The 243,793-nt window shown below is 37.2% G+C and overlaps 8 protein-coding genes and 1 pseudogene across 19 annotated transcripts; 5 read left to right on the forward strand and 4 right to left on the reverse strand.

Moving 5' to 3' along the window:
* Positions 1-60,112: 60,112 nt before the first annotated feature.
* LOC132152377 (syntaxin-19-like) lies at positions 60,113-63,391 on the reverse strand. The gene is made up of 2 exons (XM_059561140.1): positions 63,186-63,391; positions 60,113-61,318 (listed from the first exon to the last, which is right to left on the reverse strand). Exon 2 carries the CDS (start codon positions 61,219-61,221, stop codon positions 60,316-60,318), a length of 906 nt encoding a protein of 301 aa, XP_059417123.1. The 5' UTR covers positions 61,222-61,318; positions 63,186-63,391; the 3' UTR covers positions 60,113-60,315.
* A 2,627-nt stretch (positions 63,392-66,018) lies between these two features.
* Positions 66,019-69,239, reverse strand: LOC132152378 (radial spoke head 1 homolog). The gene is made up of 8 exons (XM_059561141.1): positions 69,047-69,239; positions 68,854-68,967; positions 68,629-68,734; positions 67,839-67,929; positions 67,557-67,692; positions 67,301-67,372; positions 66,371-66,485; positions 66,019-66,243 (listed from the first exon to the last, which is right to left on the reverse strand). The coding sequence occupies exons 1-8, from the start codon at positions 69,095-69,097 to the stop codon at positions 66,221-66,223; spliced, it is 708 nt and encodes a 235-aa protein (XP_059417124.1). The 5' UTR covers positions 69,098-69,239; the 3' UTR covers positions 66,019-66,220.
* A 6,972-nt stretch (positions 69,240-76,211) lies between these two features.
* LOC132152701 (F-box/LRR-repeat protein 3-like) lies at positions 76,212-80,055 on the reverse strand. The gene is made up of 4 exons (XM_059561512.1): positions 79,657-80,055; positions 77,520-77,642; positions 77,260-77,431; positions 76,212-77,039 (listed from the first exon to the last, which is right to left on the reverse strand). Exons 1-4 carry the CDS (start codon positions 80,044-80,046, stop codon positions 76,399-76,401), a joined length of 1,326 nt encoding a protein of 441 aa, XP_059417495.1. The 5' UTR covers positions 80,047-80,055; the 3' UTR covers positions 76,212-76,398.
* A 2,037-nt stretch (positions 80,056-82,092) lies between these two features.
* LOC132152702 (E3 ubiquitin-protein ligase MYCBP2-like) lies at positions 82,093-189,549 on the reverse strand. Of its 6 annotated transcripts, XM_059561514.1 has the most exons (85): positions 188,877-189,549; positions 184,010-184,085; positions 171,968-172,183; positions 161,161-161,314; positions 160,675-160,871; positions 157,467-157,709; positions 157,163-157,234; positions 156,881-156,977; positions 155,560-155,633; positions 149,243-149,381; positions 149,049-149,125; positions 147,602-147,806; positions 147,347-147,511; positions 146,065-146,223; positions 145,560-145,764; positions 144,216-144,361; positions 143,739-143,849; positions 141,798-141,896; positions 140,116-140,235; positions 139,872-139,953; positions 139,059-139,176; positions 138,731-138,935; positions 138,488-138,641; positions 138,142-138,314; positions 137,109-137,234; positions 136,707-136,834; positions 136,526-136,617; positions 133,150-133,284; positions 132,994-133,077; positions 132,807-132,903; positions 131,454-131,646; positions 130,791-131,065; positions 128,920-129,141; positions 128,642-128,833; positions 127,308-127,514; positions 125,792-125,929; positions 125,531-125,709; positions 125,277-125,419; positions 124,829-124,929; positions 124,456-124,674; positions 122,083-122,305; positions 119,446-119,564; positions 118,973-119,060; positions 118,583-118,632; positions 118,327-118,499; positions 116,051-116,195; positions 115,772-115,978; positions 114,701-114,756; positions 114,492-114,607; positions 113,781-113,878; positions 112,535-112,651; positions 108,908-109,048; positions 105,890-106,111; positions 101,446-101,578; positions 101,056-101,178; positions 98,756-98,920; positions 97,137-97,235; positions 94,511-96,130; positions 94,224-94,393; positions 93,870-94,114; positions 93,601-93,768; positions 93,343-93,500; positions 92,978-93,177; positions 92,382-92,531; positions 92,117-92,277; positions 91,812-91,968; positions 91,445-91,669; positions 91,117-91,182; positions 90,616-90,855; positions 90,383-90,472; positions 90,181-90,261; positions 88,641-88,907; positions 88,271-88,554; positions 87,538-87,634; positions 87,272-87,391; positions 86,934-87,035; positions 86,706-86,834; positions 86,277-86,409; positions 85,367-85,470; positions 85,072-85,260; positions 84,871-84,978; positions 83,994-84,203; positions 83,566-83,673; positions 83,109-83,274; positions 82,093-82,930 (listed from the first exon to the last, which is right to left on the reverse strand). In XM_059561514.1, the coding sequence occupies exons 1-85, from the start codon at positions 189,149-189,151 to the stop codon at positions 82,815-82,817; spliced, it is 14,232 nt and encodes a 4,743-aa protein (XP_059417497.1). In that variant the 5' UTR covers positions 189,152-189,549; the 3' UTR covers positions 82,093-82,814. The 6 variants fall into 6 exon arrangements, with proteins under 6 accessions (XP_059417497.1, XP_059417500.1, XP_059417499.1 ...); XM_059561517.1 differs by lacking the exon at positions 141,798-141,896 and having other exon boundaries at positions 143,739-143,825; positions 188,877-189,548; XM_059561516.1 differs by lacking the exon at positions 141,798-141,896 and having other exon boundaries at positions 188,877-189,548.
* A 5,862-nt stretch (positions 189,550-195,411) lies between these two features.
* LOC132152379 (mucin-22-like) lies at positions 195,412-205,485 on the forward strand. 2 transcript variants are annotated; one of them, XM_059561143.1, is made up of 29 exons: positions 195,412-195,551; positions 196,904-196,945; positions 197,053-197,161; positions 197,283-197,345; positions 197,422-197,508; positions 198,187-198,222; positions 198,967-199,011; positions 199,117-199,182; positions 199,313-199,393; positions 199,679-199,732; positions 199,823-199,852; positions 199,947-200,018; positions 200,104-200,169; positions 200,257-200,310; positions 200,464-200,493; positions 200,576-200,638; positions 200,724-200,777; positions 201,039-201,068; positions 201,193-201,255; positions 201,405-201,458; positions 202,770-202,799; positions 202,880-202,951; positions 203,040-203,111; positions 203,309-203,365; positions 203,449-203,508; positions 203,627-203,695; positions 203,776-203,884; positions 204,940-205,042; positions 205,125-205,485. In XM_059561143.1, the coding sequence occupies exons 2-29, from the start codon at positions 196,912-196,914 to the stop codon at positions 205,139-205,141; spliced, it is 1,680 nt and encodes a 559-aa protein (XP_059417126.1). In that variant the 5' UTR covers positions 195,412-195,551; positions 196,904-196,911; the 3' UTR covers positions 205,142-205,485. The 2 variants fall into 2 exon arrangements, with proteins under 2 accessions (XP_059417126.1, XP_059417127.1); XM_059561144.1 differs by lacking the exons at positions 200,464-200,493; positions 200,576-200,638; positions 200,724-200,777 and having other exon boundaries at positions 195,413-195,551.
* Positions 205,486-206,916: 1,431 nt separating this feature from the next.
* LOC132152703 (SLAIN motif-containing protein 1-like) lies at positions 206,917-218,705 on the forward strand. 6 transcript variants are annotated; one of them, XM_059561520.1, is made up of 9 exons: positions 206,917-207,497; positions 208,164-208,300; positions 209,880-209,996; positions 210,667-210,765; positions 213,291-213,440; positions 213,809-214,150; positions 216,176-216,346; positions 216,459-216,711; positions 217,933-218,705. In XM_059561520.1, the coding sequence occupies exons 1-9, from the start codon at positions 207,085-207,087 to the stop codon at positions 218,006-218,008; spliced, it is 1,758 nt and encodes a 585-aa protein (XP_059417503.1). In that variant the 5' UTR covers positions 206,917-207,084; the 3' UTR covers positions 218,009-218,705. The 6 variants fall into 6 exon arrangements, with proteins under 6 accessions (XP_059417503.1, XP_059417506.1, XP_059417507.1 ...); XM_059561523.1 differs by having other exon boundaries at positions 207,314-207,497; positions 208,212-208,300; XM_059561521.1 differs by having other exon boundaries at positions 207,443-207,522; positions 208,212-208,300.
* Positions 218,706-221,806: 3,101 nt separating this feature from the next.
* kbtbd7 (kelch repeat and BTB (POZ) domain containing 7) lies at positions 221,807-224,109 on the forward strand. The gene has a single exon (XM_059561526.1). The coding sequence runs from the start codon at positions 222,114-222,116 to the stop codon at positions 223,953-223,955; it is 1,842 nt and encodes a 613-aa protein (XP_059417509.1). The 5' UTR covers positions 221,807-222,113; the 3' UTR covers positions 223,956-224,109.
* A 737-nt stretch (positions 224,110-224,846) lies between these two features.
* LOC132152380 (ras-related protein Rab-33B-like) lies at positions 224,847-227,114 on the forward strand (annotated as a pseudogene).
* A 1,774-nt stretch (positions 227,115-228,888) lies between these two features.
* On the forward strand, positions 228,889-233,764 carry LOC132152706 (regulator of cell cycle RGCC-like). Its single transcript, XM_059561528.1, has 5 exons — positions 228,889-229,108; positions 229,195-229,368; positions 231,491-231,592; positions 231,672-231,734; positions 233,277-233,764. Exons 1-5 carry the CDS (start codon positions 229,075-229,077, stop codon positions 233,282-233,284), a joined length of 381 nt encoding a protein of 126 aa, XP_059417511.1. The 5' UTR covers positions 228,889-229,074; the 3' UTR covers positions 233,285-233,764.
* Positions 233,765-243,793: the final 10,029 nt, after the last annotated feature.

Raw genomic sequence — 243,793 nt, forward strand, 5'->3', positions numbered from 1 at the left:
TTCGCTGTCAGCGCACCTGAATGTAATTGCATTATAAATTAATCAAACTCAAAAAAGATCTACTGTATTGCTACACTAAACGCAAAATTCTTACACCGGTTTTTAAACCTTTCCTTGTTAAGTACCACCATGCCTGCTGTAATACCCACTCTTTAAAATTACACAAGCATGGGTGTGAATGTGAAGGAACAATATTAACTGAACAGTGTTTTATGGTTGCAGATCCACTGGAAAACAGAGGCAGGTGAAAACAGCCCAGCTGAGCAGTGAAGATCACAGGTCTCCAGGACGGACGTGTCTGCATGGTGAAGTAAGTGAAAATAGCTTTTCTTCTCATCAGAGGCTTCATTCAAGGTCGCTCAAGCGAGAAGGAGCTTAGTGGGGCCTGTGTTATGCCTTTCTTTTTTTGTATTTTAACTCACTCTTTTCAAAGCACAAAGAATATGGCTCCTATTTTTCATGACAGTATTTCTACTTGGAAAGGCATACATTATTAAAATGTATTGCAGAGTTAAAATGATTGATTAAATGTGTTATACTTTGATTTGCTTAATACCAGTGTTTAATGTTAGGTATTACAGATATAAAGTGGGATTGATAAAAACAGAGGGGGCATATCATAAATTCATTTCTACATAATAGATTTGGAATGAATCACTGGCTGTGTATAATTCCTGGAATTTGTATCCATTTAATGTGAAATATAACAGATAATGCAGTTGAAGGTATTCAAAAGCCTGTTTTCCTAAAGTTCAGACATTTTCCAAGGTTAACTAACTGTCCAAACTTTCACTCCATGGTTTTACTCTACTGTACTGTGATTACACTATTAGTTCTGAGTAAATCAAAGATAATTGATCAGGCTAAAAGAGGAACCTCATGAACCTGCATGAGAGAACCTGTTCCACTGTCCACATACAACAACTCTTCCTTTCCAGTTTAACACATCTTATAGGAAGATGAATAGCATTGACATTGTCACAGCCTGTTCATAAAACAAACCTTTGATACACTTGAGGCGTCTCCCCTTCATCAGCTGCTCTCTGAGTAGGTTATGTGACTATAAGCTCTACCAGAAGGCATACTGAATATTAATTGGCTGAACAGCAGATGGTTCTCAATAGGGAGCAGGGTCTGCACTGTGTCTGTCAGACCTCCAGGACCCATAAATGCATGTTAAACAAACAGCTTAATTGCATGAGAAAGGCAACTGAGTAGGGTTATACTTCTCGGTAGGGCACAAGGACAGAGCTACGGCCCTGTCTGAACATCATTGATTGCTAATGTGTCCTGCCTGGACCTGTTTGCTCGTTAGCAGCATGGGCTGCGATGAAATGTGAAGCTAATAAAGGCTACGTTTAGAAGAGCATACTGCCATGCTATTCCTACGTATGTAGTATGCAGTGTTGGGGAGTAACTAGTTACATGTAACGGCGTTACGTAATTTAATTACAAAATAAATGTAACAGTAATCAGTTACAGTTACTAAGAAAAAATGAGTAATTAAATTACAGTTACTTATGAAAATTGTAACTATTACAAAGAGGATTACATTTGAATATTTACACACATCCACATACAGCTTATTTCTTTCCCAAATTGCACTAAGACATATGACCCATAATCTCCGAGACGCGGAAAACACATTAGTAGAATCCAGTCATAAAAATGGAATTCAGCCTATAACGCGGACGCAATATGCCACATTTTGGACGAATAAATCAAAAGTAGGTCAGTACACTTGAATCAACCCGATATGGACTGATGTCTGTGAATATTAATCCGCAAAAAGACTGAATATGAATCCTGCACGTTCTGCGTGTCTGTGGAAATCAGGCGCTGACTGGACATCGGGAGAACCGGGACTATTCCCGGTGGCCTGGCAGACGATTTGGCCTTCTACTTTAATATTGTTATTGTATAATTGCAGGCCGAATATACTAAAGCGATTATTTCCGAATCCGCCATTCGATAATTAAATCTCTAATAAATCATTAATCGGTTGTCGTGACTGGCAATGGTTGGGCTCGCGCGCTCTCTGCGCCTCCGCCGAACGGTTTGGATCAGACTCCGAGTAATCAATGTGAGAGAGAGAGACCGGAGTGAACTGTGTAAGCGCACAGCTGGAGCAGAGAAGCGACACTTCTGTTCAGGGTTTCAGGTGAAGGTCAGTTTCATCTGTAAATATGCTAATGTAGTTTTGTCTTTGTTTACTTAGTCAAGCAGCAGCAGCACATTGCTCACACTCACTCAAAATACTGTATAAACGACGTCATTATTATCTATTGTAATGTTACAGTAGTAAGTTAGCAGACAAATCATCATATTTTATCATAGGTTTAGGGGGAGCTAGTGGACACAAAAACACAACCCTTAGGAAAATTAATATAGCCTATGGTATGGCACTAACAGTGGTTTAACTATGGAATTTGTAGTAAAAATAAATACAAGTCGTAATTCATTTGCCAAAAAAACAAAATTGCACTTACAAAACATGGTAAAAGTCAAATAAAAATCTTCAGTATTAAAGTCATGAGAGAGATGGATGGATAATGGAAGTGAAGGGGCAGTTCAGGAGAGAACTCTTAATTAGGTTGCAAGTCCCCCAACCTAAGGATTCACATTTTTTCATGTCAGGTCCAAAAAAATAATAATAGGGTTGTCCATGTTTCAGAATGGGTTGTGGGTGTATGAGTGGGAGATTTCCCAGCCTATTTTTTTCCCAGTCCGCCCCTCATGGAAATTAATCTCTAGAACAGTCACTTCATGAGCATTTTTTACTTATTTTGAGAAACTATCATCATATCATATACAAAGAGACAGCAGTGTTTCAAAAAGACACCAATGTTTCAGGAGTTTAGTACACAAAATAGGACACATGCTTATTAGATAACCGTATTTGAGTTGATGTATATGCTTTTATTTTTTTATTAACTATTTTTCCCCAAACCATTGTTAGATGCAGTTAGATGCCTGTAGTTATGCAAAGATTTGGTTTAAAAACAGTATCTATAAACTATTTCTTTTGATTTTAAATCTGCTTTGAACTTCAGATCAATCTCTAAGTAAAAGGCAGTACTAAAGTCTGATTTTGTGGTGGATGTGTTCAAATGTGATCATCTTAATTTAGGTGATGAAGGATGGTGAAAGTCTGACAGTATTGAGCACTACTGTAAGGTTAAACCTGCATGGTGTAAAATGGTTGAAGATGATTAACAGTTGCAAATTAACATTCATTAGAAATTTATAAAAGTAATCAAAATGTACTCAAAAGTAATTAGTTACATTACTTTATTAAAGTAATTAAAGTTACACTACTATTACATTTTAAATAGGGTAACTTGTAATCTGTAACCTATTACATTTCCAAAGTAACCTTCCCAACACTGGTAGTATGTATCCTAAATGCTGAGAATTGGAGCACCACCTGAGTGAAAAAAAGTGCATTTTAGCATTCTTTTATTTATTAAGTTTTAAATCGTGGCCTAATGGTTCGAGAGTTTAACTTGTAACCCTAAGGTTGTGGGTTAGAGTCTTGGGCTGGCAATACCATACTTTTTTTATACTGAGATCTACTATTTAAGCTTATTCATCTTTTTCAGTGACTAAATTTTTAACAGTATCTCCGCTACAACCACAAAACTGACTCGGGTTGTTATATCATTTCCAACGAATCAGACGTACAAATTTCATAAAACAGATTATCAAAACTACAAAAAGTCCCATAGATTTTCACTGAGGGCATCAAAACTTTTGTACAATAACTGTAACAGAATATTCAAGCTGTCTATCACAAGCAAAGCTAAGGACAACATGCTAATTCATAGTAGCAGCATGCTAAATCATGTTAGCAATGTGCTAAAACATGTTAACGGCATGCTAAATTATGTTATTACACGGCTCTGTGGAATACTTGATTATGATTGGTCAGTCGCAACATTTCAAAGTATGTTATCCCTTGATAACAGCCAGTAAAAGCTGATAACACAGGCTCATCCGGGTAACTGAAGTTGGCACTATACTCTTGCTAGGAACAGATTTTCTTGTTGGAAGCTTCGCATTTGTTTAGCTGATGAAATATTAAATCTCGAATTTAAAAATGATTTATATATTTATATATTTATATATGTACAATTATATATTTATCTCATCCTAGTATTGCGGACTCACTTTCTCGTTTCATTCAAATGCAGCTGCTGCTATTTTGCTATAATTTTTTTGTACGCTGTAACGGGTTATGAGATAACCAACAAACTGGTAAGAATTTAAAACATTTTTGTCTTAAATCTTTTATTGCCTTATGCCACATTTACACATAGCCGGGTATTTAGAGAAACGAATATTCCCCCCCCCCTCCGTTTTCAAAAATAACATCGTGCACACAACATCGTTTTCAAAAAAGTTGTCGTTTACATCAACCCGCATAAATACGCCGTCGAGCGCCATCATAACTATGCCAAACCTATGTGCAGCAGTGTAGGGAGAAGGATAAAGCCATGCAAGCCAATCAGAATCCTCAAAATCTAGCAACTTCCTGTTCCTTTCAAAACAACACAGACATGGCGATATAATACAGCAGTTGTGTTTGCAAATGCTTTTGGTTTGTTTGCATTTGCACAAACGTAAAAATGAGTACCACCTTAACAGCATCCATGATCAAACAGAAACGTTACCCAAACAAACTCTAAACATAGGGCGCTCACATGACGTTAAGCATTTTCTGGCGCATAATGTGACGTTTGAGAACCTAAAACCCCATTTCTCCCAGTTGACACGGCAATAATCGAAATAATAGAAATAATCGTTTTCAGGGATAAAAACGGCGTTTTCGTGTAAATGACAGGCCAAAACGCAGGGAAATATCTGCGTTTTCCCATCGTGTAAACGGGGCCTTAATCATTTGTGTGGTGAAATTTTGTATAATAAGTGGTTTGACTGCACAATTTCCCTTAAAGCCGACAAGTTTGAACAAAACAACTGCTGTGCAATTATTGCGTTCAAATATTTAAACTCAAAATCAATATTTTGTGTCCAATTATTTACTTATGTGGCAAGTAGCTGCTTTGCGTCGGGGTCCTGATCACTCTGTCAGGGTTTATTATGGATAACAACTGGACGTACTCGATCCCTTACTTAGCAAGAAATTTTAGTAATGAGCTAGAATAACATTTTCTTGACTTTTCAGAAAAATATTTAAGCAAAAGTTATTTCAACTATCAAACAAGCCAGCATCAAAGTTAGTTTAGGAACTTTACTCATCTACAGTAGTTATAGATGTAATATACTGTAAAAGAATGTGCTTAAGTGTGTTTTCAGACAATTAATTGCATATACAATGTTTTTAATGCAGATGTATTAGAATTTTTTTTTCTTAAATGCAATTGGCTGACTTACAGTAAGTATATTTTTTAAGAGTAATTTCATAAATACCTTTATTGTCTTTGAAATGTGGTTAAAGTGTACTGTCAAATGTCAGGATCCTGCCCTGACAGTCCTGTCCATCTTGTCTCTGTTCCATGTTTCCTTGTTTTTTTTGTGTCTAAGCACATGGTTCTGTCTTTGTTCGTGTCTGCCACGTGCTCCCCTTGTCCCACCTCCTTGTTACCCCTGGTCACGCCCCCTTGTTTAGCCCTTGTCTGCTTGATAGTTTTCACCTGATCCTCATGTGTACTGTTCTATATATTGGGTTCTCTTTCCTTGTGTCTCTGCTGGTTCGTTTTTGGTGTTTACCTGTTTCTTGGGCCAGAATTTATCCTTTTGATCTTGCTCAAGTTGTTTTTGATCTCTTGTCTAGTTATTCTATATCCTCGGTTCCTTTTTGGCCTTTAAGTTTTATCTAGTTATTGTTTTTTGATTGTGCACATCCTAATCTAGTTTTTGTTTTTTCTTTTTGATTTAGGGTTTCATTTACTCAGTTTGAGAGTGCAGTTCCTTTTTGGATCCTAGCTTTTTGTTTTTAAAATCTGATTTAATTCTTTGGATAGTTTTGGTTATTTTGCCTTTTGTTCACTCTTTGTTTTCTATTGTCTGTGTGTCGTTTTGAGTCTAGTCTTGTTTTTGTGTATTGTCCTGTCTTGCCCCCACTCAGATTTCCTGGCCACTGAACCCCACTGCCTGGAAGCAGCTCACCTCTCTCACGTGTCAAGTCTCATGAGTCTCTGCCTGGCGACTAGACTGGTGACATTTGAGTTTCACTTGAAGCTACGGGTTTCCTGTGTCTGCCTGGCCCTTCCTCTGGAGCTGCCTCCTCTGTGCTCGAGCCCGTGGTCATCTCGGACTGTCTCTGTGGTCATCCCTCCTGCCTGTATTGTCTGCCCTGCCCATCTGTTTGAACCATTTCACTGCAAATTCCCACAGCTGTTCCAGTCTACGTTTTGATAATAAAATACCATTGTCTGCTCCTTCTGCATTTGGGTCCCATTTCTTGCAGATCCCTGACAGTCAAATGTACTGGCAAGCAACTAAAATAAACTTGTATGTAATTTCTATGGAAGATTGTATTTCATGTATTTAAATTAATTTTATTGTATCATTTGTAATGATAAAGATGCAGATCAGTAATTCAAATATACCAACTTTAAACATAATATAGAATAGCACACTAGTTAAAATTACAGTCTAGTACTTTACATGTGTTTAGTATGTTGAGTATGTCAACACATCAAAATAAGTTCTATAAAGCAGGACAAAGGATTATTAAAACATGATGTAAAATCTATTTAATGTAACTTTTTAACTTGATAGTATTATAAAGTGCACTTTTGAAAACTGTACTTCAGTGTGTGTGAAGGGTGCTGCCTTTAGTAATACTTAATAAAATAAAAGTGTGAAGTACATTTCTTTTTCACGAAGGTCGGTACACAGAATACTGAATCCCACATCTGATCTTCTATTTATAATAGGCCTATGATAAATGAACTAAAATATAGTTCGGTATTTGGACTTTTTCTTGATAGATGAATTATTAGACTGCAAAGATTTAACATTCATATCCTATACTTACTGCACAGTATGTAGTACAGATCAGGGCTAAACATTTCAATGCCATTTTACCAGATACAGTAACTTTAAACACATAATACACATTGTTCTGGATGTTGTTTATGTGTCTACAATGACTGGAGAGGGATAATAAACTTCTATAGATGGTTGACAGTAATGGATTGTAAGAGTGATTGTTCCTCTCAGGGAACATCTGTCAGACACCTCAAATATCTGCTCCATGTTTTCTCTGCATAGGGAGCTTGTTGATGTGAAGGAGCTATCTGAGTTCAGTGTAATTATTTATGAGATACACAGTGAAACTGATAACTGGTTAATTGTACATTATTGTGAAAAAGAATATTCGTTTTAACGAGGCTGAAATCTGATTTAAAACTATGAATTATTATAATTTCTTGCATTGCAGCTGCCAGTTTTTGCCATAAATTTAGCAATGTATTGTACAGTCCAGACTTCTGTTCATAATGAGAAAAGGGCAAAGAGCGAAACAGTAATCAGTTTCAAATATTAGTCGAATTTCAATGCATAAGATCAGGTGTTTGTTTATATGGGTCTTAAAGACACCTACATGAATTCAAACAAACTTTTTTGCAACATGTTTGAGCTTGTGTTGTCTTCTCAGTATTTACATAAGAATGAAAATAAACACACTTTGTGTATAGATTATTATGAAGAGAAAGAAACAGATGGAGCCCCCGAGACAAAATAAGGCATTTTCTCATCATCCATCTGAGAAACAACACCTACAGCTTATTTACACCTCTGCAGGATGCCTGTCTTGCTCTCTCTCTCTCTCTCTCTGTGTGTGTGTGTGTGTGTGTGTGTGTGTGTATGTATATAGATAGATAGATAGATAGAATGTCGTGAAAAAGTTCATTTATTTTGGTAATTCAACTCAAAATGTGAAACTCTGGTATTAAATAAATTTAATGCACACAGACTGTCTTTGGTTCTTTTAATTGTGATGATTTGGCTCTTATTTAACAAAAACCGACCAATCAACAAATTAGAATATGGTGACCAGTGTTTGGAATAACGGCGTTTAAAAGAACGGCGTTAGGTAACGACGTTATTTTTTCAGTAACGGGGTAATCTAACTAATTACTATTCCCGTCGTTACAACGCCGTTAACGTTACTGAACGTTAAATGCGGTGCGTTACTATGCATTGATTTAATATGCAATCCGAACGCACCCCTGGCTCACACAGCGAGTGAGCAGGTGGGTTAATAACGAGATAAGCGATTATGATTGGCTAAGGCAGTGTCATGTGTTTCATGGTAGCCAATCAGAGCCAGTGTTTTTACACACACGCGCCAGCGGCGCCAAACACACAGTCACACACACGCAACAGCTACACAGAGATTCGCAGCAGCAGGAGAAATGGAGAGTCAGGAGCAATCCGATGAAAAGTTGGCATTTTCAAGGTGGAGATATAAGCACTACTTCAAATCCATTGTAGTCAAAGGCAAGAACGTGCATGTAATGTGTACATGTAATGTGTGACACACGCATCTACAAAGCTAGTGGCTAAAAACACTTTTCTTACAAAGAGTGCAGGATAAAACTCTTGCTGTCTGTTGACGTGCAATAAATCTCGAAAGTTATGTACGAACACCTGTCTGTTCTACTTATTTCAACTGACTTGTGAAAACTGCTAAAAAAACAAACAAATTGTTTGACATATAGCAACTTTTTTTTTTTTTTTTTTTACAGTAACGCAAATAGTTACTTTCCCTGGTAACAAGTTACTTTTATTATAGAGTAATTCAGTTACTAACTCAGTTACTTTTTGGAACAAGTAGTGAGTAACTATAACTAATTACTTTTTTAAAGTAACGTCCCCAACAGTGATGGTTACATGCTAATCAGCTAATCAACTAAAAAAACACGTGCAAATGTTTCCTGGGCCTTCAAAATGGTCTCTCAGTTTTGTTCACTAGGCTACACAATCATGGGGAAGACTGCTGATCTGACAGTTGTCCAGATGACAATCGTTGACACCCTTCACAAGGAGAGTAAGCCACAAACATTAATTGCCAAATAAGCTGGGAGTTCACAGAGTGCTGTATCCAAGCATGTTAACAGAAAGTTGAGTGGGAGTAAAAAGTGGGGAAGAAAAAAAGGGCACAACCAACCGAGAGAACCACAGCCTTATGAGGATTGTCAAGTAAAATTGATTCAAGAATTTGAATGAACTTCACAAGGAATGGACTGAGACTGGGGTCAAGGCATCAAGAGCCACCACACACAGACGTGTCAAGAGATTTATTGAACCACAGACAACATCAGAGGCATCTTTTCTGGGCTAAGGAGAAGAACTGGACTGTTGCCCAGTGGTCCAAAGTCCTCTTTTCAGATGAGAGCAACTTTTGTATTTCATTTGTAAACCAAGGTCCTAGAGTCTGGAGGAAGGGTGGAGAAGCTCATAGCCCAAGTTGCTTGAAGTCCAGTGTTAAGTTTCCACAGTCTATGATGATTTGGGCTGCAATGTCATCTGCTGGTGTCGGTCCATTGTGTTTTCTGAAAACCAAAGTCACAGCACCCGTTTACCAAGAAATTTTGGAGCACTTCATGCTTCCTTCTGCTGACCATCTTTTTGAAGAAGCTAATTTAATTTTCCAACAGGACTTTGCACCTGCCCACACTGCCAAATGCACCAAAAGCTGGTTAAATGACCATGGTGTTGGTGTGCTTGACTGGTTCGCAAACTCACCAAACCTGAGCCCCATAGAGAATCTATTGGCTATTGTCAAGGAAAATGAGAAACAAGAGACCAAAAAATGCAGATGAGCTGAAGGTCACTGTCACAGAAACCTGGGCTTCCAGACCACGTCAGCAGTGCCACAAACTGATCACTTCCATGCCACGCTGAATTGAGGCAGTAATTAAAGCAAAAGAAACCCCTACCAAGTATTGAGTACATGTACAGTAAATGAACATACTATCCAGAAGGCCAACAATTCACTAAAAATGTTTTTTTATTATTATTATTGGTCATGAAGTATTCTAATTTGTTGAGATTGTGATTTGGTTTGTTTTAGTTAAATGTGAGCCAAACTCATCTCAATGTGTGTGTGTGTGTGTGTGTGTGTGTGTGTGTGTGTGTGTGTGTGTGTGTGTGTGTGTGTGTGTGTGTGTGTGTGTGTGTGTGTTTGTTTTTTGTACATATGTATGTATATACTGTCTATATTACTGTGTGTGTGTGTGTGTGTGTGTGTGTGTGTGTGTTTGTTTTTTGTACATAAAAAAACTTGCTTGCAGATACCACCTGCTTTAATAATTTAATGAAATGAAATTCATACATTTTTAAGTTTGACTTAACAGTCTAAACACTTTAAAAACAAACTAAATATTGCTATAATATAATTAAGAAATTGTACAAATGATTATTTCTCTTTTGTTTGTCATAAAACATACTTCATTTCTTCCACTTATTTTTATTTATTTTCTGTTGTTTTATAGCATGCACATACAGCATTATTTGAGGCAGTGGTAAAAGTGTCCTGACAGAGAAGGCCATAGTTTACTTTCACCTTGAGTGAGCAGACACTGCCAGCGTCCAGATGGCCTCAGCCATAGTGTGAAGAAGACAAAGACACAGACGAGAGCAAGAGAGAGAGAGAAAAAAAATAAATAAAAATTTGACATCCCGTTCACCTTCCAGTCATCCATGTACAGCTCATCATTCACAGGCCCATTGTTGATGTTACTTAGAAAGTATTATTCTACTAAACAGATAGTCTACCAGTTCACATGATCCTTCATGTAAATGGCATGCTGATAGGGTGAGTGTGTCTTCTTTTACAAACATCCTAGACTGAGGACACAGTGTCCTTTGACAAATAATACAAACCAAAAAAGACTTCTACGTCCCAGCGCTCTGATTTGTTTAACCAAGATAAAGTAAAAACCTACAGGACCATTTAACAACATCCCATAACCATCACAGTCACTGCATTATAGAGTAATATTACATAAATAGCATGAAGTTTGATGAGGTTAAATGGTTCATTCACCTCACAGTGTGTGGGACAAGAAAAGAAAGACTCTCAGCTGATTGTTTGATGACCTCCATCGGGTGACCAGTCTTAATAAGGTTGTGTCAGCTGCCTGGAGTGCACATACTGATTTCAAAATAAGCAAATTTCTTCTGAGTTTGGTATTATGGTGTAGATACACCCCTTCCCCAAATCACCACCGTCTTGTGTGTCCCTCACTGCACATCTGTTATGTCTTGAGGCAAACAAATAGACAAATATATTAATTATATTCCTCAAGAGAGGAAGTTGTTTTTGGGAAAGCATGAGTATAAAATATCATAATGGCTGAAATGAACTCTCAAATCATGAAGTCATCTCAGTAGCAGTTCATAATGCAATGACCCAAATCCCAAAGCAACCATCACTAATGTGTTTTTTGTCTTACTCCAGAGATATGTAGGGGAAAGTATTACACAGTGAGTTCTACTGTAACACCACCAGTTTAAACAATTACATGTAGACAAAAAAAAATAGCTAAAGGGATGGATATCAAGCTTATTCATCATATATGTTATAAAACTCTGTGAAATTGAAAAATAAGAAAAGGATAATAAAAATCTGTAAGATAACTATTGTATTTTAAAACTGAATTCATAGCCTGTCTAGAAACATGCAAACACATGCGAACAAAGTGATACAAATAGTAGCAAGTCCCAGTGCTATTGAACCTCACATCAGCATTATTGGTATTTGTCCAATCACATTTGAGGATTGAAACTGGCTAATTTTACATATTGAATTAATCTAGTTACAATGAGATTAAATTTATGACCATTTTACACAAAGTGATTTAAATTAGCAGGTTCAATTGCACATGCGCAATATGATGGACATTTTTTTTTCTACCTCAATCTCTCTGATACACATTTTAGGTGCAGATAGTAGATTTAACAAAAAAAAAAAAAAAAAACACTTTGAAAAGTTCAAAAGAAAGATTTTGTAGCATATTAATGTGTGATATTATATCACAGTTACAGATGTTGAAATAAACACTATCTGATCTCCCTGCGGTTGCTGAATAAATGGATGTCACACTTATCAGTCGCAGTTACCAACTGCATCTTTGTCTCCCTTGGTCTAGTGGGGTGGTCTACAAGCAGGACAGTTAAAAAAGAAAAATAGTGAGGGAGGACTGGTCTCCATCAAAGCCAAACATGTTACCATATCCCAGACACCCTTACAAAAAAAAGACTCTTACACATATCTTAGATAGGCACAGTTCAAACACATCTGTATGTTTAAATCTCTGTGCCAGAAAAACACTAGCTACATTTGAAGGAATAATCGGAGCGCCCTCATGCAGCATACTGAGACACTTTTCACACAGATAGTAAAACACAAGGAGAGGTGTTGGGAGAGGAGGTCCCCTCTGCTCCTGGTGGGGTGATGATGGGGGGTGTTGAAAGATTGATGTCAGTGCTGGTAATGAATCAGCCGTTATCTGTGAAACCGTGGTGTCCTTGAACTCCAAGGTTTGCCATATGTTGTAAGGACAGAGAGTCTGAGGAAAGGTGAGCACCTTAATCAGCGCTGTTTTCTTGTCTCAGAACAGGTCAGTGAGACCTTGGTGGATTTGAGACAAAGAAAGCCCTTGGTACCAGATTCGGGAACAGTTCAGTGTGGTGAAAGTTGATTTTACATCAATAAACCTCATTTACTGTAACTATTTCAATTGGAGTAATTTTGTTTCATAGTGATATGACAACATTTGATAGAAGCAGTTTCTTTAGAAATGTAAAGGGGGGAAATTATGTTATAAAACATACATTTACTATACTTCTTTCCTATAAATTCACATAAAATATGAATTTGAATTTTTTTTATACCACGGATTTGATAAAAAATATATATATTTGTACCTATCGCTGTTTTCCTTTCTCCTCTGCTCTCTCTCGATCTCCAGTTTTTCACAAGTTCATCAAACAACTGTGGTAAGAATATTTCATCAAGCACGGTGAGTAATTGCTTCTCCTGCTATTGTTATTTGCACTGAGGCAGCGTAGTCGAGGGTCAAAACACCGCTCTTCTGTTCCGATCAAAACATTAAAAAGGTTCTCCCCATTCAGTGATGCACCCACTGAGAAACCTGATGAAAGTGCTCTAGTTATTGGTGATTCTATTGTACGGAACGTGAATATAGAGATACCAGTCACCATAGTCAAATGTTTACCGGGAGCCAGAGTGCCTGACATCTTGGCAAATTTAAAAGTGCTGGTTAATTCTAAACGTAAATACAGTAAGATTGTTATTCATGCCAGCGCTAATGATGTTCGACTTCGTCAGTCGGAGTTCACTAAAAATAACATTAAAGAGGTGAGTGAACTTGCAAGCACGATGTCAGACACTGTAATATGTTCTGGTCCCCTCCCTGCTTACCGTGTGAACGAGATGCATGGCAGATTGTCATCACTCAATGGCTGGATGTCTAAGTGGTGCCCACAGAATATCATAGGTTTTATAGACAATTAGACAAGCTTTTGGGGCAGACCTGACCTGGGGTGGTGCCGCTCTTCTCTCTAGAAATATTGCACATAGCCTTAGAGTTTGTACTTGACTAACTGGGGCCCAGGTCAGGAAGCAGACAGACTGGCTAAACCGATCGTCTGCTAGCTGCCTCACGTCACAGAGGTCAGTTAATTCTCAGCACATAGAGACTCTTTCACCTAGATATCACACTATAGAGACTTTGTCTGTTCCCCGAACTAGAAAATACAAAAAACGTCCAAACCCATTTAAGAGTAACAATTTAATTGAGGTTCAACAAATAAAAAACAGATGCTATACGGATAAACAAATGTTAAAGTTTGGCTTATTGAATATCAGATCCCTTTCTACGAAAACACTTTTTGTAAATAATATGATCACTGATCATAATCTAGATGTGCTCTTTTTGACAGAAACCTGGCTAAAACCTGATGATTACATTATTTTAAATGAGTCCACCCCCCAAGATTACTGTTATAAACATGAGCCACGTCCAAAAGGCAAAGGGGGAGGTGTTTCTTCAATTTATAACAACGTTTTCAGGATTTCTCAGAGGGCAGGCTTCAAGTATAACTCGTTTGAAGTAATGGTGCTTCATATAACATTATCCATAGAAACAAATGTTAATGATAAAATCCCTGTGATGTTTGTTCTGGCTACTGTATACAGACCACCGAGGCACCATACAGACTTTATTAAAGAGTTTGCTGACTTAACATCCGAGTTAGTGCTGGCTGCAGATAAAGATTTAATAGTTGGTGATTTTAAAATCCATGTTGATAATGAAAAAGATGCATTGGGATCAGCATTTATAGACATTCTGAAGTCTATTTGGGTTAGACAACATGTCTCAGGACCTACTAATTGTCGAAATCATACTCTAGATTTAATACTGTCACATGGAATTGATGTTGATGGTGTTGAAATTATGCAGCCAAGTGATGATATCTCAGATCATTATTTAGTTTTGTGCAAACTTCATATATACAAAACTTTAAATTCTACTTCTTGTTACAAGTATGGTAGAACCATCACTTCTCCCACAAAAGACTGCTTTGTAAGTTATCTTCCTGATGTATCCGAATTCCTTAGCATATCCAAAACCTCAGAACTACTTGATGATGTAACAAAAACTATGGATTCTCTCGTTTCTAGCATTTTAAATACAGTTGCTCCTTAACGCTTAAGGAAGGTTAAGGAAAACAGTCTGTCAACGTGGTATAATGAGCACACTCGCACCCTAAAGAGACCAGCCCGGAAAATTGAGCGCAGCTGGAGGAAAACAAAACTAGAGATATTTTGTATTGCTTGGTGGGAAAGTAACCTATCCTACAGAAAAACATTAAAAACTGCTAGATCCGATTACTTTTCTTCTCTAACATAACCCCAGGTATTTATTCAATACAGTGACTAAATTAATGAAAAATAAAGCATCAACAAGTGTTGACATTTCCCAACATCACAGCAGTAATGATTTTATGAACTACTTTACTTCTAAAATCGATACTATTAGGGATAGAATTTTAGACATTCAGCCATCAGCTACAGTATTGCATCAGACAGTGCACTATAGACCCCTTAATTGCCTACGTCACTGTGACGTCACTGCTCTAGCTGGAGGCAAAACATAAGGAAGAACTCATAGCAGGTGCACTAAAAGTTTGAGGTTTTGACTTTAAAATGTCTTCTTGTTGTGTTTTTGGTTGCCAGAATAGAAGGAACAGCACTTTTGCATGACTGCAACGCGATCCTAGTCTTCAATATAACATTGTGAATTTCAGACATTAGAATTTCAATGAAATCTTTCCCTCAAGAGTAATACATTCATGACTTCAAAACATATTAATTGGGATTTATAACAGTGGTTGCAGCAAACTATAAATTGTTGTCTATTTACTGTTAGGTTAAAACTTACCCAGACATGCAAGTGCAGTTCGCCGTAAAAATTTTACTGTTGTCCCGATTTACAATCACCCAGGTGTGGTACATGTCACCTGTCTTGCCTTGCCTCTGAACATTAACAACATAGTTGTAGGCATCCAGGTATTTATATGCCTCGTAGCTTTTCTTCTTTTTTCTTTTTCTCGCGACTCAATGAGGTAAGTGTAGATGTCTGGCCACTCCACCTTTGGCAGCCCCATCAAGTCTTCATGCCACTCCCATGGCCGTATGGCATACGGGTCAGGCAGCCTGCTTCCATCCGCGAGAGTTGATTTACAAAAATAGCTGTCATGGTCCCGCAGAGTCAGTGACTGTACATATTCGGACAGCTCCAAACCTTCTTCTGCATCCATGTTTAATAAATCCCTCCTAAAACATGCTAGCTTATGCTTGTCACCATTGCGTCCACTGCTCTTTTTGCCTCCAGCTAAGCCCTGCCCACCCGGAGACGTTACAATGTTTACAAACTTTTAAGGGGTCTATAGATCCCCTGAGGAACAATTCCACTCTTTCTCTACTATGGGAGAGGAAGAATTGTATAAACTTGTTAAATCATCTAAACCTACAACCTGTACCCTATTCCATCTAAGCTCCTAAAAGAGGTGCTTCCAGAAGTCATAGATCCTCTTCTGCCTTTTATTAATTCCACATTGTCATTAGGATATGTCCCCAAAACCTTCCAACTGGCTGTTATTAGGCCTCTCATCAAAAAACCACAACTTGACCCCAAAGAACTAATTAATTATAGACCGATCTTCCTTTTCTGTCCAAGATACTAGAAAAGGTATTATCCTCACAATTATATTCCTTCTTAGAGAAAAATGGTATCTGTGAGGATTTCCAGTCAGGAATTAGACCGTATCATAGTACTGAGACTGCTCTCCTTAGAGTTACAAATGTCCTGCTCTAATCATCTGACCATGGTTGTATCTCTCTATAAGAACTATTGGATCTTAGTGCTGCGTTCGACACTATTGACCACAACATTCTTTTGCATAGACTAGAACACTTTGTTGGCATTAATGGAAGTGCATTAGCATTGTTTAAATCATACTTATATGACCGCCATCAATTCGTAGCAGAGAATGAACAGGTATCATATCGATCACAAGTGCAGTATGGAGTACCTCAAGGTTCAGTACTATGGCCGTTACTCTTCACGCTTTACATGTTACCCTTGGGAGATATCATCAGGAAACATGGTGTTAGCTTTCACTGTTAGGCTGATGATATTCAGCTCTATATTTCTTTGCGGCCCGGCGAAACACACCAATTTGAAAAACTAATGGAATGCATAGTCGATATAAAAAACTGGATGACGAGTAATTTCTTACTGCAAAATTCTGAAAAAACAGAGGTGTTAATTATAGGACCTAAAAACTCTCCATGTAATAACCTAGAACACTGTTTAAGACTTGATGGATGCTCTGTCAATTATTCGTCATCAGTTAGGAACCTAGGTGTGCTATTTGATAGCAATCTTTCCTTAGAAAGCCATGTTTCTAGCATTTGTAAAACTGCATTTTTCCATCTCAAAAATATATCTAAATTACGTCCTATGCTCTCAATGTCAAATGCAGAAATGTTAATCCATGCATTTATGACCTCAAGGTTAGATTATTGTAATGCGTTATTGGGTGGTTGTTTTGCAGTAAACAAACTACAGTTAGTCCAAAATGCTGCAGCAAGATTAATTATCCAAAACCTCAGAACTACTTGATGATGTAACAAAAACTATGGATTCTCTCGTTTCTAGCATTTTAAATACAGTTGCTCCTTAACGCTTAAGGAAGGTTAAGGAAAACAGTCTGTCAACGTGGTATAATGAGCACACTCGCACCCTAAAGAGACCAGCCCGGAAAATTGAGCGCAGCTGGAGGAAAACAAAACTAGAGATATTTTGTATTGCTTGGTGGGAAAGTAACCTATCCTACAGAAAAACATTAAAAACTGCTAGATCCGATTACTTTTCTTCTCTAACATAACCCCAGGTATTTATTCAATACAGTGACTAAATTAATGAAAAATAAAGCATCAACAAGTGTTGACATTTCCCAACATCACAGCAGTAATGATTTTATGAACTACTTTACTTCTAAAATCGATACTATTAGGGATAGAATTTTAGACATTCAGCCATCAGCTACAGTATTGCATCAGACAGTGCACTATAGACCCCTTAATTGCCTACGTCACTGTGACGTCACTGCTCTAGCTGGAGGCAAAACATAAGGAAGAACTCATAGCAGGTGCACTAAAAGTTTGAGGTTTTGACTTTAAAATGTCTTCTTGTTGTGTTTTTGGTTGCCAGAATAGAAGGAACAGCACTTTTGCATGACTGCAACGCGATCCTAGTCTTCAATATAACATTGTGAATTTCAGACATTAGAATTTCAATGAAATCTTTCCCTCAAGAGTAATACATTCATGACTTCAAAACATATTAATTGGGATTTATAACAGTGGTTGCAGCAAACTATAAATTGTTGTCTATTTACTGTTAGGTTAAAACTTACCCAGACATGCAAGTGCAGTTCGCCGTAAAAATTTTACTGTTGTCCCGATTTACAATCACCCAGGTGTGGTACATGTCACCTGTCTTGCCTTGCCTCTGAACATTAACAACATAGTTGTAGGCATCCAGGTATTTATATGCCTCGTAGCTTTTCTTCTTTTTTCTTTTTCTCGCGACTCAATGAGGTAAGTGTAGATGTCTGGCCACTCCACCTTTGGCAGCTCCATCAAGTCTTCATGCCACTCCCATGGCCGTATGGCATACGGGTCAGGCAGCCTGCTTCCATCCGCGAGAGTTGATTTACAAAAATAGCTGTCATGGTCCCGCAGAGTCAGTGACTGTACATATTCGGACAGTTCCAAACCTTCTTCTGCATCCATGTTTAATAAATCCCTCCTAAAACGTGCTAGCTTATGCTTGTCACCATTGCGTCCACTGCTCTTTTTGCCTCCAGCTAAGCCCTGCCCACCCGGAGACGTTACAATGTTTACAAACTTTTAAGGGGTCTATAGATCCCCTGAGGAACAATTCCACTCTTTCTCTACTATGGGAGAGGAAGAATTGTATAAACTTGTTAAATCATCTAAACCTACAACCTGTACCCTATTCCATCTAAGCTCCTAAAAGAGGTGCTTCCAGAAGTCATAGATCCTCTTCTGCCTTTTATTAATTCCACATTGTCATTAGGATATGTCCCCAAAACCTTCCAACTGGCTGTTATTAGGCCTCTCATCAAAAAACCACAACTTGACCCCAAAGAACTAATTAATTATAGACCGATCTTCCTTTTCTGTCCAAGATACTAGAAAAGGTATTATCCTCACAATTATATTCCTTCTTAGAGAAAAATGGTATCTGTGAGGATTTCCAGTCAGGAATTAGACCGTATCATAGTACTGAGACTGCTCTCCTTAGAGTTACAAATGTCCTGCTCTAATCATCTGACCATGGTTGTATCTCTCTATAAGAACTATTGGATCTTAGTGCTGCGTTCGACACTATTGACCACAACATTCTTTTGCATAGACTAGAACACTTTGTTGGCATTAATGGAAGTGCATTAGCATTGTTTAAATCATACTTATATGACCGCCATCAATTCGTAGCAGAGAATGAACAGGTATCATATCGATCACAAGTGCAGTATGGAGTACCTCAAGGTTCAGTACTATGGCCGTTACTCTTCACGCTTTACATGTTACCCTTGGGAGATATCATCAGGAAACATGGTGTTAGCTTTCACTGTTAGGCTGATGATATTCAGCTCTATATTTCTTTGCGGCCCGGCGAAACACACCAATTTGAAAAACTAATGGAATGCATAGTCGATATAAAAAACTGGATGACGAGTAATTTCTTACTGCAAAATTCTGAAAAAACAGAGGTGTTAATTATAGGACCTAAAAACTCTCCATGTAATAACCTAGAACACTGTTTAAGACTTGATGGATGCTCTGTCAATTATTCGTCATCAGTTAGGAACCTAGGTGTGCTATTTGATAGCAATCTTTCCTTAGAAAGCCATGTTTCTAGCATTTGTAAAACTGCATTTTTCCATCTCAAAAATATATCTTAATTACGTCCTATGCTCTCAATGTCAAATGCAGAAATGTTAATCCATGCATTTATGACCTCAAGGTTAGATTATTGTAATGCGTTATTGGGTGGTTGTTTTGCAGTAAACAAACTACAGTTAGTCCAAAATGCTGCAGCAAGAGTTCTTACTAGAACCAGGAAGTATGACCATATTAGCCCGGTCCTGTCAACACTGCACTGGCTCCCTATCAAACATCATATAGATTATAAAATATTGCTTATTACTTATAAAGCCCTGAATGGTTTAGCAGCTCAGTATTTGAATGAGCTCTTGCTACATTATAATTCTCCATGTCCGCTGCGTTCTCAAAACTCAATTTGCAAATTGGCAATTTTATAATACCTAGAATATCAAAATCAACCGCGGGCGGCAGATCCTTTTCCTATTTGGCGCCAAAACTCTGGAATAACCTACCTAACATTGTTCGGGAGGCAGACACACTCTTGAAGTTTAAATCTATACTAAAGACCAAACCTGGCTTACACATAACACACTAATGTGCTTCTAATATCCAAATCTGTTAAAGGATTTTTAGGCTGCATTAATTAGGTAAACCGGAACCGGGAACACTTCCAAATAACACCCGATGTACTTGCTACATCATTAGAAGAATGGCATCTACACTAATGTTAGTCTGGTTTTCTCTTATTCCGAGGTCACTGTAGCCACCAGATCCAGTCTGTATCCAGATCAGAGGGTCACTGCAGTCACCCGGATCCAGTACGTATCCAGACCAGATGGTGGAGCAGCACCTAGAAAAGACCTCTACAGCCCTGAAAGACAGCGGAGACCAGGACACCTAGAGCCCCAGATACAGATCCCCTGTAAAGACCTTGTCTCAGAGGACCACCAGGACAAGACCACAGGAAACAGATGATTCTTCTGCACAATCTGATTTTGCTGCAGCCTGGAATTGAACTACTGGTTTTGTCTGGTCAGAGGAGAACTGGCCCCCCAACTGAGCCTGGTTTCTCCCAAGGTTTTTATTTTCCATTCTGGTCACCGATGGACTTTTGGTTCCTTGCCGCTGACTTGATTCTTGACTTGATAGATATGAAACTTGTGCTAAAGCACTGCTCCTCAACAAAAACATTTGTCCTTTAACACTTCTACTGCAAATTAATAAATACTTTGCAGTCAAAACACAAGTCTAGGATCACATTCTGGAGTAGGGCTGTCACGATAACAAATTTTGCTGGACGATAAATTGTTTCAACTAATATAATGATAATGGCATAATAACGCAGGTACACCTTTTCAAAGATCAATAAACTTTTATTTTATTTAATGACAGATTCAGAGCAAGAAATACCAACATGTTGACTTTGTGTGGTTTAAAATTAATTAATTTTGTATGTTATATTATGTTTATATGCCAGTTAGGGATGCTCATATTGACAGTTTAATCAACCGAAAGTAAACATTTTGACCGATGAAGGGGCCGTTCACATATCATGTCTTTTTTTTTGTGCTCAAGTTCGTTATTTCAAATGCGGTATGCATGCTCATAATGGAAGCGACATGCTCGCAACGCGTTTGTTTTTACCAGGTGTGTCCACACCACATCTAGTTAAAAAAACATCTCAGCTTTTCAGAAAGACGCAAGCGCACCAGGTCATGTGAAAAGAACCAACTCAATCAGCTTCCTTCGGGGTGAAATTCCCCATTGTTTTTTAAAAATGGGGTGCACCCAAACATTGCAGAGTTTTTTACTTTTCTTCGAAAAGAAATCTTGTAGCAGAGTTACAGCAAGGGTTTTTTGGTGGTGGAAATCCATTACTGAAATGTCTGATGGATGCTTAGCAACGATAGACGCCTCAGGAGCGCAACTGCCCGAGCGCTTTGGAAAGAAGGAGAAAATGACATGCGCTCACCTGTGTGTGTATGTGTGTGTGAACTCACTGGGTGCGTTGACACACGCAACTACACGCCTACAGACATATTTAGCTGAGCAAGCCAAATGAAGCAAGCGAAAAGTAGGCCCATTTCGAGAGAAAGGGCAACGAAGTTACTTGCAAAATATGCTACGCGGTATTAAAATAAAGCAATAGTGCAAATACAATTCAATATCACTTGCGACGCAAACATCCACAAGTAAATGAAAGGCGCTTCCCAAAGCTGGTCACTATAGCGAGACGTTATCTCTTTATTCCCGAGAAATTATCGCGTGTGATTAAATGTATTTAATGTGCACTTGTACTTCAGATGTTAAAAGTTTAGGTAACACTTTATTTAAAGGTGTCCTTGATACACACGTTACATGTACTTGCTATTACAATAACAATTAATTATGAATAATTACATGCAAGTAACCCTAAGCCAAACCCTAATCCTAAACCTAACTGTATAGAAAGTAAATGTAGTTAATTAATATTACTCAGTACTTAAATGTATAATTGCACTGTAACAAGGACACCTTAAAATAAAGTGAAACAAAGTTTGAATTTTTTTATGTACTTACAGATATAAATTAAATAAAAGGCCACTTAAAGTGTACTAAAACACAATGTTTTTAACTCACTTAAGCACACTTTGAAAAGTACTTTATTATAATGTTGAATTAAAAGTTTTAAAGTACATTCCAAATCGTGATGTTTTAATAATTGTCATGCTTCAAAGAAGTACATTTATTTTGACATACTAAACCAAATAATTTTAATTGTAGTGTGTTTGATAACATAATAAATATATTTTTAAATGTACAAAATTTTAACTATATAATTTCCATAAAGTACTCTTTTTATAAGTGTCTACTTTTTTTCACAAGGGGTCATCATCCTGCATGCAATTCAAACAAACATAAGAGAGGAGTCATGCATAGCTGCTTGGACTGTATTCAGGATCTGTCTGTTTGAAATGAGCGAAACAATGATCTACTAAGACTTTAAGTTCTATACTCTTTCTTCTCTGTGCATATCAAATGTAATTCAGTTAGCTTTGATTTCTTTTGTAGCATAATGAATAATAGCAGCTTTAACATGTTAATGGATTAGTTCCAGCAAACAGTGTTTCAGAAATTCAGAGGGTACACTGGCATGAAGAAATAATAGATTAACTGAATTAATTTTGTTTTTCTCACAGAGAGCAAACTCGTGGGAATTCACTTGGAATGAATTGCACTCTCTGATAGTGTTGTCATTCACTTGTATGCGTTGTTTCTGTGGTTTTAGCACCCAGTTCAATAGAGGAATTATGCACATCGGGAATTGATGTAAACATGCCTACATTGGCAATTTTCTTTTTATGGGAAATTCAATCAATAAATGTAACTGGAATAATAAACTATAGGCAGATAACAATTAAATTAAATCAGTATCAACAAACTCCATCTTTGAGTCCTTGATACATTAATTTAGCTGTTCCGCGAAGAAAACAACAAAGCAAGTCACTGACCTAATGAATGGTTCATTGAATCATTCATCTGCCAAGTTTGTTCAAAACACAGATTCATGCAGGAACAACAGGAACAACTTCTCTGTCACTCAGGGAAGCACAACAGTTGTGTTGTGGCTTCTTTAAGAACTATTTTTGCTGATGAAATAGAGCAAAAAAGGGGGTCCCACTTTATATCAAGCAGAAGGGTTACCAGGATGTCATGTTTGGGGGGGCATTTGACTTGTTTGGGGGGACAACATAAACAACTGAAAAAATCGGCACAAATTTTATTATGATTATTTGTCATGTTGGTTTTTCTATTTTGCAAGCTGTTTGAGCATCACAGCCAAACTAATTTCCCTATTATAAAGCCTTTTAAGGTAATAAAATATGAAAAAGTATGGTGAATATTTAGGCCAAAGTGCATGGGTGAAGATAAAAATCTTTGTAATTATTTTATCTTTGTTATTAAAAAATGAGAACAAAGATATACATTACAAATACAGATATTATACAAATAAAGTGTTTTGTTTTCAGGTACAAGAGGTGTATTTAGCAGGAGCATTAAAAAAAATGTTCCTATTAAAGCAACTGTATTAAAGTTTTTTTTTTTCAGTCAAGAGTATTGAGTGATTTTTCTCTGTGTGTATGGTGTTTTATTAACATTTAAGGAATAATTCACCCAAACATTTAAATAGTGTAGAAAAAAAACCTGAATGAAACCTGAAAGGACACTTTTTACATAGGATTTAGGATCTAAAATATGGTCATGCAAAGTAAGGCATTAATATGTGCTCTGGAAGTACTAATAAAAAGCCAATTTGCTGGTAATATGAATAACCTTAATTCCTTCTGCAAATCAAATTAAACTTGTAAAGACTTTGCCAAAGCATCAGTCACAATCATGGAAAGTCAGGAGTTCTGGTCAAATTAAATGAATGGATTTTGTTAATTAAATAAAACTGTAAATTCCCCACGTGCTTAACAACAAAGAACAGCTCCGAGACCACAGAGGTACTGTACAGGACATAAAACTGACAAGCAAACTAATTATCTCCAAAATGACGTCCATGCTCATAAGACAGCTATATGCTCATTAGTCAGGGAAGGAGGCCATAATGGTGTTATAATCGTGCTTGGCATATAGACATGTCCCTCTATCAGCTGCATGAAACAATACAGGAGATGAAGAGCACTGTTGTGAGAGAAATATCACAGTGCTGGGGTAATTTACTGGAATATTGTCATTCTTACTTGATTACAACATCATGCCAATGGCGTTATCTTTGTTTTTGCTTTAAGGAATTTTTATTGTAGAATGTTTATTCTGGGTCAAAACTGACCAGAATGCAATAAGACATAAAACACATACAACCCGAATTCCGGAAAAGTTGGGACGTTTTTTAAATTTTAATAAAATGAAAACTAAAGGAATTTCAAATCACATGAGCCAATATTTTATTCACAATAGAACATAGATAACGTAGCAAATGTTTAAACTGAGAAATTTTACACTTTTATCCACTTAATTAGCTCATTTAATATTTAATGCCTGCTACAGGTCTCAAAAAAGTTGGCACGGGGGCAACAAATGGCTAAAAAAGCAAGCAGTTTTGAAAAGATTCAGCTGGGAGAACATCTAGTGATTAATTAAGTTAATTGATATCAGGTCTGTAACATGATTAGCTATAAAAGCTTTGTCTTAGAGAAGCAGAGTCTCTCAGAAGTAAAGATGGGCAGAGGCTCTCCAATCTGTGAAAGACTGCGTAAAAAAATTGTGGAAAACTTTAAAAACAATGTTCCTCAACGTCAAATTGCAAAGGCTTTGCAAATCTCATCATCTACAGTGCATAACATCATCAAAAGATTCAGAGAAACTGGAGAAATCTCTGTGCGTAAGGGACAAGGCCGGAGACCTTTATTGGATGCCCGTGGTCTTCGGGCTCTCAGACGACACTGCATCACTCATCGGCATGATTGTGTCAATGACATTACTAAATGGGCCCAGGAATACTTTCAGAAACCACTGTCGGTAAACACAATCCGCCGTGCCATCAGCAGATGCCAACTAAAGCTCTATCATGCAAAAAGGAAGCCATATGTGAACATGGTCCAGAAGCGCCGTCGTGTCCTGTGGGCCAAGGCTCATTTAAAATGGACTATTTCAAAGTGGAATAGTGTTTTATGGTCAGACGAGTCCAAATTTGACATTCTTGTTGGAAATCACGGACGCTGTGTCCTCCGGGCTAAAGAGGAGGGAGACCTTCCAGCATGTTATCAGCGTTCAGTTCAAAAGCCAGCATCTCTGATGGTATGGGGGTGCATAAGTGCATACGGTATGGGCAGCTTGCATGTTTTGGAAGGCTCTGTGAATGCTGAAAGGTATATAAAGGTTTTAGAGCAACATATGCTTCCCTCCAAACAACGTCTATTTCAGGGAAGGCCTTGTTTATTTCAGCAGGACAATGCAAAACCACATACTGCAGCTATAACAACAGCATGGCTTCGTCGTAGAAGAGTCCGGGTGCTAACCTGGCCTGCCTGCAGTCCAGATCTTTCACCTATAGAGAACATTTGGCGCATCATTAAACGAAAAATACGTCAAAGACGACCACGAACTCTTCAGCAGCTGGAAATCTATATAAGGCAAGAATGGGACCAAATTCCAACAGCAAAACTCCAGCAACTCATAGCCTCAATGCCCAGACGTCTTCAAACTGTTTTGAAAAGAAAAGGAGATGCTACACCATGGTAAACATGCCCTGTCCCAACTATTTTGAGACCTGTAGCAGAAATCAAAATTGAAATGAGCTCATTTTGTGCATAAAATTGTAAACTTTCTCAGTTTAAACATTTGCTATGTTATCTATGTTCTATTGTGAATAAAATATTGGCTCATGTGATTTGAAAGTCTTTTAGTTTTCATTTTATTAAAATTTAAAAAACGTCCCAACTTTTCCGGAATTCGGGTTGTACATAAAATGTGTATCTCATTGGTACATTCAGAGTTGTACCCACTGGTCCTTGGCTATGCAGCTCTGCTCTACACACGTGAAAACATGAGGAACAGAGGCTCAGTGTTTCTTTCTCCCATTTCCTTTTTTATTCTGTCATTTTCTCTCACCCCACGTAATCCTGACGTTCATGTTCGTCTCTTTTTGGCATCACACTGGATCCAGATTGAGGGCTAATCTTCTATCTGATGTGAGCAGGGCTTTAGTAATGAAAGTCACACAGGCTTACCTTTCTTAAGATTGCACAAGACAAGTCACTGCTGTTCCTCTCTAGAGAATTCAGGCTTTGTACAAGTCCCTTTGTACTTTAAATATGAGATATCTGAGCTGGAAATCCCACACGAATGTCACACTGATGTGTGGGGACCACACAGTGTGATAAAGGACAAAGCTCATTCACTACATTGAAAATAAAACGTGCTGTAGTTCCGTCTCTTTTATAACACAGACAGAGATTAACATTATGAACAGATATTTTTCTGTAACACTTTAGTTTGGGGCCAATTCCCACTATTAACTAACTATTTATTATGACTTTTGCCTCAATAAACTCCCAATTGGCTGCTTATGAATAGTTAGAAAGGTAGTTGTTAAGTTTAGGTATGTGTTAAGATTAAGGGATCAAAAATATACAGAATAAGGCATTAATAAGTGCTTCATAATTACTAATAAACAGCAAATATGCATGCTAATTAACAAATAGTAGTGACAATTTGTCCCTAAACTGAAGTGTTACCACATTTTCTTCTTTAAAAGAGATTTATTTAAGATACAAAACTCACATTTTCTGACAAGTTACAGGTAAAATGTATCATTGTACTGTATGTATCTTTTTTTTCGTGATTATGATATTACAAACAGAATCCCAGCCAGTATAGCGAATACCCTGAAACTCTCTTTCTTGACTAAATTTCTGTAAGCAATGAGATTCATTGCCAACCAAGTGGAGACTTGTGTTAAAGACCACAGTGATTTGTGAAGAGTTATTTATTTATTTAAACATCAAGCTCTCTATAAAATGTAAAAAAGGCCACCCTGGCTAAATCTGGCACAGTTGATTTTATGAATTATTAAAGTGTATTGTCCACAATAAAATAAAATAAAATAAAATAAAAATTTGTAAATGTAATTTATTATTAAAATGGCAAATCGCATGATCCTTTTCCCGAAATCATTCTAATAAGTTCATTTATTATAAATTTTGGAAATTTTTGTGCTTCTTAATATTTTTGTGAAAATATGATAAATAGTATTATTTGATGAACAGAACATTCAAAAGAATAGCATTTATTTAGAATAGAACTTTAATGCTGAAAAAAAAAATTAAGTTCCCAATTTTTTGAATAGTAGTCTATATTCTTATTTATCTCAATTTTGTCAATTATATTTCTCTCTAGGACTTAGGTGAAATATGCTGAAATCTGTGTGTGTGTGTGTGTGTGTGTGTGTGTGTGTGTGTGTGTGTGTGTGTGTGTGTGTGTGTGTGTGTGTGTGTGTGTGTGTGTGTGTGTGGCTCATTGTCCACTGTGCTCTTAGAGAGCGAGACGGTTGTGGTCAGGTGTCCTCTCATCCCTCTGTCTGCTCTCAGACAGGCAGTTATAGACACTCAGCAGTGATGACCTAGTTAACAGACTACAGCCACAGATCTCAAACAACAAGAGTTTACTTTCCTCGGGCTGCATGCAAGTTAATCTTACTGTTCATGCAATATTATTGTTTATTCCAGTCACAGATGCCCAACATTTGCAAATATTTATCAAATCAGTTGTTATAGCGTGATTCTAGTTTCAGTCTTTGGAAATGGAAATTATTAAATCGTTCTGAACAAACAAAAAAAAATTATGCTATTTTGACAGGTGTTCTGTGCTCAACCATTTTTATTTTTTTATTTTTTATATTTAGAAAAAAAAGAAAGTGAGCGTATTCTTAAAGATGAAAGCAACCATGAGAATGGATATCTGTTCAAAGCATGAATTCAGGTGGATGTACACAATAAGTTGTTATGTTAGAGATGGCAATGTATCTCCTGTAATAAAAGTATCCGCATGTATATTTCACCCAGTGGAAACAAATAATTCAGGTCTGCTAATGTAGCCTCACTCAAAGTGGTAATCTAAAATTATATCTCCATAAAGAAAATGAGTCAACTATTTACCTTTGCTGGTGGAGGATGGCTCTCTAATGAATAGATATGATGTGAGCTCAAGGCTCAAGGATATTTCATTAAAAAAAATAAAATAAAAAAACATATCATTCTCATTCTTTCTTACCCAAGACTATTAATTTCACATGCAGACCTTTCAACAGAAAGTATGGCCCGATGCAGGACAAAAAATGCATAAATGAGATATGATGTCAAGGTAGTAATTACGATCGAATTTCAACAGACAGATTTTCTTCACACAAAGGGAGAAACTTTAAAATTGCTGTCATGACATTAAGAATCGAATTACAAATCTCCTAAGATTTAGTCTGTGTATGTTTGTCTATGTCTATGTTATACAAGTATATATATATATATATATATATATATATATATATATATATATATATATATAAAGTTTCTTATTTGTTTCATGTGTGTGTGCTGTTTTACTGGCTTGTTTGTCCTTCTTTTATTTTTCTTTTAGTATTTTGCAATGAACAACGTCTTTGGTTCCAGTCATGCTATTAGATCACCCTCTGTTGGCCAAGTGCAGTACAACTTTGTTTCCAGAGAGAATGGAGAAAAATCAAATTAACATTTTCAAGCAAAGGGAGTCTCAGCACAGATCTTCGCTGCAGGGCGCTTTGAACACATAGTTTTATCAAAGTGATATATGATTATTCTTCTCACCTCACCCACATTGCTTTTTATGTAAGTTGTTGTGTAAAATAGTTCATGGCTCTAATTGGATGTGCCACCAGCTGCTGTAAAAAGCAGAGACTGCACATTCTATATTAAAGTTTCAATTGTCAGTTTTTCCATTTAAATTTAATCTAAAGCATAACACCATTTTCTAAAAGAAAGGCTCCTTTTCAAAACATATATTCCACACTAATGCTGCTAACTGTAGATAAATGTATTTCAAATTCTTTATAAAGACGTCTCTTTTTTAAGTTAGTTGCATGGAATTTTTTTTTTTTTTAAGTCTGAATGAAGTCTGACAGTTTGACTGAATGATGTACAAGTCAAACACTTTTAAAAGGTTCAGCTTTGTACCTTATTTACTTAATTGGTACACGTTTGTGTGTATCTTTGAAAGGTTGACAGCTTTTGTACCTTTTTCTGAGAGTTTATACTTTCAAGAGGTACTAAATAAATACCACAAAAAAGATATATATAATTTTATTTTCCTCAAATGACAGTCCATTTGAGCATCAGTCTGTCTCCTGGACCGCTCATCCATTTGCTGTGCCATCACTGTCCCTTCCACATCTTTCTCTCCCTGCAACGGGAAAGGCAAAGCACCACCTCCTAACCTTACATCCACTCATGCATGACCAGCAGTGACATCAGCTAAAGCATTTAAGCTCAGGCCTGCCTCTGGGGGGCCCCCACATCTGGCCCCTGCATGTGAATACTGGTGCATGTGCACATGTGATGCAGGAGACGCTGACCTTGCACTGCCACTGGTCTGATACATCCTCCAATCTCCTGACAGTGTGACAAACACACTGACCTTCCCACAGCTTTGCAAGATTATTATTCCCATACAGAGCAAGGAACTCTAATGACACAGTTTGGGAATATTGTAAAAACCATAACATGAAATGTAGTATCAATCTATAAATGTAAATATACACTGTATATCTCTAAATATCTCTTAAATGTAGTAAGATTTATGTGCCAAGTTAGAGATGAAAAGTATAATATTCTTACTCATGCTGGTTTCCATATATTCCTTGAATACATGTTTAGCTTTATCATTAATTAAAAAACAAAAATGACAAAATAATGATTTAAAAAAAAATTATATTATTTATGATATTATTTAATATTTAAAAACCATGTATTTTTTTATTTCCCTTTTAGTCTTTTGTCTATGAATGCAATGAAAATATTCTACACATAATAAATATATATAAATAAGTTTTTGTTCTGTTTTATGTTTTGTTTGATTGTTTTTGTTTTTTAGTCTGTTTTAATCTTTTGTTTATGAATGCAAATAAAATATTTCTACATTGTACATATAAAGCAGTTTTATCTGTTCTTTTTCTGTAAAATGACACTACAATAATGTCACATTTCTTAATAGTAAATGCATTAACATTGACTAACAATGAACAATATATTTTAAAGCACTTTTTAATCTTTGTAAATGTTACTTAAAATATAATTGGTCATTGTTTGTTTTTGTTAGTTCACATGTTAATATTTGATGGATACAATATTTGATTTTAAAACTATTAGTGTTATATTAGTACATAACTAATGTCAACAACATGTTAAATTAAACTTTATTGTACAGTGTTACCAATATGTTTTTTAGTCAAAACATATATTTTTATGTTATGTTATATGTTATGTTATGTTATGTTATGTTATGTGTTGTGTTGTGTTATGTTGTTATGTGTCATGTGTCATGTGTTATGTGTTATATGTTATGTTATATGTTATGTTATGTGTTATGTGTTATGTGTTATATGTTATATGTTATATGTTATATGTTATGTTATGTTATGTTATGTTATGTTATGTTATGTTATGTTATGTTATGTTATGTTATGTTATGTGTTATGTTGTTATGTTTTGTGTTATGTTATGTTATGTTATGTTATTTTATGTTATTTTATGTTATGTGTTATATGTTATATGTTATGTGTTATGTGTTATGTGTTATGTTATGTTGTGTTGTTATGTTATGTGTTATGTGTTATGTGTTATGTTATGTGTTATGTGTTATGTTGTTATGTTATGTGTTATGTTATGTTATGTTATGTTATGTTATGTTATGTGTTATGTGTTATGTGGTATGTTGTTATTTTATGTGTTATGTTATGTTATGTTATGTTATGTTATGTTATGTTATGTGTTGTGTTGTGTTATGTTGTTATGTGTCATGTGTCATGTGTCATGTGTTATGTGTTATATGTTATTTTATATGTTATGTTATGTTATGTTATGTGTTATGTGTTATATGTTATATGTTATGTTATGTTATGTTATGTTATGTTATGTTATGTTATGTTATGTGTTATGTGTTATGTTGATATGTTTTGTGTTATGTTATGTTATGTTATGTTATGTTATGTTATTTTATGTTATGTGTTATATGTTATATGTTATATGTTATGTGTTATGTGTTATGTGTTATGTGTTATGTTATGTTGTGTTGTTATGTTATGTGTTATGTGTTATGTTATGTGTTATGTTGTTATGTTATGTGTTATGTTATGTTATGTTATGTTATGTTATGTTATGTTATGTTATGTTATGTGTTATGTGTTATGAGTTATGTTATGTGTTATGTGGTATGTTGTTATTTTATGTGTTATGTTATGTTATGTTATGTTATGTTGTTATGTTATGTTATGTTGTTATGTGTTATGTGTCATGTGTTATGTGTTTTATGTTATGTTATGTGTTATGTGTTATATGTTATATGTAATGTGTTATGTGTTATATGTTATATGTTATGTGTTATGTGTTATGTTGTTATTTTATGTTATGTTATGTTATGTTATGTTATGTTATGTTATGTTATGTTATGCTATGTTATGTGTTATGTGTTATGTTGTTATATGTTATATGTTATATGTTATGTGTTATGTGTTATGTTGTTATATGTTATGTTATGTTATGTTATGTTATGTTATTTTATGTTATGTTATGTGTTATGTGTTGTGTTATGTTATGTTATTTTATGTTATGTTATGTTATGTTATGTGTTATGTGTTATGTGTTATGTGTTATGTTATGTTATGTTATGTTATGTTATGTTATGTTATGTTATGTGTTATGTGTTATGTGTTATGTTGTTATGTTATGTTATGTTATGTGCTATGTCATATGTTATATGTTATGTGTTATGTGTTATATGTTATATGTTATATGTTATATGTTATGTTATGTTATGTTGTTATGTTATGTTATGTTATGTTATGTGATGTTATGTTATGTGTTATGTTGTTATATGTTATATGTTGTGTTATGTGTTATGTGTCATGTGTCATGTGTCATGTGTTATGTGTTTTATGTTATGTTATGTTATGTAATGTTATGTTGTTATGTGTTATGTGTCATGTGTCATGTGCTATGTGTTTCATGTTATGTTATGTTATGTTATGTGTTATATGTTATGTGTTATGTGTTATGTGTTATATGTTATATGTTATGTGTTATGTTATGTTATGTTATGTTATGTTATGTTATGTTATGTTATGCTATGTTATGTGTTATGTGTTATGTTGTTATATGTTATATGTTATGTGTTATGTGTTATGTTGTTATATGTTATGTTATGTTATGTTATGTTATGTTATGTTATGTTATGTTATGTGTTGTGTTATGTTATGTTATGTTGTGTTATGTGTTATGTGTTATGTGTTATGTGTTATATGTTATGTTATGTTATGTTATGTTATGTTATGTTGTTATGTTATGTTATGTTGTTATGTGTTATGTGTCATGTGTTATGTGTTTTATGTTATGTTATGTTATGTGTTATGTGTTATATGTTATATGTAATGTGTTATGTGTTATATGTTATATGTTATGTGTTATGTGTTATGTTGTTATTTTATGTTATGTTATGTTATGTTATGTTATGTTATGTTATGTTATGCTATGTTATGTGTTATGTGTTATGTTGTTATATGTTATATGTTATGTGTTATGTGTTATGTTGTTATATGTTATGTTATGTTATGTTATGTTATGTTATGTTATGTTATGTTATGTTATTTTATGTTATTTTATGTTATGTTATGTGTTATGTGTTGTGTTATGTTATGTTATTTTATGTTATGTTATGTTATGTTATGTTATGTGTTATGTGTTATGTGTTATGTTATGTTATGTTATGTTATGTTATGTTATGTTATGTTATGTTATGTGTTATGTGTTATGTTGTTATGTTATGTTATGTTATGTGCTATGTCATATGTTATATGTTATGTGTTATGTGTTATATGTTATATGTTATATGTTATATGTTATGTTATGTTGTTATGTTATGTTATGTTATGTTATGTTATGTTATGTTATGTGTTATGTTGTTATATGTTATATGTTGTGTTATGTGTTATGTGTCATGTGTCATGTGTCATGTGTCATTTGTCATGTGTCATGTGTTATGTGTTTTATGTTATGTTATGTTATGTAATGTATGTTGTTATGTGTTATGTGTCATGTGTCATGTGCTATGTGTTTCATGTTATGTTATGTTATGTTATGTGTTATATGTTATGTGTTATGTGTTATGTGTTATGTGTTATATGTTATATGTTATGTGTTATGTTATGTTATGTTATGTTATGTTATGCTATGTTATGTGTTATGTGTTATGTTGTTATATGTTATATGTTATGTGTTATGTGTTATGTTGTTATATGTTATGTTATGTTATGTTATGTTATGTTATGTTATGTTATGTTATGTTATGTTATGTGTTGTGTTGTGTTATGTTATGTTGTGTTATGTGTTATGTGTTATGTGTTATATGTTATGTTATGTTATGTTATGTTATGTTATGTTATGTTATGTGTTATGTTGTTATGTTGTTATGTTATGTTATGTGTTATATGTCATATGTCATATGTTATGTGTTATGTGTTATATGTTATGTTATGTTATGTTATGTTATGTTATGTTATGTTATGTTATGTTATGTTATGTTATGTTGTTATGTTATGTGTTATGTTGTTATATGTTATGTTATGTGTTATGTGTTATGTTGTTATATTTTATATGTTATGTTATGTGTTATGTTATGTTATGTTATGTTATGTTATGTTATGTGTTATGTGTTATGTGTTATGCGTTATGCGTTATATGTTATGTGTTATGTGTTTTGTGTTATGTGTTATGTGTTGTTATGTTATGTGTTATGTGTTATGTGTTATGTGTTATCTTATGTTATGTGTTATGTTATGTGTTATGTGTTATGTGTTATGTGTTATGTGTTATGTTATGTTATGTTATGTTATTTTATGTTATGTGTTATATGTTATGTGTTATGTGTTATGTTATGTTATGTGTTTTTATATATTATGTGTTATGTGTTATGTTATGTGTTATGTTATGTGTTATGTGTTATGTTGTTATGTTATGTTATGTTATGTGTTATGTTATGTTATGTTATGTTATGTTATGTTATGTTATGTTATGTTATGTGTTATGTGTTATGTTATGTTATGTGTTATGTTGTTATTTTATGTGTTATGTTATGTTATGTTATGTTATGTTATGTTATGTTGTTATGTGTTATGTGTCATGTGTCATGTGCCATGTGTCATGTGTTATGTGTTTTATGTTATGTTATGTTATGTTATGTTGTTATGTGTTATGTGTCATGTGTCATGTGTTTTATGTTATGTTATGTTATGTTATGTTATGTTATGTTATGTTATGTTATGTTATGTGTTATGTGTTATATGTTATATGTTATATGTTATGTTATGTGTTATGTGTTATGTGTTATGTTGTTATGCGTTATATGTTATGTGTTATGTGTTTTGTGTTATGTGTTATGTGTTATGTGTTGTTATGTTATGTGTTATGTGTTATGTGTTATCTTATGTTATGTGTTATGTTATGTGTTATGTGTTATGTGTTATGTTATGTTATGTTATGTTATGTTATGTTATGTTATGTGTTATGTGTTATGCGTTATATGTTATGTGTTATGTGTTTTGTGTTATGTGTTATGTGTTGTTATGTTATGTGTTATGTGTTATGTGTTATGTGTTATCTTATGTTATGTGTTATTTTATGTGTTATGTGTTATGTGTTATGTTATGTTATGTTATGTTATGTTATTTTATGTTATGTGTTATATGTTATGTGTTATGTGTTATGTGTTATGTGTTATGTTATGTTATGTGTTTTTATATATTATGTGTTATGTGTTATGTTATGTGTTATGTTATGTGTTATGTGTTATGTTATGTTATGTTATGTTATGTTATGTTATGTTATGTTATGTGTTATGTGTTATGTTATGTGTTATGTTGTTATTTTATGTGTTATGTTATGTTATGTTATGTTATGTGTTATGTGTTATGTGTTATGTGTTATGTGTTATATGTTATATGTTATGTGTTATGTGTTATGTGTTATGTTGTTATGTTATGTTATGTTATGTTATGTTATGTTATGTTATGTTATGTTATGTTATGTTATGTTGTTATGTGTTATGTGTCATGTGTCATGTGTCATGTGCCATGTGTCATGTGTTATGTGTTTTATGTTATGTTATGTTATGTTATGTTATGTTATGTTGTTATGTGTTATGTGTCATGTGTCATGTGTTTTATGTTATGTTATGTTATGTTATGTTATGTTATGTTATGTTATGTGTTATGTGTTATGTGTTATATGTTATATGTTATATGTTATGTTATGTGTTATGTGTTATGTGTTATGTTGTTATGTTATGTTATGTTATGTTATGTTATGTTATGTTATGTTATGTTATGCTGTGTTATGTGTTATGTGTTATGTGTTATGTGTTATGTTGTTATATGTTATATGTTATGTGTTATGTGTTATGTTGTTATGTTATGTTATGTTATGTTATGTTATGTGTTATGTTATGTTATGTTATGTTATGTTATGTTATGTTATGTTATGTTATGTTATGTGTTATGTTGTTATGTTGTTATGTTATGTTATGTTATGTTATGTTATGTTATATGTTATGTGTTATGTCATATGTCATATGTTATGTGTTATGTGTTATGTGTTATGTGTTATATGTTATATGTTATGTTATGTTATGTTATGTTATGTTATGTTATGTTATGTGTTATATGTTATATGTTGTGTTATGTGTTATGTTGTTATATTTTATATGTTATGTTATGTTATGTTATGTTATGTTATGTGTTATGTTATGTTATGTTATGTTATGTTATGTTATGTTATGTTATGTTAGTTTATGTTATGTTAGGTGTTATATGTTATATGTTATATGTTATGTTATGTTATGTGTTATGTTATGTTATGTTATGTTATGTTATGTTATGTTATGTTATGTTATGTTATGTTATGTGTTGTGTTGTGTTGTGTTGTGTTATGTTATGTTATGTGTTATGTGTTATGCGTTATGCGTTATGTGTTATGTTATGTGTTATGTGTTATGTGTTATGTTATGTTATGTGTTGTTATGTTATGTGTTATGTGTTATGTGTTATGTTATGTGTTATGTGTTATGTGTTATGTTGTTATGTTATGTTATGTTATGTTATGTTATGTTATGTTATGTTATGTGTTATGTTATGTTATGTTATGTTATGTGTTATGTGTCATGTGTCATGTGTCATGTGTTTTATGTTATGTTATGTTATGTTATGTTATGTTATGTTATGTTATGTTATGTGTTATGTGTTATGTGTTATATGTTATATGTTATATGTTATGTTATGTGTTATATGTTATGCTATGTTATGTTATATGTTATGTGTTATGTGTTATGTTGTTATGTTATGTTATGTTATGTGTTATGTTGTTTTATGTTATATGTTATATGTTATGTTATGTTATGTTATAATATATGTTATGTGTTATGTGTTATGTTATGTGTTATGTGTTATGTGTTATATGTTATATGTTATGTTATGTGTTATGTGTTATGTGTTATGTGTTATGTGTTATGTTGTTATGTTATGTTATGTGTTATGTTGTGTTATGTTGTGTTATGTTATGTTATGTTTGGTTATGTTATCCAATGCTATGTCATTTTTAATTTAACTTCCTGACCTTGACACGTATTTTTACCACTTTTTTTCTTTTCCCTGTTTAAATTTAATTTATGCCAAACTTGGTGCACAATTTCCTCTCTCTCTTATTCAGAAATGTAAATATGTCCATCATAGAAGATATGTATTCACGACACATTTCATTGCATAAATGATTTTGTGTACCTAAAAATTAATGAATTAAATAATAGTTTGGACGGAAAAGGAGTGTCACGTCATTGACCCAGTCGTGCTGAAGCACAAAGCATGTCTAATAAGTATGACGCTAGAATAGGAATTAATACCAAATGTTGAGCCTGGGAGCTTAAATGAGCCATTTGATCTTTTAATCAGAAGAACTGTGGAGATCTTTAAAGCACTGCAGCAATACTTGCCAATTTAATAGGTTTCATCATGGAAAAGATCTTCCTGACATCTTAAACCTGCTGAAGTAGGTTTGATTTTGCTCGTTTTCCATAATCGAGAGCCAAACATTTACCTCATTGTCCTATTGCATGAGAAGAAAGTAATTGTTTTCCCTTTTTCCATTTTTCAACCTGAACCCTACCTTTTGCAGTCTGACATTCAGCTTTGGGGCAGATGAATCTGGCTGACCTTGCTGGAGCTCTCGTGTCTGTGCTGGACTCATGAGGTGTGAGCTGAACCATGGAGCTGGTGTCTGGAGGAGCAATTAATCTGACATAATAACATCCATCTAATACTGCTAATCACAAACTGGACCAGGGGCCTGTACCATGAAGCCGGTTTAGCTGGCTAGCCAGGTAAGTTTTAGGTACCATGTAAGTGGCTTGGCTTTTAGCAGCATACTGTACATTGCCATAGTAACTTACACTCCACGGCAGGTTATGTTCTGGTTTAGAGATCTCAAGCTGAAGCTGGACCAATCAGATGTGAGAGAAGTGACACATGTCTGACACAGAGTCACTCTAGTTTATCTTGCTCCAAATTAAAGGTCATTAATGCTAAAAAAAAAAATAAAAAAAAAATAAAAGAAGTCTGGCTTTAATGATAATTACTCAATACAGTCATTTTATGATTTATATAATTATCGTGACTCATATTATTATTATTTATCTTTTACACACAAGCAATTTTAGTTTAACTGTTATTATAAATTGTTCATTTTAAATAAATATGAATGTATATAGATAATGTTATATAAATAATCTGTACTATCAATATATTCCACTATTTGAAAAATAATAAATCTGACCTTACATGTTCGAGTCTCCATCACTATATATTTTCAAATGTATAAACTAACTTAACAAGTTTCATTTGTCACTGCACTGATAGAGCAAGATTATTTATTTTATTTGTCCTCCTTCATTTTTCATATTACGTTTAAATTTGTCATATTCTTCAATCTCTTAACCTTTAGCAAAAACTTTAACCTTTAGTTTTGAATCTCGCTGGGTCTCTTGCGAGAAGTAAATCAAACTTGCTTTGTGTTGCAAGGCTCATGATTGGCTGTTCACCAGTGATGTCACATATTCATGTGCAGGGGCTCCACAAACTCAGGATCAAAGCCTGAGTTGACAAAGAAAGTTGGAGAGGTTTGGTTTTGTCAACTCAAAACTAATCCTGTAACTCTGAATTTGTTCAGCTACCTTCATGGTACAAGCCCCAGGTCCTCTGCCTTTATTTGTTTTGTTTTGTTTTGTTTTGTTTTGTTTTGTTTTGTTTTGTTTTGTTTTGTTTTGTTTTGACAATAGAAATACTCTGTGTCCCCAGATTGACAGCTGCACTTGATAAATAATAAAAAGCTAAATTCTTGTCTGAAAAATTATTCTTTTGTCAGTAGGCCTTCTTTATAATGTTATTACATGTTTGTAGACATGCTTCAAAAGTACATAACCTAATATTTTAATGGTATTAAATGGGTTAAAAACTTTGAAATGAGGGGAAAATGTTCAACAACTAACATTCTGCCATCACCTTTCATGTTGTTCAAAACTTGTATGACTTTTTAATCCATACAAAAAAGGGATTAAAGGATAATGTAATTTATTCATGTGATGCAAAGCTGAATTTTCAGAATTAATGCTGAAAATAGTTAACTGCTTAATCATTTTGTTTTTATATTTTATCTTAAATTTTCATTTATTTATTTATTTATTTATTTTTCAGAATTTGTTGATGAATAGAAACTTCAAAAAAGCCTTTACTGTAACTCCTGAACAATTTAGTGCATCTTTGCTAAATAAAATAATTAATTTCTTTATTATTGAGCCAAAACTTTTAAATGATGGTGAACCTATTTAATAAAAGCTGAAAAAGGAAACGCAGACAAACTTTTTTTTATCAGTGTGATTTGAATGTAGAAAGTGAAAGAGATTTCAGATCAAGGGAAGCCCCCTGTGCAGCCCTGATAATAACCTTCTTATAAGACTTCCTAACCCCCATACTTTGAGACCACTGATCAAAAACAACAACGGGCTGGAGGTCAAAGTGAGGTGGCAAAAGAAAATTCATTGCTGATGTTCAATGCAGATCGGAAAAATAAATCTAATCAATTTCATTTTGTTTTTAATTCAGACATCTGCATGTGCTCCCAACATGATTATCATGTAATGCTGACATTACATCAGGAATGCACAAACAATCAGTGTACACTGGCACTTCTGCTGAAGTGTTCTTGAACGCATTATCAGCCACAGGTTTTAATCTACAGCTTTTGGCAGAGATCCCAGTCTGATTGGATGGGTCTTGCTCCCCGAATGACTCCACTGGAATGATATATGGATTGAAAATGATAATCCCATTTTATGTATGAGCAAGTGAAAGCTTCACTCTGGAATAATGCTGGTAATTTATTGTTGCTTTCCTTTTGTTACACGAGTGCACTTTATTTCCACTTCACCAGTGGAAGGCTTTGAGCATGTGTGAAAGAGTGTGGGAAAAAATAACTGCCTGGCCATTGTTTTTCCTTCATTTAAGTTGAAGGAAGTTTATATATATATATATATATATATATATATATATATATATATATATATATATATATATATATATATATATATATATATATATATATATTTTTTTTTTTTTTTTTTTTTTTTTTTTTTCAGCAAGGAGGTGGAGAGCCGAGAGTCCTTGATGACATTGCCTACAGCACTCAAGCAGTTACCCATTTGTTTCCGTCCATGTGTGAGAGTACATCACTTACAACAAGCTGCACCAACATGTGTTTTTCACAGAACAGCAAGGCCACGGCTCACATTTGCTTATTGAGTTATAGGGCATTGGTGTGAGAGCATAATTGAATTTTCATTGACTTGATTTATGCCAGGTATGATCCGTCATGAAGAAGAGGGTCATGGGACAAAGTCACTAACAAGCTACAGATAAAGGTCTGATGAACAGACCTACTCAAGAACAGATGTTGACAACATTACTTATATATAAGTATGAGGCATTATAACGCAGTAAGAATACCCTTATGATGCATTATAAATGCAGGCTTCATCTGCTGTTATAATGCATCACAAATTGTTAACCACAAATATGTAAGTATCATAATGTATTGTTACTGTTATTATGATTATTTAACAGATTATACAATAAAAGGCATGCATTATAATGCATTATACAGTGTTACTGTTTTATTCACACCTCGAAAACTCCTTTACAGAGTACTTAATATGGAAATAATATACTTTTAAAGAATATACTTGTGTGAATTGAATGTAATGTTTTAAGCAGTTAACTGTTAATGTTAATTGCAACTAAATGAAACTGTATTATAGTTACAGTACATACATTTCTTAAATGTAATTTTATTTACATAAAATTATCTGAACTTTTTGACCCACTGAGGTACTGTAGGACTTAAGTGCTTTTTTAACATGCAATTTCATCATCACTTCTGTTGTCTTTGAAATATGGTTCAAGTGCACTGCCAAATGTACTGACAAGCATTTATAGTAAACTAAAACATACTTTAATGTAATCTCTATTGAAACTTGTCATTTATTTTAAATATATTTGTATTACATATTTGTACTGATGAAGATGCAATTTAGCACATTTAAAAAATGTATAAACTTAAAAGGTAACATCTAATAACAGTAAGGAATAGTCATGAAAGTGTAGTGTAAGGTGACCTTTTATTTAATTACTATTATATTATCTGCAAATATGTTTATATATATATATAAGATTTGAAGTAAACTAAGTGCACAACAAATATGATTCTTTTTCACAAAGGTATATTTTTAGCAGCAACAAGTAAAGTTTAATGCTCAAGGTTTGCATTCATATCTTTATAGAATGTCAGATTATAACTGAAATTTTCAAATGTGGAAGAGACATTTCCTCGCCAGTAATACTGATCCAAACCGATTCGCCTACGGTCACGGGGATGCTGGTGCCTATCCCACCGTCTCAGGCCAAAGGCAGGAAATACCCTGAATGGATGGCCAGTCCATCACAGAGTCACAACACATATAAATCATATGCCAGAAAAGTTTTGAGACAAACAGTGGAGAATGTCTGCGGTGAAGATGTGAGTCAGAGAATGTTGTTTCTGTGGTCATCAATGATCCACACAGATCACATATCTCCAGTGCATTGTTCAACGCCTGATCTTCTTGCACCTGCTCAGAAAACTCAACTTTTATGAAACACGTAGCTCTGTCTTTGATTTTAATTGAAATGCAGTGACATCTGGTTGCAATATGAGGAGAGGGATATGCTCTTCACTACATCCAAGCATGCATAATATATGACATACAAAGGCGCTCAAAAACTGCGTTCTAAAGTCATGGGTACCGTTTGTGGGTCATCCATCAATAAAGAATTTGGAAATGTCAAAAGATGCCTAAGCCAAAAACTTGACACTTTCTGCATCCTTCCTATCAAACACACTTTTTTTATTTGTGCATTTTTATTACTTTTTCTAGAGCACAGCTTCGAATGCAGATGATTTCTCTGCTTTATGTCGACTGTCAGGCTGATAAAACGAATCAGCCTCAGATGTCCAATATGTTACCCAAGGCTGGAGAGTGATCGGGCTCTTGGTCACTAGAAAGATATTGGAAAGAATCGAACTGTGTGAAAAAATTATCCGTCAGTAAACAAGTTATTCTGAAGCATGAGTTAGCTGGGTTAGTAACCAGCAGTGATGGGATTTTAAACTGCAAAAGAGTGCTGACCCCCTGCTAGACTGCCTCATTTCATGTGTGAGGGCATTATTTGGATAGACTAGTGATGTATGGGACCTCAGTGTCATTTTCATGTTGTGGCATATGATAAAGTGAGCCAGGAAATCTCGTTACATTCTCAGCTGTTGACTGAAGGTCTAAAGTACACAATTCATAATTCTTGAGTGGCATGCACCGGCACTTCATCTTCAGTGACCCATTTACATTTAAACTCTCAGATTATGTCTTCCTTTTATCAAGGGTAGCAGTGGAAATTTCCGCATGTTTGTGCAATTCCCACAAGGAAATTTGCTTAGAAATCTCACAGTGTACTATAGGCATAGTTCTGTCATGAAACTCTATTAGCGTAATTGACTGGATCTTCCAAGATGAAAACACAGCCATATCAATGTCTCTTGTCTATCTACACAACCTTATTTATTCCCATCTGGTCCAGTTTAGTACTGTGCACATGCAACTTTTCTTTAGCCCTCCACCTCCCCAGTACCACCTGTCTATACCTGCTGCGAGTTTCTCCCTTCTTTAGCTTGCAGCAGCAGTATGAATCATAATCCCTGTAATACTATGTACATTTCAACAGAAATCTTTGCTCATGCCAGCAGCAGCAACGAAGCAACAATTTGCCAAAATTAACCCTGTCCCTAAACCTGTCTAAACTTTCATTTTTGGGTGAACTATACATATCACAAATTGCTGCTATCCATGATACATATCCTCTAGGGGGCGCTTTGGGGAACACCTCGTTGTGACCCGTGTCTGAAGCATACATTGAAAAAACACTAACTTGTTGGCCGGCGACAGCCTCCGACGTCACTACCGGCGCGATTATAAATCAGCACCGGGAGAGCACGTCATTATCTTCTTCATCTTCACTGACTGTTTTGTTTGAAGCGTGCATCTGAAAGAACCGGTAAGGGCGATCTTTCTCTGTTTATCATGGCGATCATTCTCTTTTTATCATTAGACGATGTGTGCATCCGTGTTGGCGTTATTTGACACCCGATGACACACGCAATCTTTGCATCATTTGTTTGGGTGAAGAGCACGCACGCGATGTCTTTGAGGAGGCAATCTGAGTGCATTGTGAGCGTTTTTTCAATGGAAAAAGCTCCGCTCTCGTTCGTCTCTCTTCTGAAAAAAAAAGGCAGCCATCTGCTTCCCGCGGTTCAGGATCTGTCCGCGCTGAGGCGTAGAAGAAAATGAGCTCGTGAGAATACAGGTGGATCTGTCTGAATGGTTTAAAGAGGGACTTTCCCTTTCGCGCTCGTAAAAAAAAAAAAAGAAAAGGGCGGCGGACGAGAGAGAGCCTTGGGAGGATGATGTTATATCTTTAACACTTTCTGATACTGAGGTTAGTGCTCTGCTGGGTTTTTACCTAGGAAAAGCAGGAGATATTTGAGGATGGTGAAGAAGCTGAGGCTGAGCCTTCTCAATTCTCCTGCCCTGTGTATGTAGAGCTGTTGGAGGTTATTGAGCGAAAATTACCTTTTGACCATAGCCCTCCAGCTCAGGTGAGCCTTTCATTTGTGCATGATCTCCATACAGAGATTAAAAAGAAATGAAAGATGCCGTTTTCTTCTCGCATCCATCGGTTTCGGCATGAAAGTAATCTGCCGACATCGAGGTGATGCGCGAAAGCGGCTAGGAGGGTATACCCCTGTAGAAAGAGCTAAAAATTTTATGAATAATTTATAAATAATTTTTCTTTCTGCAGGGGAAACATCCTGTCTTAATCTCCCTCCTGGCCATCTAAGCCCCTTCAGAAAAATCATCTCGCTTAAATGGCAAGGCATACGCAGTAGCAGGTCAGGCTGTGGCTTTATTACACACAATGCTGGTGCTTCAAGCATATCAGACTGATCTGCTAAGAGACCTGGATAGAGGCAGGGGCCTTTTTCTGATCAGACAGCCGAGCTACGCTGCACCACGGATCTCTCTCCATGCTACCAAGCAGGCCGCCTCCGCCATGGGCAGGACTATGGTGGCCATGGTGGCAGCGGAGAGACATCTGTGGATGAACATGGCAGAAATCGGGAGGAAAGAAAATGCTTTCTGCTCGATGCTCAGGTTTCGCCTTCTGAACTTTTCGGTATTTCCGTTGAGACGGCGATTTGAGAAGTTCAGGGAGACGAAGGCGCACTCTGCTGCTTTCAGATCCTTCGTTCCACGAAGGTCCAGGTCTGAGCCCAGACAACATAGGGGTCCTGGCCTGTCTCATTCTGAGGATCAAAGATGGGCACAGAAGGCTAGTGTCGCAACTCGCGCTCCTCCCCCACCTGCGGGCAGGGGTTAGAGGAATCGTGGGTCACGAGGAGGTAAGCAGAACCTGAGGGGTATGATCTAGACGAGGCAGCGTTCTCGTCCGAATCGGAGTGATACCGAGGAATCTACTCGTTCCCTTCGGGGATTTTTAACCCTCTGGAGTCTAAGAGGTTATCAGGAGAAAATAGCCTCATAACGCGTATATGCGTTAATCGACTTCAGAGGGTTAACTTCTGCTTTTATCCTCCCCTTCCTAATTCCCCTGTAACCACCAGCTCTCCACCTGATCGAGGTTAGGTGGAAACCTCTTGCATAACAGTCTCCTATGCTGGACCTATAATGATTTTATGGTTCTATGTCCATAGCAACCACCTGACTGATGATCCAGACAAAAAGGAGGCGCCCCTTGAGCGGGGCTCCGGCGTAGGAGGGTGGGTGAGTAAATGTAACCCTCTCTGTATATACTTGTGTGTATTTAATTGCTGGTGGTTACGTGTCTACTAATAAACTCTGTGAGTTTCCATTGCAGTGCTCAGTTACAGTGTTTACTAAACATTCGCCAGCACCAGCCATCCGGCTTCATGTTCCGGTATTAGGCGGCTGAGATCACAGGTTTCTGAGGGAGCCTCCTTGATCATCAGGCCTGGCACAGCACTGCAGGGAATTTCATGGATGTCTGGCCAGGTCACCCCGAGGGGTCTCCTGGCCGCTTAAGGGTGCTGTCGCATCTACCAGGAAGTGGAGGTGGCAGTTACAGAAGTCTTTTCTTGTATATGCTGCCTCAGGTGATGCTCCCCTCACCCGAGGTTTGTAAAATTGAGCTTGCCTCTCCCGTGAGATTCAGCACCTTTGCGATGCTTAGGAACCTTTAAGTACACACGCTAAGATTTGTGTACTTTCTCAAAACCACATGGTGGTCACGTGAACACTTTGCGCACTTTCTAAAAATCCACAAGTGGTAAGTTTGCACGCAAGACTCTGCAAACTTTCTGAAATCTTGTACGATAAGGGTTACGCGCTCCGCTTCGTTCCCTTTCTTGAGATGATTAGACCTTGGTTCCTTGGGCTCCATTCAGCCAGTGTGTATTTGTTTATACACCTCAAGCATCGCTTCCCTCAACATGAGGGGCTATTTGGGTGATTCTCGTGGTAATTTAGCAGCGCTCCCCTTTTTCCAAAAAAGGGTCGCCTATGAGCGCGCTACTCTGAGCTCGGAGTTCTCCTCTTGTATGAGACGGAGTTCTCTGTTTTTTCCCCAGAGCGCTCCAGTATTGTTTCCATAGATCGAGCTGATGACTCTCAATCATACTGTTTTGAGATACACTATTCCATCTAAGAGCTGCTCTATCGGAGTGCCACGAGAGCCCCTCCTTAGAACAGTATTTGAAAATCCATGCTATGGTAAGTGTGCACATGAAGTCTTAGTGAAGTTAGTTCACCTCATTTTGAGGTGAACTAACTTAATCCTTTAAATGTACACTAACAGGCGAGACACTAACGCTAACGTTACATGTGCACACTTTCTGAAATCCACACTGTGGTAAATTCGCACGCTAGTATTCTGCGTTCTTTCTAAAATCCTATATGGTGAGGGCTTCGTGCGGTTGCTTTCGTGCCCTTTCTTGAGTTGGTAAAAGCCCCGTTCATCTTGGGCACCACTCCACCTATGTATCCTCGGATACCTATCTAAACAGGGTGTTGCTACTAGAGAACTGTTTAGACAGATCTTTCAGCAAGCTTATGCATAAGCTAGCGGTAGCCCCTGTGTGACAGGCAAGACTTGGTACAAATGCTAGGTTCTTAGCCGTATCCCTTTAAAGGAATCTTTCCTGATTCCAAGCCTTCAGCTCTACCCTGGGCCAAAGCCATAACAATTAAGTTGGGTATGTAGCTTAGGCCTTTTGGCCTTAAGGGGTACTGTCACAGACAGCCGTCTAAACATCACAGGGGCAACTCCCAGTAAAATGGTAGAGTTGGTACTTAGTGCTCGCCATGATTCTGGCCTGCACTTCCCTCAGCATGGCGGCGTAGTTATACTGTTCCCCAAAGCGCCCCCTAGAGGACGCAGTTCAAAGTTCCCTCGAAAGGGAACTGTCTCAGGTTACGTATGTAACCATAGTTCCCTGAGTAGGGAACGAGACACAGCTTCAGACGAAGAAGATAATGACGTGCTCTCACGGTGCTGATTTATAGTCGCGCCGGTAGTGACGTCGGAGGCTGTCGCCAGCCAACAAGTTGGTGTTTTTTCAATGTATGCTTCAGACACGGGTCACGACGAGGTGTTCCCCAGAGCGCCCCCTAGAGGACGCAGTGTCTCGTTCCCTACTCAGGGAACTATGGTTACATGCGTAACCTGAGACAGTTTTGTGGTAAATTGTGACACAACATACTGTTGCACCCCTACAACATATAATCCATTCTTATCAATAAAATGCTGTTCAAATCTATTTTCAAGAGTAGTCATGTGACTTTTACCCGTGGTTTAAATGGATAGAGTTTGGCACAACACAATGAAAAATATTTGAGAATATAGGTTGTTTAGGTTGTTACAGTATCAGTACTGTAATTTCTGGTGAAAAGGGGCACCAAAATAATACAGTTTATAGTAATACACGTAAAACATGTTTTTAAGCTTTCAGCATTCACATGATCTATATCTATGATTCATGTGACATTCTCCATACGAAATCCAAATGTGTTATTGGTAATCAATGTGTTGCTTCTGAGAACATGAATTTAGTTCTGCATCAGTTACCATGTTTGCACTATTTGGTTTAGTCACTCATATCAAGGAAGTGAGTATGCAGAGTTATTATTTTCACACCCCTGGAAGAAAATGACTGGCGCACATTGCTCCACATGAGATCTCCAAAGCTCCTCTCTTGTTAATAGAGGAGTCGCCATGAGACATGCATCATTCTTTTGACATAATGAGGTCATAATCAAGTCCAGAGTCCACAGGAACACAACCATTTAGCTGTAAAGCCTGGATATTTCTAAAATGCAGCTCTCCTTTTTTGTACGATGACATTCATGGCTTTGACCAATGCTTTGCATGTGTTGGCGGTGATCTCCTCACTGTTTCTGTTGGTCACCCAGCATGAGCCCAATCATAGTCTACATGAAAGCACTCCAGTCAGCCCAGTGGGCCCACAACAGACAAGAGAATGACTCGGAAGTGATTCAGAGCCACAGTTTAAATGCTTGCAGGTCTCAAATCACATTCAGCCCAGACAAGCCTGCTTGATGCACATCCAGTTGGTATATATTGCTCACAATACATAATGTAATGCAGACCGCAATGATAAAATGCTATATGCCAATTAAGGGTTTAAGGAATGCCATTATGTGCCATCTCAGGAAAAAGTAATAAAAAGATGAAAAATTGTATAAATTGAGTGTACTTCAGACACTTTTATTTGCCATGGTTTGATTTTTATTAACACTAACAGAACTGATCTTTTTTTATCTGAAGGTCACATTCAAGACTTTCATTTAAAACGTTTTACAATGCTTTTGTATTTACTTTTCAAATGCTTTTTATGCATAAATGTTATGTTTTGTTTCAGACCCAGACATTCAGTTTTCAACAATGAAAAAAACAATTTTTAAAACTGAGACAAAAGTGTGAAAAAAACATGAAAGCCTACTTTATTATTACATTTATTTAGCAAAATGTATCTGCATTCATTTTTACACAACAAGACAGAATATATGTATTGTTCATAATTTATAAAAAATCTGTAATTTAGTTAAATTATGACAAGGCAATAATATATACATAAAATCAGTCTTTGCAAGAAAAAAGGAGTCTAAAAATCTTTTAAATTTCCTTCAGAATGCTATTAAGAGATATCCTGGTGCTGGAAATGCCTTTATGATGGAAATAAATAAACTACTGACAGTGTCAAAGGTGTATTTCTTTTCTAAAAGTCCACAGGGTCCAAAGTGCCTATAGCTGAAGAAACAGCATAACTGAAACAAATGCATAACTAATTTTGTCGGTTGACACACATCAGTCCAGACTCAAATTTTAAGTTGACAACAACGTCACTAATGCTGATGAAATGCATAAAACGGTAATGAAATGTGCATCCATTTCCTCAAACAATGAGGGTTTGGATAGTCTAAGTTATCTTGGAGATGATTGCTTTATCACCCTCTGCCAAAAATCTAGGTGATATTATAATTTGAAGCCGGATGAAATGCAATTAAAGTGAGCATTGTCAGAGGTCTTAATTATTTCAGTAACTGGACTGAAAAAGCCACAGCAGTAAATGTGTTGTACAGCCTTTGTGATGAAAGATTTCAAACTAAAACCTTTCTCCCAGTGCCTTTCAGAATAATGCAACAGTACACACAAGAAACCTGACTGACAGTCTTCAGGAAATCAGATTTAGTCAGATTATTTATGTATTTATTTATTTGGTGTAAAAAAAAAAAAAAAGTTATAGATGCAGAAATAACTGTTTAAAATCAAATAAACCAAGACCATAATATCAAAGCTTTGTTATTTTGCAATTTTAGAGTAATTTCAGACATTTTACAATGCTCAGGGATTTTCTCATGATTATCTGAACGAGGAAGGATTTTGACTTTGTGAGTGAGTTTACACAGTTCAGGACAGCCGACTTCCCAGAGACGGTCTGAGAGAGACGAGAGAGGTTTTAAAGGCCTCACTAGATGTTAAAGATTTTATGGACACTTTTATTCACTTGTAACTCCACATTCTTCTGCCACAGTAAATAAACACAACGATATTTAACACTTGCAAGATTAAGAGCATTAGCAGGAGTCTATATAAGATTAAAGCTGTTAGTCATCAACAGTTAAACACACACTTGCTCACTTGGGTGGAGGCATATTGTAATATTGATAGATCTATATTTTAAGCCTTAACCTTGCTGTAAATTCTGATGAGCCATGTTCAAAGTAATTATAACATGTAATATATATATATATATATATATATATATATATATATATATATATATATAAAGGGTGGAACTTATTGTTTTTGTTTGTTTGTTTTTATTTGATTTGTTTGTTTTTGACCAATTCAGCCTTTTTTTTACTAAAGATTATTAAAGTATTGGAGAAAATATTAAAGTGCAGACTGATTGTAATATTTTTGGACACTTAACTGTTAATTGCAATTAAATAAAAATAAAAACATATATAAAAAATATTACCCCATTTAAGTTGAACTTCAATACATTTTATACATAATTTTTTAATTATTTCTGTTGCCTTTAATATATAGTTAAAGTATATTGCTGAATGTACTGACAAGGATTAATGATCAAATAAAATGATACCTTATTGTTATTTCTATGAAAGCTTGTTTGCCATGGATTAATAAAAATAATTAAATGTGATATCTAATAACTGTTAAAATTATAATCAAGTTCTTTACATATGCTTTAGTGGTTGGTTAATCAACACATCAAAGTGAAATTTTTGGAGTATGTTATATATATATATAATTTTTTTTTTTTCTGACTATGATATATATATTTCTATTTTCTGACTATGAACACTGCAATCACTAAACATGTTTGACAGATAACATTTGAACATCTGAATCAAACAGCAGCGCATTAAGACATCAATGAAACTTATTTTAATTCCTATGTTTACTTCAAACCCCAAAACAAAATCAACCCTAAAAAAATGAAAATGCAGCATGAGAACATTTTCAAAGTCTTGGTCCTATATCAGAACCATGGGAACGGGTTTAAACACGAACGCAGACTGCATGTGACTATACTCCATGAAGAGTGCCGTCATCTCTCTTGAGACCTAAATTAACAGTAAAACATTCCCTTGTGCATTTAGCCATTAAGACTTGAGGAAAGCCAGAAGTTTGTGCATGTAAGTGTCATGAAAAGCAGCAGGCCACACGCTGTCAGACCAAACAGCACAATCTCCAAATTAGCTTTACGTGACTGAGGTTCATATCAGGGAGAATAATTGATAAGGCCATAAATAAGTAATTGTGTCGAGTTAGAATGATTCGAGTTTGATATACAACATTGTCAAATATTTGGACACAAGCTGGTGGCAGATGGATGTGTGGCTGGACGCTGTTGGCAAACAGATGTCAGTGAGGGTGGTCAGCATGAAGCATGACCGTCCGGTTTCTCAGGACCTGAGACATCAAATGATTCCCACAGCTTTTTGTGTGTTTTTCTTCTCATCTTCTCAACTACTTTCTTTCCTGTGCTGCTCTCTGTTTTCTGATCTTCCTTCAATATCTTTTCTTTTCAGATCAGATGCATTATATCTAAATGTGTAATGATATGTTTTACAGTTTATAGTAACAATACACAGAATTTATGAGCACAGTTCAGCTCTGTGTGAATATATCTAGCAGTTATGGGTCTCAGGGAAGACATAAGGAGATCAAGTGTAAGGTGTAGTTTATGATGCATTGAGGAACTGCGCTGTCGCTAATCCTGATGTGTAATGAAATATGACAACAAAATCATTTATTTTCACTCCTGTTATCACTCCTATTTTATACTTTTATCTACACTATATAAAAATATCTTTCAAATAAAGATGATTTGAATGTGTTTTAAAAGAAAATGTTATTTAAGACTTCTTACTTTTTTTCTTTTGTAATTAATTGGAAAATTTAATAGCAATTTCTGAGTGAAAATTGTATCTACACAATTTTTTTTTCAGTGTGTATAAAACATATATATTATATACACACACACACACACACACACACACACATATATATATATATATATATATATACAGTACAGACCAAAAGTTTGGAAACATTACTATTTTTAATGTTTTTGAAAGAAGTTTCTTCTGCTCATCAAGCCTGCATTTATTTGATCAAAAATACAGAAAAAAAATTGATATTGTGAAATATTATTACAATTTAAAATAATTGTTTGTAAATTTATTATACTTCAAATTATCATTTATTTCTGTGATGCAAAGCTGATCATTATTATCACATGATCCTTTAGAAATCATTTCTAATATGATGATTCATTATCAAAGTTGGAAACAGTTCTGCTGCTTAATATTTTTTCAGAACATGTGATACTTTTTTAGGATACTTTGATGAATAAAACGTAAAAAAAAAAAGAAGCTATGTTTTTAAAATATAAATATTTTGTAATAATATACACTACTGGTCAGTAATTTGGGGTCAGTCATTTTTTTTTCTTTCTTCTTTTTAAATAAAATCAATACTTTTATTCAGCAAGGATGTGTTAAATTGATAAAAAGTGATAGTAAAGAAAATATATTATTAGAATATATATTATTAGTTTTTTTTTTTTTATAAATGCAGTTCTTTTTAACCTTTTATTCTCCAAATATATTGGACAGCAGAACTGTTTCCAACACTCATAATAAATCAGAATATTAGAATGATTTCTAAATGATCATGTGATAGACTGGATGTTACATGTGACAAACTTTTGGTCTGTACTGTATATATATATATTCTTAGTCTTTAACTAAGTTTATATCTAAACTACTGAACCATTATACTATACTATTTTTTCTGTTTATATTTTTATATTTATGCTTTTATTAAACACTAAATATAACAATTATTCTAGTGTGTATGTACATGCAACTTTCGATGGTGATTCTCACTAGATTGTGATATGGTTATTATTTTACAATACTGTGTGTACAGTAAAATAATAATTTGGTACAAAATGCTTCATTTAAAGACGGTACAACAAATATTACATGCTATAGAAATATTTAAACATTGCATGTCACATTGCAAAAATCAAAAATTGATTTAATTATGTTTAAGCTACTATCTTTTCTTATTTTTCCTGTAACATTTGAAAGAAATTGACCCAGACAGGTTGAATCATTTCAAATGTGTGCTTTAATTGTATGACAACATAGCTCAGAAATTATATATACATATATAAAATTTAAAAATAAAGTTGTGGTCCGTTGAAGATACATTTGCATGAGTACATTCTTCATAATAACATTAATTATAACATTCTATTTGCATTTTTATGTATATTATTTTTTGAAAACTTACTGTGTCTGTGAACCTCAAAATAATGAATTAGTGAATTATCATTTTAAATGACGAGGGAGTGACACAGTTTTCAAAAACTCTGTACACTGTCTGTGTGTGTGTGTGTGTGTGTGTGTGTGTGTGTGTGTGTGTGTGTGTGTGTGTGTGTGTGTGTGTGAGAGACAGTCTTTAACCTGTTGGCTGTAAATATCTGCACATGATTTGTATACACAAATCTGCACGTGTCTGTATACAAAGTTTAAAAACATTTTCAGAAGAATGTGGCTGATGCAGAAAAACAGCTGGCGGTATGTTAAAGTGTCTGGTAATATTTATGAGTGTTCCTTAAATAAGCAATTCAAGCAGTACAGCTGTGGCAGCTGTGACATCAAAATGTCACAGCCACGGTCCTCTTCGCTCTGCACCTTTGAATTTCACCAGTATCGCTTTCACTACTGAAGCCAGGATCCATCTCTCTCCCAAACCTGGACTGACAGGACAGCAGCCGAGCGCCTCAGACTGCCATGGGACGGGCAGCTTGGGAGAAGAGATGTGGCACTTCAGCAGATCCTGACTTCTCGGGGCAGGTGCTGAGATGTCCTGCAGTGTGAGCGAAGAACAGCACGGGGTCGAGTGAGATCATGTCCACGTGCATTAGACCTGTTATAGCACCGATAACAAGGCTTTCTCTTGCACTCTCAACGACTAGATTATTTTTTTCATCTGTTTCCTGGAAATAAGATTAAAGACTGGACGTTCAGATGCAGTTACAAACCAGGCTACGAAATAGGTTTTCTCTGCGATTTCCACTTTGTCCATCAGACAAAGACTAAAGAACTGCATTTCCGGATTTTGTATATTATAAATTGATGGCTAAAGATTTTTTTTTTTTTTTTACTAAATGGGTGCAGTTCTCCCTGTGATCAAAGTTGTGGCCTAAATGATCATTCAAGAGTCAACAATATATATTTTCTATATAACATGGATTTTTTTTTCTTTTTTATGAATCTTGTCAAGCATTAAAAAACGTAATAATTTGAAATTACTATAGAAAATGCACATTTTTTTTATCTGACTCAGTAACTCAGTAACACTTTAAAATAATGTCTCATTTGTTGATAATGGATTACATAACAATTACAAATATATTTTTGCAGCATTTATAAACCTAACTAATGTTAACTAATGAAACATTATTAAAAAAAAGTGTTACTAAAACTAATGTCACCTCCTCCTTTTTTCAAACAATAATTTACTGTAATTTTGACATAAATATGCATGGACACAAAATAATTTTAATTTGAAAATGTAAAAAAAGAATGTTATAATGAACTGGTGTTTGTGTAAAATCAATGTTTTAATGTTAAAAATGTTGGTGTTAATATGTTCTATATATCATCTTATTATATGATATATTATACAATATTATTATATATTGTGTTATATATATATATATATATATATATATTAATTTTTTTTTTTTTTACATTTCTGCAACTGGCAACGCATATAATATATATTATATTATAATTATATAATGATAATCAGTAATAAACCATCATCATATTAATTATTATTTGTAATATAATATGTGTATCATTCATTTTTAAGATAGTTTAAGCTAATTTAAGAAAAAAAGTATTTATTTATTATTTAATTAGATAGTTAATAAGTAAGCAGAGTTTTGTGTGAGTGCACTTACATGTCTTACCCTGTTTAAGGATATTTACAAAAAATTTCAGCAGTGCAAAAGACTTTTTAACATATCTTTGTTTTAATGTGACGAATGTCCCAGGAGCCCTGACAATCCTATCAAATGCAGCCGGCTGCTCACTGAAATCCTTGATGCGCTCCTTTACCTAAGTATGTTGACAAATTGTAACATCAGCTCAGTATTTTTCCACTGCCTTCCCAGTTTGACAGTTTGGCAGCGATCTGAGGCCTCAAAGAGCAAACCCACACCGAAACCACACTCCTCACCACCCCTCACAAAGATTCGTGAAGGCTTCTACTCCTGGCGACCAAATGTCTAATGCAAGTGTCTATGTCACCACTACACTTCTCCTGATTGCGATCCACTGCAGACATGTCATGCCATAATAAATATCTGTCACATTCCTGAGTCTCCAGATCCAGCAAGACTCACTTCCAGTCCAAATAACTGTTCAGTTTGGATTATTGAAAATCTCATTAACTCCAGCAAAGGCGTAAATGATGCATTGTAAATAAAATGTCTATACCACATGGTTTAGGTTGAATCTATTTCCTGATTTGCATTTTTCACTCTCATTTCTGGTGCCATCAAATCAAGCTCATAGTGAAGATAATATGTCATGGATTGTTCTCATCTCTCGCTGTCACTCTCTGAGTTTTTTATCCTTTTTAATGCACAATTAGGTCAGTTTCTATGGAAATTGAGTTTTTATTCTCCTGTGAAAAATGTATTTAATATAAATCTTGTTAGTAGATAACATGCACCAAAACATCAAGATTGTATGAAAAAATATAAATATGAATATATAAGGAATATTTTAGGTGCTGCAACTGGTCAGCCTAAAAAAGGCCTACTTTAAAAAATAAATAAATATATATATATATATATATATATATATATATATATATATATATATATATATATATATATATATATATAAATAATATAAAAATACTAAATAATAATAATAATAATAATAATAATAATAATAATAATATGGAAATATTATAAATAAATGATCTTGTTAATTGCAATTAAATGAACTACAAAAAAAACACTCACTATAAAACGTAAAAAAACTAAAAGGTACTACTGTACACTACAACTACAACTTCAGCTAAGAGCATGTTTTCACAAGTGTAACTCTGTGCATAAAAATTATGCAAAAATAGCAAAATCTAAAATATTAAATGTCAATTAGACACAAATATGTGAACATTATATTATTTATTTACAACCATTTTTCCATGCTATCATAACCATATTATTGAGGTTGAACTTTTACTCTCTGTCACTAGACGTTTTAAATCTCACAACTGACCTTTTTTATTTCCTCAAAAGTGATTTCTAGAAAACACAGGTTTGAGTATTGTGGGAAACCCATCACCTGAGTGACATTTACTAAATGATCCACCACTAAACTTGCTCCTTACCGAGAGTGAGTTCATCCCTGGAGCCCTGTTCATCTAATGAGGCAGCAAAATAAAGAAGTATTTGGGAAGTGTGGCCTTCCAAGTATTCACGGTTCACATCATGCGTGTCACCGGTGGCAGTAAAAGAGTGCAAGTGTTTCCTGAGGCAGTGAAGACTCTTCCAGGGACACCGCAGTCTCCCGAGCTGATGTACCCGACGGTTCGAGCCAAAATATTACAGACAGGGCCCAGGGAACAAAGAGCTCTATTCACTCATTCTGAAGCGGTCGGTAGTGGAAGTTTATTAAACCACTGATGTGCTCTTTTAAAAGCTGAATCACTGATGTAATTCATGTTAAGGATGAGCAAATTTACTTTTGACCTTTTCTGCTTCCTACTTGGTAGGAAGTTCAGTAAATTTTATATCATTGCCTTGAGATAATGATATTACGTATTACAATGTATACTTAACATCACAGTACGGGTCAATTCAATGTTATAATTGGCCTGAAGAAGAAGAAAACAGCCATTTCTTTCTGAACTGTGCACATTCATCTTTTTCAGCAAATCTTTCTGTTTTCATTTTACATGTTTTTTTATGCATTAGTTTAACAGTATCCTCTGAACAGAGGTGTTTATTGTATGTAGTTTCATCCTTACAAAGCACGAACTCTCTAAAGATTTCAGTCGTGTCATCTAGGTATGCTTTATTAATCATACTGAACCGCTTTCAGTCCAGCTGAACTCTTTAAACCTGAGCGAAAATATCTATCCAGCCAAAATGCTGCTGTAACCATGAAGTCATTCATTGAACAGATTCTGACTGACGTGTTGAATATGTATTCACCAAACATATTATATAATGTAATATAATCACTCTTGAATGAAACACAATTAGATCCAGTGTTGGCCATTTTCAAACAGTTCACTAACGTGGTTAATCATGTCAGTTTATTTAATAAGACTGTTTATGAGAAACATGGGAGCTCCGTGGGCTTTTATAAAAATATTTTACAAAATCCAAGCCTTATTTGAATCTTTATTATTATTATTATTATTATTTTATTTATTTATGTTGGAGATACATGGTATAATATAATATAATATAATATAATATAATATAATATAATATAATATAATATAATATAATATAATATAATATAATATAATATAATATAATATAATATAATATAATATAATATTTTTAATCAGTTTCATTATATATATATAATTATTATTATTTTTATTTTATTTTTTGCAGAGAACAGCCCAAAGACACTGTTTATATGTTCTTTAGCATTTTAGCAGCTGATTATTGTATTACTATTACTCAAATGACTATAAGAAAATATAATTGTGTAATAAATATAATGTCTTGTTTTTAAAAATGTCAACTAATTAAAATCCATCTTTAAGTACTGAAAAATTAACATTAATACCGTTTGTGCACATTTATAGGCCTACATTTCCCTATTACATTCATATAAACTGTAACCAACAAAATTGATGTACATTTGAAGAAGAAATGTTCATAGATGTGTCTATTATATTCTCAAATATCTGTTACGGTGGGTTGTTGGTCACTTGTTGCTGAATGGATCACTATAAGCGTTTATTTATTGGTCTTACACTTGTTGATACATACTGGAAACACACACCTGCACACACACACGCATATCAAACACACACATGCACACACATGCACACACACAAACACACACACACACACAAACACACACACACACACACACACACACACACACACACACACACACACACACACGCCATATGAATGTTTCCTAGCCCAAGACGTAGTGTTGTGTTGTGATGGTTGATTCACGCGTTCTGCTGTAGCGCCATCTGCTGTCCAGCAGCTCACAGTGACTCGACGCGAACAAGACCGTTTGTAAAGAGTTTAACCTAATTAATATTTCTTGAAATATTAACCCTGGTATTATATTTGGGACGATTTTTCAATTTGTGTTTCTTGGAAAAATACTAGCACACTTGAAACAACACGAGGGTCCTTAAATAATTAGATACTTTGCCTTCTGTGTTGTCTGACGAGGGGTGCTCTGTCTACTAACTTAAGAAGGAAATACTTCTGAAAGTCTTTTGAGTCTGTAACATAATGACACTTCACTTCTGTGACACTATCTGTTCAGTGACTTCTCTAAAACAGACCTCGCTTTGAGGTTAAATGAAAATCAGGGACATATTTACAGTGACGTATCACATGGAATGTTGTTTGCCCAAGGCTGTTTGTGTGTGTGTGTGTGTGTGTGGTGTGTGTGTGTGTGTGTGTGTGTGTCAGATTTTGCCTACATTATAGGGACCAAATGTCCCCACAAGTTACCTGAAATCACCTACATTTTGGGGATTCCTTTTGGTAATCAGTGATACCCACAAGAAAATATTACATATACAATAACCTTTATTTTGTGTCTATAAGATTGCATGCTTGCTGCTCCAGTAAAATAATGTGTGTATGTGTCCCCAGGTCTAATTATAGTGCTTTCTCCTTTAAAAATCGAGGCTAATATCCAGATATTGACTTTTACAGTACTTAAATTATTTGTCAACAGATGGCAATGTTGTCAAATATGATTAAAGTGCAGCTTATTTTCCTTTGAGGACTTCCTGGTTGATTCATTCTATATCATCTGTTTGTGTGCAGCTTGAAATAAAAGAAGGAAATAAAATAATTATAAATAAAAAAAGCTTTCAAATGCATTTCAAGTTTTAACAACATTCCAATATTAGTAAACATCGACACATTTATACATGTATACTTATTTTGGAAAAAGAGATCATTAGGATTGAAAAGGGCATTGAAATGTCATGAAAACACTGTAGGCTTTTCTATCTTTAAAGAAATCAACAAAAACATTTGTAGTTAGTATAAATAGGCATGTTTCTAGAAATGCTCAGTATACTGTAATGTTTTATTAGCTAAGACTTGCATTAAATATAAATTTACATGAAATTCTACAAAGTTCATTAAGAGTCATGCATTCAGTGGTCAAATAAAAGATGAGAACCCTGTTCAAACGTCTCTCAATTATATGAGTAAACAATGACATTGTTTTACCTATATTGGATTTTTCTAATAATATTCTTCCCCTTCAGTTTCTGGGAACAGGTTTTCCTCTGAAGATACAGAGATACGCCCAGATCCCAGAAATTGTGCCGACACCTGTTACCTGCTCTGTTGACTCACCATGTCTTCATTATTCACCTCATCGTGAGACTAACCAGCTCCACAGTAACGCCTCATTAACTATGAGCAAATATTAGACTGCATGTGATGTAGGATGTATGTAAAACAGACTTATTAAAGATGTTTGTCAGATGTTTGTTCACAGCAGATGCTTTCCAGATGAAGCGTTTATGTTTTAGAGACATCTTGAAGATGTGCTCATGGTATCTGCTCAGCTGACACAGAAGTCACGTTCAAGCTTTCTGTTGGAATTCACATGACAAACTGCAAATTTGTTTGCGAAATCGGCTGGGAAAGTCTTCTCGCTCACAATCACAAGGGTATAGGGCCATATTTAATTATTCGACTGGAATGAAGGTTGTGCATTTAGTGATTTGTACTGTTGTTTAACTACATAGATGTAAAAAACTTCCAGTAGAAAAAAATAACTATAAAACACGTTGTGATAATTATGTGATTGAGTATCTTTATACAGTGCGAGTCATTGTAAAGGCTGTACGGCCGTCCCTCACAACCTCATTTTCATCCACTTCAAATTCAACATGGCGTCAGCTGACTAGGTCAAAGTCTGAGGTCTATTAAAACAAGTGATTTTAGCGCACTCTCAGTGGTAAATGTGACCACGCATTACACAGTTTTAGTTTTGCAAACAGGTTTTTGAAAATAACACAGTTATCATCATGTGTAAACTACAAAAGTGTGAATTTGGAGAAATGCAAATATGTGCAGAAGCACAGCGTTTCTTTACAAAGTGACATCGCCATCTATTGGCCTGGGATGCATATTACAGCAGTTTTAGTCCTTTTCACAGAACCATGTTAACGTTCTGACAACACAGTCAGCTGTGTGCAAAACTTTTCAAAAACACCAAGGAAAAGCTTTTCTGTTTTTAATACAATTGGGTACATTTACACAACAACGATGTACTAAAACGAAAAAGTTTTCACTTTTGACGAAACACTGAGCGCGTAATATGCATGCGCATTATTTATTTGTATTTTCTGAAGGTGTAATTTAACCCATTTGTGAAGTTTGCATTTTCAGGCACCCAAAATACCGTTGTGTAAATGAATGGCCAAAACTTATTATTATTATTATTATTATTATTTCCATCTTTAGTTTAAAACAGTGTTGTGTAAATGCCCCCTTAGATGCGGACTTGCAGAAATCTTTCAGTAGACTTTTTACCTGAAAATATAGGGCACATTTGCTAAGTCTTATCTCTTAAGAAAGAATGTGTGATTTTCTGCTCAGTTTTTTGATCAATCTAAAGCAGACGATAGGTTAAAAAAATATCAATTTAAAATAATACTGAAAGGAAAAAAACAGAAGTCAGTTAAATAAAATTGAACTGACATCCAAAATAGTGCACCTTTCCCACAATAATAAAATACAAACTAAGTTTACCTTTGATAATTTGAAGTGATGTGATGTAACGACATAATAACCTTTTGTGAAATCTTTATATAAGCATTCATATTGCATGTCAACACCCAACTGTCTCCATTGCTATGGAGCCTTCCTGTTTTAATATTGTCCAAAAGTGCTTTGTGCCCTTGCTTCTTATCTTCATCAGACAGAGGTCAGTGTCTGCAGTTAGTGTACTCGGCCCTTGAGAGAGCAGCAAATGAGAAACTTTCCCATAGTTTATTCTGCCAGCCTTGCCCTGCTGAACCAAGGACAGCAACAACAGCAAAGTCTTCTGAGAGGGTTCTTCTTCTTGTATCTCGCAGCCGTTTTGAACTTCTCCTTCGTGACTGCTACGTAGTCTTGCGTCTTCTCCACATTGGCTTGTATGTTCTCGATCTGGTGGCCTTGCTCTTCCACCAGCATGAACACTTCTAGAAAGAGATCTCGCAGGTCCTTCATGTTGCTCTCCAGGTTCAGGAGCTCTTTGTGGCGCTGCTCGATCTCTGAGAGCTGCGTACGGGTGATCTTTGCATCCACTATGATGTTCTCATTGAAGATCTCCCACTTGCCCTGCTCTATCATGTCGTCCACCTCATCTTCGGACACCTCGCGGCCCGATACCTCCAACTGCCGGATGATGAACTGCTTGCATTTGTGCTGCTTGTTCAGGATCGCGTCATTGTGTTGGCGCATTACCTGCTGGAACTGGTGAAAGAGGGCTGCGTGCTGGGCCTTCTGGATACGGGACGTGGTGACGTCAGGGCCTAGCTCGGCTTCGGTTTGCTTAGCCTTCTTGGAAAGCGCATCTAACCTTTTATGCAGGCTCTCAGCCATCAACTTGATGTCTCGCGTCATGCTGCTCTCCTTTTTCATGATGCTGAATCGCCTGATAGTGGCCATAAAGTTTCTCTGCTGCTGACCGAACTTACGGACTTCAGAGTTCAGCTCCTCGATGCTGTTGTGAATGCTCTGAGCCTCCTTCAGGAAGCTGTCCTGGACGGGCTCTGCCTCGAAGATCACGGCCTGCAGGCCTATCAGCGAGGACGGGTCCATGTCCTCCTCCTCCTCACTGAAGGTGTTGTTGTCCAGCACCTTCTCGCTGGCCTTCATCCGCTGACGCAGCTCCTCCATGCGGTCCTTCATCACTGCAGAGACAGAAGACCTTGATGGGGACCAGGTCAGATTTTCTCTTGGGTTTGAGTGTTGTCTGTCTGTAGAATGTTCCTCTGCTTCTCATACCCTGTAATTAACCAGAGAAGAGTCACATTTGATCTTTTCCGTCCTCATTTGCAATGCATCAGTTCTTTTGCACTGACAATTTTAATTCCTAAAAGACAAGTTCACCTGTAAAGGATATTTAATTCACCCTCATGTTCAAACCTGTATCCTGTTATTCTTTTTTTATTTTCTTCTAACCAGTGTTCTTTTACAATGATTAATGTACTGTTATAGTTTTTGTTCATATGTTTAATTTAAAAAACTTTAATTATATATATATGTGTGTGTGTGTGTGTGTGTGTGTGTGTGTGTGTGTGTGTGTGTGTGTGTGTGTGTGTGTGTGTGTGTGTGTGTGTGTGTGTGTGTGTGTGTGTGTGTGTGATTAAAAGGACATGTGATTGTGTGCTTTACTAGTAAAATGCATGCATTAGGCCTTTAGCTGCAGCTCTTGTTTTAAAAGAGGGATTAAACCAAGGCTTTTATTCAAAACCCAATCCACATATCACTGCTGCACATTCATCATGACCACTGTAATTTATAAAGACTGTTCTGACACTGTACTGAACATGATATATTAACACATTCACTGGAATCTGCTTCCAAATAGCTGACTGACTGGCTTGCTTTACAGAAAGTATGATGCATGACTGCTACCGTTTTTATCCTTAGTCTAGCTGCCTGGACTGTGGTTTTGGAAAGTGGGCATAACACCAAGGGATGGGTTATACCAGAGACAATTTATACCAAGTTTGTCTGAGGAAAGTAACATAGAGCACTCCAAATCACCGGCTATCTGCTTACCAGAGGGATTTCAAACAGGAAAGATTGCAGTTGCATGTGTGTGTGAGAACAGCCCAAACGAGCTCCTAAGGGCGAAAGCTTATGAATATAAGAGTGGGCTTTGTTTGCTGGAGGACTTCCAAGAAGTCACACCAATGCATTGCACAACACTCTATAATCCAGCCTTCAGCTGATGTTGCTTTACTGAATTCGGATCAAACTAGGTCGTATCAAATTATAACTAGGTGCCTCTTTAGTCTTTTATTAGAATCTCTCTGCTTTCCATATAAACCATTTAATGTTTTATGTTATATACAAGCTGATATGATGATATGATTCCACTCCGCTGGTCCAACTGTGTCATGGTGGTCCTTTTTGACAATCAGTAATTAATATATCATATTGATATAAACGTTGTGATTACACTTATTTTGATGTGTTGACTACCTTGTAAAATGTGTTATTTGATTATAATTAATTAAGTATAATTTTAACTAGTTTGTTATTCAATAATGCGTTTAGAGTTCATATGTACCATATTTCAGCGGCATCATTCATACACGACATGTTTCAATAAAACCTTCATTAATGTATATTTTAGTTTGCCATAAATGCTGTTAGTACATTAAGCAACACACTCACACATACAAACTGAAATTAGAAATAGAAGTACTCTACACATTTAGTTTGCCCTTAAGTGTATACTTTTTAAGTATTGTTTTATTAGTAGGTAATATTACATTTTATATTTGTGTAACAGTTAATATGCGCTGTAATATTTGTTTATATATCTTTTGTATTTTATTTGCATATAGCCTTTCTATGAAATGCTCAACTATGCATCTGTTTTTATCACACCATACTACTGTGAAACTGTATTTCTGTGATAATTTAATTAAATTAATATATCAGTCACAACACTAACAAAAACAACTGTTTAGTATATATTTCTTTCTATTTGATAACAATGAGTATGATCATTTCTCTAGCTACCTTCCATTGATATTCAGAGAAGGCTGCATATTTCTTAAATATCTAAATCCTGGATATCAGTATATCATGGCTTCTCGCTACTAAACTGATTAGTAGAACAACAAAAACAATATTACCTCTTATTGCTTTTAATCCTTGGAAGGTTGAATATTGCTTCATTTTAAGTTGCCCAGAACTTTAGCAAACACTTGATTCGGCCATGAACTTGTGAGGTCAGACCAGTTGAAGTGTTCAGGAAGTCCTTGGCATATTCTCAGCTTCCAGTCAACACAAATATGTGCTAGTGTGAGTTTTCCCTCTGCTCCACTGGTGTCAGATATGTATATCAAAGGAACACAGACTCCTGGGAAATCTGGTCAAGCCAGTTTAAAACCACACCCCCAGTCACAGTTATACGTCTGTTTGACCAATGGTGTGTGATGCTTGTCAGGCAGAAGAAGCGTGAGTGAAGTGATTCACAAAGGCATTGAAAGAGCCCATGCGGTGACCCAAGCCTCGGCACCCGCTATTGTGTATGAGACAACAATGAGCTCAGGAATAGTATTGTATGAAGTTTTGTTGACAAAGCTTTGAAATCCAGGACAGATCTACGCAGACATGTTTCTGTTCTCAACCACTATATTGAGTTTCCTCGTAATTTTACATCCCTCTGGTTTGTAACAATAAGAAGAATGTGATTGGCTGGTTTAGTTGTTTTTCGTCATGTTATGGCAGAAGAGGGAGTATTAATATATGGGTGTTACAGTTTGACAAACTTGTTCTGTTGAAGGATAACGTTAGAAAGCCTTGATATACCCGTTATTTTTGTTTACACTTTCCAGCAAGACGTTACATGGAAATGAAGCCATGTATCTCTGACACAGACATAAAACTGCTTTATTTAGGCCTTGATGAATATGATTTATTACAACTCGAATTCCGGAAAAGTTGGGACGCTTTTTAAATTTTAATAAAATGAAAACTAAAAGACTTTCAAATCACATGAGCCAATATTTTATTCACAATAGAACATAGATAACATAGCAAATGTTTAAACTGAGAAAGTTTACAATTTTATGCACAAAATGAGCTCATTTCAATTTTGATTTCTGCTACAGGTCTCAAAATAGTTGGGACGGGGCATGTTTACCATGGTGTAGCATCTCCTTTTCTTTTCAAAACAGTTTGAAGACGTCTGGGCATTGAGGCTATGAGTTGCTGGAGTTTTGCTGTTGGAATTTGGTCCCATTCTTGCCTTATATAGATTTCCAGCTGCTGAAGAGTTCGTGGTCGTCTTTGACGTATTTTTCGTTTAATGATGCGCCAAATGTTCTCTATAGGTGAAAGATCTGGACTGCAGGCAGGCCAGGTTAGCACCCGGACTCTTCTACGACGAAGCCATGCTGTTGTTATAGCTGCAGTATGTGGTTTTGCATTGTCCTGCTGAAATAAACAAGGCCTTCCCTGAAATAGACGTTGTTTGGAGGGAAGCATATGTTGCTCTAAAACCTTTATATACCTTTCAGCATTCACAGAGCCTTCCAAAACATGCAAGCTGCCCATACCGTATGCACTTATGCACCCCCATACCATCAGAGATGCTTGCTTTTGAACTGAACGCTGATAACACGCTGGAAGGTCTCCCTCCTCTTTAGCCCGGAGGACACGGCGTCCGTGATTTCCAACAAGAATGTCAAATTTGGACTCGTCTGACCATAAAACACTATTCCACTTTGAAATAGTCCATTTTAAATGAGCCTTGGCCCACAGGACACGACGGCGCTTCTGGACCATGTTCACATATGGCTTCCTTTTTGCATGATAGAGCTTTAGTTGGCATCTGCTGATGGCACGGCGGATTGTGTTTACCGACAGTGGTTTATGAAAGTATTCCTGGGCCCATTTAGTAATGTCATTGACACAATCATGCCGATGAGTGATGCAGTGTCGTCTGAGAGCCCGAAGACCACGGGCATCCAATAAAGGTCTCCGGCCTTGTCCCTTACGCACAGAGATTTCTCCAGTTTCTCTGAATCTTTTGATGATGTTATGCACTGTAGATGATGAGATTTGCAAAGCCTTTGCAATTTAACGTTGAGGAACATTGTTTTTAAAGTTTTCCACAATTTTTTTACGCAGTCTTTCACAGATTGGAGAGCCTCTGCCCATCTTTACTTCTGAGAGACTCTGCTTCTCTAAGACAAAGCTTTTATAGCTAATCATGTTACAGACCTGATATCAATTAACTTAATTAATCACTAGATGTTCTCCCAGCTGAATCTTTTCAAAACTGCTTGCTTTTTTAGCCATTTGTTGCCCCTGTGCCAACTATTTTGAGACCTGTAGCAGGCATTAAATTTTAAATGAGCTAATTAAGTGGATAAAAGTGTAAAATTTCTCAGTTTAAACATTTGCTATGTTATCTATGTTCTATTGTGAATAAAATATTGGCTCATGTGATTTGAAATTCCTTTAGTTTTCATTTTATTAAAATTTTAAAAACGTCCCAACTTTTCTGGAATTCGGGTTGTATTATGAAAACAGCTTTAAAAAGATGTATAAAATGAGGTGGTTTTCAAACTTTTTAGAAGTGAGTGTTCACAAGTGTCTGGGTCACTTTTAATGCAATAAACACAATTGTTTTTGTAGCAATGCAATAGAAGAACCATTCTGGGTTTCCCAGAGAACCTTTCAGCTACAGATCATTTTCGTTGGGTTCATTGTGCCCTCTGCTGTTTTTAAAATTACAACACTTTTCAGTTCAAAGGGCCTCCAAATCATGTGTAAATAGATTTTTCTGTTAGTGAATTAGACTTGAATTAATGCTTGATTCTGATTGGTCAGTTATTCCTTAGGTAATGATGCTGAACTGTTATAACTAGTCACAAACAACAGATTTCCCACATCGCTGTGCAAGTTTCATGTCTCTTTCATATGACATGATAAAATAATGAAAACTCAAATAAATAATTCATGTACATTTATTAATTTATTTATAAGTGTTGTGATAGACATGATAATGTACAATCAGAAGGTTACTATTGCAAAATCAACTCTTTTTAGGCTGATACAGGATCCGATCATCCCATTGTTGCTGAACATGAGAAGTGGCTGTCAGATATAATTAACCAGAAGTCCTCTCTCTTCTGTATCATCTTCTGGTTTGCCTTCCTCAGTCTTCCAGAACGACTTGATCTACAATGAACAGACACAGTACTTCAGTTCAGCTTACTTAAATGCTATGTAATGACTCACACTGCAGCGCTACATTGTAAAGGCAATCTATAATATGTTTGATATTCAAAACTGGATACGGTTGTACCCGAGGTGGCAGAATCCTTCTCATTGGTCCAAACCGAAAGCCCAGTGACTGCCTTGGGTTTCCACTTCAAGACGGTGGTTATGAAAGGCTCGTCATCTTCTGCATCTCCTTTGTCCTGCAGTACAAAACTGCCATTAAGATTTGGCTTCACACAGATTCATTAGGCATCAGTTTGTTAAGCTTATTCTATTCTAGGCAGTGCCCCCAAAATGCATGATCATATTTGTTAAATTTGTTTGAAAAATGTAAAAAAAAAAATTTGGTAGCACTTTATTTTACAGTCCTGTTCCTCATGTACATACTATGTACTTATTATAGTAATTACAATAACTATGTAATAACTAGGTACTAACCCTGAACCTACCCCTAAACCTAACCCTACCCCATGTAGTTACCTTGTATTACCAGAACTTTCTTAGATAAATACACTGTAAGTACAGTAGAAGTACATGTTAGTACACGTACTGTAAAATAAAGTGCAACCAAAATTTTGATTTAAAAAACTAATTTTAAACATTAAACCTTTTACTTTTAAATCTGCTGGATGCAATGACATTAGAAAACTACTTTAAAGTACATTAAAACCATGATTCAAAATGGGTTTTCAAAGTAAAACTTTTAATTTGACTTAATTTCCATTTTTAAAGTGTGTTAAGAAACATAGTCATTGACGCCGCAATCTTTAAGAACACTTAAGTTGCATTTTATTTCATTAATATTAACTGCATGTGTGTTTTTAAATATACCAATAAGATTTAAAATACACTACTCATGCATATTTCATACAATTTAATGCAAAACAACAAAACACTGCTGAGACTGAGAACACAGTGAGAGAAACATTTTATATATACAGTAGTATCTGCAGTTTATATGACCATGGCACCGTAAATACATTCTTATGAAGTTTAAAGACATGAAGAGACATACCTGATCTATCTGGAGATACTCTCCATGCTGCTCACACCCGATGTCAAACACATACTTCCCTGGACCAGAGGGCTAGAATATAAATAACAATCACAAGAGATCATGAGATCACTGTGTGAGAGAAGTGCAACTTGCTTGCTATATTTAAGATGAAGTTAACAGAAAACAATTTCAAATTTGTACAGATTTGAACTGATCTACAAAGTGTTTGCTACAACCCAACTGCTCAAAACCATACATGTAGAGTATAACTTACATTATTATTGATAAAGTTGCCCCGATATCTGTGTTTCTGATGGATCAGCTCCCCGGCTGACTCCATTTTACCCATAATCCATGTGCCCATGTACTGAGAACCTGTGTTGTGATGAGTGTATGTTCCCTGCCCATGTCTAACAGAGGAACAGGTACTTAACAAGCATGTTTTCCCATACACTTTCAGTTGAGGTAAAGATGTTATGAATACTGTTACAACTAATATCCATAGAGTAGACTAATTAGATTACTAGATTAGATCAGTGAGAAAGTCATGTACTACCTCTGATGGTGCATCCATTCACCGTCATATGTGTCTCCATCAGGGTATGTGTACAGACCATGACCCTGCCGCTGGTCATCAACCCAACTTCCTGCAGAACAGAGAGACACATGATATGAGAAGACTGCATTTTAGACTCTTAGAGTCTGGGTCAGAAAGTCTGAGAACACTTTTTAAAAAGCTTCTATTTTGATTTTTTATTTATACTTGAATACAATTTTTTTTTATAAATTCTAACATTTTTAATAAATTGTATTATTAGCATAACAACTAGTGAACAGTGAAAAGTCACCATGATAAAATGTACAGAAATTTGAAAATGTTTTAATTAATTTATAAATATATACATTGTCTATTCATGTAATGTTAAAATTATATTAGTATTTGTAGACATTAACATAGATTAATAAATACTGTAAATATATACACAATTTTGATTTTATTTTAATTTTTTAATAATTTATTATATGCTGTTACCATTTTTAAACACTGTTGTTTAATTGTTTTTTATTTCACTAATTTTAATATTTCTACTTAGCACTTATTTCAGTTAACAGTTAGTTGCCAAGGCATTTCAAAATTGTCATAAGTTTTTAACTAACATTAGTATTTTATTTTATTTTATCTCAGTTTTTCTGTTATTTTTCCATCTTTAATAGTTTTAGTTAAAGGTAATAACTAAAGATAAGTTCATGACACCTGACGCATTAACAAATGTTGACAAAAATCTGAACCTAAATCACATATGCTTATATGTAGGCTACTTGAGATGGTATAGATAACGACTTACCTTCATATTTGGAGCCATCTGGGTAATAAAATGTACCCTGTCCGTGTTTTAAATTCATGTACCATTCTCCAGTGTACCTGGCTCCGTTCTTGAACTTGTAAGTCCCCTGATAAACCGAAACACGGTGATTATCGGATGTTTCCATTATTTATGAGAACAGAAACGGCTAAACGGTCAAGGCGTGTTTTAGCAGAGCTAACTGGTGTGTTTGATGAGCAGAATGACCTGGCCACATCTCTTGCCGTTTTCATAAGCTCCTTGGTAAGTGTCTCCAGTCGGCAGGACAGCTCTGCCCTGTCCATGTCTCTCTCCTGCTTCATTTCGGTCTCCCTCATACTCCTGCAACACACACGAATACTGTCCGCTAACTTACTGTCCACTCACGGTCAGCTGAAGGAAACTACTGAGAGTAACTCACCCCTAGAGAGCCCTGCTCGTCGTCAAACTCTTCAGAGCCCGCGTCTGACATGATCAACTAGAGAAGAGCAGAATGATCAGAGAAGAGCGAACTATCCAAGAGGAACAGATTCCGTTCCAGACTGTTTACCGTTACCATAGCAGTGAAACACGCACGCGCAAGTGACTATCAGCCCAGAACGCGCTTGCTTTGACAACACTCTCTCAAAATAAACCACTAACTTACTGTTAATGTTCAAATTAACTGACACACTATCTATCTATCTATCTATCTATCTATCTATCTATCTATCTATCTATCCTTTCAAATTTTTTAACACACTGTTGGCTTAGATAATTTAGAAGTTTCATCTGGTCTCGTTGAGATATATAGCTGAGTGTCATCATCATCATAACAGTGGAAACTAATCCCGTATTTTCTAATAATATTACCAGGGGGAAACATGTATATTGAAGATAGAAGAGGACCTAGGACAGATCCTTGTGGCACTTCATATTTTACTGGTGATAAATGAACGCAGCACTAAGATCAAGTAAAATAGTCTGTTTTCTGTAACTCAGTATCAGCTAGGATGTCTGTGATTTTTACTAGTAAAGCACACAATCACACATCCTTGTTATCATATCGATAGCTATATCTATCTATCTAGAAAGAGACAGACTAAAAAAACACTTTTACTTTCACACACACACACATTTATATATATTCAGTGGTTGAGACACTTCACTGAGCGTTTCTTATTTAAACCCTTTGATCAAAAAGCTTGGCTTAATGCTTGAAGTTGAATATTTTTTCTTTACAAGTCCTTTTCAAGTGCCATTTAAAAAGCATCAGTTGTTCCTCATAAAGTGGCTATTGTCTAATATAACATAAAGGTTAAAAAAAATGTAAAAAAAAAACTTCCGACACATTGTGTCATTTTTTGTCTACTTTTTTCCACTGTATATTAATACTTGTAGACACTGGTTCATTGGTTTCAGATTCATATTTTCAGTTTATATCCATGTGAAAATTAATATGAAAATATACACTGCAAGTCCAAGAGTTTTTGAACAGTTTTTGATTTTTAATGGTTTTTATTAAAGAATTATCTTCTGTCCACCAAGCCTTCATTTATTTGAACCAAAATACAGCAAAAGCAGTAATATGAGCAGCACATGAGCAGTTTTTAATCTAAATTTCAAAATTTTAAGCAAAAACTGAATGGTTTGACTTCAGTTTTGTGAAACTATACAAAATATATATATATATCCGCATGAAACAGAAACAGCGAACTGAATGAGATGCAGATTCACTCTCTGCCAGTAGGTTGGCACTTAAAGCGTTTCCTTCCTTACAGCTGTAAACAAAGCAGCGCTGCTCTTAATGAACTTTAATTTGCAGAGGCAAGATGAAAAGAAAAATACAATCGAAACTTTTCGAAAGACAGAAAGTTCCCCTCAGACATATATTTATACTCAAACCCTTAATTGAATCGCGATTTGTTTAGCATCTCAACCGATTTGAATCATCACTTGAATTGATTTTCAACTGGTTTGTGGTTAACTTCTACATCCCTAAGCAGTGTAACAATTTCAATTACTTAAATTTGATTACATTTCTAAATGTCTATTGTTTTCAACTGTTAGTCATTTTCAAACATTTAAACCAGGCAGGGCTAAGCTTACAGTGCAGCTCAACACCACAACCCCAGTTCCAGAAAAGATGGCTAGTTTTGTAAAATGCAATAGAGTCAAGAATCTGTGATCTTGTTCATTCTCTTTACCTTTGTTGAATTTAATTCATTTAAAGTTTTCACTAACCAACTTAAATATATTTTGTAAATAGAAACATATTTAGATTTAATGGCTGCAGCAGCACACTCCAAAAAACGTTGGGACAGAGGCAAAATAAAAGTGAAAAGGTCATAGAATACTGTATCCTCAATAGATTCTAAATAAAAACAAGGACAAATAACTTTACATTATATTACATTTAGAAATTTACCAGATGCTTTTATCCAAAGCGACTTACAAATGAGGACAATGGAAGCAATCAAAAACAACAAAAGAACAATGATATATAAGTGCTATAACAAGTCTCAGTTAGCTTAAATCCAGTACATGTATCGAGGGCTTTAAAATAATATAATAAATAAAAAGAAAACAGATAGAATAGAAACAGAATAGAGCAAGCTAGTTGAATAAAAATTCACTTGCAGAATGCTAGATTCTAGAGGGCACATAAGTCTGAAGTAATAAATTTAGGTAAATGGTTGCAGAGCCAGTGGTGGTTTTGTAGACAAACATCAATGCCTTGAATTTAATGCAATCAGCTATTGGTGACCCGTGCAAATTGATAAACAGAGGTGTGATGTGTATTCTTTTTGGCTCATTCAAAATTTATCTTGCTGCTGCATTCTGGATTAATTGTAAAGGTTTGATAGAACTGGCTGGAAGACCTGCCAAGAGGGCATTGCAATAGTCCAGCCTGGACAGAACAAGAGTATGAACAAGGAGTTGTGCAGCATGTTCCGAAAGAGAGGGCTTGATCTTCTTGATGTTGAATAAAGTAAATCTGCAGGACAGGACAGTTTTAGCAATGTGGTCTGAGAAAGTCAGCTGATCATCAATCATAACTCCAAGGCTTCTGGCTGTTTTTGAAGGAGTTAGGGTTGATGGGCCTAACTTGATGGTGAAATTGTGATGAAACTATGGTTTGCTGGAACCACAAGCAGTTCTGTCTTGGCAAGGTTGAGTTGAAGGTGATGGTCCTTCATCCAGCAAGAAATGTCTGTTAGACAAGCTGAGATGCGAATAGCTATCGTCGGATCATCAGGATGGAATGAGAGGTAGAGTTGAGTGTCATCAGCATAGCAGTGGTATGAAAAGCCATGTTGCTGAATGACAGAACCTAATGATGCCATATAGACAGAGAAGAGAAGTGGTCAAAGAACTGAGCCCTGAGGCACCCCAGTAGTTAGATGTTGTGACTTGGACACCTCACCTCTCCAAAATACTTTGAAGGACCTATCTGATAGGTAAGACTCAAACCACTGGAGTGCGGTTCCTGAGATGCCCTTTGCCAGTATAGGGTTGATAGGAGGATCTGGTGGTTAACCATGTCAAAAGCAGCGGACAGATCAAGCAGGATAAGTACTGAAGATTTGGATTCTGCTCTTGCCAGTCTTAGAGCTTCAACAACTGAGAGCAAGGCCGTCTCAGTTGAATGTCCACTTCTGAAGCCAGATTGATTGGTGTCAAGGAGGTTGTTGTGTGTGAGAAAGGCAGAGACTTGAACACAGCTCGTTCAAGTGTTTTTGCAGTGAAAGGAAGAAGGGAAACTGGTCTGTAGTTCTCTAAAAGAGATGGGATGAGGGTGGGTTTCTTAAGTAGTGGAGTTATACGAGCCTGTCTAAATGATGAGGGAAAAACACCAGTGTGGAGGGATGTGTTAATGTGAGTGAGTGCAGGTACAACCGCAGGAGAAAGGGCTTGAAGGAGAGGAGATGGAATAGGTAGAAGACAAGTAGTAGGATGATAGGATGAGTTTTGAGACTTCTGCCTCAGAGAGTGAAGATAAGGATGTGATATGTTTGCTGGTGATATGAGCTTGACTGATTGTGGTGTGGAAAATTGGAAAATTGTGCACTGATGTTTCTCGATGTTTCTGACTTTCTTGATTTTATGGCATTTCACAAAACGTCTCAACTTTTTTGGAATTGGGGTTATAATTACGGTCCAACTTTCAAAATCCTTCATCACTTGAATTAAGGTTATAATAATTACATTTTAAACCACAGCCACCACAAAATCAGACTTATTTTGAGAACATTCTGAAACAGATTTAAAAGCATAAAAAGAAAATAGTTTAACAGCTATGATACAGTTTTTGAATCCAATTTTTTCAGTGACAGGAAACACTGGAATCTAACAACGACTTGAACATTTTTTTTTTTTTAAATAAAGTATAAACCCAAATAGAAAAAAAAATAAATCAGATGTAACCCCCTTTGTAATTGTTAACATTTTCATAAGTAACTAGAATTTAATTAATCAATCTTTTTCCATAACTGTAACCAATTACAATTACATTTATTTTGCAATGAAATTACATAATTCTGTTACATTTAACTAGTTACTCTCCAACTCTGATTAGTTTGTGTAATGACATACAGGATTTGCTAAAGTTTGGAAATAATAAGATTTTAATATTTTTAATGAACTCATACTTCTTTTGTGATAATCTTTTTGTGTGCGTTTTACTTAAAAAAATTTATGATTTATTCAGCAAACATGCATAATTTTTTTGCGGTAGTGGTAGAAAAAGCATTTATAATTTTACATATATATTAAATTTTTTTCAAATAAAGCTGTTCTTTTGAAATCTCGATTTATAAAAGAATCCTGAAAAAAAAGGTTCCCACAAAATATTTAGAAGCAACAACTGTTTTAACAGAAAATATTAAGAACTATTACTAATAACTGAGCACCAATAATAATTATGCAGCAATCAGCATATTAGAACAATTTGTGACACTGAAGACTGGAGCAATGATGCTGAAAATTCAGCTTTGCTTTATGGAAATAAAGATTTCAAGATTTTTTATTTGTCACATGGTTATATTGAGATCATATGACCAGCAGTAAAATGTAAGTAACTTACATTATTATATAGTCACTATTTTGTCTGGAAGTGTGTGTGTGTGTGTAGTGCACCTCACATATAAGAAATGACTGGATATGAGTGCTGAGCTGTCCAGCCAAACTCATACATATTACACAAAGACCTATCTGTACAGCGGAAAGCTGCTGTATTTGGGAGATGACTCCAACAGTCTTCCAATGTTCTTCCACTCGTTCGGCTTTCACCAGTCCGTCGTAGAAGTGATTGAGAGTTTGCTGGAGGCTTTGGAAAAGATGCTCCTAGAGAAGACCTTCTATTATCTACTACAACTCAATATTAGAAGCTGCCGATGAAATATCCTTACATTAAACTATGAGGAGCTTTCTTTACCATAACCATCATATTCTTTATTCTCGAACAATACTAAATTTTTTTTAATATTTTTGCTACTACATAAAGTTGCATTTAAAATGTTCTATTTCCATTCCAGATGATGTCTGATTTATCAGATGTGTTAAGTTACACTAATGCAAACATAATTTTAAATGTTATTGATTTTGCTGCACAGCTCATTTATGGAAAAAAAAAAAAGATCTGTAAAACATCCACACAATTTTTCCACGTTTATTCACCCTTATTTCAATAAAAGACAATTTTGATGTTTTTACAACACAAAAGAAATGTGATGCTTTCATATTCGCAATACAAGCAAGAAAAATCAATAACAATCACTGGGTTTAACGCTTTTTGTACATTTTTCTCAGTCTATGCTTTGATTTACAATGTTGATGTAATGCTCAGCTTGAACTTCCAAAAAGTCAGTCTAACAAAAGTTTTGTGTGTTTCAAATTGGCAAACTATGCGCTTCCAAAAACAATTTCAGCTGGCAGGAATCTCAGTTTACTTAATTTAGTTGCTACAACAATTCGCAAAAGCAAAAACTGCTTTAATTCTGGAAAATGGGCAAAGAAAAACGATTACATACTATTGACGTTTTATGAATGATATAATATGCATATACATCGACAAGGAGCATCTCACTCAAAGCTAATCCACCAATACAAGCAGATTAATAATAGTAAAAAGCATATCAATAAATTACACTGATGAGCATCTCTAATTACAAGGGTACAAAGATGCATCAAGGAGTAATTCCCACAGATACACTTCAAACCTCCACAGAGGATGCGCCAGAAATACGTCTAAACACACAGCATTTTAAATACAGACACGTGGGACTTCCTTCTTAAAGGAAAATGTGTTTACTGCTTCACTCCAATACTGAATCATACTGAACTGAAACGAAGGGGCGCATGTCGTCTGTATATCCAGACTAATGGTCGTATCCCATTCAGTTTGCCATTGCACAACGTTCCTCATGCAATCTAATAGAAATTAGAAACCAATCAACGCTTCATTCGTTCACTCTTTTCTTCCGAATATTAATTTCCTTCCTCTCTGACGTACCGAAGAGCTTGAAAATATGCGGTTATTACTATTCTTCTGCACCCTTTTCCCTGCTACACCAAACTATGAGCAACAACATGCTCACCTAAACCACCAGAAAGAAATAATTCAATTTGGCATAAGGCGCATATGAAAGCACTAATGCCAAACGTATGTAATGCAAAATGTTTGAATCATGTAAAATATAAAATATAGTTCACTATCTTCAGAAACCAAAAGCCCAACCCGGATGGCCGTGCACTTCTTTTAAGCTTGTATTTGTGTTGGTGAACAGAAGATGTGAGGCAATGGCGTTTCATGCCACTGCTGAAGATCGCTTAAAATGCTTTTAACTAAATCCCACTGTTTGTGCTCTGATATAAGAATGACTTTACATGAGATTGAGTTTGGACATATGGTACAATGTTGAGCCACCGAAGAAGAGAACCCATTCATCTTCATAAAGAATAATGAATATCTGTATCTAAATAAGTTTTCAGTTTCTTTTCTAATTTAAACTTTTTTCCCACTTTTTCTTTTCTTTCCGCAAAATAATCTTAAAGTGCAACATACAGTATATACATGGTGTGGCATGTACAGCAATCCTTGATTTAGTTTCCTAAAGGAAACGCTTCCGAAAAGATAAATTAGTTAATCTTAAAAAAGGTTCAGGTTATACTACACCTCAAAAATATAAAATACAAAGTTTTTATTCACAAATAAGATTAATTTTCTTTACTTTTGCATTGTGATCTAAACTGTAAAATATTTAGATCCCCGCGGGATTAAATATAGATCATAGTGGATTTTGATGTACTGCCATATGCTGATTAAATAAGAACTGTAACGATCACTTTATTACAGTAATGAGAATCTAATGGGATTAATAAGTCAAACAATAACAATAATCATATTGAGAATGACTGGAAACAATGCTTAAATGTTATTTGTCATCATTCACTCACCCTCATGTCTTTCTACAAACCTGTACGACTTTCTACCGTACAAAACATACATATATATATATATATATATATATATATATATATTCACCCTTCTTCAAAATATCTTCTTTCATGTTCCACAGAAGATGATCACAAATATTTGAAAGGACTTAAGGGTGAGTAAATAACAACGTTTTCCTTTCTGCGTGAACTATCCCTTTACAACAGTCCACGTTCATTCATTATAGCAGTGCGGGAATATACATCTCAAATCACATCTATGTACAAACCGTGTGAAGCGACTTGGAAACCACCGAGTCCAGATTACCAAACTTTTTATAGTCTTCTGAACACATTTCACCAGGTGGGCATCATATCTGGAAACCAGACGCGCCCGAGGTGCTTGGACACTTCCCAGTGGATCTCATCCAGGCTGTATTTGTGGTCTGGGATGAGCACCTCCTCCATGATGGAGAGCTGAGAGAGACGGCGGCCACACATCTTCACGAACTCCACGAAAGCGCTGCAGGAGACCTCGCACTCGCCCAGTCCGATGGCCGACAGGTGCTGGCAGCGCTCGGCGATACGGATCAGCTCCTCGTCCAGCGGCCGCAGACCGTTGGCACACACCACCAGCTCCACCAGACGCGGACAGTTCATGCCCACGCGGCCCAAGACCTCTTTACTGACCGAGCGGCCGAAGTACAGGTGCGTGACGGGGATCTCGTCGCGGAAAAAGGGCCCGAACTCGTCCTCGTACAGGAAGAAGTACATAACCAGGTTGAATTTGGGCGAATGGCGCACCATGGCGTCCCAGCTGCTCTTCTTGATGGTGTGGAACTGCTGGCCGGGGTTCTCGCTCACCACGTCTATGCGCAGATGCTCGAGGTGCACGTGCTTCTCGGAGGACAGCGCCAGCAGCAGCTCGTCGCTCAGTAAGTGATAGTTCAGAGCCAGCTCTCTCAGACCGTGACACTGATCAGCCACGCACAGAATACCTGCAACAACAGCAGACGGATGGGTTTCACCTGCGCTGGACACTACAAATAATACAGAGTCTGACTAAAGCCAATGAGAAACAAGATGTGAGCTTCAATGTGAAAGAATCTAATGGTGCTTGCAGTCTGTGCTGCATATATTGAATTTGTTAATATTGATATTAATGTGTTCAAATCAAAGTTGCTCATATAACGACGGCGGCAGATGAGTAAGTCATACCTGCAGGAGAAACATGTGGGCAGCTGCTCATCTTCAACAGCTTGAGTGTGTCACTGTTGTTGGCCACCAGGACCTTGAGTGAAGGATCATCCACTGGCGTGTCGTCAATTTTCAGAGACGACAGAGACTTGGAGTTGACAAACACCACGGTGAGTGCAGAGATGAAGTGCGACTGAGGAGAGGAAACAATCAGACATCAGGAAACATCAGACCCATCATCCCAACACACAGATCAGTCACAGTAACACAGGTCCTGATACCTTCGGCAGCTCCATGAAGCTCGGCCGTGCAGTGGAGATCAGCCCAAGTGTCTTCAGAGAGCAGTTGACCAGCTGAGACAGGATGTCACACGCAGCCTCGGCTGACTCTGTGCTGCTGTCCACCTGTGCACACAGACCACACACACTTAACATCAGCTCCAGTGACTCAAAGTCCTGAGGCACTGTAAAATAGACCTTATACGCACAGTCGCACACCTACTGATTTTTTTTATTAATGCAATTAATGCATTTTTTTAGGTGCATTTACAATGTAATTAAAGGTCTGTCACCATTTACCCACCCTCATGACAAACCCACAAGATTTTCATTAATCTTTGAGACTTCTAATGAAAACCTAAGAGATTTCCATCCCTACATTGAAAGTCCATGCAGCCAAAACCTTTTTAGTTTATCAAGACATCGTCAAAGTAATCCACACCAAACTATGGAGTGGTTTAATCTAAGCCTATCGTAACAAGTATAGAATATCTATTCTGTTTACCATATCTGATGAGCTCTGTGCATGTGCGCCGATCAGTGATTATATGTGAACAAAAGCCTAAATTAAATCTGTTCGTCATTTAAAGTGATTGGTTTAAAGCACTCGATTCATGATAACCTTTATGACGTCATTATGAACTTTTCAAAGGTTCAAAGTTTTGGTTGTGCGGACTTATAAAATATATATTTTATGTATACAGTGGCATGCGAAAGTTTGGGAACCCCTTGAAGACTCTGTGAAAATGTGAATAATTTTCAAAAAATAAGAGAGATCATACTAAATGCTTGTTTTTTTGTATTTTTTTGTATTGTCCTGAGTAAGATATTGTGCATAAAATAAGTTTACATTTATTCCACAACACAAAACAATTGCTGAAATTATTAAAATAACTCCGTTCAAAAGTTTGGGAACCCTTGGTTCTTAATACTGTGTGCCATTACCTGGATGATTCACGACTGTCTGTTTTGTGATGGTTGTGCTTGAGTCCCTTGTTTGTTCTGAACAGTTAAACGGAGAACTGTTCTTCAGAAAAATCCTTCAGGTCCTGCAGATTCTTCAGTTTTCCAGCATCTTTGCATATTTTGAACCCTTTCCAGCAGTGACTATGATTTTGAGATGCATCTTTTCAGACTAAGGACAATTGAGGCACTCAAACACAACTATTAAAAAAAGGTTCAAACATTCACTGATGCTCCAGAAGGAAACAAGATGCATTAAGAGCTGGGGGGTGAAAACTTTTGAACACTATGAAGATGTCCAATTTTTGTTATTTTGTTGAAATATAATTTTTTTTCCCATTTAGTTCTGCCCTTCGTAAGCAACAGAAGATACTTGTATGTTTCCCGGAACACAAATTAACTACAATTTACCTTGATCTTCAAATTCCAAAAGTTTTCAACCCCTAACTCTTAAAGCATCTTGTTTCCTTCTGGAGCATCAGTGAACGTTTGAACCTTTTTTAATAGTTGTGTTTGAGTGCCTCAATTGTCCTCAGTGTGAAAATAATTGTTTTGTGTTGTGGACTATATGCAAACATCTTTTATGTACAATATCTTACACAGGACAATACCAAATAAAAAATAACATGCATTTAGTATGAGCTCTCTTATTTTGTTAAAATTGTTCACATTTTCACAGATTCTGCAAGGGGTTCCCAAACTTTCGCAGGCCACTGTATATTTTAGAATATAAACATTTCAGTTATATTTTAAAGATGCACAAATGTCTTACAGTTTTGGATTGACATGATTGGGGCAAGTGGACAATGCCAAAACGGTCATTTTTTAGGAGGTGTAGTTCACCCAAAAATGAAATTTCTTATCCAGATCACGTTGTTTTAAGCCTGTGATGAAAGAGGATCTATTCAAGAATGCTGGTAACCAAAACAATTTAGGTTCCCACTGCCATCCATCAGAAACCAACACTGTTTGGTTACCAGGATTCTTTGAAACATCTTAATGTTCTGCAGAAGCAAAGAGAAAGACACACAGTTTTGAAACAACATGATTTGGGTCAGTAAATTTGGCCAGAAATTTCATTTTTGGGTGAATGGTCCCTTTAAGTTGGGCATGATTAGTGAGCTGTAATGTTTAAAGCTGTAATGTGGAACTGTCCTCTTCCTCGTGAGCCTCTCACCTTGAAGCTGACATACTGTAGATGATTGGAGTGCCTCTTGATGATTTGCTTTATTAGGTCAGGATGGGTGGCCTTCAGGTAAGAGCTGGCGGGCTGGTTGAGCTCAAACTCAAAGCACCTCCACAGCTCAGGCATGTGGAAGGCCTCGTTCCAGCCACGGCACACCTGCGAGGCGAAGGCGCGGTCCAGGAGAGGCAGGAACTGGAAGATGTGGAGCAGGATCTCCTGCGGCAGGCGAGCCCAGTCGGGCGGCAGATCTCCAGAGTCCTCTGTGGGCTGTCTGACCCTCTTGCAGGAGTTCGTCGGCCCCTCGCAGGATGAGGGACTGTCCTCACCGTCTCTGCTCAACCTCCTTTTCATTTTCGAGGGCCTGTGAGAGGTGAGAAGCATAAGAGGTATAAAACAGGCCTAGTGCAAACAAACACAAGTCACAGTGGAAGATGCAAACATGCAGAGAGGCACGTTTGAACACATGCATCCTAAAACACGTTTATTTGAGAGGTTTCGCTGTAATATTTATTACATTTAAATGGCTTTGAACGCTCCTGAGAACGAGTTAAACTGCTTTAATGCAATTACAAACTAATTCCTGTTTGGCTCAAAAGCTTGTTCGCAGCGATTTTAAGTTTCGTTATACTCGAGACAAACCAGCTAACATTGATTTTAATTAATAGAAGCCACTGAACTGACGCGGGGGAGATATTATTCGTGAATAAACACGTTATTAACCTACATAACACAATGCATTCACGCATTCAGTCACAGAGACGGTGATCCAGATAGATTAAACCAACAACAACCTTACTGCGCAGCTGCAAATGCCAAATAATCGTTAAGTTACCTGTTTTGCGTGTTACTTATGTCGTCTCCCTTCAGATCGCTCGCAAACAGTTGAAAAATAAGCAAAATCCCGACTTCTCTTCTGAATGTCAGCCCGGACCGGAACCTGAACACATCCGCGCGGCGCAGAGGACACGCATTGGAGACGGATGGGTGAATTTAGGTCGTTTTACGCTGTTGTTTTCACGGGAGTCTGGGTGCGTGCGTCTCGGCGATGTTGCTGGTTGACCTACTTCTCTCGCTGAGCTCTGTACCGCGGGAGATCTCCGTGTCCCCGCCTCCCTCCGGCTGGAAATGGCGGAGTTGTTGTCTAGCGAGAGCGGGTTATTACCGGAATCTTCCTCCAGGGGGCGCACTGCGGCTCAAAAACCGAGCCCTTCATAAAACAGCCTTCAGTACGACAGGCATTCATATGTGTACGCTTTTAATGCGTGGCTCTAATTATTAGTATGTGGAAACATGCTAATAGGAAGCCGTCCAATCATTCGCTAGTGTCTCAATGTGTGTTTGCTCGAGCCTCAGCAGCACGGAGAAAGGTAACGCACCACGTGACAAATGTTGTTATTATTGTGCTTTCAAATGCGCCAGTTTACTTAAATGCGCATATACATTTCAGAATTATTTTGTAGACACTTTCTGTGTTAGGTGTGCCATCTGTTTGTATTTTTGAGTCAAAACATAACATTTTAAAATCCCTTTTCATCGCGTCAAAATGCAGTACGTTGTGACACGAAGTACATTTGCATATAAATTCCAATTGGCTGGCTTGCTCGCATTTGTTTTGCATTCTGGATTGTGATTGGTCTTTTCGCGCACACACAAACAGCAAGTGCAGAGTGGCTCTGAGCCAGTGTTGCCAAAGTCCGTAATTTTCCCGCGGAACTGTCTCGGCTACTTTAACACTATCGTAGCGGGTTGTTTTCATGTCCGGTCCCAATAACACGATATTTATTCCCTGGCTAAATACAATGCTGATTTTACCAGGTGAACCCTACCAAAAATGTGCATTTTACCTTTCGGAATGCGTTTGGGCGGGGTTTATAGTAAAAACCTGGCAACCCTGCACATACACATATACCTAAACCAAAGTCCAAACTTAAATGTACCTAAATAAACCGCGTTGCTATTTCGGGAAATAAACCTCTTTAGACGTACCGTGTGAGAAACGACCAATGAGACATGAAAGAAAAGCACAGGACGCTCCTTTCGTAATGTACCTTGCTGAACAGAGAACCCGGTTTATTATTACTACTCAGCTCCATCCACAGATAATTATACAAAGCAGATTCACAAGTTGCAATTTTTTTTTGTCTTTAACAGCAGCTGTTAATCACACCTCACAAACAATCCTCCCTATATGCCTCCAAAAACAACCACAATTACTTATATAGCTCTCGTTTTGCCTCACGGTCCTTTGACTCGGTGTGAAGACTGGCCCCAAGGAGTCGTGTTCTTACAATACAAAAGCAGAACATACTCACCTTCGTTTTAAAATGACAGAAAAGGGGGTTTATACAACGTCATTGAGACAACAGGGAAGACACCGCAGACAACAAGCCCCTCGATAACGACCTGACTACAGAAAAGATAGCACACTTACAGGGGAAAACACAACAGCGTGTGTATCACTGTAGAAAATGTACAGTGGCTTTATTGACATACATTCCATATGTTTACATCTGCGAGGAGGAGGCACACCCAGTATTGCACTTCATTAAAAGTTCTGGCTCAAAACATAACCCAGAATATCAAACGAAACTGAAGTGAAGAGAGTAGCAATGCCGGAAAACACATATGAAGGGTTACTGCCATTATATACAAGATTAGATAAATCGTACACCATTTTCCTCCAGCGTCACATACTTAAGTCCTCTTATAGCATTTGAATCTTACCCATGATGCACTCCGAAAGTGAAGGAATACTGTACAGGATTACGAAAACAAAGTCAGTTTACATACAACAATAAAATCTTAAACGTGTATTCGAGAAGCTGAAATCATGGCCCATCCCCGGTGGTCTCGGAACCCAAAATCCTCCATACATTGTTACCCTTCAGTGGTCAGGAGGTGTGCAACGTTTCTACAAGCCGCAGGGTTACAACGGCTGCATGCAAACACGTCACAACGTTACTTTTTTGTTCTTTTTGTTCATTCTTCAGCATCTACAGAGAGGGGAGGATGCACCCTGGAGCACAGCGGCCCGTCACAGCCCCCTCAGAACAGGACGTCCGGTGTATCTGCTCTCGGGCTGCGCTAAAGAGGGAGTTGGCCGCCACAGGAGGGTGAATATATATATATAGAGAGATCACTGTAGGCGTTTAGAAGGTATGGGCATTTCTACACACGCCACAGCCCAGAGCGAACTCCTCTCCGGTGGGAGGATGCACCACATGCAGGGGACACTCGCTTCCTTCCAACTGCTTTCCTTTTGGTCCTGTGAGGAGAGAATGAAAATGATGTCGACATGTTGTCTTGCCAGTTTGGTGGCTTAAGCAATTTCAATAACAGCTTGTCATTAAACAGAGGCCTAATTCAACAAGAGAAGGATGATACATGAGTTTCTGGGAAGTTTTAGTGCAAGCACTTATTATAACATGTATGAAGTGTTGTACCAGCGGGACAATGAGGCAGCTCTTCTTTCGGGACACTGGTCATCCTCTGGAAATCATCATGACAGGCGTTGCAAAAATGCGTCGTCCCAAAGCAGAAGAATACAGCCACAGAGCAACAGTAACGACATTTATACTCCAGGAAATCTGTCCCGTGTTTAGAGCACATCTGCAAAAAATAGAAAGCACTCTAAACAACCTCATTCCAAAGCAGTATATTCCTCACAACCATTCTCTTTCTCTCCTTTTGCTGTGATTCGTCATTACAAACGGTCAATCACATGCTTAACCATAAACTCATTTAAAAAGCCATTGACTTTGGAACCAGGTAACTGGGTTTCTAGGTTTTTGAACTCATTTCTGCAGCTCTCTGTGTTAAAAACAGAATCGTAAACAAAGCATGCAAGCACATGAAATGTGGCTAGTTTTTTTTTCTTCCAAACACTGTTGTCCCACTGACCTGTGCTCTGGACACATCTGAGCATGCACCACAGATGAGCTCACGGGGATCATAATCATCGCCTTGTCCTGCCTCGGCATCACAGCGAGCTTCTCCCCCAAAATAGGCCTGGATGAGTCAGAAGGCACACTTAGCACAACAGCTGGAGAAATGGCTTCATTATGGCATATCTTCTAAATCTCGTTTCATGCTGGAAAATAGCTCTTGCTTTACAGGAGTGAGCTGCGTTTAATCTTTTCTGTCAACCATGTTTTTCCATTCGATTCATAGTAAACGGAGACATCCTTAAAGGGGCAGTTCAGTCAAACCCAAACTGATCTCTTTCTGAAAGCTTCCTCAGCTATAATATAAGAGGAGGATTGTTTAAAACCACTGCTTCTGTGTTCCACTGGAAGTGTGTGAACACTACACAAAACCAAAGATCGAACCTTTTTGCACTTGTAGCAGACGTAGTAAGCGTATCTGTTCATGGCAAATCCAGCAGGGTTATTGTAGAACCGAGCTCCAGCCATCGTGATGGCTTCACTCTTGTGCAGTCCTTCATACTCCAGTCTCATTAAAGCCTTCCTCCTCACGTCCTCATACAGCTCTTTGATGGGGTCCAGCAGATCTTTTAGGACAGAGTGGTTGATTTTGTTCTAAAATGGAAACGCAAAACAAGAAAGACGCATCAAATTGCAGGTACAGGAGCTGTTAAGATATCATGAGCAGCGTGAAGGAAGAGTTTAGACTGGCTTTGGTTTGAAGAACAGAGAAGTCTAAATGATTGCGGACTAGATGACTGGAGAACTCTGACATACAGTACGTGACCAGAGAGAAGACGGTCTTTGTGATTATGAATTGTCATTATGTCATAGTTATTATTATTAAATTATAATATGAAAAATTACGAACAATTACTACTGTTCTATTATTTAAAGTATTTAAGAAAAATGATTATTTTAATTGACTGTGCAACGGTAAAATTACAATACCGATATTAATGTCTTAATTACTCAATTTTCAAAAATTAAACCATCAGGCTTTTATCTGGCGGAGGGTGCCCTTGTAGCTTCTCAGTCTGGAAATATGATTGGTGCACGTTTTTTTTTTTTATTTCCTCTGAACTGAGCTGCCCTGAGACTCTGAAAACACTGGATTATGAGCTGCTCGCGTGTAAATGAACACAGTGCTGTCCTTCACTTTGACTCGGCACATATGTCTAAGTAAAATACAATCTTTGCAATTAGTGTGATTTTGATTTTATTCTGATTAATCATCCAGCCCAACCTTTAACTCAAAGTGAGTCCAGACCAGCTTATTTACCTTGCAAATAGGGCAAGACATGAACCCGAAGGTTATCCTGGGCCCAAGCCAGCGGTTGTCCAGAACCCTTCTTGTGCACTGAAGATGAAATACGTGACTGCAGTCCAGCTGCACATAAACCAGGACAGACAGTTACATGCGGATATCCTGCATGTATGTAATTCTTTATCCATCTCACACAGTGACAGTTTTCTACTGTACCTGGATTGCTGGAGCAGCAGACAGAGCCTCAGTGAAGCAAATCATGCACATATCATCAGCGTCCTGTTTCAGACAGGCTGCGGTTTTGTCACAACCATGTAAACAGGGCAGACACAGCTCTTCATTTTTGACCCCTCCACACTGGTGACCGCACGGATGAGTCTTACTGCAGGCCAGCTTTGCGTACTCCTACACATGAATTAAAATACACCAGTATGCTTGTGAGTGCACTGAATTCCAGTGAAACATTTCACAGTTTAAAAAAGCATATCATTCTGCCATTTTGAGTGAATACCTGACAGTCTTGGTCTGAACATACACTTCCTACTGCAGACAGCTCTGTGCCGTTCCTGGTGCCACAGAAGCGGCAGACGTCTGAACTGCTGGAAGCTGGTTTACCTGAGGGACAGTACAATAATGCCATTTTAGCTATAACTAGGCACTAGTCAAATAACGAAATATAGGACAAATACTGAATATAGGACATATCACAGCTGTCGCCTACCGGTCAGACGTCAAAAATTATGCAGGGCACAAATGCCACCAATAGTGACTAAAATGCAGCAAAGATTTAAATTATGGCGGCTAAAGAATCCCTGTTGTGAACTGCTCTCTTTTTTATCTGTTATCTAACATTGAACATATTTCATAATATTCTGTTCCAGGCTTTTGTAATGCGTCTGTAGACACCGTAGTGCACTGTAGCTGTCAGATCTGTAGATGTATTTACAGTTTCACTGGTAAGTTTTGTTGATGGTGTAGGTAATATAGGTATTAATAATAAAAACCAAAAAATTAAAATCAGTGAAAACACTGAATAGGAAGAAAACGCTTCCAAAAACCCAAAAGGCAATATTTAAAAATCTACAGTAAGAGATATGAAATGTATATTAAAATACTGCAGAAAATGTGTTGTGTTTTAATATCTTGCACATTACTTGCAGCTAATTTTGTATATACATTTTTGATTTCATAGGTAATAGGCATAACTGTTCTGACTTAGAATTAAATGGACATTTATGCATTTGATGACTTGCAGGGACACAGAGGGGAAAATACTGTATTGATAAAAATGAACAGCAGTGTTTATATGGAAAAACATGTCCACTTCCTTCTCTTCTCTTCTCTTCTCTTCTCTTCTCTTCTCTTCTCTTCTCTTCTCTTCTCTACACATTATTAACACTATAATGAACAAAGGAAGTCACCTGTGTGCTCGCGGAACTCCACCATGGCCTTCATGGTCTTAGAATCAGCCAACGCCATGAGCCAAAAGAGTTTGGTTCTCCCACAGCCTTCATGTAGGTCCACCTTAATGGCCTCTTCCTCCTCCTTAAAGACCTGTGCATAAACCAGGGAATGTGTTATGAAAAAACTTAAAATGATACTTTTTCTAATTCAAACTCCACATAATTATATCCCATCGTAATTTCATTAACTTTACTAGAAGCACAAAACAAACGTAGAACATAAATCTTATATTTTTATGATCTACCGTAATACTCTCGGTACCATATTTTTTTTAAAGCAGCATTTATTATATTAACTCTGCCCCCTGTGTTTATTTTTAACATGATGTCAAATGAACAACCGGACAGTAATTAGGTGATTTGATGTGTTTGGGCATTCAGGTTCACCTGTCTCTGGTGGGTCCGTGTGCGGCGGTGGAGATGGAGGAAGCGGTCGCAGTCGGTGCACAGGTTTCCACAAGCATTACACAGAATGATGGCTGCCGTCTCCCCGTCATCATGGTTATCACACATGGGCTGCAAATTAAAGAGGTAAAGAGCTCAATCTCAGCAGAAGGACTTCATGTACCTTTGCACTGATTGTGCTTTGTAGCTGTCAGACCCAGTGTGCCGTACCATCTGCTTCTGCTGCCCATCTTTGCCCATCCAGCGTCCTGAAGACAGTCGGTCCACGTGGTCCTGATCCAGCACACACAGAGAGGCCAATGCGAGCCACAGCTGACGAGAGGAAGCAGAACAATTAGAAATTTAAATTCAATATGTACACATGACTCCATGACTGTAGGAGCCTAAAAGTAATCAGTTGATATTTCATTTCATTCTGCTGCTGAGCTTTATAAGATCACATGACATGGTAAACCCCACCCATCAATCGCCCCTGATCCTCCAGCTGAAGGATCCTGAGTAATACTGGCCTAGTTGGCAAATGTTCAGTTGTGACAGATGAAGCGTACCCGAGTGGTGGCGATGCAGCGCACTGGACAGCGATGCTCCTCTTCCATCTTAGTGAGCGCAATGATGGTCTCAGCAATAGCATTCTTAGTCACCCTGGACCAGGCATCTGAGAGGTGACCCTGGGGTAAAAAGACACTTAAATGATGGAGGAACATTTCTATAAATTCATTAAAACACATCTGCAATCATGAAGCTGAACAGCTAATCCATGCATATTGTTGAGGCAAAAATGGTGTTTATTATTAGATGAGGCATCATTACTCACAGCAGCCATGTCTTTGACAAGTTTAATGATAATCTCAGCGATCTGAGGAGGAGTGGAGCCCTTCATCCACCAGTGACTTACTCCACGCCGTATGTAGCTGCACAAACAGACAAAAAGATCAATGGAAAGTTAAATATATATATTCCCTTATTAATTTCAGACCCTTAATAAGATCATTTCAGACTCCGCATTTAAGAAAAAGTGATTTGCCTCATAAAAATGAGCAAAACAATTAAACGGGACATTCTAAACTGCAGAAATTTTTTAAAAAGCTTTAATAAATGTGTTTTAATGCTTGAAAACCACTTTCTATCTTTGACCCATATACTTATATTTTAGCTTTACTGCACTAAAATAACAAAAGTTTTGAATGATTAAAAAGTAGTATTTAAAATGTATAATTGAACTTAAAATCTGCAAATAAGTGGATAAAATGTATATGAGGATTCAAGCCTTCAGATCGGCTGAGATTTAAATGAATAATTTGAATCTGGCTCAGAGGAAGCTTAGAATCATGTCTTTTTGGCATGTTTTTCTGGCAGGGACATCTTCACCTTACAAATGGTTGTCGAAAGCAAAAATGCTATGAAATGCACGTATTTTGTGAAAATGCGTGAAGTGATTTTTGGAATCAACACTCCTAAATTACTAAAAAACAAGTAATGGATTCCATTCAGCAAATGTGATGCATTGCCGTGTCATTTTCACAATGGCACAATGCGAGCAAGCTGACCTTGAGTTGAAGACCATGGGCAGAGTGACTGTAGTGACTCCTTTGCCTGCAGCCATGCCAGCTGTGCCAACTATAGTGGTGCCCTTGGCCTTGAGCTGCACAGTGAGGGCCTTTGCGATGCAGCCCAGAAACATATCTAAAATGCCCAGCTTGCTCCAGTCGCTCTTCTCGGTGGAGTGGATGATATCACTGATGTCTGCTGGCGGTAGAGCCTTTACGCCGATGACGCTGGCCAGACGCATGGGAGTGACCTCAGGAAGAACGCGTCTGAGCAGAGACGTCACCTGCATGGCAAGAACAGTGTTGCTTTCCAGATCCTGATTCTAGAAAGTCAAGTTAAAGACTAGCAGTTGTCGATGTGTTCACAAACCTGTCTCTGGACGCGTGGCGAGGCGGTGTGAAGGAGAGAGAAGAGGTCCTGCAGTAGGGTGAGCTGCTGGGCCAGGTACTGCCGCCCAACGTTAGATCCACTCAAGGCCAGCACCATAGACAACAGCTCAAAGCAGTAAGCATCAGAAGAGGCGTCGTCGTCACTGGGCTGAGAGTTGGCGTTCTCCTTGCTGGAAATGGCGTGCTCCCATTCCTCCCGCACTCGAGTGGCCTCCATACGGATGGCCTGGACAATATGGGCACATACCTGAGGAGGAAAACAGTGAGGTGTGGCGTAACTGGCATTTTAAGAGAAGCAATTTATAGAGACTTGGGAACAGGGAAAGGCTGCCTGTCCACAGCCTGGAATGGAACCTCATAAGTAATGGATGTAGATCGCTCTACAGTGAGCACAGAGACTGTAGTGTTAACATTTTTTTTTATCTTGGTTTAAATATGTGCTATAAATAAACAATGCTCATAAACAGCTGTTGAGATTCTGAATTGAGAATTCCTAAAGAGGCTTGGACAAAGAAACAGTATTTGATAGGTCACGACTTAAAGGCGGGGTATGATTTGATTCAAAATAATTTTGTGTCAAGCTGGTTGAAAGTAGGACCATAAAAGGTTCATCCAATCGTATCCTTCGGTCTGTGTTCTATTACATTAATGCAGACTGAGTGAGAATGGAAGGCGTTAGTATTGTAATATTATACACTTTGCATTGTAAAGTTTTCTCAGTGGTGAATGAGACATGAGGTAATCTGACAGGCTTGCATTCAACCCTCCACCAACACCATCTATCATCGTGTCTCTGGCTAGACTCTGGTCTGCCTGTGTGTGTTCATGTGTGTCAGAGGAGGCGTGGCTTTGGAGAGTGATTGCAGGGAGGGTGGGATCTTATGCTTTCAAAGCTAGCTCATCCAAAATCATCTACCAACTGAAAAGGCTAATTGATTTATTAGCAGATTGGTGTTAAATGACCTTTTCACTATTTCCAAAACAAACAACAATGTGGAGTTCAAACCATAAGCATATTGCAGAATTTGTTTTACCCAATCTGAGGTTGCGTTGAAATAATTGAACTTTGGTGAATAGACCATGTGTGACTGTCAGTTCAAATATGATGTGTTTTAATCCAATTTGATTTGATTAATCCTATTAATCCAATAGGAGCTTTAGGTAAGAATTACCAAAATGGTAACCTTTAAACATCATTAATGCATAATGGCTGGTTATGAATATTTATGTCCAAAACAATCATTTTATAATTGTTATAAAATATTATAATTAGCCCTAGAAAACTTGCAATGCTTTTTTTAATTTTATTTCAAACCTACTGGTGGTCATGCATTTTTTGTATTCATTCATTCACTAGTCATTCATTCTACCTTGAAAAATATAAACTTTTTACTAAGACAGAACTATTTTTTGAGAAATGTATTGGTACTTCATAATCAACACTTCTATCACTTCTTCATCAATTTTTAGGAAGCTTGCTTTATTTAATAGAGAGCTGAGAGTAGTTTCGATGGTGTTACCTGTTTCTGAAGGTTGGTCAGTTTGCTCCTGCTGAAAATAATGCCAACCATGTGCTCCTTCAAGTCTGCATCAGATGTAGCCTGAAGACAAAACATTTAGAACATAATTTGAACAACTTCATCTTATGCTTCAGTGCTTGATATGGCATTGAGCAATGGTGGTTGTAACGAGCCACCAAACACAAGGGATTCTGGTACTGACCTTGTCTTCACCCTCAGGTGAGGAGAGCAGGTTCTTCTCTTCTTGTTCTGGTGTTGGTTCTGCATCACCACAAATGAGTTTTCCAAATACCTACACAAACACATACAAATGACTTTAGCCTTTCTTTAAACAGTACCTTTGGACGAGTGTTCTACACTGCAGCGTTTGATGTACGGTGGTACTGACACTGATGATGCAGCCTTACTGCGGTTTGTGCCTTTGAGCTTGCTTACCTGTGATGTAATGAGGCGGAAGACATGCAGTGTCTCAGCCTCGCAGTTCTTCTGCTGAGTTACACTGGCTGATATCTGCCCAGCAATCTTGATGCTCTCGCCCTCCTTCCAGCCAAGCACTTTGACCTGCCGTACCCTAAGCGTGTTCTCAGGACCCTTAAGCTCGATCTTGATCATATGATGGTCTCCTCCAGGCAGCTCGCTGGTCACCCAGCCCATGTGCCTCGAGTCTAAGTCAATCTGAGACAACAAAAATTCCATTCAGTGAAACGACCCTGGAGGCCTTGAGGGACCCCAGGCTGATCTGGTGATTTCCCTGCAGACATGCTTTGATAAGCACTTTGGTTGTTGCCTAGTAACTCTTGGACCTCAGGACTATGAGTTTACTGCCTTTTTCCAACTTAATGTTATATGCAGAAGTATAGATAAAAGGGTGCCTTAACAGTTTTTTTTTTTTTTTACCAAATTGTAAAAACATTCACTCTTTGATATACGTCCCACCTGTTTGATTCTGCAGAGATCTTCCACAGCCTTCCCACAAAGGAATATCATTGACGTGACTTTATTCTGACAGAACACAAAGCACAGGTTATATAAATCACTAGCTGTTTACAGATACATGTATAAATACAAAAATATCACAAAACAATTAATTCAAACTAGAAAATTGTCAGACAAAATGTCATATTTGAAGGTTTGAAGGTTATATAGACCTTATGCACTTTAAACACTTTATAAAACGTATACAGAATTAACAGCTGGCCAACACACAGAGTGGTATTAATATACTAAGAATGGACAGAAAAACAGAGAACACACGCAAACTCACTCCAATGTCACGAGAGTTGTCGACATGGACAGAGACATATGACGCATTGATGCCTTTGACGCAGCTGATAGTGATGCTCTTTGTCTTGTTCTTATCTTCATCTCCAGACTCCCAGAACGTCTCAGTGGAGCCATCAGTCAGGCTGCCAATCATGGCTGGTCGGCTGGACGTTTTAATGTCTACCACGCTGGTCAGATCTTTCAGACAGGTCACCACACAAAGTTCCTGCAGAACATGTAAAAGGTATACCTTCATTTCAGTGTAGACCAATTTAGATAAAAGCTTCTGCCAAGTGCATACGTGTAAAAGCATCAGGAAAGAAAGTCATGTCAATCAACACAGATGAAGTTAATGGAAAGTTTACCATCTGACTAATCGCTTCGTATCCCGACTGTACGCTGATGTTAAAACTCTCCTCACTGTCCCCATCATCTGATTTGGACAGGATGTTGTTGATGTGGTGAAACACGTTACTCTGGTGCAGGAACTGATGATCTGATTGCTTGAATTTAAGACTCCAACATCTAGTGAAACAGCCAAACAAATACTAGATTTATACATTTCTGAAGACAATGTAGGTTGAGCGTGTGTTGTGGGTTGTTGTAATTGCAGTATGTGGTTACTAAGATTGCTAGATTGCTAATGGTGTCTCTGTGAACAGGCAGAAGATACCTCAGGGCCATCTGCTGAAGTGAGCTTCCACTGGGAAGTGACATCATGAGGTCAGAGATGGTCTGGAGCAGACGGTGGAAGGTGTGGGGCAGTGGGTGAGCCGCCTCGCCTGCAATGAGAATGTCAGACAGGGGGTGCTCACAGACACCTAGATCCTTCTCCTGCAAGAAAAGACGAAAACGGTCCCATGTCAGAAAAACCTGTTCATCTCAAGTGAATAGTGACTTATTAAAAAACCATTAGGTGTGCTGTCGTAAGGCCACACCTGCTCGAGGTTCTCCTTGTTCCCTTTGTTCTCTTCATCCTCCTCATCTTCCGTCTCAAAGGGAGATGGAGTCAGAGACGCCACAAAGTGCCACAGGATATCATGGAGGGAGCAGGTTTGGGTAACATTACACAGCAGCCAATTAAAAGCCTGAGAAGGAAATGAAGAACAAAAGGTTTGTTAAGAGTTCCCAGAACTACTTCTGACTAAATTTCCATTACTTCTCTAGTCAATTGTGATAATTGGATAATGATTTTAAATACATGTCTTGTATGTGACTGCATTCATTAAAAAAATAATTTAATGAAAAACAAAAAAAACAGCTGTAATATATATAAAAAAGTACTTTCAATCTTATTTACTATATTTATTATTACAATAGAATTTTCCATAGACTGTATAAATATACTTTTCCAGACATAATCACAGTTTTGAAATCCCCATATCCAATTTTGAAAGTTTTCAGGTTTTTTCATGATCCTGGGAACCCACAGTTAAATCATAGTTCATATTCAACAATGTCTGTCTATGACTGTACAATTTGGGACAAGAAGAGGAGGAATGAAAGAGAGAATGTCTGAGAGAACACCGCTGACCTCCATGGCAAACACCCTGCAGGCTGATTTGCGGAGTGCATGTTTCATAGCCACCTCCAGACCCTCTAGATCATGATGCTGGATAACAAATGCCAGCACAGGCCACTGGAAGTTCCTTTCACCCTTGCTGAGAGAGCCATGGGCTGAGATCAGTCGAGACAACTCAGGAGAAGGGTGACGCAGCAGAGATGACCCAACTTCTGTAAAGATCAGTAGAAATTAACTCACATTTAAAATGTTTAACTCAACTTTTGAATTGTAAATTATCACAATAGTAAAATTCTGTACTGGCACTGTCATTATTGTAACAGTTAGCTGAATTAATTAGACATTTGTAACGGTGTTGTACAAAGTGACAACATTACCTGCATCTCCGCTGTGTACCCTGCGTCTCGGTACTGCTTTGACCCGTGCTGGGGAGGATGAGTGCTGCTTATCATACTCCGAGGCAACCACTGAATAGGAGCGCTGGAATACTGTCCGCTTGGCTGTGTCACTGTCTGTGATTGGACTTGTTTCCAAACTAAAGGAACAAAGACATCATAAAGACATAATAAGCATATCATAACATAAAATGTTCATAGGACACAGTACTTTGGGAGGTGGGAAGCTTAATAGAGTACCTTGGGGGCATGGACTTCATGTTACTTCCTGGCTCTTCAAAAACATTGGGGCAGGCATCTGGAGTGACTGAGATGTAGGGAGCAGGAACTGACGTTGAACGCAGGTAACGCATCTCATCCTGAAACAGGTTGTCATCTTGATAGACCCCAAAGTTCTCAGTGTGTTGGCTGCAAAAAGGTCATTGAGAAAGACTCCATGAGATATCCAAAACACTGAATTACTTCAACAGTGCAGCCCATAGTGATCAAGGTGAACACAAGGTATTTACCGGGCTAGCGTTTGCAGATAGAGGCAGCCCGTCTTGTTGGGTAGTTCCTCAGACACACCCTCTTTGAGGCTGGGCAGATATGCGTGGAAGGGTTTAGGTGGGTGATGGCAAAGTAGACTTGGCTCAGCAGCACTGCTCAGAGACAGCAGGAACAGTGCATTGGCACGGATCACCTGGTGGGCCTCCATCGTGGGCAGAGCCCGTGGGGTTTTCACCTGGAGAGGTTTCTTCCTTGACTGCTTAACCTGATCCAAGAACCACAGGGTCGAACCCAAGAAAGAATTATACACTGTTTTAGACATGCGCTATCTACAAATATTATGCATCTCCCTACATTGGTCATGACAGGTATACCTTTTCTCTGGCAGCTGTTTGTTTATCTCTCAGGTACTTCTCTCTACAACGATCACACACCAAGTACCAGGTGCTTCCTCCAATCCCACCATCTCCACAATTACCAGCCCAGCCTCCACAAAAGTGACCAATACTGTTATAGCCCTGACCTCCAGCATACCGCCCACAGCCTGAAAGAACACAATACGGAGAACTGATGATATGCTTAATCTATTGGACTGTATAAACTTTGAACTGCTCTGAATAAATCAGAATGGAGTAAGACCCAAGAATTGACGGCACTGTACCTGGGTGGGCCTGTCTCATGTGGTAGGTAACAGGGTATGGGTGAGACTCTCCACACAGCTCACAGATGGTATCCTTCTCTGGGCCTCCCATAGCTAACTGCGCCATCTCCCCAAAGAGGTTACCCCTGGGGCGAACCTCCGCTTTCTCCTTCTTCTTCTTCTCTTTCTTGGTCTTCTTGCTGTCCTTTTCATTTTCCTTCTTTTTAAGGATAGCACTGGACCCCGGACTCGGGAAGATCATATTCTGTGAAGCCGCTTTTATGGTAGCCATGGATATGTCCTCCCAGAAGGCTACTAAGTGCTGGAGGGTGAGAGGCAAGATGGACTTAGACCTCACGGAGGAGTGGCTGGTCATCTCATAGGAGACCACCTCACTTTTTCCATCCTCGCACTTCTCAGGCAAGGGTGGCTCTTTTAGCATGGACAGAACCTTGTTCTTGTTGATGCTACCCATCTTGGAAATGTCTGGGCCATGTGGCGATATGTTGAACATGTTGAGTGCCGAGGAGATCTCCAGAGAGTGGCGGTTCTTCAGTTTGCTCTCCTTCTCCTCAAAACCCTGCTGGCAGCTGAGAGAATTACGGATGGGTGCATGTTCTTTGGTCAGCTCAGGGTTGAACTTGAGGAAGGAAGAACATGCCATGGCATCATGCACTATGCCCTCATGCCACAGGAATGCAGCAAAAACAGCACGGGCACATTCTGCAACAGAAGGCGACATGGCTTGCTTGGCGGGTTCAGTGGGATGCACGTTTTCACCCTTAAAGAGTGGTCCTGATTTGTCTTTTTTGGGTCTCACGTGCCTGCTGGAGGTTTTACGGCTGACTTTGGGTGAAGAACGACTTTCAAGTTCCTCCTTTACCGGGGCTTTTCCAATACTAAAGTGGACCTTGGAGGAGCCCTCTTCAGCATTGTGCAACTCTGCATTCTCATCATTGGCTTCATCGTTGGATAGCAAGGTTCTGGACCTACACACCTCCACCACTTCACTATGGAGGTTTTCCTGAACCACATGAGGAGATGGGGCTCGGTTCTCGGCATTGCTGCTTCCTCCTTTGCTCTCTTTGGGTGAAATTTTTGGCTTGGGAGACGTAGACCTGCCCCTCAGAGGTTCCATGAGAGGAACCTTCTTCTTTCTAAGAGTGTCAGGGTCTAGCGTATAAGAATCAGATTTAGATCTCTCACGTGGAGGGTCCAGGTGAGCTTTAGAAGAAGGACTAACTTTAGAGGGCAGGTTCTTATCATGAGGAGAGGAAGAACGTGGGGAACTGTTGCTGGAAGGGCTAGACCTGCCCGAATTTATGGTTTTCTGTTTGGGTGAGGAGGAACGGGAGCACGAGTTCGGAGACTCAGCCCTAAGGCCTGGGGTTCGGCCATCAGCTTTCAGGGCTTGTAGAGTGTTGTGGTTAGGGGAATGTGAGCGGCTGTGAGAGTCAGACCGCAGTTTGCCAGTGTCTGATTTGAAAATAAGGGCCTCGCTGGCAGACAGACTCTCATTGTTCTTGCTCTTCAACTGGTCAACAGATCGGCTAGAATGACTGTCTGTTTTGGAGGATCGACTCTCTTGACGATGCTTGCTGCCTGGAGACATAGACCGACTGGCCATGTTATCCCTGTCACCTGTGTATCGTAACACACCATCAGTTACCAAAGTGCAACTCAGCAACTCGTTTGTGCAGGAGGCACTCCACAAATACTTGTCAGGCCTTTTCACATACTTAAGAATAACAACAATAATAAAAAAAAACAAGACAGTAAAAATTACAACTGAAAATGTAAGGGAAAAATTAATTTACAACATAAGAGGAACTTAAAAAATAAAAATGTAAAACAATAGAAGTTAAAATGACATCTACAAGAATCGACTGAAATCCAAGAATGACCTTACATTTAAATTTACTGACCAACATTTATTTACATAAGAATTTAAGTATTCATAAGACTTTAAAGGGATAGTTCGCCCAAAAATGAAAATTCTGTCATTAATTACTCACCCTCATGTTGTTCCAAACCCATAAGACCTCAGCTCATTTTTTTAACACAAATAAAGTTATTTTTGATGCATCCCGAGAGCTCTCTGACCCTCCCATAGACAGCAAATGTACTACCATGATCAAGGTCCAGAAACGTAGCAAGGAGATCTGTAAAATAATTAATGTGACATAAGGGGTTCAACCATAATTTTACAAAGCTACGAGAACATATTTTGTGCTCAAAAGAACTATGTTTCTGGACCTTGATAGTGGTAGTACCCTTGCTGTCTATGGGAGGGTCAGAGAGCTCTCAGGATGCATTAAAATATCTTAATTTGTGTTCCAAAGATAACTGAGGTCTTACAGGTTTGGAACAATATGAGAGTAATTAATGTCAGAACTATACATTTTGGGTGAACTATCCCTTTAAAGTAGCAAATGTATAGAAATTGATGCAAATGGAAAGCACCCAGGTCAGGTGAAATGTTTTGTCAAGCTTGTAAACCTGTCCCCAGGTATATTCCAAAGCACTACATACTCTGTTGCCATGCCTAAGAGTCGAAATAAATGGACTGTGGAAGAGAGGATGACATGAAACCCCTCCCTGTAGTGAGTCTCCAGGGTGCTCCCAGGAGAAGACATGCATTACCCACCCTTTTGTCTGAGAACAAGAGATGAGAGAGCGGTACCAGGGCCGGTCGCACTGCTTTTGTGCACACGCTCACGTGAAGCAAGGCTGCGTGATGAAGCATCTACAGCGGAAAACAGTGGCAAGGAAAGTAAGCAATAAGGATTGAACTAAGGAAAACCATCAGAGAATGAGAAAGAAAGTGAAAGCCAATGAACAATGGAGAGTGGAAAAAGGATTGTATGAGGAAAAAAGGGCCCTGTTTGCACTTGATATTAAAAATCGTCTTGGGTGATCTAATCTCAAATGGACAACTGAGAAATCACAGTTTACACCTGGTATTTACATGCATTTCAAAGTGGACTGTAACCACTTTGTTTTCAAGGGGAGGGGGTTAAAGATTTTGTGACTACATGTATAACTTACAGCATCAGTTGCCATGTTCAAAACAGATGTAACAGATGTGCTCCTGATGGCTATTTTAGAAAGTAAACATCTTCATTTTGAATCCTGTTCTAATTCTAAGGCAGCATCACAAATTATTTTTTTGCTTCTAGATATACTTTTAAAGTTTTAATCTCACCCCAAAAATTGTTTTAAATGAAATGCTCAATATTTCAGTCAAGCTCCAACATTAACTGAGCATTTTAGATAATCTGAGCTACAGCAGAGACGTTCTATGAAGTCTTGTGCATGTAGACGTATGATTTTTAAAATAAAATTTAATAATTTTCTTACAAATGTACAAATTACACAGGTAGTTTAAAATTTAAAACCCTTGTTTTTGTGCAATGAAGTACTAGCAGTTCAGTAGGTGGATGGTGTCGTCTGGGATGCATTAGTATTTACACAACCAGCACAGTGTGGTGTGTTTCTAACTACTTTTGACTACTTTCAAATTGGCAGTCAAAAATATATGCAACCCCATTTAAGCCCTGTAATTGGTGATTAGATCACCCACGATGGATGTTAACACTAAGAGTAAACAGGGCCAGATGAGCATCTAGGTACTTGGAAAGATTTATGAATAGAGAAAAAGCAACAAGTAGAAGGACAGACACTGTGAGAGAGACAGAGACTGGTAGAAGCAGGCACAAGACTAAAACAAAACTGGGCATCAACCAGTGCAAAGAGGGTGGTAGAAGAGTGAGAACAAAATGTGAAGAACTGTAATGAATCTGAAATGCAGATTCAGAGTATTTTGACTGTGGAAAATATTGTGACACTTGCTCCTCTAATATCCAAATAACCCGAATTCATTTTTTGTTCTGCAGACCTATGGATCGTGGATTACACTGGGGGATGCAATGGTAAAGCACTGCAAGGTTTTGATTGCGTGGACAGATTCCTGGACCTCTTGTTAACTGTTTAGCTAAAGAATGATCAAATTAAGCACTGTACATTGACATGAAACACACACTGTTAGTAGCTACAATAGAAACACAGAAGAGGAACTTAAGAGGAAAAATACCAATTCAAACACAGAAAGCAAGCGGGTGGACGCCAACAGAAAAGCAGGGGAAATAAGCCTAAACGGATCTCAACACAACCTATGGGATACTAAACAAATAAGCGCTTAAGAAAAGACCAAGCAGCACCTGTGCAAGCAAGCACCGCCACTACCTTACAGACGGACAGACTTACTCGGAAGCTGTGGATGCGGTTGAGGCTGCTGGGAAAGGGATTGTCCAAACACAAATGGGCTGTGGACAAGGGAAGAGGGAGGTTTGGCAGCTTGCTCAAATATGGAAGGAGCTGGGAGGAAAGGCCCAGACTGAATGGAATTCAGCATGGCACTCAGCCGGTCACCTGCAATGCGGAAGACAATGGGAGTGCTGTTGCTTATATGATCCTTAAAAGGAGCCATACAAAACGCTAGTCAGTTTAACGCCACACACAAACACGCTCACTGGAAATAATGGGGTGTGTGAGTGGGTCAGCTGAACCAACGTGAGGGGAATAAGGAATGGGCGGGGGAGCCGTAGGTCAGGTTTTCATGTTTTCATGAAACCCCAGGTCTGAACACACCTACAAAAACATTGGCAGACAAAGCCAATGCTCTGCTTTCATCCCTTTTATAGTGCAACTCATGGAAATTCTGTGAGGGGTTTGTTAAATTGCATTAAACATTTTACATTTTAATACTAACCTAACAGGTATCCTGACATTACTGAAAACTTATATTCTGATTGAGTTGGTAAAGTCAACATGAAAAGACTAAGTTATCAAGGGGAAAAGGGAGGGGAGGAACTGATTTTATCTCAGAAACTGTTTGAATCATAAAAAAGTAGACATTTCATATGAGAATGGAACATGTAGCATTGTTTGCAGTGAAGTCTGAGAAGACTTTTTGACTGTTTAAGGTCAGGTTCACCCTAGAGAACAGGTCAAGGTATCCCAATAGATGTGTTTATTATCATTCTTATTTCTTAACCTTATTTGTTTAGTGCTATCACTGTAATCTTTATTGAATTTTATTAACATTATCAAATGACTGCACTTTTAATTATTTGCAAATACTGGCAGGAATTTAGAAAGATAACCTAGGTGACACTGGCCAAATGGTAAGTCTTTTTAGAGAAAGAGCAAGTTATTGCTTCTTTTTTTCTTTCTTTGGAATATTAAGCAATTCTAAGGTTAATATTGTCTTCATGTCGACAATATTTAGTCAAGAAGCATTTAGTGAGGCATCATAGTTATGTCAAGGGTCTTTTTTTAATTCAGATAGACTATATCTAAGTATAAGAGGTGATGAAGGACCCATCAGACAGCGGTCTATGGGTAACGCCACTAAGCAGCGGTGCATGAGAACAGTATGGTGAGAGCCAGTGGACAATAATTGGGTAAGACCCAGCTGCAGCACACAGAGTCTTGCCCATGCACACAATGATGCCTTCACACACCACAGACGACAGCCAAGACACACAGATCACAGCATGCAGAACACAATTACTCTGATTGCACAGAGCTGAATTAAGACAAATGATTGTTTGCTTATTAATTAGGGGTCATACAGCACTTTAAATTAATAAAAGACAGTGTTTTGATATCCACTATATCCAGGGCTCCATGAAGTTTCCAAGACTTTCCCTGTTTTTGTAATTACTGGATAAGGAATTTAAAAGATCATCACATGAACAGTATTCACTAGCATTTGGGATCAGCAAGATTTTTATTTTTTGAAAGAAATTAATACTTTTATTCAGCAAGGATGCATTCAATTTAAAGGGACAGCAAAGACACTTATAACACTTATAATACTGTTCTTTTCAATACTCAAAGAATCCTAAAAGAAAAAATGCATCAGAGTTTCCACGAAAATATTAAGCAGCACAACTGTTTTCAGCATTAATTAGAAAGATAGCTGCTGAAAATTCAACTTTGCCATCACAAAAATACATTTCATTTAAAATATATTAAATAGCATGACATTTGAATTACTATTTAAAATCATTTATTTTGAATTGTAATTATCATAAGTATTATTTCAAGTAATAATGTTTCACAATACTCCTGTTTTACTGTATTTTACGTAAGACACTTCTTTCAAAAACAAAAAATATTACCAATCCCAAATGTTTGAACGGTACTGTATGTATGAAAGAAAAAGAAAGAAAGAAATAAAAAACAAGAATTATGGTCCACATTTAACCTAAAAGGTTTTAAGGAACATAAAGGAATCACAGTTATTAAAATATGAATACACACAAAAAAAAATCCTGTATGGCTGGCTATTCTACCACTGTTGGATTGGCATCAGTTTTGTAAAGTAATGTTTAACATCACAAAACAAACTACCAAGATATATCAGATTAAATATGACATATTTAGCATAAAAAAATGTTTCATTGGCAGATGCACTGTAATCATATATAAAAAGGTGTTACTGTCACTCAGTAATAAATCACATTTTATTTCCACCTCTCCGGGATCTTTCCTCTCACCTTTGTTGTTGATGCCGTAGTCAAAGCCCTGCGCCCCGGAGCCGCCCACACCCCTGTTAAACGTCTGGACTGAGAACGGGCTGGGAGGAGGGGTCTGCGCTCCATGCTCCAAAATCACTTGCTCTGTTCCAGAGAGAAACAAAAAGCATTAATAAGAATCATCATCAGTAACTAACAGCCAGATGTATTTCAACTTATGGTTTATGAATGCTCTTTCACATTACTGGTTTCCTTTTTAAAGGAACAGTCTCTTTAAATATACTTAAGTGGCCTGTTATTTCATTAATGTATAATTCAGTTTTTTTTTTTAAATACAAGTAAATTAAAAGTGCACATTCAATAGAATTAAGTGCACATTTTTTGGAAGTGAGAGGAGTGTTTGCACATTACCTTCGTTGTGACGCAGGTACTGGTTTCCCCCTCTGTCTCGGGCCAGAGACCAGGCCTCCCCATCATCACTCTCACAGAACTCCACCACACTGTTCTTATCCAGCTGAACCCAGGTGCCCTCCGGGTTAATCACCTGATACAGACACAGCTTTATTTACCTCATCTCTCGCGCGCTCTCTCTCACACACACACACACACACACACACACACCTGACCCCACATCAATCCAGAGGAGCACAACTGACTAGCAAACAAAATTCAGCAGAGGTGCTAAAATAACGGCGCATTTAGAAATGTGAAAAATACATGATGTACCATTCCATTTTTTAGGATTTCTGAATTGAAACAGGAGACATTTGACTTGATTTGTGAGAAGAATAGCAGTATTTGTGTAAATTGGGAGAGCGTCTGAAGACAGCATGACACACCACACCCTCTACTGAGAGAAGAAAGAGGCAAAGTGCAGCCCTCCATCATCACACATGGAGACCGTTCAAACGCCATCAAACAGGTGTTCACCAGAGTTGTGCACCATTCAGAACTTCCATTTCATTCCTGAATTTGAATTCAACCATAAAACAGGATGCAAAATTGTCATTTGAATTTAAGTAGAATTATCATGAAATACGATTTAGAGAAAATGCATTTCAATTTAAGTATTTTGAATAATTTGTAGTATGAATTACATAACAAAAATACTACATAACATTAATGTTTGAAATGCTATCTTTAGATAATATAATATAATTTACCAGAGTTTCTACAGTACCGACATTATAATATAATATAATATAATATAATATAATATAATATAATATAATATAATATAATATAATATACCAGAGTATCTACAGTACCGAAATTATATTATAATATAATATAATATACCAGGGTATCTACAGTACAGAAATTTTAATATAACATAATATACCAGGGTATCTACAGTACCGAAATTATAATATAATATAATATAATATACCAGAGTATCTACAGTACCGAAATTATAATATAATATAATATAATATACCAGAGTATCTACAGTACAGAAATTATATTATAATATAATATACCAGAGTATCTACAGTACCGAAATTATAATATAATATAATATACCAGAGTATCTACAGTACCGAAATTATAATATAATATAATATAATATAATATAATATAATATAATATAATATAATATAATATAATATAATATACCAGGGTATCTACAGTACAGAAATTATAACATATTATAATATAATATAATATACCAGGGTATCTACAGTACAGAAATTATATTATATTATAATATAATATACCAGGGTATCTACAGTACAGAAATTATAATATAATATAATATAATATAATATAATATAATATAATATAATATAATATAATATAATATAATATAATATACCAGGGTATCTACAGTACAGAAATTATAACATATTATAATATAATATAATATACCAGGGTATCTACAGTACAGAAATTATATTATATTATAATATAATATACCAGGGTATCTACAGTACAGAAATTATAACATATTATAATATAATATAATATACCAGGGTATCTACAGTACTGACATTATAATATAATATAATATAATATAATATAATAATATACCAGAGTTTCTACAGTACAAAAATTAAAATATAATATAATATAATAAAATATACCAGGGTATCCATAGTACAGAAATTATAATATTATATAATATACCAGGGTATCTGCAGTACAAAAATTATAATATAATATAATAATATAATATACCAGAGTTTCTACAGTACAAAAATTTAAATATAATGTAATATACCAGAGTATCTACAGTACCGAAATTATAATATAATATAATATAATATAATATAATATAATATAATATAATATAATATAATATAATATAATATAATATAATATACCAGGGAATCTACAGTACAGAAATTATAATATATTATAATATAATATAATATACCAGGGTATCTACAGTACCGAAATTATATTATATTATAATATAATATAATATTCCAGGGTATCTACAGTACAGAAATTTTAATATAATATAATATAATATAATATAATATAATATAATATAATATAATATACCAGGGTATCTACAGTACAGAAATTATAATATAATATAATATAATATAATATACCAGGGTATCTACAGTACAGAAATTATAATATAATATAATATAATATAATATACCAGGGTATCTACAGTACCGAAATTATATTATATTATAATATAATATACCAGGGTATCTACAGTACAGAAATTATAATATAATATAATATAATATACCAGGGTATCTACAGTACAGAAATTATAATATAATATAATATACCAGGGTATCTACAGTACAGAAATTATAATATAATATAATATACCATGTTATCCACAGTACAGAAATTATAATAATATAATATAATATACCAGGGTATCTACAGTACAGAAATTAAAATATAATATAATATACCATGTTATCCACAGTACAGAAATTATAATAATATAATATACCAGGGTATCTACAGTACAGAAATTAGAATATAATATAATATAATATAATATAATATAATATAATATAATATAATATAATATAATATAATATACCAGGGTATCTACAGTCCCGAAATTATATTATATTATAATATAATATAATATACCAGGGTATCTACAGTACAGAAATTATAATATAATATAATATAATATAATATAATATAATATAATATAATATAATATAATATAATATAATATAATATAATATAATATAATATACCAGGGTATCTACAGTCCCGAAATTATATTATATTATAATATAATATAATATACCAGGGTATCTACAGTACAGAAATTATAATATAATATAATATAATATACCAGGGTATCTACAGTACAGAAATTATAATATAATATAATATACCAGGGTATCTACAGTACAGAAATTATAATATAATATAATATACCATGTTATCCACAGTACAGAAATTATAATAATATAATATAATATACCAGGGTATCTACAGTACAGAAATTAAAATATAATATAATATACCATGTTATCCACAGTACAGAAATTATAATAATATAATATACCAGGGTATCTACAGTACAGAAATTAGAATATAATATAATATAATATAATATAATATAATATAATATAATATAATATAATATAATATAATATAATATAATATACCAGGGTATCTACAGTCCCGAAATTATATTATATTATAATATAATATAATATACCAGGGTATCTACAGTACAGAAATTATAATATAATATAATATAATATAATATAATATAATATAATATAATATAATATAATATAATATAATATAATATAATATAATATAATATACCATGTTATCCACAGTACAGAAATTATAATAATATAATATAATATACCAGGGTATCTACAGTACAGAAATTAAAATATAATATAATATACCATGTTATCCACAGTACAGAAATTATAATAATATAATATACCAGGGTATCTACAGTACAGAAATTATAATATAATATAATATAATATAATATAATATAATATAATATAATATACCAGGGTATCCACAGTACAGAAATTATAATAATATAATATAATGTACCAGGGTATCTACAGTACAGAAATTATAATAATATAATATAATATAATATACCAGGGTATCCACAGTACAGAAATTATAATAATATAATATAATATAATATAATATAATATAATATAATATAATATAATATAATATAATATAATATAATATAATATAATATAATATACCAGGGTATCCACAGTACAGAAATTATAATAATATAATATAATATACCAGGGTATCTACAGTATTGAAATTATAATATAATATAAATAACAATGTAACATATAAATAACATGACATATATAATAAATAGGCATAATTAATCAGAAATTACGCAATTAATTATGTTTTGTTCCAAAATGTGTGCTTGACCAATTCAGCTCTTAATTCCGCATGTATCTCTTCCCATAATACCGTTTCAAATTCCCGTTCCACATCCTAATTCAAATCAAATACAAAAGCTTGAACTGAAAAGGAACAAATTCTTAATTTTGCTCAACCCTGGTGTTTAGAAAGTGGAAACTGAGATGACTTCAGTATTTTTTTTCAGTCATCACTGTTAATAGGTAATTAGGAATATTTATTCCTTGTCACATCACACAGATTTTCCTACAGAGCATGCCAGATTATAGTGCACGGTTACTGTAGCTGAAGCCATGCTTGGTGGTTCTTGAGAAGGGCTTTAATAATGTGTACAGAACAACAACACACCCACGCCAGAGCCATAGCACATATGGCCTCGATCAGAAGACGTGAATGAAGAATATGTGTTACAGAAACTGGAGAATTAGCAAGAAATCTGGCTAATTAGTCATTAATTGGCAGCCACAGTAACACAGTTGGGAGTCCATACCTCGCCTACCGCCTTGACTTTGTTCCCCAGAACTAACATTCCAATGGGGATACCTCTAAGGTTTGGGCAGCTTCTGATGTTGTGACCCGAAGGTCCGGTCTTCACTACCTTATAAAGACCCGGTCCGCCACCCTGGCCTGCGCCCAGGTCACCAACATTGGCGTCATGGGAAGGGCGGCCACTGGTCTCCTTTCCATAATCATCCAAATTTGACCTGCCCTCCTGCAAAACCAAAGGACACTTGTTAATTTAATTTGAAAGCAAGTGGTACACTCTAAAATTATGTTCTTAAAATATTCAATCTATTTGGGATAAGTAGAAAATTAGTCTTCATTTTAGGGTCAATGACAAATAAGGATGTCTGATATGATGAAAAAGAAAATAACACTAACATAATTTGCCACCACCACGAATTACCTGCTTACATCAACAATACATAGACTTATCAAATGTGCTTCTACATACAAACAAGACAATCTTTACAAAGATCATATCATCCTAACTGTAGGTTGTGGGATGAAGATCATTATAACACACACGTAGAAAAGTGTGCTCTGTTGACTACTACTATACAGACATGCTGTACATAAACTGACAAAACAATCTTTTTGACTGTGTGTGAGGAAAAAAAACCCCCATGCATTCACATTCAGATTTTTGTTAAAGGAATACTCCCCCCCCCCAAAAAAAATTCATTCATTATTGTGATGCATTATATAGTTTTTTTTTTTACAATGGAACACAAAAGGAGAATTTTGAAGAATCTTTTCCATATATGGTTGGACGTCATTAACATCATCAAAATTATATGTATAAATTATTTTTCTGAGCTTAACAGATGTAGTCAATATTAACGGTCATAAAAGTGTGCAAAAAATAAATTCACCTTGTGTGTTCCATAGAAGAAAACAGCATACAAAATTAAAATGAGATGAAGGTGAGTAAATATGAACATTTATTTTTGTGGGTAAACTATTCCTTTAAATCCTCATGCAACTGACTTTCAATTGTTTTAATAGTGAACTAAGACATGAAAACGCAAGAAGCTTTACCCAAGATTAACATAAATGTAATGTAATGATCATGAGGTTCTTATAACACATTTAAAACGTGTTACTGAAAACATTGTGCATACAAGGATACGATAATGAAATATTTTGTTTCACTCACACAATTTATAAAATTAAACATGCAACTCTGATGATTCTCCAAAAATCACTGGTGAAAAGCAAAGCAGCAGCCAAGCTACACACATCTCATCTTCTGACAACTCACCTGGGGAAAACAAGATAAGGTCGTCCAAGACAAAAAGTCGATATCCCTGACTCCTTGGCTAGCGCTAAAGATATTCTAAGCAACAGATTATAAGCAAGTCAAAACACGGTTGGGAATTACCTTCAATTAGAAACGCAGATGGTATGGTCTTTTTTTGGAAGAGATGGATTATAGTGAGGGTTTCTTTATGTCTATATTATTTCTTTCGAATTTTCTTCACGAGTCAGTCAGAGAAGAATTTAAAGGCTGAGAAAAAGGTTTAGCAAACCAAAAAAGAAGACTGTGACCGCAAATGCTCCAACTGCAACACAATTTAAATCCCATCAAAACACGGCAAATGAAAGATAAGTCACATAAGAAATATGAAGATGCATAATCTTCCAAAAAAGATTGGTGGTGTGTCATGCTGTTCCTACTGGGAGCCTAGATGACATTTTCAAATCCAGAAGTAATTATACTCTCAGAATCAAGGCCCACTTTCAGGCCTTGGGTTAGGACAAGGCTTGTTTCGTGGCAGAACCTCATCACAGTTGCGGGACCCCGACAGCTAATTTAGGGTGAGAAATTTCAACAGATCAACCACTTTTAAACCGATTGTTGAAAAAGCTTAATTGTACAGATGAATTTTTGTCTGTTCATGACTGTCGATTATTTCAGATGGGTTATGTGAAGAGATTCATGTTTTCATTGGGCCGCACTGAAGCAGCTCATCCGTCTATACTGTCATGACCAGGAAACAGCACAGCTTTGAACACGGATATTCATTATCAAACAAGAGCTATTTTTCACACCACATATGATGAGTAACAACACAATAGGGCTGCATGATTAATAACACAGATTACGATTACAGCTGCGCAATAAACTAATCATGAAGCGTCAATTAAAGAATTTCCTGAAGCTGTCACCTTGTTCTCACATCGGAGTCTCTAAGTCTGCTTTGTGTTTTATTTCTGTTACTGAAGAAACATGACCTGACACTCAAAAAAAAAAAAGCTGTAGAAGCCAATCAAAAATAATCATGACGTTGCAATGTAGATGGCGTAAAACCTAAAACATGCTGGAATACGCTTCACATTTTTTGCACAGATTTATGCCCTCGATATACATTTATTCATTTGGCAGACGCTTTTATCTAAAGCTAAGTGCGAATGAGGACAATAGAAGCAATCAATAACTAACAGAAGCAACAATATTTGAGTTCAACTGACAAGTCTCGAGACGAGACGATTTGTGAACTGATGCAGGCGAAATGGACAATTATTTTCTTGACGAGGAATGTAATATTTAATGTGAACACTATCCATCCGTCGTAATTAATAAATGCGTTTAAAATAAAATATAATCAATAAAATATAAACTTTGTCATAATCATGCAGCCCCACAAAACAATGTGCATGAGTTAGTGTCTTTCAACCAGGAGTTATTAAGACAAGGGACTGGCAACATGCACCCAACCCTTAACACTTTCCATCCTGGTCTTCAAGTGATCGTGCCCAAACTAAACTACACAGTAGCCCTAACACATGCAAAGACACATGTTGTTGGTCTCTCGAAGTAACTGACACAGCATGCTTGTAGACATTTGGGAGTGGGTCATTAGATGCCCATTATTCACTGGTTCAAAAAGAGCCAAACAAGCCTAAACATGACTGTAGTTAAGCTGGCAGTTACAAACCCTGTTCCCAAATGAGGAGAGTAAGGGCTCTGGCTAATCTATGAAGGGAGGGGCCTTTTACTTACGTCGACAGGGACCAGGAGGCTTCTACCCAGATGCTGGTTAAAAGAGAGGCACCAGGCTTCAGTGTACCCATTCATGTTGGGAACATACTTCTTAACTGTCTCATCATTCAGTCTGAGCCAGACACCATCATCATTGTGGATCTATGGGAAACAAGCAACAGAGCGGAGCCATGCCCTCCTGTAACTGCTAACACGGCCCTCGCAAGAGCCTCCGAGGCTGCAGTGCCAATCGTGTTAATGCATAGCGCCAACCAACTGAATTTATGGAGAATGTCGGAAAATGAGATGCATCATGTACACAGTTTGAAGATGTATGTGTTATTGGCGGTTGCCAGCAGGGAACAACAGGACCTTTTCATGGGTTTCATGTTGAGGCTTCAACATGCTCAGCACAAGCGTCATATGCCTAGGGCTGGGTATCATTCAAAAATGTTCGATACTGATACCTTGACTTCGACACTGGTTCCTAGGGCTCTGCGATATGGAGCAAAAATACATCTCGATATTTTTGCTATATCTCGATTTACGATATATATCTCGATATACGATATATATCTCGATATCTTTACAGGAAAAATAACCCCCCAAAACTACTGCAAAAACAAATATTACATGTTTAGGACCCTATGAAATATTTTATTTTTTTCTTCACCATATGTTTTATTGTTACCTAATTCTGTGTTTTAGCAGGTGTAATTATTTAAATGCATAAAAACAACTAAATTTGTCAACTTTTTTTTTCTTAAAATAGCCTTATTTGAAATGTTTTTTCCCCCTCTGAAATTCTGTGTATTTACATTTTTCTGGTTATCAAATGAAGGCATAAAACATTCATTTAATTTATCTTTTAATTATTGAAAATTAAGCAAACTTTTTTTTGGTAAACAGAGGATTTACTATTAAAAATAATAAATGGAAGATATGTTGAGTAATTATTCCTTAAATTATGTTCCTTTCATTTTAATAGTAGTAGTAGTAGGCTATGTACATTCTGCTGAATGATAGTAATAGATTTCTGGCAAATACTTTTATTTTGACGGCTTTACCTTTACAGTTCTGTGTATGTGATACTACAGTCTATGATGTGATATATGACGGTAGTTTTACTCAAATCAAACGGTCAGATGCTCTTGAAGTGACTCTCAGTGCAGTTCTGGAGATGTTGTTCATGTGTTCATATCCTGGTTTAGTGAGAGGAAAGACGCAGAAATCACCGCGAATGTCACACGCGCTTCCGTGTGTGTAATAAACGAAGACGCGCTTCTGCGCCATTCATTAACACAGACACGCAGAACATAGACTTTAAATAGACTTTTCAGGCTTAATATTTACAGATATTAGTCCATATTGTGATTTGATGTGAGTGCAATGACCTACTTTTGATTGATTCATTCAAAATTTGACAAATTCTATGACATTCCACGTTAAACTGTAAAATCCGTTTTTATGACTGGATTCCACGATTCCATCCGTTTTTTGCATCGTGGAAATCATAGGGCCCTAGAGTAGACATCTGCCTGCTGTTCGCCCGACGCCTTAAAACCGAAGTATCTCCACATAATGGAGCCAGTTGTCCTTTTTTTTTTTTTTGACTAGTTCTGTAGCCTCCGGTCTGGTTGCGGACGACGCCATGTTTAAAGAGAAAACACGCGAGGGGAGGGGGAACAAAATCAAGGAGGCGGGGGGCGAGCACAGCACAGAGAAGGCAAACAAGCAAAGTGGTGGAATCAGAATTAAATATAAACAATATATCGATATACACGATATGTCAAAATCCATATCGTGTTTAAAAAATCTCGATATATTTTAAATCCATTCTAACAAGATTACATTACCTCAAAAAATGCATAGCTTAGACAGAACCATCATTTCTATTCAGTTTCCACTGATTTACGCGATCTGATGAGCATTAGCTGCTTTCAGCGCTGTCTGAATGCGTTTTCTCTTCTGTGATCGGTGTTCTGACTCGGAGGAAGCTGCTTATTGTATTCATCATATTACGCGTTCATTAACCGTCCTGTCTCCGATGATGAACGTGCATTACACTTCCAGAAAAACAGGGATGAAACATAAAGCTAATAAACACAAAGTGAAAACACACGTTTTCCTGGAAGCCTCACCAGAGCCAATCACTGATTTAGGTATACATCACGCATGCTGAAGTCTTATTGGCTCATTGATTTTGATGAGCATTACCCCTTGGGTATCGAAATTTGGTACCAAACGACAAGACATTTTTCGAGACATGGTGGTATCAAGACAATTCGGTTGGTGCCTAAAAAGTATAGAAGTTGATACCCAGCCCTACATGTGCCACTCTGAGCATGTGAAAAAACGCTGCAGTGTCATCAAAGGGTAACTTCTACAAGTTTGCCACTTAACAAAACAGCAGGAAGTTTACACTACCACTCAAAAGTTTGGACACGAATAGAAAAAAAAAACTTCAAACGTTTCCTTACTATACGTTCCGAAAAAGTAATGTTAGCGCTAATTTTAAGCATTAAACACAGATCCAAATACTTATTAGATATTACAATACCATTCAAAAGTCTGGGGTCAGTAAGATTTAATTATTAAGAAATTACAGTAAGATATTAATACTTTTATTCAACAAGAATGTACTAAATTGATCAAAATGGATCAAAGACATTCAAGATTTCTATTTCAAAAAAATGCTGTTTTCTACTCAAAGAATCCTGAAAAAACGTATCAGTTTCCACAAAAATATTAAGCAGCATTTGAACTATTTTCAACTGATAATAAGAAATGTTTCTTGAGCAGCAAATCATCATATCAGAATGATTTCTGAAGTATCATGTGACACTGCAGACTGGAGTATTAAAGCTGCAAAGTCAGCTTTGATCACAGGAATAAATTACATTTGTAAAATATTTTTTATATTACTGTTCTTACTGTATTTTTAATCAAATGAATGCAGAACAAGAGATTTCTATAAACCTAAAAATATCTTATTGACCAAACTTCTGAGCAATAGTGTGTATAAATATAAAAACAATAAATAGCAGCTATTAAAAGATAATAATGTAACTAATAAGATAAATATACAAAGTATTCTTGTATTCTTTAAAATAAAAAAAATTATTGTTAAGTGTGTCCAAAATTTTGACTGCTAGGTGTTTTTGTAATATATACATAGCTTGACCTGTCATGCAAACATCATGCAGTTTTTCCAATCAGGAGTGCTTTGAAAGGTCAATGGCATACGGTTGAGCCATGCTGCATGGTAAGGCTGTAGCTGTCATGTGAAAGGGTCTTCAGAGCAACCGACAGCACTGCAGATGTGAAACATGGGTCTAACAGGAACTATGAGTGTTTGGCATGCAGCAATGGGCTTTTTAGAAATTGGCTGGGATAGATATGATCTGTTTGAGATTTAACTACAGCCTCAGAGTCTCCTGCATGTGAATGAAGCAAAGGATAGGCAAATAAATGCTTCCGACCAAATCAAAGTCAATTTGAAAGAGTTGGAGAAAATGTTTTAAAAGCCTTTTGTTTTAAAACAGAGCATTAATTAATCATTCATAACTATGTTCACAGATGAAAGAAAGAGAAAACAGAAAAGGACTTTAATTCAGAACAGTCTGGCCGTATTCTAGTCCGGTTTACCTCGTCAATGAATGTGATGGTGCCATTGACTTGGACTATGCCTATCTGTTCACTCTGCAGAGAAGGGTGACTACGCACACGCAGCCCTGCGCTGTCCTTGGCCACAAATTTGCGCACCTGAGAGGAGCAGAGGGGGAGAGACAGAAAGACAGTGAGACAGATGAGAAGAGAAACTGCAGGAAGCAAGGAGTCACAGCACACAGAGAACAGAACCAGCACATCCTGTCAGACGAGAGAAAACTCAGTCCATCTGATGAGCTGAGAGACATTCAGCAGCAAAGAGCAGGAAAGACATCTGATTTTGCGCAGTTGTGTTGCTTGTTTCCCAGTTTAATACACAGTAAAGAAATAAACAGTAGCACCATTTGCACTGGTATGTATAAAAAGCACTGGCACCACACAGCTATCTACACTCCAATAGTCTAGTCTAGTTTCTAGCTGTCCAAACTAACTTTTTTAACTTTCATATATATATATATATAAACACACACACACACACAAGTATATATGCATGTATATATGTATATATGTTCCATGTAGTCCCTCAAGTAATATGTTCTACTTGTAAGCTCAGCATTAAATAATTACAAAATATGTATAATAATTTAATAATAATTACTAAAATTCTGTTTAAAATAGTTTCAGATGGATGTTAGCATGTCAAGCCACTGGATTTCCAGAAATAATTCATCGGTTTAAAATCCATAAAATAAATGCTGTAATCATATACTATATTCTTTAACAAAGAACATTTTTGATCATTTCTAGAGAAGTTGTGAACATTTACACCACAGTTGAAAAGTTTGGGGTCAGGATGATTTTTAAAGAAATTAATACTTTTATACAGCAAAGATGCATTAAAAGTAAATACAAAGAGTAAATATAAGATTTCGGTTCCAAATAAATGCTTTCTATTCATTAAAAAAATCCTGAAAAAGTTTTCAGTTTTACATAAAAATATTAAATAGCACAGCTGCTTTCAACATTGCTAATAATAAGAAATGTTATTTGAGCAGCAAATGCGCATACTATGATTTCTGAAGGATCACGTGACACTGAAGACAGGAGTTATGATGCTGAAAATTCAGCTTTGATTACAGGAATACATTTTTTTTTTTACATACAACCTTGGTGAGCAGAAGAGACTTCTTTAAAAAAAAATCTTAACGACCCCAAACCTCCGAAAGGCAGTGTAAAATGAATGGCTGAAGTGGTCCGACCCGAATGAAAGAATCTGGGAGCTCACCTTGCTAGGCTGAGGTTCAGCTTTAGGTTTGACCATCTGTGTACCTGGAGGGATCATTCCTTTGGGTGGGTCTTTGACCTCCACCTCCAGGCCAGCATCTGAAGATACACTATTCTCGTCAGCAAACCCATTTCATGAGCTCTTTATACACAACAGCTGTAAACCATTTTATCATGTTTATCATTTTTTTATTTTCTAATTTTAAAATCTACTTCAGTGTTTCCCACAGACTTACACTCTGTGTGGCGGCACATCCTCTGGGGGAAATACATATGTATATAATGTAAATATAAAACAGCAGGCAGGCCGATTGAAAATTCATTCTCTGCCAGTAGGAGGTGCTTTTGGAGCGGCAGAAATAGCAGTTTCAGTGGTAACAGCTCTAAACAAAGCTGCTCTCGTGAACGCTACTTTATCAGGCATTAAAAGATTAAATGAAAATGACATCAAAACTTTTCTGAAGACAATCGGTTCTATTCAAAGATACATACATATAAAAACAGACGTTGCATGTTGACTTTGAAACGTGCAGTGCTCATGTTTTTTCAACGAAATTAAAGCCTTTTGGAAAATCTATTTGTGGCAATCAGTGTTGACATTGTGGCGGGTCGCTACAAATAAATAAGTGTATAGGAAACACTGTACTTGAGCACTAGGAACATTTGACCACCCCCCGAACAAAGAGCTTCATAAATACTGAAAAGCAGTTACCAATCTCAATGCCATCGATGGTCACATGAATGGTGTAAAGCCCAACAGCACCAGGAGTCCAGTTAGCACTGTGCGTGCCGTCTGTGTTTGCCCGGATAAGCATGTTCTCACTGGGTCTGAGTAAAAAAACAAACAAACTGAACATGACGCCTGTTCTTATATTTGAATTTGAAAATTATATGTGACAGGTAGAACAGTAATCTTTGAACCTCTTTGGTGTCGGTGAGGCATAGCGAAGCTCTTCAAAGGAGTAATTTTCATATGCCTGGATAATAAAAAAGCCACAAAAAAAAAGAGCAAGTGAAGTCATACATTTTTTAAGACGACATGCAGTGAAAATTAACATATTTATTTCGTAAATGCATGTTTTTGATCTTCATCCATGCATTTTTCGCTCGGTTGTACATCATGCTACAGGAGAAAAAATCTGTCGCCAATTTTGTTACATCTCAACTTTAAGTACTTTAAGTGTGACTTAAGTGTCCAAATAAATTTATTTTTTATACATTTTACCGAAAATTATATATAATTATATATATATATATATATATATATATATATATATATATATATATACATACACATATATATATATATATACACACACATATATATATATATGATGATTTGTGTTTATTGAACAATGTTTTTCCTGGTTTCCACATTAGTGGCGTTTGTTCTGATATCAGCTTTAACAGAATTCTTCTCTGAATTTAAATGCTTCTCACAAGATTTCACAGAGATGTTATTGATTCTGTGGCAAATTCAAATGCTTTCTACACTTTCTTCGCTCTCCCAGCGCTGTTTATAACGGTGTAGCGTAATCGAGATCAGTCCACAGCTCTGGCTCGAGCAGATAAATGGTCTGCGCTGCGCAACCTAAACGAGTAGCGCAGGTTTGTTTCACTTTCGGTTCGTTTATCCAAGAATCGCAGAAATCGCAAAATCCTGGAGGGACTGACTTTACATTCTGACTGTAAAATTACAATACCAACATTTATGACTGGCTTGGTTTCGTCATTGTCAAACATTGAATTATTGAACTTTTATTTCGTCAGAAAACTGAAAAAAGCCCTCAAAACTTCTCTTTTGTTGTTGATTCTCATTACACGTTTGGGAAGATGGTTAAAAATGATAGTAAAATTAAAGTGCCGCCTTTGCAATTTAATAATCGTATTAAGCCATCTCACGATTCCAGCTCTATATTAATCAACTGGGCATTCCCAGTCCAACTCATTTTTGTAGCTACCATAATTATAAAGTCAAGAGATGAGAGGAACCTTCATCATGGTGATCGCGATATAACGGGCCTCTTTGATGATCATGGGCTCATATGTCGCCTCCAGTTTGGGAGGTGGGTGGCCCCCGTAGGTGAGGTCAGTGCCTGATGTGGAATTAGAGGAGCTGCCTGGCAAACGCTGTAGCTTCTTCATGTTCTCCTGCTGGATGGACTTCTTCTGAGAGACAGGAACAGCCTTGACTTCAACCTACAAACAGAGCAGAGACGCTTAAATGTGCTGGTATCATAACACACCATTTGACTCAAGAAAGAGGTTAACCTTCATATTTGGCACATGCACAACATCTCCATATTGGTCTTTGGTCTGCACCACAACAGTAGTGGGCCAGCCACAGCGGATGTCGTCTTTGTTCAGGATGAGTGAGGTCTTCTGAGGGTCTGCGTAGGAGTCTGGCTGAAGCCACCTGGGATAACAGAATGGTAAAGATGCTAGAACGAGGGCCAGGTATTGAAGAATGTATAGATGGTATTAGGGCTGCACGATGTGTCGTTTAAGCATCGATATCGCGATGTACGAATCCACGATAGTCACATCGTAGGATGTGCGATGTAGGCTGTAGTAGTTGATCCGTTATTCATTAACTGTACGGGCCAGCTGCTCCCCGGCCCTTCACGAATGTGATTCGCGGATTAATTGCACAGCTTAACCATCATAGAGTGAAAGTTCATCTTTGGCATGTTTTTAAGTCCTGTAAGTTTAACAGGGCAGAGAGAGAGAGAGAGAGAGAGAGAGAGAGCGCGAGAGAGAGCATGCGAGAGTGAGGGCGCGAGAGAGAGACAGAGATAGAGAGAGGGAGCGCGCGCGCGAGAGAGAGCATGTGAGAGAGAGCGCGAGAGAGAGAGAGAGCGCGAGAGAGAGCGCACGCGAGAGAGAGAGCGCGAGAGAGAGCGCACGCGAGAGAGAGAGCGCGAGAGAGAGCGCACGCGAGAGAGAGAGAGCGAGAGAGAGCGCACGAGCGCGGTCTTGTATGGGAGGCCGTTTGAGGCGAAACCCATTGAAAACTTGTGATGCTCACTGAAACACTTGTCGTACAAGTGAATCACTTGCGATACAGACTGAAACACTTGCGATACACACTGAAACACTTGCGATACACACTGAAACACTTGCGTGTACAAGTGAATCACTTGGGATACACACTGAAACACTTGCGATACACACTGAAACACTTGCGATACACACTGAAACACTTGCGTGTACAAGTGAATCACTTGCGATACACACTGAAACACTTGCGATACACACTGAAACACTTGCGTGTACAAGTGAATCACTTGGGATACACACTGAAACACTTGCGATACACACTGAAACACTTGCGATACACACTGAAACACTTGCGATACAGACTGAAACACTTGTGCGTACAAGTGAATCACTTGCGATACACACTGAAACACTTGCGATACACACTGAAATACTTGCGTGTACAAGTGAATCACTTGGGATACACACTGAAACACTTGCGATACACACTGAAACACTTGTGCGTACAAGTGAATCACTTGCGATACACACTGAAACACTTGCGATACACACTGAAACACTTGCGTGTACAAGTGAATCACTTGGGATACACACTGAAACACTTGCGATACACACTGAAACACTTGTGCGTACAAGTGAATCACTTGCGCATACATGTGAAACACTATATATCTTTGCAAATATATGAAAGACATGCGGTTACATAGAAACTCTTTGCATATACCCTGTAATCGCCTACATACTGTTGTGCCTGCACAAAGACTGCACTTTAAAACATTCTCGCGTGTGAGAGAGCATAAACATTTTCAGTGTGTCCGGAAGTCGTTTCATTGCAACAGGAAGTTATAGCTCAAATATTCTCCACGTATATGGCTCCTTCCAAACTTGTTTAAAAAATGAGGTATTTGTTGTTTCTTTACACTAGGCTTTTTCGTATGTGATCACTCGTGTGTTATTTATTTATTTTTTTTAAATATCATTTTCTTTCCCGTGTCCTTTGGTTCATTTAGTCCGAATATATGAGGAGAATATTTGAGCTATAACTTCCGGTTAGTGGGTTTAAAAGTATTTATGTAAAAAAAATAAATAAATAAATAAAAAAATATATATAAACTCTGGTTCACACTCCAATACAGTAGGTGGCGATAATGCACCTAACTTTGGTGCTACCCGCCATATAACCGAAGAAGAAGAAGAAGTAGTAGTATAACTTCCGGTTGCAATGAAACGACTTCCGGACACACTGAAAATGTTCAAATAATGCTCTCTCACACGCGAGAATGTTTCAAAGTTTTTATATATTTGCACAGATATATAGTGTTTCACTTACACGCACAAGTGTTTCAGTGTGTATTGCAAGTGTTTCAGTGAGTATCGCAAGTGTTTCAGTGTGTATCACAAGTTTTTAAAGGGTTTCGCCTCAAACGGCCTCCCATAGTCTTGCTCTCTCTCCCTCGCCCTCCCTTTTTCACAATATCGTGCAGCCCTAGATGGTATATATTAGATCCTTCATAAATAAAGGGAGCTGAAAAATGTTGGAGGCAGACCTGGCGAGCCGTCCTCCGCTGGAGTTCTGCACACAGGTGATGAAGTCCTCAAGGAAGGAGTGTTCGTTAGTCTGCAGGTGCAGTGGCAGGTTCCCCTCCAGTGCCTCTAGGATTGTGGGCGAGTGAGAGAGGGCCAGTCCCTTCCCCAGGAGCCCTGAGTGGGCTTTACAAACCTGCTCGACATAAACACACCATTAGAGTTTCACTATGATGATGATACTGCACTCAAACACCAAAACCAGTTCTAATCCAGTACCTGGAGTGAGGCTTCTTCTAAAATCTCCAAATCCTCCTCCAGTTCATTTCCTGTAAGATGGCACATAATTCATATAATCAGATCAAAAAGCATTACCGCCATCGACTACTGGAGGTGATGGATCAGAGACTTATCATGCACTTTTTTGATTAACAACTTTACAAACTGTTTACATAGAAGCATAGCTACGACAGACACTGCTAAAAAAAATATTTTTTGAAAAGCCATATGAACTGCTCTTTAATGTTAATTAATTTTCAATTTTCAAAGCTGAGAATGTATTTTAAAAAATAATTATGAGCAGTTTGATCTTTAAATTATGAGCTGTTTGTATCATTACAGTTTCTTCCTGTATCTTCCTCAGCTCTGGAAAGCAGCTGTCATTCTTACCTATGGGTAGGGAAAGATCCTTTTTCATGAGTGCAGCTGCACACACACTTCCCAAATAGGCCAATTCCTTCTCCAGCTGAATAATCCCCTGAAACCATAGCCACATTTATATTACATTCAGATTTACAGCTACATGACAGATGCATCAAATACATAAGCAGTATGGATCACTAATCCTTCCTCTGGTCCAAAACCATCCATAAATGAGATGCTGGTAGTGGTAAATATAAAATAACTTCATTTAGGATGTCCAAGCTGAAACTGTTTCCAGCCAGTTCAATACACATGCTTGTATGAACAAAAGCAGTGCTCATGTTTCGTTTCGATAAATTTCTATAAATGTTGACCTGCAAATTGTGTCATTTAACAGTGCAGGGCCACATAGGGTAAAAAGTGGGTTAAAATGGGCTTATTGATTCTTCATTTCATGCATTCGGCTCAGGTTTAAGACAAATCCATATTGAATTTTATACCTCATCAAGACCAGGGTTAAACTCATAACCGACAGCTACACATTTGAATCCATAGAAACAGGCTTTCTCGTCTTTCACATAATCCGATGCCGTTTCCAAGGAGAAGTGGGCTTCGTTACCTTACATTAGAGAGAGTAAATCAGTTAATGAGTGACTCAGTGTAGCAGAACTCATTTTGAATAATAATCTTATAAAAGTTGCAGGGCTATTACAGTTGATAAAAGTAAAACTACAACCATAAAAACTACAACCCTGAGCATTTACTTAGAACAAAAATAAATGTTAACTGAAATAAAATAAAAATATTAGAATAATATAAAAAGCTTCAGGTATTTAAATATCAAACTAAAAGAAAAATGAATAAAAACCATATAAACTAGGGCTGTCACGATTTCTCGATTCAATAATTAAAAAAAAAAACCTCAACTGCAATATGTCCTTGTTGAGTAACTGGCAAAATACTGAGAATCCATGAAACGCATTATTTCAATTTTCCAAGGCTGCATGATATATTAAAATCATAATCAAACACAATGCTACTGTAATTCATAAACGCTACAATTAAATTAAATAAACTTATGTGGTGCAGGTATAATATGTGCACTTTATTTCCACGTGGTGGTTGGTTATGTATGTGCATGTCAGAGTGGCTCCATTCAGAGTAAATGCTGCTCCACACAAACAGTTATCATTTAAATGTGTGGTGCATGTCTTTGCAAACTGCTGTGAGTTTGGGTTTATTACAACATTCATCTGAGAACACAATGCGCTCCATTTCATCAGACCTATGCAACCTATGCAAATACAGGATAACACCTCATTTTCTTTCTCAATATGCTAACTGTTCAAATTTCAAATTCAAAAAAGTTTAAAACGTCGCTCTGAGTTACACGTTTTGATGTCTACATATTCAAGAATTACAGTGGCTGTAGCATTTCTGTCGTAAAGTAATGGCCAAATATTAAAGATTAAGTGGACATTTGGGTAACACTTTCTATGAACCCTGTTTTAATAACACATAAGGCTATGCTTAAGGCATTATAATGAATACATAATGCCTTTTAAAAAACCTTATAATGTTGTATCGTCTCATAAATAAACATAAAACAACTATAATACATTGTAATACTTACTCATTTGTGATTATAACGTTTAAGAGTATGTTTACTTATAACACAATTAATACCATTTTAAATCCACTTAGAATGGATAATATCGTATGGTGACATTGTTTATTTAATATCTGCACAGTATTTTACTGAATCTTGTGAGAAGTTAGGAGTGGTTGAGTGTATTTGAGTGTTTCCTGTGAGGTTTTGCTGTGAGCTAGTCTAAAATCACTTTCAAATTATTATTATCATTATTTATTATTTTTTTAATTATTATTTTATTTATTTTATTACTATATTGGTATTATTATTTATAAGTTGTCTTTGTCTTGTAGTAAAGTGAAGTTACATTATAAAGCCTTTTGGATGTTTTCATGAAGACTAACATTTTACAGTAAAACACTAATAAGATGTACTAAGTTATTGCGCAGATCTTAAACAATGGCAAGACATGAGACTTACAATACATTATAACTATGGGAAATAGAATTCATTGTAACTTAAGTGGATGCGACATGTTCATTGTGTTATAAATCATATAACCACAAATAAGTATTATAATATATTTAAACTGTTCTTATGATTATTTATGAGACTATACAACATATTATAAGATTATTAATAATGCATTATTCATGTAACGCCTTAAGAATAACCTTATATTGTATTATAAAAACAGGCTTCACAGAAAGTGTTTCCGACTGGATATTTATCTTACAAAAATGCTTGGATGCGCTACAGGGGGTCTTTATTCACCCCCGGAGTCGTGTAAGGGACACTTTATTATAGATTTGTGCACTTTATTTTATGTCTTCTGAACTGTTGACAACAAACACCCGCTTAAACCCCAATGAAAGACTTGGAAGAGCAAGGACAATTTTTAATATAACTTTGATTGGATTATTCTGAAATAAGAAAGTCACATACAACTAGGATGCTTCGAGGGTGAGTAGAAGATGGACAAATTTTCATTCTCAGGTGAACTAACCCTTTAAAGGCTATTGTTCACTTAAGTCTATATTTATTACCACAAAAATTCACTATCCGTTCACTTGATTAATCGTCAGAATAATAGACTGATTAATCATTACTTACAGCTGTAATATAAACAAAACAAAACTACAAAAGAGAAAAAAAAATACAAAGATAAAACCGGTTTCAAAAAATTCATAAAAACTAATAGTATCTTAATGATACCAAAATATCACTGATAAGTTGGCATGTGCGAATATAATCACAGTCCTCATAGAGATAACATTCTGTAAACAATCCCACAATCTTTCTGACTGGGATCTGGTGATTACCAACCCTCTGTGGGACAAAATAAACAAGATTTATCTGCTGACAATGTAAAGACTCCTGCTCAAGGGCCTGAAAGTGATGTTAAGTAAATATCTCGATAAATGTCTTCTTTTTAATTACGGAACATTAACAAATACTGACGTGTCAACAGCATGTTAATCAGAATGAATGCCCAAGTAAACATTGATAAAGCTCTGAATTTGGCTGTCTGGGAGATCGCAGTTACCTGGCAGCACCAAGACAGTGGTGGGCCAGCCAGTGGAGCCAGAGAACTTCTTGAGCTCGGTCCAGCTGTTGATGGTCTCGTGAGCCAGAGCTTTGGAGCCAAGCCCAGAGAAGTGCATCGAACGGCTGGGGATCAGCAGACGGAGGACATCTTCTGGCTGTGCCGTGCCACACTGAGGATCAAACTCAACAGTTATCCAGCGAACGCAGTCTGGAAAGGAAACCTGGAAACCAGAAAAGGGGAATGTGATTGAACCACTCTTATGAAGGTAGACTGGTAGTACAGCATGTCAATTTGTGACAAACTGATTGGATGTTCTAGGTGGTTGTTTAGGGTGTACTGGGTGGTTGATGAAGGTGCTGTTGAGGAGTTGGTTGGGTGTTATGGGTGGTTGACTGGGGTGTTGCTGGGGATTTTATTGGGTGTTCTGGGTGGTTGTTTAGGGTGTTGGGTTCTTGGGTGTTGCTGAGCAGTTGATTGGGTGTTGCTAGGTGGTTGTTTAGGGTATTGCTGAAATGGTTGGGTGTTCTGGGTGGTTGATTAGGGTGTTGCTGAAGAGTTGGTTGGGTGTTCTGGGTGGTTGTTTAGGGTATTGCTGAAATGGTTGGGTGTTCTGGGTGGTTGATTAGTGTGTTGCTGAAGAGTTTATCTATTGTCCTGGGTGGTTGTTTAGGGTGTTGCTGAGGAGTTGGTTGGGTGTTCTGGGTGGTTGATTGGGGTGTTGACGGGGATTTTGTTGGGTGTTCTGGGTGGTTGTTTAGGATGTTGCTAGGGATTTTATTGGATCTTGCTAAGGAGTTGATTAGTTGTTGCTGGGTTGTTGTCAAAAGATATGCTGAGGAGTTGATAGGGTGTTCTAGGTGGTTGATTAGGGTGTTGCTGATGATTTTATTGGGTGTTCTAGGTGGTTGATTAGAGTGTTACCGAGGTGTTTATTGGGTGTTCTGGGTAATTAATTAGGGTGTTGCTGAGGAGTTGACTGGGTGTTCTGGACGGTTGATTAGGGTGTTGCTGAGGAGTTGATTGGGTGTTCTGGGAATTTTTTGGGTGTTGCTGGGTGGTTGACTGGGTGTTCTGGGAATTTTTTGGGTGTTGCTGGGTGGTTGATTAGAGTGTTGCTGAGGAGTTGATTGGGTGTTCTGGGAATTTTTTTGGTGTTGCTGGGAGTTTGATTAGATTGTTGCTGAGGAGTTGATTGGGTGTTGCTGGGAAGTTTTTTGGGTGTTGCTGGGTGGATGATTAGAGTGTTGCTGAGGAGTTGACTGGGTGTTCTGAACGGTTGATTAGAGTGTTGCTGAGGTGTTTATTGGGTGTTCTGGGTGATTGATTAGAGCGTTGCTGAGGAGTTGACTGGGTGTTCTGGACGGTTGATTAGAGTGTTACCGAGGTGTTTATTGGGTGTTCTGGGTGATTGATTAGGGTGTTGCTGAGGAGTTGACTGGGTGTTCTGGGTGATTGATTAGGGTGCTGCTGAGGAGTTGACTGGGTGTTCTGGACGGTTGATTAGGGTGCTGCTGAGGAGTTGACTGGGTGTTCTGGGTGATTGATTAGGGTGCTGCTGAGGAGTTGACTGGGTGTTCTGGACGGTTGATTAGGGTGCTGCTGAGGAGTTGACTGGGTGTTCTGGGTGATTGATTAGGGTGTTGCTGAGGAGTTGACTGAGTGTTCTGGGTGATTGATTAGGGTGTTGCTGAGGAGTTGACTGGGTGTTCTGGACGGTTGATTAGGGTGTTGCTGAGGAGTTGATTGGGTGTTTTGGACGGTTGATTAGGGTGTTGCTGAGGAGTTGACTGGGTGTTTTGGACGGTTGATTAGGGTGTTGCCGAGGAGTTGATTGGGTGTTCTGGGTGATTGATTAGGGTGTTGCTGAGAAGTTGACTGGGTCTTCTGGACGGTTGAATAGGCTGTTTCTGAGGAGTTGACTGGGTGTTCTGGACGGTTGATTAGAAAGTTGCTGAGGAGCTGATTGGTGTTCTGGGCAATTGATTTAGGGTGTTGCTGAGGAGTTGACTGGGTGTTCTGGACGGTTGATTAGGGTGTTTCTAGGGAGTTGACTGGGTGTTCTGGACGGTTGATTAGAGAGTTGCTGAGGAGCTGATTGGTGTTCTGGGTGATTGATTAGGGTGTTGCTGGGGATTTGTTTGGTAACTAAATCCCAAACAGACTACTTTTTTATGGTTTTCAAGAACAATCGGACAATGTTAATATCCAGTCCTGTAATCAGTTTCTAAATTGTTATGGGTGGTTGCTAGAGCAAAGTCCAAATTCTAGTTAAGTTGGCAGGGTGATAAACAGGTTAAACAGGTTGCTAGATAATAAATAACTACATTTGACCTTATTCTGTTGAATATTAGGAAATAAGAACTAATGTACCTTATACTGGGTGACTGCAGACTGCTTGTAAGGGTGATCACTCTCTATGACAGCATAATGATTAGAGGTGGTGCAAGCTGACAGGCCCTGCTCCTGCTGGTTCCCTGTGGTGCTGTCTGTGGACTGGTTGGGATTGAAAGCAGGAGGGGCATATTTCTGGTTCAGGACAGAAACAGCTGGAAGAAGTTCCTGCACCAAACCAAACACCTCCACCGCAGCCTAATAGAAGACAACAATTACAAATATAAAACAGTTCGACATCAAGAAGGATATTGTGAGAAAATGGGAACTAACAACACTTGACTTCGTGGAGGACACATTATCACATCAAAAGCTAAGGTTTCCAATTACACACAAAAAAAAATTCCCTTACCTTAGGGACAGAGGCAGCCACAGGACCAATGTATGCCAAAATAAGTGGAAGCAGCATTGAGAAGAGACTGGAGGAACTCAGGAGTTCTGGAATGTCTTCAACTGTGGAGACATCAGTAATGTCAATCAATCTACATCCAACAGAGTAAACCTCAAAAGTTATCAGACTATATATAATTTATAAAAAATGCTGTATCTCATGCTGTAGTGAACATTCAATTTGAATTACATTCTAGTAATAAGAATGAGATCATTTACATAAGTTTAAGAAAATCACAAAATAATGTAACAATGTGAAATGCTCGTGTTTTATGCAAAATATAATTCCTTATCTCTATCAAATTAACATTAGCTCAACAAATGATGTGATTGTGGTGTAGGACTATGCATTTTTCATCCAATAGCAGATGGGGATGTCTAAAGTGGAAGCCTAAAGAAGTGATCCTCACCATCCACAGCAAAGGCCCTGTGGAGGAGGTCTTTGGCCGCCTGTACCACCACACTGACTACAGAAAGAGCACGACTGCAGTTCTTGTCCTCTTCATTGGCTTTGCTTAACAGCTGTGACTGCAGGTCGCCGTCATATTCACTCCTGTAGCAAACAATAGGTGTCGATAAGATGTACATCCTTCATAAATAAGAAGGCAGATAAGATGTACATCCTTCATAAATAAGAAGGCAGAGAAAGGAATACGGTACAGACCTGTAATAGAGAATCTGAGGAATCTGGCCTCTGGTCTGGTTGGTGCCATTGCTGCTCAGGCTGCAGGTGCTGAAGGTGAAGGTAACTCCATCAGAGCACTGTACGGTGGTTATGCCTCCGTCCCCATTGGCTGTGCGGCTGCCATAGTTCCGCAGGCGGACAGCATATTTCACATTCTCCTGCAACATCAACAAGGTGGAAGTGAGTTGGGCTGATGTCAAGTTCATGCTTCGCATGATTCATCTGTAAAATTCGCAGCACCTTCAGAGGAACAGCTTTGTCCAGACGGATCTCAGCGATGTCACTTGGGGAGTCGTCAGTGCTGTAAGTGCCTTTGACCAGTTCTAGAGACGTCCATCTGTGGGAGTGGGTGGAATCTCCAGGGTGCTCCGTCTGAGCCTGACGAAACGGGACAGATGGACAGAACAGGGACACAGAGAAAAACAACAGTGTAAGACATCGGGACAGCTCATTCACACGCTCAAACTTGAAGGAATGGTTCACACAAAAATGAGTTGACTAGGCACCAAGTACCATTTTTTCATAACACAAGTCACTTTTTTATTGTTTGGAACAAAAATGCATAGCAGCCTATCCATTAAAAAACAAAAATGCAGTCAACCAGACAAAGTTAGACAACTCAGTTTAAATAATTTGTTGTACAGTAGGGCTGTGCTGGACATTGTGACAGTGCCCCATCCTGGTGGTACACCATTTTTGCCCATGTGAAGGTTGGTGTTTTATATGGATACTGGGACAGAAGTGAAGAACAAAGCCATGCTTACAACAGTTTAGCAATCAAACAGTCATTAATATGGAAACATTTGGATATGTGCAAAACTGAGAGGTATGTGGGCCCACAAATTTGGATTAAGTTTTGTATTGTTTGGCGAGCCACACACCTTTTTTTCCACGATTGTAACAATATTCCATGAGTTATTGTACTGGACTAGACATGAAATCTTTTGTTTCTCTTCTCAAAATCTCACCCTCTGTCTTAACTGCAGTGGATTTCTGTTTATAGTATGGGATTTAAACATTTATTAAAGTTTCTTTTCCTATTTTCATTCACTTTTAATCACTGTGTTTTCATTCTTTAATGTGGTAAAGTAGAAAAACACTGTCGATCTGCTATATTTTTATTTCTCAAAATCATACATTTTTGGAAGATATTGTTCAGTGCAAGAAGTTATTAGAAATGACTGGTGCCTGTGTGTCCGTACAGAAATGCTGCATCTTTTGGTTTCAGTTTTTATTTCTCTCAGCACAGCACATTTCCCACACGCCATATTTCAGTAGCGTAGGCTTGGCGTTTACAACAAATGACACTATAATTTGTTTATTCTATAACTATATTGTTTTATTCTTGTTCTGATTACCATTAAATTAAAGGGAGGTTTTGCAGAGTAAGAGCAGCTAAATTTAAATTCATGCTTCTCGTGCTTGTAAATGATTAATTTACTAGTATTTCACATTTCTGAATGCTGTAATATTAAAATTCAATTTTTGATTAACCTCAGATGCAGTGGGTTTTTTTTTTCAGAAAATAGTCATTTAGTCACATGGACTACTTTTATGATACTTTTCTGTTGCTTTTTTGGATCTAGACAGACATGGGCACAAATAAACTCTTGTTGTACAGAAAGGATCTGTGTGAAGAAAAATGCTCCTTTTACGTGCCACGTTAAAAAGAACAGGATATGGGTATGAAACAAGATGAGGGTGAGTACTGGTGTTCATTCCTTTAACAGTCAGAAGTCCAGCTTCTGAGACTTACATCATCAGCGAGCACCTCCAGCTCATACTCATGGATGCCTCCTCCTCCGTACACACAGAAGCCCACCAGCACTACCCCTGGCTTGTCCATCATGAAGCAGATGGCATCCGGAGAGCCGTTGCCTGTGTTCCAGCTGCGTCCTTGGCTGGTCTTGGTGAAGCGGTTCGGGGTGGCCTTCACAGAGTGCAGGGAGTTCAGTCCGTCCACCTGCACAACAACAGTGAAGAAGTAAAAAAAAAGCGTAGGCCAGAATTGACATTCAGTGTAGATGCAACATTTTTAATTGTTTTGGAATTGCAGCACATTAAAAGGATAGTGGTGTCATTTTAGGGTGAACTGTCCCTTTAAGATGAAGCATCACTTATTTTCCCAGCAGGTGGCAGCGGGCCAGGTAACTGAGGGCGGATGTTTTTGTTATTGAACAGGAGCCTCTATGAGAACCACCACGTAAAACCATGCCTTTCCCGTGGTACTGCAAACAGCCAAAACTCTGCTAGCGCTCACATGATTTATATTCCTCCTTTAGAAAAGGACATTGTAACAGAGAAGTAAAGCAGCTGTAACACTCCCTATAACACACTCTAATAGAGCATGACAAGCCAGTTGCTACAGCAACGAGCCAATGGCCTTTCCCAAGTGGCCGGAGAGAGACGGACTGCAGTAGACTGTTGTGTTCCTGTGGAGGACACACCTGTGCTCATGACTCAGCTCCCCACTACAACAGTCCTGCATGGACACAGAGCATTCTCACTTTCCATTTTTACACTGATTTTATATATATATATATATATATATATATATATTTTTTTTTTATGTCTCACACACACAACCACATATAGTATGACATGCAGGTTATTCGACTCTCTGCAGATACTATAAACATTATTACCATAATAATAACAGAAATAATGTATAAAAAGTCATAATTGAAATGATATAAATTGACATGATTTAGAAATGTCCTGGTTCAGGGCTAAATAGCTTAAATATACAAATATCAATAACTATTAATAGACCGAAATGAAACCTTTTAAATAAAGGACATGGGACCGGGATGTTTAGATCTTTCTGGATGTGCAGATCTTTCAGTGGAGCTCTATGGATACAGATTCTGTGAAGGATCCTCTCCATGAGGATCTGATGAAACAGACTGATGTCATTTCTGCTGCACCATCTAAAAGCTATTTATGGCCAGTCAGTGGCTGTAATGCAATTAGAGCAGCAGGCGAATGCTCTGCGGACAAAGAGGTGAGGAATAGTGTGTGTGTGTGTGTGTGTGTGTGTGTGTGCGGATGAGAGGAATGAGAGGGAAGCGGGAGACTCGTCCTCCTAACCTCAGAGCCGAGAGCAGAGGCGGTGAGCTCACTGACGATACTGGCCAGCAGGCCACAGGTGTTGGACACCAGATGAGGAGAAAAGAGCTCAACCTCCTTCCTCAGACTCTTCCTCACAGGAAGCACCACAATGACAAGCATCTTCTCCAGAACCTCCCGGAAAGTCGTCATGCCCATGAGATTCTCTTCCGTCTGAACAAAATACGATATAGAAAATTCAGTAACAGCTGAGAAAGATAAACGTATTAATTTGAAAAAAGAGGGCTGTTAGTACTCACGTGGCTGAGCTTCTCCATGTGTGCCACCAGCAGGGGGAAGCGGTGAGCGAGGGCAGAGTCGTTCTCAGTGCTGACCTGCTTGGCGAGGGAGCGCAGCAACACCTCCCCGTCGTACGCGATGGGCAAGATGGACGTCAGCTTGACCGATGTGTGACACAGCGCTGACATCACCGCGGCCAGCAGACGGCTGCTCGACGTGCGGAAGTTCGCCTCCTGAATGTCCTGGAGGTCAACATGAAGGTCAATGTTACGATCAGTAGAGCCTTTGCTGCATCTAACCAGACTGTGTGTCTGATAGCAGTAAAGTGATAAATATATTGCTCATAAATCTGAAATCAAATATATGGAGGCTGCGCCTCTTTTTCTGAGAGAATCTCTTTGATTTAGTGTGTCACTGGAGATATTTTAGAGCTCAGATTCATCATCTCTAAATCTGTCTGGAGCCTCATTTGCAATGTGAGCTGGGAACTGGAAGTGGTTCAGCTGAAAAAGCATCTCTGTTAAAGAGGCTCTCTAGATTAATGTATATATATATATATATATATTAATAACAACAAAATAATGTCACATTTCATCCTCTGAAAAATCTAAGGAAGAAAAAAAAAATTGAATTCTTTTTTCCAAAGGTATTAACAAAAAGCTTAATTGAATTGCAAAGTTGTATATTTTCCCGCTTAAAATTAAAATTTTCAATCAAAATAAAATATTCATAAAATATGAACCATTATTACAATACAAAAGAATTACAATATAATAATCATAGTAATAATAATAATGAAATGTATAAGTAAAATTGTACAAATACACATTTACAAATTAGCATAATATCCATATAAAGAAAAATGACAAGCATGTTATGCTACATGTATCCTAAATATAAAAAAACAGATTACATTTTGAATTATATAAATTCTTTGATTTTTTTTCTTTCATATTTTTATTAGAAGTGACGCTTCTGATTTTCCCCTAAACAGTGAACAATTTAATAGATTTATTCTGGATTTCACATTATTCTCAATAGTGTTACAAAATTTTTACAATGTCTCATATAATAGAGCAAAAAATAAAAGCAGCTCATTACCAAACAACCATTTTTATATATTTGAAAAGAATAAATCATTATTTGGTTTTGCATTAGAATACTTTTTTTTTTTTTTACTTTATAATTTCAGTGCAAAACAATAACCACCCTATAATAGGATTTTATTTGATTTATCCAAAATATAATTGATTTTATTTATTTATTTTTGTGAAATGAAGACAGTCTTGACAGAATTATCGAGATTCATCTATTAATGATTAATAGACTAGCAGAAACGAGGCCATATCAGTCGTGTTCACACCAAACGTGAAGTGAATATGCCCATTTCAGCCCTAGCTCTAGATTACTCGCAGGATGTTTTTCGCGTCACTCGCCTATGTTTTTATTCGCGTAAGTGAATGCGAAAAACATTCCCGCGAGTAATCAACCATGGTGAGGATAAATACGATCGCTGCTTTGTACCTGTTGTGGAAATCCCAAAAATGCCAGAAAGCCAGACGCAGACGTGTCTGGGTTCACAGCACCATACAGAGATGCACACAAATCGGGATTTCGGGTTGCCAGCAAACAGCTACAACAATGCACTCCTCCATTTTCTGATTCAATAAGAAAATGCCAATAAGCTCAGCCGAGTTTTCTCTCGAGTAAATAAAAAACGTTAACTTGACAGAAAAACGCGGCAAACGCGTCGCACATTTCACGTCATTGCGAATTGGCCTTTATTCACATCTTTGCATTGACTTTGTATGTAATCTACTCTTACGAATAATTAAATTTGCGTTTGGTGTGAATACACCGTTGCTCTAGAATCTCTGCTGATGGTGATCACCTGGTCCAGGCAGTTGAGCAGGTCACAGAGGCAGGCCCACTGCAGGGCCGGCGTGGGGTAGAACGAGTGGAAGCAGGCGGTGAAGGTGTTGTGGCACTCTTGCAGCACGGCCTCCAGCAGTGTGAGGGGTTGACTCAGATACCCCTGCGGGTCATTGTCCAGCTTGGTCAGGCAGTTGTCCATCCCCTCTGACAGGATCTTCTTCAGGAGGCTGCGTGTCTTTCCTACACACTCTGCCAGCTTGCTGGACTCCTCCACAACCGCTTTGGTACTGGCTAGGTAGGAGACACAAACAGGCATCTGTATCTCAAGGGAACTCCACTTGTGACACTGACAGCTCGACTCAGCAAGAAGTGACAGCACAGATTCAGTCTATAACAATAAGTCCGGGTGACAAGGTATAGTAGTACAAGGTCAAGAGAGTGACAGCAGTTCTCAAAATCAATGCAACTTAGCCCGGCATCCCACTAGCTGGATTTTCAGTCAATTTTCAGTTGTTAGCTTTACTTAAACAGCTGCAGGAGTATCAGAATGACTGAAAGTGGCCTGTCTTGAGTGCAAGTTTTTAGCAAAAATAATATGCATATGTGATATACCCTACAAAAACCATTCGAGCTAATGGGATGCCATTTTAACATTATGAGCAGAAATGGCATATAATACCAGAAATGGGGAAGATCTCGCAGATGTAGACGCGCAACAGTCGCAGGCAGCAGGTCCCCACAAAGCGCAGGCGCTCCAGGTCCAGAAGGGTGGCTGTGAACTGGAAACCCTTCAGGCCCCTCAGTTCCTCCACCCCCAACACCAGTGTGGTCCAGCTCCAGTGCAGGACACTCAGCAGAGACTCGAAACAGTCCTGATTCGAGAACAAACACACACCGCTGGGAAATGAAGCAAGGAGCTGACCTATTATTAACTTGGCTTGCACAAAGCGGAAGACCGCATGGAAAAAAAGCACCAAGAGTCAAGGGATTTCCTTAAAGAATAACAAGCAATAAAATACACTGAAGTATAAACCCGTCAGAATTGGCTGCTGTACATCTGTCGCTTGCCAACTCTATTTTTTAAAGGGTATAAGGATGGAAATGTTGTGTTGTGTTGTTAACATATCCTTTTCAGGAAATACCAGGTCAACACGAGCACATTTATGGGTCAGTGACAAACAAGGTTACTAGAGATGAAAAGGAGATATCTAAACATCTAATATATAACGTGTGCCAAGTAATTATATATTTATGTCAGTTTCATACATTAAAAAAAAAATACTTTCAAATAAATTTGGACTCAATAACTTCAAATGGTGTAACCATCACATAAAAAGTCACATCACAAAGATTTTCTGCACACACTGAATACACATGAGTATATACATTTGATTCATTAAAATATATTTTTAAAATATATTTTCACAAATATTATGAATTTTTAAATGGCATATATTTTGATGCTTTCTTGTACCGTCAAAAAAAAAAAACTGTCAAAATGTAAGCATTAAGTTGTTTGATATATTTAGTATTTTATGTAGATAATATCAATTTATTATGCTAGTTGTTATTATGCTATATTTTATTTATATATATATATATATATATATATATATATATATAAAATTTACATTCAAAACTGCCTTCAACAATTGCAGCCTTTTAATAAAACTTTTTATTATTACTTTAAAATCACCAGACTGTTACACTTTTAAAATGAAGACCTCACAAAAAAATATCAAACAATCATTTTAATTAATTCACTTAGCTTAGAAATCTTATATTAGTCAGTTTTCAAGATTTTACAAAAAACATTAACACAATTTTCAGCAAAACTTGGATTCAGTAACTTAAAGTAATTATTAATTAAATTTGATTGATTTAAAAGTACTTTCCGTACACTCTGTACCCTGTATTTTCATATCAATTGCATTGTATATTTGAGGAAATTATTAGACCTGAAAATAATAATAACAACACTAAGCTTCACGTTATTGTCCCATGAGCAGTCAGTATGTTTTTGTACACGTACCACAGACACGGTCCTGGCGAAAGAACGCTTGAGGATGTGCACAGGCTCACTGGTCTGCTGCTTTCCTTTGGATGCGTTACCATCATTAGAGGGCAACCTGGAAAATCACGACAAAACGGGCATGAGAAAGAAAGAATACACCGGATACACCGAAGGAGCCAGCACAGAACTAAAATTCCCTGTGTACCTGTACAGCAGCTGAGGTATCTGTCCAGCATTCACATCAGTACCGTTGTTTGATTTCTTTGAGCTCTTGAACTGAAAGACCACTCTGCAGGAGAGAGTTCACAATCATTATCATGCTGTACTGATCACACAATCACAGCAATGCGTGTGTCTGTACCCGTCATCAGTGGTGATGGTGGCCTGGCCGTGGGAGCCGCAGTCACTGCTGGGTCCAGACACACGAGCCCACGCCACATACCACCAGCCCAGCTGCAGCAGCACAGGCTCATCGAACATCATGGCATACTTCTCCCTGCACACACCAAACTAATGATCACAAATAACCACAGCAATCTTTACAAGCTATTTGTGATCAGCTGGTGTCTTGGTGATTTTTGCTGGATGAACAAAGTCAGTTCTCCTCAAGTTCAGACAAGTGTCCTATTAGAGTAACAACAGATGTAGCTCAGCATGATCAAATGTTTAACAAATGCACACACACACACACACAAAGTGTCAGCATACAATTTGTATTTATTTTGGACAGAATATTTAGAATCTAAAACTTAAGTTCTAAATATATATATATAATACCAATAAAGATGCAACACTTTAGGTAACACCTATTAGTTGCTTATTAGCATGCATATAACTAGATTATTAGCCATGTATTAGTGCTAATTAAGAACATATTAATGCCTTATTCTACTTGACCTTCTTCTACATCTCTAATCCTACTCAATACCTAAACCTAACAACTACCTTACTAACTATTAATAAGCAGCAAATTAAGAATTTATTGAGAGAAATGTCGTAGTTAATAGTTAACAAGTGTTACCTATTCTAAAGTGGTACCGAAAATAATTTAAATTTAAATTTATGCATTTAGCAGACGCTTTTATCCAAAGCGACTTACAGTGCATTTAGGCTATACATTTTTACCTATCATGTGTTCCCGGGGAATCGAACCCCCAACTAGGGATATGTCGGTATAACATTTTCCTGTTGCGGTTAATTGATAATGCTTTTATCACGGTATTGACATTTTTTTTTTTTTTTTAAGTGGTCATAATGCAGTATAACAGGTTAAACAACTTTTTTTTCTTATAACAAAAATAACTAAACATTTAAAACAATAAAGAAATACAGAAAAATATATAAAAGTTAAATGTTTTACACATTAAAGTGCAAAAGAACTATAAAAACAAATAGGTATTACTTTACAATAAGACCTCATTAGTTAACCTTAATTAATGCATTAACATTCAAGGCAAGGCAAGTTTATTTATAGCACATTTCGTACACAATGGTAATTCAAAAAGTAAAAAAAAAAAAAAAATCATGAAGAAAAATAATCACAAAAATAAAACAAGCAATTTAAGAACTTGAAAATGAAAATGATTTAAAAATTGACTTAAAATGAATTTAAGATGGTTTAAAAATAGAAAATGATTTTACATAAAATACAGTGCAATACATAAAATATAGTGTAATCAGTTCGGACATCGCATAGTGCTCATTCAATAAATGCACAGCTAAACAATGAGCAATAGCTACATTTACTATAGATGTTATTAATCTTATGTTAAAAAATACAAGTCTTAGTTCATTTTAGCTCCTTAAATAACACAGTTGCAATTCTCAATTTTAACAATGTGTTATTAAATATTGGAATACCTAAGATTAATGAATGTTCAGAATAATTTTTCATTGGCAGTTTATGTTAACTAATGAAGCCATAATGTAAAGTGTGAATGAACAATAAAAGATCAAAACACTTTCAAACAATATCTAGGGCATTTGTAGTCCAGATTAAAAAAAATGAATGTTTGAAGATAAATAGCCTATTAAGTCTAAATATTTCAGTAGTTGGCTCTGTAATAAACACCATAGGGAAAACACAAATCTGAATGGTTATGCTTTAGAAAGTAGCAGCTGCTTTATTTACTGTGTTTACAGGGTAAGGGCTGCATTTAGCGCCATCTTCTGTCAGAGAGTGAATGTGCTTTCATTCAGCGAATCTCTCACGTGTTCCTCCATGTGCTTCTCATGCGTGCTTGTTTACATCAGAGAGCATGCTCTTTCAAGCAGCATACAGCGGTGTTGTGCATTTTAAGCAGCTGATGGGAATACTATTCTTAAAATGCATTCCAAATTCTGAATAATTTGTAATGTATATTTATTCACGGTATTTAGAAGTGCCCACGATAACAATATCGCGCATATTAATCACCGCAATATCGCATTACCGAATACCGGCACAAGTCTACCCCCAATGCAATGCTCTACCACTTGAGCTACAGGAACACTTACTTAAAAATTACAAATATCTATTATAGAAACAACTGTATTACACTTGTTTATTAAGTGTTTATTATGCATCTCAAAGGCACTATAAATATTAAATACTATGCAAAAATTACAGTTATGAATACTACAACAGTATATACTACTAAAATATTTATTTTAAAATTGAAATAAAAAGAAACTAATAACAATGACAAAAACCATACTGCAAAAATACCAAAATATAAACTAAAATAAAAGCAAATATATGTAAATACTTTGAATGTATACCAGGTATAATGTATACATTTTCTCAAGGATATAAAAATCTCTCAACTTAAGCTGTAAAGTAAATCTGAGAGTCAATAATAAGGAAAGTTGAAATTTGCTGATTTGTATACAAACACTTAAAAAATACTGTGCTTGTGATATTAAAGTTATAATACTATTTTTAACTTTCAACATAATTATATTACATTTAAATGATGGTTGTCCCAAAAACCTGACGGATTTATTCTAATATATTCTATTGAAAAACTGTATTAAAAAAAAAGAAGAAAAAAAAAAGAAAAAATTAATGAATATGTTATATGGGGCATATTTAGCAAAATGCTCCTCTCTAGAGTTAATTTTTCTGGCTGACTAATGAGTCACTGAATGTGTTTTTCTGTGGTAAATATAACGTTACGTAACATTTTTACAAGCTATTGTTGTCTTTCCGCTGTTGAAACACTGATTGAGCGATTACACGAGACAGGATACAGATTCAGTAAGTTGTACTCTCTCTTTTAACATACCTTCAGATGTTCATTCATGTTTATTTCATGCTGTAACCGATATTAAAGCGGAGGAGATGATCAGCTCGTGCTACAGCGATCTGTCACTCCACATCAAACAGTGCCAAAACGCCATTTAATATTCGAATAGTTATAAAATGGACAGCATTAGAAATCTCAGACTTTGTTTCATATCAAAAGTAACAAACAACAAATTATTGCAATTTACTGGATGGGATGCGCCCTACAATGCACCCTTCATAATTTGACAGACTTTTTTGGGAATTATGAATTGATATAGTTTCATAAAAATGAGAATTGATTTTTTACCCAGCCCTAATAGATACTAAACTAGCGTATAAATAACAAACTTGCTGATATTATATATATATGTACATGCACATAATTATAGCAGTTATCCTGCACTCAACCAGCACTCTTAAAATAATGAAATGATATTGTTTTGGAAGGTATAGAGGTGTATAGCCATACCGAGCAGCACAGTCATATGCCAGGACATCAGTCTCGGCCAGCAGGTCTCCATCAGTCTCATGATCTCCTCCATCTGGTCCCAGCTCAAACAGCTGCAGACAAAATCACAGCTCTCAACCCCAAACCAAAAACCATCACACTTGCGAGAATCAAGTGGGCTGATACTTAGATAGCACCTGACCTTGATTTTTGCAGTGTACTCCCCTCGGCCACCAAACAGACCCAAACCCCCTAACAAGATGTCAGCATCGGCGCAGAAGCGGATGGCCTCCACCGAGTGGGCGGAGTAACCCCAGCCTCCTCCGTGACCTAGAGAAAACATTGAGCAAAAAACAACACATCAATCGAATGCAACCCGACTAAACATTTGACCGCAATTAGCAAACTTTTATTGTGGAGGTAGCCGAGTGGCTCTATTTTGGATCGTAATGGATGCTCCAGGTGCTTACTGATTCACGTAGCTTTTGAACATCTGTTCACATACTGGATATATCGCTCATGTTGCTGGAAGTTGTCAAGCTGCTATATGTGAATGTGCCTGAACAGTCTAAAACTGATTTTGTGATGTAACAGCTGTACTCACTCTCAAAGCGGTTGACCACGCTGTAGTCCTCTTTAGAGTAGACCTTCATCACAGCCTGAGTCTCTTCCTCAGCACTGGCCACGCCCATCTTCAGCTCCTGCATCGCAGCCAGTGTGTCCAGACACCCTGCACACACACATCCAAACACAACAACCCACGACTAATGAGAGGTCCACCCACAAATGTTCATTTAAGGATTAGAAGTATAATACAGTTTCAATCCACCAATAATATCCTTTTTGTAAAGCAAAGATCTTGTTCAAAATAAACTTCGCGTCAGTGCCACAAAAAAAAAAAAAAATTCTAAAATACTTTTTGCTGCTCATTATAATTCAAATAATTAAAAACGTATTATAAGAATCAGAATAAAAAAATATTATAATTATAATAATGTATTCATTCATTATAATAATTAAACTCATTATATTCATTTAACTTACGCCACTCATTTGTAAGGCTTCTGAAGAATCTGCAGAGCTGTAGGTGCTACACACAGTCAGAAAGAGTAATGCTTTGCATGCCTTAACTCTTTTCAGTTGTTATTCTGTTCAGTATTAGAATAAAAGCATCTATCCTACTACTACTGAAGTACTTTCACCATGACTGGATGAGCAAGGTTTCTGAATAGTTAACAGGTGTGGTTGACGTGTAAACATAGGTTATCACATGCTCAAGTTTATTAATCTCTTGATAAGCTACAAAACTGAGAAAGAGCTGTTTTTGCAGCTGTTTTATTAGGTTTAACAAATTCTCGTTTTTAACTGGAGAAGAAGTTCTCAAAGTTACAGTGTGTTTTCCCAGTAAAATGATCTCGTATTCTCAAAAGATAAAGGGAAATCTGATTTGACAGACACAAAGCTCAAAGACTGTCCTCTTTCTTAGACAATGCCAGTCAACCAGCTCCATTTCCTCTCTGTTCTGCCATCATGTGACTTGGTTTTGAGATCCTGCTTGACAAGAGAGTGCTGTGACTTGCACATTAAACAGCAGTAGAGCTGAGGTAGTGAGCGGCAGTGTCACGCTGTTGTCGTACCCAGGATGTGCAGCGCTCCGTGGGAGCGGGTGGTGGTGGTGTGGGAGCCCGAGGGCAGAGCCAGCTCAGGACTCAGGATGCTGCAGAGGGCCTGGATGTCCGAGGCAGAGGGCACATGGGCGTCTGCTATCACCGCGTTATAGCAGCACATCTCACGTGTGGAAGGAAGAAACCTGGAAGAACAGCAAGAAGATAAGTGTTAATGCAACATGTCATTCATCAGTCAATATTAGACACTAATTATAATTCAGAGCAGATGTCAAAACTCTGAGAAACCCTGTAGAGTGTTTTTTGTTTAGGTGACTTGATCTTAATGGCATTTCGGCTGACTGAGGATGAGCCTCACCTCCAGATGACATCATAAACGGGGTCCAAACAGAGGCCGAAACCCTGGAGATCCTCCTGCTCTGAGTCATTGAAGGTGCGGCAGCTCCCGTCCAGCTTGTTGATCAGCAGACATTTGAAGGGAGGAGGCTCAGATACCGATGTTGGAACCAAACCTAGAGAAGGCAGAATGGGAGGAAACGGTTTAACAGCAGATACAATGCATAGGGCCTTCTAAACCAGTGAGTCAAACAAGAGAGCGTACCGATGATGTGCTTGCTGGCGAAAATCTCGGAGGTGGCCAGGATGTGGGAGTTGATTAGCGCCTCGTCGATTCTAAGGAAGGTTTGATCACTGCTGGCCCCGATCCATGTGGCTTTTCGACCATACTTGGCGCCGATGTTGGGCATCGGAGAGGGCTTGGCGTTCCAGTAGGGCACGTCTAGTATGGGCCGTCCTAACTGCCCTTTCTGTTGAGACAACATGAGATATATTTTCAGGTTCTTAAGCAGCATGGCCAATAATGGATGGATATATATGAACTTGATTGACGAGAGAACAATATCTGCTTTAAGTGGAAACAGCTAACTTACAGAGAAACTCCCGAAGGTAAAGACCTGTCCATCCATGAGAAGCACTGCAGTGTGGTTACTGCCTGCCGTCACCTGAGTACAGGGGCCGGCCAGAGCTTGCACCAGAGTGGGAGACCCCCTGGGTGTTTGAATTAAAACAAAATAAAAATAATCAAAGGAGCCATGGGTTATTTTTACCTTTTTATTTTACAGATTTGTGTTATTTTGTTAAATTTGCTATTAATTTTAATTTGAGAACAATTAATTCTTTTTATATAAAAAGGAAAATAAATCATACAAATAAACAAATAAATAAATAACTGAACTTTCAAATCAAACAATCATTTAAAATGAATTCATGAATAGTTATTTATAATAAATGTAAAATAAACAAATATTTAAAATAATTATAAAAATACATGTGTATGAATGGCATAAAATAAATGTAACTACAACAAATAAATACAAGAAATAAATTAGATTAAAATATATTAAATAAACAAAAAAAACAATTAAACCATTAAAGTAATAAATTAAATATGCTAAAGAATAAGCAATTAAAAATATATATTTTTAAAAATAGATAGAAATATTTACATAAAATATACAGTCATATATAAAAACATAAAACAATTAACAATTAAAATGAATCATTAAAATAAATGACAATACTACATGATTTAAACTACATATTTAGAATAAATCTAAAATAAAAATATTTAAAATAAATAATTCTATAAAATACAGAAATACATAAAATATACAATTAAATTACTTAAATACAAAAAATAATGCAATTAAAATATATTAAACCCCTTATTAAACCTTCATTACCTAGAATTAACATCTCCGTGTCCAAGTTGTCCATGCTGTCCATAACCGAAGGTGTAAACATCTCCATTTTCCATCAACACCACTGCCAAAAAACAGGTTTACCATTACAAATGGACACATGTCTTCAATTCATTCTTGTCATATCATAAAACAGGAAAATCAAATATCGACCCAAAGTAATGATGGGGAACATGAACAATGGCCTCCTGTCACATTATCAAGGTCAGATGTGATCTTGACTCACCGGAGTGGTGGAAACCACAGCTGACCTGCACGGCTCGCAGCTCACAGTCGAAGCGTACGGCCCCCGGAGGATATGTAGTGATCTTACTGGCATCTTTGTCCCCGCGTTCACTGCTGCCATCTGTAACACAGAAGAGAGCGTGAGCCTGGCCGGACCGACGGATGGAGGGTGAAGGGCAGACGAGGACAGCGAGAGATGGAGAGATGGAGCCAGTGAAACCGGGGCTGTTAACGACCAGGGAAGAGAAATGATCTGCTGCCTCAGAGGAAAGGAGAAAAACAGAGAAGGAATGAGATATTGGCATGCGAGGCAGAACAGAACAAAGCAGAGAAGATAAACTGAGTGGGAAGTTGTGATTGTACACAACCCTGAACACTCTCGATCAAGGCTTAATAAAAGAAATTAGCCATTGATCTGTGGCACCAATCCAATGAGGGAACAGAGCAAAAGTGGGCAGATTAAAATAGTGTAGATCAGAGCTGTCACTTTTCATTCGAAAATCGGACCAACCAAAAAAGTTTCGTAAACGAAAATAGGGAATCGATTTTAACCAAATATGTACACTATTAATTTTAAAAGAACAAAAAAATATAAATGTAACAAAACTCAGAAAAAAAACAAGCAGAAAAAGAAAATAAAGAATTCCGAAAGTGCAGTAGGCACTGCGAAAGCAAGACAGAAAATACCCAGCAATTTTACGTGCCTATAGTTTCACGGTTTCAATCGCTGCATCTAGTTTTTCGCAAAGAGAATGGAGGACAACGGCAATAAGCCTGTGCAACACGAGAGACGAGTGATAACCCCGAATAATTTGAGGAGTTCGATGTGGAAGCACGTCTGGTTTTGGACTGAAAATCAAAATATGAAGAACAAAGTGGTAAGCAAACTGTGCGATCGTGAGTTCCCATATCACAGCAGCACTACACCTATGAGGGGGCATATACAGCTTCATCATCCGGATGAATATAAAGACCTAGAGCGGGAAGAGCCATCTGCTAAACAACCAAAACGACGAACTAGGGCTGTCACAGTATACCAGTATGGACAATAATTGTGATTGGGTACAAAATTAAATACAGATATCTTGTTAATTCTACACATATTATTTATATTATTGAATTGTATACTATATTAATAATCATTAATGCACTGGCCAAATATTCAGATAGAGGTTCAGCATGGCTATTATTTCAATGTTTCTAAAAATAACTACAAGGCACACTGTTCTATTTATATTGGCCATGCACTAGGATTTATTTTAAGCCCTTGTGAAAACAAAACATGACACAAAATGATAACAGATTGAGATGCGTTCTGCTATTTTAAGCAGAGGCCACATATTTCCCTAAAACAGTTAACACACTGTGACAATTCTCTAGTCCCACTCCAGTTGAGAATAAAGAGCCGTGATTTATTTTATTGAGATATTTTTTAACAGACAGCAGGATCTAATTGTTTAACAAAGCAATGAACACAGCATACAACATATGGCCAATTGACTTTCATGTTAGAACAGAATAGAGGTAGTTCTTCATTCTTTCACCAGAGAGACAGAGGAAGAGATGCAGACAGAGAGAGGGGTAACTGTGTCCAGAGAAAGCTGGAAGAGGCGGTAAAGTAGAGTTTGTTGAAGGAAGGGAGAGAGAGGGGCATCGAGGGGCTCCAGGTGGAGTCTATAGTACCTTTGAGTTTCTCCCGCATTAGCTTAAAGGCCTGAAGGGGTCTTAGTCTGGCTAGCACCTGCTCACGCATAAAATGGGGACCAGGGAAAACAAGGGGGCCTATGGGGGGGGAAAGAGAAACTTTCACATGCATGGGGCAAAGGATCTCACAAATAGAAAATAAATAGGGATGCAGTGATACCATTTTTTTTCAGAACCGATCCAATCCCAAAAATTAGAGTTAAAGGGTTACTCCACCCCAAGTTGAAAATTTTGTCATTAATCACTTACCCCCATGTCGTTCCAAACCCATAAAAGCTTTGTTCATCCTCGGAACACAATTTTAGATATTTCGGACGAAATCCAGAACCCTTCGGACAGCCAAGTAAATAACAGTGTCAAGGTCAATAAAAGCTATGAAAGTTGTCGTCAGAATACTCCATCTGCCATCAGACGTGCAATCAGGGTTATATGAAGTGACAGGAACACTTTTTGTAAGTGAAGAAAACAAAAGTAACGACTTCATTCAATAATTCTTTTGTCATTGGTCCCCTCTGTGTCTCTCCATATCACAGTATACTGCGCATGCTCTTCTGTGTCAGCTGCGCCACAAGGATGTGCTGTTTTCTTTCAGATCAAAGCTAAATATACGTAGAAACAGCGCATCCGTGTGGCGCAGAGGACACAGAAGAGCATACGCAGCATACGGTGACAAGGAGAGACACAGAAGGGACTGTTGACAAAGGAATTGTTGAATAAAATCAATATTTTTGTTTTCTTCGCTTACAAATAGTATTCTCGTTGCTTCATTGCGTTACGGTTGAACCACTGATGGCAGATGGACTATTCTGACGATGTCTTTTATACCTTTTATGGACCTTTACACTGTTATTTACTTGTAAAGTGTATGGGACAGTCTCAAGCCTCCAGGTTTTCATCTAAAATATCTCAAATTGTGTTCCAAAGACGAACGAAGCTTTTACGGGTTTGGAACGACATGGGGGTAAGTGATTAATGACAAATTTTTCATTTTGGAGTGGAGTATCCCTTTAATGTGAACTTGGAACCACTTTATTTACCTGTACCAAACATTAAACTATGGAACAGCTTCAGAAGACTTGGAATATAGTGCACGAAAACTTTCTTTATAATGTTTTTGTGCCTTTCATGGGGCTTAGCAATAACACAATCCAGCCAAAGTTTGACTGTATCGGATCGGTGCACCCCTAAAAATAAAACATGGTATATAACACATGGTATATTATGAGAACACAAGCGAGAAGGGAACATTAACAAGCAACCCACTCCCAGAGGAAAAAAGCACATGTGAGGTAGAAGGGAATGCTGACAGTCCGGATGATCAGTCCACTTTGGAGTATTATTAAACCAAGAGGAAAATTTTATGGGAAATGTATGATGTGCTCATAATCAAGTATGTATATGACAGAGTGAACTGGAGAATGGATTATGATTAGAAAAAAAGATAATATTAGAGCTGGGTGATATACCTAAAAACTTAAATATAAATAAATACAAATAGCATTTAGTTTTATGAAATATAAAATTAAATATCTAATCAAAAATCTAATAAATAAGCAAGCCATATGAACATTAGGAAGACTGATATACAGTATCAACCAACAATATTTACTTACGTATATTTTTTACCAGAGACTTCTAATAAGGTGATGAGGAATCTGAGTGATGATGCAAGTAATCCATCAAATCATAATTTGTAATTAAATTCAATATCAATCAGTTTACTAAAACAGTTTATGGAAATGCTCCAGTGCCCTTTTTGCTACTGAAGTTGCAAAATTTATCTCAAATATTGTAAATATCCATATATCGCACAGCTCTGGCTTTACATAGTAAAGCTGCATCATAGTGGAGTAGTATGTTTGTGCTTCACACGTGAGGTGTCTGGGTTTATCGTGGGGTCCGGTCATGTACTGGTCATACCTCGGCCCTCTTCCAGCCGGTGCCGGCGGTTGATGCGCTGTCTCTTCTCCTCCTGCCGAATCTGGGTGTGCTCTTCTATATTGACGCCTGGGGGAGGAGGGACAGGCACAGCTAAAATAACAGAGGTCCAGCACAGACGGGGCCAAAGGAGGAGACAAATGAGAAACAACACAGGCGGGTGAATGATGAGCATGAGACACAACACAAGACAGTGAGAGACAAGAGCAGAGAGATGATCTAAACAAAACACTAACACAGTGCTGCTTCACTAGGCCAATATACAGAGACGACACTGATCTGCATTAGGACTGCGCAGAATAACTATATGCCACATGAACTAACTGTCCCTAAGCTGAATATCATATGCATGCAGACAGTATGGTTGAACATGACATGAACGTGGCCCGCAGACAGGAAAGGGATGTGATTTGATGGCTATGGAACTGTAGTGAATGTGAGTGGATGACACTTCAATACCTAACAGCAGGTCGAGCGGTATCATTTCCTTCACAGCATCAAAGATTCCTCTCTGTCTGGCCTCCTGACCATCCAGCTCTCTGGCACAAGCCTTACAGCAGCCACAAGACGAACATCCCGACTCACCAGAGCCGCAGCCACAAATCCTGCAGAGGACAGACACAAATAAACCCATGAGGGCTAACACTGATGCAATGAACTGCAGTAGTGCATCGTTTAATCGATATACAGAATCATAAATATCAGCAGTAGAAAGTAACAAATTACAGCAACTCCCATTACAATAAAAAGTACATTTTTCATTATTTTTCTACTTTTTATAAGGATTATTTTTTATTTTTTTATTGTGGAATGTTTGATTTTTACTAAAGTTCATTAAAAACAGAGTATTCATCTTCGCTAGATTAATTGTTCACAAAAAGACATAACATGACTACGGTAAATAAATGTTCTAAACCTATGCAATGGAATATAATATTTAGCAAAATTTGCAAGAAACAAAATTGTCTAAAAGTTAAATACTGTTGTGTTATCTTAATTTACTATGTACACAATTTGGTAGATCTGTTTTTTTTTTGTTTTCTTAATAGGGCTTTGAAGAAGTGTAGGATAAAAATCTTTATTTTTTTTATGATTTGAGAAATTTACCAATACATCAATGGATCTTCTGCAGTGAATGGGTGCCGTCAGAATGAGTTATAATTAACATGACTCCAATCCATTTCAATGTCTTGAAAGTGAAAAGCTGCACAATTATAATAAACGAATCCATTATTAAGATGTTTTAACTTTAAATTGCCAGCACCCATTCACTGCTGAGGATCCATTAGTAAGCAAGTAAGGAAGTGCCAAATTTCTCAAAATCTGATTTGAAAAAGAAATAAACTCATTTACATCTCGGACGTCCTGGGGGTGAGCACATTTCAGCAAATCTTCATTTTTCGATGAACTATTACTTTAAGTAATGAGCTAAAGCCTTTTCAAGCGCTAACTGGTAGATTACTTTTTTTACTTACACTTGAGTCACATAATCTTTCAGCTATTTTACATGAATTCAAGTGTACTATTTCTTAAGTTGAAAGACTTTTACCCACTTTTCTATTACAGTTCTTTACATTTAAAAATAACTCGATTTTTAATTGACAATTTAATTTGATTTATTTGTAAATTTGAAAATTGATAATTTTTGTATATGCAAAAGGCATGTTTAAAAAAAAAACACACACTGTTTTGACATGTACCTCTGATTCTGGAGCTGTATATAATCGTGATGATCTGTGTAAAACATGTCTGTTTGGTCTGTAGAAATCACTGTGTGTGTGTGTGTGGTTTGGCTTCTCTCACCCTCCTGGCGCTCTGTCTGGTCTGCCGCTGCTCACACAGCTGGCTCCGTACCCGGTGCAGTCTCCACACACGGTGCACACCATACACTGGTCCAGCTTCCACTTGTGCATTCCTGGCTGACACATCATAGATTTCTCCTCCTTCTCATCCAGCTCGTCCTCCAAGTCCTCGTCCATTGCGGTGGCCATGTTCTCTACTCCGAATGCTACGGCAGGAAAACATCCAATCACAAACACAGCTGAAAACACCGCCTGTGAATAATCACAGCATGACCGAGCCAAATGAGGAACATTTAGAAGATCTGCTATGGTGCAGTAGAATGCAGTAGAAATACTAGCCTTTTTCCCCCTCATGTTTTGGTGAAGTAGCTCCATATAAGATCAGGAAAAATGCCCTAGCTAGCACTCTATTTGGTGTAATTTTCTGAAGATGGTCAGGAATATTTAGGGCCTTTGCTAATGTATAATTTCCATGTTTGGTGTGAAAAGCGTTTAAAGGCTCTCACCTTTCCCTGCCTGGCCCATGGCTCCAGTGTCTCGGCCACACTGGCCCTTGTTGTTCACTCCAAATGTCCACACCTCCCCGCTCTTGGTCAGGACACAGGTGTGAGCTTTTCCCATGGCTACCTGAGTTACAAAGTGTCCCTTCAGATCGGACACCTGACCTGTGATGATGAGGAGGGAAGTTTAATATAAAAGAGCTCTGAAGCATTTTTAGATTAACCTAATTGGTTACAATTCTGTATACTGCAGTCAGAGATGATGGACCCATCTTAACTGTGTTTAAATACTTCATGCTAAATATAGAGCCAAGTGATTTCTGTGATGTGGAAAATAGAGACCGAAATACAGAATCCAGTCATAAAAATAGAATTTACAATAAAGAAAATGTTGGTTTAACTTAAAGAGATTGTGACAAATATATTACTCTTGTACAGTAGAAAGTACTTCAGTAATAATAATAATTAATTCAAATATAATTCTTAAACTTTCAGAAATCTCAACATTTTTCTAGGAAGTTTTAAATTTAAGTTGTGCAGCACTGTTTGTCCAAAAACTAATGGAACCGTTACGTTTTTATTTGACTTCATTCAAAAAAAAAAAAAAAAAAAAAAAAAAAAAAAATATATATATATATATATATATATATATATATATATATATTAAACTGTTAATGTTGTATGTCTTCATTTGATTACCACCATTTTTGATAATGAATTTGTATTAAATCATTATTCCAGAAAAACACACCAATTCTGAAAAGATCAAACATTTCATAGGGCGCTATTATTGTAAAATTTTTTTAGAAATTATTAAATTGCTAAAGTTCAATACAGTTGATTAGAAATGCTTTATGAGTATTAACATTTATTTACACCATTAAAATGGAACACAGCAAAATTAAAATGGAAAACACAACATTTGGGAAAAATTCAAAGGAATTTGGAAAATAAAAATAAAACTGCTTTTATTGGAACCTAAAATGTATTTATTTTTTTATTAATATTATATGTATATTTCATAGGGGCCCCTAAGTCGGATGCAAACAGTTTGATGTTTGAATATGGTCACCATGCACTAATCGATGATGATGATGGTATTTGAATATTTTGAAACATCCAGATATGGTGTTTCCTAAATATGTCCCCCTTTTGTTTATGGGAGGCATTTAATGGCTCTAAATAATCTCTTCCACAGGAGACAGATATATGATTTAACAGACAGCATTATGACAGGCCATCATTTCATCCCTGCCAGTATTACGAGCATCTGGCAGGTGACACTTACTGGTACTGTCGCTGTAAACGGCATCCTTGCCAAACATGTAGAGCTCTCCATCTTTAGTGACGATGCTGCTACTGCCGTTGTTGCAGGCCGTGTAGACGGCCGTCTTGGTCTCGAGTTTGATCATCTTCTTGGGTTTGTAGGGCTTTGGTTGTCTCCTGCTCTTTGCTAAAGACAGACACCATCACAAGCGGTTCATCTACATGCAAAAACGTCATCTCAGATCAAGTATGTACATGATAATTATTTCCGTCATACTTGACTCTCCGTCTTCCCCTTTGCTGGCGGAGCCCGTGAAGAACACGCTCCCATCCTCTGCCACCAGCAGGGCGTGGGAGCCGTCATGGCCCACCGAGAACTGCACAATCTTGGGCGACTTAGTTACTGGCAGCTCCACCCACTTCCCAGCCGACGGGCCGCCCTGCTTGATACCGAGGCTCTGATACTTTCCAGTATAGTAGATCTGCATCAGAGGAGAGGAAGTCAATCATGTTTAAGTCTCCCTTGCGTGTTATTAATTCTGTGCACAACGGCCTCAACAAATACCTCGGTCACACAATGAAAGATACTGCAGATCTTGAAACTAAATTGTGTAATGTGAGAAGCTAATACTGTACATCTGGAATGGAAAACACAATAACTACAATCAAAGATGACAGAAAACACACATCAGCATTTCTGCAGTCCTTTTATATTACATGCCACTGTGATCATTAAGAAAGTTGCCCAGTCACGACTGTTTTAATGCTGCACTCACTGGACTGGATAGTCTCCAGATAAGAGCTTAGTCTTACAGAATGATAAACCTACAGCAGCTCTGCTATCTGGCACACACTCACCGCTCCTCCCTTAAACACACTCCATCACTTCACATCAATGAGACACACCCAGAGTCCATATTTAACTTTTTGCCACACCTGACAACGGCAGGTCAACGGAGATAATAAACCATAAATTTTGAACCGACATTTTTTAACAAAGCATTTTTTTTTTTTACAATTCCTAATCAAGTTACTGCCAGATGGCTAAACTGTTTTATGTACTTGCCAAAGCTGATTTGCACTTGCATTTAGTGCTCATTGCGTGTCAGTTTTGGATCCGCTCCCCTGTATTTGTACTGTGTTAGTATCACGTGTAAATGCACACACGCTGGGCTTGCTTTGGCCTCTCAAAGGCTCCAGCCTCACCGCTCAACTGGAAGGGTAGAATAATCAAATTACTTCTAGTTATTTAAGCATGTGTGTGGCACTACAGGCTGCCCTTCTCTGCTGCTGCTGTTTCTTTCACACCAGAGACAGCAGCACTGCCATGAGTGAGCCCTGCCTGCAAGACCTACTGTAATCCTCACACACCGCTGAAACATGCAGCGACACACTTCCTCACTCACGCAACCTCCATCTGATGTAGATTTGAGATTAAGATTATGAAATAAATGTGCATATTTAATGGCCAGATGATTGCGCACTAGTTGATTTTATTAAGGACTGTGCTTCAGTGCTCTTTTATCAAAGAGTAAACAAAGATACACACACACACACACACTACAAGTTGTTCCTAATTCAAAACAACTGCTTTATCTTTACTTCTAAGCTGATGCTGTAATAATGCAAGACAGTAGCACTTCCACTACCAAATGAAAAACTGTGTTCAGATTCTGTTAAACACTTATGCAGCGACACAGAGGAATATTGAGAGGTATGTCTACCTTCCCAGATGCCGTTTTCATCAAAGCAAACTCTCTGCCAGCTGCAATCAGGGCTGCTTCCTCATCAAACCCTGTGCCTGAGGACACAAACACATTGCAAAATAGACAACGCCAAGTTAATTCTCGTACGCGTACTTCCTCTTAAACACTGATGTGCATGCATAGACGTGTGTGCACTGAAGCACGGCTCTCACTGATGATATGAAGGTCTTTCTCCAGGTCAAAGAGGGAGATGCCACAGGCATGAAGACACTTCCTGGCCAGTTTGAGCTGAAGTTCCTGCTGTAGGGCCGGGTCTGAGCTGGTGGCGTAGATCCGCACCACAAAGCCATCCTAAATAAACCCAAACATATACACAAAAACATACAAGCTACATTGAATCTGTTCATCATTTCAAGCAATCATACCTCTTCAGAAGATTCATATGGATTAAACAAGAAAACTGCTGGACTCATAGAGATTATTCGTAACTTTCGATGAAGACACAGAAATCTCTTTCATTAAAAATATCCACTTTTTTTTTTTTTTTTAAGTTTTGCTGGTTTGAAACGACATGTAGTTAAAGGTCTGCAATGTTGTGGTAATGTACGGACTGCATATTTTCACGTTTATTTTGAATTATTTTTATTATTATTACAAACAGAAGCCTACAGACATCATATCCTGTTTGTTACGATAATGACAGAAGAAATTCTGCATGCTTAAAGTCTAGTGTGACCGTCTTAATTAGTGGTCGACCGATATATCGGCCGATATTTGGCATTTTTTCAAATATCAGCGGCAGCGCCTTGTCACACAGCGCTCACACTCTCTCTCGTTCGCTGTTGTTGTTAAACAGTTCTGTCTAATACAGATAGAAGTCTGTCTAATAATCAGATAGAATGGTTAAACAAAAGAATTAAAAGGTATCCACAAAGTATTATAATGACTGCATTTATATTAATAGTAATAGAAAGGCAAACATTATAATACTTTCTTGTTTTCTGTCAGCATTAAGCAAATACACATTTATTTAATTTAAACAAATCTTTGAATGACTAATGAATAATTAATTTCACAGACCCTGCAAACTTAGTCGAATCCAGCTGTGAGATCTTGTGAAGTGTGTATCCAGCATGATCGTGTGTTCTCTGTGTGATGGTCGGTCCGTGTGAATTGAATGCTTTGAACTTGTGATTTCAAATTATGCTGCACTTTATGCATTCACCCACTGTCATATTCATGTAATTTTCTCTGTGTGCTGTATGTAAAATGAGTGTTACCCTGACTTTATTTGAAAAATATGATTCCCAGTGCACACAAACTTCCCAGAATACAGTGTTCCCTGTTGGTTACAGTGTTTACTTCCTTTTTAATTATATTTTTATTAAGTATTTATTTATTTGTGAAAAATACCTTGTCATCTAAAGTATGTTTATTTTACACATTTATTTTTTAATCTATTGTCAAATGATTTCAAATTTCTTAAATCTGAATAAAAATTGTAAAAAAAATTACATCGGCTTTATATCGGCTATTGCCTCCATGCTTTCCAAGATATTGACATCGACAGTCAAAAACCATTATCGGTCGTTCACAAGTCTTAATACCGAACAGTTAAACTTCCTTCTGATGACAGGGCTAGTTTGAAAGCTCAACAGAATTGTCATAACCGCAGAGGCTTTGACCCCGTTAGAGGCTTTAGCCTCTCATCTGAAGAAGCAGTGAGTGTGTGAGGGTCAAAGGGAGAATTTAACTGTGTTAGCATTACACACGAGAGATGCAAAGCAAAAACACTCCCTCACTACTAGCAGCTCGCCTCAAACATACTGAGCTAGTTCCATCCAGAAACAGCTCAGTGTGTGTCAGATCAGCAATGTGTGTGCAATTTGCATTAGTGAGTGCTAAAAAAAAAATAGAAGACAACACACTGGAGTTTTTGATTTGCCGCTTTTAACGAGTATGTGAGTAAGCTTTCAAAAATCTCACTCTTGCCTTTCATCCTCACTCCAAGATATGTGGCATAACAGTTCATAGCATTAACCCTTACAACTCCCCCCGTAACCCTCAAAAGACCGAGACAGCCGCCCGCGGCTAAAAATAACTGCTGTTTTTTTAATGTTTAATAACTTTTGAACCACTAATCCAATCTGAATTAGAGCCCGACCGATATAAGCTAATTGCATTTAAATCGGCATCGGCATTTATAACGGCCGATGAAACATGAGAAACAGAGTCTCATGCTTCACTCATGTTATGAGTGTTGCATAGTGTGCCCACCAGAGGGAGCTCTACAGCTCCAGAGTTAACAACAGCGCCAGAAGTCCACTACAGAAGAAAGCGATCAACCAAGGAGATGAAGCAGATGTAACTTACTGTTTTGATGGTGAGTCTGTCGTTCGTCATGTGAAATGATTGTAGATTTAGTTCATACCCTGTATATAAAAACTGTGTGGTAGTTCTAGCTAACGGTCCTATCATTATCACTTCTAAATATTCTGTAACATCACTTACAGCCGCTAATGCATTGCTATATTAGATTAGCCACAAAGCTAATACCATGTTTATCAGTGGAAGAGCGCGAACGTTAATAGGAGGTCAAACTATAACGCTAGCGTTTAACTTATTCTTATTCTATTGCGGTGTTTCCCACATAATGACCGCGTAATTGGGCCTTTCACACAGGACGCGGTATGCACGGCGCTTGCCGCTGGGTTCAGCGTTGCCCTTCAGATACAACGCGATTTGCGCTGCGCTATGGCGTAGGCTGAGTTTTAAAACCGTTTAGCGGGAGCTCTTTCATAGTCTGTTGTTCCTCCTTTCGGTCAGCAGCAAACATGTATCTGTCCCGTTGTAAGAAGCGAGCGATAGCGCTAGTCCTGCTGTTGAGAATTAAGAGAGAAGCAAGGAAGAAGAGGCTACCCTCAGGTCCAGAGAACAATTTGGTGAATTCAGGCTGGTTACGTTACTCTAACGCTAATAGCTTCCTTTTTAGCAGGCTCCTTAAATGCTTGCTATTAACTTGTTTGAAGGTGGTTCTTCTCAAAATTGACAGCGGTGTGTTCATGACACTAACGTTAACCATTCAACTTCGAATTGATTCCGTAATCTTCCGGTAATAGTAGGCAAGACGATGTTCTGTGAGAGCAAATATAGTGTAGTTACAGTAACTACAGTAGGTGCATCAGAAATGATTAAACCAGAGGGGACATGTAAATAAATGTGAGCTGAACAAGTGCTTTTTTTTTTTTTTACATATTGTTTCAAAGCAGCTTTACAGACATAACAGGAAAATGTTGAAATAATATTGTTAAATATAAGTAGGTAATACCTATTGCTTGACAAATAAAATGATGACACGAGTAATGATACATGGTAATATTATTAATACACATGCTTATTCTTTCTCTGTCTCTTTCTGCTTACAGATGGCTGAAAAAGGTGAATGCTGTAGCAGCAAAGTGTGGGACTACTTCTGCAAATACTTTAACTTTAGTATTATAATTTATTTACAGTAAACACACAGACTGTTAAAACCAGCTTCAACTGGAAGAAAGTAAAAGTGTTAAATGTTTAAAACCAGACTGTTTTTTGATCATTAAAAAATATATACTTTTGATGTGCAATTGTTTAGTCATTGAGACTGTAATCTAAGGCTTTTTTTTTAACATAGTCCATTCTGGAAAATGGTTTATACAGCCCACATACATAGAACAGGCAGATATTTTGCTATTGAATGTTGTGTAAGTGCAGTTTATAGGAAATGGGTCTAATATCCAGATTATTTTTAAAATCAAAATATCGGCTTATAAATCGGCTCTTTTCGAGTTAATATCGGAATCGGCCCCCAAAAATCTATATCGGTCGGGCTCTAATCTGAATGCTTTAAAAATTGATGTAAAGCAGAGATTCTCTCATTTGGATATTCAGAGGCGCCATACTGTAGTTAATTACGTCATCACATTTTGAAAACATTGATTCGTCAGAAGAAACCAATGCATTTCATTCCTCTGAGCCAAACAGAAATGATTGTTGACGCTTAGTCCCACCCCCGAGCCCAGATTGGTTCAAACTGTCCCATGTTCAACCAATAATTAGTCTTTTGAACTACTAGTTAACATATTTCTTTTGAAATATGAACAAACACAAAGTGAAAGTGAAGTCTGTCGCGACTCGCGAGTGCATGAATACAAACACAAACTAATACATTTGCATGAGAAAACTCTCTGAAAAAGCACAGAAAAACACACGACAGAGAACTTTGACATAAAACAAATCAAAACCAAGGATGAAACAGTCGAACATATCTGATAAATCACTGGGATTTATGTCCCGGTAAAATCGATCCTGACGCAGATTATAGTCAGCGGATCGACCATTTATATCATGCCTATTATGTATAAATAATGATATAAACATAGTTTTGCACTATTTTTTCTGTTGCACTCTAAATATTTCTCACTCATTTTGTGTGTAGTTTGTGAATCATTTGCACTGTTTTTGCACTGTCTTGTTGAAGACAATTTGTGCAATTGTTTTTACTATATGCTACATAGTTTGTTTATTGTTCATACTCAGATTGAAAATATATTTCTCAGAAGAAGAAAAATACTTTTTTTGTTTGATTTTGTTATAAAATAACATTCTTTCCATTTTCTTTACTCATTAAAATGTTTTTGGACACATCTCTATTGTTAGTTAACAAAATAGGCCAGTTTTTCACTTAAAAGCGCAGATAACAATATTGTAATAAATGGCTATAACTAGATTGGGGAATGGTATATCGAAACTATTTTATTTGGAAGTGTAAAACACCCAGACACAACTTTCTAAATAAATATATCCAAACTTTAGGAGTTTCTGTTTGAGTACACCGTAAAAAACACCCAACTGTTGCTTGCATTTTTCTTAAAATTCTGTAATTTCATTCATTCTTTGAGAAAACGAAAGTAAAATTGAGACTTTAAATTAGTTAAACTTAAACTGTAAGTTATCCTGTTTATAATGATATATGGCACTTGATGCCATAGGTTTGAAAAACAAAGAAAAGTGCAGGTGTCTCGGGTGCCCCAAAAATGTTCTAGGTCTTTCAGGGTTAACCCAAGCACTCGTTCGCTTATCTCTTATTCATGTATGCATAAAGAGATCTTCAAAGGTAAATATGAGTTATCACGCCCCCTCCCCAAACCGCTGCCCACTCACGATCTGCCAGTGGGTTCAATCCTAAGAGAAATGCCCATATCCACTGCTGCAGCCCTTCCCCTGCCTACACACACATACAGCAGGTCTGAAATCAGCTAAAACAAAGGAGATTAGGTGCTGCAGAAAGCCACAATCACACCACTTGAGAAAAAGGCGCTGATCGTGTTTGTATGACGTGCAGGGGGGGAACAGGGGAATCTGTTATCGTCTGATGAAGACCGCAGCATGCTGAGAACAGGCTGTTCAGTTTGGATTAAACACACTAAACAATTCTTGGGGTTCATGCATTGTTACCCATCTTTTCATGCTTACTGCAGTCTAACAAGAACAGTTTGAGCACTTGTCTCGGTTGGCTACATCACCCAGTCATCTAGCAGCTTGGCTTGAAGAATTAACTAATAACAGCTCCTGCAAATAACATTTTATAGTGGATATTATTGATTCCATGATATGATATGATTGAGTTTAACATCAGCATATTGCTAAGCTAATCTCAAAAAAAGGAGAAAAAAGCACATGCAAGTATTTTTATATACACTAACGTAAGAAAATTTGGAGCCAGTATATTTTAAATTCATTTGAAATTAGCCTTCTCTGCTCACCATGGCTGTTTATTTAATCAAAAATACAGTAAAAAAACGTAATATTGTGAAATACTATTACAATTTAAAATAATGTTTTTCTATTTTAATATATTTTATAACTAAATGTATTCCTATGATGGCAACTCTGTAATTTCAGCTTCATTACTCCATTCTTCAGTGTTATAATATTCTTCAGAAATCATCCTAATATGCTGATTTGCTGCTCAAGAATCATTTATTATTATTATCAATGCTAAAAACAGTTGTGCAGCTTATGATATATATATATATATATATATATATATATATATATATATATATATATATATATATACATACATACGCTAAATCGTGAAATCCATTTATATGACTGGATTCCGCGATTCCGTCCGCATCGCAGAAATCAAAGGGTCCTAGGTAATGCATTATACTATATTATACTCTTTTGAAATTTTTTTTTAAATCGATACCTTTACTGATTAGTTTAATTCTTACCAAAGAAAGCCCGATACAGATGCAAATATAGCGTTGTCCTCCATCTTAGACTGTTTTTTACTTGGCGCAATGCATTCTGGGATTGCCTTCACCCTGAAGAATTCATACAGTGCTGCCTTTTCATTTGGCATACTTACGCAGCCTGGTTTTTGGAATTGCCTTCGTGACTATGCTGCCTAAAATGATGCCTACAAAGATAGCTCACTGGATATCGGAAAAGAGTGACATTGCCAAAGAATAAAAGCACTTACATCTTTGCAGGCTGCTATCTGGTTGATATATTCTCCATCAGTGAATATGATGTTCTGACCATCTGCTTGCAGGCCTGAGAAACAGAGTGACATTTAAACAAAGAGAAAATGTGTTGATACTGTTAATACTTTACAGTTCCAGATTATAGAACAAATAAGGCTTGCCATTAACATTTAATCTTTACAAGATGTATTATTTTAAACATAAACTGCTTAAAATTACTACATAATATATCCACTGCTACACATATTCAGGGAAATATGTCCATTTTAAGGGTGTGCGATATGACCATTTTTGATCGTGGATGAAAAAAATGTCTCCACGATCTGTGCCTGATTATTGAACTAAGTTATCTTTTGCGCTAATACTGTGAAAACACACAATGTTTACATGTAGACAATGAAAGTAACCAGTTGAGAGAAAAACATATACGTGCCTGTATATTAGATGCGTGCAGGTCTTAAAGGGACAGTAGGCCTATTAAACATGCAGCCTACTGTCATTAAAGGCATAGATCATCCTAAAATTTCATTTCTGTCATTATTTACTCACTGTCACGTTGTCCCAAACCTGTATTAATTTCTTTCTTGAACTGTACACAAAATGAGATATTCTGAAGAATGTGGGTAACCAAACAGTTGCTGGTCCACATTAAGTTTGATAGTAGCAAAAACATACTCTGGAAGACACTGTGGACCAGCAACTGTCTGGTTTTCCACGTTTCTCAAAATAGCATTTATGTTCAGAAGAAGAAAGAAACTCATTCAGGTTTAAAAACACATTTGAGTGAGTAAATGGTGGTATAAAAATAAAACGCTATGACAGACAACTGAAGTCAACTGAAGAAATGTAATACACTTGCTTTAGGAATCAGTTTATATAGTGTTTTATTTATATATTTGTTCATTCAATTTCTTGAATGCTGCTGCTTAATACACCTATTGTACCTGAAAGTAAAGCACTGTTTGTTTTATTTGTATATTATGTGTAGTTGTGATGTGTATCTTTGATCTTTTTTTATTAAATTTTTTTTATCTTCACCCTTTTTGGCCTAAATATCTGCCATGCTTTTTTTGTTACCTTGAAAGACTTTGTCTTTATAATAAGGGAAATTAGTTTGGCTGTAATGCTCAGACGACTTGCAAAATAGTAAAACCAACATGACAAAGATTTGTGATAAAAGCGTGAATCTTGATATAAAAAACGTGATATATATTTTCCATATCAAACATGTCAAGACAGGGAAGAGTAGTGTGCTGGTCAAGTCATTTATTTGCTCTGGTCTTAGCGATCAACAGCACATAAGAGGGGTGTTTGTACCTGGCATTGTGACGGTGCCCTCCTGCTCCAGAGTCTCTGGGTTGATCTTAATGGCCGCCATGCTGTGACTGTTCATGTCTCGATACAGCAAACAACCCTGTAAAGCAAATCGCCACAGGAACATTTCTTTTGTAAGGCTGTACAATGAATAACATTTCTGGTTGAAAACATCAAAAGCATGTAATGCTTTAATTTGAGGCATGACCAATAAATTATATTTAAAACATTATATAAGCAGAGAGACAATCAAGAGAAACATTTCATAAAACAAGAGATCAATACCTGGGCGAATCCCAGCCATGACCTTTTCTCCTTACGGTTCCTGATACGTGATGTGGAGTTGTATACATGGCCCTGCAATGAACAAATTTCCGAACTGGAGATATGAATATAAACATTCAAACTGCACATGAGAGAAAGAAAAATAAGCATTAAAACAATGGCTTCCGATGGCAATATTTATTGATATGAATATTTCTGATATGCTAGTAATTACTAATCAATTAGAGATAATAACCAAACTATTTATTTCCTTTGAGAACTAGCTTGTATCTAATGTAATCAGGTAAATAAAGAATGTCCTCACCCGCACAGTGCCACTGTACCCTGAGCCCACTTTGTAGAGGCCATCTTTACAGAGCAGGTACAGGAAGGAACCATCAGTCTGAAGAAGACAGCGTTCATCTTCATCGATGTTCACCTCCTTCAGAAGCCATTTGTTCATCAGTGCGGCTCGCTTGATGCCGTTCCCAAACCAGTCCTGGATCTGGATCTTTCCCACCAGCACTGCCTGCACGCTCCTCTGAAGCGCATTCAGGATTGTTGGAACCTTTAGTTACACAAACACAGTCAGGTCAGATAGTTCCTGAAAATATAGCTGAACATCTTTAACAGTTCTTGAGCATCCTTCTTCTAGTGAAAGCACACGAATACAGAATTAATTTTGTGGCTTCTTGCACTAAAACATACAAATAAACAAATGTCAAAATGCCGTTTTGCTGAGTATCCTTATAAACAGTCTATGTCATGTCTGAATGTAAACAAATAAGTGAAAAATTTATGTGTAACATTATATTAGTTCCATGCAAAACACTGTAAAAAAATATATGACATAAAAATTGGAGTATACTCCTTTAAGCTAGCAATTTCTTGGAATCCAGCACAATTTTTTTTTCAACTGTAGGTCTTAAAATGACAGCAGTCTAATATAGCCACTAGCCAGGGCTGGGGAGTAACGAAATACATGTAACGGCATTATGTATTTAAAATACAAAATATGAGTAACTGTATTTCATTATAATTACATTTTAAATAGGGGGTAATCAGATTAGTTACATCTGAAAAGTATTTTAGATTACCAGTGATTACTTTTATTTTGATGTCATTTATTAAGTTAATATTTAAGTAAACAGTTTGGGGATTTCAACCAATGCTGCAACTGATTCGCTGTTTAAACAAAAAACTGCGTGTGGCAGCTGTCCATTCAGCAACTCGTAGTGAGCGTGCACATATGCTATTCATCACGACACAAACACTCTCCTAGAACTCACACTTTGCATTCAGTCAACAGATCCATACGAATCATGCTTGAAATAAAAGTTTATAAAGTCAAATGATAGCTTTATGTGCTTTACAGACGAACTTGAAGTCTTTATTCATTCGAAATGTTCAATAATAGACCATCTTATGCAAGTTCATGATCCGATTTGTGAACAGATGATTCTTTTGAGTCAATCTTTTAAAATAATCATTTCTTTTGTATAATGAAATCAGTGTGGAAACCAATGGTTCACAGACTGGATAGATCTGAAATGCAGGGCTCGCAAAATCGCTAGCCCGACGTGCCTGGGCTATTGTGTTTTCCAGTCGGGCTCCAAAATACATCACCGCCCTGCACAACGGGCTCTCTTGAATAGTTATGTAAAAATCCTTGATTCACGTTGTTCACTTGCTTGAAGGGGTGAAACGGATCATAGTTGATAGTTTGCACTTGTTTCTAAATCTTGCCGTTTTAAACCATTTGCGCGCATTCGTAGCTTGTGCGCACTCAAAGCACGCGCTGGGAGCAGAGTTTCAGAGCATGCGCTTAAACAGAACTGATTCGTCTTTTGCGTATCCTTGCTTCTAAATGAGCACATAGACACAAAATTATTTCAAAATAATGTCTCTACAATATTCTCGTAAACACAGTCGGTTATGTCTTAAGTGATATAGTGATATCGGTGCACCCCTATAAGTGACAGTATAGAGTGGATAAAGAAATATCCTGTGCATTATTATATTGGATCCGTGCACTTGGTCAGGAGCAGCAGCCTTTAAATACCTGCTGTTCCATTAGTGGCACCTGAGAGTGACATTTGCATCTCATTCACAAAGATAAAATCGGACCATTCTGTTTTTACTTCATTTTTTTTAATTATACAAATCTAAATAACATGCATTTAGCATCTTTTTTGGATAGTAATTCAAATGGTTTCCTCTGATTTAAAATAGAGTACAGACAATTTTTTTTTTTTATATTTAGATATTTTTTTTAGTTGTATGATTTTCTTATTTGATTTAGGATTTGTTTTAAAATTTCAAGTTAGTTTTATTATTTAACATTTAAATTTCACAAAGAAATATGCAGGATTTTGTCTTTTGTCTAATAATAAAAGGACACATTCTAATTTATCCCTGTTGTTGTTTTTTCAAATAGAAAAAATGCACAAGTAAATACTGATGTTCAATACCATGTAACATTATATTTGTGAATATGAATTAAACTGATTAAATATTGCTTATGCTAAAGTCCATTTAGTCTTTAATAAAGTGGAAAATATGCCTTGATTATTGCTAAATATATTTTAATTGTATTTTACTTAAGTTCATTAAACATGTACACACTGGGCAACGATGGCTGATTGGTTTAAATGAATTTCTCAGATTACAAAAAATAAGTAACTGTTTAAGCCATTAAAAAGAAAATGCATATATATACATAAATCTATTGCAACATTAAAAAGCTGAAAAATATCGCTACGCTCTGCAAAGCACTTGATCTGGACAAACACAGCAGCATTTGCCTGTTTTCAGTTTCATTCTGAACCACTTTAAGTTGGCCACGTGCACTGTTAAACTGACAGTGAGCAACGGCTCAGATATCACACTTTATGCAAGTTACTCATGCTCCAATTAGGTTGTAGTTACCTTGGTTACAACAAATGAACTCTGAGCTTCTCTGATGTCTAAATCAGTATGATATGGAAAGAGAGCATTAAAACATTTAAATAAGCAAAAAACAAAAACAACAAAAAAAAGACCTATATCATGCAGATTGTAGAAGACTGATGAGTAATTGGCTGAGGGACTCTGCACTGGCAGAATAATATAATAAAGACAGGAAATCAGAGAGATTTGACATTTTCAAGCAATTCAATTGTTGACCTCCACATGTAGATGCAGTTCTGGCTATCATACGTTGAGAGATGAGCGGTAATGTGCAGTCATCGTGACTTCAGATGGACAGCAGCTTTTAATGCGGTCTAAAATCTCAGCCTCACTCGCCAAGCCAAACATCCACTAAACTTTTTAAACTTCAGGTACTGTTTTCTGAAGTTTGGATCCTTTAAAAGGAGATGCAGAGTGTAGGTGCTACACACAACCAGAAACAGCACACATTTGACAGACTTCACCACATTTTCCTTTCATCATTAGATTTTCTAGTGTTTAGGAATAATATACATTTACTAATACGTATCTAGAAACAGTTCAGCGGCATCAGTGGAAGGAGCTTCTTCAAAACACTGACTCACCTGGATGGTCTGACATGCATGACTGCCATTGTTGGTGAGGATGGCCGACACAGCCTGGAGGATTTTGCCAGTGTCTCCCCAGGCCACCACCAGGCTGAAGAGGCAGGCACAGGATAACGCTGTGAGGGTCTGACCGGTGGGGTCGTTCATCCCTGTGCTCCGCACCGTTGTCTCCAGCAGAAGATGAAAGAGAGACTCTGTGGGGCCAATGGTGGAGTCATTATTAAAACACACAGACTCACTTATACAGGTTACATTTACATTTACATTTATTCATTTATCCAAAGCGACTTACAATTGCTATATATGTCAGAGGTCGCACGCCTCTGGAGCAACTAGGGGTTAAGTGTCTTGCTCAGGGACACATTGGTGTCACACAGTGGATTTGAACCCGGGTCTCTCACGCCAAAGGCATGTGTCTTATCCACTGCGCCAACACCACCCCGTGAGGTTGCCACTTTATTTGAACAGGACATGGTATCTCACCGAGCACATCTGGAGGTTCGGTCTGAAAGCTCTCTGGCTGCTGCCCCTGGAGCATGTCTAGAAGTGCCTGGAGGCTCCGTAAGCACAGTGATGGGTGCGAGAAACGAGTCTCTTTGATGAGCTCAAACACTCCACAGAGCCCAATACCAATGATCTGAGGAGCAGAGGAGCATAGCTGTGAAGTAACATTCATCCACACTGGAGACTGACCAAAATTACATTTTAATGGCCAATGCCAATATCTAGACCAGTGGTTCTCAACCTTTTTTTCCACCGGGCCGCATTATGGTCTAAGTGCAAGTCTCGCGGGCCGCACGCATATAATTAACATATTACGTCACCAATACAAACCAACCTGATTTATAATATTATAGCCTAAATATTATGATATCTAAACGATTAGATTCATTGAAATAAATAAATATATCCAAATATGGAAAGCACTTTCGAATTTAATAATGAGGTTCTCTCCAGAGATGTTTTGCCACATTTCTTCAATTAAGGATTAATGATGCGTAGTATATGGTGTTCTGTTTCATTGTTACTGACCGCCAGAGGCAGTGTAAACACTTTGGATTATCACAGCGCCAGCTAGATAGGTCGAGAGAATATACCAACAAAGTCATGTGGTGTGACGTTAGGGCTGTGACGGTGGCTGATTTTTACCACCGCGCTAGTCATGGACCAACAACCTCCGGTGGCGCGGTGTTGATAAAAAAAAATTAATAATAATAATAAAATAAATAAATAAATTAACTAATTAATTAATAAATAAATAAATTATATACATGGGTGTCAAAAGTTGCTCGTTATAGAGAGGCGATAATTTTTTTCAGTTTAACTTATTCAAAATACTCACAACTGCTGCTTCTGTCACTTTTTCTCATGACAAGAAGTGAATTTATTCAGTCGCAGAATGACTGAACAGGAGACGTTTCAGACACGCTCCACTCACTTTATTATCAGGTGCAAGTTAAGCGAGCACGGACGCTACTGCGCTCAAAGGCACCGGTGTGCGCTTCCTTTTTGCATATACTTTCATATCAAACTGCGAAATAAACGACGCGCGAGCAGTGTCGTGGTCAGTTAATTCATGGAATTATCAAAAAAAGATGTTTAAAGCTGACTTAAACTATGCATGCATGTAATATATTTTATATATATTATATACAGGATATATTTATATGTATGCACATGTCTATGAAATCAGCCCAGCACTGTCTCACTCATCTAACACACCCTGTTTAACTCGTCAGTTCGTGTATATTTGAGCACTTCTGTCAGTGAACGCCGCCTGCAAAACACTAAAATAAATATCAAATAAATAATGCAGTTAAACAAGAAAGAAGCCTAAATAAGAAAGTTAAATACACAAACTCTAACGGACGCGAGCGACACAGTGCAAGAAAATACTCATTATAATCAGTGATGCTACACTGGATGCAGCACAACACGACATGATAAATCCCCGTCCGGTCAGTGAGTTATACTGAGACAGTTCAAATGTCCTGTATAGACACTAGACAGACAGACTAAACCTGTCGCAATGCGGCTGTGTTGCGTCCGGTTTACTTTTCCGCCACCAAGCGAGCTCATTAACTCCTCATCTGCACGCGCTCTCTTTGAAATAGGAATCGTTGCCATATTTCTTGTTACCATCTTTTATTTATCGCTGTCTCGTTTGTATTTGGCCAGTTTGGAGAAAGCCTCACCAAACCTGACCAGCCAGCGTTTGCGATCACGAGAACTTGTGCAAACGCTGATGGGTGACATGAATGCAGATGACTCCAGATCGGTGATGTGGTATTTGCTTTCCCAACAAGATCCATCGCCCAACACTAAATTAATTTGCTGAATGCATAAACTGTATTTTCCCGCGCTCAAATCTGCCAATCTAAAGGAAACTCTGTGTTTGAGGTAATTTGTTAATTAACATAGACTTAGAATTTGCAACTATTACAGTTGTTTCACTTATATACAAAACTTTGTATTATGCTTGCTATAGAGTTTGTGACGTCACGTGCACTACCGCCGGTGGCAGTAGACAACCACGGTAGCAACCGACAACCGCGGTGACGCGGTTGTCACGGCAACCGTCACAGCCCTACATGGCGTATGCTGAGCCCTGGAGGTTATAGGCTACAGTAGCTCAGCAATCTTCCTCTTTCGCTTCCTCGCCTGTTTGAGATAGGTTGATTATTCGCGCTGTCAAGTGCAGCTTACTGAGCAGCGAGACTCGTCCTCACAAGCTGTGACAGCTACGACATTACAAGGATTTGGGTTTAATTACAGCGCTTGGTGAGTTATTACTTCGTCGATAACACTTGTGCCTCTCGGTGCAATCCGGTGGCTAGTGTTTTTTTCCCCGCACCTAACGTTAGTTAACGGTCTATTCGATCTATTCGGAGTGTGTTTTTATTTCCTCGAATGTTCCTCGGTTCAATCCGCCGGACATTTTAGACACTTTTTTACCTTTTTTCGTGAGATATTTGTGGTATTACCTGTCGGTTCATCCGAGGTAATTGTTTATTTTATTTGTATATTTTTTTCATCCTGCTAAACTTAACCTTACGGTGCTATCCTAGGGTGTTATTAGCGAGTAATTATGGCTCACAGCTCGATCGCCACTGGTTTCCCACTGGCTTGCAAGCTTTGCCCTAATCATCTTCTCCCTGACGACGGTCATGACATTTGCCCGTCGTGTTTGGGTATTCAACATCTGCGAGAGGCTCTCACGGACCCGTGCATGCACTGCAGCCTTTTGCCTATGTCAGAACGGCAGCTCCGCCTTGCCGAGTTAGACCCTAATTCAACGGTGAAACTCGGGAAGTTAGATGTAGCCGCTTCGTGCACTCGGCAGCTTTGGTGGTGTCCCCTGATGAGGCCCTGCGAGGAAATGTGCGATGTCCCAGTGCACAATGCGGTCGTACGGATTCCTTGCTAAAAAAGGCATATGAGTCTGTTGCCTACATTACTCGAGCAGAAAACACAATCTGCCAGTTACTTCTGGCAGCCACCAGTACGCTGGAACCTGCAAATGCGGATCCCTCTGTTTCACAATTTCTGCAAACTGCTTTGCTGACAACAGGCCTTGTGACCCGCAAGCTGGGTAGTCTTACAGCCACGCTTCTGGCAGCCCGACGTCAAGTGTGGCTTGCCCAAGCACGACTGCCGGAGGACTGTAAGTAGACCTTGAGATCTCTTCCATTTGTTCCCGGGCATCTTTTTTGTCCAAATGTCCCGGAACTGTTGGAAAAGACAGTAAAGCTGTCTGAAGCCACTCGTCAACTGACACAGGGGCAGCGCAATCCTGCTTTTAGGATGCCAGCGGTTCAGACCCGACATCACTATGCCACACCAGAGCTACGTTTCCGCCGGCACGCTGCACTTCAGCCACAGCCCCCTCAAAGACCTTGTGTTCTTGAAGATTCGAGGGTTTTTCGCCCACCACATCGACAGCCTCCAGGAGGACCCTGTCAGCGCCCCCCCGCGAACACTAAAAATCGCACACATAAAGCCTGAAACAGTAAGGCCGGCGGTCGATCATTTTACAATAGATCAGTTGGAATACTGGAGATCCAACACAGCAGACCCCTGGGTGTTGACGACTCTGAACAGGGGATATACTCTACAGTTTTGACGCCGGCCTCCCAGATTTTCAAGAATTGTTCCTACAGTTGTCAGAGACGCGGTTCACGCAGAGGCTCTCTCTCTGGAAGTTTGTTCACTGTTAGAGAAGGGAGCTATAGAAAAAGTTCATCCTCTCGTTCAGGGAGACGGGTTTTATTCAACATATTTTCTTGTTCCGAAGAAGGACGGTGGCTTCCGCCCAATTCTCGATTTGAGGCTTCTAAATTTGTTCCTGAAGGTCCTTCCTTTTCGAATGCTTCGCACGGCCGACGTTCTTCGGTCTGTGACTGCAGACGATTGGTTCGTAAGTGTCGACCTGAAAGATGCATACTTTCACGTCCCAATTGCTATACATCACAGAAAGTTCCTGCGTTTCAGTTTTCTAAACCAAGCTTACCAGTTCAAAGTGCTACTCTTCAGCCTTTCCCTTGCTCCTCGCTTCTTCACAAGGTGTGTGAGCGCAGCTCTGTCTCCTCTTTTGATGAGAGGTATGCGCATTCTTCCTTATTTGGACGACTGGCTTCTCTGTGCACCGACACAGCGACAGGCTGTACAAGACTCCAGAATGCTTTTGAGACATGTGCAGAAGCTGGGGTTTTCTGTGAACGAGAAAAAGAGCCGTCTGGTCCCATCACAGACCACTACGTTCATAGGAATGACCCTGAATTCCTGTCTAATGTCTGCCTCCCTGTCTCAGGAATGTATGATGAACATTCTGCAGCTTTTGGCTCGCTTTCGCCCGGGGGTGTCTTTACAGTACGAGGTGGTCCTACGACTGATAGGGATGTTAACAGCAGCTACGGTGGTGATCCCCTTGGGTTTACTCCACCCTCAGACCACTCCAGTTATGGAACAACAGTTTACGGCTAGATCCCACCAGGCATCGCCATCGCCTGGTTGTAATTTCTCACTGTTACATATGTGCGTTGAGGCGGTGGAGACAGTTAGAGTTTCTGAAGGCAGGAGTGCCCCTGGGTGTTGTTCCCTCTCGTCGGGAGTTGGTTACGGCACATGCTTCCCTCACAGGATGGGGGCGACGTGGAATCGGAGGGGTATTTGTGGGCGCTGGACACCGATCCAGGTCACAGAGCATATCAACCTGCTAGAACTAAGGGCAGTGTTTTTGGCCCTAAAGTACTTCATGCCGGTTCTGGCAGGCCGCCATGTTCTTGTTCGGTCCGACAATACCTCAACAGTGTTCAATCTGAACCACCAGGGCGGCACAAGATCCCGCAGGTCTCTACGGTTGATTCACGAGATCCTGACATGGTGTCAGCCACGACTCGCTTCACTGAGGGCAGCTCATATACCAGGAGTGTGCAACCAGACAGCGGATGCTCTTTCTCGGGATCAAGTACATCCAGGAGAATGGAGGCTTCATCCAGTTGTAGTGCAGGAGATCTGGCTACGATTTGGGAGAGCAGAGGTGGATCTTTTCGCTTCAGAGAGGACCACCCACTGTTGATTATGGTTCACAAGGACAGAGGTGTCCAGTCCACTGGGCCAGGATGCGCTGTCTCACGAATGGCCGGACTGCCTGCTATATGCGTTTCCACCTATCCCTCTGTTATGGGAGACGTTGCACAGGATCTCGCTGTGCAAGCACAGGGTGTTACTTGTGGCACCACGGTGGCCAGCCAGACCATGGTTTCCTTTGTTGCTGAGACTTCTGACGGGAAATCCATGGAAGCTTCCTCCCAGGAAGGACCTCTTCTCCCAGCTGGAGGGCAGTGTTTGGCACCCGGACCCAGCTCATCTGCAGCTTTGGGTCTGGCCATTGGGCTAAATCCTTCCCTGGAGCATTGTGATCCGGCTGTTATGTACACCATCTCTAATGCTAGGGCTTCTTCCACACGACAGATTTATGCCTCCCGTTGGAAGCTTTTTTCTGCATGGTGTGAAGATCAGGGGTTTGATCCTGCAACATGTGATGTTCCGAGTGTCTTAAGCTTTCTTCAACGTTTACTGGAGGAAGGAAAAGCACGTTGAAAGTGTACGTTGCTGCGATTTCTGCATATCATGTTCCAGTTGGTGGCTCTTCTCTTGGCTCTCACAGTCTTGTCTGCAGTTTTCTGAAGGGAGCGCGCCGTCTGAACCCTGCTCGCAATCCTCATATCCCTGTGTGGGATTTGTCACTCGTGCTTGTATTCCTCTGCTCACCCCAATTTGAGCCCTTGCAAAGCATTGACATTAAATGGGTGTCCTTGAAAACGTCTTTTTTGTTAGCTATCGCTACTGCAAAACGAGTCAGTGAGTTGCATGCACTGTCTGTTAGCGAACGTTGCTTGAGCTGATACCAGATGACTCCGGGGTGGTTCTACGAACCAATCCTTCTTTTCTTCCGAAGGTCCATCTTCCTCAGTTCATAAATCAGCACAATGAACTGGCCTCTTTTCAGACTTCTTCAGAGTCTGACTCAAGTGCCCAACTTTTGTGTCCTGTTCGTGCCTTGAGATATTATGTGAACTGTACTGTTCAGTTTAGACAGTCAGACCAGTTATTTGTCTGCTATGGTGGTGTGAAGAATGGTGCTCCAGTATTGAAGCAGAGGTTGTCGAACTGGATAGTAGAGACCATTTTGCTGGCTTACAAGGCAGCAGGGAGACCATTGCCCTGGGAGGTTACTTGCCATTCCACTAGGGCCATCTCATCTTCATGGGCTGTTTTTAGAGGAGTTTCCCTGGTGGATATCTGCACGCCTGCTATCTGGGCTTCTCCATGCACGTTTGCACGGTTTTATAAGGTCAATGTTGCTGCTCATCACGCCATTAGTTCTGCAGGTCTTCTGGAGCGACCTTAATTTTTTCAGGTGGGTGGCATTCCTCATGACTATGTTGGTATGTGTCATCCATAGTGTTTACACTGCCTCTGGCGGTCAGTAAGAATGAAAGAATGACTATTTGAATTGAATTCTGCCAAAGTCCGTGCTTGTATGTGTTCGTAAAGTCTGCTTATGTCTGAAAATAATTTATGAAAAACAAAATAAAAACATTAGGCTATAGCTTATATTTCTTTAGTAGCCTACATTTTTTTAATTAATGTAAAAAAAATGAATTGTAAATTTTTTTTTTTGTGTGTTCAGCATATGGCAGGCCACATTTGAATTCGTGACGGGCCGCATGCAGCCTGCAGGCTGCGGGTTGAGAACCACTGATCTAGACAGTAGGATGGCCAATGACTGATAATCATTTAAATGTACATTAAAATGCAACAACTGCAATAAACTTTCAAGATTTAGCCTCAAAAATGTGTAACATCAATTAGCAGACACTGGAATAGACAATTGACTTAATTCTTAAGAACATTTTCTCGTTTAAAATCGATGATTCAATACAGAGCCAAGAACCAAACAAAACAACTCAAGAGTTGAGTCACACATTACAAACTTTTATTTGAACTGCCGAGTCAGATTTCTGCTGCCATGGTTTTGGTGGATTGGTGGATATCTCTTCAGGATTGTGGGTAATGTAGTATTTAAGAGGGAATTCTACATTTAAACACGACTTGTGGCTTTTGCAGAAGCATTAACAACACTGAACCACTGAGCCATTGATAGGTATGTCTTGAAGGTTTATATGCTATTGTTCAAGGTTACAGGGGTTAAAGTGGAAAAAAATCCTGAGCCTGAACTTTTTTGGGGAGGAGGGGGGGGGTTAAGTCTTAATTCAGACTTAATTCAAATATTGACAATAGTAACAAGAGCTTAAAGTGCTTAAGAAAATGGTAAACAGACTGAGATGGACATGAATCTCTTCAATGATTATGTTTGGCACCATTTATTTAAAAGTACTACGTCAAATAAAGTGTTTTCTTCTAAAGAAATAACAAGTGCTTAAATAATTAAGTGCTCAAAGTGCTAAAGAACTGAACTGCTAAACTGAAGATTAGAAGTGAAATCAAGGCTATTATCACTTTTTTCTGGGATGTAACTCGCATGTTGATTTGAAACCAACAGGCTAGTTAACGCTTTTTTTTTGTCTTCTGACAGTTTTCTACACAGGGCGACCAGTGGCTGCGAAATTCTGAATGACAAATCATGTTCTGGTATAAATATGCACAAACGTATTTTTAATCGCAGACATGGTCAGTCATAGACAACGGTGTGTCAGCTAATAGTTGCTCCCGGCTAGAGACCTGCTGTCCCGCGGGAGTACCGCAAGACCCAGCGCCACCGAGTGCGGCGCGGGACAATATTTGATGGGTGAATGCGGATGCTGGCGGCTAGATATTATTGTGTGCGGGTTGCGGGAAAATAAAATTATTGTAAAATTATTTTATTTTAAGTGGAAATATCTAACAAAATAAAATAACTAGAAACAAATAGACATTTATTTAAAATAAAATAAAATAGACTTTGCGGAATGGGAGGATGCGGATGATACCATAGACAGCGACGTGTAATTCGATTCCGAAATAGCGATATATTTAAATGTCAAATTGGATGGATTAGAAGCACACAGACCGGATGATGTCCTCCAGTGGTGGAGAAGACGAATTTCCGAGATTAAGCAAACACGAATACTTTGCATTCCAGCTAGCGCAGGGCTTTCAGTATTTGTGGTCGCATACTGGAGCAGAGACGGATTAAACTGAAGCTCTCAACAGTGAACGACATGCTATTCAGTTTTTTTTGTCAATTCAGTTTATTTCACATACATTTACATTTATTCATTTAACAGACGCTTTTATCCAAAGCGACTTACAGATGAGGACAGTGGAAGCAATCAAAAACAACAAAAAGAGCAATGATATATAAGTGCTATATAGGTTAACACAGTACACCTAGCATGGAATTTTAAATAATAAAAATAAATAAATAAATAAAAAAAAAATAACCGATAGAATAAAAAAAGAATAGAGCAAGCTAGTGTTAGAGATCTTTTCACATAGACATATACACACACACACACACACACACACACATACAATTGCATAATAAATGAAAAGAAAATAGAATACAAAAAGATTAGAAAGGTAGGTAGATTTTTTTAAAGAATAGAATTAGAATAGTGAGTGTTAAAGTTAGAGGGTCAATGTGTTTTCAGCCGATTTTTATTTATTTATTTAGCTAAATATTTAAAATTGGTATATTTTGTTATTGAGGAATAAGGATATTTTTTGTTAAATGTTTGAAGGTTGGAAAAACAGGGGTTACGGGTTGCCTGGAACGTGACATAAATCATTGCGAGCAAGCACTTTCTTACCGCTGGTGGCATACAGAAGCTTCCTCGAGCAAATCATACAGAGATCAATCATGTGTTGCAAGGACACGCCCTTCTCTGCTTCTGATAGGCTTGCAACGTTAAAGCTGCGTTCTTCTCATATGATTGGTAGAAGAAATAAATTGGCTCGAAAATATTATTATATATTTTTTTCCTCACGGCCACACGCCGGAGATCCGGCACAGTGCCGGAATACTTTAAGCCCTGAGGTTATTTTTATTTTTTTTTGGACCATCACACTCTGTTTTCTTACTCTGCAAGCACAATAAGTCAAGTGATACTTATATATAAAAAAAAAACCTTAACAGAGATATTTTAATGAAGGAATCTTTGGGAAGTTTCTTTGTGGAAACTGTTCGTTCCTAAACGTGCTTCCTTCTAGTTACAAGACCTTGTGTTGGGCTATCATTACAAGAGACCTGATTCATCTTTCAAGGTCATCATGTAAATCAGGAATTTCTGCTTTGTCCATAGGACGATCAAGAGAAATAACAAATTATTGTAGTAAACAAATTTGAAACATATTTTCAAAAGAAAACCAATTACAGCTTTATCAAAAAGTTGTAACGTCTCTAGAACAGACATAAGTCAAAATTATCACTATAGTAAAGATGTAACAAAATGTATAGACTTATGGCAAAAAAAAAAAAAAATCCCATGTACAGGGACTTTTTTTCTTTTTTGCCATGCATTGTTCATAGAGCTCATTAATTGTAGCGGTGCCTCAGGTGTTTTCAGTATGTATACAGTATGTGTATGCGGTCAGCAGCGAGAGCGCATAAATATAACGCAAAAGCACATTAAAATAATGCACGAGTGCGAATTTCTCTGTTCGCACTCAGATTTCCTTTGCTCCGTCACAAAACCAGACGTGCTTGCTCAGATACACGCTGCAAAGTTTGTTCTGTTCTCACGCTAGGCGCAATGCATTCTGATTGGATCGGATAGCATACTACGGGAGGTCAGGGCCACGGAAAATCGTGCTATAAAGCGATTTAGAAATCGCGCACGCTCAAATCGTGATTTTATGACGATTTCTTTTAATCGCACAGCCCTAAAATGGACTGGAAATTAACAGAAAATAATTGGCGGCCCACCTGCTGCCGCGGACCACAGGTTGAAAACCACTGCCCTAAATCTATTTACGAATTTCACTGCAAAATACAAGATGCCTTGTTCTTTTTTACATTTTACAGTATTTTACTGTAAAATCATATGTAATGTTCTGTTAGATCTATGATAGTTTTTCACTGTATATAATAAGGGAACCTACCATTAAAGAGATAGTTCACCCAAAAATGAAAATTTGATGTTTACTTTGTTGTTTTTTATTTTATATTTTATTGTATGTTTTAGCCATGATTCCCATCCACTTACATTATAAGACTGATAGACTGCAACGGTTTGAACTAAAAATCTTAGTTTGTGTTCTACTGAACAAAAAATCCCCTACATCTTGGATGCCCTAAGGTAAGCAGATAAACATCAAATTTTCATTTTTGGGTTATCTATCCCTTTAACCAACTAACCGGTTTTCACCATAGTATTTTTAGTCTTTAACCATAAATATTACACTAATGTTTTACAGTGTAGTAAGCTGCCTAGCAAGACAGTTACTTAAAGAATCACAAGTGAGCTTTCAATACTCTAAGAAAGACAAAAAATGGACTCAAAAGGTAGGCAGCAAAATGATGCGGTTTTCTGCATGTATTCTTCACAGCTTAGGCAATCACATTCAGTACAAAGCCAGGCCATCAATAATTAATCTAAAACTGGTATTATGACCACACAAGAATCTCAAATATTATTAACAATACTGAAGTAATATTCTCATAATATGACACTGCAGTTATCATAAGAGATATAAAAAGCAGAAATAACAACAAAAAACGATATATACTAAAGCACGAATGATAGAATCATGAGATTGGGCTTTATTAATGTTGTCGACTGACCTTGGGGAGTTTTATGGCGGGTTCGCGGTACTCTTCCTCCTCCTCACTGTCTGAGTCGCCGCTCTGCACAGAGTTGCGGGAGGCCAGGGCCAATGCGGCCTCCTTCTGCTGCCAGTCCAGCACGCAGTGCCGTACATTACAGTAGACGTTGAACGCAGAGGGGTTGCTGTGGAGTTTGATGTCAGGCACTGGAAAGGCCCCATCCAGAGTCTCTGTCTGGCAGATGACAAAAAGATAAACAGAATTAGGAGTGATGCACAGGGAGGGAGACAGGGAGAAAGACAAGAGGGTTACGATGCATGTAGTACTACAGGCCTCGGGGAACACTGTACTTTATTGATTTTCCTAGGGCAACTAGAGGTGCTACTGTTTATAGGTCTACATATAAATTTTGACATGCTTTTTGATTATTAAAGTTATATTAAATCATTAAAAAGTAACCCAGAACAAACGAAAAAGAAAAATATTTTCACAATATTTTAATCATTAAAAGAGTAGGACAAAAAAATTTAATCTGGGATAAACTAAAACTGATCTCATAGGGCCATAATTACTTTAATATTAGAAGAAAATTATTTGCATGTATTTAGGGGTGGGCTGCATGACCAAAGACTTATATCGCTATACAACTAATTTTACGGTAAAATTTTATGTTGTACAAAACATTACAATTTTATATATACAGTACAGACCAAAAGTTTGGAAACATTACTATTTTTAATGTTTTTGAAAGAAGTTTCTTCTGCTCATCAAGCCTACATTTATTTGATAAAAATACAGAAAAAACTGTAATATTGTGAAATATTTTTACAACTTAAAATAATAGTTTTCTATTTGAATATACTTAAAAAAAAAAAATGTATTCCTGTGATGCAAAGCTGAATTTTCAGCATCATTACTCCAGCCTTCAGTGTCACATGTAGACCTGAAACAACGAATCGATTTAATCGATTAAAATCGATTATTAAAATAGTTGTCAACTAATTTAGTCATCGATTCGTTGCTAAATAACTTATTTGCCATAAGCGGCTCATTTAGGGCATATTTCAAATCTGCGGTGACCAAAGTGTGGCAGTAATGAGCCACCAGAGGTTTTACTCAGCCAGTACAACAGGAGAAGTAGCGAACAGCCAATAGCTGGCCTCGTTTTATGTCACGTGCTTCCCGAAACAGCGTTTCTGCAGCATTCAGCGGGATGTGGGAGTACTTTACTTTGAGCCTTCAAAAAAGAAGAGTAACCTCTAAACTCTGCACTACTGAACTGTTTAAGGGGCCGTTCACATATCGCTTCTTTTCCGCGCTCATGTTCGTTATTTCCAATGTAGCTGCGCGCTCATAATGGAAGCGACGCGGTCGCGACGCGCCCGTTTTTCCTATACTATTGGGCGCGTCCGCACCGCATCGAGTTAAAAACATTTCAACTTTTCAGAATGCGGCAAGCGCACCGCGGGTCATGTGACAATAACTAAATAATCAGCTTCATCCTTTCCCGTAACAACGTGAAGGAACAGCTGATCATAGCTGTATATGGATTTCCATTTTGAAATAAATTTAGTAGCAGAGCTACTGCAAGTAGGGCTGGGATAAACGATTATTTTTTTAAACGATTAATCTAGCGATTATTTTTTTCGATGCATCGATTAATCTAACGATTGATTTTTGCAGACCGATTCGATTTCGATTATCTACCCATTAATTGACTACTAACAATTTATACATGTTGATTTACATATCTGAATGAAAAAAACATGAATTCCTTAACATTGCAAAATATGTTTATTGCTCTTAAAATTACAAAATAAAAGACTGACTAAGAATGCATTACTTTGCACTTGTATAGAGATAGCATTCAATAAAACCTTGAAGCGTTGAAAACACATAGCTTACTGAAACAAGATTACTGAACACATAGGGCCTAGCTTACTGAAAAAAGTTCTTCTTTCAGATGAAAATAACAACAACTTGATGTCTAGCATTCAATAAAAAAGGTCACCCAAAATACTTGTTTAGAGCAATTGAAAGAATACAGTAACCAATGTAAACTTTAGGGCTTTAAGCTATACAGAGAGTGATTTTTCAAAAAATAAAAAATAAAAATTAATAGTGGGAGCCAGCAGCCTGTCATGGAGAAAAAAAAATCTCAGAATGCTCAACGTGAAACTTTGGCGTTCCGCCCTTTTTCTATCGTGTCTAATGATTTTGGTTAATATCTGTTTTTATACAGTCTATGGTTAATATGCAAGAAGGAGAGGGAGAGGGAGAGAGAGAGAGAGAGAGAGAGAGAGAGAGAGAGAGAGAGAGAGAGAGCAAGAAGAGCTCGTGTAGTTTGAAGACTGTGAGTGCGCGAGCGCGCGTGAAACTTTGGTGTTTTTCTATCGTGTTTAATGATTTTGATTAATATGCTCGAGGGAGAGAGAGAGCAAGAAGCGCTCGTGTTGTTTGAAGACTGTGAGTGGGCACGCGCAGCCGGGGCTCTCTCTCGTACGTGCCCTGTCAGGCGCCGCAGTCATTCTATTCTACATCACTCACCGATCAAATAAGGCTTTGACAGCCGCCAAAAACAAAGATCAATGCAGAAAAACCCCTGGATTGGTTATATAACGTTGGACAGAATGTTGATCCGGCCATCGCGTATATTCAGCGCACATAAGGTAAACGTTTTGCAAACGTTTTTTAGAGAAATAAAAACAGGTCGACCAATCGATGCGCATATTTTGCGTCGACGTATTTTTTGCGTCTACGTCATCGATGACCTCGACGCGTTGTCCCAGCCCTAACTGCAAGCGATTTTAAGTGTTGCAAATCCATTTATCGTTTGCTGAAATTTCCGCGTCTTCAAGGAGAAAGCACGTCATGGTTGCTTAGCAAAGGCAGACGCCTCAGGGGCGCTTTTGCCCGAGCGCTTTGGAAAGAAGGAGAAAGCGCCACGCGTTTTTAGGCGCGATATGTGAACGGCCCCTAAGACTTTTATTTGTGCAGATTCTCCAGTACAATGTTGTTTGCAAATGTTTAGTCGTAAAAGCTGATAACATTGCTTTTTAAAAGTTAACATTTAAAGCTTTACAAACATGTTCTGTGATCAGTTTGTCGTTTACCAGTTCATAATTCAGTCGTGCAGCCTAATTATGACTGAATGAGAGAGGTAACTGTTTAAAGTTTTTAAAGTTTTTCTAAGTATTCACTGCTCTTTTTCACACAGCAGGTTTTTTGTGTGTGTCCAATTTTTTTTTTCTGGACAACCTTCTGATGGATTTTACTTTAAATTGTGAGTTCCATTCAGGTTTCATGTCATTGGCACTTTATTCGAAGGATTGTTTACAATTTCACAGCATAAGCTATAAAGCTGTTTCCCAGTAAATAATAAAATACAACGCACTGCAATTTTATTCTGTTTTATCCTTATTCTTCGTGAAAATATGTTCTGAAAGATTCCTTAATAAGCTTCGTTCGGGATGTTAAGGACTGCCATGGTGAAAACATTATTTGAAATCTCCTTGTGAAATTTGCTAGAGTATGGGTCAGTGTTTTGATTGCAGAAGAGTTCAACAAAAGGATTACTAACACATAATAAAACAACTTCATGTATATTTTTGATGAGGATATGACAATGCAAAATGGTTAAAATCTCTTAAAAATCTATGCTGAATGATAAAGACCCTTTATTAATAATTTACTTGGGGGGGTGGTGGAAAAAACTAAAATATAAGTACATAAACCGATTATCGTAAAAATAATCGACAGATTAATCGATTATCAAAATAATCGTTAGTTGCAGCCCTAGTCACATGTAACATCCAGTCTATCACATGATCATTTAGAAATCATTCTAATATTCTGATTTATTATGAGTGTTGAAACAGTTCTGCTGTCTAATATATTTGGAGAATAAAAGGTTAAAAAGAACTGCATTTATTAAAAAAAAATTCTAATAATATATATTCTAATAATATATTTTCTTTACTATCACTTTTTATCAATTTAACACATCCTTGCTTTTATTAAAAAAAAGAAAAGAAAAGAAATTACTGACCACAAATTACTGACCAGTATTGTTATTACAAAATATTTATATTTTAAAAACATTTTTTTTTTTTTACTCAAAGTATCCTAAAAAAATATCACATGTTTTTAAAAAATATTAAGCAGCAGAACTGTTTCCAACTTTGATAATGAATCATCATATTAGAATAATTTCTAAAGGATCATAATGATCCTAAAAATTCAGCTTTGCATCACAGAAATAAATGATAATTTAAAGTATAATACATTTTAAAAATTATTTTAAATTGTAATAATATATCACAATATTACATTTTTTTCTGTATTTTTGATCAAATAAATGTAGGCTTGATGAGCAGAAGAAACTTCTTTCAAAAACATTAAAAATAGTAATGTTTCCAAACTTTTGGTCTGTACTGTATATTTCTTTTATATATATATATACATATATATATACATATATATATATATATATATATATATATATATATATATATATATATATATATATATATATATATATATATATAAAATATATATAAAATATATCTTTTCCTTTATCAAACAAATTCAGTTCTATATAAAAAATAGCATTGCAGAAATAATAAAAAAATAGCAATAATATTACAAACCAGACTGATGAGTTACATTGTAGCATTCCCAATATGCACATGTCTGTATCTGCACATCAGTTCAGTTTCTTTTCAGTGCGTCTATTTATCACAGACAATGTATTTTTTTAACAACTCTCATTTTGATATGTTTCTTCACATGCAACCTGTTAGTAACCCAAAGCAGTCCTGCGCACAGATAACTGCATCGATACATCCACCATGGTATAAACGTTAGCAATTAATAAATAAATTTAAAAAAATAGTTTAACCAGAACACACTGGGATCTGCATTTGCAATAATCAGTCCCTATAACATTTGTTATTGAAACACTTTTTGTGCAGTATGAGTAAAGGGGGAAAAATACAAGTTCTTGCAGGATTTTTGGTTAAATGCATATGTATAAAATGTATTTTATAAAAAGACCATATATATTTTAGACCCTGCTTTAAAGGTTCATTGATTAAGTTTGCAATTGTGACAATGTCATACCATTTTGATCTGCGTAGTATCAATTAAAAATAAAGTTCTTGCAGGATTCCTCAAGAAAACAAAACAATTGTAAAACAATAAAATAAATACAGATGTTGAACATTCTCAGAACTTTTCAACTGGGATATCGCAATAAGTGTATCGATATTTTCTAACACCCCTAATAAACAGTAGCAATATGTCAAACGTTGCACAGTGTATTCTGTCTAATCGTCCAGCCATGCAATGTATCTTAAGTTTCATTGTCCTATTCATCAATCAATCCCCTGACAGGCTTAACTCACCCATTTGTCTTATTTGTCTATCAGCCCAAAATAAAGGATGATATCATGCAGAGGTCATTCATTTTAAGGCGGACACCACAGAGAAATCTACCCCCCTGTGTTTGGCACAGCGACATCAGACATCTGAATCATTAGAAAGCCACACATCTGACCCATGCCTAGCAGCTCTGTTCACTTCCTGTGATTTGCTATCATCACTGCTGCAAAGCAAAAACAGCTTGGTTAAGGTGTTACCCAACTGACTCCAAATCAGCTTTGTTTCTGAAATCCTGTCCTCATCAGTCAGCGGTGTGGTTGCTGATGCTGACAGACTACACGACTGCCTCTGACTTTGCTTTCCAATTCAACATCCTGGATTTGCAATTCCCCACTTAGGCAGTAAAATCAATGTGAATTTCACTGAAGTAAATCATGCACAACTTGAATGAGAAAAAGAAAGGCTGCTTTGCCTCCAGTTTTTATTGTATTGGTCATTTAGATATTGAGAAAAACCTCTGCCTCTAATATTCAAACTATTTAAATGCTGCTGGTTTCCAGCTGTACAGTACAGTTGGTGGAGCAAATCTACAGCGGCAGGGAAATTATCCTGATTCAAATTCTGAATTGAATGTGAAATAAAAAGGCAAAAGTAAACTTCAGGATGTGCAGTGCTGAAAACAGAAAATTACTTTTTACCGTTTAGCCTGCACCCCGACGCGGGTGTCCTCAATGCCACTCAACTCGCATGTGTCAGTGTTTACGACTAGATTAAATTAAAAACGGGACAAATATAATCTTGACAAACTATGTATCATAAAGATCTAAGCCTCAAGCATCGACGACAGATCGCTGTTTTTCAATGGAAAGCTTATACAGACTGTATTTGCTACATTTGTGAAAGCAGTACACATAAAAACATGAATAATGGAAACACAGACAGTACATACCAGATCCGTCGTAAAAACGAGTCATAAACACATTCACAGCTATAAATCCTGGTTTAGTTAGAAAGGTAAGGGTCCACTGAACGAAATCTCATGGAGCACGTTTAGTCCAACGAAGCAATAAGGTTGTAATATGGTTCATAATTCCTTTGTTTACGTTTCAGTTCTTCAGCGACAGAACTGTTTGTGTCCTTTATGGAATAACTCACGGTCGGAAACTGCATCTTGGTAGTAAAAAAACGGCATGGTTTTGCAGCGTACAGTGTCACAAACAGAATGAGGCGATCCACCAGAAAAAAGAATGAATGAAAGATAGGCGAAAGATAGTTTATTTGAATTTTGGCACTCCCTCGTGACGCATCTGTCAGCTGATGGAGGCGGAACTTATAGCGATCGCCTTTTTCTTTGTTTGTTTTATTTTTCAACAGTTTTTATATACGTGAGAGTGTGTTTTATGTTGAATGTGAATGTATCGGCATGATTACCATCTGTTTGAGTGCAAATCAGCCCAAATCAGCTCGCTATTACTGTATGATCACGGCTATCAAAGTGAACGCGTCTATATGAATAGAGAGAGTGGATTATTTACTTCGGCACATTTGTGTTATTACCATCTGTATAAGTGGCCATCAGCACTTATTTGCATCATAATTCTTTGTAAATGCTGCATTTCTAGCAATCTCAGGATTTTCTGTAATTGGCATAGAAAGTTAAATCTTTTTTTATTTTTCTTATTCTTATTTTTCTTACTCAAATTATTCTTATTGTATTTTTCTAGTGCTCAAATAAATCACTTATATGATGTCTAAGTTTCTGTCTAAAGTTTTATAATTGAAAAAAAAACTATGCTGTGGTATGTTTACTGACTAAATTTGTAGAAGCCTTCAATACTGTTGGTAAATATATGTTTTATATTTGGGGGGGTGGGGGGTGTAGACATAGTCTCATAAAAATATTTGCAGGAGTCTAATTTTTCATGATATCTTATTCAGATTTGAAATAGAAACTCATGAGATGTGACTTTCAACCCGTTACTTTTCTAGATTGCTCCAGGTATCATTTCATGTATTTTCATAGGTATTATAACTAGGGATGCATCGATCTGATACTCGGGATCGGTATCGGCTCCGATCCTGGCATTTTCTGTGGATCGGGTATCGGTCAGACAAGACCCATCCAAATCCGATCCTGTGTATACCCGTCAGTGTTATTGTTGAGCTCCACGGAAGGCACAAAACATTATAAAGCACCAAAACGTTTTCAAGAACATATTTCAAATGTTCTGAAGCTGTTCCATAGTTCCATGTGAGGTAAAGATTAATACTAAAGTCATTATATTAAAGTTCACATAAACTCTTCTTTCGACTGCGGCTGTCTGTCATCCTCCATTCAGCAATCAAACTGCATGTCGCGTTCGATACTACAGTCCAAACGATGAAACTCTCTTCGAGAGCACACAGTAATGAGGTTTATAACGTTCAAAGAAAAGGCTCCTTAAACTAACGCACAGATTTAATAGACTACGTATCAAGATCTCTTCCCTTTGTACTAGTGATGTCCGGTTCACGAACGAATCGTTTGATTTAACCGGTCCTTCTTAGTGAACCAGTTAACCAAATCGGACTGAATCGTTTGAACCGGTTCGCGTCCACAGTAAGCATTAATCCACAAATTACTTGTGAATTAAAAAAGTTGTGAGTTCGAGTCCCGGGCCGGCAGGAATTGTGGGTGGGGGGAGTGCATGTACAGTTCTCTCTCCACCTTCAATACCACGACTTAGGTGCCCTTGAGCAAGGCATCGAACCCCCAACTGCTCCCCGGGCGCTGCAGCATAAATGGCTGCCCACTGCTCCGGGTGTGTGCTCACAGTGTGTGTGTGTGTGTGTGTGTGTTCACTGCTCTGTGTGTGTGCACTTCAGATGGGTTAAATGCAGAGCACAAATTCTGAGTATGGGTCACCATACTTGGCTGAATGTCACTTCACTTCACTTCACTCTTGAACCGTGAAACAAACCGAACTGTAAAAATTTTAACTGTGCCACCCCAATAATAATAATAATAATATTATATATATATATATATATATATATATATATATATTTATATGTATGTATATGTGTGTGTGTGTGTGTGTGTGTGTGTGTGTGTGTGTGTGTACATATATAAACATTTATTATTTAAAAGCCCATACATCATGATGTCCAGCGCAATTATTTATTTAGAAGTGGGGGTGGGGGCGCCAAAATGTTTTGCTGCATACCCCTCTAACACTGGATAGTTGCGCCCCTGGTTATGCGTTAGACAGAGAGAGAGAGAGAGAGAGAGAGAGAGAGAGAGAGAGAGAGAGAGAGAGAGAGAGAGAGAGAGAGAGAGAGAGAGAACGCTGATGCGTTTTCATGACAGCGCGCTGGAAGATGGGCAAGGACAGAATTTACTATAGATTCCTATAAAGTTCTTATTATAAATGTATGGCAGATTTGTGCTATATTTTCATCGTTATTAAGTGTAATAGTTGTAATTAAGTTTTATTTTTAAGTTAAGTTTTATTTTCCATAAACCACCTGCAGGTTTTCGAAGCCATATGAATTGAATTATGCCCACAAATATGACGGAAAAAAAGCTCAGCTGCATTATTATAACATCAGTAATAAAATAATAACAATAATAATAGAAAAATAAAACATTTAAGAGCAATTTCATTATCGGGCATTGCTTATATGAGCATGAAACGAATTGATGATATGCAGCGATTTCAGCATAATTGTTCATGTTAATTAATCAGACGTAGACAAGCTCTTGCAACTTTTATCTGAAAAAAATTTGCCGATGCAGATGTGAACTTGACCGAAAGTGTAACTCGATCGGATTGCGCTTTACAAACACGAAAGTACAATAAATTCACATTAGTGTCACTATCGTTATTTTTTTTAAATGTATTTTAATATATTTAATTAATATTTTGTATTCAATTTGCACTTTCTGACCAACCAAAATATTATTTAAATATTATTTAACAGCATGGAAATCACTGATTATTGCTAAATAATTGAATAAGATTTAAAATACATTTAAGATAAAAACTATGACAAACAAATTATTTCGATTTTCGTCATCTCTACGAATGTTTAATGTAATTAGGCTACAAATATATCCAGTGCATTTTTTTTTTATAAAGACTATTTCATTATTTGTCTGTGATTTAGAAATTAACACACAAAGATACTTTTTCTTTTTTTGCTACTTTATTCAACTGATTTTTTTTAACAAAACATTGTCTTCCAGTATAACTTTAGCAGCATATTTTGATCCAGCGGTGAAACGTAGTTTTTAAAAGATAAAGAAAAAAGTTCACCAAGTTTAACCAAACAACTATTATAAGGTATAAAACAGAGACCAAATAGCCTAGATATTTTAACTATGGCTAAAACTCAAAACTAAAATAATAATCTTATTTAAAAAAATGGATATTATATTTACCACGACCGGTGAAACATTCAAATGTCTATTCCAAAAGATAAGTCGTCTACGACAGATGAGAGCCGAGTGCCAGCCTGTTCACATTTAGTGGAATAAATTCGCTCCGCTGGAACAGATGTTGCAGGAACAGCCGGGCACCACTGGACAAGTAAACCTTCTCTGTCCCTGAAACTAATGGGCAGCAAATCTTTCACCACCATTTCAGCGAATAGCTTTGTCGTCTTCTCGGTTCTGCCTGCGTTGCATTTAGGTCTTACGGCAAGTGATTCAATGCTCGTCTGAGTTGCCTCTCTGTTATCGCCAGATATTTTATGTACAAATTTTAGATGATAGCGCATTGTATTTGTTGTAGATTTGTGTGACAGCTTGGCGCTGCACTGCTTACCCTGAACTGTATTTTCATTGTTCTTCTCAAAGGGAATCCAGCCATCACTACGTGACTTTGAGGCCATGATTATGTCTTCTTACGTCTTTTGAGGCATCAAGTGGGAAGCTAACCAATCAGAGATCAGGGCGCCGCCCAACGTGCTGCCATAACCAATCAAAAAATATATATAATAATTTCGATCATCGTTTACATGATCGATCAAGGCTGTCGCGGTCGAGTACTCGATCACTGTTGCACATCCCTAGCTGTATGTAAAATGAGTAATTGAATACTTTGTCATTTAAAGTATAAGTATATTTATTAAAAAAAAAAAAAAAAAAATTATATCAGCTATCGGCCATCCTGCTTTCCAAGATATCGGCATCAACTGTCAGAAAACTAATAACGGTCGACCACTAGTCAACACTGCTACACTGAAAAAATTTCAATAAAATCTTGGTGTTAAACAGTTTTCACTAATCAACTGTTAAAATATTTCACCCAAAACATTTTTACAGTGTAGTCTACTTGCAAACATAAGTGAAAACAAATCAATGTAATCCTTGAAAATTAATTGAAAACTAGATTTTTACAATACTTCCAAATTTTTAATGCAAGCAGTACAGATGTTTGATCAACAAGTTACTTCTTATGACACATAGAAATACATAGCTTCCTATGAAAACTAATAAATCTCCTTTTTTGAAGGCACTACAAAGCAAATACATGAACATCAAATATATATACACCTAATTAAAAGTTAACTTAATTTCACGTTATCTATATCGTCCAGTCTTAGTCACCAGTAGCACAAAGCTGTCTGCGACTGTGTAATATATCACAGACAATGAAAGAAATCAAACCAGAAGAGCAGCACACTTATGAAGCCACATTCGTATCCAATTAAACAAAGCAAACTGAAGTTCTTGAACATGACATTTCAGCAGTACGTCTTCAAGACACGCACCTCCCTGCTGGAGAAACTCCACCTGTCTGTTTGTGAGCAAACAAAGCCAAGGAGCTCCTTTTAAGAAGGCTGTGGCAGAGAAGGAGAAATAGAAGTGTGCTCCTTCTCCTTAGCCAGTAGGGTTTTAGGGAGGAGGTTTATGACTCCATATCTACAATCACATTATTCTCTCTTACCCCTGCCTGCAAAGCACTCGCATCCACTAGGGAAAACAGAGTGCCTGGGAAAGGATATCCAAACACAATCAGGCATTAACCCCATGCTTGGGGGAATGGCAAAACAATACACAATATCCAATAGAACACATTATGGGTCTCTGCCTATTTTCTGAGCGCTGGTAAACACTGCAGACGTAGTGAGACAAGCCCCGCTGCCAGGCACCGCATAGGTGCTCAGTGCAGGAGATGGAAGAAGCGGTTGCCATGGAAACGTGCATCACATGGGTCGCCAAGCAACAGCCAATCGTGACCCCTGCCACTCCCGCATTCTCCACCATGTGTGTAAGAGTTTACTGCTATCTTCTCAACGGTGATGACTAAAAGCAGTTTCCAAGTAGGAAAATATGTATACATACGTATTGTATTGTGATCACTGTCAAAACTTCTACAAAAATGGCCAGAGAGAAAATCCAGACTGCTAAATCCAAATCTGGTAACAGAGTCATTGTTATCTGATGTTAGCAATGACATATTTTTGAGAAAGAGGTTCACAGTTCTCGAAAGATGCCTTGTGAGAGCCTAACAGAGAAATACAGACAGCAGAAGTCTATGAAAGGATACTTCTTCAAAATTCAAATGAACTGAATATTGAAATGATGCTACCAAAAATGGCTTTTAAACAATATAATGGCACTGTTTGAATGGCGCAAATGAGGAGCAATGAACGCTGCAGTATTCACACTCAGAGTCACAGTCTTCTTACCTTTGATCTTGTTTTCACTTTTGATTTGACTTTTTGCCGCCTTTTTAGCTTCTTCTTGCTCAAAGCTTTCTTTCCCCTGGAGAAGAATGACACATGTTAGATGTGGTTTTGCAGTCTCATCTAGCAATGAAACATTCTTTAATCAAGATAAACAGAGGGGCAAACTGACTTTTCTCGAGAAATAAGCCAATGAAGTGCGTTTATGATTAAAACAAGGAACAAATATCTGCCAATGGGGTCAGAAAAATATGCTTGCTTAAAAAAAAAAAAAAAAAAGACTTCATATTTTCATTTTGCATCTCAAGTAAATGTATCTTGATTTAAAGAAAAAAAGAGACAAAAACAATCAGAAAGAATTTTTTTTCTTTCATCCAATTTTAAATGCAGTGACTTTCTGCTCCCATTTAATATTTTTGAAGACTCACAGAAACCCTGAATTAACACAAAGGTCTATTTAGATAATAACATACAAAGGGCATTAATTCTGGTTCAACACTGCAGGTTATTCTGGCCATGAACTGTCCACTTAAAAAGGAAAAGATTGTCTAACACATGTGAACTGACTAGACATTCTAGACTTCATTTTTTGGTTTTATATGCTGTTCAGAGATGGATTTATGTCTAGAAAAAGTGAACAGCAGCATGTCCAAAAAACATGCAGTGTGTCAATCCAGTACCTCATAAACACGACTCTGCAATTCAACAGACAGAAATAGTGTAGTCACTCACTTTCAATCAGCCTATTTTCAGATATTGGTTGGCAGTTTAACATGCGATATGAATCAGATAGTCAGTCAATTGATTGTGGGCAGTACTACTTACATACTTGTCATTTTTTTTCAGTTTTTTAACATCTTAAGTATTTAGTCTCAGTTCAATATACTGGTAAAAATTTCCAAATGCATCACAGATATCGTCTTAAAGGGATACTCCACCCCAAAATGAATATTTTGTCATTAATCACTTACCCCCATGTCGTTCCAAACCCGTAAGGCTTTGTTCATCTTCGGAACACAATTTGAGATATTTTAGATGAAAGCCAGGAGACTTGTGACTGTCCCATAGAAAAAATGACAAGTAAAATATGCCAAGTAGAATACACTGTCAAGGTCCAGAAAAGTATGAAAAGCATCGTCAGAATACTCCATCCACCATCAGTGGTTCAACCGTAACGTTATGAAGCAACGACAATACTTTTTGCATGCAAATAAAACAATTAATTTTTTCAACAATTTGTCTCCTCTGTGTCACGCCACATCAGCCTAGCGCCATTTTGGAGAATATGATCTGAACGCAGGCAGTGTCTCCTCTTCTGTGTCAGCTGTGCCACAAGGATACACTGATTTCTTTCAAATCAAAGCATTAATGTACGTAGAAAACATATCCTTGTGGCGCAGCTGACACAGAAGAGCGCCAGTGCTTGCGTACAGCTCAGATTCTCCAAAATGGCACTACGCTGTAGGGCTGCACGATGTGTCGTTTAAGCATCGATATCGCGATGTACGAATCCACGATAGTCACATCACAGGATGTGCGATGTAGGCTGTCGTAGTTGATCTGTTATTCATTAACTGTACGGGCCAGCTGCTCCCCGGCCCTTGACGAATGTGATTCGCAGATTAATTGCACAGCTTAACCATCATAGAGTGAAAGTTTTTTAATTGACAGGACTGAAAAACACATGCAAGTTTAACAGGGCAGAGAGAGAGAGAGCGCGAGAGAGACACAGAGAGAGAGAGCGCGCGAGAGAGACAGAGAGAGAGAGCGTGCGAGAGAGACAGAGAGAGAGAGAGAGAGAGACAGAGAGAGAGAGAGAGCGCGAGAGAGACAGAGAGAGAGCGTGCGCGAGAGAGACAGAGAGAGAGAGAGCGCGCGCGAGAGAGACTGAGAGAGAGAGCGAGCCGTCTTCAAACAACACGAGCGTCTTGCTCTCTCTCCCTCCCGCATATTAATCAATTGACGCGATGGTGTCGATGTTTAAATCATTTAAAATGAGAATGAAATTGTGCTCACCCCATTTTTGTTTGTAAGAAAGAATATCGCAATATATATCGCAGAAAAATAAAATATTGCACTGTCATTTTTTCCCAATATCGTGCAGCCCTACTACGCTGAGACAAATTTTATTTTATTTGCGTACAAATAGTATTCTCGTCGCTTCATTACGTTACAGTTGAACCACTGATGGCAGATGGACTATTCTGACGATGTCTTTTATACCTTTTATGGACCTTTACACTGTTATTTACTTGGCAGTTTATGGGACAGTCACAAGCCTCCCGGTTTTCATCCAAAATATCTTAAATTGTGTTCCAAAGATAAACAAAGCTTTTACGGGTTCGGAACGACATGGGGGTAAGTGATTAATGACAACATTTTCATTTTGGGGTGGAGTAACCCTTTAATAGGTCAGCACATGTAGTCATCCCTGTAATGTGTGGTTTTAACATGAATTTTTAATAAACATGGATTTTAAAAGCAGTAATATCTTAAAGGGACAAAGATCAAAAATTTGATTGCTGCCATGTTAACACCTTCGCAATTAAAAACATGTTGGGTTTTTTCACACTGAAAAACTGTTTGTCTAACATGAGAAACTGCAAACTGCCCGAATCCTTATGGCAAACCCTTCACAAGGAAAGCGCTTTTGCAGCGGGCGATCATAGTTTTATTTTCATCAAGACAGCCATCTGAATCTGCTATTATGTAGAACCTCATGTAGGAACGGTGTTGAAGTGCTAGAGCTTGAGTAGAGCAGTAAACAATGGAACAACAGTAGTTGATTACATGCAGAGAACAGTGAATGCACAGAGACTGCTTGTGATGAAGAGCCTGAAGGTACTAGGGAGGGGTGCGCTTTGCATGGTATCAACGCTAGTGACGTCATGAGTGGATGGTGTAAGTGTACACTATGAAACCACTGGTAAAAGGGTTATTAAACATCAAGGAAAATAATTTTTCAAACTCCTATCTCCCAGAGATTGGAATGAGTAAAAAATAATGCTTGCATTATTGTCGATTTTGCAATCTAATAAAAATTGTTACATGCATTCATCAAAAATATTCATTATTGTAAGCCTATTCTTGCCTAGAGAAGTCAGTAACACCACAGCATATATTTGACTCTTCTGATGTTAATCTCAAAGAGCTTGAAAAAAGTTATCAATTATTTCTACTGACCTCTGCTCTTATCAATTTTTATCTTGAGTAGTATGTGTAAATTTAATTTTAAACCATATGATTTTTGGGGGGTAAATTTTATGCAAATTAAAAGCATCTATGGTTTAAAAAGATTATTGTGTTTTTATTGAGTTTGATTTATTGATTGAATCAAATAAGAAATCTAAATCTACTGTCTAATTTACTAAGGAACTGCATATAACTGAAGAGTAGGAATACACATTTTTAATTGTAGATTTTAAATACAAAAAGTTTCTTGTAAATGACTCCTAAAACTCAAGGAATATTACTTTGGAACTAATTTGTTTCATTTTGCTTTTCTAATATAATTTGCAACATTAAGTGACAGTGACATTCAGCCAAGTATGGTGACCCATACTCAGAATTTGTGCTCTGCATTTAACCCATCCGAAGTGCACACACACAGAGCAGTGAACACACACACACACACACACACACACACACACTGTGAACACACACCCGGAGCAGTGGGCAGCCAAAAATGTAATCAAACATATTCTTTTAATCAAGACTTGTTTTCTTGACAAAAAACAACAACATAATTTTGCATAGAGAAGCCAGTAAAAATTACAGTAAATATTATTAAATTTTATCTATATTATATAACATTTTGACTGGTGTTGCTTTCAAAGATCTTGAGAAAAAACATCTGATATTTTTACTGACCTCTAGTCGAGCTGTAAGTGTAAAATATGTATTATTATTGCCGTTGTTGCTGCTGTTATTTTCATATCGATAAAATCAAATTGGCCAATCTAAATTGAAAAAAAAATGTTTTTTAGGAGTTTGCTTAATTAACAGAAACTGTTTAATATGCAGAATTTAATTAGCTAAAGAATACAAATTAAAGAGTATGAATACAAAGCGTTGTCATTTTCACTTTGTCATTTATTCAGGTTGTTTTACTACTACTACTATTATTATTATTATTAGGTGACTTTGCTGTATTTCTTTGCTATTGTAAAGCAGATCTGAGTGTGTGCGTGTCTACAGCAGGGTGACGTCAGGCACAACACAACCCAGCCCTTCGCCAATATATACGATCCGATATTTATTATCGTTGAATAATTCACAGTAAATGCAGTAGCTGGATATGAATATCAATCCCTTGAACATGCAATTCAGTGAAGGAGGCTGGTATGTACAACCTGAACTGAGACTATACATTACACAAGCCTGACAACATTTCGCTAGCCTTAAATATAACGTTATACATATCTGACGCTAAATGTTTGATACTTTCTTCTTTGCGTAAGATATCATTGTCTGTTCACTGTATTTGAAGAAAGTTGCGTTTTATCATACAAATCAAACTCATTCAGCCACGTCCTATTAGCAAACACAAACACTAACGTTACATGTTGAGCCTAAGCATCTATTTGTGCACGATGTCTCAAAACGGCATTGTTGACCGTGACAGCAGAGTGAAGGTGATTTTAAAAAGCGCATAAATCAAATGCAATACAAGCTGAGCTTCTCCGTTGACCTGCGTGAGATGAAACGAGTGTTTTAGCTGCGCTCGCTAAGGAAGTTAGCCGCATGCTAACTGCTAACCTACCGCTGTTTAGACTCAAGTGAGCTCAGGTTTAACCCAATGGGTTTGTTTACAAACACATCTAACCGTACGCCATCGCGGCCGGGTTTCTTATCCCGAACCGAGACCCACCTGCCGAGGTTGAGCCCCTGCTCTTTGTCGTTGATCGCAGTGGTGTAGATCCTCCGGTACCGCTCCGCCAGAGCTCGCCCTGAGAGAAGAAGCTGGTAGCGGCTCCGACAGTCCGAGCGGGCACCCACAACGGGACCGGAGCCCATCCCTGATCCGATCGATGCGAACTCGTTTCCAACTCCGGGAATGACCCTGACTCCCAGCCCCGTGGAGAGGGACGAGGAGGACGGGATCCCGCTACCCCCGGCACCCGCTGCCGCAGCAGCACACATCATCGTACAGGGGAACAACGCATATATTAGATTACAATGTCAACAGCGCTAACTCAAAAGTCCCAAGCACACCCCATAAATCCGCTCCGCGAACCGGCGAATTACATCCGAGCTCCTCCAATTAAAACGACGTTTACGGTTAACGTTAGCCGCTCTGCTGCAGCTGCGAAATATGCGTCCCTCCCTTCGCTCAGGTCAAAACCCGACCGTTATTTCCTCTACTGCAGGCGATCCGGCTGACTGAAGTGAAACCAGTCAAATGCGCGAGCTGCCGTCCGCGCTTCGCGGGTGTTCCTGCTGTTTCGCTCGACCCTGTGAAGACAGCACCCCTAGTAGCGCTGCCATCTTAGCTTCATCATTCTTCCCTGTTCGTGTCGCTGACTGTCTTGCATGCTGGGATACATTCCCAACCATAGCACACATCGGATGTGTTTCAAAACGCAGTGCGCGGCTTACCTAGACACAAATTGAGAGCTCGAGCGAGGGTTCTAAACGCGCCTAGAGTGCTGTCTAGCTAGTGAACTCGGTTGATTTTGAAACGCGCCCGCTGTTAGTAATAGAACAGCCGAGGATGAGGCGTCAGATGCGGGTTTTGGACGATTTAACGTTCGTTTCTTCTCGAATAAGTATTTGAATTTCCTGGACGGTTACAAAAACACACGTCCAGCGACATTATTTCCTTACAAGAGGAGGGCATGATGAATCCTACATACAATACATATTTATGGTTATTTTTATGCTCTGACAAAAACACGGGTCATTCATTTCTGGTAATATCTGGCAATATTAGGCGTATTTTATAATATCTTTTATCGGTTTACATTGTATTTAAATATTATTCTGGAATTCTTGATTCTGATTGGCCAACGGCAGCATGCAACTGTAGGACTCCACACTCTTTCCTCACATAATATATATAATTTTAACTCATTATTTCATTTATTTTTTACTCAGTAGACATGCTTTAAAGACATAGTTCTCCCAAAACCTAAAAATAAAATTGTAATTAATTCCAAACGTTAATGAATTATTTCGAGATAGTTTGATAAATGTTTTTGTGTATTTATTTATTTACTCGTTTCTTTTTTGGCAATACAATTAAAGTCAGTGGTCACCAAAACTGCTTGGTTACCAAAATTGTTACCAAAATCTTCTTCATATTAATATTGTCTTTTATGGGCCACAGAAGAAAGAAAGTAGCCTCATCCAGGTTTGGAATGACATAAGGGTGAATAATTGATGACAGTAAGCCAGTCGCTAATTCAAAAATAAACCTCATGTCAACTGGTCACACCAAAACCTAGTCTTGTTTTCAGAATGTGTTTCCATGGATTATGTTACGGCATGTTTTCTGGCACACTGTTTCTGGTATAGGGTTACCACTTAAGCACCAGTGAAGGAGGGATGTTACCTTGGAGAGGTACGGTAAAAATGTAATGTGAGTTTAAAATCACCACAAAAGCACAAACAAACAAACAATAACTAAATAAATATAATTCTATATTATAATTTGTATTATACTAATATTATAAATATTGGGTGCATGTGAAAAAAAAGTGCGCTTAATTTACTGAATGTGTGCTTGAACCCCAGACAAGGCTTAAGCCTAGTCCCAGACTAAAATGCATGTCTGAGCTGTTTCAATTCAAAGAAACGTGCACTGATATATTTGAAATCATGACCTAACACACAAGCCACTCACACTGCACACTTAAAAATAAAGGTTCCAAAAAGGAACACAGTGATTCCATAGAAGAACCATTCTGAGAATTCTAAATTGTAATGCTAAGTGCACAACAGATTGAAGTGTAGCTATATACACTGAAGTCTCACTAGTATGCCTATGATCTGCAGGTATGAGATTAAATAAAATATGTATGTGGATGTCCATAAAGCAGGAAGAGAGATAGTGGTGAGAAGGTTATGTGAGAGGAAGTGAACGTCCTCTGACTAGGGACACAAATACTAGACGACATTTTCCCTCCTCCCTTCTGTGTGTTACAGACAGACGATGGTTTGTGTCTGCAGCACTGAAGTCATTTTACTCTGCAACGAACCCCCCTGAGCTTCAGTGATAGAAACAGATGTGAGACTGAGAGAACATCTTCATCTGTGCAGGGACTGAAAGTCTCCTCAGTCCAAACAAATAACTGTGGAAGGATTTTATCAAATAACATTTTAGAAGAAAATGCGCTTCTAACAACACAATATACACAGGTACCCTCAAATTTAATCAAATTTTAATGCAGTGAGAAAAGTATCAATACTATCAGCTAATCCTATTTTCTTTAAATGTCACACCACAAAATATGACTTGAACTGCTTTCTTTTATTTCGTGCGCCATCTAGTGGTGAGAAACGTCAGTGCCAAATCTATCTATCTATCTATCTATCTATCTATCTATCTATCTATCTATCTATCTATCTATCTATCTATCTATCTATCTATCTATCTATCTATCTATCTATCTATCTATCTATCTATCTATCTATCTATCTATCTATCTATCTATCTATCTATCTATCTATCTATCTATCTATCGTATGCAACCATTGAAACAATGCTAAGTTGATGGTAATGCAATCTTGATCCACTGAATTAACCTTACATATAAGGTTCTATAAATTTCTATTCTCAGAACAATATTGAGGTAAGGATAATATAATTATAGCAAGTGTTAAAATCTGATGGACCCAGAGACATTTCAGCTACACTTCAGTGATAGGTTACATCAACAAATTCTTAAACAAAAACTACAGTAAAACATTGTATTACAAAAATTAAACTGCTTCAAATCACTTAAAATAGCAGAGGGACTTTTCCAATAGTCAAGACACTTTATTAAACACAGTCAATTGGAAGTTTTGCATTCAACTATTGCTCTCTCTCTCTCTTTCTGAAATTCTAAAAAAGTGAAACAAAAAGGATAAAATCACTATGATTTTTAAGAAATCTGATGAATGTCTTTATGACATACATCTGGATGTCATTTCAGTTGTCATATAATATATATATATATATATATATATATATATATATATATATATATATATATATATATATACACGGTCACATACTTGAATGTTGAAATGTTAAACAATATGATTCACTTTGTCAAACTGCAATTCTGACAATGATTTTGTGTTATTTAATTGTGTTAAATCTACTTGATCTATGCTTCGATATCTTTAACCGTTTCTATAATTAATATTAATTTGTATTAGATGTCCAATCCTGCTCTTGGAGGGCCACTTTCCACTCTGACTAAACACAAACTAGCTAATCAAGTCTACAGGATCACTAGAGATCTCCAGGCAGGTGGAAGTGAAGCATATTCCTCACAGAATAACAGAGCTTGCTGCTTTCTAAAACAGTTCCTTTAAAGCCGCAGATTCAACTTATGATTGAATTCATCTTTTCATATGCAAGTGTACTCAGCTTCATTTATTTTTGTCTGAGACACACAAATGTTTCATATGTTACTGCACTGACATAAGCACAGCTTTGATGAATGAAACAACTAACACCATAGTTATATAACCATCATAGATCAACTCTTCAGCACAAAGAACAACAGAAACTCTTTTAAGTCCAGCTGAACTTTAAACATGGGTTTGCCTTCACACAAAAACATAAAATAGCGCTTGATTTCAACATTTATTCTTGAGTCCTGAAAAAGCATGCTGGGAACTAAAAACTCACCCATGCCATTTCAGTTAATGCAGCAAAAAAAGATTTAAATGACAGTTTGACATATTTGAGGGGATTAAACAGAATGAAATAAATTGTAATGAAATGTTCAGCAGTTGTGTTACTTAAGCTTGTTTTAATTAAGCAGATAAAATAACCTTCAAAAGCACAATGTTTCCTGTTAAATAAATATAATCATTGCATTGTCACTCCTCCAAACCTCCTACTTACAAATATTAATATTTCCATAAAAAGTTGAGGCATGTCTGGTATAAGAGGTTTCTTCCTCATTGAATGTCAGCAAGTTTGATTGTCTTTTGCATATTACACACTTTAAAACTATTGAGTAAGGGTGTGATTAACATGAAGCGCAGTGTCACACCCCACATACGTGTTTGCTCTCAGACAAACTGTATCGCAACCTACAGTACACTTTACCCTCCCACAATAAAGCACAAACCTAACATGCCACATGCTTCTGCAACAACACACCTATTCATCTAGAACAACCAAAGAAAAAAAAATCAGGCTCAGTGGGTTTTATCTTCTGAGGTCCAGAGTGCAATCATTATCACCAAACACTACAGAAGGCCTTCACCACATAACTCTGACTTTAGCCTGCTCTAGTATGCTGAGAATGCAATATATAGACTGCAATATATATATATATATATATATATATATATATATATATATATATATATATATATATATACAGGTGCTTGTCATATAATTAGAATATCATCAAAAAGTTGATTCCATTCCATTCAAAAAGTGAAACTTGTATATATTTCAAATGTTTATTTCTTTTAGTTTTGATGATTATAACTGACAACTAAGGAAAATCTGAATATAACTTAAAACCAATACAAAGAAAGGATTTTTAGAAATCTTGGCCAACTGAAAAGTATGAACATGAAAAGTATGAGCATGTACAGCACTCAATATTTAGTTTTTCCTTTTGCCTGAATTTCTGCAGCAATGCGGCGTGGCATGGAGTCGATCAGTCTGTGGCACTGCTCAGGTGTTATGAGAGCTCAGGTTGCTCTGATAGTAGCCTTCAGCTCTTCTGCATTCTTGGGTCTGGCATATCGCATCTTCCTCTTCACTTCCCAGAAAATCTATGGGGGTAAGGTCAGGCGAGTTTGCTGGCCAATTAAGAACAGGGATACTGTGGTCCCTAAACCAGGTACTGGAAGCTTTGGCACTGTGTGCAGGTGCCAAGTCCTGTTGGAAAATGAAATCTGCATCTCCATAAAGTTGGTCAGCAGCAGGAAACATTAAGTGCTCTAAAACTTCCTGGTATACGGCTGCATTGACCTTGGACCTCAGAAAACACAGTTGACCAACACCAGCAGATGACATGGCACCCCAAACCATCACAGACTGTGGAAACTTTACACTGGACCTCAAGCAACATGGATTGTGTGCCTCTCCTCTCTTCCTCAAGACTCTAGGACCCTGATTTCCAAAGGAAATGCAAAATTTACTTTCATCTGAGAACATAACTATGGACCACTCAGCAGCAGTCCAGTCCTTTTTGTCTTTAGACGCTTCTGACGCTGTCTGTTGTTCAAGAGTGGCTTGACACAAGGAATCCGACAACTAAAAACCCATGTCTTGCATATGTCTGTGTGTAGTGGTTCTTAAAGCACTGACTCCAGCTGCAGTCCACTCTTTGTGAATCTCCCCCACATTTTTTAATGGGTTTTGTTTTACAATCCTCTCCAGGGTACGGTTATCCCTATTGCCTGTACACTTTTTTTCTACCACATCTTTTCCTTCCATTCGCCTCTCTATTAATGTGCTTGGACACAGAGCTCTGTGAACAGCCAGCCTCTTTTGCAATGACCTTTTGTGTCTTGTCCTCCTTGTGCAAGGTGTCAATGGTCGTCTTTTGGACAACTGTCAAGTCAGTAGTCTTCCCTGTGATAGTGCAGCCTACAGAACTAGACTGAGAGACCATTTAAAGGCTTTGCAGGTGTTTTGAGTTAATTAGCTGATTAGAGTGTGGCACCAGGTGTCTTCAATATTGAACCTTTTCACAATATTCAAATTTTCTGAGATACTGAATTTGGGATTTTCCTTAGTTGTCAGTTATAAACATCAAAATTAAAAGAAATAAACATTTGAAATATATCAGTCTGTGTGTAATGAATGAATATAATATACAAGTTGCACTTTTTGAATGGAATTAGTGTACTAAATCAACTTTTTGATGATCTTCTAATTATATGACCAGCACCTGTATAAAATATATTTTTTACTCAAAAATAGTAGGTGCTTGATTGTTAACTGCAATAATTGCTGGCGAAATTTTACAAGCAATAAACAGTCAGAATGGCATACTTTTGAACTTTTAAGCCTTGAGAGCAGCACCCAAACAGTTTTATCTTGGCATCTCGGTGGAGGTTGTGATGGTGGCCTTCACATAGTTTCCTAAGACAGACAGTTTGACTGCTGATGTCCTGACATTCACTGCTTTGTGTTTTTCATCAGCTGGAGGGAATACCTCAAGAAGACACACCCCTGCTGTAAACTACATTGACAAGTTGAGTTGCTCTTGTGTGTGTGTGTCACATGAAGCCACACCTTTCACTGGTCTTGCCTTCCCTGCCTAGGACAAATATGTAAGAGGGGAAAAGAAGAGCAGTAAACTGTATGTTATTCTCCTCTAACCTCTATCAGATCCAGCGCACCTCAAATACCAAGGTATGACAGACTTCTACCTGTATGTGTGTCTCTGAATTCTGTTTTAATTCTATCTCAGTCATGTTCATGGTTAATATATTTAGCCTATTTGTTTGTAAAATCAAAGCTTTTTTTATTTTTTTAGCTTAGTGATCATATCTAAAGCATGTCATTCAAATTAATTCTTTTGTGAAATAGATTTATTCTATGATTGTACACAATGAAATATTATGTTTAGAATTAGTTACAGAGTGCAGTCTTACTAAAGAACAGTTCACAATGTCAAGGTGAGCCTGAAGGACGAGACATTTACTGTAGTGTAATTAGAATAGTGCTTCTATACGTCAGAAGTGGGACAGTGGTTTTCTTCTCAAATCAAAATACAAACACAGTTTGTCAGTTTCTCCATCTAGTAGTTTTTTCGTCTATTAGTTCCTGGACTGTTATTTTTGGCAATGATTTGCAAACCATTTGGAATGCTCGCAAAAAAAAATAAATAAATAAAAATAAATTTGTAATTGCGACTCTGATTTGTAATTGTTTATAAATGAGTAGTTGATGCAGAATGTGTCTTTTTAAATGTGACTTTTAAATAAACACCAAGGTTTCATTTACATTTTTTATGTGATATATATTTATATGATGCATTAATTTAATACAAAATAAATAAGTTGTTTGTATATAATTTGCTTATTGTTTATATATATATATATATATATATATATATATATATATATATATATATATGTATGGATATATATATATATATATATATATATATATATATATATATATATATATGTATATATATATATGTATGGATATATATATATATATATATATATATATATATATATATATATATATAATTGCATACGTCAAAATGTTTAGTCTCTCTAAAAGGAAGTAATAAAAGCTGCATGCATAACAATTTAAACAGAATTTGTGAAATGTTGTTTAAAATTGTTTTAAATGGAGTTTAACATGTCGCTTTCCTAAAAGTGTTTAATGTCACCTACCCAAAATTGAAAAACGTTTGACAAAAGTTTTTTTTTACAATTTTAACCTATGCTACAAGAAATCCAGCGAAACTTCCCCTGCGTGATGCCATTGCCATGGTTTCAGTGGCAGGTGTTTGAACAGGGTGTGTCTGTTCAGGGATCAGGACGAACTAGTTTTGGGTGTATCTAGGAAGGCATGAAGTGAAAGGACAGAGCTACATCATACAAGGAATAGAATATGTTAATGTGATTTGTGAAATTCTGCATTTTCATGTTCATTAGTGGCACCATCTTGTGGATAGTAGCCTAGTTAGAAATGACACTGTATCTACTGCAAATGTAATAATGTGTAACAATTCCATCTTTCCACAGCGTAAACCATGGCTTTCACTCCAAAATCATACAGTAAAACAGGTGAGGAAAACCCCTTAAAATGACATCCTTCTCATAATAAATCATGAGTATTATAATCAAATCATTTTATTTATTTAATATTGTTTATTGTTATTATTATTAAACAGTTACAACTTCAAGCACTAGATCCACTAAAGTGGATGATGGCAAAAAGAAATCCCTGCTGAAGGACAATAGCTGGATTAAGACAAATGTGAATGAGGAGGAGAAAGTCGAGTAAGTATCCAACACATTCATCAGTTAACAGCAAACCAGACGGGCACAGCTCGTTTAACATCTGTCTCTGTGTCTGACAGACAACTGACATACTGAACTGATGTTTCCCGTCTCTCCACAGACGTGATGGTAACTTCGGCAAAACTGTTCTGAGTCGTTATAAGTCCAACGAAAGCCTTGTCAGGTAGTTCATATCATTTGTTTTTTTCATTTATCCTACGTGTTGAAATATGAGGCCCTTATGCTCTTTTTTTATGAAGCCCTCAAGAAAAAACTAGCAAAACTGAGAGCAAAACCATCACCGTCAGCCCTTCATCAGGGAGCACTGTCCAGGCGCTCTCTAAGAGGTACAGACTGCTGAAGACACACTTATCACTTTCATATTTCATATTTCAGATGTGTTACAAATGTGCATCAGATTACACTGTATATAACAATACTCACAATACTCGGCGTGGAAGCCATTTTCCACCACATTAGAAACAACTGTTAAATCATTTTATGACCTAAAATGTGAAAAAGAGTCAAAATTATTAATGAAAGAAAGTCATAATTATGACAGAAAGTTGAAAACGTGGAGAATAAAAGGTTGGAATTATGAAATTAAAAAGTCATAATTATGACTTTGAATTATTTTATAATTATGACACAAATTGTTGAAATTATGACATAAAAGTCGTACAAAGTTGAAACTGAAATTATGTCAGTCATAATAAAATATTGAAATGATGACATAAAAACTATGATATGAAAAGACAATCTCATAATTTGACACAATTTCTCATTTTTTTACTCATAATTATGACTTAGTGTACTGCACTTCGATTTTGCTCCCATAATTTCTACTTTTTGTCTCAAAGTTATGACTTGGTATCTCATAATTTAGACTTTTCACTCCATAGTATTGCCTTTTTGTTTTGCTCATAATTAGGATTTACAAAAGCAGGACGAAATAGATTCTTTGGAAAAAGTAGATGTGATGAAATCAAATTAAATAGTCTCATGTGATTGTTTTTAATGTGTAGATTTGGCGGCAGCCAGGACCAACTATATGAAACCAGGTAATTTATTACACAAGTATATTACACACTCTTTTAGCACTGCAAAATCACAGCCTTTATTGTTTAAATCTGTTTCATAGTAAAAATGTAGTAATTCATTTAGAAAAACTGTGTATTTATTGTACACCATATTAATAATTCATGTGTTGAAGAAAGTGAACTTGAACATGGACTTGCATTTACAATATGTGACCCTGGAGCACAAAACCAGTCTTAAGTCTCTGGGGTTTATTTGTAGCAATGGCCAACAGTACATTGTTTGGGTCAAAATTATAGTTTTTTCTTTTATGCCAAAAATCATTAGGATATTAAGTAAAGATCATGTTCCATGAAGATATTGTGTAAATTTCCTACCGTAAATATATCAAAACGTAACTCTTGATAAGTAATATGCATTGCTGAGAATTCATTTGGACAACTTTAAATGGCCATTTTCTCAGTATTTTGAGTTTTTTACACCCTCAGATTCCAGATTATCAAAAAGTTGTATCTCGGCCAAATATGGTCCGATCCTAATAAACCATATATCAATGGAAAGATTATTTATTCAGATTTCAGATGATGTATAAATCTCGGTTTCAAAAAATGTACACGTAAGACTGGTTTTGTGGTCCACGATCACATATGATTAGTCACCAACGTTTGCTGTATTTAAAACATGTTAGTAAAAGTGATCAGAAGCCAAAAATGTTGGGAATTTAAAATATTTAAGAGCTCATTTATCTTCCCAACCCAACCCTACAGAACAACAGGAACTAAAACAACTGTGAAAACGGAGCCCAGGAAAAGGTAACGCCTCTGAGACACACCTGCTTAGATGACTGATGACTGGCTGAATGAATGAATGAATGAATAAAGACTAGCTTCTTACAAACCTGATGATTGCTCTTTCAGCTCTACTTCTACAACAACAATCAAAGATGGTGCAAAGATAACTGAGACAACTGTGACCACTACTAAGTAAGATGCTGAGGAGACATCACATCAATGTCATAACTATTTCACACTATATTCATCTTATCTTGCAATCACAGAACATGTTATGAGGTCAAGGTCAGGCACCGTAACTGTGTTGTCTTCTTTTCCTCAGGCAGGATTTGGTCAAATCATCTACCAAGTCTGAAACACTCACTGATAAAGACCTGGCAGGTTTAAACACCAAGAGTTCTGGGTAAATCAGCTCAGTTCATCATGCATGGGATCATTTTTAATAAACATTCATTTCAAACCAAAATATTAAAGTGCCGTTTATTAAAAAATGTATATAGGCTATACTGCGACACACTTTTCACACAAAAAAACCCTTGTTTGGTTGTAGATGATAACTAATAGAAGAACTGTTCAAAATAAGATAAATGTATTGTTATGTCATGTTTTCTAATTAAATGAAATTCGTATTCATTTGTGGCTTAAATGTTCAAATATGTCTCACTGCACATGTAATGTGTTCCTAAAGTGATTACAAGACTGAAGTCATTACCATCAAGTCATCAAAGGACACTGTTGATGGGTGAGGGTTATAGAAAATTATAAGTTAAAAAATGATAATAATCTCATTTTTGAGTGTGGTAAACTGAAACCTATAATTATTTTTGTCTAGACCCACTTCACCTGTCAAGACCACCACAAGGTACAGTAACCATATACTTAATATATATAACTTAATATACTGTCTAAACCCAAAAGTGGCTACTTTTTTAACCTTTTAGCATTTTCAATTCTAGCATCAAAACCTACACCAGAGGGGATGTTTCACCCCCTAAAACAACATCATATTCTGTCCGGTCCAGAAAGAGGTGAGTTTCTGAGAGATTATTACAAATTAATGCATTTCAGTCATTGTTAGAAAAAGAAAATTACTGATTGAATGCTGTTTTATAGCACTGAGGATCAACTGTTTGATACTCTCATACCAACATCGATCAAGTCAGCCAACACTGACAGCAGGTATGTGACATTTACATACTTATAAACTAAACAACTTAACATCTTACTCCACAAAAAGTTAAATCATGCACATTTGTGTCTGTAAAGTGACTACAAGACTGAAGTGGTTACTGTGAAGACATCAAAGGACATCAGTGATGTGTGAGTGACATATATACATTCTAGAAAAAAAGATGATTAGTCAAATGCATATGCATTAACCTTTATTCATGCAGAAATAGAATTGCGGGAAAAAAATACTGTTTTTTATGTTGCGTGTGTATTAACACTGAACCTATAAATGTTTTTGTCTAGACCAATTTCACCTGTCAAGACCACCACAAGGTACAGTAACAACAGTCTTGTTTACAGATTGCTGAGAAGAGATGTGGATACTCTCTTAACCTTTTAACAATTTAATTTACAGCATCAAGACCTACACCAAGGAGGATGTTTCACCCCCTAAAACAACATCTTACAGCACAAAGAGGTGTGTAAATCAATTATAATGCAGTGCACTGAACTTGCATTTAGAGACTGAATTGTTGCTCACAGAACGTTTTGTGTCTGTAAAGTGACTACAAGACTGAAGTGGTTACTGTGAAGTCTTCAAAGGACATCAGTGATGTGTGAGTGTCATACAGTAGATCAGTGCTTCTCAACCCACGAATGACTACAGGTCTGTTTTGACAGACAGCAGGAGGAAATGAAGTTTATTTATACAGTTCAGATAAATGAATTTCAATATTTTGATTTAAGGACATTTCGGTTTGCTTTTGAACAAACTGTTTTGGATAAATTGCAATGTGTCACCATTTCATGTGCAATTGTAAATTGTTTTTTTTTTTTTGTGCATATTAACACGGAATCTATAATTATTTTTTATCTAGACCAACTTCACCTGTCAAGACCACTACAAGGTACAGTAACCGCATCCTTGTTGGCTAACCAGAAAAAACAATACAGCTCTAGATTGCTGACTGACCTGGAAAAAATGTGGCTACTAATATATTTTATTACCTTTTTAACCAATTTAATTTACAGCATCAAGACCTACACCAAAGAGGATGTTTCACCAACTCAAACAACATCTTACAGCACAAAGAGGTAGGAACTTGTCGAAGATTGTTCACATAACGATTCTTATTGCAATGATAATTGCAAAAGAGGTGTGTAAATCAATTATAATGCAGTGCAATGAAGTTGCATTTAGAGACTGAATTGTTGCTCACAGCACATGTGTTGTGTCTCTAAAGTGACTACAAGACTGAAGTGGTTACTGTGAAGACATCAAAGGACATCAGTGATGTGTGAGTGACACAGATGGGTCACGACCACCAAAATGACTTGCATGACATACATCTTTGTTGATGGATCACCGAGTGTAGAGTAAAAAAATTCAATGCAAACAATAAAATGTAAAATAAAGTATTTAATCGTCCATAAATAGAATAGCTAAATAAATAGGTTCATCAACTTCTAAAAGGGAGAGGAAAAGCTTTCTATATATTTTGTCAAAAATCAAAATTTTTTTACAAACAAAAAGTACGCTTAAGCACACATTTAAACACTTAATTGCATGTTAATTGCAATTGAATGCAAATGTATTATTGTTTACATTTCTATAAAATGCAATTAGCTGAACTTTAGAGTGCTTTTTTTGACTAACTTGTGTAGAGCGTAAGCACAGGTAATTTAATAATAACTTCTGTTGTCTTTGAAATATGGTTTTACTGTAAGTTTACTGTAAATACACCAATCTGTTGAAGCATGTATAGCATGTATCTTTCAGTTACACATTTGAAATGAAGTCGTAATTCAGTGCATTTGAGCCCGTCCTCCAACAAAAACGACCATTTAGGTCGTTTGTGCAAGCACCTTATTACGACCTATATTTACGTTTTAAAGTTAAGCGCCCTCTAGCGGGCGTAAAAATAATGACAGTATCGCGTTGCTTCTGTCGTCATGAAATGACGTATAACGTCATTACCAATCAAAACGCACGTTTATTTAAATGCAATGTGTGGAGTTTTTACACCGATCTCACAGTAATTCGTACATATTTTACTAGGTGGTTTATTCGTTCGAATGACCACACCTAACCCCACCCCTAAACCTAACCCTCACAGAAATCATGCTAAATTATGATTTATTGAGCATATACATTTTACGTGCACATCCGTTCCCTGGGATCGAACCCATGATAGCATGATTACATATCAAGGTATAGCGCAATAATCTACCAACTGAGCTACACGAAACGCAAATCAGAGCGCACATAAAAGAGTACAAAACATTAATATGAAAACGACCTTTTGCTGATAGGGGCGCAATTGTAGTATACGCTCTTATGGGCCGTATCTCAGGGATTTGGACAAACGACCTATACGGGCGTATTGGTTGGAGGACAGGTTGGCTTCAGTACATTGTCTACATTGTATGTCTTTAAGTACAACAAAATTTGATTAAATCATAATAAATGTACCTTAAAACTTTTGATTTTGTTATTTTGAAATCTACTTCAGAAATTATATCGTAGTCTTAAGTCAGTTGCTGTTGGGTTTCTTTTATTATGCTTTTTTGTGTGCATTAAACTGAAACCTTTAATTATTTTTGTCTAGACCCACTTCACCTGTCAAGACCACCACAAGGTACAGCAACCACCGTCTTTCTTACAGATTGCTGAAATAATGAGGTTGCTCTATTAACCTCTTGGCATTTTCAATTCTAGAATCAAAACCTACACCAAGGAGGATGTTTCACCCCCTAAAACAACATCATATTCTGTCCGGTCCACAAAGAGGTGAGAACCTGAAAGATGTTTCCAGGTATACGCCCATCAATGCTTTTCAGACAAAGAAAATCACTGATTGAAGGATTTTTTTGTTCAGCACTGAGGATCAACTGTTTGATACTCTCATACCTGCATCAATCAAGTCAGCCAACACAAAGTATGACAGCAGGTATGTGGCATTCAGATATTTATAAGGTGTGAACCCATTCGTAGCGAGTTTGACATCTGCTTCGGCCTTTAAGTAGTTTAACTATTATGACTGACAAGCTAAAAGCACTGAGCAGCTGCACATTCATACTTTCCATTAGAGCTTCACTCTCACTGCTGCAGTGTTTATTCTATCATGGACTTTTGTCGTTCTTACAGTCGCGAGGATATATCAGTCTCCAAATCCATCAGAACCGTGTATTCTACAAATGAAAGGTAGGATGCTATTTCTTATTCAAGCGTCTTTGCCTGATACATTATCTGTTGTTCATTACACTTCTTTATCTTTTTTAATATAGAGATGAGTGGAGCACGGTCACAAGTCCTTCTTACAGCAGAACATCATACACAGAGAGCAGGTTGAGCATCCACATCGACATATTCAGATACAGTATCATGTCATTTATAGCTGTATAACACTATTACTCGTTACATTTAAGCAGGTTTGTAGACTTCGTTTCTTCATTTTGTCCACAGGCCTGTTGATTACCTGTCTGACACGCTCACATCAAAAAGCACTACGACTGTGTACACTTCACCCGAAAGGTATGGAAGCGGAAAGACGTTCATATTTAGTTCTGCCTGATATTTAGTGCACGTGTGAAATGCATATGACTACGTTGCAGGGTAGTAAGTGGGAAGGACATCTGCACGGTCTGCCATAAAAACATGTATACAGATGAGAAGATTATCCTGGATGACATGAATATCAACTGTCATGCAAGTTGTTTCAAGGTTCGTTCTTCTTGAACTCTTATAAAAGGTGTAACACTTTATAATTGCTGTCAGTATGAAAACTAGGCCTATATGAATGCAGAATTCAATATGAAGGTTAATGTATCAAAATATTTTTACAGTATCCTCTTAAGACCCTGCAGCCTCATATGAGGACACTATATTTTATTGAATTTCTTTGAGACTGTACATGCCACAGTTTTAAGTCTGGATGTCCTGTACAGAGCCCATTCAGGGCTTTTCTGAATGTTTGGATGTTTCACCATCACCACTATTTTTCCTTGGTCTACAAAAACATTCTGATATCAATTTCACTCTTATGGAAATATAACAATATTTTGTAATTATCATTTAAATCTGACTCATTTTTAAACTGTGTGTCATAAATCAACATCTCGGGAAAATATCATGGGGTTTCAAATCAGAATATGAATTTCTGTTATGAAACAGGATGTTGATTTCATACATGTTTTCATATGAGGACACCGGGACTAAAAGCATTTTTATTACGCATTTTAGGAGACATAACAAATGAATAGGGAAAGAAATTATATTTCAGTATTCTATGGAATATTATATATTATTATGCAAACCTTGTCAATTATTACTCCCATTATTACACTTCTTTTTTTATTACATGTTGCCCCCAAAACACACTGATATGCAAATTAGATTCGTATATAATGAGAATACTCGTTTATGGCCATTTTACACACATTTTGCATAAAGAAAAATTTTATATCGAATCATTCTGTATCTTTATTCAAAGTTTGGTAAAAAAAAAAATCTTGAAAACTAAAAATGTATTGGTGATTTAAAAAATCAATAGCTTTTGCCTATGCATATTCATTCATGTCTTTTTTTTTTTTTTTTTAAGAAATTGAGTCCTCTACCTCTACCTCTACCGATAAGGATTTTTTTTTCTATGAGGATTTTCAGATTTTAATTCAATCAGTTCAATAGAAATGAAAAAAATATATATATATATTTTTTTTTTTATTCGTGAAAAAGAATGTAAAAGTATTTGTCTAATTATTGTTTTTAAATGTTTTTAGTGTGGGGTATGTAATGCGTCTCTGGGACTCCTGAAGGCAGGGGACAGTTTGTGGGTGTACCGTCGTGCCATTCACTGCGAGAGCTGCTTCGGAGTCACTAAGGGTAAGACTCACTCTACTCTGCTTTTCAATAGAATCATACAGTAAATATGTTTGCTAAATAAACAAAAATGTTTGTTTTACAGGCAAATGGCTCCGCTGAAACTATATTTAGCGATAATGAAGTGATGTTCTGAAAGAGATGGCAAATATACATCCCTATTCCAAAACTTTCCCACGACTTTGGACTCGGGCCATTTGAAGTTCATAAAACAGTTTTTGGTGGTGGACTTCTGTCTGATAATAAGACTTTGGGGTTTATTAATTGCATTGATTGCTATCCTCCACAATGATGCGGCAAGGATCTTATCTGATTATCAAAATAATAAGAATATCTTTCCTCATGCATGATATTTTTTTGAGATGCTTTATTTTTCTTAACTAATGTTTTTCTTCTTAAAGCATAAATGTGAATGCTGTGAAAAAAATATCATATTTCTCCTGAGTTTTCATCTGATTGTCTTTTATTGTAAAGCATCATTCCAGAGACCAGTTCTGCTGTACCTTTCACCACTGTAGCTATAAATTGAATATGCTTTAAATTTCCTAAAGAGGCTTTCAAAAATATGCTGTGATCAAGATCAGACACTTCAGCTCGAGTCTTATGACAGGATTCTTAAGAGGATGCAAATAAAGAGCTAAAGTTAGCCATTGCTCTGTGAGGGATTGAGAGAGTTTGCTTACATGAAATGTTTATATTATCTGCGTTTCTGTCATTTTATAAAGAGGGAGAAAAACCAACTAAACTTCAAAACATCATAGAATTCTTAAAATCAATGACATGTTTGTTGTGCTGATGTTTTCACACCAAAAATTATGTCGTGTCCTAGATGATGGCATTAATCAAGTGACTTTTATTAGTTAAGGCATTTTACAAAGACTAACAGGAAAAAAGCTGATGAGTACACAGGAAAACAATTCAAATGTTATCAGTTAAAACAATTTGAAATATGTAGGATGTACTTTAAAACAATTTACACCCAGAAATTCCCAGCAAATTTTACAATTACAAACAAACAAGTAACACTAAAACAAGTTAAGCTTAAAATTTCCGAAATCTAATATTTTACACTAGCTAAAAAACACTAAAATTGTGAGTTTAATATATCATCCAATATATTAAGAGTAAGACACGGGCCACTATACCATTCAAACATTCGGGGTGAGTGAGATCATTTTTGTTTATTAAAAAAAAAATCTTATGCTCAATGAGGGTTATATATATATATATATACATATATATATATATATATATATATATATATATATATATATATATATATATATATATATATATATATATATATATATATATATATATATATATATATATATATATAATAAAACAGTAGTATTGTGAAGCATTATTGCAATTTCTATTTTCTATATTAATATATTTTAAAACGTAATTTATTCTTGTAATCAAAGCTAAATTTTGAGCATCATTCCTCCAGTCTTCAGTGTCACATGATCCTTCAGAAATCCTTTGATGTGTTGCTCAAGAAACATTTCTGATCATCACCAATGTTGAAAACAGTTGAGCTGCTTAATATTTTTGTGGATTCTTTGACGAACAGAAAGTTCATAAGAGCAACATGCATTTTTATGCAACACTGTAAATGTCTTTACTCTCACTTTTGTTCAGTTTAATGCGTCCTTACCGAATAAAGTATTAAATTCTTAAATAATTAAACAACGTAATGACCTTACTTTGAACGGTAGTGTATATTATGGGAATGTGAAACTGAATTATCCTACATAGTTGAAGTACTATAAGGAATAGAATAGAATAGAGTATAGGATAAAATATGACACTCCAGATGTAAGGCACCATTTTATTAGTCATCTTAATCAAATGGAAGGCTGTCGAGAGGTGGTGTATTGCCTGGTGATGTGTGTTTGTCTGTCGTGTTTTGAACTGGGGAGGAGGAGACAGAGACACATGCATGAGCAGCACATCAGCGTCTGAATGAAGCGGGCAAGCCGTCTGAAAGCACTGCGAGTCTGGGCACACAGGGTAAACAACACCGCCACCATATTGTTTACATGTTTTTCTCTTCAATGGACGGACTATTGTTCAAGCCGCAGATGATGGCGGACGTCAATGGCAACAGTAAGATAATGAACGCAGAACTGGAGGTGAAAAAGCTTCAGGAGCTCGTGAGGAAACTGGAGAGGCAGAACGAGCAGCTCCGGTCGAGAACGAACGCCGCGCAAAGCTGCACCTCTGGCGGCCGTGTGTCAGCAGCTCCGGCGCCGGCCTGTCCCGCGCTCACCGGGGGCTACTGCGCTTCTCCCCCCGATTCTCCATCTTTTGGACTATCGGAGGAGCGCTATCCGTATTTTCATCCGCAGTCAGTGACTGGTGCTGATGAGGAGGATGCCACTGTCCTGGATGAGTTGGAAATACTAGACCTTCATGTTGTACTTCCCATCGATGGAGAGTCCGATTACAGCTGGTACTGATGCTGTATCGTTTACTGAGTAAACAGTGGTGTCATTTTTACCTAGAATGTTAGGATTTGATTTTCAGCGTCACGTGCTCTTTGTCATCCCTTAAATTCAGTTCCCATGAAATATCACCATAAGTGGACTACTGTATTTATCCAGGTTCATTGTTACTGTAATCTGAAAGATTTCCATATTTTTCTTCAGATTGTTTGTCTTCTAAATGTGTAGTGCAAAGATGCATATTTAACTGGTCATTTGTGATAATCTCACACCAGTTGGGGAAAAGTAGTCTAACCTGTACCTGTGCACTATATAGAGAAATGACAAATACAGACAAATCTGGCCTGCCTTTGTTATGGGATGAAACATTAGTCTTGAATGCACAACTCCTGCAGTGGGACTAAAGTTAGTCTTTGGAGCTTTAGGGATCTTGTCTATTCACAAACTAGCTTGTAATTCTTCAAAGAGAAAGGAAAACTTGAAATTGCATTATATGACCCCTTTAAGAACACTTTAATGAATACTTATTGTCTCTTAATATTTTAGGTGCTGTCTCAAACTGCCTTTTAATCAGCTGAATTAATACAAATATTAGGTTAATGATAAAATTCGTGATACATCCAGGCAACAGAAATACAGATTTGGATGTTTTGACCAATTGTTTATGTCACCAGGTTGTACGTGTCTCCAAAAGCCAAGCTGTTTCCTCATCTTCTCCTCAGTCCTCTTCAGTGGTGCAGACACGTGCTGGACAACCCCAGACCAGAGGTGGAGTTAGCCAAACGCTCATTGTGCTACAAACTGGACCAAGGTACTTACCATAATTCCATTGAATATAGAGTATGAAATTTGAATTTCTATAATGTCCTTGTTGTTTATGGTCAAACTGAGCTTGAGGGTTAGTGATTGACCATTCTAGCTTTTCTTTAAATAAATAGTTCACCCGAAATGTACTCACCCTCAGGCCATCTAAGATGTAGATAAGTTTGCTTCTTCATCAGAACAGATTTGGAGAAATGTATCATTGCATCACTTGCTCACCAGTGGATGGGTGCCGTCAGAATGAGAGTCCAAACAGCTGATAAAAACATCACAATCATCCACAAGTAAAAAAAGTGTCCTCTATCCATATAGTGCTTTCACTTTGTCTCATCTGTATCAGGAGAGAAATATGCACAGATGGATGGATTTGTTTATTACAAACACACAACTTTTCTCTTCACAAGACGTTAATTAATGGACTGCTGTGGATTACTTGTGGATTATTGTGATGTTTTTATCAGCTGTTTGGACTCTCATTCTGACGGCACCCATCCACTGCAGAGCAACCACTGGTGAGCAAGTGATGCAATGCTAAATTTCTCCAAATCTGTTCTGATGAAGAAACAAACTCATCTACATCTTGGATGGCCTGAGGGTGAGTACATTTTTAGAAAATGTAAATTTTCGGGGTGAACTATTTCTTTAATGCAATCTAGATGTAATGCAGATACACATACTATTTAATTATAGAAATCTGTAAGATGTCTAAAAAAAATCTGAAAATGAACAGTGGAAGACTGTGGTCTGTTTTAATGTTACCCAATATAATATATAACTCGATAAGATCATAAACAATACGAACTTGAGGAGATGTAAAGTTATCACTACAGTGTCTTGGTAGCTAAAAGGTGAATAGATAACCTACATTTTCTGCACTTGGATGGTATCCATATAAACAACTCCTATATAAATCTGCCTGCAGAATCAGCACTAAATAACACAGATGTATCGAGGACCGTCCTGGGGACATTGTGAAATGTTTTTGTATCAGTTGTTTCTTTGGATCAGTCCCTGCGTAAATGGGGCATACACAGAGATGTGTGTTGTGGAGTTGCAGGCGCTCTGAATGGCTTTTGAAAGGCCAGATTCAGCGAGTTTGGCTCACTGCAAACGGGGTCATGAATACATCTTTGTTTTTCTGGGTAGCTGTGAATGCTTGTTTTTGTGCGATCTTGGAAAGGCTAATTGTTCAGGTACGCATAAGTACTGTGGTCCGCTTGACTACCAATAACTCATTCAACCCATTTTCACTCTTTTAACTGAACAGTTTGTCCCAAAATCAAAGTTCCAAACCTTTCCTTCTTCCGTGGAACACAAAAGAAGCAACTGAGAAGAATGCCCTAGTTACAGTTTTCCTGAATTTTCAGAAATAGCTTAAATTTCTTTATTGTTTATTTTTGCAATTAATTAAAAATAATTCAATATTCTTAATGTGGTCAATGTGAATCCCATTGTGTAAATTTTTTGTTTATATATATATATCCTCATTCACTACTCTTACTGTTAAAATATGACTGTTGCTGTGTGTAATGTTTTTTTTTATTGATTGCACTTCCTTTTCCCATTAGCCAAAAGATGGAGAGGCGTCCTCTCTTCAAGCGTTCTGTTCAGTCCTGTAGATGAACTGTCTTCTTTAAGCAGCTCTTCTAAACCCTTTACTAAACCTGCACTAACTGAGCAAACAGGTAACACTTGCGCCTCACTCATCCTAACCTAAGACCAGAAACACTTTCTCATTACTATTCATTAGATGCTTTCTCGAACTCTCTCTAATCGCTAATAAAGATACTGTACTGTGTCACTGATAAACTACATCGTCTGTATTGTGTATTACACAGTCCATTGTGAAAAAGAAGTACAATTTAGAATACTTTTACAGAAATTATATAGCTTAAAAGTGAACTGAATGTAATGTTTCCAGCCACTTTGTTTAAAAAATGTATGTAGAGAATTTTAGAGTGCATTTAAAGGGATAGTTCACCTTCAGTTGCTGGTCCCCATTGACTTCCATGGTGTGCAATCATGTCCATTCCGTATCATTTCCTTCAATCAGCTCAGCATTTTTCAAGCCTTGTGAAATGTGAGACATCACTGATGAGTTGTGATGACCTTATGGTGTCAACCATTGCAGCATATGTTCCAAGAGGCAAAGATTTGTCACAGAAGGTCTGCGTATGGTCCTGGTTGTCAACTGGTTTTGCTTTAGGACACAGATTTGACAATGAACAGCAAGTGGCAACCCAACACAGGACTATAAATATTCAGCAAAAAATGTAATCTATACTGTGTAGTTTTACTCATTGTTTTTACTCACCATAGTCTGACATGATATCTATCATCTCTCTCCTGACCCAGATCCACCTTCACCAAACCATCAGAAGGCTCTCACAGGGAGGAACTGCTCCAGCCTAACCGAAAGATCTCCCACATTCCTCTATCACATGACTACACACAGTAAGATTGACTAAGGTCATCATCACACTCCATAAAGCATACACACAACTTCTTCAGTCTTTCAAAAGTTTGGGGTCATTAAGATTTGTAAATGTCTTTGAAAGAAGTCTCTTCTGCTCACCAAGGCTGCATTTATTTTGATCTAAAAATACAAACAGTTACGGAAGTTCTAAGCGGCCTTGCATTATAATTTTATCGTTATCTCGACATAATGAAAGTTTGTTTTCTCATTATGACGACTTAATTTTCTCTTTATCTCGACATAACGAAAGTTTGTTTTCTCCTTATCAGACATGACAGTTTTACTGTTGCTATAGTAACAAACTCAACTTTGACAGGCATCTGATGAAAAACCATTTTTTGTAGTCATTATATACTGTGGCAGATATCATGAAAAAAACGATTACAACATTATAGAACAAAACTGAATTAAATTAGCCTATGCACTAGGGCTGCACGATGTGTCGTTTAAGCATCGATATTGCGATGTACGAATCCACGATAGTCACATCGCAGGATGTGCGATGTTGGCTGTCGTAGTTGATCCGTTATTCATTAACTGTACGGGCCAGCTGCTCCCCGGCCCTTGACGAATGTGATTCGCAGATTAATTGCACAGCTTAACCATCATAGAGTGAAAGTTTTGACAGGGCAGAGAGAGAGAGAGAGCGCGCAAGAAATAGAGAGAGAGCGCGAGAGAGAGAGAGCGAGCCCCAGCCGCACGCTCACCGTCTTCAAACAACACGAGCGCTGTCTTGCTCTCTCTCCCTCCCGCATATTAATCAATTGACACGATGGTGTTGATGTTTAAATCATTTAAAATGAGAATGTGGGTGTGCTCACCCCATTTTTGTTTGTAAGAAAACATTTGATTAGATTTCATATCGGAATATATATCGCAGAAAAATAAAACATCGCAATGTCATTTTTTCCCAATATCGTGCAGCCCTACTATGCACTTTACATATACATCACATTCTCATCAATATGGTTAACAACAAAGATTAATAATAAGGAAAAGAAGCACATCACAAATAGCCTACATCGTTAAATCCCGTCCTACTGTAGATAAACAGAACATCTCCGCTTATTAACTACCTAATCATGTGCCTAAAAGAAGCACAAATAAAGATATAGGTTCAAACAGAATACAGTGACGTCAACCTTGGTTTTGATAAGCAGTTATTTTATGACCCAGAACGCGTTGGTGAAACTCATGCATCTAGCAAGAACTTAATACACAAAATAATCATTGATTCAAGCATTTAACATTTATGAATTAATTAAATGTCAGTAATGAACAAGATTGCACAAAATTATCGCGATCACGAGGAAGTTCCGCGTACAGTAACGTAAACAGTGTACAACACCCCATCAGTTTTACTAAGGTCTATAGTGCCACCTATTGAAGTTACGCAGTTTTGTAACTTCTTAGAGAAAATTAAGTCGTTATAACGAGAAAACGACTTTCATTATGTCGAGATAACGAGAAAATTAAGTCGTCATAACGAGAAAATGACTTTCATTATGTCGAGATAACGAGAAAATTAAGTCGTTATAACGAGAAAACAAGAAGGAAAAAAAATATAATGCATGGCCGCTTAGAACTTCCATAAAAAGTTTATTCCTGTGTTGATAAAGATGAATTTTCCATTCAAAAGTTTCCAAAGCATCATTACTATACAGTCTTCAGTCACATGATGCTTCAGAATAATATGCTGATTTAATGCATTAGGAAACTGCTCCCTTTACCTTCATTTACTACTTTCTTATTATTATCACTGTTGAAAACATACAGATTTTTCAGGGTTTTTTTACGAACAGAGAGTTAAAAAGAACAGAATTTATTAAAAAAAAAATAGAAATCTTTTGTAACATTAGAAATGTCTTTACTTTCACTTTTTTTAACTTGCTGAAGTAATATAATGATTAATTTCTTAAGCAAACAAACAAACAAAAAAGGTATATTATAAAAATCAACTATTTCAGACCACTTTAAAAAAAATTATCAAATTTTATCATATTATATTTAATGGATTGGTTTGAGCCTAAAATTTCTTTTTACTATTAATCAAAAATATTTCTTTCCCCAAAGACAAAATGAAAAAAAAAAAAAATTATATTTTGGATATGAGCCAAAATTGTACTTAACATAGGTCAGTTTTACTTCATTTCACCATAAAAAATATGATAGTACAATATCATATTATCATATTTCAGGATAAAACTAAAAACATTGTTAGTCAATGTTTAATTTATGCATTATATTTTCTGTTATGTACAGAAAACAAAACAAAAATTTCAGTCAGTAAAGCAGTATGTATTCTGCACATGAACACCGTGTGTCAGGCAAAAATACTATTTAAACAAAATTATCTATTTTATTTTTTTATGGGGAATGGTTTAGTTATTAGACAAACTAGACAAAACAGGACACCATGATTTTCAAGCAGTATAAAAATGCACTTTTAGTTTTTTCAGTCAGTGCTTTATACGTGAGGCTGAATTCTCCATGTCTCTTTCAGGTAATAGTCATTGGCAAAGGCCTCTCAGTCCTCAGTCATCCATAGACAGTGATCTCAGTGTCTCTGAGCAGGAAGATGATCCCATCTCTATGAGCTATAAGCTTCAGGACATGACTGATGTGGAGGTCATGGCCCGACTGCAGGAGGAGAGTATGTCTGCTTTAATTCATCAAATTGTAGAGGGGTGATATTTGCAATGATTTATATTAAAGGTATAGTTCATTCAAAAATTAAAATCTTGTCATCATTTACTCATAATCATTGTTATTTCAAACCTGTATGACGTTCTTCTGCGGAATATAAAGACGATTGAAGAATGTTGGTAACCAAATACTTTCAGTTCCCATAGGCTTCCATTGTAATCTTTCATACAGTGGAAGTCAATGGGAACCGAAACTGTTAGGTTTCCAACATTCTTCAAAATAGCATCTAAAAGTGTGGATTGGGGCCGAAAAAAAGTATTTTTTTGTAATCAGGATGCTTCATGTATATCCATAGAAACAAATGTTTGTTTTTAGGTCTACGGCAGGAGTACGCGTGCACCGCTGCCACAGCCACGTGCCGCAGTGCCAGTTTTTCGGTGCACACAGGTGCGCGCAGGAGCATGAGGAGTGAGGCCGAGCTGGAGGAGGAGTTGGAGGAAGAGTACGATCAGCTGTCGGCTCCGCAGCCGCGGCTCTTCCATACGTCCTCCATGCAGCGCAGCACGTCCCACTCACAGAGCCTCTCCAGCATGAGAGAGTGCCGGCGCAGCCCCTCCACACCTCAGTACCTCAACAGCCTGTCCTACCAGCAGCTGCACATGCCCAACCTCAGCTCCAGCACAGCCACAGAGACCCAGAGCTACAGAGCACACACAGGTCAGACTACACACACTTATCAACCACAGGCTGAAAATATACTGATAACAATAGCAATTACACAAAAGTACACAAAAAGTCTATTTCTCTCAAATATTGTTCACAAATCTGTGTTAGCAGCACTTCTCCTTTGCCGAGATAATCCATCCACCTCACAGGTGTGACATAACAAGATGCTGATTAGACAGCATGATTATTGCACAGGTGTGCCTTAAATAAAAGTTCACTGTGCAGTTTTACTATATTGGTGGGTCCGGGGTGGTCTGAAAACCAGTCTGGTGTGACCACCATTTGCCTCACACAGTGCAACACATCTTCTTCACATAGAGTTGATCAGGTTGTTGATTGTGGCCTGTGGGATGTTGGTCCACTCCTCTTCAGTGGCTGTGTGAAGCTGCTGGATGTTGGCAGGAACTTGAACATGCTGTCGTGGGTGACATGTCTGGTGAGTATGCTGACCATGCAAGAACTGGGATGTTTTCAGCTTCCAGGAATTGTGTACAGATCCTTGCATCATGGGGCCGTGCATTATCATGCTGCAACATGAGGTGATGGTGGTGGATGAATGGCACAACAATGGGCCTCAGGATCTCGTCACGGTATCTCTGTGCATTCAAAATGCCATCAATAAAATGCACCTGTGTTCATTGTCCATAACATACCCCTGCCCATACCATAACCCCACCATGTGCCACTCGTTCCACAACGTTGACATCAGCAAACTGCTCACCCTAACAACGCCATACTGTTACGTCTGCCATTTGCCCTGTACAATGAAAACTGGGATTCATCCGTGAAGAAAACACCTCTCCAAAGTGCCAGACGCCATCAAATGTGAGCATTTGCCCACTCAAGTCGGTTACGTCGACGAACTGCAGTCAGGTCGAGACCCCAATGAGGACGATGAGCATGCAGATGTGCTTCTCTGAGACGGTTTCTGAAAGTTTGTGCAGAAATTCTTTGGTTTTGCAAACCGATTGTTCCAGCAGCTGTCCGGGTGGCTGGTCTCAGATGATCTTGGAGGTGAAGATGCTGGATGTGGAGGTCCTGGGCTGGTGTGGTTACACGTGGTCTGTGGTTGTGAGGCCGGTTGGAGGTACTGCCAAATTCTCTGAAATGCCTTTGGAGACGGCTTATGGTAGAGAAAGTAACATTCATTTCACGGCAACAGCTCTGGTGGACAATCCTGCAGTCAGCATGCCAATTGCATGCTCCCTTAAAACTTGGGACATCTGTGGCATTGTGCTGTGTGATAAAACTGCACATTTTAGAGTGGCCTTTTATTGTGGCAATAATCATGCTGTCTAATCAGCATCTTGATATGCCACACCTGTGAGGTGGATGGATTATCTCGGTAAAGGAGAAGTGCTCACGAACACAGATTTAGACAGATTTGTGAACAATATTTTAGAGAAATAGGCCTTTTGTGTTCATAGAAAAAGTCTTAGATCTTTGAGTTAAGCTCATTTAAACAGTGTATATTTTAGCCAAGATATAAATTAAAGGGTTTTTTATTTTATTTTGTAGTACAATCCAATCTTTTCTTTTCTTTTCTTTTAAACTGTTAATATATTATCACATCTCTAAAGACAAGGCTCTGAGTTGGGACATAGCTAAAGTTCTATCATTATTCTAAACCTTCTCCATAGCAACATGCTGGTTTATCACTCAACTCTCTGTTTTGATATGAATGCAAGGTAGAATAGATCAGTGGTTCTCTAACTGTCTCTTATCTGACACACTCTGTTCAGTTCATGAGCTGATGATCTGAATCAGGTGTGTTAAGAAAGACATACAGAGGGTGGAAGGACATCTTAATTCTCTAACTGCACCATGAGGAGACAAGGAACGAGTGAGGAAGCTTTCAGAGGAGTTATGTAGTGGGTCCCGGGCAGCCCTCTGGATGAGAACCACTGCTATAGACTGTGCTTGAATAGACTATAGACTGTACATCACGCTCTTCCTAAATACTTTCCGTTTGTGCTAGATTGGCCGTTTTAACACACATTGTCTTTCTTTTTTCAGACAAGCTAAGGAGGAGTATGCCAAACCTACTTCGAGCTCCCAGCATCCCCAGTGTGCCTAATGTTCCTGCTCCGACCGCTCACATTGCCACATCCTCCTCATCTTTGTCGTTACTCCGCAACAGTCAGAGTTTTGATTCCCACAGCGGTCTGACCAAGATACATTCTGCAAGTGAGAAGTCAAAACATCACATTAAATTTGATGATAATTATCTTGTAGCAGATTATATCACACTTTGTCATGAACCTCAGGTCAATTTTGATTGCTCTCTGTTCAATCTCAGTTCCCTCTCCGGGCCAGTTACAGCAGCGGGTTCAGAGCGTGGGCAACTTCTCAACACGGCCCCCTCTGAAAGCCACAGCATATGTGAGCCCTACCATCCAGAGTGCCACCACAATGCCTTCCTCTGTTAGTCTCGGCTCTATCCCCAGCAAACCCAGCGCCCCCTCGTCCAGTCGCAGCGCTCTACCTCGGCCTGCATCCTTTGTTGGGACAAGTGGGGCCTCACGCAGTAAAATCGCCCAGCCTGTACGAAGGTAATCATTCACAATTCTGCCTCCTCTGCTTGTGTAAATGAACTACTGAACATTCACTTGTCAGCCTGTACTGTTTGTTTTTTTATAACTTAAGCGATTCCAGAGAGTACAAGTGTTATTTTGTTAGAAATTTACTGTTAATTACCAAATTTCATAGTCAGTGAATCAAATATACATTTAGTTACAGTTCAGACAAACTCGGGCAATGTGAATTGTTGTTGGCTGCAGACTAGTGTTAGGCTTATGTTTAAAGATATGGGCATAAAACAAACAATACATTGACCTGAAGTCACTTTTTGTAATTATAATAATTGATTTAACTGCAAAAACAATGTAATGCCTTTGAATTAACTTTTCTAAGCAATTATTGTTATTGCAAATTGTTCACTAATAAATCAGCATATCATGTAATTAATTCATTTAAAATTTGTATTATTTGACAGCCCTAAAAATACTGACAGGATTGATTCTTAGAAATCCCAAGTGGATAATCATTTAAATAAATTTACTAACTTGCAGTTAGCAAGAATATTTTTAAAGAGATTGTTACTTTTATTAAGGATGCATTCAACTGATCAAAAGTGAACGTAAAGACATTTTATGTTACAAAATAAATCTACTCTTCTAAATCTATTTCAAATAAATGCTGTTCTTTTGAACCTTCTATCCATCAAACAAAGAGCAGCACAACTGTTTTCAACATTTTGATAATAATCAGAAATATTTCTTGAGCAGTAAATCCTCATATCAGACTGATTTCTGAAGGATCAATGATGTAAGTAATGATGATGAATATCCAGCTTTGCATCACAAGAATAAATTACATTTTAAAATAAAATAAGATAGAAACAGTTGTTTTAGATTATAATAATATTTCTGTATTTTTTTATCAAATAAATGCAACCATGATGAGCATAATAGATTTTTTTCGCAAACAATAATATCTCTTTCTGAACCAAAACTTTCGAGCAGTAGTGTAGTTTAATGTTTTAAAATTTATTAATTCATGTTTGTTCACAATTTATTATATATGTTTCAATATACGTCAAAATTTGCATTAACAAATAATAGTAAATGTTGTCAAAATTGTTCATTGTTAGTTTGAGATGAAAATAAATTGATCCTTATTAGAAAAATAATGTTTTAATATTATATATATATACTTTAATGCATAATACATTTGAGTATTGCTGTCATTAACACTAGTCACTGTCTTTGCAGTTTACTGACCCCGCCGAAGAGTGTCTCTGCTCTGAGCGCCCTGCGTGACGGCAGCTGGAGGGACGGATGCTATTAAACTGCTCTGACCTTAAATGTCTCAGGCCCAGCTGGCTGGGCACAACTAGACCTGAAGTGGAAATAAAATAGCATCATGTGTTTCGAAGTTGAAAAGTACTGTTAACAAATGCAATATTCCTGATGGCTGAAACCCAGAGAGTTATGTATTCAAGTGTTTACATGCAAATAATTTGCCTAATTGCAGCACAATTTTTTTAACCATTGAAACCAATTGTCAAATTATATTAATAATAAGATATGAATATAAAGACAGCATTGGTTTTGGTAGATGTTATGATAAGTCATTGTCTCTCAAATAGCACTTTTACTGTTAACTTGCGTTTTTACATTAGATAACCAGTATTGCCAGAGTAGCACCTGATGGGTTTCTGTTGCGCAAGTTGCATTCCTTTTTTAATAATGTTGTCGATTATGTTGCAACATATGACAAGATAATTATTTGGGTGATCTGATGCATTTATAAAAGCAGACAAAATGGACTGTAAAACACTGTATACTGCTGTTAAAGTACAAATGCAGCCTAAAGTAAATGGCAGACATTCCAGATTGTATGTTTACATAATGCTTGTTATACAGAGCATTGTGGACGAGACATTTGCACATCAAATGGTAATATTTGTTTCTGTTTTTTAAGAACTGGTCTATGATGACTGGTTTCAAATGTTGAATAAAAGGCTTTTGAACTGAATTATAAAGTTTGGAAAAGTTCTGTACTGCACCGTGAACAAAGGATATCTGTACAGGGAAACTGAAATACAATATTCAAGAGAATATTTTCATTTTTGGGAAAACCTACTCCTCCTAGGATGTTTGTCTGATTTGCACAAAATGTTAGCAAAGGAAGTTGGATTCATTAATCCTTTTGCAAACATAGGCCAATACATTTTGTGGTCATATTTGGTGTCATACTTATTATGCATTTTTTTATTGTAATGCATTACAACCAATCACACATGAGTTTATGAATGCATTGACCAATCAAAAGCGTTCAGATGAGTCATCGCTGAAACGCAGCGCTCGGAGACTGAATTATGCTATCTGGCGAGTACTTTCATCACACAACAAAGTATAGAGGTAAGAGATTAATTTCACAGCGCAGACAGCTTAATTTATTATGGAGAGTTTTTTTTTTGAGAGCGAGAGTGTGTGCATAAATTTGTGCTAGACTGAAGGTAGCAATAATGTATTATAATGTAACGTTTTTTTCCCTCACTTCTATATCATTTACTCACCATTTGAATTGTAAATGAAAGTGTTATAATTAGTATCTTACATTTTTATTAAGCTGTGATTACGTTAAATACAAATTGAGTAGTAGCCCTATTAAACAAATATTTTATGGCATGACACCCATATTTGTTACCTGCCTAAAAAGATGGGTTTTTGATGTGCTTAATTATTAGACTAGCATAGGCTTTTGAGTTCACCTTATGCCTATGATTCAAGTTATTAATGTCTCACGAGGAAAATTAACTGAGAAAAAAAGGTTAAAACGAAGCCCGTGCATAAATTTCAGGCACATTCATAATCCTGTGAAACTTCTTTTTGGCTGTTTACATTAATAACATGTTTAATGTCGGAAATAATTTCACCACCACCAACGCATCTAATATTCTCCTTGAGTTTCCAGGTTCCTCTACAAAAATGACCCATGGTTTTAACAAGAATAACCGTTCTTGTAAAAAAATATCATTCTTGTAGCCATGCTCACTGCAAATTAAGCATGGTTTTAATCAAATAATAATTTTTGGTTATAAAAACAGACCCAAGCCAACAATAGCCTTGAAAATGACTTTAAATGAATTATATAAAAACAATGAGGCAATAATAGTCGTTTAATTAGGCTGTTAAAATACATAACTTAGGCTAATACTAAATAATCAATGTATGTACACTACATTTTATTACAAATACCTGCAAAGGGAGCCAAAGGCATGTAATTGCTGCTGTTACAGGACGATGAAATCCAGCCTCTATAATTTCTTCAACAAAATTCATGTGGACATCACAACCCTTAAACCATGGTTTTATCATAGAAAAACTATTTAATTTGCTTTTGCATGATTTCTGAATGCTTCAGACTATCAAATAAATTAGATAACTGTATTAATAAAGTCATAGCCATAGGTAACTGTCTAGAGCTACAATTGTAATTTGTAAATAATACAAATTATTTATTTACTTTTATATTACAGTTCTATTTGACACCTATCATCATGAGAATCAGAAATAGTAGATTACATTGTTTAGAGCCTACGTAAGAAAAAAAGAGGTAAAATAACTTTTTGAAAATTATATTTAATTCATATGTTATGCTATGTCCTCTGTAGAAAACACCAGAACTCCGTTTTTCTAAAAATAAAATGACAAGAATAGACATGCAAAGGCAAAATCTATGGGATTAAAAAAAAATAAAAAATTCATTCAATTTTAGGGTTTCAGGATTTTTTTTATACCAAACTTTAAGGATGGTTCTCAATTATGTTAGAAAATATATAACAACATGATTTGATATACAATTTTGCTTTATGCAATATGTGTTCAAAAAGTCCATAAATTGTTTTTTCCATTAGGCACAATGTTATCTATACACTGTAACTAATTTAGCGCTTGTTGGAACAGTATGTAGAAAAAAGAAGTGTAATAATGGGAGTAGTAAATGGACAGATTTTCATAATAATATCTAATGTTTCTTAAGAATGTTGCTATATAATTTGTTTTCATATGCAATTCTTTTGTCTCCCAAAATGCATAATAAACATTATTTTAATCCTGGTGTCCTGGTGAAATATTTTCATATTTCTATAAGGATGTACATTTTTATCACTAAACTAATGTCAGCAATTTTTAATAACCAAGAAGAGGAAGAGTTCATGGTCCAACTTCCAATCATTTGGTATTTCTAGAAAGCCCTGAATGTGCTCTTTTCATGATATCCAGACAAACTGTGGCATGTGAGGTCTTAGAGAAATTTACTAAAATATAATGTCCACTACAGAGGCAAAAACTCTATAGCTGGGTCTCAGGAATATATTAGTTTTTTTGTTTTTGTTTTTTTACTTCCATAATATTTTTTTTTTGGGGGGGGGGGGGGGGGGGGCAACAATACAATCCTGTTTAGGGCAGCCATTTGGTCAGCAGCGGCCCTGTTTCCAAGTAATCTCCAGGTAATACATAAGTATTTGAATAGTGCAGTGCTAATTTACATATCATTTATTACAGCCATCAGAAACTCGAAAATATATCTTCTGCTTTATTCTGTGATAAAAATGTCAAAATAGTGTTTGTATTATATTGCTCATTCATAAAAAATACTTCAAAGTTAACTATTAAAAATAATAGCTGAACATAAGTTCACCAGTAAAATATATAGTTTTGGAATAAATGTAAAATGCTTAAAACAATAACTTGATGAGTTTCATACTTGGCTTTAATAAACAGAATACTGATAACATTCTAAATTTTAAAATTTAAAATAGGTTTTTGTTGTTTGTTTGTTTCTTTTTTCTGATAGTGTAAGTAATGTTTATTTAATCAAGAAAATGTGACTGGGACATGCATTTTTTTTTATATATTATTGAGGCTTGTCATTGTGAACAAAGCTTTAGCAGGTCAACCGAACTTAATACAGAGCGCTGAGATTGGCCACGTCTCAGATCATAGTGAGCTGCCTATCTAGAAGACACTGTTGAGTCGCAGTATTTCTGATATCACACTGAGAGCGCTGCCTAGAAAGGCTGTCTATGTAGGCGCTTTACCAGACTTTGTGACGTAGCCGAAGTGACCAATCAGCGCCGTGCTCCGCAGCAGCTCAGAGACAGCACGTTTGAGTGAGGCACGCAGCGTCGAACACTCAAGATCAAAATCCGAGCGACATGAAATAATGAATCGGGACGGACGATCGTTAGTCCTAAATTAATCTCGTACAGAGGAAAAAAGACCCGCGTTTCATTCATGAAACATGTCTGAATTGCCAGGCAACACAGAAGCGGTACCTGCAGCCCACAGCTTGTTGTTTTCATGACACTTTGAGAGCTGAGGGTGATTTGATGCCGCCCAGAACCGACGGGATTTAACGTCAGACGGAGAGCACGGGGCTCGACATGGCCTCGGTGAACTGCTTCGGTGGTCCGGAGGAGCTCGAGGACACGAATCACGCGTCAAGTTTAATGAGAGAGCTGAAATTATTCTACGACTCGCAGCTGTTAGTCGACGTGACTATCGAAGTGGAGCCAGACCAGGAGCAAAGTGTCTCCTCAGGGAAAGTTTTCCAGTGCAACCGAAATATACTGGCAGCCGCGAGCCCTTATTTCAAAAGCATGTTTACCGGAGGACTGTATGAGAGTACGCAGAGAAGTGTCACCATTCATGATGTGGATGCCCATTCAATGGCAGTCATAATCGATTACTGCTACACTGGCAAAGTCACGGTCACCGAAGCCAATGTGCAAAGGCTTTATGCAGCTGCCAACATGCTGCAGCTGGAGTATATCCGGCAAGCGTGCGCAAACTTCATGACAAGACGGTTGGACCTTTCTAACTGTGCAGGGGTTTTGAGGTTCGCCGACACCTTTGACAATCTAGAGTTGAAGAGCAAAGCTCAGGCGTTCATCGCGAAGAACTTCGTCCAGCTCGGTGCGAACACGCGAGATCTTTGTGAGCTGGACCTGAAGCAAATCACAGAGATCCTCACACTGGACTCTCTGGACGTCGACTGCGAACGCAAAGTGTGTTCGTTCGCGATACAGTGGATTGAGAATAATCCGCATAATCCAGATGCTGAAGATGCGCTTCAGGTCCTTAGATGTGTGCGGTGGGCTTTGTTTTCAGAGAAAGACAGAGTTTATTTAGAAGGCCTGAAATCAAAGCCTTTTATAAAGAAGTATCTTGCGAATGTCCTCGATGAGCCGAGTGCTACGATATCAAAGAGTGTACACGCTGCCAAACAAAGAGTCGGCAAGAGTGCAAAAGAAATGGTGCTTTTCTTCGGACGGCCAAATGAGCCGTTCATGTGTTATGACCCCTTTACGGACGACATCTATTCTATGGCATCCCCGGTCATCAACCTCACCAATCAGAACTTCAAACGCTCTCCCATGGAGACGTTTTTGGTCTGCACCACGCCAGAGAACAGTCTGTATCTCGCCTCGCACCTGTCCAAGCACTTCTGGGTCTACAACCCTCTGTTGAATTGCTGGCAGGAGCTTGCGGAAAGACTTCTCAGAAGAGTTCACTCGTACATGGGGTACCTCGACGGGCATCTGTATGTTCTGGGAGGCAGAGATCCGGTTTCTGACGCCAGGCTCAAGGAAGTTGAATGCTACAGCATTCAGAGGAACCAATGGGGTTTTGTGGCGCCCTTGCCGCATTCTTTGGGAAAGATGCAGGTTGTGACAATAAACGAGCGGCTTTATGTGGTGAACAAGAGGAGGATGCTTAGCTACGAGCCGAAGAAAAGCCTCTGGATCCAGCGGGGCTCTCTGAAACGCAGCAAACTCCACAAAGCTTGTGTTTTTCAAGAGGAGATTATATGTTTGTGCGATATCCCCGTGGTCAAAGCCTATAACCCGGCTCGAGGAGAATGGCGACGGATCGGAGACATTCCCATCGACAGCAGCGCTCTCAACTACCAAGTTGTGCAACACAACAGCAAACTGCTGCTTCTAACAATTGCAATAGTTCATCACAGCAAAAACAGACTGGTGATACACGAATACGATCCCACTCAGGACTCATGGAAAAACGTGGCCACCATGTTTGGATTGTCGTTCGGATCCATAAGCCTCTCGGCCCGGGTCTATACCACGTGCTTGGGGTCCGGTCAGAATTTCATCTCGGAGGAGGATGACGACAGCGGTTCCAGTGCCGACTGGGACTTTGACGGATTGACTGACGCAGACTCTGACTCCGGGAGCTCAAGCTCATTTTCAGATGAAAACTGGTAGCAGTGCAGTTCTGGAGAGTCAGATAGAGCGTGAAAAGATGTGTAATCGAGCCATACGTGAACATGCAGGTGTTGAAATGATTAGCCTGTAGAACCTACTTGAAATCCATGCTGTTATGATGAGTATTATTAAACACATGCTTACCTTCATGATACATGGCCAGTGAATGATACCTTGTCTCAGGATTACTAGAGAGGTGCAAGCAAACAATTGCTAGTATTTTGACTAAATAAAGAGCAGTATTGCGCTGGGATTCTTGAACAGGGTACAAGGGGGCAAACAGCCCCTCTTTAAGAAAACATGGTCTCAAGGTTTATAATGATAACAGAAATATTCAGTTTTATTTCATATCGATAGTGCAGTTTAATTAATGATAATGAGGTTTCCTTCAAATAAAAAGGCCTCATTTGTTGAGGTGATGTAGGGGCAATTCATTTATTTTTAGTTTAGATACATTATTAAGATCAACCACTTCAGGAAAGATGGAGTATTTACCATGTTACACATTTTTAATTTCCTCTCAAGTATGCTATAACTACACCTTATTATTCCGCTATTAATAAACACACGAAATCTACAGCTTTGAAAGATTAGCCCAGTTGCACCTTACCTCAATTTACCTGTTTATGTTCCTTATGTTTATTGTTGTTTAATTGTTATAGTTGTCTGTTAAATTATCTCGTTTGTGTAATCTAATTTATAGGGTTTGTCCTGTTAATAAAGTCTGTTTATACTTTATATAAATCGCTTTATTCATTGTTTTCTTTTTTTCAGCTTCAGACGTTTTTACCATAGACTGTATGTTTTTGTGTTTTTTATTTTTTTTCTATACATGAGCAAAGGTCTCGTTAAGATCTCGTTCTCTCGCGATATTTCCCGAGTATCGGAGATATGGCAAAAGAAAACACAACGGGCAACAATGATTTCGCCTCGAGACAGTCTGGCCAAAGAATCGTGTCAGGACAGTGCTCGGGAGAGGGGTTTTAAGATAATAGTCATTGGGATTCAAATGCTGGAAAGAAGTGTCTAACTTACCGCTTTTTCGGTGGTAAATTTCTCCAAAATCCCGAGGCAACCATCGGAATAAATTTCAGACAGAACCGTTCAACTTGATGGAGAAAACATAAAGGTAAGCAGAGTTTATGTCACAAATCACAAAGAACGAGTGTTTATATGGCTCTCTTCTTCACAATGGACGGGCTGTTATCCGTTCAGACAAACAGAACTTTATTATTTATTTTAAATTGTGTCATTTTGTTTAAGTAGAGCATTATAACTTGATTGCATGTATTTGTATCAACCGTTTCCAATGTTGATAATAAATCAGCATATCAGAATGATTTCTGAAGGATCATGTGACACTGAAGACTGGAGTAATGATGATGCTGAAAATACGGCTTTGCATCAAATAAATAATTTATAATTTAAAGTAGAAAAGCATTATTTAAATGGTAATTATATTTTACAATATTACTGTTTCTTCTGTATTTTTAATCAAATAAACGCAGTCATGATGACCAAAAGATACTTTAAAACACATTAAAAATACTTATCCCAAACTCTCAGTAACAGCAGTGTGTATATGTCACATGTAAGTTCACTCATTTATATCACGTGTATAATAGGGCTCAAAACTGCTGAGATCTTTATGATGATTAGTCCTGGTCTTATAATATCTACAATGATCATAATTGAATTCTCATTCTCAGTTGCAGATCTGGGACACGGCGGGACAGGAGCGCTTCAGGAAGAGTATGGTGGAGCACTACTACAGAAACGTGCATGCCATCATCTTTGTGTATGACGTGTCCAGTCTGCCTTCATTTGAGAGTCTGCCCGAGTGGATTGAGGAGTACAGCCGTCACTCAGTCCCCCCTATGGTCCCCCGCATACTAGTTGGAAACAAATGTGACTTGAGAGGAATGAGAGAGGTGTCCACGTTTTTAGCTCAGCGACTGGCTGATAACTACAATTTCCCGCTTTTTGAGACGTCTGCAAGAGACCTTGCGGAAAAAGAGCATGTCGATGCCATTTTCCTCACGCTGGCCTACAAGCTGAAGAATCACAAGCCACTGAGACTGAAACAGTTGAGTGAGAGCAGCTTCATAAAGCTCGCTGGGGAACAGGAGGAAATCACTCTGTTTATGCTAATGCACTTTGGCCCATACAGTTAAATGCAATAAATAAGGGTGACGTTCTGAATGAAGTTAAGACATAAAGAGTGATTGGGAGATATACAGTACAGTATATCTCTATAGGATTTCATTTGGTGTATGCGCAGTTTACCGTTGAAAATTATGAAGGTTTTGTTTTGTTTAACCACATATTATGAAGCAAGTGATGCTTATATGTCTTTCTGTTATTTAAGAATGTTATTAACGCTTCAGAAACATGCTCAATGACAAGAAAATCCTGTTATGAAATTTTCAGTCTGTAATAACTTTGCATGTTGTTTCACTGTCACATTTAATGTGTATGGATCTATCATTACAATTTCAGGTATAGTTGCTATGGGGAAACTTCTAAAGGCAATCTTAGGCATGTCTGACGTATCAGAAACACATTCTGATTATTGTGCACCGTCAGCTTTCTAGTATGTTTATTGTTACAGATAATTATTATTACATTTACTCTGCGCTTCATTTGAAATTTTTAATTTGAAAGTATATATTATATGCAAGCTCAATCTAAACAGTGGTGTAATCATAGACTGTATAAAGGGTGTAATGCACAAGTAAAGCTATAACTGACTCCATTATGAACACTAGTGGGCGCAACTGTCAAGGCGTTATTTCAGAGCATTATGAACTACAAAAAAATTAGATTATAAACAAGGGAAAGCACACTTTATTATAAATATGAGCAGTTATATCCTCAATGCATTTGTGATGTGTTTGACATATTAGTGATGTTTGATGTCTTTTACAAGCAAACCCATGCTTCAATAAGACTTCAACATGTTTTAATTTAGTTTTTTTTTTTAAAAGCTCATTTGGAAAACAGGGAATGTATTGCACTTTAAATGGAGGTTAAATTTGTCTGGATTATTCAGCATCATGTATAATTTGTTGTACTTGAGAGAGAAAATGTCATTGTGTAGTTTGGAGTGACTGTCAGATGTGTTTTGAAAATGAATATGAAAATAAAAGGTGCAATAAAAGTAATTATTTTGATATATTGTATCTATCGTATAACAGCTGTGATCAGCAGGATCAAAGAGGGATTTTAAAATTTAGAGATTAAGACCAGGGTTCCCAAAGTTATGGAAAATCAGGAACATTGTAAAAGTCATGTTTCTGTAGTGACTAGTCAATTTTTTTAGTTTTATTTTTATTTACTTATTTCAGTTGGAAATTACTCTTAGCAAGTACAATCTTTACAAAACCGTTTTTTTCTCTCTCTCTTTCTCGACAGCAATATTCAGCAAATCCTAGTGAATTGAACAGACCCCCTCTCAGGCAGTACGTGTCGTCTTTGACCCCTTCCAAGTCCACTTAAAGCCTAAACCAGCAGGCAAGTGCAGCTGCAAACACACGTCTTGTTCTACCATGTGTCTACCTGTTAACTCCAGCACTAGAGGTGTGAAGAACTGTTTTGCAAGTGATAAATCCCAGTCCCATAAAGCAGGATTAAGCACTATATGATTATGCAGTTAGGCCTCAAAGGTATTATCTGGCCTTATAAAATTGCATGCTGACAGTATGAAATGTTTCCTGTCACATTCAGCACAGTAGTGAACGATTGTACAGATTTCTTAAACATAAACTGACATTTAAAGTTTGAATCAGTCTAAATGTTCTGAAATGGAAGGTACGGAATATTCTGGAATCAATAACAAATTATTCCTGCATTTGAACACACTCAAACAATAAAATGGTTCTATATCTGAATCCAATTTCTTTGCCACGAATAAATAAGATGAGTGCACATACATTTAGTCACCAGCAGATGTCTGCAGAATCTTGGACCAGATCAGTTTTGGGAATCTGTGAATGACAGTAAAAGGATTAGACTGGACAGAAAATGGGAATATTTAACACAGAAAAAGATTGGGTTATACAGACATAAAGCATCATGTTTTACATCCAAACCATCCTGACCTTTGACCTTTAATCCTATATGACTTTGCTCTTTATATGTAATTGCATTTATGTTGATGAAAACATACTGTACAGTACATTCAAAATATTACAATATTTGGTGAAGCACCAAGTACTTCTGGAGTATATCACATTTATATCCTACATTGCAAAATAAATAATTTTGGGGGAAAATAAAGGAGAAAATAATAATTACACTATTGTAATACTATATACTAATCATATACTAATATAATGATTTGATGTGTGTGTTATACATTTAATTTTGCCGGAATACATACTATTATTGATTGTTTATGTTGCTAAGGCTGGTTGCTAAGGGTGTTGATCAGTGATGCACAGAACCGGTCCGTGGTTTATCGTGAATAAAACACAGCTGCTGACCAATCGGAATCGAGGAATAGAACTAACCGTTTATATAAATTATTAAATTACATTATGTTTATTTCCTGTATATTATATACGATACATATCTATATATTTATTGCTTCTGTCTGTCTTGTTCTTGGCCAACACTTTACAGATTACCATCATCACACAACATGAAACAAAAGCGTGAAGAATGAACAGTTTCCCATGTCGACGTTCCTGAAGACTTTTTGAACTGCAGTGCATCTTTAGATATATTTTCATGCATATGACATTACACACTTACACAGTAAGCCATTTTTCCTGTAACTTTTTTACTGTATTGCTGGTAAAACTTTGCATCGCGTGAAGTCATCGCACAAGGGTGCCGACGATGGAGTTACGGTTAAAAATTAAGTAGTACTGTAGCTGTTTACATACACATAGTTCAGAGAGCAATGATGCCAGTCACACGGAAAGCTAAAACAGGCGCGAGCGTCTCACTGGCGACGCGTTCCTCACGTCCACGCCTCTCTCATCGCCGGGCGATATTTAAACACCCCACCGGGCGCATCGCGCGCACTCACGAGCTCAGGAGCAAGACACAGCCCGTGCATTAACGAGAGGAAATCTGTCTTACATCGGAGTTTAACACACAAGGACTACAGAAGATGAAGTCTCAAAAGATGAAGCCAGAGAACAAATGTAAGTCAAATATTTTTAATAATAGGCCTACTGTTAATAATAATAACACTGTTAGGTGATAGTTTTTTTCTATATGGCTTTTCCAGCCTTTCTTGAGGACGTTGGCGATCTGAACGCCGTGTTGTGTGAATTCGACGCGGTCATCGAGGACTTCTCGTCTCCTGTGGAGAAGCGACACTTCAGATATGATGAGCACTTGAGAACCATGAAGAGACGGAGCAGCGCGAGCGTCAGCGACAGCGGCATCAGCGACGCCGAGAGTGAGTGCGCGTGCGTGCGTGCGTGCGTGGATGAGGTTTCGAGGTGTTTTATTATTCCAGAAGAAGTTCAGGAGTTCAGTCAGAGCCTGCCAGACACCCAGAGACAGTCTGGATCTGAGCACAGCATGAAGGGGGTTAACTCTCCAGCCAATAGCAGACAGACAGAGCCCCTCTCAGACGTTTTGTGGAGACTTAAGGGTTTCGGTTTTAATGTAAATAAAGTTTTTTTCTTAACCTGAATCCCATTATATCCAGACCTCCTTGTGTGTTGAAGTACTGATGGGATGCATCCAGAATCTGAGGAAGGATTGCACCATGAATGGATGTGAAAGGGTTGTGTTTGATTGCTTGTTGATGCATAGAAAGGCTCACTTTTCACCTTTGCTCTTGAACTGTTCTCGTGTTTAATGGTTAAAGCACCACGTGATCACTTTACCCCACCCTTTCCTTCTGGAACAAACAGGGAATGTGACAGACTCTGTGCTTGCTTAATAAACCATCCTCTGATGCCCTGTAGTCGCTCGCCTTCATGGATCTGTGCAACTGCAATTTGGATCCAATCGAGGCTTATGCCATTTTGTCACACTTGCCATTCTACTTAATTTCAAGCAGTTTTGCTTCAGGACTTTACACTGGACAAAACATCGATGAAGGAAGCGTTTCCTCCATTTTTCTCGAGCATATCCTTGAGAAAAAAGAGTGTACACTTTTGAATACTTTTAAAAATAATATAAACAGTATGCTTTAAAAGAATATACTTAAGTGTGAACTGAATGTAATGTTTTCAGACACATGCATGCTAATTGGAATGAAATGAAATTATATTATAGATAAAAAATATTATTCAATGCAGTTGAAGTTGAATACATTTATAATTACGCATGTGCATTTAAATTATATATTAACTTAATATTTAATATTAAATAACACACTACTAAAATTAAGATCAAGTATGTTACATATGCTTAGTCAACACGTCAAAATAAGTGTCAGCATAAAACAAGTTATAAATCTCGTTGATTAAAGTAAAACTTCTGAATTTGACAATATTACAAAGTGCACTTTTAAAGAGTGTGTTTAGAAATGTACTCTTACACTTAAGTGCACTTCAATTTAAATAGTATTTTATTAGCTGCAAGTGCAACATTTTAAATATATACTTTTAAGATTTGATCTTCAAGTGTGCATTCAGTACAATTAGGCACACTTCTTTTTCAAAAGCATATTTAACTGTTCTGATTTATGACTGTTTGACAGATTTTTAGGGTTTAAAACCTCTTAATGATGCAGTCAGTGTCATCCGAGTGGATACTTGCACGTTTCACCAGCTGATGTGCTGAAGCCCACAGGCGAGAGGATCTAATGACTGAGGCGCTGGGAAAAGTTGAGCTTCCGTGTAATAGCATGCCTGCTTTGCCTTTAACGTCGAGAGGGGCTAAGAATGTGGAAACAAAGTATTTTAAGATAGAGTGTGGTGCACTGGCTCAGATCTTTGGCTTGAAATGGACCTGCTCGAGGGTGGGTCACGGTTGAACCCGCTTTGAACGTGTGCTCGTGAGAGAGAGGCTGGGCATGCATTGATTACAAACTCAACCCGCTCTACTAGCTCAGATTAACCCCCTACACCTCCTACCCCCTCCGGTTATGGGTCACTGCACATGTTTGGCAAGCCTGTGTGGTAGAGAGCAGTGCTGCTCCACTGCTTTTACATTAGGAATTAAGTGGCGACTCAACACAAGTGAATACTATAGACTTTTAAGTGTTAGAGTTTTTCCAGTTGTCCCTTGAATTTCAGTGCTCTCGGCAAGGAAAAGTGCACAGATGTTGCAAGTGAAATAGTAGGCTATTTCTGTTAATGTGGACTTCGAATGAGTTTTAAAACTACTGTTACAGTAATCATTAAAGTCATCAACTCGGGTGTGAATGGGCTTTAATTCTACACAGTTCTGGAGCATTGCTTTTTACTTGCTCTCTGTGTTTATCACGATAGATTGCGACAGATTTTGGGGTTGTTACCAACCTGTTGTGGTGGTGTTAGATAAGGCAGTGTGCTGTACACATACAGGAAGCGTCGGTTTTTCATTTCTGACTTCCTCCGTCTCTTTCTTTCCTGGTGTAACAGGTGCAGAGTCCTTGAGCAGTTTCAGCTTCAGTGATGAGAAGCTCAACTCTCCCAGCGTCTTCTCCACCTCATCAAACGGTCCTTTGGTCACATCTCCTAAACGTGAGTTAAAATAGGTTTCTTTTTGACATATTTAATGCTAATGAGTCCGTGTTGATCAACTGTATATTGTCTTCTTTAGCTAAACTTGGAGACACTAAAGAGCTGGAGGACTTTATTGCTGACCTTGACAAAACATTAGCAAGTAAGTGTGGAGTGATGTGGATATAAAGACAAAATGACTGTTTTATTCAGGGCTGTTTGAAAAACATGCTGCATTTAAATTTTTTGTATGTTTATAGCAAGGGCTAAATGGTATGACATTTTATAAATGGAAGAAATGCTTTACCATTTACAGTGTATGGTGGCAGATATATTTTAAGTGGGTAGGACTATTTTACATGATTGAAACATCCCAGATGAGGACATATGCATTGATGGGTGCTTTACACAGAATTTGAGACTGAGTTTAAAGTTTTTGTTTACAGTTGCTGAGCAACGTCACGTGTACTGTACATCTTTAAAACAGTCAACGCTTCATTGCAAAATATCACACTCTAGTTATTCTGCCCTCACATATGATAGACAGCTCTCACATGCTGTATGAATATGAACATAATTAGTGCTGTCAAACAATTAATCGGGATTAATCACATTCATGGTTAACATAATATATGTGTGTGTACTGTGTATATTTATTATGTATATATAATATATACTTACATAATATAAAAATATATACGTGTGTGTGTGTGTGTGTGTGTGTGTGTGTATATATATATATATGTATGTATATATATATATATATTCACAAACATGAATATTTTATATATTAACAAAGCATTTTTCTTAAATGTTTACATGCATGTTCGTGTATTTACAGTATATATAGATGATAAATGTACACTGTACAGTATTATGTAAACAAAAACTTATTTTGGATGCGATTAATCATGATTAATCATGTGACAACACTAGTACAATATGTGTTATATAATATAATCAGTGCAAAAACAGCTATAAATTAAGAATATGATTATTATGAACAATCTTTTCATTTACGTGTAAAATTACAACGGTTATTAAAATTCTTCTCAATATTACTGTTTTTGTGTTTTCGAGGTTTGGTGATAAGAGACTGTTTATATTTTAAAAATATATCAGATCATGGGAAGAAACAAGACTCTTGTATCACCAGGGGTTTTCAATCTCTTATTGAAAGATTGAGGTCATGCTAATCATACTGTCAGTCATGCACACACTCCTACACTCTTCCCCAGTGATGCATTAACACACTTAAGTTGATTTGCTTGGCGCTCCTGCGGTCTAGAGTGCTGCAACTTGCCTTAGAGACCGAGGAGAATGCATTTGTATAACTTTCAATGACTCAAAGCACCAATGTAACTGTAGCCAGAGGGCAATCATCACTGATATTGCCTGTCACAGAGAGAGCAGTCATAATTTGCATATTGTTCAAATTTCGTTTTACTTTCCTCCCTATCTCTGACCCTAGTCTTGAATACGTACTAATTCAGACACCTTTAAATGTTTCCCAGTGGTGTCACACAAGCTACTAAATGCTCTTCTGTTAAGGCAGCTAATGAAAGACTTGCTAATTGGGCTGCAGTGTTTATTGTGGGGTGTCTATAAAAAGAGGACCCGCATACACACCGAGAATAACCCAGACACCCAAGGACCCAAAAATGTACTAAGTATGTTTTCTGCCTGCCTGTTTGTTTTCCTCCAGGCATGTGAGTAAGAGACGGGATGACTGGGGCCCACCACACTGTAGCTCTGCTGGGGGACGCCAGCCAGACCGTGCCGGATAAACCTGAATCACTGTGAAGATGGAGAAGACATGGTCAGGGTTTCACATGCTGAACGATGCCGTTCGAGAAGGCTTGGTGTATACTTACGCCCATACAAAACAAACTCAAATACATATGCGTAAGAAAGACTCTTTTGACAGGAATGGCTTGAGCTGTAAGATTATTTAAATCGCTTTTGTATAGAAATATATTTTTGGATTTTATAGAGTCCGTTCTTAATGTAAATGTATCTGTAATACCATTTTGTGAATTTATATTTTTGTATTTCATGTAAATATTGTTTTAGACTCTGTCGCCTTGCTATAAGCCTCTTCTGCCACATGGGAATAAACGTAATTCTTAATTCATTAGGAAAACTGGAAAAGCAATATGACATGTATTTAATACAACTAATGTCTTCAAGAGATTCAAGATGTTTTTTTTAATTGTGTCTTCTAGCATCAGAAGCTTTCTGCCTGTTTCTGCAGTATTTTCTCTTTCAGGGTGGACAGAAGGTTTACTTTAAGACACTAAGGCCTGGTTTCACATGCAGGCTAGACGATGCCAGAATTAAGCCATAGTTTAATTAGGATATTTTAAGGAATTTTTAAAAACATGCGTTAGAAAAAACAATCCTGGTGTGCATCTTGAGACAAAACAGAGGCACTGACATATTTTCAGATCAATCAGTATGAGTTTATTTCAGTTGTTACAACTCAGACTTACATTTTAGTCTGGGACTAAGCGTAAACCTTGTCTGTGAATCCAGGGGTAAGAGTAATTAATTCAGGGCTGTGGGTCAGTTATCTAAAGCTCTTGAGCAGTATTTGTATGATTGACCCCAGAGCAGGGGCTTGAGACCGGGAGCAGTTGCTCTGGAGAAAATGTGACACCTGGTCACCTCCTCAGCACTTCGTGTCCAAATCTGTCTGGATCCTGCCGCAGTAACCGTCTGTCTGATCTGCTCAGTCACCGTGCATTTATAATGTTAAAGCAGAAGCGATCATCTCTACAGTATGTTCATTTATTATTTGATTGGACTGCTAATTGCTAAACCACTAAAAAATAAATAAAAATGGCAAATAACTTTAAATATTTGGAATCAGAAACAATGTTGTTTGAATGAAGTCTCTTATGCTCACTAATGCTGCATTTATTTGATCAGAAATACAGTAAAACCTGTAATATTGTGAAATAATACATTTGAAAATCTAATTTATTCCTGCAAAGCAAAGCATCATTACTCCAGTCTTTAGTGTCACTGTAACAAATAGACTTTTAGTTTGTTCCAGTGTTTCCTGTTTGACCTAGTTTCCATGCTCCCTTGATTAGTTCATTCTGTTCACTTGTGTTGCTTTAATTATCTCCCTAGTATTTAAGCCCTGTGTTTTTGCCCTTGCTCCTCCTCAGTTCTGCTTTTGAAGTTGAATATTTATGTTGATTTGTGTCTATCTCCTGCCTGAAAGTTTATTAAAGAACTCTCTTGTTGATTTTTACTCCTGTGTTGTGTGCTTTCCTTAGCCACATGCCAGTCATATGATCCTTCAGAAATCATTCTGATATGCTGCTCAAGAAATATTTCTTATTATCAATGTTCAACACAGTTGTGTTTAATGTTTGTGTGTAGGCCATCATACTTTTATTTTTTCAGGATTCTTTGATAAATAGAAAGTTCAAGTAAATTGTTGTATTTGATCAATTTATTGCATGCTTGAATAAAAGTATTAGTTTCTTTAACATTCTTTAACAAGCAAACATTTGTTGTGCATTTTCAACTTAGTCTTGAGGTCATGTAACAACATAGTGTAGGTACTACCAACAGTAGACAGTATAGAGTTGGCCTACGTACTCCAGCAGTATCTACATACTGCATAGTAAGCTAGTGAGCTAGTCTTAATAATGGTCAGCGATGCTCAGAAATACAATTGTTATAATATAATTCAAATATTTATAATTGAATCAGCATTAAACTCAACATTATGAGCTGTGAATAGAAGTTAAAATATCCCAGTACTTATATCTGTCCTGGCAATGCTTCAGTGTGTCATTTGAAATTTAAATCTTAAGAAAATTTGGTGAGCATGCAGTCTGGTGAAGTCATTGCTGAAAGACCAGCTAGATAGGGTGCGGTCATATTAGTCAAATACAGCAGGCAAAAATGCTCCATTGTCTATCGTCATTAGTATGAAGCACAGTTCACAGAAGTTGCTTTCAAACCAAGAAGCTCTCTGTTGATCAACGCATTGAATTCACAAGGAAATCTTTTCGCATGCTTAAATTACATCTGTAAATGTGACCGCAACTTGACAATGTATTTGGCAATTATGACAAAATAGGTAGCTCAGACTTGGATGAACCATGTTAAAAGCGATTATTAAATCCGGACACCTTGAGACCACATTAAATATTAAATTTGCCAAGATGCGTAGTGACTGTATTGCCCTTCACTTAAGTTTTGGTCACATTTACTGTTGCTCTGAAATTTTTTGGCCGATTCAGACTTTTAAGGGAGGGGGGGGGTACAATGGTGTTTCATGTATTCAGAGTTGTTCACAGTGTTAAAGAGATGAATTCTCATGCTAAACATGGCCAAAGTATAAAAAAAAATAATTTAGAAGAATGACTGAGAATTTCTGTGCCGAAAATCTTAATTCTGGGTTGGTACAAGTTTCTCTTCAAACTACGCAGAACAATAATAAATGATAATTATTTCGACATTTGACACTGAACCGATAACCGTTTCTGTCGGACGCGTCTGATTCGAGAACCGAGGAGCTGATGATACTGCGCATGTGTGATTTAGCGTGAAGCAGGCTGACACACAGAGCATCTGAACCGAACTGATTATTTTGGATTGATTCTGATTCTTTTGGTGATTGATTCTGAACTGATTCTTTGCTAATGTTATAAGCGCGGGTAAACAGAAGGCTTGAATGAAGGGCAGTCATCGCCAATGACATTACACCAGGCGGCAAGGAAGTCGACCAGAAGTTGAAGTCGGCCGCGTGCCGCCATCTTGTAGCAGAACTTCACTTGCGTTAGCATTCCCATTGACTCCCATTCATTTTGGCGTCACTTTGACAGCGAATAACTTTACATCTGAGGCGTTTAAAGACTCCGTTTGTCCATTATTTATTTCTAAAGATACACGACAATGTATAAAGGGCTCCATTACCTTTTATGTTACATTATGGCCCCGTAGAAACAGTTTTTGTAAAAATAGGCTAACGATTGCGTCATAACCACTCGACTCTCTGTCGCATTACCGTACAGACAGTAGGAGAAGCTCACAGGCAATTAACCTAATATGGCGTACTGGCGTTACATTTTAAAATACTATACAAAATAATTAATCAGAATACTTACTCCTGCTCACTCACGCCAAAGAACTCCCCGCTCAAGCTCGCGGTCTCTGCAAGATTAACGATGGCAGTTTGCACGCATAGCTACTAGAAGATTTACATCTGTCAGACAGGTTGCTGACGTCATCAAGCTTAGTTTGAGTCTCCGCGTCAGAAACGGAAGTGCTAAAAAACGCTAAAAATGGGCTTCACTTGTCTCAATTGAGTTCCAATGGGGTCACTGTGTCCATTTCTTTTACTGTCTATGCATTACACCGAGTGCAAAAGAACCGGTGAACCATTTTTTTTTTCCAACTGGTTTATTTGATCGAACTGTCTGAAAGAACCGGTTCACTTGAGCACCTGCTCCTTTGCCTCTTAAGTGCCCTTTTGTCAAAGCAAAGTTTCCTTGAATTATTTTGTAATAACAATGCCTGCCCATGCCCAATCATACAACCCGAATTCCGGAAAAGTTGGGACGTTTTTTAAATTTTAATAAAATGAAAACTAAAAGACTTTCAAATCACATGAGCCAATATTTTATTCACAATAGAACATAGATAACATAGCAAATGTTTAAACTGAGAAAGTTTACAATTTTATGCACAAAATGAGCTCATTTCAATTTTGATTTCTGCTACAGGTCTCAAAATAGTTGGGACGGGGCATGTTTACCATGGTGTAGCATCTCCTTTTCTTTTCAAAACAGTTTGAAGACGTCTGGGCATTGAGGCTATGAGTTGCTGGAGTTTTGCTGTTGGAATTTGGTCCCATTCTTGCCTTATATAGATTTCCAGCTGCTGAAGAGTTCGTGGTCGTCTTTGACGTATTTTTCGTTTAATGATGCGCCAAATGTTCTCTATAGGTGAAAGATCTGGACTGCAGGCAGGCCAGGTTAGCACCCGGACTCTTCTACGACGAAGCCATGCTGTTGTTATAGCTGCAGTATGTGGTTTTGCATTGTCCTGCTGAAATAAACAAGGCCTTCCCTGAAATAGACGTTGTTTGGAGGGAAACATATGTTGCTCTAAAACCTTTATATACCTTTCAGCATTCACAGAGCCTTCCAAAACATGCAAGCTGCCCATACCGTATGCACTTATGCACCCCCATACCATCAGAGATGCTGGCTTTTGAACTGAACGCTGATAACATGCTGGAAGGTCTCCCTCCTCTTTAGCCCGGAGGACACAGCGTCCGTGATTTCCAACAAGAATGTCAAATTTGGACTCGTCTGACCATAAAACACTATTCCACTTTGAAATAGTCCATTTTAAATGAGCCTTGGCCCACAGGACACGACGGCGCTTCTGGACCATGTTCACATATGGCTTCCTTTTTGCATGATAGAGCTTTAGTTGGCATCTGCTGATGGCACGGCGGATTGTGTTTACCGACAGTGGTTTCTGAAAGTATTCCTGGGCCCATTTAGTAATGTCATTGACACAATCATGCCGATGAGTGATGCAGTGTCGTCTGAGAGCCCGAAGACCACGGGCATCCAATAAAGGTCTCCGGCCTTGTCCCTTACGCACAGAGATTTCTCCAGTTTCTCTGAATCTTTTGATGATGTTATGCACTGTAGATGATGAGATTTGCAAAGCCTTTGCAATTTGACGTTGAGGAACATTGTTTTTAAAGTTTTCCACAATTTTTTTACGCAGTCTTTCACAGATTGGAGAGCCTCTGCCCATCTTTACTTCTGAGAGACTCTGCTTCTCTAAGACAAAGCTTTTATAGCTAATCATGTTACAGACCTCATATCAATTAACTTAATTAATCACTAGATGTTCTCCCAGCTGAATCTTTTCAAAACTGCTTGCTTTTTTAGCCATTTGTTGCCCCCGTGCCAACTTTTTTGAGACCTGTAGCAGGCATTAAATTTTAAATGAGCTAATTAAGTGGATAAAAGTGTAAAATTTCTCAGTTTAAACATTTGCTACGTTATCTATGTTCTATTGTGAATAAAATATTGGCTCATGTGATTTGAAATTCCTTTAGTTTTCATTTTATTAAAATTTAAAAACGTCCCAACTTTTCCGGAATTCGGATTGTAATATTAGTACAATTTATTAATAATAATGTAGCCGTAAATAAAATGAGCAACATGATGACCTTTCACCTGACGACGACGACATTCACCCAACCAGGACGATTCCTCACGCCGCATGCGTTTTTTTGTAATTGCTAGAGGATATTTTCAACACCGCGGCAGCTGGTAAGTGGTGTTTTATTCTCAGCGAAGTGATTTTGATGTTTATTTACTTATTATTATTTTACAAGAACGATGTGATGTGAGAACATGCAGATATGTTGTTTATATTGCAGTGTGTAGTCTGTAGTGTAGAAGTAACGTTAGCGTGCTGTTTGAAGGAGAAAAGTTTCACAGACATCGAGGAGTCTGGTCTTTTTTATGTTATTTGACTAAACTATTATTATATTACAGTACTTATTTATTTTTTAACACGTAGAGTGCCTTAAAATTATTATCACAACACTGGTAAGGCTTATTTAGATTTTCTCATTCTCTGAATTATCCTTATAAAAATAAAAATTATTCAGAAATGAATTAAAATATAATTAAATTTTAAATGTGACGCAAATATTTTTTTTTTTCTACAATAGCAACAGTGTTTACAACAGCAAGACCACTTTAGCCTGTAAACTCAATAATATCTCTCTGGAAATAAATGTAAAAATATTAATGTCAATAAAAAATGCATAATATACCTGACATCAAAGTGCAGTGTGAATGATATGAATAACAAATGTAGCCTTTCATTTGTTTACATCGCAAAGGTGTTCAATTTTAGACAACTACAACAGTAATAATAATATTAATCACTATATTCCAGTGTATCAGTTTTTTAATGTTTTGTATCAATATTTAAGGTGGACTTATTGATTAGGTGCAAGAGTAGTAGTGATGGTTAAAATAATAGATTAATGCTGAAATAGTAAACTGAGCCTTGTTCCTAGATGGACAGAGAGTGGAAAGTAATAGATCAAATGAGGAGATGGAGATAGAGGAAGAAAAGAGGGAAATGTACAGGCACAAGTGACAGAAAGAGAGCAGGGAACAGCAAGCCAGGAAACTGGTGAGAAAGAGGAAAATGTAGAGGCACAAGTGTTTTCTGTAGTTTTTACTATAACCGCTGGTCTTAATCATTCTGTAGAACAGAGAAGAAAAAGCCACCAGGTTGGGACAATTTAAGACTTTTCAGTTTCTAATCCCATTTAAAGCCTTGTTTCATGTGCCCCTTTTAGACTTTGAGCACCTGCCCCTCCAAAGGTCTCTGCATGGCCCTTTTCAGAGGGAGTGTCAGCCACGTTAAAAAAGTTAACCGCTTAAGTTATTTGTGGATTAATGCTTATTGGAGACGCGAACCATTTAAAACGCCAACCCTTTAAATTTGCGCATATTGTTTGCAAACTGCAATTGATTAATTAATTAAAAACCAAGTAGTTGATATGCTGTGTTGTTTTTGTTGTTTAATAGCACTAATGTGCAGTTATTAGCCGTGTCCACTGTATTTTTTGTTGGTTTTCATGAGACCCCCCTTGAAATGACCAGGACCCCCCATTGCCCCCCAATCAAAATTGTCTGGAGCCGCCACTGAGCGCTGCATAGGATTTGTTCGAGAATGTCTCCAAATAAATGTGTTTTTGGATGTGAGGGAAAGTTTACCGTGTTCAGCTTCCCCAAGAAACCAGTGTTACATGAACAGTTGATGCAGTTTGTTTTTCTGTGGCAGCAACGGAGTGTATCAAGTGCCTTTGTCATTTGAGTGACGAATGTCTTATAAACAAGGCCCAAGTCGACGCTGGATTTGCACATCGTTGGCTATTAAAACATGGAGCGGTCCCTGTGATAAAAGACCCCATTCATGTAAGTACAAGTGAATATATGTTAATGGAAACAACACGAAACATCAGTATTATAGCTCCGCCCATGGCACGCCTCCAGGAGCTCAGCTTTTTCTCGAGAGAATCGGAAAGCTGTATATTTCTTTTATAAATATGATAAAACTAAATACATTTTGGATATATGAAGGATGAAGTACTAATCTATAGGTACTCAAGATAAATATGAGCTTAGGTGAAACTGTGTATGTTATGTACCCTTTAAATAGAAATTTGCACAATCGAGAGTTTTCGTGTGAGGGCGAAAAAAATTCCCCAGAATTCACTTGTGTTCAAGTTTGTTGTGTGAATTGATCAACACAAAGCTGCTTGGTTTGAAAGTGACTTAAGTGTGAGCAGTGCTTAGGCTACATGCACAATTAATAAAAGATCTTGTTTTTTTCTGTGAAATTGCACCAAAATGTTGCTTATGCACTACTACCAGAAGATGTGTTCAGTGCAATTTTTCATATTATTGTATGTAACTAGCAAGCTGCCTTTTATCACATTGCTACTAAATCCATTTTTATAAAAGCCTAACAGGTGTTTCAGTGACTTTATCATGGGTAATGGGGTTTCTGCTTCTCCTTGTAGCTAAAACATCATTGTGTGGCTTTTTTTTTTTCAAAGAGACTGTTAAATACAGTCAAATGATTGTTTATTGCACCATTTTGCACTGTGTGGAAACTCACAAGGCCTCATCAAGTTCATCAGATCAAACTTTGGCACAGTCTAGCTGAGCCTTAGTCCACATGAAACGGATGTTTCCATATTTGTTACTTCATTTTCATTTCATTCATTCATTTAATCATTTAGCAGACGCTTTTATCCAAAGCGACTTACAAATGAGAACAATAGAAGCAGTCAGGTCAACAAGAGAACAACAACAGTATACAAGTGCCATGACAAGTCTCAGTTAGTCTAGTATATTAGTTAGTTTATTTATTTAAAAGACAAGAAAAGGACTTAAGTAGACTCACTGTACAGAAGCTGTTCCGCACCTACCCTCATTGTTGTGGACATTACAGTGGCATGCTGGGCACAGGCCAGCAGGTGCTAGATGTGCTGACATAACAGCTTAAGTCCAAGATAAGTTGCTTGGCACCAGGTAGCGGGCAGCGGGCACCTCCAGGCCGCTCTGGCTCTGTTGGCTTGGCTGGATGAGAACGTCCAGTCGTCTGGATGTGTGGGAAAGTGGGAGGTGAAAAACACATTCAGCCAAGACAAACAACTTTCCCAAGTGGGAGAGCAGTGTCTGTATGTGAGAAAAATTCACTAAAAATGAACTGTGCCACAGATAGATAGAACCTTACAATTCCAAAGTGATGACATGTTCAATTAAATGAATGGTAACTGTTATAATGGTATAACTCTCTAAAGCTCTAAAATGTCAAAGATAACAGCATTGAACACTAATAGGTCCTTCATTTGACTAAAATCACATAAAATTAAACTTATTTAGGCTGCTTCTGAAATGGGATACTCTCGGAGTAAGCACTTATTTTGAATAAATAATTACTTTTCGATTGTTAAAAAGTATGTTCTACATAGTATGAATGTAATCCGGACGTACTACTTTTGTCATGTGGTCTGCCATTCACAAATACTCTCCTGTGGCCTCATGAAATAGTAATGTATCCGTTGGATGTGCACTTGCTGGAAATAGACTTCAGACATACTTCACATACTGTTTTTCAACTACAATATACAATTTTGGATGCAGCCAATTAGTGAAAACGGCGATGTCATGTTACACATTCAGTCTATCTATATGTATGTGTGCAGGTAGTGTTTCTTTACAAAGTGACATCACAAACTACTGGCCTGGCATGATTAATACAGCGTTTTTACTATTTTCGTGGATCCATGTTAATAGGGATCATTTTGACAACACTGTCATCTGTACACCCAAACACAAAAGAAAAACTTTTCTGTTTTTACTTCAATCGGTGTCGTGTAAACATACCTTTAGAGAGCACTGACGCTCTCAGTGTGTTCCAGTACATTAGACATTAAACAGTTAAACCAGAACATTTCTCTGTGAACTGTTAGACAAGCTGTTAAACAACATGGAAATAACGTAGCGATTTTTCCTCCGGTGACAGCAGCTGGGGGCAAACATGAGATATAGATCACCCTGAAAGAAGCCATGACGCTACGTTTGGCAGTAAGTCAGCACTGACAGGCTGTGTGCAGAAAATCAGAGCATTTTCTGAAGAAACATCACCACAGACATGCTCTTACAGGCACATGATTTCTCTAAACACTTCAGGAAATTTAAACATTCGGATAACTGACAGCCCTGTGGATTGTTCTCTCTCAAGTGCACATTGAGGCCATTCATCTGCTTTTGTTCCACAATGATCAACATTCATAATGTGAAAGCTCTGCTCTTTTGTTGGTTTGTTGTCGAGAGTCAAATGGTCATCTGTCATTGATGGATTATCTGTAATGCATGCTCTTCAGTTATGTACAAGCCCAGACCGATTGTCCAAATGCAGAGCCATATGTGAAAGCAGTTCCAGTCTCATGCTGCATTCACAACTGCATGCTAGCACTACTCTCACTACTTCTGCCATAGACAGATGTACTAAAAATTAGTAGTATACTAGTATGCTGTTCCGGAAATCAGAAACTGGAAGTAAGGCTACTCAGTGGATTTCAAGGTCATTAAATCATTTTGGTTATTAAGCTGGGCAGAATTGTGTTTTGACAGCTCTTTTTTTTGCATGTGGTGCAGAAGCTGGTGGCTGAGGATGTGGCATATGCCATATAAAGATAGCTGAAGATCGGGTATCACATTAAAATGAGTCCTCTTCTAAGAAAAACAGAATTCACAGATGAATCCAGCAGCATGGAGAGATTCCTGTGGTTCCAGTATCCCATGAATGAAAGAATTCAGAATAACCCAAACACTATAAATCTTTAGCCCTTACTCACATCCACAGGAATCACACACTGGGATACTGGTTTGATGGTGGTATGTAGCCCCCCGGGCCAGTGAGGCACATTGATGTAAAGTGATGGAACTCCCAGGCTTAACACTCTCAGCCTCTCCATTGTGCCTGTCCTTCCCCTGACCTCCTGTCCACAGCCACCTCTCACCTAAATGAACGGCAAAAGAGCCCAGGTCAAAGGTCACACAGAAAGACACTGGGGTTCCAGAGGGAGCTTTCAGCGTGAAAACAGAATATGGTGCTTAATCTGGTATG

Source organism: Carassius carassius, chromosome 11 (assembly GCF_963082965.1).
Source record: "Carassius carassius chromosome 11, fCarCar2.1, whole genome shotgun sequence".
NCBI lineage: Eukaryota > Metazoa > Chordata > Actinopteri > Cypriniformes > Cyprinidae > Carassius > Carassius carassius.

What these genes read in the sequence shown, in the direction of transcription:
- kbtbd7 (XM_059561526.1), top strand. Translation starts at nt 222,114, where the DNA reads ATGGCCTCGGTGAACTGCTTCGGTGGTCCGGAGGAGCTCGAGGACACG.
- LOC132152702 (XM_059561514.1), bottom strand. Translation starts at nt 189,151, where the DNA reads ATGATGTGTGCTGCTGCGGCAGCGGGTGCCGGGGGTAGCGGGATCCCG. An exon ending in AAACAGCTGCCAGAGAAAAG is followed by an intron (nt 94,115 to 94,223) that starts GTATACCTGTCA and finishes TTCTTGGATCAG; the next exon opens with GTTAAGCAGTCAAGGAAGAA. An exon ending in GGAGTTCCGCGAGCACACAG is followed by an intron (nt 85,471 to 86,276) that starts GTGACTTCCTTT and finishes ACTGTCCCTCAG; the next exon opens with GTAAACCAGCTTCCAGCAGT.
- LOC132152706 (XM_059561528.1), top strand. Translation starts at nt 229,075, where the DNA reads ATGAAGTCTCAAAAGATGAAGCCAGAGAACAAAT. An exon ending in GATGAAGCCAGAGAACAAAT is followed by an intron (nt 229,109 to 229,194) that starts GTAAGTCAAATA and finishes TGGCTTTTCCAG; the next exon opens with CCTTTCTTGAGGACGTTGGC. An exon ending in TTTGGTCACATCTCCTAAAC is followed by an intron (nt 231,593 to 231,671) that starts GTGAGTTAAAAT and finishes TGTCTTCTTTAG; the next exon opens with CTAAACTTGGAGACACTAAA.
- LOC132152703 (XM_059561520.1), top strand. Translation starts at nt 207,085, where the DNA reads ATGTTTTTCTCTTCAATGGACGGACTATTGTTCAAGCCGCAGATGATG. An exon ending in GTGCTACAAACTGGACCAAG is followed by an intron (nt 208,301 to 209,879) that starts GTACTTACCATA and finishes TTTTCCCATTAG; the next exon opens with CCAAAAGATGGAGAGGCGTC. An exon ending in GACCAAGATACATTCTGCAA is followed by an intron (nt 216,347 to 216,458) that starts GTGAGAAGTCAA and finishes GTTCAATCTCAG; the next exon opens with TTCCCTCTCCGGGCCAGTTA.
- LOC132152377 (XM_059561140.1), bottom strand. Translation starts at nt 61,221, where the DNA reads ATGAAGGACCGCATGGAGGAGCTGCGTCAGCGGATGAAGGCCAGCGAG.
- LOC132152701 (XM_059561512.1), bottom strand. Translation starts at nt 80,046, where the DNA reads ATGCTTCTCACCTCTCACAGGCCCTCGAAAATGAAAAGGAGGTTGAGC. An exon ending in TACAGTATGTCAGCTTCAAG is followed by an intron (nt 77,643 to 79,656) that starts GTGAGAGGCTCA and finishes CTGTGTGCACAG; the next exon opens with GTGGACAGCAGCACAGAGTC. An exon ending in CCCACATGTTTCTCCTGCAG is followed by an intron (nt 77,040 to 77,259) that starts GTATGACTTACT and finishes CTGTTGTTGCAG; the next exon opens with GTATTCTGTGCGTGGCTGAT.
- LOC132152378 (XM_059561141.1), bottom strand. Translation starts at nt 69,097, where the DNA reads ATGTCAGACGCGGGCTCTGAAGAGTTTGACGACGAGCAGGGCTCTCTA. An exon ending in ACGGCAAGAGATGTGGCCAG is followed by an intron (nt 68,735 to 68,853) that starts GTCATTCTGCTC and finishes TCGGTTTATCAG; the next exon opens with GGGACTTACAAGTTCAAGAA. An exon ending in AGATGGCTCCAAATATGAAG is followed by an intron (nt 67,930 to 68,628) that starts GTAAGTCGTTAT and finishes TCTGTTCTGCAG; the next exon opens with GAAGTTGGGTTGATGACCAG.
- LOC132152379 (XM_059561143.1), top strand. Translation starts at nt 196,912, where the DNA reads ATGGCTTTCACTCCAAAATCATACAGTAAAACAG. An exon ending in CCTGTCAAGACCACCACAAG is followed by an intron (nt 202,800 to 202,879) that starts GTACAGCAACCA and finishes TTTCAATTCTAG; the next exon opens with AATCAAAACCTACACCAAGG. An exon ending in ACATCATACACAGAGAGCAG is followed by an intron (nt 203,509 to 203,626) that starts GTTGAGCATCCA and finishes TTTTGTCCACAG; the next exon opens with GCCTGTTGATTACCTGTCTG.